This window comes from Epinephelus lanceolatus, chromosome 21, assembly GCF_041903045.1.
Source record: "Epinephelus lanceolatus isolate andai-2023 chromosome 21, ASM4190304v1, whole genome shotgun sequence".
NCBI lineage: Eukaryota > Metazoa > Chordata > Actinopteri > Perciformes > Serranidae > Epinephelus > Epinephelus lanceolatus.
In genome coordinates this window covers 14896904-15140696 of record NC_135754.1, presented here as the reverse complement: position 1 = coordinate 15140696, position 243793 = coordinate 14896904, and the positions used below count along the sequence as shown (strand labels likewise).

General features: G+C 42.1%; 3 protein-coding genes across 4 annotated transcripts; 2 read left to right on the top strand and 1 right to left on the bottom strand.

Annotated features, from left to right (window-relative positions):
- Positions 1-278: 278 nt before the first annotated feature.
- Positions 279-6572, top strand: tmem130 (transmembrane protein 130). The gene is made up of 8 exons (XM_033612150.2): positions 279-367; positions 453-535; positions 608-779; positions 887-1032; positions 2297-2381; positions 2612-2814; positions 4869-4975; positions 5494-6572. Exons 1-8 carry the CDS (start codon positions 360-362, stop codon positions 5632-5634), a joined length of 945 nt encoding a protein of 314 aa, XP_033468041.2. The 5' UTR covers positions 279-359; the 3' UTR covers positions 5635-6572.
- A 7599-nt stretch (positions 6573-14171) lies between these two features.
- Positions 14172-21483, bottom strand: LOC117246897 (neuronal pentraxin-2). Its single transcript, XM_033610914.2, has 5 exons — positions 20758-21483; positions 19491-19710; positions 18788-19032; positions 17607-17786; positions 14172-15670 (listed from the first exon to the last, which is right to left on the bottom strand). Exons 1-5 carry the CDS (start codon positions 21196-21198, stop codon positions 15440-15442), a joined length of 1317 nt encoding a protein of 438 aa, XP_033466805.1. The 5' UTR covers positions 21199-21483; the 3' UTR covers positions 14172-15439.
- Positions 21484-35484: 14001 nt separating this feature from the next.
- Positions 35485-137348, top strand: trrap (transformation/transcription domain-associated protein). 2 transcript variants are annotated; one of them, XM_033611010.2, is made up of 73 exons: positions 35485-35520; positions 36102-36290; positions 36898-36947; positions 37234-37344; positions 38200-38304; positions 38660-38743; positions 39175-39231; positions 39413-39538; positions 41072-41149; positions 41491-41579; positions 42152-42248; positions 42973-43111; positions 44498-44576; positions 45206-45440; positions 45551-45887; positions 46023-46120; positions 46273-46467; positions 46652-46843; positions 46930-47095; positions 47220-47476; positions 47773-47973; positions 49186-49337; positions 52335-52534; positions 52842-53059; positions 53395-53592; positions 53783-54043; positions 54285-54446; positions 54663-54759; positions 55002-55123; positions 60814-60984; positions 61439-61507; positions 62602-62622; positions 63171-63290; positions 64153-64272; positions 64611-64775; positions 64969-65150; positions 65760-65958; positions 71145-71273; positions 72359-72625; positions 72716-72922; positions 76542-76700; positions 77071-77220; positions 79477-79587; positions 80421-80567; positions 82718-82931; positions 83655-83783; positions 84664-84813; positions 87253-87452; positions 87933-88054; positions 90928-91141; positions 91395-91574; positions 91855-92001; positions 92435-92554; positions 94772-95059; positions 95511-95648; positions 95976-96088; positions 96859-96994; positions 99938-100129; positions 103645-103840; positions 104605-104723; positions 104862-105008; positions 107005-107105; positions 109174-109375; positions 111525-111686; positions 120041-120131; positions 120459-120664; positions 122457-122718; positions 128256-128481; positions 128755-128972; positions 129838-130022; positions 130667-130870; positions 132868-133062; positions 136914-137348. In XM_033611010.2, exons 2-73 carry the CDS (start codon positions 36191-36193, stop codon positions 137196-137198), a joined length of 11565 nt encoding a protein of 3854 aa, XP_033466901.1. In that variant the 5' UTR covers positions 35485-35520; positions 36102-36190; the 3' UTR covers positions 137199-137348. The 2 variants fall into 2 exon arrangements, with proteins under 2 accessions (XP_033466901.1, XP_078019827.1); XM_078163701.1 differs by lacking the exon at positions 62602-62622.
- The last annotated feature ends 106445 nt before the right edge of the window (positions 137349-243793 follow it).

The window sequence follows — 243793 nt, the reverse complement described above, 5'->3', positions numbered from 1 at the left end:
GTTCTTGACTTTTTAGCACCACCATGTGGACATCAATATCACCTCCACCTTCCTTAGCAAAATTTGGAACTAGGCATCCTTTCTGTTTAAAAAATAAAACAGAAATACTCACCACATCTAGGACAGATGCTCCACATCACTAACATATGTGACCCGTGGCGGAGCCTCCTACTCAGAAGCTGATTGTTGTAGCAAAGCCACATGATTGAAACGCATGGTGACAATTTCAAGCCTTTACAGCTCTTATCTGCATGCTCTGAATCTCAGAGGCAGTCAGAGGGAGCCACATGACTAACCACTCTGCTCCCAGGATTAACTTTATTTCTACTTGAGGCCCTCCTGTGAGAGGACCTGCAGATATGGACAGGTAGGCAAAAATCTAACATCTATTACATTTAAGTTAAATGGCATTTCTTGATCCTTTATTTAATCTGTGGGATGTATGCTTACAGAGGAAATGTCACATGGATCTTGATGTTCCTTCTCCTGGTCATCCTGGGTGTGGCCGAGACAACAGACCCTTTGACAGAATTAGGTAGGTCGTCCTACATTCCTCATTCACACTTTTCTTACATGCATCATTGCCTCATAACTTTCTTTCAAACAGAAAATATCGCTGGGAAGTTGGTTTTCTATCAGATGGAAGGAAATGCCACGTATGTGCGGGACACAGGAGAACTGGCTTCAGATGTTCCCACTGAGACCATGTTTCAACTCTTTGATCCCCAGAAGGATTTCAGCAAGGCAAAGTTCACCTATACATGGGACTTAGGGAATGGGTATGAGAACTTTGCATGTTTGAAATATAAACAAAGTTTCAACCTAAATATGTTCAACCCTCAGGATGCTTTCCTTTATCATTTCATACTTTTTTTTTTTGATGCAGAGAGGTGATCCATGGGACTGAGCCAGTTGTCCGCTATCATTACTCAGCATCAGGGAACTACACACTGCGGCTTAAAGTAGGAGTGAATGTGACCAAATCTGCACCTCCAATCACTGACGTCTACTCCACGGATGTCCAAGTGCTCGGTTTGTAGTTTTATATTTTAGTTTTTTTTTTATTTTAAATTTTAAATTTTCATTTAGCCTTACAATTTACAATGTCAAAATGAACATGACGAGGCCCCAAAGTACGGTGTCAGTCAAATGTTACACCTTCAGTAGGGGAGAACGGGGTCAGTTGGGACAGTAGTACAGTTGGGACAATGCTTTTTTAGCAAGTTAGACAGCAACTGTACCATTTGCCATGGTCATACTAGCCACTCCCTCTTCACTTTCAACCTCAAAGTGGAGACCCTCTGACTACTATTGAAATCTACAATGTGTAATTAAATTTAGGCTCTTTTGTTATTTTTCTTTCACTATACAGTTTAGTTATGCCACACACAAAAAACAAATTATTGGAAAGCTGATTTTCAGACATATCAGTTGATGCTGGTGTCCATGTTAAGTATGTTTGCTATAACTGGGACAGTTCGGACAGTAACCCGGGGGTGGCTTGGATTGTATATAGTTCCAATGTCATTACAAATCAACAATAAGTAAACAAAAACAAGACAAAGGCTTTTCCTAATTGGATAAGACCCACTGTGAAGTCACTGAGTGACGCTTTTAATCAATTAAGAGATTTAAACTGATAAGCTGAATTAAAGTAGCGCGTAAACATGCATTAACTTTGTATAGGCCTACATGTCAAGCCCTGAGCATATTCAACTATTTGACTTTTTTTTTTTTTTAACTCTCAAGTTGTTGTTATTAATATTTCTTTTTTTTCAAAATAATACAATAGCCAATAGGCTACATGTAGCGTATGGTAACTACATTGAGCTAATAGGTGCCACTAAAAGAAAAACTCAGAGGACAGCCAGATGCCACTAATTTATTAAAATAAAATAATTTTACGAATTTTTTTTTTTATCAAATATTTTCTTTTTCTTTAAGAAATGTGTGAATAAATGTAAGGTGTGCAACTTTAGACTTTTTTTTTTTTTCAATTGAATTTTTTTTTTTTTAGGAGAATTTATTCAATAAAATTGTGCCTGTCACGTTTGGGTTGGACTTAACAGACACCTGTCAATACAAAAGTGTCCCAACTGACCCCGCTCTCCCCTATCTTAGAAATTAATCCTAGAAAGTCCCTCAAAAGACTAGAGTGCCATCAGATGTACACTGCTATATTAACTGTCAAAATGGATTTATATAAAGGTATGCTATATTTTTTCCAAGTAAAATTGAGTCTTAACTAATCCAAGACAGTGACAATTTGATGATAATAACTGTGATTAATTTGTAGATGCCATTAAAAACATTGAGCTGAAGGGGCCGTCAGATTATGAGGTGTCTCAGAACACCACTTTGGCTTTTCATGTTGATGGAAGGTAAGCTGTACTTTTAAATTTTGTGTTTGCTGCAATTAAAGACAGGTTATCCTTTGAATTTGACATATTCAGTGTCAATATCATCTTATCTCTTCACCTCTTTAATATTTGAGAATTTAATTTGAAATCTGACAATTTAATATGCTTGATCAATACAGGTAAAACATTATGACACCTCTCTCCTGTACGTTTGTGTGTGTGTGTGTGCGTGTGTGTGCGTGTGTGTTAAGCCCTCCCTTGTGGGTGTGCTGGCGTTTCCTGCCAGACTGTGTTCCAGACACGACGGGGAGCTGCACGCTGACCAGGCTGTATGGAAACATCCTACGACTGAACCACACCTTCACCTCAACCGGCATTCACTGCTTGGAAATCAACGTCCGCAATGACATCAGCAAGCTGCAGACCTCCTTCAGCCTTTATGTCAGGAGGAGCAGTGAGTGGTGATGCACACAAACACAAATACGTGCAGGCCAACAGGCTATGAGACAGAGTATTGCTTTCTGAATTATATATTATTCTTAGAATAATATAAAACCTTAAAACTTGAGTGATTTTTTTCATAATCAAACATGGTCTCTATGAGAGTTTAGGAAACTCTGGACTGTATTTGTTCAAGAGGGTTCACAGTAAAAATGTACAAATCCATTCTGAGAGGATGGGTGGTTTGAATGACAGGTAGAAGAGGCCAAAATTATACTTATTGAACAGGTAAGATAACAGTGAAACCACCAGTCTGCTGTCTGCTGCACTGTCTATATATACTCTAGAACTAAGAGAAGCTGGCGTGTGGTGTCTCGAGGTGTCTCAGATAAAACCTACCATGTGCTGTGTTAGTTCCACAGACAGAGAAAGGACTTTGAAAATGGAGGAATCCAGGCAGAGATTGATCTTACAGCTCAGCGCATGTCTGCTGTGTTGAATTGATTCGCTGCTGTTGTGATCCAACTAGAAGTGATATTAACCAGCTTTTTGTGTCAGTGTCCTATTTGCTGGTAAGCAGGGACATTTGGAAATTTGGGCTTGGTATTGAAGACTTCTGTTGCTGTGGCATTTTTAAAGACAGCCATATTATGTGGTATGATTACTTACCATGCTAAACACAGTCATAAATCCATACAGAAAATAAACTGACACTCATGGGCTTTCACTTCCCATCCATGGACTGCATTGCTGTTATAGCAGAGCTTCTACTGTATGGCTTATAGGTGGAGCAGCATCTGGATCAGATCACAGATCAAAGATAACTTCTTTTTTCAGTGGTCCAGATACTGAATGAGACTTTAACATGGTTATTCACATGACTCACTTTAATTCAGATGAGCTCTTTTTCAGATATACTGCACTTTCATACCATGAATGAATGTAAAGCAGCTTAAATCCAAAGGTACTAGGTGTCATTTTCAGAAAATCCTTGATATTAATGACTCTGGTGTCCATTACATGAGCTGTCCTCAGCATCTTGTTGCTCACACTCTGTAGGTGCGAACAAGCAAACATTAGTCTGCAGAAACATCAATATCATAATATATTCGACATGCTTTGCAGTAGCACGTGCCCTATAGGAAGAAACCCAGCTCCGGGTCGGTTTTGATCCCCAAAATGGTTTTGGCAAAACCAAACAAAGACTCAAATGGCCTGCTGGTTTCACCGTGGTTTCCCATGACATTGTCACATTCTAGTTTGTTTTTATGTTCATCTTTTTGTGCTTATGTGGAGTTTGTGTTGGAGTCTTTGTGTTGTGGTGGGTGGTGGCTGTGTTTTTTTACGTAAGCGGACTTCATTTCTAAGCTATTGTTAGCTAGTGTTGCACACTGATAATGGTGTACAGGAGCTGAAGAGAAGCAAGGCATTCAGGAGTATAAGTATCACATGCTTCGGATGCCACCAAATCCTACACACTAGACCAGGAGTGCCCAACTCATTTAGTTCATGAGCCAGTATGTCTCAGTATGTCTCCGTTTTTCCACATGTGCACGTCTCCACACATTTCCTGATACAGATTCTTTTGAAATGAAGCCGCTAACTGACAATATTTAACACAATGTTCAAGATCTTTAAACATGGTCATAGTAAGTATTCATTGATATATCAGAGAACTGTATTCTGGTAAAGGTGGAAAAGCCTCTGAAGCAGAATTTCACATGAAGTACACATTATTTACCTTGCTCCTGAGTCATCTAGTGGGCCACATTCAACCTTGTGGCGTATGTTTGACACCCCTGCACTAGACCTTTAAGTGATCTGTTGACCTTCTGATACCAATATGAACAGCCTGGGTATTTAAATAGCAACTCTTAAAGCTACTTGATCATTTCCTCCTCATCATGAATATCTCCCTAACTATGATACCCAGTTTCAAATTAGAATACGTCAAAATAAGAAACACATGGAACCACATCAAAATACAAAATGAACTGCATTAAATAAGACATTGTTAAAGTGTTATTTAAAAACAACACACTCATTTTTTTCCTGTGTGAATTGCAGGTAACACCCACATGTTCTTCATCCTGTCATGCGCTGCCATTCTTGTTGCAACCTTCTCCTTTATCACAGTCATCGCCTGCCGCCCTCGTCATCACAACAGATCACAGGTATATAGAAGTGAAAGTGTTGCAGCATCTCACAATGCCAGCTTACACTGTAAAAAGCATTGTTCTGTTTTTCAGTGTAACTCTTTATTATCAAGGTTTTAAAGTGGAACAAAGTTGTGACTATAAAAGTGGTGTGATCAAACTGGGTTTAATGCATATGCACTTAGAAAAACTGGGTAAAGTTTCAGTAAAGCGATAGTTAAAGTGAAGTGCTTTATCATGTATAGCGGTAAATCATCATGAATGTGTGTTTGTCCCCATTAGCTCTGATAAGTAGAATCTAAATGCTAATAGAGAGCTTCAGTAATTGCATCTGAATACAGTTTATGACCACAAGGAGGCTGTCTGTGCCCAGAAATACATTATGTCTGTGTGGCACACAGGGAACTTTCAGATAAGTTGTTACTGGACTGACTATCATTCTTCAGACTAAAGATCTGTATATAATATAAAAGCAACATTAACAGAGTCATATATTTTATAACATTTATCTGGACATATGTGATTTTTTTTTGCAGGTTGTCACTTCCAGTAACGCTTTATTCCTGAAGAAACAAAACTCTGAAGGTCAAAGCAAGATTCTTCTTAACTTTTCCAACCTGGAGAGAGGAGAGAAGGAGCCACTCCTCATGCAGTATGGGTCTCAATACTCCTCTTAACCATCAAACTGCTCCTCTGTCTGCTCTCCATCTGTGTTCCACATTTGCATATCACCGTGTTGTTGATGTATATAGCTAAATCTGTGAATGATCAGTGCACAACACTTTTATTTTTAAATGTAAATGAAGTTGCAAAAGCAGTGCCTGTGTGTATTCAGGATCAAATTAGTCACCCATTTTCAGTAAGCATTCGGTCACATGACCTCTATATTTCCATAAAGTAGGTAATGGTGATGAACTAATGAGTTACGGAGCTTAGGCTGACATTCAAATGTACTCATAATAAATTGATAGCACAATTGCAGGCCATGTTTAAACCATGAGTGTTAATGTAAAGCATGCTGTGAATAGATTACACCACTCATTTATTTATGTTTTATTTTATTTTATTTTTTAGGGACGAGGCAATTTGATGTTAAACTGATGTGCTGCACTGAGAGTTTATAGCTACAGTTTTCTCTTGTCTCTTATAGCTGGGTTTTTCCATGTACAGGAAAGTTAAAATATACAGCACATCACACAATACTCATACATACACCAGTACACCTTGATAATTTAACAGTTTGCTAAAAATCTGAAAAAGAATTTATTTGATAACAGCCGTCATTTTGATCAATGACATGGTATTTTACAGTTGCCTTTCACCTAGTTTTTCTGTTATTGTCTTGTCTTTGGATATACCTGGAAAGAGGCTCTTGGGCTGGACTGTTACTACATGTAAATTTGAGAAAATAGGAATTAGAAAAGCTCTCAAAGCTAAGCAGATTGTATGTTTTTAGTGTGCGACAGTGATGCCACTGTACAGGCTTTTTGTCCATTATTTCCAGTGCCTGATAAGGATGTTTTATATCAATGTATAAATCTGGTTCTTGCTTTGCTTTGCCTTAAAAAAAAAGAATAAAACATGGTTCCTTTTTTAGAACCTTTGTTTCCCTTGTAGTGCTAAAAAAATAAATAAAATAAAAATGATATAATTAATTTTGCAGCTCAGTTTTGATCTCTGTCAAGTGGAAGCCAGAGATGGCACGCTGGAATTCTTACTTCTACAAACTATTGCCATCGTACAAACTGTTTTAGCAGTTCCTGTACAAAATTTCAACCATTTATATGAACAGATGATGATGCAAATGTTACAAAGATCTCAATCAAACTGCAATTTTGGAAAGCGACTGCCAAGTACATTCCCAAGAACTTCAAAATAGAAAGCAAGATGTTTTTAAGATTTAATACTTATATTTTTGTTTTTCCGAGACTTTTTTTTAAAGCTGTTTCACCTAAGAGTATTTTTTTTTTGTCAGTGTTTTTTTTTAGCTGTGAGCTGCTCCTCTATTTTCTTTGTGCATTGCATTGTGGGAGAATACTGTGCATTAAGAGCACACTAAAAAATTGTACATGTTCAGGGCATATTGTCTGCTTTGAGGATACTTCAACAGACTTCATACTAAAAATTTGCTTATATCAAACCCAGTCACCACAGTAAATGTTGTCATTGTGCGTTTCTGCAAGCCAGGGATATGTTCAATTTACCATGTAGGGGACTGTGTTGAAACTTTGTTTGTATATCAGACACAATGGTGGACTCACAAATGCAGACCAAGATGAAATCCAAGGTTCAGGGTGTTTTAATCTAGTCAGGGTCAGTACACAAAAGGCAGCACAGGCAGAGGTAACCAAATCAACAGGCAAAAACTCATTGGTCTGAAAAAAGTCAATCTCACAAGGAATACACACTGAAAATGTCCCAACCAATGTCTCTTTAAAAAAGACCCGCTTTTGTCACCACAAACTCCTCTTGATGAAAAACTCATCTCATATACATGTCATCTTCAATTTGTCACTTTAGAAATGTTGGTATGCTACATATGAAATTACAAATGTAACATATGCATACATACACATTGCCAACATTTTATTTTGGTGATTAGGTTGTTATGTCAGCATTTGTCATGGATTTGGGACACAATATAAGACTCTAATGTCATTCTAGCAGCGTGTGACAATCAAACTTGTGGACGAAGATATTTAACTGGAACAGTGAACATTTTAGTTTGCTTGTGGCAACTGGGGAAAAATCAGGGGAACAACAGAGTCATGGATTCATCCTCTGAACAGCATGAATGTCTGTAAAAACTTTCATAAACTTCCATTCAGTAGTTGTTGAAATATTTCAGTCTGGATCACCCCTTTATCACAACACACATATTACATATTGCTATATACATTAGCTGAGTACATGAGCTACTTAGCGAGACATCATTTGGCACAAAGTAATATGTGCTAATTATTGACTAAGAAAATATCAGAGTGTTGAGAGAGACAGAGTTGAATAAAATTTAACTAAAAAGGAGAAAATCCTTGAATCTTTCCAACCGCGCTGACGTTAGTCAGATTATTTTTATACCGCTGAGTACCTTGATGGTGTTTAATGACAGCTCGTCCTCTGTTTGAGATGTCACAACATTATTAATTGTGAGTTGTCTGATGAATGCCAGCTGTCAAAGACGCTGCGGAGAACTGCAGGTGCTTAGATGAATACCTACCACTTCAATCAGACAATCGACCTTGAGCTTAAACACTGCTGTGGTTAAAGTGTGCAGCTTACCACAGTTTTTTAGCAGAAGAACATTTAACGGACCTGGCTTTTAACTCTGTTACATTCACTCACATTTACTGAAGCTGTATTATGTATGAAAGTGTGTGGTTGGGCAGACTCTCAAAAATCATTCATAAAAGAATAAACCTAAAATAAATGCTACATCTTCAATCACTGGTGGGTAGCTGTCGAAATAAAAATCAGACATGTAGAAGATGAAGATTCACTAAGAGATTTAAAGTTTCTGATGTGGCAGCTTGTTTCTCTGGATTGCTGTTTGGTTTAAAACAAGGTCCTTGGTGCAAGGACAATCTCTTATTACAGCCCAGTCGCCAGAGCAAGGTGTTGGCATTGTACATTTCTGCAAACCATGGATACATTACATTTGTACATTTCATATGCATCCTACCAACATTTCTGAAGTAATGTTGTTGTGATTACATAAGCTGACTTTGTCACTGGGAGGTGGAGGGGATGGTGAATGGTGTGACACATAAGCCAGATGACTGCCGAGGTGCAGACCATCGTTTCAGACCAACAATAAAACCGTTGATGGCATTTCCAGCCTTGAGTGTGCCACCAAAACTAGGTATTTTAAGACAAAACATGATCTTTTCCTAAACATAATAGTGTTTTTGGTGCCTGAACACAACCGCACATTAACTGCAGTGTTGTTAAAAACATAATGAAATGTAAAGTTTTAACATATCCACTACTTAATAAAGTACAAATCCATGGTTTGCAGAAACAGACAATGGCAACATTTATTCTGGTGGTTTGGCTGTAAATAATCTACATATAAATGCCCAGCTCCCCCAAACACACCCTAAATGTAAAACAGCTTGTGGGCATACCAGTAAGCACAACAGGCTTAAAATCTATGAGCATAAATACAAAAAAAAGTAAATTTAAGGTTTTGCATGTGTTCCTGGTTTTGTATCAAACACCGACTAGGTGTTAATTTATCAGCTTTATCGGCCTGAGCAAAGCAGCTTAAGCTGATGTGGTGAACATGTTAGCAAATGGTTGCCCATTTACACATACAGCAGATACAGAGTAACATAGGCATTCATTCTGAGGCATGTTTGTTGCCACCTGATCAATGTAAGTCCAATATTCACTCTCCTTTTAGCCCATTTTTGGTCTCCACCAGCTCCTTAAGGAAACGTGTGGCTCCTTAGCTGCTAACTGCCCCACTATGGTCAGTTGCTGGTCAGGCAGTGTGCTATAGTTTTATCACAGTTAATTCAGTGAAAACAGCTGCCTGCTGTGGCTAAAAGCAATGCTAAGTTGCGAGAGAACGAAAACATTGGGCCTCATTTACCAATATCTTCTTTAGTTTTTCCTAAATTTCAATAAAAGTCTATGTTATGACAACTAGTTTCATGATGTGTCAGCACAAAATGTGTGTAAGAATGATCTTGAGTGTGCGTAGATTACTGTTCTTAAAACAGGAACAAAGCGAAGAACAAATCACAAATAAGAATACATTGGTGAACGTCAGAATCTTCTTAGAAACTGCGTAAGTGCGTTTTAAGAGAAAATGTTGTTGTAAGAATGGTTGGTGAATGAGGCCGAATGTGAAGGTCTCTAGTCACTGAAAAAAAGCCTGTACATTTATTCAAAAGAACATAATTCTCCACTTCATTATATCTATTTTTATTTAATAACTTGTGTCTGTCACACCTCCTCACCTGGTGGTCATGGAAGGTTTGTACGCTGTTTTAGATTCAAAGTCATTTGCTTGTAGTCTTTTCATCGTGTGTACTAAATCATCAACTTTACATCTTGCCACAGTATAAATAAACCAACTATTAATCAACCAACCTTGTTTTATCCATTTATTCAGCTTTTAGAGTCAGACATAAAACACAGGCTAATAAAGTATGCACAAGTACAGACTGGCCTTGGACATCTTCTTTTCCATCTCCATGGCCATTATTGATTGAATTCAGCTCTGCATAGCCAGATGGAGCCAGAGACTTTTATGTAATTGCTTTTTTTTCTTTCTTTCATCCCACATAAAAGGCTACAACATACAGAGCATGCTGTGCCATTGGAAATGACATGTTGTGAAGAGAGGGACAAAGAAGTGCCTAACACTATGGCATGAACATTCAAGCGGCATAAATTGTGTGCCCGCACAAGGCCACCTGAAAAACATCCCTGTGTGAATTATACAAGTCAATCAGACGACTTTGCCCCGAAATCATAGTGTAAAGGCTGCAGCAACAAAACCCTAATCCTGTACATGGAGACTCATATCAGTCCAATGTCACGATTTCTTTGTCTTATATTATCCAGTATTATCCAGCAACCTCAACAACTACAAGTAAAGGTAATTTCAATTTAGCTTCCTTTTCAGTGAGCTTGGCATTTGACCCCTTTCTTAAGCAACATAATTAGGCCACTGTAAGCATTGCATGTAGTTACATCATGAGTAACGTGTCCTTTTTTTCTCATTGAATAGTCTCCCGTTTTAAAAAGATATTCAAAAGGAAATTGTTTAATTACTGTATGTATGTTTGGCCACGACAGTATTAGTCTTGCTAATATTATCTTAGCATAGAGAAAATGGAGCCATCAGGTGCTAATGTTAACGTTAAGGTCGTGTTTACACCAAAAACAATCTGCTGAAAATGGAATTGTTTCTTATTTTCATTTTGAAAAAAGTTCTGCGTTCAGATGACAACGTTTTGATAACAATTGCCGTTCACAGGGATCCGCAAAAATACAAAAAACGCTGTAGCATACATGCCAGGCCAGTAGTCGGCAATTTAAGTGAAGTTAAATTAGTCCCATAGCGCTAACCTCAATAATATTAAAGAAGTAGAATTTGGAATAACAACTATGCTAACTAATATTAGACTCCATGGAAATAACATTAACACCTAACATTACATCCAAATTGTGATGGGGTTCGCTTAAAGCTACCCTTACCTTTCTTGCATTTCACACAGCACTTAGAAAAAATTTGAACATCCACAACTCCACCTCCCTTCAAAGGCCTACTCCTCCCTCCTCCATTACGTCCTCATTACGTCTATGATAGACGTAGGCGTTGGCAAGGTAACAGAGATACACGGAAGAGGAGAGCGAATGTAACGTTACAACCAAGACAGTCAAATGCAATCCCAGAGTTTTAAAACTCCACCGGAGTCAGTGATGACTTATGAGTTTCAGAATACGGTTACAGTGCTGTTAGATAGTAGCATTAACGTTACTAGTAAGTGGAAATGCAAAGAAAGATAACGTTAATGTTTCAGAGGCTACGCTACAGTAAGCTAACGTTAGCCATTAGCAACTGGATGCTGTGTTGTCATATAATGTTATATGTTATATTAGAAGCAAACTAAACATAAGTTTGACTGTGATGACTGATGAGTTTCAGAAAAAAGTTACAGTGCTAATGTTAGACAGTAGCATTAAAGCTGCAGTAGGTAGAAAGCCTGAAAACGGTTGATTTTTGAGTCTCATCTGAGTTAGGTTTCGTTCGTCTCCGCCCTGAGCCCCTCCTACCAGATGAGCACACGAGTATTTTATCCTGCTTGGTTCTATTTCTCCCTCTCACCGCGCAGCAGCCCTCCCCATCCCTCCCTCGCGGCCCCGCACATACTCCTGAGCCTCACTCTCCCTCACCGCGCAGCAGCCCGCCCCATCCCTCCCTTGTGGCCCCGCACATATACCTCGAAGCTCGGCTCTCCCTCTCCGTGCAGCAGCCTTCCCCATCCCTCCCTCACGGACCTGCACATACTCCCTCGGCTCGGCTCTCACTCTCTGCGGAGAGCCCTCGGCTCCGCTCCCACAGCTGACCCTTGCGCCCTGTGCCCTGCGGCCGGGCCCAGCCCCACCTCACCCTTCCCTTCCCTCCGGGGCTCCGGGGAACCGAGTTCTGTCTTCCTTTTTTTGGGTTTAGCCGTGTAGGCAGTTGTAGCCAATGCTGGAATAACTATTTTACCTGGTGCACTGTTCGCCATTGCCGCTTGCTCTCCCCTTCTGCCGGCGGCACAGGAATGCGCATATGCAGTAGAACAGCCAATAGGAACGCAGTGGTCTGAGCTGACCTTTGATTGGTTGATGCACATCGGCACAATACTGATTCCTTAGAGGCTGAACACAGAGCCATGGTGAGGTGCAGAAACCAATTGTTTGTCACTTGATTTACATTATGCTCAGAAGATATTATAAAATTTTTACTCAGTTATACCAAAATAATGTTGCCTACTGGAGCTTTAACGTTACTAGTAAGGGGAAACGCACAAGGAAGATAATGTTAATGTTTCAGAGGCTACACTACAGTAGGCTAACATTAGCCATTAGCAACTGGATGCTGTGTTGTCATATAATGTTATATGTTATATTAGAAGCAAACTAAACATAACGTTACCTGTCCTGCACAGTCGAACGTAACCCCGGAGTTTTGAAACTTATCCGGGGTCAGTGATGACTGATGAGTTTTATGATATGACGTAAACGCTAACGTTAGCTAGTACTGGTGACTGGCAACAAATAAGGAATAATACAGAGGCTCAGGCATTGGTCTGAGTTTTCGTAGAACCATATGAGAATGGAATAATTATGAGTTTTTATCTCTGTGTGCCATCAGCTTATTAATAGGATTTTAACCTAAACAAAGAAAAGCGTAAAATTTCCAGCTCAACCTTCTTTGGCTAATTAACAGTCTCAAACTTGACATAAAGTCATATAAGGTTATCATTACACTACTCTAACTAAGGCGTGTGGACAGTCAAAAAGTTAGCAGTCTGGAGTACACCATGTCAAGCATGTACCATTAAGGCTGACTCCTTACTGCAGGGGCCTTGGGTTCAAGTTCAGCCCAGGGCCCTTTGCTGCAGGTCCTCCCCTGTCTCTCCCCTTTTGTATTTGTCCCTGTCTTTTAATAAAGCATGAAAAACAGCAAAACATATCTGAAAAAATTGGCATTCGTGTGCATGAGTCACACAAATGACCTATCTTGCATTCAAAATGATGATGTTTTGCTAAAAGGTGACAAATTTGCACTCCTAATTAGTGGCAGCCCAAGAAATTTTTCATAAGGGTGGCCAGATGGGCCACTGAAAGTCACTGGTTGGCACACATAAACCAAAAGCTGCAACTGAATTTCAGGAATTTAATTAAGCTGTTGAAGTATGTAGCCGTCATTTCAGGGTGTTGCAATGTTGTGATAACAGCAGTTAATGCAAATTCAGCCAGTCGCCATGAATTCTGAACAACCTTGCAATTTTGTTCAATCACCTCAACTTTACTGCAAATTTGACTATTTAAATGGATAATCTTTCATAGCACAGCAGCAAATGCACCAAGGGGGACCACTGGGACGCCACTGCTTTTGATTATCCTAAGACAAAGAGATACATTTGACAGACATATGGACCCACAACTTTCATTGCACATTTTATCTAATTGCTTGTTCAGTTTTGCTCAGATTCAGCAGCCCATATTGTGTTTAATGAGCTGCTTAAAGTATTTTATTAGGCTGGATTTTATTAGAGCTTATATATCCTTTAACAAACACATAGTTTCAGCCCTACTTGAGGAATTGTCAGAGCACTATGTGGTTGAAAAGAGCTGCCTTGTCAATGTGACGCCACCCCGACCTTTCAACCTCTCTCATCTGTTAAGTGTCGCTATTGCCACCCAGGACACCTGTTGTTGTTGTCTTGACCCAAGCCTTGAGCCTAAAGATCCCGCTCAGCCTGTGTAATTAACTCGTCACTCCTGTGTCACCTCACCAGCTTAACCGATACTGCTGACATGAGGCAATGTGGTTTTAAACTGATGTAGATTTCCCACTAAACATGAACTATCACACATTAAGCGAATAATCAAACACCAATTTTATGTAAATTGGACTACAGAAAGCACTGATTAGCAGGAAACTTGCAATGTAATTGCTGACAGATAAAACACAGACATTTGCAAATTTATTTTGCAGCAGCATTTTTCTTTATTTTCCACATTTTCATTCATTGGCAAAGCAAATGATATTCAACACTTGGAAAACATGAAATGGCACTTTAGTCTCCATACAAAGGCCACAAGACAAAACAGAGAATGCCTTATAGATGTGCTCAAAACAGACATGACATATAAAAACTATATTTTTTCTGGACACAGAGACATATGGACACAATATAAAATTACACTCTACATACAAATGATTAATGTACATTTAAAAAAAAAAGCATTTTTGAGAGTATTGATCAGTCAAATCTGTTACATTTTCTGCCGGATGCTTTGTTAGACAATCCACTGCAACAATGGTACAAGTAAAAATATATCACAACATTAAAGCTATGAATATATTTCCAACATGATTTGTCATTTAAACAGGTTTTGTTCAAATGGGAAAAAGGCAAGGAAAAAAGCACTGTGATAGACTCACTAATATCACTGGTATGACTTACGTATGCCAAGAATAAAGCTTCCCAACAAGGTCTAGTTTTAACTTATATCAAAGCTGGAAAACTAATTTAACAATAGTATTTCTACCAGAAAATTAAGCCTATTGTATAATAATCCAATACCAGCTTTAACACATAACAGATAAAGAGCCAAAATTGTACTTTTCCAGGTATCTTCCCCTTAAAAATGACTGAAAATGTCAGGATCGGATATGTGATTGATGCTGGCACTAAGCCCATTTCCTAGTTAAGGAATAGACATAACATTAGCCAGACCTTTAATCTTTCCTCACTCCCACACTGCACGCAACACCAACTCACATGTCAATGCCGAACTGTCAGCGACTCTGGACCTTGTAGTAGTAGCAGCACATGCGTGCGTCTGTGCCAGACTAGAGTGGATTTTCATTACTTCAGAGCTTTCAGAGTGTGGAGGGAGGGGTGTGTGGGAGACTGTGTGGGGATGATGATGTATATTATGTCTTAGCACTGATACCTGAGGGGACCTTTTACCGTGGTGGTGGGTGTTTTGAAGGATTGAAGTACCTTAGTCATGGCGAAGACTGAAATGTTAGTACATTGCCCTCTGATCGCCAGTTGTAATAAAACAGACACCAGCCATCACATAAACCGTAAATATCTCTTTGTGCAAAGCAGATAAAATCAAGTTTTTACAACTCAGTGTTTAATGTAAAGTCCATAAACTGCCTCGCAGTAAGAGCAGACAATAAAATAATGCTGAGTGGATGAAAACACCAGCTAATCTACACAGAGGCAGACATGAGTTTTAAGCATTGGGCAGTCGCTCCTGACACATCTCCAAAGGCCGCTTGAACGCTCCTCTCCCAAAAACTTCAACGTTGGTCGCTAGCCAGGAGATCACATTCCCAGGGATATAAGAACTGCAGTTAGCCATGGACTGGATCTCGACCGGCTTCAGGACACGGTCCCAAATATTTACCTGACTCAGCTCGCCCACGAAGGCCTGTCCGGCATCAAAGCGCCCGCCCACCACGTCCTGTAAGAGCCATAAACAGCAGGATGTGAATTTGAAAAGCATCAACGATATAATCAAAGGTGATCACCTCTATGAGATAGAGGAAGTAGTCTGTGGGACTATGGGTGGACCGGTCATTAAACGTTTGGGTTTAATGAGTCCTTTATTCCTTGCTTCGTTCAATGCTGCAGATGTTGAAGCACCTAAAATGGTGCAACGTGTGTAAATGTCTATAAATATCCGAGATGCCACTGATAGGATGGTCACTACAATGTTTGAATACCCCACTTTGCACACTATGGCTGTATTTGGAATTACATGCTAATAATAATAATAATAATAATAACATACCACTTACAACGTACTTCCTACTACACACTCAATCTGTATGTATCGCATACTGCGGACTAAATGAACAATGGCTGATGAGAATGTCATTAGTATTCATAAATTTGGTCATAAACCAAAGTATTGGACTAACTACAATTTTGACCTGATGGCAGAGCTGCATAAAACCTCAGGGGATCATCAAAGTGATGTCAGCTCATCCTGAGGGGGCCATGAATATCTGGACTAAATTTCATGGTAGTCAATCCAACAGCTGTTCAGATATTGTTGTGGAAGTTTTTCTCTTAATAAAATACAAAGCATGAATTCACTGAGAGCATCTGTCTTTTCTGATTTTTTACTGCAATAAACAGAGTTTGTATTTGCAAATCCACGTCTCCCACCTTGTCAGACTGACAAAGGGAGCTACTGAAAGAGGTTCAGAAGAGGCACTTATACACAGAGGCATGTATCACGAACGTTGTTGACAGGTGTCCTTAAACACATAGTGTTTTGTCTGTGGATTCACAACATTATGTGTCTGAACTCGGCTTTGGTTACAATAACATAGGCTAGGAGGCTGAAGGTTGAATTCCACCACTGCTTCTAAAAACATCTACTGTGATGCAACAGTTAAACACTTTCACACAGGAAGGACGAAAAGACAAGGTCTATAGGCGTAATAAAAGGCAGTGTGACTGTGACATAATCGCAAGTGCATATGATTTTAAACTGCCAATACAGGCATTTAAGTCAAAACAACAAATGTCAGCCTCACTGTGGCACTACAAAAACAGTCATAGGATCACTGATATCATTAGGGCACATCATCTGGGAACCATGAATATCTGTACAACATTTGATTACAAGCAGTTTAATAGATGTTAAGATTTTTTATAAATATATACACATAAATGTCTGTACAAAATTTTAAGGCAATCAACCCAATAATTGTTGAGATATTTCAGTCTGAACCAAAGTGGTGGACTGGCAGACTGACATCATCACTCAGAGCTGGTACTGTGGCTAAAAACACAATTTATCATTCAGTTGTGAAAACAAAAATCCATTAGATTTAATTTGAATTTGCTGCTTTTCACACTTCGCTGTCCGCCACATAGCTACAAAATGTCCTCCTGATAAGAACAACCTTCAAACACTGATTTGATTTCCACAGAAGTTGACAGACTGATGCAGCTCACTCTGACATTTTTTAATAATGCACAGATTGGTCCCAAGGGAGACTTCAGCATCTGTGGGCGGTGACAGGCTTACCATTGTCCTGTTAATTGTGTTGCCATGATAACCTGTCACCATCTTATTACCGCTGCTTCAGGTCGGCTTCAATTTTCTTGTTTCCATCTGCGGTTTGCAAAGGCGCTCCGTAAATAACACTGCTTATTAACAGAACTACTTGACATTGCACTTGGAAGTGTCTGTCTTGTGATAATGTGAAAGTGCTGCACTAGGTAGTTGATGTTGCATTATTAGCGTTCTACTTTGTGTAAAAAATGAATATGGAAGAAAAGGCGTTGGTGATGTAATTCCAGGTAAGTGGCTGCTTTCTTTCACCATGACAAAAGAGTTAGAGTGATGACATAGCTGTCAAACACATACTGCACTTCAGTACCTGCTCCTGCCCGAGGATGATGACCCCTCCGGGTTTGATGGGGTGCCAGGCCGCCAGGTTGTCGCCAGTTCCCAGCTTCTCTCCATCTTGGTAAGCGTCCCATTGGCCGTCCCGTGTGGTCCAGCAGATGCAGATGTGGTGCCACCTTCCATCACGTACCTCCAAGGGCAACTGGGCGACCTGTGGTCAAATACAATGTTAAGTTGTGGTTTGCTTACATATACATGGTTGCTGAAGGAAAACTGTACAAGCTGTAGTAAGAGATAGTTTGTGATGCTGAAGTTAAAGTTCCCCTCTAGAATTTTTTTTTAAATACTTTGCTATCATAAATATTTCGTGTACCATTGTTTTCCCACACAAAAGTTTAAAATAAAACTAATCAAAGGGGCTGGAAGCAGATCTTTTCTTTCTCCCGCATTGAAAAATGCAGGCCCCTGCTCATGCTAGGTGGGCCAGTAAAAGAGCAGTGTATATCAAAATGGCTAGCGTCAGCATTAGGAGACTTTAGAGAGATTCAGCCATACATGTTTGACCCTCAGTCAGACTCAGATGCGGAGTCTGTTGTGCGCCAAAATTAGCGACTAGCAGACGTATCAGAACTGCAAGTGTAGTTAGCATCTTTCATTTATTTGGTTGGTTAGTTTGTTAGCTTGTAGGCTAACTGGCAGTGGCTGACACAACATTAGTGGTTGTAAAACATACAATAATATCTGCTACGAAGGGGTTTTTGGTAGATGGTGGAAGGAAGTTCCAGGGTCCGGTTTACACCCAAAAACTGCCCACTCTGTCATGTTTGATGTCAAAACGTTCAGCTACGCTAATGCTAACTCTGCTCTGCGCTGGAGGTTCCTGGTTTCTTTGTTGGTATTGTGTCAAAGTCTGTTTCCCCATAGATATATTTACCCTGTATTAGACAGCAATTTGCTTTCATATTACGAAACTTAGCTAGTTTGTTTGGCGTATATTTGAACATTTGAACAGACATCGCCCCCTTCAGTAGAGGAATGTGAAAACACTTCTCTAGTGACAAACTTTGCACAGATTCAAGTTAGTAAAGTCAAGGTCAGACATCTTAGGGGGCATAAACTGAAGAAAAACACAATTTGAGTGGTGAAGGACATAAACATTTTATCATATAACCATAAAAGTTAAGTCACTTTAGGAAACCATAAACTTCTTGCCTTGTCATTGATGAGCAGCTCTATTGGGTTGTTACCCCATTCGATCAGCACAATCTCATTCGCTTGGCCCGGCACGCCATAAGAGAAAGGCGTCCCTATGCCAGGACTGGTGCTGGACTTGATCCACATGCAGAGTGTGAAGGCGTACATCTCTGGCAGGCTCTTGGTGATGCGGCCGTACAGGTAGTTGGTCCTCTGGGGGAGGGACAGCTTAAACTGCTCTGGGGACTTGAAGTCTCCTCCTCCTGTAGTGACGCAGAGATAGACAGAAGAGAAAGAGACAGGATGGGAGAGGTGTGCCGTTAGGTGTTTCCTTAAACCGTTAATCACTGCTACGGGGTGAAAGCAAGGGAACAACAGCCTCACTTCTGTTTCTGTTTGATACACAGACAGACGTGATGTAAAACCTCAACAAAGGACCCTTTTATATAAAAACTGTTCATGTCTGCCACCCCATCTCTGATTCATCAAACCCCCTCAACTCTTTTATTCCCCTGCGTGCCTTCCTCTGCCTCCTCTCCATTAGATGTACATCAGGTTGCATCCAGTCTCATACTATATGTTTTCCTTCTGAGCAATGCCGTTTTCAATTTACTCCTCCTCTCTACTACCCACCTGATTATCTCAAAACAATATCTCTCTTGATTTTATCTGTACACTTATGCTGATGTGAATTTAACAGTTGCTGAATGACATCTTTTACCTTTCTCCAGCTCACTGATCCTCTCTACCAGGGCGTTCAGTGTGCTCTCTGTCTTCAGCCTGTAGGCGGCTGTGGCATTGGACAGCATGCTCTTCTCCTCCTCCAGGTTGCTGACTTTCTTCAGGAGCTGCTTCTCCAACTCCCCAAGCCGTCGCTGCAGCAGGTCGCGGAGTTCACTGGGGAACGCAGCACCGGATATATTGGCCCGCAGCTGCTGTTGCTAGGGGAGGATGGACAGGACAACATGAGGAGGAAGTGCACAGAGATGGTCAAAGACATTGAGCCCCCTCGATCCCCCACTCCTGCAAGTGGTGACTTACATCACAGCTCTATGACGTACCTCTGTATGATGGATTGACGAGTCTCCTAATCTAGTTTCAGGACTGTATGAGGTCTTGGCCAGTTTTCCAATCCTGTTTTATGAGAACTTTAATTTATACTTTTATGTAAGTATGGCAAAAATTCACCATCATTCTTTTTAAACTAGAACTATGCCCATTTTCAAAACTCAAACATGCTATTCTCATGGTTTAAAACAGTCTAAAAAATAGTAAACAACTATCCAAATCAAAAAGTTGGAGTGCTAAAACTCAAATGTGTGATGTCATAGGGTATAAAGTTTGAAGCTCCTCCATAAACAATGAATTGGGAAAGATGTTGTAGATGACACCGAGAGCACCCAGGGGACTGTTCTGAATATATGGGTACATTTTCTGTTTTACAAGTGAGAACACTACAATAGAATGAAGCCCATTTGGGTATAAAAAGAAAACAAACATTCTGTGGGTCCACAAAATCAGTCTCCCGTGGATTCAGACTTTATACTTCACGACATCATAAGTTTGACATTTGCTTCTCTGGTTTCTGGCTTTGACAAAGAGTAGCTCATGTTCACAGATATTGATTGAAAATTCCTAGGCTATGAAAATAACAGATTGGATTTTTTTAATTTAGCTGGTGTTCCCCTTTAAAGCACTGCACTGGTCGGACGAGCATAATACCAGACACATAACACACGTCACATAATCGGCCGTGCGTAATAGGAAGTTTAAAGCTGTCCAATTAAACAATTAATCTGTTTTTCACGGATACTTCTGTTTGCTCACCACAATACTTTACCTAATGATTCTCAGAAGAGCCAGTCTACTACAGAGCAGTGAGTCGGCATGATGTGGTAATCCTATAAATCCGCTCCGAGAATCAAACTGTGCTTTTACGCAGGGATTTGGCACTGAGGGCACGCTGTGCGCATTTGTTTCCAACTTACCTCCAAGTTCTCCAACCGGTCCTTGAGCCCTTGCATGGTCTTTCCCAGACTGTCGATGGTGTCATTTGGATCTCTGGGAACATCCCCCATTGTGTTTTGCTTTTCTTTGCCCCAGGGAGCCCCCTTTTCGTACTTTCCCTCGTCGGTGGCTGAGGCGCAGAGGGACAGTTTGGTGGTTAGCTCGTTGATGGTGCCTATCTGTTTGGAAATCGTTTCTTTTTGCTGTAAAATTGTCTCTCGCAGCTGCATGACAGTATTTCTGAGCTCCTCTTCCTGGCTCCCGGCGTTTAGTTCGGGTAACAGTGTCACAGGGCAGCTGGCATCGCCGCTGAGGGGTATCGCCCTGCAGATGTATCGCTTTCCATCGTCCACCTGGCTGCTCGGTGGTTGACCGCAGCTCAGGGCACACAAGCATAACAATCCATACAGGAGTAAAAACATACCGGCGGCGTTTACCGTAAAGCAAAGTCAAAGGGAAAGTAAAAAGCCAAACACTGAACCCCGAGCACTCTCTAACTAAACGCACTCCTAAGTTGGGTGCGTAAAACTTTACCCCACACAGGTATACCCAAAAACATCACGTATAACTATTTCTACAGAGTAGCGCCATCCCTGATGAGCAAAATGAAGAAATTCCGAGCAGAAAATCCGATCACCAGTGACTCGGTCAGTGTAAGCCCGCTTAATGTGGCTTGTGTTATTTCTGGCCAAACAGAGCGCGCAGTGTGGTGCTGATCGGACAGCTCCTCTTAGGAAAGAGGATTACCAAAAAAAGGTGTCTGTAGAAGCTCCCGGATTGGTTGTAGTAGGTTGACGTCACCAAGCAGCTGGGTCAGACATTTGTTGATTTATTTATTTGGAAAGTTAATTAAGCAACGAAGAGTGAGGAGTTAATTATCTCATATCAGTTAAGATGATGAGTGGGGGGTGCCATGCACCAGCACCGGAAAGGTGTGATCAATTTTTGTTGCATCTCAGTATGATTTCATGCCCCCATTTTGTTCTCATTTATGCTGATGTCCTCTGGTTCTCTGGTTTATTTATTGCCGCAGATAGCAGTTGTTAATTAAACATTGAGCTCTAGTCAGAGTTAAAATGATCTCAATGTTCATGCGGCCAACACTCTTATCAAAATATGTTTGAACCAAATGAGGCTTGGGTAACAACCATCTTAGGGATGTGTGGGACAAATTTTATTTCATTCACTGTGATGTGTGCAACTTGTTTGGTTTTAGATGACTAAATCTGTAATTAGGAAAGCATCTAAAAGTCATTTTTGGAGGAAAATGATGAAGAGGAGGGAGAGTCACACCATCTCCTTGAGGAAAAAAAAGCTAAATTGTTTAATTAAGGAAAATGCTAAGTCAGCTTCTAGCTGCAATACAGTTTTGGCAAGTTGGTCCATTTATTGTAACAGCTAAAATTTGATGGTGATCTGGCGTGGCTTGAGCACTCCTCTTCACATCCAGATCCTCAGCTACCTCTTAATCTCATCTCATCACCACCACCAGCGTCTAGACTCCATCAGGGGGTTTTCCTAATCTACTACGTCTTTACCACTTTTCACTTTTCTTATACTTATCTGTACATATAAATATATATTCTTTTCTCTCACAGCAAGTCTCTCCTGCATGAAATATTCATACAAATAAAGTGTAATAGAAGGTAGTTAGTCAGCGGTGTCCTGAAAGAAGGAGGCCAATAGTACTGTGTTGTGTAAGCTTGAGCCAAGTGGTATCTTGTAAAATTAGACAACCTAAGACATCCACTGATACCAACCATGTCAACATAGCTTTTTGGAGTGGGGCTAAATAATGCTTCAAAGTTAGACTAAATTTTGGTGAGGGAACAACTGACATGACCATCTTCACAAGGGTCCCTTGAACTCTCACTTCAAGATATCCAAATGAAAATGGGTTCTATGGGTAACTGAGTTTCTCTGAAACTCAAGACGACTTGCTCCCAGTAAATGTTTTGTTCCTTGCAATCAATATACTCCTTCAAATTAAAGCAATGTTTTTGTGTTTTCAAGGAAAATGACATTCAGCCTGTTTGAAGAACAAAAAAACACCTAACATGTTTATACGGATACATATTAAAACAGGACTGTTGTTAGTTGTACTGATAATAGTCTATGCACATCACATAATTAAAATTTGAAAACAAGAAACCAAAGTATATCAGTGTGTGATTCCTCATCTCTTCATATTGACGTGGTTTTCAACCAGCCTCTACTTCAACAGCATAACTAAATCCTGAAATTCAGTTGTATCTTTTAGTCTTGGGGCCCTATCTAGCCACCCCTGTGAAAATTTTCTGGAGGTGTCACTGAAGTTAATCAGCGTAACATTGTGTCAACATGTCAAAATAAACTAGAATTCAATTCCAGGCTCCTTTTAGATAATGGACGAACCAGTTTTGATTCAGTGTCATGATGGAAATGAAAAATCTGATGTTTATTCAACACTAAACATTTCACTTAAGTTTCAGTGGCAGACATCAGTGTACTTCCGCCCAGAAACATTTCAGTGTTCAATCATATTTTGCTGGGTGATGGAGTGTGTACAATCTCCGGGTCATAAATTCAATAAATACAGAACTCAATCACTGCATAAGATCAGTGCAGTTACATTTACTCTTGTAAAATTCAGAACATACACTATGCTATCTGCTTGTTTACATAAAAAAAATTAGATTCAGAGGCATCAAGGCCATTTAAGGCGAACAGTTTCCCAGCCGTCAAGAACATGACAAATCATTATGAGTGTAGGTGAGTCTCTTCAATAATGGAAGCAGTAGAGAAACAGGATGTGGTGGTAAACAATTAGCAACAGCTGCCTGCCTGGCTGTGAAAGGTCAATAAAGCCTGGTGTGCAGACTGGAAGACTTACCACTGTGCTTTGAACACGGCGTCCAACCACGCTCCAAATCACGCAGTTAATCAGGGACTTCTTTATGACAGTAGAAAGAGTCTGGTTTTATTCACCAGGTAAACATTGTTCAATTTTGGTGTTTTAAAACAGCGAGGAGCTCAGTTGTAGAAATTTGCTCTTCATTAAGGATCAGATAAAGACATGTCAGTAAAAACACTGGTATTCAAGTGATTATGTGAGAAGCTGTTTGTAACTAGGTTACCAGCCTCACAGGCAGTTTCAGACCATAACGTCAGTGCATTACATCAGCATATGATACCAGCAAAGACTGTTCTATTTCCAAAACACATTGTACCATTTGAAGTGGTTTGTTCAGTAGGTTCTCCTTATGCAAGGAGCTGTGGTTGTCAGGTAATCAGCGCCCTACATGTGACTGTTTCTCTCTTTTACATAGCTAACCCCATTCATATGAAACATGTGGTTTTAATTTTGAGTGACAGAGGAAATTTGCAAAGCTTTTACTAAAGTAAAAGTACTGATACAACAAAACTGTTAGACCGTACTGATGCATCACTGCGTCAGAAGCATTGTACTGGATGAGGTAAGGTAAGGTAAGGTAAGGTAAGGTAAAACTTTAATGTTCCAAGGGGGCAATTTGGGACACAGACAGTAGTCATAAGTAAAACAAAACAGACAGTACAATACATAACACACAGGATCCAGACTCACACACTGTCAGGGGTAAATCATGGACAATTAGTGGTCACTGCAGGTTAAGATAAGCGATAGCAGACGGAACAGAGGATGATCTATGATGATTAGTGCTGCATTTACGGAGGCAAAACCTCCGCCCTGATGGAAGCATCTGAAACTCAACATGAAAGGGATGTTGAGAGTCGGGGACAATCGACCAAGCTTTAGAGGGGACCCTGGTCACACCAATTAACAAATTCATCCAGTACTGGGCCATGATCATATTCTGATCCATGAGGAAAACCTACAATAACAGAGTCATCTGCGTATCTAAGGACAAATCTTGATGCGTGGTTACTCCAACATTCATTTGTGTATAAACAAAATAAAAGGAGGGAAAGAACACATCCTTGAGGGGATCCAGTAGAAGAAAAACAGGTACTTGACAGTGTCCTGTTAAACCGGAGGTGGAACTAAGTTTACCTAATGTGCATGCACATATGAAGGTAGTTTAGTCCAATGGTTCCCAACCTAAGGGTCAAGAACCATCCAAAAGGTCATGAAATACATCGTGTGAGATCATTATGGGGTTGTGGGAAAAGTTCTGCTTTATGCAAAATATTTGGGACCATCTGAGACTTTTAGAGGGAAAATGTCTCTTTGATTCAACTCACCTAAACAACATGGATCCAGTTTAAGTCGCAGCACATTGGTGAACCATATATTCACACAGGATTTTTACTCACAGTCAAAATGCCTTGGTTGCTTTTCAGACTGCCAACCTATACCATAGACTTCTACATTAAGTGAGCTGAACAGTCATTGTTTTTATCTGACTACTTGCCCTACCTTTGAAGAGCACCTGATTTTTTTAACCATCACCAACAGTGACCCAGTGCAGCACTTCCTGTTTTTTCTCCAGACTTATTCACGAGGGGTCACAAGCCAACAATGACCGGACCAATAGTTTCATGCAGTGGCATAAGGTAGTTACAATGGGCCCCAGTGCACGCTAACATGACAGGCCCCAGAATGTACGCTATCGTGCACATATCGTCTAACATACATATCACCCAGCAAACATCATTGCAATCACTCACAAGGCCCCATTCTCCACCCAGCACACTGTTGGAGGGCCCACTCTCTCTATGCCATGTAAAATATGCATTTGAAAGTAACTACATCTGGCAAATAAGTGTAACAGAGTATAAGAGTATTGCCTGACTATCACAGGGCTGACACATAGAGGCAGACATGCTCACATTCGCACATACAGGCGACTGAAAGTCACCAACTAACCTAACGTGCATGTCTTTGGACTGTGGGAGGAAGCTGGAGAACCTGGAGGAATTATTAATTATTATTATTATTAATCAATTAGGCCTCATGGCTCCCTTATGACAAATCAAACAAACTCAGGAGTGCATAAATAGAGTAAAGAAAAACAAACAAAATTAGACAAAGAATAACCTTAAAACAACCATTTTCTAAATCAAAAACAAAGCAACGACTCTCCTGTCTCCCCAACAGAGCACAGATCCCCAACCACTGTCCAGACTGCTCTGAAAGCCTCCAGATTGTTGTCTGATAGAAAGCATAGTTCAACCTTCAGGCGAGCAGCCACCAGTCTCCCCATGACCTGAACACCATCTGTACACCCTGCCCTCTTAACCTTTCTTCTCCTGGATATCCGGATAGTGAGCTTAGTCACTGCAGACATGCTTTTTCCTCACCAGAAAGTTAGTCTTTTATGTAAATAGATCTGGAGTAGGGATGTCAAACTCTTTTTAACTCATGGGCCACACACAGTCCAATCTGATCTCAAATGAGCCGGTCCGTGAAACCTTTGCATAATAACCTATTAATAGCAACACCTCCAAATATTTCCCTTACTTTCAATGTAAAGAAGTATTTTGAAGTCTGATACAGATTATTTTGTACTGAAGCAGCTGAGTGACAATATTTTGCACGTATCACTATGACAAATACTGATTGTTTTTTTCATAGAACTATACTCTGGTCAGGATAGAAATGTTTCTGAAGCATCTTTTTACACCAAGTAGGCCACTCATTGTTTAACTTGCTCCTGATACCTGGCATGTCTTACACCCTGGCCACACTGTGCGTGAGCAGTGCATGACAGTTACCTCACTGAACTGCTGTGGCTCACATGCATCCGGTGTTCACACAGACAGTGTTGCTGCTCCAGCGCTCACTGCTGCTGTATTCTCACGATTAAAAGCTGGTGCTTCACTCATTTTTGGAGCTGTGCAGGCCACTGCATTGTCAACAACATGGTCATGTAAATATTTCACAATAAAAGTGTTAACAAATGTCCACAGAAACATTGTCAGATGGGCTTTTATTTTGAAATGGAAACAGGAAGTGTTGAGTTAGAAAGAAATATTTATATTTTTTTCATGTCTGTGACAGATAAATACATTAGAACTGTATTAAAAACTGTACAAAACTGTAGTTAAAATGTAAACAGTAAGCATTACATCACCTCTAATGTCAGGCGAGACTCCTATTCTCTTTAGTTTCCACAGCTGAGCAGCAGCCGCGCCACACCTGAGTAGCACTGCTCATGGCACCAAAAAATGAACAAACAAACAAACAAAAACAAGACCTTCCACAAAGCGCGCGTGTTGCTCATGCTGGCAGCGTAGCTCGATTGTTAGCCTTCACAAGTGCGTCAATCTTAGGTCTGCAAAGTCTTCCAGTGGGATGGATTGGACCATTTGGGGGGCTGCTTCTGGCCCACTTGCCAAACGGTTGATACCCCTGATCTAGGGTGTCCTCTCAAAACCTAAACACCAAGGTGTGTCTCAAATCACATACTTCCGTTGATACACTTCCATGTAGTATACTATGTGCACTATGTACTTATTGGCGTAGTGCACGAATTTCAACAGGGTAGTGTTGTCTCAAACCAAACACAGGTTGTGCACTCACCGGAAATGGCAGCCGCAAATTAGCTAGTTAGCAAACTAGCATTAGCATTCACGTTATCGTTTGTGGTACCAAATCATTACAGACTGCTAAATTAACCCAATAAACATACTGCTGGCTTATACCCGACAACAGTATAGGGGTGCTTAGTGCAAAAAACACATGTATTTGTACAATGCAATGACATTCACGGTTGCACAGTCCCTGGCCGCCATTTCCAGTTTGAAAAGTGGTCCCTCCCCTTCCACTATGTAGCCAAGATGGCGACCATTGAGGGCGAGAAGTTTCCATAGTTCCACACTCAACTTCTTGACCGTTTTGAGTGCACTATCTATGTACTTCTCAGTGTGAATGCACTTATGCACTCAAATATTAAGTGTAAGTACAGAAGTACGCGATTTGAGATACAGCATAGGACTCTAAACCCCTCAGTGGACGAGCTAACCTTGGACACTCACTGAATAAATGTTCCAGTGATTCCTCCTATGTGAGCAGAACAGACAGCCCACCCCATGGCGAGGATCCAGGTGTGCTACGTGTCTGTTCGCAGTTATTGCTCTGTGAATTATCCCCCATTGGAGGTCAGCTTATAGAAAGACCGCCAGATGCCTTTCTGAGACTTCAGCTGAAAAACCCTCAGTCCACTTCAACACTTGAATCCCAACCTAAAAGAAAGAAAAGAAAGAAAAAAAGACGCACAATTATTGACCTTCACTCTGCTGTGCTACCAGCTTCGCAAAGCATGTTCAGACCAGTTACCATCATTAGTGACAGACTACACCTCCCTCAGTTTAACACAGAATGTTTTACTCTGACATCACACCTATTCTCCACTCACCAGGTGACAAAGACAAAAAGTATCTGCTGGTTTGATTTAAACTCCAGCTAATCAAAAACAGTCTCTGGAAACTGAGAGATTGACTTTGATTACACCAGGGACAACACTCACATTATTAAAAAAATAATAAGATGTATAATGACAACCATATTCACAAAGCTGGAGTCTTTTACACTGCCTGGTTCAAAGAGACTATGTCCTCTTATTCTGCAGGCCTGGGGACTGCGTATGGGTAGAAAGAATGAATGCGCATGGGAGCTGTAGATGCATGAATAGGTTTTCAGGGTATTGTTGATGATTCAGACCCCGTCTCAAGGAAAGTGCACTTCTTTCTATATGAGAAATAATACAGGGTTGATCAGGCTTCATCATAAGGGCATCAGCAGCCGCAGCAGCACACTGAGAAAACACAAACCTAATGGACACATGAGTGGTTTTGGAAAGCCAGAGAACCAGCGTGTCATCTACTCTCCCCTCTCAGGATAAAGCCCCCTGTCACACACACACACACACACTCACACAAAAACCACACTAATGAAACGAACAGGACAGCGCAATAAGCCTGAGACAAACATCTTTTAGCAGATCATCATTACTTAGGGAACAGAGAGCGAGAAAGAGAATGGGACTGTCACATTATATGTCAAATTACCTCTTGCATTATATACGGCATTAACTGAAAGGAATATCTCATTCTGCGGTCTTCTGCCAGTGGGTTCACTCTATGGAAGGAGGAGGATGTGAAGGAGAGAATTATGAACTAAAACCCATTAGTAAAGCATGTGGGCAGGAGACAGGCCAAGATAAATAATGACCATCTTTCAACCTGACTTCATTATTTCCAATGCTGTTGAGACCAGCATTATGAAAAAAAAAAAACAAAAAACAAAACTCAAGTCCCCTTGTTGTATACACTTTCATTAGCGAACCACAGAAGAAGAGGAGGAAGTGTGCATGACACCAGCTTAATATGGTGACAATGATACTTGGGAACAACCTCTAAAATGTTTAAGAGAGGCAATCCAATTTGAGTTGTGACTGTTTTGCCTATGTGACCAAATCAAAGCAAGAAGGAAAAGGGGAAAAACCGTCTAGAGGATCGATGAAAACCAGCCATTGCAAAATCTACATTTTTTGCCGTCCTCTGAAGGACAAATAAGCAAAGGTAGGACCAAGTCATTGTTTTGCAAGTCACAAATAGGTCTCAAGTGTTGGCACTCAAGTCCCAAGTCAAGTCCCAAGTCCTAAAATTTGAGTTTCGAGTCGTGACATGTCATAATGTGTTCTTCACCAAATGTAAAGCCATTTTAACACATTAGCAATACATTAAAGTCTAAAGTTTATTAGTTAAAACAAGTTAGCTGGAAGTCATTGTATCACCAAATTTCCAACCTGCATATTTGGCATACTGCAATTTGTTTTTTGTTGACCACCAAATTGTTTTTGCACATGAACAAAATCATTTTTGGTATCATTTTGTCCAACTAGGACTCAGTTGCCGAATGTTAGTTCTTCATGGTTCTCTCCTGCAACTTGACTGGATGCTGTTGGACTGGCTCAGACAAAGTAGATCTGGGGAATCAAATGTCGACTTGCAGGGAATGAATAGCGTTAATGTTAGTTGATTCAGAGAATGAAGGGAAATTAATTAATTTGTGGCACACTTTTTCAAAAACACACTTTTAGTCTCCGGGTTTTTGGGAAGGTATCAAGTATTTTTGAGTTAAAAGGCTCAAGTCCAAGTGAAGTCCTTGGTGTTAAAGTCCAAGTCGAGATGCAAGTCTTTTTGAATTTTGTCAAGTTGAGTCTAAAGTCATTGTATGTGTGGCTGCAGACAACACCTCTGCAAATAAGACCTACAAAGCAATAAAACAAAGACTATATCATTAATATTTGACAACTTATAAACCGGTAGTTTCTTGAGCCATAAACCTCACTATACTTCCTATTCCAGATTCCTGGCAGATCTCCATGTAGCACCATCTTATGAAAGTCTCAGTTATTAAAAACATCATGTCTAAAGATCAAAATCTTGGACCAATTTCCTATGTTTAAGAAACACATACATCCATACCAGGTATCAGATAAGAATATGATGTGGTAGTATCATGTATGCAATGTGTCACGCCAACTTCATTACCTGCTCTGTTCAAAGGAGTCCTGCAGCACAAATTGGCCTCAGTTCAAGAACTTAAATGCAGTCCCCGGTGTGTTATTATTCATAAAGGATTGGCACTATGCTTGTTTTACTTGGAGCACTGTGGATCTCAGAGCATTGAGTTTATGCAGCCTCTGTCTCTGTCAGTGGGCTGCCATCTTGTGGTAAAAACAAACCATGCTAACTAATGCAGTCATCACTCAGTATACACCAACTGTGCAATTTCTAAACTTGATACGTGCATAATGCGACTTTAGCCATTTAGCCAAGTCAAGGTTGAAGAGTTATCTGTTTGCCACTGCCTTTTATTAAATCAAATATTTATCATTTCTTACACTGCAGTCATTCTTATTACTCAAATACTTTTACTGATTTTAACTGCACTGCAACTTTTATTTTGTATTTTATGCCTGTCTTTGTATATTTTAACTTTTTTATTTTGTATTCTCTAGTTCTTTAATGAATTGCTTTAATATGTCCTTTATATTGTTTCTTTTGCATGTTGTCTTGATGGGTTGGATGTTTTATATAGAGCACTTTGAATCGCTTTGTTGCTGAAATGTGCTATACAAATAAACTTGCCTTGCCTATATGCTAAATTGTGTAATTGCACTATTCCCTTTGCTGCTGTAATGATGCAAATCCCCTGCTATTAGATGAATAAAGAATTATCTTATTTTATCATGTTATCTTATAAAAATTCAAAATATTATTTTTAATAAGAAGAGAAGACACAACAGCAATGGGGGTTTTTCACAATCTGGCAAACCAAAAGTAGTTTTTTTAAACTGATCTATAAACCATTAGTAAATGTTTTATCTGCTATTATTAATATAGCCATTAGTTAGAATTTATACCACTAAACAAAATCTGTATAACAGTAATATGACTTACAGCAAAGCCTATAGAGTGATAACGTTGGCAAGCCAAAGTTGCCATTATAAATCAGTTGCCTGACTTCTGGTTAAGTTTATAATTTAGCAAACATATTTCAGCAATATAGGCCTATGTAAAGTCTGCCAAATACTGCAGTAGGCTATGTGTTAAAGAACTCCTCTCCCATAGGATGCTGTCCACATGAGTGTACTACCGCCAGTAACCATGCGCAGTTACCCGCAAATGTACTTCCTCTGCCAATAATCCTGGAGCCAGAAGACCATCGAAAACAATGGTCTTATAACCATTGTTTCACACAGTGTATCGTTCCGCTCGTACTAGAATAAAACGTTTTGACTAATAAAAAATATTTACACATAAGTGAACATCGACTGCACCGCTTCTATGCATCTAGTTGTATTAATCAAACAGTATCACACTGTACCCGTATATTCATATATGATACGGATTAGGCGGAGGGATATCACGCACCTTTGCGGATCCCAAGCTCTGAGCAGCAGCGCGGCGGATATGGAGCCACGGTTTCCTGTCTGTGGTGCTGGGTGAATGCAAGCAGTCTGCTCTGTTTTAAACTTTGGAGAAATTGTGGGTGTTATCTACACCGTATTGAATTATAACTACTTTTAAACTGTTTCTTCTCAGAGGACATGTGCTTTCTTCTCTTGGCTAACGTTTATCTTCTCTTCAAATTTGAGTTTAACGCTTGGGGAAACGCGAGCAATCTATTGTAGCGATGCCCACATTTCCCAGCATGCTGGACTGAGTAGTTTGTAGTTGCTGTTAAATGTGCTGTATTCTGCTCCATAACGAAAATATCATCTTTTGTTATTGTCTGTGGTTTGCCTGTTCAGAGCATGATGATTTATACCAGCTGTTGTCACTTGTGTGTTAATTAGTGAGCTTGCTATCCTGTTTCATCACCCCAGTTGTTTTTCAGTTTTGAATTTGGGAGTGTGGCGCTGTCATACTGCCCCCTACGGAAGAGTGCGGTCTCGTGGAGTCACATCTGGCAAATGGAAAATCAACGCCATGAAGTAAAGAATGTCCACAGTTTCTCTGATCATGGGTTGTGGGTACATAACTCCTCACTTATTACTCTACGCACCTAATATTCTCCGGGGAAATGTGCTGGTGGTTGTGCGGAGCAGGGAGACTTTCTCCGCCTCCCTGTACTTGGGAGAATACTGCACGCTACTCATCCATGCCTTGGCAAAATTATGGAGTCTGTGCCACTGGGTATGTGCAAGGGGAGATTCCCTCCGTCGACCCCGAAGCTGTGAGGCTTCTGCAATCTGCTCATCCTTTCCTTAACATTCCCAGAGTTTGTGCCAGTGGGTGTATGAGATAGAGACAGAGGTCAGAGGACAGGGTCTGCTCATCCTCGTCCATAGTAGTCCCAGGGTCTGTGCTGGTGGGTGCAATGGACGTTGTATCCCCTGAGCCAGGCTGGTCTGCTGGTCACTCCTGTACGGCCAGCGGGTAGTAGGGTGCCAGGCGGTCTCTGTGGAGAACCACCGTCCGCCCGCGAACACAAAGCTTCACCAGGTACACAACATCTGACAACTGCTCCAACACCTCACAAGGGCCCATCCGCTGGCTGGTGAGCTTAGGCGACACACCCTTCCTTCTGGCAGGACAGTAGACCCACACCTTCTCCCCCATCGAAAAGCTCCGTCCTTGGCAGCAGGTTTCATACGCCCGCTTCTGCCAACCCCCTGCATTGGTCTAATGTTGTCGAGCAAAGTCATGTGCCGCCACCAGGCGTTGACGAAGATTCCGGAGGTACTCAAACCCAGGTCCCTGGGGCTGCTCAGTGTTGGGGGGGTGCTCCAAAAGCCAGATCCACAGTTGTTCCCAGCTCTCGTCCAAACATAAGAGCAGCTGGTGTGCATCCATTACTCTCCTGCACTGCCAACCGGTATGCCCACAGGACCATCGGCAGGTGGCGGTCCCAGTTGCGCTGGTGTTGCGAGGTAACAACGGCTAACTGGGTGGCGAGCGTCTGATTAAGGTGGCGGTCCCAGTCGCTGCGTGGTCCCACTCCTCTTGGCGCTGACAATACCTGCAGTCCACCCCCTCACAAGGGTGCCAAGAGAGGGCGTCAGCATTTGTGTGCAGTTGCCCTGCACGGTGCTGGATCTCAAAATCATAGCTCTGCAGGGCTTCAATTCACCTGGCCTTCGGGCTCCCTAAAGCTTAGCAGCCAGGTGAGGGATGCATGATCGGGCTGTAGGAGAAACCGGTGTCCATAGAGGTAGAGGCAGAATTTTGAAGCGGAGCTGTTCGCTGAGGTGTGCCAGCGGATGGGGGTGAAAAAGACACGGACAATGCCTTTACATCCACAGAGTGATGGGTTGGTGAAGCGTTTTAATCAGACGCTCGCCACCCAGCTAGCCATTGTTACCTCGCAACACCAGCGCAACTGGGACCGCCACCTGCTGATGGTCCTGTGGGCATACCGGTTGGCAGTGCAGGAGAGTACCGGATGCACACCAGCTGCTCTTATGTTTGGACGAGAGCTGGGAACACCTGGGGATCTGGCTTTTGGAGCACCCCCCAACACTGAGCAGCCCCAGGGACCTGGGTTTGAGTACCTCCGGAATCTTCGTCAACGCCTGGTGGCGGCACATGACTTTGCTCGACAACATCTGACCAATGCAGGGGGTTGGCAGAAGCGGGCGTATGATACCTGCTGCCAAGGACAGAGCTTTTCGATGGGGGAGAAGGTGTGGGTCTACTGTCCTGCCAGAAGGAAGGGTGTGTCGCCTAAGCTCACCAGCCAGCGGATGGGCCCTTGTGAGGTGTTGGAGCAGTTGTCAGATGTTGTGTACCTGGTGAAGCTTTGTGTTCGCGGGTGGACGGTGGTTCTCCACAGAGACCGTCAGGCACCCTACTACCCGCTGGCCGTACAGGGGTGACCAGCAGACCAGCCTGGCTCAGGGGATACAATGTCCATTACACCCACCAGCACAGACCCTGGGACTGCTCTGGATGAGGATGAGCAGAGGCCCCACGGGCTAGGAGGCGGCGGAGGCAGCCTCCCCGTTGCTATGCAGACTTTGTGTTAAGCGGGTGAGTCGCCGAGAACGTGTGACCCGTGGTGGGGGCAGTGTATCGACGCCCACATTTCCCAGCATGCTGGACTGAGTAGTTTGTAGTTGCTGTTAAATGTGCTGTATTCTGCTCCATAACGCAAATGTCATCTTTTGTTATTGTCTATGGTTTGCTTGTTAAGAGCATGATGGTTTATACCAGCTGTTGTCACTTGTGTGTTAATTTGTATTTCCACCATTAGTGAGCTTGCTATCCTGTTTCATGACCCCAGCTATTTTTCTGATAAAGATTTGAATCTGTTGGTTGTTATCTCTTTGCAAATAAAGTTATCTACAAACAGAGCTACAGTGTGTCTTCTGTGAGAGTGAAAGTTGCCACAATATATAATGTGTTGCATTGTAATTATTGATCTTTATATGTTATTGATCTCTGTTATTTAGTGAGGTATAGACTTTATTATATTACTGTTTTTTTTTTCTTTTAAACTGATGCTGCTTGTTTGCACTACCCACTTTGTTGCTGTAATACTGCAAATTTCCCTGCTGTTGGACAAACAAAAAATTATCTTATAAAAACTGAAAGTATATTTTTTTATTAATAATAGGAGGAGCAACAACAATGGTGATTTTTCACAACATGGCAAACCAGAAGTATTTCTTTATAACTGATCTATAAACCATTAGTAAATGTTTTTATCAACTATTAATGAAGCCATTTGATAAAATCACACCTGCATGACAGCACTATAACTGACAGCCAAGACTATAGAATGATGGTGAAGTTGGCAAGTCAGAGTTATCAATTTAAGTCCCCGACCTGACTTCTGGTTAAGTTTATAATTTGGCAAACATATTTCAGCAATATAGGCCTATGTAAAGTCTGCCAAATACTGCAGTATGTATTGAAGATCTCGTCTCCCATAGAATACTGCCCACATGAGTATACTGCCGCCAGTAACCATGCGCAGTTACCCGCAAATGTACTTCCTCTGCCAATAATCCTGGAGCCAGAAGACCATCGAAAACGATGGTCTTATAACCACTGCTTTACAGTGTATCGTTCCGCTCGTACTAGAATAAAACGTTTTGACTAGTAAAAAAATACACAGATGTAAACATCGACTGCACTGCTTCTAGGCATATAGTTTTGTTAATCAAACATTATCCCACTGTACGCATACATTCATATATGATACGGATTAGGCGGAGGGATATCACACATCCTTGCGAGTCGCAAGCTCTGAGCAACAACGCGAGCGCGGCGGATACGGAGCGACGGTTTCCTGTCTGTGGTGCTGGGTGAGTGCAAACGGTCCGCTCTTTCATAAACTTTGGAGAAATTGTGGGTGTTATCTACACCCCGCTGTATAATAATAACTTTAAAATTGTCTCCTGTCTGAGAACATGTGCTTTCTTCTCTTGGCTAGTGTTTATTTTCTCTTAAAGTTTGAGTTTAACGCTTAGGGATGCGCGAGCGCTTTCTTTCTTTTGGAAAGCTAGCTTATTAGCTAACGGCTGCTAACGTCTTCTGCAAAATTAATATTATATGTGGCTTTTGTGGCTTTATTGAGCAGATGCATAAGCGTGTAACGTCTCTTTAAAACGGGAAGTTTTCCACTTTGACGCCGAAAATACGGTTTTTTTAATTCACAAACACTGTCGGAGTATACAGAAATTGTGCTAGCCGGCGCTTGCAGTGATGTCATCACTGTGCGCCCGTTGAGAGGCATGTATGTGGATCTGTTACCTGTCACCGGTCTAAGTTAAAGTTACTGTTTTCCCGTAGCAACGCTGATTTTTGCCAAAATGTTCAGCAAATATCACGTTAGTATCTTCATTTAGATTAACATCTACGCTATCTTTTCCTCTGATGTCTGTAGCTTACATGAGACCACACTGAGATCTGTGCAGAGCAGACTACCGTCTGCCCCCTTTCCCCTCAGCTGCCCGGTCTGTCCCATCTGCCACCATGGCCTTTGTGCCTGCGCCCAGCCCCACTGTGGTGGACCAGACCACACTTATGAAGAAGTACCTGCAGTTTGTGGCAGCACTCACAGATGCTAACACACGTAAGTTCGTAGGCCTTGCAGTTTACTGCTAATCGGGAGTTATACCAGATGCCTGAAAATGGCAGGCCTGAATATCTTGCAGTTTGAAAAACCTACCAGCATTTAATAGCATTTAAAGTACAGATTTACTTAAATTACTTGTTATTTTATGTAAGTCATAATATGGATGCACTTTCTCATGAATTTGTTGTTAACCCAAGAAGTTAGAAACACTTTTGTCATACAGATTTGTTAATAAATTGTATGCCCCTTTTTATTTCATTGAACTTTTTGTTAGTACTTACTTCTTTTTTTTTTTTTCCCCCCTCAGTATCAGTAAAATAAATTATGGTTTAGTAGAGGCACTTGTGCTTAGCATGGGCGATGTGATGAGAGCGATATGCTTTAGTCCAGTCAAAGGTACGTGTGTTTGGATGAGTGCTTGTGCTTGTGTGAGTGTTGTTGTGTGAGTGTGGTTCTTAATGTACCTTTTGAACAACCTGGACGCTGAAAGTAAAACTGATAAGATCTGAGAGTCCCTGCTGAGCACAATGAGACGGCCATGAAAAGTGGAACTGTATTATTAGCCAGTGTGATTAATGGCGACATTCTGTCCTTCAACTTCCAGCTGATGAAACTAAGCTGAAGATGATGCAGGAGGTCAGCGAGAACTTTGAGGTAAGTTTGATGAATGTTCTCAGTGTGTGCAGGAGGGGATTGATTTTCATTGTCTCTTTTGATGTATTATGATGGATTTTAAGAAGTTTTAGAGGTTTCAGAAAAGTTTAATTTTCTCAGGACCTTTTGAGTTGTAACTGAACTGAGGGAAAATACACTCATTTTTTAATTAAATGAGTGCAGCAACAAAGAAAAATCCTTGACTAAATACTCACACCACTGAAACATGAATGCGGGATATACAAGTTACTACATGACGTAAGACATCTTGGACTTTCAATTTCAGAATGTGACTTCGTCGCCTCAGTACTCCACCTTCTTGGAACACATCATCCCTCGCTTCCTCACGTTCCTTCAGGATGGAGAGGTGCAGTTCCTACAAGAAAAACCTACACAGGTATGTTAGCAAACACAACAGTTTGGGCTCCTTCCTATGCTCACCAATTTTAATCTATGTTCAAAAACTGTAACCACAGAAATCTAGTCTAGCAGAAAAACTGATTTGGTCACAGACACTATCCTCAATAATAATGATAATTGACCCTTCACTAAGTCCCGGCACTTTGTGATGGTCTGTCCACATCACAAGCAATCGAGACAGAAGACAATGAATATAAGGGGAAACTTTGCCGATATTCAGCCAGCTGTGTGTGAAGATGAATGATGTTTGGTGTGCCGCCAGCTGCCAGATGGGTAGGGAGCTTCGGGAAAAGCCAAACACTGTTCAGCTGCACACTCTGTGATGACACGCATCTGCTTGAATAATAACAAAGTTTCCCTGCACTGTTCCTGTAAGAGCAGGATAGGCCTTTATTCAGTGTTATAATCATTAAAAAGCAAAAGCATGTGTGTACATCCAGCTGGCCAGACCTTTGGTAGCTGTCTAGCTAGCTAACTCTACGTTTTTCTGCGTCTGACTTTGATTTTGAAACTGGGAAGAAGTTTATATTTCCTTCCAACCTCTCCAGGTAACAAGTATCATTAATTCACGATGTGCCCCAGGCAAAACGGTTAGCTCAAAATCCACAAAACCATTTTGAAAAATAAGGAAATCTTAAAAGATCTTTAGAGTCTTTGGAGCGCAGCTGTGTTGTCAGACCTTTGTTAGAGCTGGCCGATGCTATGATATGATTGGCCAGTCTGTGTTCCAGGGGTAGGACTTTAGAAAGAGTCAGATTATGTTACACTAAGCATCATGACCACGGTTGTGTTTGATCATATCCAGTGGTATAATTAACATCTTCTTTTTCAGCAACTGAGAAAGCTGGTGCTGGAAATCATCCACCGCATACCAACAAATGAACACCTTCGTCCACACACCAAGAACATCCTGTCCGTAATGTTCCGCTTCCTGGAGGTAAGAGTCCTGTTCTCTTACAACAGAAGGTGTTATGTTTTGTCATTTTGCAGTATTCAGTTACTATAAAACTGTCTTTTACAGCTTGTAGTTGATTTTCCGTACTGTCTCACAGCTGATCAGTTTCCAAAGTGCTGGAAAATTAATATTAATGAAAAGCTGCTACATGTCTGTGGTAGTCATAGTTTTGTTGTTTGGTAAATAGTTTACAAAGAATTATTTAAACGGGTAGGCTTTGTTTCTACAGCGGATTGGAAAACAGTGAAAATGATTGACACTGTGGATAGTGGGCAAAAGAAATATTCTGCAGTTGTTTCATTTCACATTCATGTTTGTTCTTTTTTTGTTGTCACAGATTGAAAGTGAGGAAAATGTGCTGATATGCCTGCGCATCATTATTGAGCTGCACAAACAGTTCCGGCCACCAATCTCTCAGGAGGTGAGAATCTGAGCCTTATTGCTTGAAAAAGAATTGAGTTGTGAAATATTGTTTTGAAACTTGCAGAGCAATGTTTTGTTGTCTAGTTCTTATAAAGATAAAAGCATATTTGTTAGTAATCCTGTGACGTCAGGGATGTGATTATCATTAAACAGTCATAACTAATGACTAATACCTCATTCACAGCAGTAAAACATAATCATGAAAGAATGAGTAATCAGTTAACATTTTCTGTTGACCAAGACCTGATTGAAAAACAATAAAGGCAATAAAATACTTTTGTAGACAGAATTTTTCAGCTTCTCTTAAGCAGGAAAAATACAACAAAGAATTATTGATATCTTCTTTTTCTTTATGAGAAATAAAAGGAACATGTGAACATTTTCTTGAAGTCTTGGATTAACATGTTTTCCATAATCTTCTCCTTTCAGATTCATCACTTTCTGGACTTTGTGAAGCAGATCTACAAAGACCTTCCGAAAGTTGTTGTAAGTACAGCCTTCACAGCAGGTGGCTCTGCTTTCAGTGAAGTTGTGGTTGCTTCTGATTTGATTATATTTTTAACGGAAGCACTGGGTAACTTGCCACCGTCTTCCCCTCATGTTTCTTTCTTCCTTTCCACCTGTGTCTGTGTTTTCTCTAACCACTGTCTCTTTGTGCTCCCACCAGGCCAGGTACTTTGAGAACCCACAGGTGATAGCAGAGAACACGGTTCCCTCTCCAGAAATGGTTGGGATGATCACATCGGTATTGGTCAAGACTGCACCAGAGAGGGAAGACAGCGAGACACGAACAGTAAGCTAACCAACAGTTAATCTCCATACTGTATACTTATACAGTACTGTCTGTAGCCACAGGATGGCAGTGTTGGCACACTAATAGGGGAAACCACAAAACTGCCCTCTTACTGACTCTCAGAGAGAACATACATTAAAAAGTACTTGATGCGCTCTCTCAGCACACATTTTCAAACTAAAGTTTTATAGCATGTGCCCTCTTGTCGGTTTAATACGAAGCTGATCTGAATTTTGTCTCATTGACAGTTTCTTTAATTAGTTTTATTATATGATTAATTTCCTTAAGATGAATTGCGGTCTTTATTTTTCAAAGACTGTACTGAAAACATAATCTTACAGCAAGGAAAGAATCTTGAAGTGTGACATTTTGTAATGGAGAATGTACAAGAAGAACTGATGTGGATTTAAAGTGTACTTGCCAACCTTGAGAACACAAAGATAGGGAGGATTTTGAAATCAAAGCCTGGGGGTCAGAGGTTCCTCCTGAAAACTTTCTAGACATTCGTATGACTTGCAAAGAATGAAAAGAACAAAATAATAAATACACTGCATCATGTTTTTTTATGTTCAATCATTTAATTCAGTTTAGTTTTTAGTTTATGACTCTAGTACTCCAGCCGAGTACCAGGAGGAGGGAGAGGGGCCAGGCTGCAGGTTTGGCTCAAGGCAGGGACTCAAAGCCGGCTGTCCTCCCTGGCCCTCACACCTCTGGGGTCCTGGATGCCTACATGAGGCAGAATGGGAGGCTCATGGTCTGTGGAACACAGCTGGGGACCCCGCCTTGGCGGAGGTGGGCAAGCTGGGTTCCCTCCAACCGTGGTGCCATGCCCGACCCATGTGGGCCTGATGGTTGCCCCTTTCTAACCCTTGGAGGGGGAAGCGCCAGTGTGTAGGAAACGGTACACCTTTAGAGTCGTAGGGCTTATACACGCTGTACAGTGCCAGAAACAGGCTGTAATAATGGGGAAAAAGGTGTGAAAATTTGTCATGAATAGGAAGAAATACTGCAGCTTTGTGAATCCTGGAAGGAACCGAGAGAGGGCAATGAAAAACAGGAGTCTCACTGAAAAAATGGGAGGTTTGGCAAGTATGATTTAAGCCAGCAAACTTGTGCTCAGAAGTCCACTCCTCTAAACTTGACTTTATTTAGCTTTTGTTTACTAGGGCAATGGTACATCTAAAAGCAACACTTTTGAATACCTAACAAAGACCTCTTGCACTTTGTCTTCTACACTTGCAGTTATCTGAAATTTACTGGGAACAACCTTTCCATACAGAGACATTTGTCAGGTTATTTTCTAAACAACATTTTCTAGAATAACCTGATGGAAGTGTCTGTGCCAAAACATTGTTCCCAATAAATTTCTGATTATTGCAGGTGTAGAAGACAGGGCGCAGAAGTGTCTTTGTTGTGCAGTGGTATATCTGTCAGAATCACTATGTCAGCTGTAGAAGGGTGTGGCAAGTATCCAGCTTTTATGTCATCCAGTTTTCATCCTCATTGTGTTTCTCACTTTGTTTCTGCTTCTAGCACACCATCATCCCACGGGGGTCCTTGTCTCTCAAGGTGCTGGCAGAGCTTCCCATCATAGTGGTGCTGATGTATCAGGTTTGTGAGACACTCCTGAACTTCTCTAAATATAACTATCACACAGTAACCCTTGGTAGGGCAGTTGAATAACAGCAAAAAGGAATACGTAATGGCAAGAAATGTGCTTTTTGCCTTAAAACATTTCACTTTACATGCAAAGAAAACAAAAAAACAACATTTAACTTGAAGAGTTTTAGGGTTGGAAGATAAGTTGACATTTATTTTAAAGATTTTGACACGGCCAAAATACATCTTAAAAAGGTTTTGGAAAGAATCACTTCAGCTGTAATAATAAGTGTGTATTTAAATGAGGTCAGTTTTTCATTAACTGAGACTATGTGTTCTCTCTGTCCTCTCAGCTATACAAGCTGAACATTCACAATGTGGTGTCAGAATTTGTACCCCTCATCATGAACACCATTATGCTCCAGGTGTCTCCACAGGCCAGGTAAGCTGTTTGTGTGTATGTGCACGCTTGTATGTGGGCTGTGTCTGAGCTAGGAGTTTGTGTGTGCCTTTAACAAATTTCATTTTCACTTTACAGCCCTCAAAATGAGTTTGGGCATGTTTAAGAGAATGGATTTTTTTCTCTCCTCCCCATCTTCCTCCCTAGCACTCAGTTTGTTGATGCTGTTGCCCGGCACTTTCCCTGCCACACCCGGAGTTAAAATCCATTTTGGGGAAGTTAAAATTGTAGAAATTGGCTTAGCAGGAGGTGAAACCTCTCAGGGTAGGAAGAGGCTTGTGTTAAGCATTTGGAACAGAAAGGAAATGGAGCAGAGTTAATTTAGAAAAAATACCTCAGTGGTCTCTGGCAGGTATAGAGAAAGAGTTTTCTTCCTGACGCGCAGTAACAGCTGTGACGCAGACAAACAAGTCACCCATGTAGAATTGAGTCCCATATGTAGCCCCACAATTTCAACCTCTGTAATTGCCACCTACTGCAGGTATACAACATCATTAATGTCTTTGATGGAGCTAAATGTCTTTTTTATGTAAATCGTGCTGTTTCCTTTGCAGGCAACACAAGCTTTATAACAAGGAGTTGTATGCCGACTTCATTGCTGCGCAGATTAAGACTCTGTCATTTCTAGCCTACATCATCCGAATCTACCAGGTACACCTGTTTGATTGCTTTAAAATGCATCCTCTTGTCAAACTTGGCTTCATATTATCTAGTAGCAAATATTTGCAGAACATAGAGATGTAGTAAAACAGACATGTTTTGAAGGATTTTTTTCTGAATATCAATTCTTTTTGTGGGTGTCAGGTGATTGGCAGGAAGCAGAGTGTAACATAATGTGCTCACTGATATGAGGACACCGAAGCTTGCGAGAATAAAGATAAAACAGACACTTTGAAAAATTAAATTAAGACTTTTGCATTTACTTTACTTCATATTTAGTTTTTGCACACTGAACTGAAGTGAATGGTACAAATAGCTTCCTCTGAAGCAATCCCCTGCTACACTGACTGTGTGCAGACATTATCAGCAACAGTGTTAAAGACAGTAGAAACTCAGGCAATTGGCACAAACATCAAAAAAACACTGATAATACCATAAAAAGAAGAATTCTAATAGGGGATTTAGTGAACTGTTGTTTTGGCTGTTACAGACACCCTGCCTGTCCAAATTAAATTAAAAGATATCAAATTGAAAAATACAGAATACTCGCTCAAACATTTGACTTGTATTAGTATTGACTTGTATGGTAATTATTTTTGTCGAACATAGCTTGCCTCAGTTGACGGTGATTTTAAGAATTAATTATGCTGTTAATAATATGTTGTGTGTGTGTGTGTGTGTGTGCGCGTGCGTGCGTGCGTGCGTATCCTATCAGGACCTGGTAGGGAAATACTCTCAGCAGATGGTAAAGGGTATGCTGCAGCTGCTGACCAACTGCCCCTCTGAGACTGCTCACCTCCGCAAGGAACTGCTCATTGCTGCCAAGCACATCCTTACAACTGACCTACGTAGCCGTATGTACACACACACACACACACACACGCACACACAAATGCATATAAATGAGTGAACAGGAAAATGAGAAGGGTGGGTGAATTATTTTTAATACTGGTTCATGTTTCTTTTCACAGTGCACATCATTTTTTAACAGATTTTTTTTCTCAGTGCGAGTTGAAGAAACTTCAGGGCTAATTGTAGTTTAATGTGTTCTTCCTGGTCAAAACATTAGCAGCCTACGTTCTTGCCAAGTCACACTTCATTTTTCACATTTCACACTTCTGAAATAACATTTTTATTAGCTGTCAAACCATGGCTTTAGACCCTCATTTGGATTTGGTGACTGAGCAGTGAAAAGTGAGACTGAATGAAATGGAATAAAAGCTTAACCACCCATCAGAAAGCTTGAGACAGCGATACACATTTTGCTTGATTTTCTACATGATATTGTGAGTTACTTCTGCCTCTGTGGCTCAAACCATTGTGATTGTGATTCGGCTCTTTTTTGCCAGAGATTTGGTGTCATAGAGTTGCAGAGGATTGAGGAAACTTTCTAAACATAATTAGGTGTTTTAGTGAGGGTTGTCCTCTGGCTGCCAAAGCAGGGGATGGAGCACTGATACAGTTATCACTGCATATATTAAAACAAACATGTTTTCTTTTATGTATGTTAATTATTTTCTTGTCTTGGAAAAATGTATTATTATGCACCGTGTCTTGCAACACATGTCAGAGTCCTGTGTCAAATTGGATACACACTGGTACCCAGCAGGCAACCCACAAAAAAGGTGGCCGGGGGTGGTATTTTGTCTTAATTTTATCTGCGGTGTTGGCTCTGGGTGAAAAAAAGAAACATGCAGGTTGGTTCATGGGTGTTGGATGATAAATATATTAAAATAAACTATGAATAATTCTAATTAAATTCAGTGTTGTAACATTTTAATCCTCTGCTGACTTTTTTTGTTGGCTCTGTCTTCAGTGCCAGCTGGAATATGAGAGCCGCTTCAGTCAGGTGCGTTACTAACGGGCACGTTAACTGTGAAGATGTGCGGCTCAATATTATGAAAATAAGCACAAAATGTGTTATCTTAGTTTCACATTAATGAAATGTCCCAAAATGATCACTTAAAACATGCTGCCTACCTGAATTATTTGAACAGCGCATGGTTTTTAAAGGATGTGTGGTTTTGGGTCAGACTGCGGATCTTGTGTGGACAGCTTGGGTCGAGTTGTGGAACTAATTGGCATGTGGCACGGTGAGTGCGTTAATGCACGTCGCAGTTCAAAATCATACCCATAGAGGACTCTGACATGTATGATTTATTTTTTTACCAACTTCTTTTTCTGGGGCGCACCTACAATCTTTGAATAATTTCATAAAAATGTATCTTACTCTGTTTCAGAGTTTATACCTTGCATGGACAAACTTTTCGATGAATCCATCCTAATTGGTTCTGGTTACACGGCCCGGGAGACACTCAGGTGAGTTTTGTGTGTGTTCACGATCATTTGATCTCCTTGGTGTTGGTACGCTCTCTCTCTCGTGGTTGATTGCTCAGCCAGGTGCATGCTAAGTGTCCTAGCATATTAATCAGGCTGTTCTCAGCGCCGCTGAGATTCTCAGGGAAGCGAACTCTCACCACTGCAGCACAGACCGCGCTGTCAAGTTGTCATGTACACCCGCATCTCCAGAGGGCAGGCTGCTTGCACATCCCCTCTTTAGGTCGATTTCAAACCCTTGTTGACCCTCTTCAGATGCCAAACTAGCTCACCTCATCAACAAAATAGCTGTCATTTCACATTAGTACTACATAGGAAACAAGGCAGTTGGCGGAGACCTGGCAGGACTATCAGTGTCACTCATTAGCTCACTTTCTCCCTCCTTTTCTCGTCCACATCTCCCTTGCAGTTTCAGATGCATCCCAAAGCTACTTTCCATATCTGTCAAACTTTTCCTGACTACTGCTTCCCCGATTACTACTTTTTCTGCCTTTTAGAAAATGTCAGTTCACTGGAGCATGGTCTTTTCAGTTTTCACTACTATGAAGTCATAAAATGTGATTATAATTCAGCACCAAATGTTACAGTGACGTGTTTCCATTTCTTTCCAGACCCTTGGCCTACAGCACTCTAGCCGACCTGGTGCACCATGTTCGTCAGAACTTGCCCCTGACAGATTTATCCCTAGCTGTGCAGCTCTTCGCCAAGAACATTGATGACGAGTCACTTCCCAGTAACATCCAGACCATGTCGTGCAAGCTGCTGCTCAACCTGGTCGACTGCATCCGCTCAAAGTCTGAGCAAGAGAATGGCAACGGACGGGACATCCTGATGAGGATGCTGGAGGTAGGCAGCACAGAGCGTGGATCAGCAGAAAAGGCACTGATGTATATCACATACACTTTGATTAAAATAACGTTGAGTCATGTTTTCCCCCTCTCTCTCCTGTAAATCAGGTGTTTGTGCTGAAGTTTCACACCATTGCGCGCTACCAGCTCGTCTCCATCTTTAAAAAGTGCAAGCCCCAGTCAGAGATGGGTGTTGTTGACCCAGGGGTGTTACCAGGGGTACCTGCCACACCCACTCCATCCACCACCCCTGCCATTCCACCTCCCGCTCCTCCCACACCCGTTGCTGCGACACCTCAACCCCCAACAGCGTCCTTTGACCGAGCTGGTGAGAAGGAGGACAAGCAGACTTTTCAGGTGTCAGACTGCCGCAGCTTAGTCAAGACACTGGTGTGTGGAGTGAAGACAATTACGTGGGGCATCACCTCTTGCAAGGCCCCAGGAGGTGAGATGACAGATCCATGCTCAGCATCCAAGATGGCATTAGGCATAGCATATAAATACAAAGCTATCAGTAATTGTTGGATAAAACTTACATGCACTCTTTAAGTTTGTTGTTTATTCTTGTTTACTTTTCCAGAGGCTCAGTTTATTCCTAACAAGCAGCTTCAGCCAAAGGAAACACAAATCTACATTAAGCTGGTAAAATACGCCATGCAGGCCTTGGACATCTACCAGGTACAGCCGAAGCTTTTGACTAGAGTAGTTTGCCCATGTAAAAATCCTTAACAAATAATCATATGTCAGTAATATAAGACATAGCTCTGATAAACAGAATGATTTAAATCCGACAACAGCCCAGTGCAACACCTTATCTTTCTCCTGTTCAGGTCCAGGTTGCCAATAACCAGCAGACGTACATTAGAGTGGCCAACTGTCAGACTGTGCGCATGAAGGAGGAGAAAGAAGTTCTGGAGCACTTTGCTGGGGTCTTCACCATGATGAACCCGCTCACGTTCAAGGAGATTTTTCAGACAACTGTGCCGTACATGGTGGAGAGGATCTCTAAAAACTACGCGCTGCAGGTACATGCCATCTCACATATATAGTGAGTTACATATAGTGTCGCATGTGTAAATTGGTTTTGGATCACAGGTGATGTTTTTTCTTACAGTTACTCAAGTCAGTACAAATCAGTTCAGATAATACGGTCTTCAGTCTCAATTTACTTGTGCTCAAATTATAATTCTTGTTTTCTGTTTTTACCAGATTGTGGCAAATTCTTTCCTGGCCAATCTGTCAACGTCTGCTCTATTTGCCACCATCCTAGTGGAGTATCTTCTTGAGAGACTACCAGAAATGGGCTCCAATGTTGAGCTCTCAAATCTTTACCTCAAGCTCTTCAAACTAGTGTTTGGCTCAGTGTCACTGTTTGCTGCTGAGAATGAGCAGATGCTGAAGGTAAGAGGAGGTTTTTGTGTGTTACTTGTTAGACTATTTTTTATGTTTGGCTTTCTTTACTAATATGATTGTCCCTGTCTCCTCAGCCGCACCTCCACAAGATAGTGAACAGCTCCATGGAGCTGGCCCAATCAGCTAAGGAACCCTACAACTACTTCCTGCTTCTCCGGGCTCTCTTTCGCTCCATTGGTGGAGGCAGCCATGACCTGCTCTACCAGGAGTTCCTACCCCTTCTACCAAACCTGCTGCAAGGTAAAGCCTCACACAACATTGCTCTGAATTTTATAAGTTGTATTGAAAAGACGGAAAAAGGTTCACCCCTCCTCTGATACCATCTTTTTGCCTAATATCCAGTATTCTGTTTTCATGTTGTTAGGTCTGAACATGCTGCAGAGTGGCCTCCACAAGCAGCACATGAAGGATCTATTTGTGGAGTTGTGTTTGACAGTGCCAGTGCGTCTGAGCTCCTTACTGCCCTACTTACCCATGTTAATGGATCCACTGGTGTCTGCCCTCAATGGCTCTCAGACTCTGGTCAGCCAGGGCCTTCGCACCCTGGAGCTGTGTGTGGACAACCTACAGCCGGACTTCCTCTACGACCACATTCAGCCTGTCAGGGCAGAGCTCATGCAGGTGAGTGGTTATCTCATTGTCATGCCAGATACAATTTTTACAGAGCTGCATGGCTGGATAGTTTAACATCCAAAAAATAACTGATTCATATCCACCCATTTGCTTAATATCACTTAACATATCTGCCCTCTAGTGGTCAACAGTGGGTGTTTAGTGTAGTGTAGCAGTAATGATTATAATCTCCTATCACAGTTTTGACAGTGATCCGCTCTTTTAAGAGAAACGGTTTAATTCCCTGATTCTTTCCTTCTATCAACAGTAAAGCTTATAATTTCTCTCCTCTTCCTGTGCTGCAGGCCTTGTGGCGCACCCTCCGTAACCCGGCTGAGAGCATCTCTCACGTTGCCTACCGTGTGTTGGGAAAGTTTGGTGGCAGCAACAGGAAGATGCTGAAGGAGTCTCAGAGGCTGCATTATGTGGTGACCGAGGTCCAGGGTCCGAGCATCAAGGCCGAATTCACTGACTGCAAAGCGTCCATACAGCTGCCCATGGAGAAGGTAAGACTACACAGTGACTGGTAGTGAATGCTTGTTGATGTTCTCCACTTTAAGTTGTTTGCAGAACTCTGAGGAGGAAAGTTTGTGTTTGATTTCACTTTGTTGCATTTCCTTTCTCCCTCTTGCTACCTTTGTATTTCAGTTTTAGAAAGAGAGAATTAAACGTAAAAGAGCTTGATACTCATTATTGTGCTCCACTGAGAGCAATATATCTTTGTCAAAGGTTTGTGTGTGAGAAGGAGAGCGAGTGAGTGAGGAGATGTGTGTGTCCTCCAGGTAATTAAATTCATCTCCTGTTTCTCCTCCTCATCCCCAGTCAGTAATCATCAATCTAGTGTGGGCCGCCATGACGGCATTATTTACTCTCACTAATGGCTGCTCCTTCTTTCTGGCTATCCATCTGTGTGTTTGCCATCATCATGGGCGCGGGCAGCACACACAGACTCACTCACTCTCACATGCCGCACACCCACATGCACAGGGCTGAAGGCATGAATCTTTAGCAGGCTCTTGATACAACCATATGGACAGTTGGCACATTGAGGGAGAGACGGTGTAAAGTGCTGTAAGGTAAACAGAGAGATTAAATAACAGTGATTTGAATAACTTGAATCTCTTCAAGATAGTATGAGTAAGACACTCTTGTGGGATTTGAGCAGCATATATCTGAATTTCTTCAGCATCTTTTGCCTCTTGAATCTTTTTTTTTAACTGACCACTGAAATATCTTACAGTAAGCTGTGTTTTCACAGAAGTTTGCATTCTTACTTTCTCCTTCAATTTCACATCTAAGCGCTAGTAATAGAGTACTGGTCAGAGTTTCAGTCCTGACAGAAATATCCTGGTATCCTAATACACTGACAGGTTCACAATTCAGTTCTGCTGTGCCCTCATCTCTCCTCTCACCCTCCAACTATTCTTGCATCCTCCTCATCTTCTCCCCTCTGTTCTGAGTGGCATTAATTAGTTCATTTTCATCCTTTTTAAGTGCCTGGCTGCTGTGGCTTGTCAGCCCATAATGTAGAAATCATAATGACCTTTGCTTGGCCAGATGGCGCGTTGTGTTACCTCCCTACAAATTAATCACATATAGAGCCTTATAATGCATTTGAATTTCCATATTGATAACATGGAATGTTGGTATTTTACAATATAGTAAGTTGTTTTATCGAAGACTTTGAAGTAAGATTTGTTTGATGTATTCTTTTCAAGGCAATAGAGACGGCTCTGGACTGTCTCAAGAGTGCCAACACAGAGCCCTACTACAGACGACAGGCCTGGGAGGTCATTAAGTGTTTCCTGGTGGCCATGACCAGTCTGGATGACAACAAGCACGCTCTCTACCAGCTTCTGTCTCATCCAAAGTAAGTAAACATTCTGGCTTTGGTTTTTTAATCTGGCATATGCTTTGGCCTGTCAGGATAATTACGTTGTTGACTTACCGTTACCGATATATGGACATGACCTTGACCAGTGTGCTGACCTTGATATTGTCTGTTATGTTTACATGCATGTTTGTTTACATAAGAATGTCTCCAGCATTTTAACCAGTGTGATGCCAGAATAAACAGATGGGTTTCCCTGACCAATATTTGGGTGTAGCTAGGGCATGACGTAAAAGATGGAACATGCTTTTCAACATTTTATGCCATATTACTGTATTTATGTTTGTTTTGTATAATTTTAAAGATGCACCTTGAGCTCTCAGACAGCTTTTACCAGGGTCTCAGACCTTAATTAGCTTGTTAGGACTATGACTTGTTCACAGTCATTGTTAGAATCGGGCAGGTGAAGCAAAATTCAAAGCTTTATAAATACTTGGACTCCTGAAACCTTGTCCTGTCATGAGCTGCCTAGCACTCTGAAACTAAAATAATTGATGCCCACAAAGCAGGGGAAGACTATAAGAAGATAGCAAAGTGTTTACAGGTAGCTGTTTCCTCGGTGCGTAATGTAATTAAGAAATGGAAGTTAACAGGAACTGTGGAGGACAAGTTGAGGTCTGGATGACCAAGAAAACTTTCTGAGAGAGCTGCTCGTAGGATTGTTAGAAAGGCAAATCAAAACCCCTGTTTGACTGCAGAAGCTGCTGGAGTGGTGGTCCACTGTTCTACTGTGCAGTGACAGCTGTACAAATATGATCTTTATAAATGAGACTTCAGGAGAAAACCTTTCCTGTGTCCTCACCACAAAAGTTGGCATCAGAAGTTTGCAAAGAAACATCTGAAGAAGCCTGGTGCTTTTTGGAAACAAGTTTTACCTCCCAGTAACTTCATCCTTCACTCTGTAAATCCACCACCGAACTGTCGGTATCCCAGGCCGTTCATCCCTGGCAGCAGAGATTACGGAGGTATCTGCAGTGTACCTGAAGCTTCCCTAAGATTGTTTATTAGTCACAAGAGGCGTCACTTGGTTTTGTTCTTGATGGCCAAACTTTGTATTAAGTCTCAAACTGAGTTGTTTTGGCCTACCCCTATAAATATACTATGATTTTACCCATACTTTCATTCTACATATTAACAGGTATTAGTAACTTTATTAGAAATATGTTAAAAAAATGTTCCCATATTACAGTTACAATGTTTAAGTATTCTTAAGAATGAAGCATTCATTGCTCTTTCAAAGGGTGTATTTGCTTCATTATGCTATTATGTTATCATTTTATCAGTGGCATAAAATGGTTTTAAAATGACAGTAATATTGTTTATTACATTTATTTCTGTGACAGCATATTTTCCAACAAAAGTAGTCATTGTGACAGGCTTTCATATGCCTAGTTATTGTGGTGTTTGTGGTAGTTATTTGAATTAATATCACTGTCTCAGTTTTAATTCAGTATTTAATACTGGATTAAAGATGTGTTAGACTATTTTTGACCACAAAAATACTTGTCATGTGTTTATTAAGGAACGCCTCTGACAGTGCATTTACCTAAAAACATTCTAGAGGTGATATGAACATCTTATGCATTTGACGTTTGAGTCCACACAAAGCCACGTCTCTGATTAATCATCCACCTCTTTAACCTTAACTTGACCCATCTTGGCCTTGACCTCCACCGCTGCCCATGGCTTACCACACCATTCCTTTCTGCCCTCTTCCAACCCCACCCACAGCACCAGCTCTGTTTATCATCTCATCTCCCCATCACATCCAACCCTATCCCGCCACCTGCTGACATGCCCTGCTTTCAGCGTCACGCGTCATGTCTTCACCACTTTACCCACCACACACACTGCCTCATCAATTCCGTCTCAAGAGCGGGAGTTGCTAATTACACACTCGCAGGCCCCCCACCCACCCTCTGGCAGGCTACACCGCGAGGCGGGGACACATACATGAACAGACAAACAGGAAGGGGGGTTAGTCACATTACCATCATTGATCCTCGGGCAGGGGCTAATTGACTTTTCCCTGTCTGTTTACGCTACACCATGCCCCTTACACTCTCCTGTCATTATGCACTAACACACTCATGCACATGAATACGTCTGTGTGCACATTTCTGCGGGGATAATGAAGTGTGTCATTTATGATCAGGGGGCCTGCGCAAGCCCCCTCCTCTTGTAAGCTGTCTCGATTTGCAGTGTCCTCTCCTTCATTTCTCTCTCTCTGCCTCCTTTCATCTTCTTCATACACATTGCTCTTTGCCTCAGTATTTGGGCACTGTAAATATACCCTTTCAGTTTTAAAAGAAAAAAATCCTAAACAGAGCAAATCATGAAATGCCAACTTGAGAGAAGGCAGAAGTGTTTGAGTGGCAGGCCCCTCGATGAGTGAAGGGCAATCTATCTGACATTCTGTCAACCATGCCGCCCCCTACTTTCTCCAGCCGCCACGTTCCTTGCTAGCCTCTTTCCTCTCCTCTCACCCCCACCCTCCCGCCACGCCGCTTCTTCTCTCTCCTCCCTCAAAAGAGCAGTCTTTTAAATGGCAATAATGAAATGAAGCGATCCATCAGGTCTGCCCCTGGCGTGTGGCATTATAAAACACAAGCTCAAGCATGGAGAAAACAGCTGCTCAATCACACCAAGGCCCAGTTGCCTTCAGCTGCAGTAAATAACAAAAATACCAACAGGGGACAAAGAAGAAGGCAGAAGAATAGAAAGGCAGCAGGAGGTAACAGGAGAGAGGAAATTTATAGACGAAGAGAATCAGAGTTGCAGGTTTGGTGACTGCAAACAGGCAATGCACATGGATCTCATTTGGAATATTAGCAAAATGGGCTGAACACAAACCTTTAAATGCTTTTTTTTTTTTTTTGGCTTAAATAAAGTTTCAGTGGTACGGCCACATATTATTATATTGTCCTTGTTAATATGTAATCCTCTAATTCATTGTGTGGTTTTCTCCCCCATTAGCTTCGCTGAGAAGTGGATCCCCAATGTCATCATCTCTCACCGCTACAAAGCACAAGACACGCCTGCCCGCAGAACTTTTGAACAGGCCCTGACTGGGGCATTCATGTCTGCTGTGATAAAGGACCTGAGGCCCAGCGCGCTGCCCTTCGTAGCCAGCCTGATTCGCCATTATACCATGGTCGCTGTGGCTCAGCAGTGTGGTGAGGGACTGGTGCTCTTTCTACTCCCTACGTCTAATATTAGCTTTCTGTTTTGCCCTGGCATCAGCATCAATTCCCAGCTGCACAAGAATATCAGTCACTTTCCAGTTTGTCCTTTCACTGGTTTTATTAAAATTAAAATTTTTCAATTTGTATTTGAAACAAACTAAGAGAATAATAGAAATTGAACCTTTACTTTAACTGTAACACATAGGTATAGCTCTCATATCTTTTAATCTTTAGTAAGATGATATATATTTTATATTAAACATAATTTCTTTCCACTTGCCCACCCCTGCCATCCCAGGTCCGTTCCTGCTGCCGAGCTACCAGCTGGGCAGCCAGCCAAGCACAGCCATGTTCCACAGTGAGGAGAATGGCTCAAAGGGCATGGATCCGTTGGTTCTGATTGATGCCATTGCTATATGCATGGCCTATGAGGAGAAGGAGCTGTGTAAGATTGGAGAAGTGGCCCTGGCCGTCATCTTCGATGTCGCCAGCATCATTCTTGGCTCCAAGGAGAGGGTAAGTCACTGTGAAGAGGGTGCTGAAGGGTTCAGTTATTCGTGTATGTGATAAAGAGATTGGCACTAATGCTAAATGTGACACTTGTTTTGTAACTTGTGAACTGTGCTGGCATTATAACTTAGGAGTTGATCTTACTCTCAATCCTGTGTTAGATCATACCTTCGAATACAGTTGTTCTGACAAAAAGATTACTTGCATTTACATATTGATGATTGGAATGAACATCTTGCTATTTGTGATTATTCTTCTATGTGTTTGATTGGTATTTTCACATGTGGTCGTTTTAAAATGGGAGACAGTTAATTATCTCAGCTTCTTGTCTACATCTTCAGGCATGCCAGCTGCCCTTGTTCTCCTACATTGTGGAGCGTCTGTGCGCCTGCTGCTATGAGCAGGCCTGGTATGCCAAGCTCGGCGGTGTGGTGTCCATCAAGTTCCTAATGGAGAGACTGCCTCTGATCTGGGTGCTACAGAACCAGCTCACCTTTCTCAAGGCCCTGCTCTTTGTCATGATGGACCTCACAGGAGAGGTGAGAGGCATTTAAGTAACCAACGTCTGTTTATTATTGAGGTATTGGGCGCAAAGGTTTGCCCTGCTTTCGTTTGTTGTCGACATTTGTTTTCTCATGATGTTTTACAAAGGCTTGTAAGTTTCCTCTCTTGTAGCACCACTTACTGCAGTGGCATTGAACGTACTAACTTATTGATTTTCACAACAAGGTGTCAAATGGAGCAGTAGCCATGGCTAAGACCACCCTGGAGCAGCTGCTTGTGCGCTGTGCCACTCCACTGAAAGATGAAGAAAAGACTGAGGAGCTGCTGGCTGCCCAGGACAAGTCTTTCCATATGGTCACACATGACCTGGTGCGAGAGGTCACCTCCCCCAACTCAACCGTCAGAAAGCAGGCCATGCACTCCCTGCAGGTGCTGGCTCAGGTCACTGGCAAGAGTGTTACCGTAATCATGGAGCCACACAAAGAGGTGAGACCAAGGACTGAAAAGTTTTCTCTTACTGTACATGAGGATTTAATGCTGTGCAAGACCTTTATGTAAAATGCATCAGCAGAAACTCAAAAAAGGTTACAATTATTGAGAGTGTGTGATCACTCTGGACTGAAACGCCGAGAATCTTTAAATTTTCAAAATATAGTTCAGAGTAAAATACAGAATTTCTTTCAGTCTGCTTTAATTAATTGCTGACTGATTGTTTCCTTCCCTTCAGGTGCTGCAAGATATGGTTCCCCCCAAGAAGCACCTGCTGCGCCACCAGCCTGCTAATGCCCAGATTGGTCTGATGGAGGGCAACACCTTCTGCACCACCCTGCAGCCCCGCCTCTTCACAATGGACCTCAATGTCATGGAGCACAAGGTCTTCTACACAGAGGTATGCAGAATGCAGAAGTCACACACAATTTTCAGATCTATTTTCTTTTCTTCTTTTTTTTTTTTTTTTTTTTTTTTTTTTTTACCAAATATTCATTCTGTTGTTCTTGTTTTTATGGCTTGGACTCTATCAGACTTAAACATCTTAAATTGCTACCTTTAGCACTCAGATTTTTTACCTCTGACCTTTGTCTTTTTTCCTCTCCTCTCTTTCTAGCTGTTGAACCTGTGTGAGGCAGAGGATGCTGCTCTGATGAAGCTGCCATGTTACAAGAGCCTTCCCTCTCTGGTTCCCCTCCGCATTGCTGCTCTCAGTGAGTAGGCCCCACTGAAGTTGATATTGGTCTCTTCTGTTGTTGGAATCTTGCAGTTGACACTTACTTGTCTTTGGTGTTCGTTGCAAGTCATTCTGGTCGTTGCGAAATACCTTAAGTTTGTAAACTATTCATAATTCATGCAACTACTGGCATGTCAGCAGAGACTGTTTTGAAAATTACTGCTCACTTTATTTTGTTACTTTGTCTTGAATGTTACTGATGTTTTTTTTACTGTCTAGATGCCCTGGCTGCTTGTAATTACCTGCCACAGTCCAGAGAGAAGATCATCGCTGCCCTGTTTAAAGCCCTCAACTCCACCAACAACGAGCTGCAGGAGGCGGGTGAGGCATGTATGAGGAAGGTCAGTGCAACATCGTTTGTCCTGAGTGATAAGATCTGAGTGATAACACATTACATCATGACTTGGAAGAAATGTTACGCTTGAAATTGTTATTGCTCCTCAATTCCATCATCTTTACCAGGTATAATCAGTCTGTTTTGATGTGGAATAGGTTTTAAAGTGGAAGTTCTTCATAATATTCACTCGGTGTCTCGCTATGGGATGCAGCCTCCTGCAGCCCTGATAGAAGCATTTATCTCAATCCGCCAATCTTGATTGGCCGGTGAAAGGTGTTCATCCGCGCAGCACCCAGTAGTCCCACCTACTATATATAGTGTGCGCGGATAACGCTCCCTCAATTCGAAACCTCTTCTCACCTGAGAGCTTATCTCACGTCGGAGCTTTCACTGGCTTAACTGTTCACCAGACGGATCTTTGCTAGCTTCCGTCGCCGGACGCTAGTGTCGTGCTCTGGCTCCTGCCTTGTCCGTTTACACCAGACCGGACCGGTGAGTATTTTTTCTTCCAACCCCTCCACGGCGGAATTCCTCTCAGCTCCCCACCACAGACGCTCGAGTCGGTCGAGCTAAGCTAGCATACCAACTACTCCTCTCGACCCCACGCTAGCACACCAGCTAGCCATGCCTTTTTCTCCGTTAGCACTCCAGCTTGTCGGCGAGATGCCGACCACTAAAGATCCTCACACCAGAGGAGATTTTCGGCTCTGTTGCTGCGGGAATAAAATCTCGGGGAAGGGCACCCACTCTGTGTGCAGTACCTGCCTTGGGGTTAACCACGCCAGGTTAGCCCTCGAGATTCCCGGGTCCTGTGGACACTGCAAAGTGTTCACAGTCAAGAGCCTTAGACGCAGGCTAGCCCGCCAAGTTAGCCTCGCGGGCCGTGACCCGTTTCTCCCCACCGCTGACCAAGGCGCAGCTGCGGAGGAAGACGAGGACATGGCTGGGGAAGCTCCGGAGACTGGCTACGACTGGGATGCCCAGTGCGAGCAGCTCCAAGCTCCCCCGTTTCCCGAGGAAGACATGCTGGAGATTGGCATCACAGCGGATGACGATGACACCTCGTTCCTCATATCAGAGGACGAGGAGGAAGACGACATCTTCGTGACTCCAGCCCCGGCTGAAAAGCTGAAGCTGCCCACTACCAGCAGGGAGAAAAGTGGGGTGAGCTCTCCAGCTCCCTCCCTCCATGTGGACCTGCTCGACATGTGTAAACGTGTGGCAGAGAAGCTGGAGGTCCCCTGGCCGGTTGCAGTAGCAGAGCCCACCCGGTCCCGCTACGAAGGCAAGCGGCTCCCCCTGGCCCGTAGTGCGGTCAAACAGCTTCTCCCTGTCTTCCACGAGTTGCTGGCCGAGTTGTCCAAAACTTGGAGTAACTGCCCATACTGACCCATCCTGGGCCTCCTCCAGGCGTCCAACGCTGCCAACCAAGCCCGAGCGGTTCCAGTCTGCACCGACCGAGAGGGCGTACAAGGCAGCCGCGCTCTCGGCCAGAGCTCTCAGTGCGCTCTCCATCCTCACTGCCTACCAGGCAGAGCTGTTTGGGGCATCCGCTGACGAGCAGGACCCCGACGCGTGGGAGGAAATGGCGGTCATCGCTGATTTATCCCTCCGCATCCAGTGCGTCTCAGTCCAGGCCACGGGCAAGGTGATGGCAACCCTCGTCATTCAGGAGCGAGCAAGATGGCTCAGCCTCGCTAACTTGACTGACAGGGAGCGGGATGACATACTGGATATGCCAATTGTCCCGGAGGGTATCTTTGGCTCTGCATTGGCCACGATGCAGCAGAGATGTGAGGCAAAAAAGAAGGACAACGAAGCCCTGAAACTTTGTCTCCCCCGCAAAGCACCCAGGCCTTCTCCTCCAGTGCAGCTCAAATCGTTTGCTCAAGCTGCTTCCCAGCCGCCGCATTTCAAGATCCCGAAGCGGCCGCAACAGCCCAGCCCGCCCCTCCCGCCGAGGAAGGAGCGTGGAGCCGGCTGGCACAGAAAGTCTCCCGCCCCGACTGCAGTCCCGCCGCTGCTGCCCCCGACCACCGCGGCCTCGGTCCCCCAGGCGAGGAAGAAAAAGAGAGTGGCCGCAACAGCCGTCCTCTCTCCGGGTGGAGCATCCTGCCATTCCCCGTTATGCAGGCCCACCGTTTTGGCTTGTTCGTGTGTGTCCCACGCCGCCGCTGCCTACTCCAGAGCCGGTCCGCAAGAGGAGAGACATCGCCTCGGAGGTTTGCGCTGTTGCGCCCCGAGCCACATGTCCACAAGCACACGCATACACATATGTTCCCAAAAGTGTGAAAATAAAAAGAAATCTGTCACAGCCAGGCCACACGCCGAGGGTGCAGATAACAAAAAAAAAAAAAAAAAAGCCAAAACAAACGAAAATACCCTGTCTATAAGCAGTGTGGCCACCGAGCCCTCTGCAGCTCTGCCCCCGGGATGGGCATCGCCATTCCCGGGGAGCGGAGTGACAGGCCCCGCTGTTCCTACGATGCCCTTTCACGCATGCGCAGTACAGCTCGGGAGTTATTTCCCTGCTCTACCGCAAGAGGGCGCCACAGCACCGCTGTTGGGACCTCCTGTGATAGAGCAGGAGCTGCAAAATGTTTCTCCGCTTTCTCTCAAACGGGAGAATTGGAAAGCAACCGCAGCTTCACCGTGGGTGTTACGCACGATTTCTCGGGGATACAGGCTCCAATTCGCCGCTGTCCCTCCCCGTTTCTCTGGCGTAATACAGTCACAAGCACAGGGAGAATCAGCTCAAGTCTTACAGGAGGAAATCCTCTCTCTGTTAGAAAAAAGAGCAATTTCCGTCGTATCTCCCGAACAGAGTCTGTCAGGTTTTTACTCCAGATATTTCCTCGTTCCCAAACAGGGGGGAAGAGGAATCCGCCCTATTCTGGACCTGCAGTCTCTGAACAAATTTCTGCGGAAATACAAATTCAGGATGCTGACACATGCAGCACTGCTGCGTTTAGTAAGACCGAATGATTGGTTTTGTCCGTGGATCTGAAAGACGCGTATTTCCACATTGCCATTTACCCCCCTTACAGACAATATCTCCGATTCGCCTTTCAGGGGGTGTGCTACGTATACCGTGTTCTCCCATTCGGCCTGTCTCTCAGCCCGAGTGTTTTCATACGGTGCACAGAGGCCGCTGTCGCCCCACTCAGACGTCAGGGCATCCGGCTGGCCACGTATTTGGACGACTGGCTCCTGTTGGCGCAGTCAGAACAGGAGGCCAGGGTTCACACGCACATTGTCACGAAACACCTAATAGATTTGGGCTTTGTGATAAATACGGAGAAGAGCCAACTCTCTCCAACGCAGGAGATATCCTTTCTGGGATTATCCCTGCGTTCCGTGCCATTCACAGCTCGCCTCTCGGAGGAGAGAGTGAAAACATTCAAAGCTTGCCTCGCGCACTTCTGTCGACACAGGTCCGTCCAGTTCAGACTGTGTCTTCGGCTGCTGAGTCTGATGGCTTCAGTCATCCTCGTGATCCTTCTTGGCTGCCTTCACATGCGGGAATTTCAGCACTGGATCGCTTCACTCAGGCTGGATCCCGTGCGTCATGGTGCACGGAGGATAACGGTCACGGCGGATTGCGTGACGGTTCTGTGCCACTGGCGGGCCCCGTCTTTCCTGACTCGGGGTGGCCATGGGCACTGTCTTGTCCAGGAAAGTGGTCACCACGGAGTGAATATTATGAAGAACGTTTGGTTATCTAACATAACCGCAGTTCTTAGAATAATATGAGCGAGGTGTCTCGCCAGACGACCCTTCTTGCTGGACGGTGAGAAGAGGTTTGCTTATTGAATTGAGGGAGCGTTATCCGCGCACACTATATATAGTAGGTGGGACTACTGGGTGCTGCGCGGATGAACACCTTTCACCGGCCAATCAAGATTGGCGGATTGAGATAAATGCTTCTATCAGGGCTGCAGGAGGCTGCATCCCATAGCGAGACACCGAGTGAATATTATTCTAAGAACTGCGGTTATGTTAGATAACCAAACGTTTTATTTGCTTTAACCTAACATAGAGTAGTGGTTGATTGCACAGTGTAATGGCTATAGAATGATGACACCATCAGCGTTTAGATTGGTTCTGTATAAGCCTTGCTTTCACTTTGCAGTTGTGTCCACCACTAGGTACAATCTCACGGAAAAAATGAAGGCAGAGGAAGTGCGTCAACCATTGCGCATCCAAAACAGGAATAGGATTGTGCTTTTGTTTTATAACGCACAATCTCCAGAACCTGCTGTAAGATGCTTGTCATCTAACAACACCATCTTTGTTTCACTCCTATCTTAGCATCTTTACATTGGCTCCTGGTTTGTTTTAATTGAGTTGCAATTAATTTCAAGACTTTATTGATTACTTAGAAGGCTCAGACCTGGCTTACATCACTCACTTCAAATGCAACTCCCTTTGATCAAAAACCACAGCCTGAGACCCACAGACATGACCTTTCTAAATCTGGATTAAAGACCGTGCCTTTAAGCTCTGAAGCAATCTACCCAAGATCACACTGGTGAATTTGGTGGCACCCTTTAAATCTTTTCTTTTTAAATCACATTTTCTACACCTTGGAAATGGCAGTCTACTATGGCACCCTTATGCTTTCCCCTCCTATGTTATCTGTTTGTATCATTTACTCTTATGTTATTTTATGTTTTGCTTGTGTTTTTTATGTATAGTTTTTTTATTACCTCGTTTTTCTTGGTCCTCTTTCTTTAGTCTTTTATCTGTATCACTCATGTCATTTGCAATCTTAGAGGTCCTTTGTTAATCCTCCCCTCATACCATTTCTCCACCCAGTTATCTTCATATGGACCTCCCTCTGCTTTATCACACTCTCCATGAACCAGCAGTGCTTCTATTCATCAAGTATCCATACCATCTTAGCCTCTATCCATTTACCTCACGCTCTTTGTCCCTTTCCCCCCCTTCCATTTCTGTGTCCTTCATTTTCTCTTTTTACCACCATCACTCCTTTTCACTATCCTGTGAGGTTTTTTTTTTTTTTTTTGCCTAGCCATTCTCTGCTCTCTCCATTCTTTCATCTCTGCCCTGCTCGCACTAATGAGCGTTGCCATGGACCGATCGATACAGGATGGAGTGTTTGTTCTCAGCACTGAGAGGAAAATGAATGTGGCTGCCATGCATCATTCCCTCCTGTCTGTGTGAGGGTGTGTGTGTGTGTGTGTGTGTGTGTGTGTGTGTGTGTGTGTGTGTGTGCGCGTGTGTGCGCACGTGCATCATCGGTGTTTGGTGTTCGCATGTGTGCTTGTTTATGGCTGGTCATGCCCTCATTTGAGTGGCCTTAGTTTCTTAATGGAGACACAAGAGGTAGCGAGCAGTTCACGGCACTAGAAAACCTGACAAGGCCAGGTCTAATGTGGAGAAAAAATGATTTGTGGAAGGGTAATGATGTAACACAGTGGAGACAAAAGAGCTGGCCACAGATCTTAATAACACTTTTAAGCTCCTGACAAATTTACATACAATGTTTGATAACGACAGAGCCAAACAAGCCTGTATTTTGAGTCATGATATTAATGTCAAAAAATCTGTGGGGCATATTATTTTTCAACAACACTTTCTTGTTTCTTTCACAGTGCTAATTTTAAGAGTTGTAAAATGTATTTGAACTTTTTGAAATTACAAATGACATTTCCTTGTTCTCTATTTTAGTTCCTGGAAGGTGCAACCATTGAGGTGGACCAGATCCACACGCACATGCGGCCCCTGCTGATGATGCTGGGTGACTACCGCAGCCTGACGCTCAACGTAGTGAACCGCCTGACCTCTGTGACACGTCTTTTCCCCAACTCCTTCAATGACAAGTTCTGTGATCAGATGATGGTGAGAAATTTTGACCTCTGTGCGCCTCTCCTCACATCTATTATTCAAAACACATGACAGCACAGAATACATTTTATAATGGCATCCATCTTAAAACCAAACCTTTTGACTGTGGCAGTGTTGGTGTCAGGCTTTAATCTGTAGACTGTTTTCTAGAATCTTAATATCTGATTGCATATTACCTATACAATTTTTCTTTTTCATTACTAGTTTCTTATTCTAAAACATATTTAATAAAAAAATAAAATTAATTAGGCCTGTGTCAGGTCATGGTGCAGCAATGATTATTGTCTGCACACTTGTTCATTATGAAATAAAGCTCTGATGCAGAGATTTTGTTAATTAAGGCAAGATTTGTCATTTATTCCTTAAATCTTTTGAGTAAATATTCTGTATAGCTATTGAGCTAGACAGACGTGACACTGTCTCAGTCTTATTTCTTTCTGTCTTTCAGCAACACCTAAGGAAGTGGATGGAGGTGGTTGTAATAACACACAAGGGAGGCCAACGCAGTGATGGCAGTGTAAGTATACGTCATTTAGACAGTTCCATACACACTCCGTACAGCGGTGAGGAATTGAATACAAATGTAAAACTTTGAACAGTCATAACATGTATTCGAATTTTGTTAAAATGTAATATAAAAGCAGTCACCACCTGTAGGAGCAGGTCAATACAGCTGTCTGCTGCCACCGTTTTTGTTCTGTCGATCCGTCCTGCCTAAATCAAACAGCACACACAGAAGGGGGCAGAGAAATTGCCCCTTATACACACAAAGCCATAGTCACATGTAGTCAACACCTCCTCAGTGTGGCCTCCTCCCAGATGAGTTGTGAGTGGCCATATTACAATCAATGATTAATTAGGCGCCAGGCAGGCGGCGGTGGGCCCAGCGCTGCGTCTCCTCATTATCTCTCCGACAGATAACCTTGTAAAGGCAGGGAAAAGGTGAGAGACAGAGAGAGGGGGAAAAAACAGCCGCCTCTCCCTCATAGAGCCCATTTTTTTCCTCCCTTCTTTTTATGTGAGTTCATCCTGCCCCATCTCAAAATGGTGTGTTTAATTAGATGCAAATTGGCCCTTTGTCTTTCCCTCTCTCCAACCACTGGTCTTTGTGCGTGTTGACAGCAAGGCTGGCAGCGACAATAAAGCCAGGGTCAAGGGGTCAATTAGCCAAAGCTGATAAGACAAAAACTGGAGAAAGGGGGATGGAGCAGGTCTGAGGAGGATGGTCTGGAGACATGAAAGCTGGTTTTGACAGGGAGGTGTGTATGGAGCGGAGTTCTGGGGTGTAAGAGGAAACAGCTCATAGCGTCACTTTCTCTATTCCTGACCTGATATCTGTCACAAGTTGTGTTTTTCCTCTAAATACCATTGATTCTGTGTTGCTCGACTGATGTTCCAGCACGGCCCCTGCCCTGTTATTCACCAAGTGCTGTGGAAAGTTGTTCCTGACGTCACTCGTAAAGGTTGCTGCTGTCTGCCCATTCATTTCATTATCACCCTGTCTTATCTGCTCACCTTCCATATGGAACAAAGACAGACAACACACACCCACACAAAAATGCACACATACTGCTCTGCTGACTCTGATCATTGTCTCCCGTTCCGGTACAGCCTGCGTTGGAGGGCGTTGAGGTGAGATGTGACCTGGTGTTGCGCCCTCTGTTGGTGACTCTCTGTCAGTGATTTCAACTTAGTTGAACCAATGTTGTGCTGTTACATTGAACCAATGTCGTGGTAGTGGTGCTGGTGGAGTTGCCCCGTATTTCTGTGTCCGTGTCTGTGGTCGTATTCAGAAATGTTACTGTCATCTCAGCCTTGCTCTAACCTCACATTTTGACTGTTTTAGAACTGTCCAGTCACCCCTCTTTCACTTTGACTTTTGCACCTCTAAGATATTGATAATCCAAGGTTTATGAAAACGATCATGCATAATGTCCTTTATTTGATTGTAATCCAAGATTTCATGCAAGTATGGTGCCCTGCACCTTTCCTGTGGGATATTAACTGAGCACAGATTGCATTTTCAGTGGTCTGACTAAGATTCATCCTCATCTTTCCACAGTGGCTGTCCATCAAGACTGTCTGTCAGAAATGATGCCCGTGTCTAGTTTCATCATTTTCCCAGAAATTCATTCACTGCCTTTTTTTTCTCCTGCTCTTTTCTCTGACTCTCTCTCCAGGAAATGAAGATATGTTCAGCCATCATTAACCTTTTCCACCTGATCCCAGCCGCACCTCAGACTCTGGTCAAACCTCTGCTGGAGGTGGTCATGAAGACAGAGAGGGCCATGCTCATAGAGGTAGGACGCCAACTTCACGCTATTCATTCTAGATTTCTTTGTTATTACGAGGGCAGCTGTGTTGTGTAGAGGAATGAAGCAAGAAAAGAAGAGTTTGGTCTACATTAATTGGTACAGTGGAAAAGATGAGGAAAGTGTCTTGAAGTTCGTAGCTTAATGTCGCGGCATACTTGCAGCCGGTGAATGACTGTGTATAGTAGCACTTTGTCCCATTACAAATCTTCATCAAAAGCTTGTAAGTACAACCGAACATCCAGCAGGAATTTGATCTGAAATCAAAATAAATTTGTTGTAAATAAATTTACAACATGAGCCGCCAAGTTTACATGTTTCCCTGACATTAGCATGTAGTTTTATGTAGCAGTGTATGTAATGCACACACCTGCAATAGCTTGCCTGGAGCAGATGAGCTGAAGTCAACTTGTCTTGAAAGTAGGAAGAAAATGGTTGGAAAAAAGTTTTTGCTCACAGGGATTATGTTCACATACATTTTCATTATTATATGAAACTTTGGTCACATTTAAAATGAATATCTGACATTGTACTATTAAATGTATATCAAAGAAAATAAGAAAGCACAAGAAGTCCCCTTTAAGACAGCTACGGGAGAAGTAGGCGATGCATGGTAATTTTACAATAAATACTTTGAAAACTCTCTCAGTAATCTCATTAATTTCTTACATCCTGCGATAAACCCTCTAATCCTTTTTGATCTCTATCTGATGTATAGTGTTATTGGCAATTATACTCTGTTATTCAGCGCAGATCTTCGCAAGAAAGTGCATTTGCTTTCATGAAATCGTTCTAATCTTTCACGTTTCTGCCTGTTTCTCTTCTCCCTCACTCACCCCTCCTGCACCAGGCTGGCAGTCCGTTCAGGGAGCCTTTGATCAAGTTCCTGACGCGTCACCCATCTCAGACGGTGGAGCTGTTCATGATGGAGGCTACGCTGAATGACCCCCAGTGGAGCCGCATGTTCATGGTCAGACGCTGGCAGCTCTAAGTAGCACTCCCTTCAGTCTTTTTATTGACACATTTGCCATTAAAACTGCATTTTGCCACCTCAGTAATAGGCTATAATCGGGGATATATTGGGTGTTTTGAGGCTCAGTGGTCCGGTTAACACCAAATTGAGACGGATCGCTCTCGCTAAAAATTCTTAATTTTCTGTATTATGTTTCTTTAAATGCATCGTTACCAGGGGCTTCATAGTGGGGGGAAAAGTGGGACTGATTGCTCAGAACTTTGTGCTACACCCCTGGTTGTTATAGGTGTTGATCCAATGCAGTAAACAAAGTTTTGTCTTGTTGTTACATACAGAGTTTCCTGAAACACAAAGATGCCAAGCCACTAAGAGACGTGCTGGCCTCTAACCCCAACCGCTTCGTCCCCCTGCTGGTTCCTGCTGGCACTGCAGCAACTGTTCGACCTGGATCACCCTCCACCACCACAGCCAGATTGGACCTGCAGTTTCAGGCTATTAAAGTATACCTGTTTTCATTACGTATCCTGTACACACACTTACAGACACATTTTGTCAGGTTAGATGTATACATGTAAAGTAAACTGAGGTTAGTCAGTGGTGCTGAATCCTAATCTAAATACTACCTAACTCTCAGTGTTTCCGTCATACAGTATGCCCTCCAACCTTCTTCCTTTCTTCATCCCCTCTGTTCAGATTATCAGTATCATAGTGAAGAATGATGAGGGTTGGCTGGCAGGGCAGCACTCCCTGGTCAGCCAGCTGAGGCGAGTCTGGGTTAGCGAGGCCTTCCAGGAGAGACATCGCAAAGACAACATGGCTGCCACCAACTGGAAGGAGCCCAAGCTGCTGGCTTTTTGCCTGCTTAGCTACTGCAAGTATGTGCACTTATTCAAATTGCCAAAATGTTTGACAAAATTGTCTGACAATTGACATTTGATATGACAATCTGGATTAGGATGTGATGAGAAACAAAAAGTCCTCTCTTATCAACTACTGCTGATGAGCCTTTGGGCCAACGGATACTCTGAAATTAACAATGCTACAAGTAGTGCCAGACTTAATGACTTAAGTGACCTTTTGAGTACTGTACTCAAGTTATTAGCTTGTTTAAGGACTACATGTTAATGATGCAAATTTTTAAACTAAGTGCAATTTCTTTCTTTAACTAACTTAATGGCATTCCAATCATGAATGACCTTCTCAGCCCACCTCTCTGTCTGAGCACAGAGAAAGTGCTTAAACTCTTGGTGCACTGGGCACTTAGCAGATGTTTATTTCAGACGCTGCAATTAACCCCCGACCAGTCCAGCCAGTGATTTTGAAGTGTATTCATTCAGTCAACCTTCTAATGATTAAGTTTTTTTTTAAGTGTAATTACCTGAGTCACATCCAAGATTATTTGAAACTTCTGATGTACAATACCACTGTTGTTGAAACATCTCTATCTGTACACTGAACCACTTTACCCCCTTTTTCCTCAACAGACGTAACTACTCAGAGATCGAGCTGCTGTTCCAGCTGCTGCGGGCCTTTACAGGTCGCTTCTTATGCAATATGACCTTCCTGAAGGAGTACATGGAGGAGGAGATTCCCAGGAACTACTCCATCGCCCAAAAACGGGCCCTGTTCTTCCGCTTCGTTGAGTTCAATGACCCACACTTCAACGATGAGCTTAAAGCTAAGGTATGTACAACATACATACATAAAATTCCCAATAGCTTTCACCATTTTGCCAACTATCTTTTGGAATCGATATTAAAATGATGGTCAGAGGTATAATACACAGCCTTGTTAACAACACTGGAAAAAAGTAAAAGAAATGATGGATACATTTAGTTTAGTTCACATTTATTTTTTTTAATATGTAAAATGTCTTGATTTGGAAGAGTTGTCAGAACATGGGTAAATTGTTTACTTTCAGTAAAACGCTACACTGGGGAGGGATTAAGGGTCCCTCTGCAGTTTTGCTGTTGTGTTTCTCTTTTGTTTTAGCACAGCAGTTATTACTTTTTGGTCTTATAAAGCCTGCTAAAGAAAAAAAATACATATCTAAATTAATATGCTAATTTATGCGTCACATGTTAGCCTTGATTGGGGAAAAAAAAACAAACATGAATTATGTTTTGGACTTTTTGCATTGTGCTGGAAAAATTGATTAAAATCTTGGATCATCCATAAGCTTGCAAAAAAAGAGAGAGAGTTTATTTTTGGCCATATTGCCCAGTCCTAGACTTAATGATGCATTATAAATCATGTTTTTAAAGGCATCTCGTCAGCTTACTTACTTTGCTTCCTCAGTGTGGGACCTGATCTGTGTGACTTTTATGGTTGGTGTGTTTTGTACCAGAAGTTCTTTGATAGAGTCAGGAAGGTCATTTTGTCTGGTTCTAGACCCTCAGAGGCTCACAGATGAATGCTTCTGTCCTCTCTACCTGACCTGCTGCTGCAAGCATTACAATCATTCGGGCTGCTTTTTAATTAAGCTCACTCTCCCGCATGCATGATCTCGCGCACACATACACACGCACGTATACACTCTCTCTCTCTCTCTCTCTCTCTCTCTCTCTCTCTCTCTCACACACTCACACATTTTGCACAGCTGTAATAGGCACACAACCTGGCACAGAAGAGCAACAGCACTGCTGTTAAGTACAAACGGGTCAGTGGGGAAGGCCTGCCCCGGCACACTATAGCACATGGCCAAATGGCTGTGCGGCAAAGAACACACAACTGTACACATACACACAGATGCACACACAAGGAGCTGGCAAGTGCACCCAGACTCCAAAATCCAAGGACATACACTTGTGTTTATGATGCTGCTCACTCCACCCTGCCCTTTTTTGCTCATGCTCAGTTTGAGTTGCCTCAGTGGCATATGGTCTGGTGGGAGTTGGGGTGGGGTGGCAAAATCAAGGCAGGGCATAAGTTCAGCTCAGTCACTGTGGTGTGTCTTTTTAGACCCAAATGCTGCGTTTGAATTTTTTGGCAGAACAGAGTTAAGTCTCTCAGATAGCAGCGCCGCAATACCCCCACCCCTCATCAGAAATATGCTCATATTGTTGTTTTTCCCTTAATTGTCCTCCTCTGGTGCACAGCAGATGCTAGCTATGCATATGAGGCGGAGAGACAGACAGACAGAAAGAAAGAGAGTGGATGTATCTGTGTGTGAATACGTTTGTGTTGATTGGTGTACGAGTCGTGAGCAAGAGAATGAGTGTGGCAGTCTGACATTTAAGTAATTGCCTTTAGCATTTTGCCGGAAGCATAATATCACAGGGAAGTGTGTCTGTGTGTGTGCACGTTCTCAGTATGCCTGGGAGTTAGATGGAGGCTCAGGTCCTTGCCTCACAGGGGTCTCTGAGAATATTTCACTCTGAGCGAGACACAGAGAGGAGTGTGTAGGAGAGAGACAGTGTGGGACAGCAGCAATGAATCATCTGCGATGGCACAGACTGACCTCATGCTGCTCCTGTATCTTTTTTTTGTTTCATCCAAACAGTTCTTACAGAAAACCACTTTTGTTCAAAAGTGTCTGGTTATTCACGGAATAGATTTCAAGCAGACAAGCAAACAAACAAGTGTATGAAATTTATGAAGCACAGCGCGTCTGTCTTGCATTCTGGTACTTCTTTTTATGTTTCCGACATGGCATGCAGCTTAGCAGAATTTTCTACAATGTCAGAATATGTCTACATGCTGTGTGAGCATCATCTCCTCAGTGGAGATTAGAATCAAACTGTAGTGTTAAGTTGAACTAACAAATATGTATTTTTGTTAGTTCCTGTTACACTCATCTTTAGGCATGTGCATTACCCCTGTAAAATGTGTCTTGGGCAATCAGATCATGAGTGGGCAGCGCCGAATACAAGTGTAAACAGCCACCTAAATTGATCCTATCACTCAAACCACTTGCCAAGATGGTCTGGGACGCACTTGACCACATATCTTTTGTAATGTAAATTAGAGCTTGATGTAGAGTTGCGAGATCAAATCAAGTTTTTGTCACTGTATTGCCTTTTTCTCACCTAAAATGTCTTCAGACACATATTTTAGTGCACTGTTTGGCTGTTGTAGGAGGGTTTGTGAACAGAAAGTGGGCACCGTACTGTTTGTTGTATTGCAAAAATGGAGGCTGAAAAACTGAGATCAAACGGTAAAACTGAGCAGTGCTGATTATGAACAAAGATACTGTTACTTTGTTGCCGATTTCTCGCCTAAAATGTTTTCAGAAACACAATATAGGTTACTGTAATTCAAGATCTTTTGTCATCTGCCGGCCGCCGTGTTGTTTCCTGTATGAAAACGGCCAAACTGGCATTACATCACCCACCAGTGGGAGCGTTTATTTGTCCAGTGTGGGGCAGTGCATAGGTAGTACTTAGGTTTTCTACCTCTTGAGCAAAAGCGAATGCCACAGCACTTTTTCTCTGTTTCCCTGGTCATGTAGCACCAATTATTTGCCTCATTTTAACTGCATAGACAGCCCAGTTTGAGACAGACTATCTTTCTAGCAGTGAAAAACCTGTTAACAAATGATTAATTAAAATACAAAGAAGAAAAATGACAAAGAATTTCTCAGAACATGTTTTAAAAAGAAGTACAGCAGTTTAAAATGAGTGTAATTGCATTATCAACACAGTTTAAATGCCTTTTAGTTGGCTTGTCCAAGCAGTAGAGTTAAGACACATTAAAAAAAACCCATTAAATAAAATCACAATATTGATGCTGAGTTGTTAATATCAGTGGCTTACCTTGATAATGTGAGGGTTGACGTTTGCCCAGAGTGAAAGGAGAGCCTGTAGCTCTTCACCTAACTGTGTGTAAAACTGATCTACTGACAAAAAAGTAAGTGCTTAAAATACCCCACTGACTTTAAATCCAATTTATAACTTACAACTAACCAAGACAACTAGTGGTGGCTATTGTAAAAGACGTCCTGTGGCTACTTCACTATAAAATTCATGCATTATTTGCACATTCCTGGTGTGTATTGGGGCATAATACATATTCTGGGCCCCCCTTGCCACCGTCCCTCCCTTTGTGGTTGGAGAGGAACCCCAGTGGCACTGCAACACACACACACAAACACACACACACTCTTGTTATTTGTTTAAGGGTATGGAAATGGGATTTAAGATAATTAAGACACCTGCAGAACGAGATCTCGGCTACTTGCCCAGAGGTATTGTGTGTGCGCACATGCACCAACACACAGCCCGCAGGAGCACAACAACTAATGGCATTACAGAAATTCGCTGTGATCTCACCGTGATTGATGTCGGTGACGCTTAGAATTAATAGGAACAGATGAGACTGAAGAACAGACTGGCGCTCCATGCATTTTCTTTGTGTCTTCATTTAGGTGTGCACGTGTGTTTCTGCATGCGTGTGTGAGTCCATCAGCCATGCATGTACATTGTGCAGAGCCCGTGTGAATAATGTGCTAATGGAGGAGCTTGAACATATGCTGCCACAGCTCGTTCTCCACTGAGCGATGCCCTGTCCTCCCCAATGATGGATTGAATAGGGGGGTTCATTAACACATAGCAGCTTCTTTAATAAATGCAGTCGTTAGCTGTATTGTGGTTGGGTTATTTCTGCATTTTACTAGCTAATCAAGCCTTTGTCTTCATCCACAGATGCCTGGTAACAATCCCTGCAGGTTTCAGGGTGTTTGTTAATTGCATTTTCATCCCTTGCCTCAGCAATAGTTTAGATTTTATTTTATTTTATTGCTCTCAGTGCTTGTGGATTAATTAAGATAACATGTTATGGTTACTATTATCTCAAGAGAAGAAATTGTTTTCTTCTGTGAAATGTCACATTTTTATTACCATTGTTTTGGGCCACATTTGACATTGTTGTGCCTCACGTCGTCTGTCTTGCTCCATGTTCACGCTCTAATAGAAAAGTTTTTGTCAGAAAGTATTTTTTCCTGTTACCACCTGTGTCCCTCTAATTTAGAATAGATTTGAGAGTAGCTCTTTGAAAATCTGAAGTAGGACTTGGTACAGTTGTTGTTGTTGTTGATACTGATGCATGTAACGTGAATTGAGTGGGAGAGTCTGCCCGAACACACACATAGTGACAAGGCTAACTATTAGCATCACACAGCTAACATTACCTAATGGTTATTATTGGGTTTGAGGACAGTCGAGCCATTTCGGTGTTGGTTTGTTGGGACCATTTAAAGGCTCTGTGTTGGATGTTAGCTGCTGCTGCTGTGTAAGCTTGTGCTTACCAGGCAGATGTCGAGATGCCCGCTGACCTGGAAGAGAGCGGATGGGATGGTCCAGGATAAAACCTCCAACACAAAAACGATTGAATGCAGGTTTTGTTTGACTGGAGAAGTTCCAATACTTCTTCCATTTTCTCATATGAAATTCAGACAGTGTGCAGAGAATCAGGTCTGGGCATTGTCCAGAGTTTCTCTTTCAATCATGTAACATGCAACGGGATTGTCTGGGACCATTTGGTTTAGATGAGGGATGGCGCTTGGGTAGAGCGTGCAGGAGGCAGGAAATGATGCAGATTACACTACAGTCATGTAGCCGGTTTGTAATTTGGTCATTGGTGTCAAGATAGAAACGTCATGGACACGCCCACTCGCTCGCTGTGATTTCTCCGGACAATGACGTCCTCTATTCACGCATGGGTTGAATCAGACATTACACAGATTTTGTACTAAAGAGCTGGCAGGTTAAAGTCTGTTGAATGTCTGATCCAACCGATTCCAACTGAACCAGTTTGCAGTGCATGTGTAAAAGGAGCTGAAGTAAATGGTAAAAATGTTTTGTTTTTTTTTGTTTTGTTTTGTTTTTTTTATCAATAAAATTATATCAACATGTGTTTTTCTACTGTCATAGGTACTGCAGCACATCCTGAATCCAGCCTTCCTGTACAGCTTTGAGAAGGGAGAAGGCGAGCAGCTGCTTGGACCGCCCAACCCTGAAGGAGACAATCCTGAAAGCATCACCAGTGTTTTCATTACTAAGGTACACATGCACAAATACATTTGCAGGTATCCTTTCCTCCCAACATCTTTCCTCACATTCAGTCTGCTCCCCCCCCCCCCCCCAACATCTTCCTTTGTTCATTACTCACTAGCTTTGTCTCTCCATCCGTCTCCCTGATTTCATTACCTGTTGCATTTCCTCTCATAATGTCTTATCAGTCCAGCAGATCTCCATACTCCCAGTCATCATCAACTATGTCCCACTTAGTCTGATTCTTCTTCTCCCAAGGCCTCCACGCATTACTTGATCATTTAATTGCTGTCATCCCATCTTTCTCTTCTTCCTTTTCGTCTCTTCCATCTGTCTTTGTTTCTCTCTTTCCCTCCCGCCATCCCACCGGTCGCTCTTTCCATCACGTTTCATTCATCAGGCCGGACTATAATTCCTGGTGTAAATGTCACAGTGTGACCATGCTAAAGGTCAGTGTGTTTGTTTGTGCTGTGGCAGATCTCATCACTGACTAACACCAGTCCTAATGGCCGCTAATGGCTCCTCTACGGTATGGTTAAAACTCATTTCCTCACTCAGCCCCCCTCTTTCTGAATGTTCTCCTCTCCTCTGTACTCTCAGGGGAATACAGATGTTGATGGGTTGATGAGTGTTGTGAATGGGGAGCTGTCCTTTTGTCAATATGTGGAAAAAGTATACTGTCGCTGTGGTGCAATGTCATTCAAATGTAATTTATGGAAGTGAACATTAGTCAGAACTGCAGTATATGTGGGCAGTGCAGGCAAACAGTATATTCAGTAGAATGTGTTGCTCTTTCTTATTGACGCACTTAAGGAGCATTAAGTAATCCAAGACTTCTATTGACCTCTGTCGGCACCTGGTAAGAATTACAGCTGCACCAACAGGTCTTAGGCAATTTTGTTCTCGTACACTCAAAAAATGTGTTTTTGTTTTGTACACAAACATCTGACCACCTGGGAAAATAATAGTCGATTCACTGTTATTGACCCTGCACATAAAGTGTGCTTACTCTGTGCTATGGGCAGCAAAAACTGTACCCATTTCCCCGTCACTCAACAGTCTTTAACCTCACATCTCTCTCATCCCTCTCTAAGGTCCTGGACCCAGAGAAGCAGGCTGATCTGCTGGACTCGCTGCGAATCTGCCTGCTGCAGTTCTCCACTCTCCTGGTGGAGCATGCACCCCACCACATTCATGACAACAACAAGTCACGCAACAGCAAGCTGCGGCGCCTCATGACCTTCGCCTGGCCGTGCCTGCTGCCCAAAGCCTGCGTGGATCCTGCCTGTAAATACAGCGGCCACTTACTTCTGGCTCACATCATCGCAAAGTTCGCCATTCACAAGAAGATTGTGCTGCAGGTGAGGAGGAATACAAAGAGAGAAGAAATGTATGTTACCAGATGTATACAAAATAGATGATAAAAAGTACCTTACCTTTCCTCTGTACAGGTCTTCCACAGCCTGCTGAAGGCCCACACCATGGAGGCTCGGGCCATCGTACGGCAAGCCATGGCCATCCTGACCCCAGCTGTGCCTGCCCGCATGGAGGATGGCCACCAGATGTTGACCCACTGGACTCGCAAAATCATTGTGGAGGAGGGACACACTGTACCACAGCTGGTCCACATACTGCATCTCATTGTGCAGCACTTCAGGGTGAGCAGATGTATAAGAACACACACAGACATTACAGTTTATCAATAGTGCACCACCTTCTGTGGGCCCATAACTATTGAATGTATTGGTTGCTGGCGTATTCATCTGGGCTGGGTGGGGCAGACAGAACAGTCAAAACGAATCTGTTTTCTGTCCCAGTAATATACAGTACTCATAAGGGACTAGTCTGAACACTTGTAATTCATGTGTTGTTCATCCCAATTTTGAACACACTACAAACTAATTACTATTAGTATAGAATATGATTATCTTATACTTACATTTTGTGGTTAACTGAGGTAAGATTCCATAACATGGAGTAAGAGGGCAACTGTCACTGCAAATCCACGGCCATTTGTTGCTGCTGCCATCTCTCTGCTCAGTGTGGCTTCGGCAACTGCAGTGAGCCACATGGGGGGAAAACAGTTGAGAAGCTATTTTTACTGATTATCTGAGTGCCCTGAATTAAATGATGCCTCTTAACCAGTCCTAATGGGAATGGAGCATCATCATTAAAAGTTGGATTATCTTGTATGACCCAGTTAATAGTTTTTATGATACTAGTTGGCAGGCTTAAGCAGTATTTTCTTCATACATTCATACCTTACCTTGACATTTCACATTAACATTTGAACCAAAACCAGCACTGGCTCCGATATGATTCTGTACTGGTAACCAAAGGCACTCTGATATGGTACATCACTGTCTCTATAATAACAAAAATGTAATTTTTGAATAAGCTGCAGGGGGTGACATAATAGACTAAAATGCAATCCTGGTCCTCTGTTCTTTTCTAATCACACATAGAGCTAATCTTCTGCCTCTGTCTGTCTGCGTGTGTGTGCCTAGCAGTGATACTAGGCTGTTACTAAAATAGTATAGGAAAGAAATAAGACCAGACACCAAAACTGTTGATGCAGATTGGCTCTGCAGTGATAGTTTTAGCTCGCTGGGAAGCTGATGTAGCAGCCATGGTACCCTGAGGCCATCTCCAGGCTTCAGAGTGCTTCCACCTCCTGTCTGAAGTTGAACCAGTTGGCTACACCGAGCTTCAGAGCTCTGTGGCTGTCCTCCAGGCTCCGGGGTGCTTCCCAACCAGATGCACTCTCAAGTATCAACGTTTAATGTGAAATGGTACTCAGTAGTAGCAATATAATTTGGTCAGTACTGAGTTTGGTACCCGACAGTAAAAGCTGAGCTGCTGGTCAGAATTAACGAATACCCTGGCACACCGTAATACCATGATACCACCCAAGCCTACTAGTTGGTTCACTGAATTTGAGTTTCATATTGACAGCAGACACAACAACAGCTTTGTGCCCTGTTGCCTCCTAGTCAAAAACTGCATCATTCATCACTGGGCAGCGGAGCTAATGGTAACCGCCTGCTGCCTTTAATCGCCTTAATACAGACACAGTCCCAGGCACACCCTTCTCAGAGATGATCAGCAGAGTCAGAGAGCGCCTAGTCTGTTCACAAGTCAACACCAGCAAAGGATCATTGGCCTTTATGTTCGCCTTCCTCCTTAAACTTCAGCGACACTTTCTGCCCTCTCACTCCTTCAGCTGATGTTTGCTGCCTCGCCAGTCAGAGAGCGGCAGTCTCTTAGCGAAAGACTGACATTTTCCTCAGCTCCCCTCTCTATCTCACTGACAGGCTGCTCTCACTGGGCCAGATGACTAATCTAATGTAATCACATCAGCATAATTACGCTGGGGAGAAGATAATGACAGACAGATGAGAGACTTTGTGCGTGTGTGTATGTGTCTGTTTGATAAAGAAATGGAGAGATTGTGTGCGTGTTTGTCTGCGTGCACACGTGATGGACAGGGCTTAGCCACTCTGTCATTAAGGGGCTGTGAAGCCCTGCTCTATCGACTATAATTACCCTCAAAGTGAGAAGCTTTAATATTCTTTGACACTGGCAACAGCCCTCAGATAGACATCTCATCTCTTGCTCTTTTGTCTGCATGTTTGAGAGTCCCAGTTCAGTTTGCGATGAAGCTAAGTGACTCTTGAGTGTGACGCTTGAGAGTGTGAATTCTCGGGGCTAAGTGTGTGTCATCATGTCCTTGAGACTAAGTGGGAATACGACTTCAGAGTTTGCCTCTTCTGACTCAGCGTCTCAAAGTGATTGAGCACCCCGTTAAACTTTGCATGTTTTATTGCCCAAAATCTAGAGCAAAATATCAGCAGTGTACAAAAAAATCTCACTTTCACCATAAATAAATGTTGTTGCCTTTGAGTCTCTTTTTATTTTTGTTAGCATTCATGATCATGATTGTGGGCAGGCTGACCGGATCTGTTTCAGTGAGGCGGCGCTGATGCGAGGCAGCATTGTAGGCAGTTGACAAGGCTCTCAGTTGCCTGGAAACCTCTGATTTTTAGCCATTTAGACAAACGGCCTGCTTGGGAAACCTTAAGTTTGGTTCTCGGAGAAGAATCGCACAATAACTCACTCTTGTAATTGCTTTTGGATGGTTGCTAAGGCAGTGGAAGCCAGTCTCATTTATATGTGATAATACTGGCAAGACAGTCAATTTAACCTGAAGCTAAGGGAAGGCAGAAGTTCTTCTTGTCTGTCGTGGATGATCTGAGAACCAGACTAGCATGTCGAAATCGAAAGTGTAAATTAATATGAAAAACAGTGCTGGGGCTGATCAAGGCATTTGGGTTCGGCTTATTGAACTATAAAGAGCCTGATCTGATCCTTTGTGTCACCTCAGCTGTCACGCAGGTGTTTTTACTCGCGGAGCTTTCATGCGCAGCTAAGCAAAAGCCTGGAAGAGTATTTTTTTTAATGTAATCTATGGAAAAAATGTACAGACAAAGAAAACGAACACGGAAAACAGTAACAGCATGTATAAAAACGAAATACCATTTCATAGAGGTAACGAGCAAAGGCCACACCGATGCAACAAGCAGTGGAGAGAAATTCTCTCGAGACACTGACAAGGCCAAAGACAAAAAAAGAGAGGATTTGCTATTTTGTACTTTGTTTTCTAAAATAAATGAATAAAAAAAAAACTACTAAGGAACAGCTTGGATGCAGGCAATTTTCTCTTAATGCATTGCAGAACTATTCAGTTGTCCAATATATACATTGGATTGATTGTAATAACTATAAAGTACTTGAAGTGTGCACTTTGTATAATTAGGAAAATTGAAATATCAGATTGGGACTTTATATCAGCAGATACTCACTATTTAATGGATTGAGATTGGGGGAAAAAAACTTGGTTGGGACGTCCCTTTTTAGCCCTACTGAGATTCATGTGTGTCAGTATGTGTTTGAGCTCACCCTCTGATAGGCATGCAGGCGGGAAGGAGAAGTGTATTTGTGTGACAAAGTGGATGTTTTTCCTCTCATGCAAAACAGGATTGTTTGTAAGCTTATAATCTTGCGAAATGTATCACTCTTTCCCCACTCTACCAAATTTGGATTCTGCATCTGGTTTTTGCAGAGTGGAGGCTCAAGTTGTGCATGCAAAACAGGCCCCAAGCTACAGTGGCATTTTATTTAGAATTCTATCTATCTGTCTGTCATTGCTCCTATATATGAACTTCTTCTGTTTCTTTTGGAATATTATTCCCTAAATTTTTACTTGCGTTTTTCCAGGTGTACTACCCTGTGCGCCACCACCTGGTGCAGCACATGATCAGTGCAATGCAGCGTCTGGGCTTCACCCCCAGTGTGACCATAGAGCAGAGGAAACTGGCTGTGGACCTGGCCGAGGTCGTCATCAAATGGGAGTTACAGAGGATCAAAGACCAGCAGGTGTGTTCTTGGATTGCCATAAATAACACAATCACAACAAAAATCCAGGTTTAGGAACATAAATTTCAGTCCATGTCAGGCGCCTTGTTGTCATTACTGTGCCATAATATGTCCCTCACTTTGCACAATGCTTTATTTTAAACCTTGCTAATGCATCACTGCAGACTGGAGATACGTATTATTTCACAAGAAAAGGCCATTAATCATAGAGATAAAAGTGTTTTCTTAGTCATATTCCACAAATACTCATGGCTCATAATGCTGTAGTTAGAAACCTTGAAAATACACACGTTTCATTCTGTAAACTGTAATTATGCTAACTGAGGGACTGGTCTTCTCTCCCCTCCTGTCCCTTTCTTTGGTGTGGCAGCCGGAGTCCGAAGCTGAAGTAGGGGCTGGTGGTGAAGGGACAAGTGGGGGTGCTGTGAAAAGAGGGCTGTCACTGGAAGCTGCTGCAGCTGCTGCTGCTGCCGGACAAGACGTCAAGAGATTCCGCACAGCAACTGGGGCTGCCTCCACGGTGAGATCAATCCACCATCAATCAGTTGCCAGTAGAACATGGCTGTGAGTGACAGGTCCCTGTGGCCAGTCACTCCAGCCTGGAATTGGCAATACAGTGGTTAATTATCTGTTACGAAGCTCGACCTTTCAGCCTGAATTTCCACTGTAAAAAAAAAAAAAAAAGTCAATTAATATTAAAACATTTATTACAGGCTCAAATCATCATCATAAATATATAGATATAGATATATAGATGTATAGATAGGGATGGGTTGATGCTAACACAGTCCATACATTATTCATGACTTCAGACAGACTATAAGGCAGACGTTGCGCTAGACTTTTTCGTCACCGGTCATTTTGACCGACAGGGTAATAAAAATCCGGTCATGATCTATTTTTACCGGTCATTTTAATTTTCGTTTTTAAATGATAATAAAGATATTCAAAGACATTTAGTTTTCATTCGTTCTTTTTTAATAAATCCAACAAGCAAGTTATAAAGTGTGCATTAATAAGGACATGAACGAAAAGATGAACAGACATCCACACACCCGTGCCATTAGGCTTTGCCCTGGACACACCAGACGGCACTAACGCATCCGGTGTGTCCAGGGCGTTATGTAGTTATGCCTGTAGGCTCGGTGACACAAAATTAAAATTGTAATGAAGTGATTAGGGTATTGAAAAATGTGTTAGGTTATGCACCGTTGTGTTTTTATTTAATTATAAACACGGTATTTTCTCCTCACGTTCCACAGTGCGTGCTGTTGTTATTTTATTTTGAAAATTGGCCGGATTCTCTCGTCTTTTCTGTGTCCGACTTCCTGTTTGGTACGATCCTCTCTATCCAGCTCGACAGAAGCGCTCGCGGCTCGCATGAAAAATAGACCAGACGCCGAACTGAAGCGCTGCCTCCACGGACGCGCCGCTCTGCTCAGCAGCCTGTGTGGACAGTCAAATAGGTTGACATGGGCACCGATTGAAAACTGCCTTCACTGCTGGGCGCTGCGCTTCGGCTCCGCGTCCGGTGTGTCCAGGGCGTTATGTCAACAGTGCTACATGAAGCAGATGAATGACTTTTTCTCTGCAGTGTGAAAATGGCAGCCACTTAAACCACTGACTGTGCACTCTGCCGCCAAGTGGGCAGGGGTGGTAATTGCAACTGGTCAAAATGACTGACGGCCTTCAGATTTTCCGGTCATTGTTGTAAAAAACCGGTCAATGACCGAGAATATCCGGTTAACGCGACCCCTGCTATAAGGTCTGCATTGGAAAAAAAAAAAAACGAATTCAAGCCCGGGGTAATTTTCAGAAACCTGTCAGGTCAGTTTTGGCCCAAATCCAGTCAGGTCTAGGCAGAGAATCCAAGCTCCACACCAAAATTAACAACTCTATCCTTATGCCTTCAAAATTCTTGCTGGCTGTCCCTGTGTTCCACACTTGATTGGAGAACGCTTGGAAAGATACTTTGATCAAGCAGCCATTTTTACATCTGTCTGAGACAGAAATTGCCAACAGGAGGTGACAGCATGGTTGTTGTTGCCTTAATCCATTTTCCCTCACATCTGTTTCATCTTGAATCCCACTGCGATCTGTTGTTTTTGCAGCCTCCAAACTGGATGAGATGCCTTTGTTGCAAGAAGTGCTTGTTCAAAATCAGAATCTAAGTTATTGAATTACACTACGGTCAATCTCTGATACATATAAAGTTGTTTATTTTTTGCCCTCCTCTTGTACAATGACGTTTCTCTTGATGAATTTCTGTATTAAGTATTTTGCCTCCATATTTCAAATATACATAATTACATATTTCTTTTTTGATTTAACTATCATGTGTTAAAAATCACTTTAATACTAATGTAAGCTACTGTGCTTTCTGTAAGCACCAGCACAAGTCATAGTGGTTACAGTCTTAATGACGGTGTATAATTTCCAGCCTCTTTTACTTGATGTCAGGAGAAAAATGCAATAGCAGCATTTGTTTCTGCTTGAGACGAGGAAATGTTAATTGCTCAGAAAGTTGCCAGGATCATTTTCAGAAAATAGTAGTTGCTGCCTCCTCTTCACTAAAAGCAGTGCAGACAAAAACCTGACTTTGTGCCGGCTCTTTGATATTCCCTCCTAACTAACTTGGACTCTGTGCAGCGTTTGCACGGCTGTCACAGAGTTTTATTATGAAGGCTGTTTAGTTTCTTAATAGTTTCTTCTCTGTACTCAAACCAAAAAAGATCTGAAATATTAAAAATTCTAATTTCTGTACGCGTGTTTGTAGGTGTTTGGCCGCAGCCAGTCCATGCCAGGTACAGAGACCATGCTCACCAAGCCTGTCGAGAAACAACATACGGACACTGTGGTCAACTTCCTCATCAGGATTGCATGCCAGGTAATACCCCCACCATGACCACCACACACACTCACACCACACTCCATCTCTCTTTCTCGCTCTCTCACACACACACACCAGGTACAGTTCTGCCATCCATAGTGCCTGCCAGGTAGGACACAACTGTCCTAACCCCTTTGTGGTGAAGGTAGGACACACCTGGTGGCTGTCCTGAACACATCTCTACACACAGACACACACACATACACACACAGTCCTTTATGTGTCTCCTCACACAGCTGTCCCTTGGTCTAGTGGCAGTGATGACCTTGGTTACAGGCTTGAAATAGACTGTTGAGAATTCACTCACCTTGACTCTTCCTACTTTCTTTTTGGGCCAAGCTCCATTCTCACTGTTCATCCAACCATCTCTGTTGAATATGGCCCTCTGTATAACCGCTGGGGATCACTCACTGTTCACTGAACAGTCTTAAGAAACATAATCTTCTCTTTGTATTCCACTCGATAAAGGCGTATTGTGATACTAAATTGATCCCTGTAGAAAAATTGTATCATTTTACTGGCCTTCGGGGATTAACATCAACCAAAGAACGCCACACCTAGAGCTGATAGGGATTCATTGTCCAGGGTGGATGCCTGTCAACATGAGGGCTTCTGCATGGCTTCCGGATTGAAAGACAGTCTCCTTCCTGGCTGTGCCACTGTTGAACTCTACCTGCATGCATGAAATTATAAAACATGGTGACAGTCCTTGTCCCGTCTTGCCCTGTGTGATTACTCACCTCGTCAGGACATCATTGTGATATTGAAGATGAAGACCCATTGTCACTGATAATGATAATGATACCAACCTTCTTCCTCCTCCTGTCTAGGTGAACGACAGCACCAATGTGACCGGGTCTCCAGGGGAGCTGCTGTCCCGTCGCTGTGTTAGCCTCATGAAGTCTGCCCTCAGGCCTGACATGTGGCCTCGCGCTGAGCTCAAGCTACAGTGGTTTGACAAGCTGCTTATGACAGTGGTAAGATGGCCTTCAGAGTGTCAGTCAGTCATTACAGGGTTCAACATTAATGTTTCAAGTAGATCAAAAGTCTGCTGGCCCAAAGTCAATTTTTACTTGCCCCTATACAAATTGTATCATTTATTAGCAGTTACCGCTACCCAACCAAACTCTTGTTTTCCAGGATAATTGAAATGTTTCCTTGGAGTTCAGCTCATAAACTTTGTCTTTACCTGCCGCCATTTTCTTGCAAGTGCCTTATCAGTACTGCAAAAGTGCACCTCTCAACAGAAATGAAAAGGAAGTGAAATGGCTTGTCCTGGCAATTGGGCATTGTTGTGTCCTGCATTATACACCTTATCAGGCTGCCTTTATGATTTCTAAGGCCAGGTTCATGCTTGTGTTGATGACATTTTTGGTGCTAAGCTGTTGTTGCTGCTGCATTTTCCAGAGATCACGTGTCAGTGACTGTGTCCAGACCTCAAATGGCTTTTCTTTGGATTTTCAATTGATGAATATTAACTTTCTAAAAGTGTCTGGCTTATTTTTTTTTTCTATTTTGCACATAAGTCAAATAAGTTCAACAGACAGTATTTGTGAATGTGAGCGTGTCAGATTATTTGAAGTTGCTCGCTCAAGTGCATGTCATCAAAAGTGTTTTAGGCAAACAAGTCTGAATAAAATTTGAAATATTCAGGCTTGTTGTTAGAGCCTGGAGCAATAATCAACAAACAGTAAAGGATAACTAATGTGTCTCTGCTGTTCGCTTTCCCAGAGACTGCAGAAGTTTCCCTGTCTCTGCTTAAGCTCTGTCTTAGTGTTTGCTCTAACGTCTCCAAGTCCTTTGTCTGTTATCAGTAATACATGAAGTGAGGCGCCAGCTGCCATAATGACAAAATAATGACAGTAGTGCGATAACAGGAGTCTATCCGGGTTGGCCTATGCCTTCTTCGTTCAACCCCCACCCCTCTCCATCCTAAACTCCTCATCCTTGCTTTCTGGATCGTCCCACTGTGCTTCTCTGCAGCTCTCCTTGCCTTTTTCCCTCTGTCTCTTGCCACCACTTCCTCCTCTCATCTCTTCTTTTCCTTTCAGCCTCTTATCGCAGCCTCTCTTCTTTCTCCCTCTTTTTATCCGTTGCTCCTCTCCTTCTCTACTCATCTCTCTGGTCTGATTCAGCGCCACTGTTCAGACAAGGTTATCGCCATGCGCCGGCAATTGTCACGTACTTCCCTTGTTCCCTTTTGGGGATCACTGCATCGGCCGCGCCTTTCTCTGTGCCTTACACACACACACACACACACACACACACACACACACACACACCCAATCAGCCCTTCCAGATCCCATGGGGATGGTCTGACAAACAAGGCTTTCTGTAGGTCTTATGCAGATGAACATACGCGGGCCCTTTACCCTTGGGAGCATGCTCTACCTGCCTAGCCGTCTTACTCAGACTAATGAACAATGCTCTAAATCGGATTACCTTTTATCATCTCATTGTACTGGCATGGCAGTGATTAAGAGTCAGGAAGAGTGGCGTGAGAGGGCAAATGAGGAGGGGCAGGGGACACACACACACACACACACACACACACACACACACACACACACACACACACACACAAACCATGCACACGGTCGCACACTCATGCACATACATGCATATGCCCTATCTGCATGGCTCCAGAGACAAGGTCCCATTCTGTTAATACAGTGCCAAATCAATACTACCCTAATATCTACCAGGAGCCTTATCACAAGAGTCACCTTGTTCATTAGGCAAGATTAGTGCTATGGATCTGGCCCAGATTATCCTCTTGGCCCTGCCATCGTTGTAAACCTTGATTGCAATTTAGACAAAATTAGGACCCGATGTTGGCCATTGATCTTTAGTTTAGCAGCCATCACATTGCCTCGGTTCTTTTGTGTGAGAAATACCTCTGTGTGTAGATTATTGATTCCTGAGTTGCCTTGAATTTGTATGGAATAAAAAAATCAATCTACTGAAATTGCACAATACTTTTTCTTGTTTTGTTTCAGGTTTATATACTTATGTCTAAAAAGATAAGCATGGATATTTTTCTTTGACGCTTGCACATGTCTACTTGGTTTACACTTGTTTTCATCTACTGACCTCCTGGTGTCACTGTACTTCTCTGCGTCCTCAGGAGCAGCCAGCACAGGCTAACATCTCCAACATCTGCACTGGACTGGAGATTCTCTGCTTCCTATTGACAGTGCTGCAGTCCCCAGCCATCCTGGCCCATTTTAAACCCCTCCAGCGGGGCATCGCCGCATGCATGACCTGCGGCAACACCAAAGTCCTGCGGGCTGTCCACTCCCTCCTTTCTCGCCTAATGAGCATCTTCCCCACTGAGCCTAGTAAGTTGCCACTGCGTGAAGGGATAGTTTATATGTTTTGAAAGGAGTTGTATGAGGTACATATCCATAGTCGGTGTATTACCTGCTGTAGATGTTGGCCTGCATGCCCCCAGTTTGGAGAAGCAGGCGGGAGTAACACCACAGGAGCTGAGTAATGTATTGATGTGGACAGGGGCGGCAGCAAAAAGTATTTTAGCCACCTTCCCAATGGGGAAGGCGTTAATGGTTTCAGTTCCCCATCTGTAAGGTCTTCAAAGCCACCAAATTAAAGCATTCCCCTAAACTGATCTTGATATTATGAGGTGGCTAAAATTCATTTTGCTGCTGCCCCTGTCCAGAGCAGTGCATTGTTAAGCTTAAGTGGCAGTACTCTTGACTGCTTCTCCAAACTAGGGATGTGACTGACATCTACTATAGTTAATGTACCTGAAACAAATCCTCTTCAAAAGCTCCAAACTATTCCTTTAATGCCTAAATTCTAACTGGAACAGGTCAGCTAAACTCATAAACTTAAGAAAGCATTGCATGTCTGAGTTGTGTAAGATATTCTTCCCTCCCTTCTGTGCACATTGAAAATGTGCCAAAAATATTTGGACCATTGCTTTGTTGATTGATTATTAAATTCTTAAGTTTGCTTTTGTCATGCGGTGAGCTTAAAGCAAGGCATTGATTTAGATTCTCAGCTTTTCTTTGTTTGAAGCAAACACTGCTCTCTCCCTCCAGGCACATCATCAGTGGCATCTAAGTATGAGGAATTGGAGTGTCTGTATGCTGCTGTGGGCAAGGTCATTTATGAGGGACTTACCAACTATGAAAAAGCCACAAGCAACACCAACCCCACACAGCTCTTCGGTAAGACCTTCGGCTTTCTATCTCTCCCTATTTTCTTTTTCTCGGGCGGGTATCTCTCTCTGCCCCCTTGTGCTCTGTTACTCTCACTTTGTTGCTTATAAACCCTGTCTTTTGTTTTAAATATTTTTCACGCTCCCACTCTATCCCCACAAAACCAAGCCACCTCAGTCACTTTTAGCAATTAAGCCAGTGAGTGGGTCGTTAAAATGCAAGCCGATGAGCCCTGCCACTTGGGCTAACATCTGGTCTGTTTAAACTGAGGCCACAGTCCAGCGGTTTGGGAAAGGTTGTCTCGGGAAGGATTGCTGCTTTCGGCCACCCTCCCCGTACGAACATTACTGTTACCCTCCCAGATGTCAGAGAGTATTTATGGAAAAGGCTTACATTAAAGCTTATTCCAAGGAGACAGTTATGCGATTTTTCTTTCTTTTATTTGAAATATGCAGTAGCTTTCCAAATAAAGGGCCCTCAAGGTGACAAATGACTATTGGAGAGCGGTCTAAAGGTAATGCTATTTTATACGGTTTCCCAAAATGGCAGTTGTGGTCAATAAAAAGCATTTGGTATCCTGCTGTCACAGAGAGGCAGCGCTGATGTGATTGGGGATGACATTTTAACATTTGTCTCCCCTCCAGGGAGCAGCAACAGAGAGGGACATTACTCATACCTTTCCCTGCCTCTGTGACAAACTTTTGTTAGATTTCCTCAAAAAAAAGTCCTTGTCATGCTGTGTGAATGAACACAAGCAGGCTGCAGGTGTGTGTCTGTTACTTTGCCCCACAGAGGTTGAGCTTCTTGTCATATTGTTGTATTTCCCATTTATTTATTTTTTTCACTCTTTTCCCTCATCCTCCTCTCTTCCCCTTCATTTGTCTTCCAGGAACACTGATGATCCTGAAGTCAGCCTGCAGTTACAATGCCAGCTACATCGACCGCCTCATCTCTGTGTTCATGCGCTCACTACAGAAGATGGTGCGGGAACACCTGAGCCCCCAGCAAGCCAACCCAGGGGTCACAGAAACCAGCACAGGTACATGGACATGAATTAGGTGGAAAAATATGAGGAAGCCAGGCACAGCCAAACAGATACACACATAGACAGTATACCTTATATAACAACATGAGTTATCACATACAAATAAGGCTTGTGCCAATTTGTAATCGGATTGTATATTGAAAATGGAAAAAAATGACTGACAGTTGTTTTTTCTTTGTCATGAAAAGTTAACATTATGGATATGATTTGGATTGTGATATTGTTAGCTAATAACGTCAAATGGAACATAATATTGTGATTTTGTTGCACAAAGCACAGGCACATAGACTTTTGAAAGGGAGCTGTTGTTTGAATTGAGGAGACACTGGTAATAAATAGATTTTTAAACATTTTTTAATTATTTTTTATGAAATGTTCACTCTCTTTATAAATGCTTATTCACGCAACTTTAACTGTGTTGCTTGCAGTAAGCTCAAAAGTGTGATTATTTTGAAGCTCTTTTAATCCAAATTAAATTCTAACATTAATAACAATAATTTTAAAAATGCTGAACAAAATAAATAATTAGATAGAAACAAATGAATATACTTTTACTACTACTAAGACTGTTATTATTAAGGAAAAAAAATGTTAGGTGTAAAATTGTGTTTATTTACTTATAAACAGTCTAAAACATACTTAAAAGGGACAACTGCACATTTAATTAAGATTAAGATTAACATTGTTTGTTAAATTCCAAAAGCAAGTAGTGCAAGTCTACTAGACTATTCAGATACATGCAGTGCTCTGGCTATGGCCTGCAATGTAACTCCCCCTTGCCCTCCTACTCCCGTCACCCCCCTACAGGTGATCCTGAGTAATGACCATTGGACAATATGAAAATCAAAACAATCACTCACCTTTAATATAAATACACTTAAAAACAAGTTGCTATGTAGTCGACAACTGAAAGAAAATTAATTCTTATGACTCCCTGTCTAATCTAAATCTTCCTATGTGGCTCATCTATTCAACCCAGTTCTTGAGTTCACAGCACCTGAGACACCATGAGATCCACCAGACTGTGCACTAGACATCTATTACCATTTCAGTTGAACTTATTCTGCGGTTACAGCCGGCTGACATTATCAGGAAGGCCGGTGTGTGTACTTTCCCCAACCCTGATCCAACAAGGGGTTTTCTGTGTGTGAGGTCAGTTGTACAAAACACACATGCACACTCGTGGTGACCTTCCTCAGACTCAGAGCTCAGACATCTCAGGTATCTCAGCAGTGGCTGGCTCCATACAAAGACAAGTATCAGAAGTTCTACATCAATGACCCCAGCTGTGTTCTCAATAGCTGTTGTGGTCAGAGGAGATCCACTCTGCAGATAGTCTGGTTTCACAGGGAATGTTCCTCAGCTCTGGTTCCCACCCTGTATTGTCTTCGTGTCTATCTCCGCATAAAGCAAACAGATGGTCACCTTGTGCTGTTTTGCTGTGGGTTTAAAAGGGTAGACACTGTTTGACACGGGGCTTCATGACAGCTTGCCTTGTATGTCAGGCAGCAAGGGTAAAGAGAGGAGCCTCACAAGTGTTGTTGTTTAAGTGCTTTAGGTTGTTTACCTTTTCTCATGACTATTACAGCATTCACCGAGGCTCCCTGCTCGCTGTCTTCTCTGAGCTCGGCTTCACCAGATTTATAGAAGTCAGGCAGTACATAATTCCTGTTGCTACTCCCTAGATGGGAGGTAATGGCTGTACGATGCTATCAGTGCTTTAAATTGGCTCCTAATGACTATATCGGGAAACAGAGACATTTACCCTCCACTAGGCGCAGTTATAGCCACTAAGACCAAAGGCTATCTGACCAGCAAGGCCCTTGCCTCTGAAGATCGCCCATGTCTCGCTAATCTAATAATCTTAAAGTCCGTCCAGATTGTATTGAAACTGTTAAATTGCATTTGAAAGCTATCACTGTTAAAAAAAAAAAAAATTAAATATATATAGAAGTGCATGACTCACATAGCAGATGCTGAATTGGTGATGTGTGCACAAATGTGCTCAAGGTCAGCCTGACTCTTGAGAAAAAAGGTGAGACTTTCTGTTACAGCTCTTAGATGTGAGAATACAAAAAAGTCTGTGCAGTGGTTAGCAGATATTGAACATAGACACAATTCATCTTAAAGTTCATTCATGCAGAATCATAATTTTAATCATAATTTGTTTCAGTGATTCTTGCAAACACCATTAGGAGCACTCTGAGGAGGCAGGGGACCATTTTTTAACAGATTATCTTACTTGTACTACTGTCAGGATATAGAGACAGTTATTAGAAAAAAAATGTCATATTTTGTAATTAAAAAAAAAAAAAAAACAGTTATCCTCTGTACCTTTAATACTAAAATTGCTAACATTTTTCTACTCTCTGTATATTGGTAGCTTGTTTGTCTCAGTCCTGCTTCTGACTGTTATCCTCTCTGCTCTCATAGTGACCAGTGAGCTGGTAATGCTGAGTCTTGACCTGGTGAAGACTCGACTGTCTGTCATGAGCATGGAAATGAGGAAGAGCTTCATCCAGGTCATCCTCACCTCTCTGATTGAGAAGTCACCTGACCCCAAGATCCTCCGTGCCGTCGTCAAAATTGTCGAAGAGTGGGTGAAAAACAATTCCCCAATGGCTGCAAATCAGGTAAGGAGGCGGCTTTGCTCAGCGAGACAGTTCAGAATGTTAGACTCTGAAAGTTAGACAAATATAATGTGCACAAACAAATAAAAATGTGTGATTCAGCAGATCATCGCATTATTTCTTTGATAATAATAGGTGTGAATCAGAGAACTGAATCAGCAAAGTGCATTTTTAAAAGGCGTGAAACCTTTCGACAAACAACAAGCAAAGCACAATTTCTAAGCCCAGTTGATATTAGCATAATACCCACTGAGGTGTCTTTGGTCTTTATTTTCTAAGCTGTAGGACAGCACATAGTAAAGGGCTGAGCTGGACACAGAGATGCACTTACAGGATCAAAACTGAATAGATTTGTCTTTTTAAAATTTTCTCCCCTCTACCTGTCCTCTTTCACTTCAATTTTCATAATGCCCTTTTCCTCTATGTCTCCTTTGTAACTGACATCGCTCTTTCCCCCCTCCCTCCCTCCCTCCCTCCTTCCAGATGCCCAACCTACGCGAGAAGTCCATCTTGCTGGTGAAGATGATGACCTACATAGAGAAGCGTTTCCCCGATGAACTTGAGTTAAACGCCCAGTTCCTGGACCTCGTTAATTACGTCTACAGGTAATTACCACCATTCATCACATGGCCAAATGGCCGTGCCTCTAACGCCACTCCGCCCTTGCATCCATCTTAACAGGAGGAATGAAGGTCGGGAGGTTGAGGCGCGAAAAGACGCAGGAGGTTGGGTCAAGGAGCAACAGAAAATGGAGATGAGGAGGAGGGGTTTTGAAGCACGAGCAGTGTACCATTTATCTTTTGCTTTAAGTTCAAAATAAGGATAGGGAAAGATAGATCATGGTAGATAGATGGCAATGCTTAGAGTCAGTTGGTGGGATATAAAAGCAGAGAAATTAATTGAAGCAGTAAATAGAAAATAGGCGGAGAATATGATTGTGGCATTGTGCAGAAGGGGTCAGAAAGACAGCAGGTAGTGATAGAGATAGATAACGTGCCAGGGTCTTTCACGGGGCTACAGTCGTGTCAGGACTCAGCCAACTCCTGACAGGACACCCAGCAGGTGGGGGCCAGAGGGGAGAGACTGTCCTAGTGCCCGCTATTCATCAAACCATGGCTCTCTTTTTCTTTCTGTTTTACACACGCGCACACACACACACACACACACACACACACATTTAATCAGCCAAATGTACCCTGCATCCCTTCACCCCATCTGCTCTTCATGTCAAAAGATTTAAAATGAGCAGTAAAGCCATGATGGACAGCAAGTAATGATAATGGAGGGATAAAGCAGCTGTGCCAGAACAATGTGTAATTAAGAGAATGGCGCAAATAGGGGCAATATGCAGCTGTGGCAGCCTTGCCTTTGTTGTTGCTTTTATCCCACCTTCCTTGTCTCCTTCTGTTATGTGAATCATACCCATGAGGCCCATTTAGTGCGGCAGGATGATGTAGAAATGATGACATTTGGTATTTAAGCATTTAATGCATGCTGGTTGGTGCTTTACTAACAGTGAAGTATCCACATCAAAGATGCTTAATTTCACTGAATATTCAGTGTTAAGTGCCATCTCCTCACACTTGAGTGATCCTCAGTATTACATGACACGGCTGTTTAAACATGCATGTACCTTGTTTTTCGAATATTGCTATGAGTTAGCTTTTTGTGTTTTAAACATGTTCGAAATCTTACCTGGTTGCCATATTTGCGAAAAGCTCTTTAATCCCAAGCAAGACTGTATCCTGCTGTTCAGTAGTATGTGTCATTGTGGCTGTGTCGGAAACTACTCACTACTCGCTTCATGGAGGAAAGACAATTTGCTTTGCCCGGGGGCCACTTTTGCAAAATGTCAGGACACCAGAGGGCAGTTCATAAACAAACACTTATAATATTTATCAGTGTATATAATAAATGAATTTCTTGTTTTTAACCTTTTGATATTTGCTGTTCTCACTCATCTTTGTCAAGAGGCAAATCCAGACACAGCAGGCACTTTTTTGATTTAACAAGCTTCATTTTGATTCTTTTATTTATGCAGTCTGGTGCTTTATTTACATTTAAAGTACATAAAAAATACCCCAGTGTGGATCAATTTTTTTTCATTGTGAATTAGAAAATGGTCAGCGGGCCCCCCGGCACACTATCACGGGCCAGATTTGGCCCACAGGTCGTAAGTTAAGTATCACTGCACTGCATTATTAAGTCTACTCTAGAGGGAGTTTGCCATTTTGTCCTGCTGTTAGAATGTGTAGTGAGAATTATTATACCCTATATTGTGGACTCAAAGTATCCCACATACATTGTGAAAAGTAGTGTACAAGCTAAGGTCACAAACTAAGCACTTGAAACTTGCATACAGGCGGACCAAACTGACAAAGTGCAGCCTTTTGTACACATGATTGATATTGGGTGGCGTTACTACACAGCTCTTAGAGCTGTTTTATAAAAAGCATAATGAAGAAGTTTTGATGGCAGTATAGTTTGTTTTTCCTTATGATGATAAGTAATAGACAAATAGATGAGTTGTGTCATGAAAATAATAGGTTTAATATGAGCAGAGCAGCGCACCACAACACAAACAGCTGCAAAGTACTTTTTATTCATTAATTTGGGCAAATACGCTTAGTATAATATCATTTATTCATCACCAAAATTGCATGCAGGTAGTTATTATGGATAGTCCACCAGCCAATGTTGATCTGGCACAATCTAATTGACACAATGAACAGTGCAGATAGAATAACATGAGTTGTGGCTTAAAGTGTTTTTCATTTTACTGATGAGTTCACTATATAGTCCTTTACATAAAACTCTGATGGCGAGTAGGGAGTTGTGAATGATTTCAGACACAGCCTATGTCAATGCCTATCTAGACTTCTTTTGTGGTAATTCCTTCAGACATAGCGGTGTATAATGATATTTGGTAATACAATTTATTTACAAATGCATTTATTCACTGGGATGCTAACTCAGCCCTTAGCATCACAGTGATTATTTTCAGTGCAGTTACAGTTACTAATTACTCAAGAAAGACAAATAAGTTACCCAAAATACAATACAACAATAACAACAACAGCAGCACAGTTGATGGCTTCCAAACTGACCACATAGTCAGCACATCTCTTGTATGCTCTCAGCAAAAACTGACTATGATAAGCTTCTAAAATGTTGAGTTATTGCAGAGAAGTTGTGCTCCTATTTTTCTGTTATTTTAGTGTGTACTTTATTGTTTGGTTAGATATTGTCACTTGTTCTTTAACAGTTGTCTCACTGCGGTGTAGGCACTTGCGTCAGTGCTGCGACTGCTTTCAGTTACAACAGATGTTCTAAGTGGATTAAATGTTTTATTATTATTATTAAATGTTTTATTATTTTATTATTGTGTTCTGCCTTCATGAATCATGCAAGTTAAATGGCTAAAATACGGCATGTAAGCTCTCTGCTGAATAAATGTTTTGTCCATCACATTACTCAGGGACGAGAGCCTTTCAGGAAGTGACATCACATCCAAGCTGGAGCCGGCCTTCCTCTCAGGGCTCCGCTGCACTCAGCCACTGATCAGAGCCAAGTTCTTTGAGGTGTTTGACGCCTCCATGAAGCGGCGTGTCTATGACAGGCTGCTCTACATCTGCTGCTCTCAGAACTGGGAGGCCATGGGCAGCCACTTCTGGATCAAACAGTGCATAGAGGTAAACAGAGAGCTGCCTCTGATCCTTCAGTCGGCCCTTCGAGCCTTTTATCCAACATTAAAAATAATGCTTTCTTTTTTATTCATAAAAAAAAAACTATCTTTTATTTATTTTTATTTATTTATTTATTTTCTTCAGATAGCCTCTTGTCATGCCTCTCACTTGCATGTCAGTTACTGTCACTGATCTTGTACCTGTGTGTGTGTGTGTGTGTGTGTGTGTGTGTGTGCGTGTGCGCCCACGCGCTTTTTAGCTGTTGCTGGCAGTGTGTGAACGAAACACCATCATCGGCACCAGCTGCCAGGGATCCATGCTGCCGTCTATCACTAACGTCATCAACCTGGCTGACAGCCATGACCGTGCTGCCTTCGCCATGGCAACGCATGTCAAACAGGAGCCGCGTGAGAGGGAGAACAGTGAGACCAAGGAGGAGGTGGGACACACAAACAGACAAACACACACACACCCCACAGTGCGTCAAGAGACATGCTCTCTCACATAAATTAGCACATTGTGCCATTAGGAGTGTGTTACATACTGTGGTCCTGAGAAAAGATGAAGGCCTTGCTTCTTAGCCTCTGCTCTTTGTCTCTCTAAAATGAGCCCTAATGTCATTAAATGCTCTTTCAATACAGCATTGTGTCCAACGTGAAGTCGAAATGTCAAAGCTCTCCCAAAGATGATTGTGTTTTTTCTCTTGTGGTCTCTGTCAGGATGTGGAGATAGACATAGAGTTAGCACCAGGTGACCAGACTGCCATCCCCAAGACTAAGGAGCAGGCTGAGAGAGATGCAGGCAACCAGCTGCACATGCTGACAAACCGCCATGACAAGTTTCTTGACTCGCTACGGGAGGTCAAGGTAAGCTTGGTCCTTTTGGAACCAGCCTGTACTCTATCCCACAGTTCAGAGGGGCTGACAAAACTGATTCGACTCTGACAAAGCAGGTGGGAAATGATATTTCTAAGCATTATGTTGATGACTTTTCAAAATTAGCCTAACTATCTGGCAATATTAGAGAATGTAGTGTTTGAGATATTGAACTTTGTGGTAATTTAAAACATTTTCCCTCATCTATATTGTGTAGAAGTTTTTCATAATCCAGAGCCCTGCTGATTTTTATTCTAGCTTTTAAATGAGAAACTGATTTTGACCTGGGACATGAGTCGAATGCAATTAACCACCCAGTAGGACGGTAGATGAAAAGCACTCTCGAGTCCCGAAGACAAGGATTCACTGGAACCACTGCCTTGCTGAGTCAGCAGCTGTCAATTTATTCTCTGCTCTGTTTTAGACGGGGGCACTTCTGAATGCTCTGGTCCAGCTTTGTCACATCTCCACACCACTGGCTGAAAGGACCTGGGTTCAGCTCTTCCCTCGCCTCTGGAAGATCCTCTCTGACAGGCAGCAGCATGTAAGTATGACTTAATGGCCTCTGTCGACTTAAACCCAGTGCAGAGAAACACAGGGTGAGGTAACTTCAGTTTCCATACACAGTATGTTATAGTGTTATTAGTGCTCAGAGTCTGACAGAAGCACACCAGTGGTTGAGGTAATAACCAAGTCGTCATATTGTCAACTATTGTAAATGTTCAATAAGGAAAGAAAACATGCTTCATTGTGCCGAAGGATGGTTTTAATAGGGATGCACTGATTTTGAAATGCTGGAACCAATACCGATACTATGTTTTTATTGTTGTTAAAATCCAAAATGTGTCAATTGGCTGGACAATTCAAAATGACAGTTGAGTCTCTTAGAATATAAATGATCAGTACAGATGCACACTTAGTTCTTGTCTTTATCCCCAGGGTATTTGGGGATACCACACTGCCTATGTGTTCTCATTGCATACACACTCATTCACTCCCTATATTCTTTTCTGTATCTCATCAGTGACGTCAGCAAGCAGACAGTAACTCTGACCTTGGTCATCCCGCTCCTGTCTCAAAATGTGCAATTCCACTTAATGAGGACAGATTCATTTATGATAAATATGGAAACGAGAAAGCAGGGGGAGGAAAGCTGTAATGAGTTTAATGAACCAGATGCATATAGAGTATTTTGAATCTCATTGAAAGGCCTTGATTTGAAGTGATTGAGCTCTTAAACCTCTGAAAGATGCAGTCAATAGAAAGATGGTTTCAAAATGATGATATTTTCTTCCTGTGACAGGCATGAAGTCACAAATATGTAACATGTGTTTATTCTGATGCCTGCCTCAGCTTGGCGTTTCATACCACTATTATACCATATCAATTTATAGTGAAAATAGAATGATCAGTGGTACTTAGGCTTTATGTCTCTGGGGGGATTATTACATGGCAATGATAGAAAAGCATATTCTTCTTAGGAGGGAATTTGATGACATATTCGGCCCTCTCCACTACCGGCCTAATTAAAGTGACCATCAAAGGCATTAATTATTCCATGCTGTCATCAGGCAGTGGAAATTATATTCATTACCAATACATCATTTATTTCTGAGTGTGTGTCAGTCATGATTATCAGAGCACTAACTCTGCGGTCACACTCAAAGTCTGTTCTGTCCAAATGTGGTTTGAGAGGCACTGATATCATTGAGTGGCCCTGTGCAGCTCAAACAAGTAAATATTTTATTTTTTTTGCAATGTCTTAAAGGGGAAGTTCACCCCAAATTAGAAAAGAAAAATACAAATTTTTCCTCCTACCTGCAGTGCTATTTATCAATCTAGATTTTTTTTAGTGTGAGTTGCCAGGTTTTGGACATATCAGCCATAGACATGTCTGCTTTCTCTACAATACAACAGAACAGTATTTTCTTTCTACTGCACTACACCCATCAGCCTTATTGCCGCACAGAAGGAAGCAAGCAGGCACTGATGGTTCACCTAGCACCGCTGAGCTTACTAACGTTGCAGCTCTAGCAAGGAAGATGTCATTAATGTCATTGTCCTGTCACGAGCACAAGCCTGTCCTTCATGAGTAGATGCACGCTTCCTTCAGGGCAGTGATATGGCTGGCGGGTCATGACTTCTTTAAAGGGACATAGCTTTTGAGTTTCTCAGATGTATTTTTTGGCGCTTTGAGCACCACAAGATGGGTGCCATTTAGTTCCATTATATTCGAGAGAAGCCTTCACGGCTGATATCTCCAACACACGGCAACACACACAGAATTTCCCCTCTGGGATTAATAAAGTATATCTTCTTCTTCTTCTAAATAAACGCGCAAGTACTATATAGTCATCATTAATTGAAAGTGAGTATGACTGGGTGAAATGGCTGTAGTCACTTGCATGATATTAATATTTTCCAACAACGGTTAGTTGACTTGATTAATGTAAAATCAAAACTCCGAAAAATCACAAGTGGCTCATTTCTGTAGAAAAGGCTTGACCTGTTGTCATGTTTCTTGTGGTCTTAATACAAAAAGGCTGCATACAATTTGTCATTTTTCCCTTTCCAGTCATATCACCTGTTTTCACTTACCTCACTTTTCCTGTTTTCTTAACAGCTCTGTTACTGGAAAATGGCATCATGTTGCATCCCATACATGCAACAGAATGCCTTTATCAATAAGCCGTATCAAGAGTACTGCTGCTTAAGTGAATCTGGGTAGTTGATGAACTCTCTTTGTCCCCCCTCTCTCCAGGCATTATCAGGAGAAATGAGTCCTTTTCTGTGCAGTGGCAGCCACCAGGCCCAGAGGGATTGCCAGCCTAGTGCCCTAAACTGCTTTGTTGAGGCCATGTCCCAGTGTGTGCCTCCTATTCCCATCCGCCCCTGCGTGCTGAAGTACTTGGGCAAGACACACAACCTCTGGCTACGCTCCACTCTGATGCTGGAGCAGCAGGCCTTTGAAAAAGGCCTCAGCCTGCACAGCAAGCCCAAGCAGAGTACAGAGTTCTACGAGCAGGAGAGCATCACACCACCTCAACAGGTAATGTATTTGATTTAATCCTGGAGTTGGCAATATTTGTGTTTTATGGCAGAACGTTTCCACTAATTATTAACTTGACAGTTGCCATTCTTTACACGATGTGATGTTTCTTCTAGCACTTTATTCGTTAGGAAAGAAAAACCTCAAAAAAAAAGATATCACGTGACACATGAGGCCAACAGGCTAAAGAAAATATTTTAGTGTTAGCTTTTTTAAAAACTGCCACTGTTCCTTTTTAATTTATCCTTCTCCTCCACAGTAGAGGATCTGGAGATGCTATATTTGTCATGTGTGCGTCGCAGCCTCATATTTAAAGTTGGCAAATCTGCCTCTTATCCTGTTTGAAACTAGACTCATTAGCAAAGCTGCTCTCATTCAATCCACAATTTGATCACTGCAAATGTTCCAATTTGTTCTACTGCCATCCACATTTTGTTTCACTCCTCTATAGGAGATTTTGGACTCTCTAGCAGAGCTCTACTCTCTGCTCCAAGAGGAGGACATGTGGGCCGGCCTTTGGCAGAAGAGATGCAAGTTTCCTGAGACCGCCACGGCCATTGCCTACGAGCAGCATGGTTTCTTCGAACAGGTGAGAGAAAGCTTAAAAGGCCGCTTTAAAATGTATGTATGATCTTAACTAAGTGCACACTGCTGCCAGTTTATTGGGTTCACCGTCCTGCATATAAATCCCACCTCCATGAAGGTGTTATTTAACTTTATGGGCTGTAATTTGTGGTGCTGTTAAATTAAACTGCATTTTACTGAGCGGTGTTTCTAATCTTACGTCCAACCCATTTATATCAGTGAGGATAGAAAAAATGTTGCAGCAAGTTGTATCAAGGCATGCATGCTGCACTGATTATCATTTTATTCTCCTCAAAAAGCTTGTATTAAACTATTTCCTGTGTCTGTTCAGGCCCAGGAAAGCTACGAGAAAGCAATGGAGAAGGCTCGAAAAGAGCATGAGAGGAGCAACGTTTCCCCGACCATCTTCCCCGAGTACCAGCTCTGGGAGGACCACTGGATACGGTAAGAGTTCTGCATCGCAGAGGGCAGTCTTGTGTTACACATCAAGAGAGCCAGCAGAGCACAAAAGATAGTGGATTTTTACTTTAATACCTTCATATATATACTGCTCACCATTGATTGTTCAAACCTGATAACCTTTATTCCACTCACATGAATTATACAGCAGGGTATCCAGAAACCACAATATTTGAAGAATATAATGAACAAACTAAATCTCTGTGTGATATGTATATTGTTCCTTCATAAATCTGTCCATGTCATCTTTTTCTTTGCAGGCTTTTAAATATAATTTTGTTCATATAAGAGAGATTGAGATTGTTGCTGTTACTGGGGAAATATGTATCTGTCAGCAGGGAAATTTCCATCAAGTCCACTTTCATTGTGATGTATCTGAATTAAATGACTTCTTAATAACAAGCCACAGTCTAGGATGACCACCATGCTTCCCCTGCAGAATCAAATGATTCTCCCCGTTGTATGCCTGCCTAAAATATTGTTATTTTACTTAGGGTTCAGTATTAAGCAGGGTTGAACAATAAGGGTTGCCTGATTGCCCAGTAAATGTGAAAAATCGAGAAGGTATTTTACAAAGCCAAAATGATAACCATTGAATCTGTATCCATGCAAACATCTCACAGTGACAGCTCCAAGTGGCACACTGTGAATTGCACCAAAAGAAAATATACATTTACTAAAATCTCGTTTTGCGCATTTAAAAGTAACTCTTTAAAGTTGCCTAAACTTTTCATCTCCTTTGTCCTCATGTCCAGGTGCTCGAAGGAATTGAACCAGTGGGAACCCTTGACTGAATACGGCCAATCTAAAGGCCACTCAAACCCTTATCTCATGCTCGAGTGTGCTTGGAGGGTTTCCAATTGGGCTGCCATGAAGGAGGCTCTGGTACAGGTGAGGAGTGCGCGGTCACTATGTACAAAATGTATTCATGTATGGATTTCTACACATATAAATGCACATCTGCACAGAGAAGTGATTTCACTGTCTCCCAAACGTTGCAATAACCCCTAACAGTTTGACGGAAAACAGAAACAATAACCACAAGTTCTCACCGACACAATCACAGACGGCATGGAGCCTGTAGGCTTGAACCTAGTGAACCAGAGTTTTGACTGCTTTTTTCATTTTATTCCCAGTTTCCGGTAGAGTGCTGTTTATTAAGCACAGTGAAGTATAGTAACTTGATATTTGGACCGTCCGGCCCCATCCCAACACCACCACCCGGGAGACTGAGAGAGCTGGCTGTAAAGCTGTGGAAATGCAGTTCAGCTGTTTGCTCCGTTAATTTATTGGCCTCATGTTTCCTAAAACAAAGTGTAGACGGGTGGTGAGCGTGCGATAGTACCTGACATATAACAAATACTCCTGCTTTGCTCTTTCAAGGAGACTTGGAACCAATCCATTGAGCCGCTCTGTCCTAAGGTGACACCTAATTAAATTGTCTGGATGGCAGCACCTACTCAGCCATATCCTTTCCTCCTTGTTTCATTCCTTCCTTCCTCTGTGTACCCATTTCTCTTTCTTTTGTCTCTTACTTCTCCAACTTCTCTTCTTTACTCGGTTTTCTTTTTGTTATTACTTCCCTCTCTACTTCCACTTCCACCTCCATCTCTTCATCCCTCGCTCTGCAGCTCTGGTTTTAGCGGCTAATATTTACAACAGCTGCGCACGTGAATAATTACCCCGGCATCTGCTGCAGGGTGATTTGTTTTATGGTGGAGGAGAGGAGCCAGGCTTTCAGTTGCCTGCCTGCCCACCGCTCACTGGCTCAGAGGCGAAGTCCAAATGTCCCTGCTTTCAATTAAAGCTGGCTCTTGATAAGGGCGGCCCTGTCTCCAGGATATTCATCAAGCTTCACCCCTGATAAGTGTGCTCTGACCGATCACTGTAATTTTCTCCCGCATCGAAGAAGCATACACAAATACACACCTATTCTTTCTCATTCTCTTTTCGCTCTTCCTGTTTTTGGTCTTCTTACATTCTGTCTTTTCTCACTCACTTACAAACACACAACAGTTTGACAGTAGGTTTGACGTAGCAGACTCCCCCGGGCTATTGTTTGTTTAGTGTTAATGCACTCAGCGTTTTAATCAATAGCAGAGCCTTTTCCTCTCCTCCGCCTCTGTGTCAGACTCGTCAGGTTGATTAGTCATTAGTACAAAAGTCCTGCTGAAACCATTCAGGAAATGAATTGGAAACAGTATTGTTGTGTGTTTGTACTAAATTATGCAAGGAAGGTGTCATAGGCCCTTTCCCCTCGGATGTTTTCATTTAATTAAGACTGCCACACTCCCAGCGCTATGAAGAGTGTGCGCTATTCTGCTTGACATCATACGGACAAACATTTAGAGACAAACAGCACGCAGCATACACCGACTGTGTCTGTTCCTACAGAATATGTCACCAATTTATTTGCTTATTACTGAATTCATCTTTTATTTAGCTGCAACTAACAGCTCATCTGTCAGTCAGCTTTTCCCAAAAGTATACATTTTCGATGAACTGCTCATGTGTCATGATACAACATAGTTATAGAATTTATGAACAAAGAGAATCAAAAAATATAATATGTATTATTACCTCAAACAAGGTATTTGTTGAGGAGTTTGGCAGAGTTCCCAGCATTTTATTCTGTGAGCTACCAGTATGGATTTTGCAGGGAAACTGGTGGATTGGTTCATAAAACAGTAAGATAAAGCTGTTTTCCAGTGCAAACATAAGTAAAAGTCTTCTGGAGACAGCAGATGGTAGAATAGGTTAAAGACGGAAGAAAGAAACAATTTACATTTATGCTCTTCAGATGAATATAAACAACCAAAAGTAGAATTTCCAACCGCAGCAGTGGTTTGGTGAATCATCTTGATATGTGGAAGCACTTTGAGTACAACAGATATTATTTTTTCCTTTGCTGTTGTGAGACTGAGTCTACTGCCTATCATCCTTTTATTGCAATTATACCAAGTCACACCATTTAATTTGATAGTGGTATATTAATAATTTAAATGTAATAAGGCAATCAGTGCCTACCTCTTATCCTTTTAGAAGCGAATATTGTTTGTTTAAAGGTTGTTGGGATTTTTCTAAGTGGGGTCGTATGATAGTCCATGTATTACGTGCAGTAGATTGCGGTCGGCATGCTCCCAGTTTAGAGAAGCAGACAGGAGTACAGCCACCGAAGCTAAGCAATGTACCACTTCAAAGCCACCAAACTCCATTGACAAAAACAGTAATTTTACCTCGTAGAACACGGGAGGTGCTGGTCTACCGCTGCCTCAATCTCTCTCTTAGTCAGTTATTGTGTGACTTAAGTGAATCTGAACTAACCCTTTAAAACACCAATATCACACAGTAACACAAACAAACCAACTGATCAAGGCAGTGGTAGAACAGCGGCAGCAAAGTACTGTTTTTGTCAATGGAGTCTGGTGGTTTTGAAGAGAGCATAGATAACTGCTGCTGTTCCCTGTCGGAAAGAGCTGTCTGACAAAAAGGTAAAGTGGTGAAAGTATTGTAAATATAGCATTCACTTAAACTGACAGATTTATTTTTAGGTCGTTGAAATATGTTTTGCTCTAAGCAGTACATTGCTGAGCTTCTGTGGCAGTACTCCTGTCTGCTTCTCCAAACTGGGGATGTGTCAACCACCATCTACTGTAGGTAACAAACAAACTATGGATAAGTACCTCATACATCCCCACTGCAAATGATTCAACAATCCCATTAGGTCTATTCTTAAAAAAAAGTTGATAATTAAATTTTCTAGCCATGGTCTATTGCTACTAAAACTTTGAGTTGAAACACAAACAAAATTGACTTTCTGTGTGAATTTTCCAGGTGGAGCTCAGCTGTCCCAAGGAAATGGCATGGAAGGTGAACATGCACCGCGGCTACCTGGCCATCTGCCACCCAGAGGAGCAGCAGCTCAACTTCATAGAGCGGCTGGTGGAGATGGCCTCCAGCCTGGCCATCCGCGAGTGGAGGAGGTTGCCTCACATTGTTTCCCACGTGCACACACCGCTGCTGCAGGTCAGTGTACAGTTTCTTCTGTTAAAAAGGCCTCAGTTAGACTGACACAGCAGTCAGGAAGCCAGGATGAGTGGTGAAGGGAAGTCAGTTTATTGTGATATAAGCACTTGAAGAGATGGGTGTCAGGAGATCATCGGTAGCCCTGAGACGTTGTTGAGTAACGCCGATAACGGCCTCTATCTCCCTCTCTCACTCCATTTTGTAAAATTGAGATAGATGATTAAAAAAAAAATCAAAAAAACCTCTAAGCCTCTTTGATTCCACAGCGAGAGATTACAATAGACAGGGGCAAAGATGAAAAAGGAGAAGGAGAAAATTGAAAAAGGTAGAGAGCGAACAGACATGGGGAGAAAGAGAGAAGAAGAAGAGGGAAGAAAGAGTTAGTTTAGAATAGCTGTAATTACTTCCCTGCCATCAGATACCATTTGATTAAATACCTGCAGCAGAATTACATTTACATGATGAATGGGACGGTCTGAATGAAGGTTAGAAATGGGCCATCAGCTGATATTAACAGATAATTGTGAAAAATATTGTATTGCCTAATTTATTTTGTTTTGGGAGATTTGACTTCGGAGCGGGGGGGTTAAGTCTTCAGCACAGCTCTGATTCACTACATTTATCTTTTCAAAATGGGTATTTGAATTGGGTGACTACGTTCTTTATTGTAGTGTGTGTGTGCGAGCGCGCGTGTGTGTTTTGGCGTGCGTGTGCTCGCATATGTGCAGTCCAATTATTTACCCTAGCCGAGGGAAAACAAGCTATTTATTCCTCTACCCAGCCAAGCGGCCTGTTGTAAATCTCCATTCCAAACTCTATATCTCACATTCACGACTCCATGAGCCTTGGAGAATGAGAAGCCCAGACTCCACAAATACAGAAGGGTTCAAAATACCATTTGAATCAAGTTATCATCAAATCCCAGCTCTTAGCAGTGACTGACGATCAATGGATTATCACCCACACTATCGATTACGAGGGGTTGGCATTAATATTGATTGATGAGTAGTTATAATGGAATGATTGATTATATGTTCACAAAGCGGCTTTGGGCCAATCAATGAGGCTTTTTCTTTTTTTTTCTCCATGGGATGAGATAGAAGCCCTCGCTTATCATTTTCCCATTTTCCCATCTACTTGTCGTTTTTTCTGGGCCATATCGGAGCAGATTAGCCATTGAAGTAATGTAGGAAGACATAACAATTTTCCCCAGTCAATTATTTTGGTGGCATGAAAGAAATATTGCTGGACTGTACTTCCAGCGCAGAAATGTTGTGTAAGAGTTCTGTGACATTTTTACTATATGCATATACCCCAAATTACTTCTACTATTTATTCAATCAAATTTAGCTGAAAAGAGCAAATGCTAATCAATTTGTGTCAAATGTCAACAGTGCTATATGTTAATGTTTTAGAGGGTTGGGGTTCAAACTCAGTACTTTTGAGGGTATCGACCAATTTAGGTCGGTACAGCTGAGTACCAGTCGCTTTAAATGTGTTTCAAATATTTTTACTGAGCCGAATTTACAGAAAACTGTTTTGTAATAATAAGTTCAGGGAAATAAAATAGATAATGTCGAAGGTAGGATCGTATTTTGTAGTTAGAATAGTATCAAAAATATTCAATTAAAAAGAGAGGACGTGCATAAACTGAAAAAAGAGGATATAAAATGAAACTAAGTGTGAGCATAGCAGCATAACTCAGATAAGGGAATAAAGAAACAGTGATTTCCGTCTTTTATCTTCCCCTTTAGTCCCCTTAATCTTCCTAAACCTCTTCTTTCCCCATGTCCCTCACCCTTCTCTCACTCATTAACTCATACTGTAAATGAAACATCGTAAAAGTATATGAAACAACTTAAGAACTACACCTTGTGTGAGATGTGTTATGAAGGGTTGTCAAAGCATATCATAATGTTTTAGTCTGCCTTTAATGACATATCTCTTCCACTTCGCATTCAATAAATCAGTGCCAAACTGTGGTACCTGAGAGGGCATCTGGGTGAGAACCCCAGGTCCCAACAGGAGGAGGAAGTGCTGTGAAGTGCCCCGCAGCAATAGTTTCGGCATCTGGTCTATTTTCTTTTTGTCTTATTTTAGAAATCGAAAAGGAAAAGTATCAGGGCTGTTTGGAAATTTTATACATGTTCCGCATATTTATCACTTGTGTCTAAACAGAGAGCGAGAGATGAGCAAATGTACATAAAAGCAGACAAACAGACAAAGACTTAGCTCTATGCGTGATTAGGAAAGAGCAGAGGAGCAGAATTGCTTGTTAATTGGCACAGAGTATAGAGAGAAAAGGGAGATCAAGACTATGTCACTCCTGCAGCTTGTTTAGAATTTACTTTTGCTTGCGAGTTAAGTACCAAAAAAAGATACTGGACACTAATGTTTTGCTGAAAGAGGGTATGAGGAGTCATTGTGTTTTCTCAGGGCTGTGTTAGAGATGTTCATGTCTGGCTGTCTGTTGAGGTAGATGAGTTTCGTCATTTTGATCCATCTCTGGAGGCTTTCAGCCCTGGGATTGTTGAGTCTTAAGGCAGTGACCTAAAGAGGGTTAGCCCCAGGATTGTCTTCTGTCTTCATATCTGTCAACACCCTGACAGTGACAGTCCTCTTTTTCTAACCATTTCAGCTTCTGTGTTTTATACGCATGATGCTTTTACCTTTTACCATTTTTTCCATTAATGCAACAGTCTAACACTTAGTGTCTTTCTTGCTATCATCTTTCTTCTTGTCCCTTTCATCTTTCTCTTGATCCTTGTTCTTCATATCTCCCCTGCTATCTTTCCACCTTTTAACTAAAAGCTGATCTTCAGACACTCCGTATCAACTTTTCAACTGTGTTACCACCCTGTCTTACCTTTCTGATCCTCCTCCTTTACCTTTCTTTTCATTAAATGCATTTAAGTATTTCAGGGAAGTTCTGCTTGATTGTGCTGTGCACCACACACAATCAAGACATCCAGAAATAATGTGATGGAGATGAGGCAGAAATGCACAAGACATTTTATGCATCTCACTGTGCCCTTAAAAACTTAGTATGCATGTCAAGACACCCTGACTCAAGCAAAGCTGAAAACTGAAAACAGAAGAACAAACGGTTAACTTGAGATTTCTTTAACTTCAAACAAGTGACCAGTCACTGATTGACAGCAGATGGACACTGTGTGTGCACAGTGGTGCAAGCTGAGCAGGAAATTTGGCTAGTAGCCTGCATTTGTTAAGATGTGTAGACAAAATATTAACAAGATTAAGTGCAGCTGGTACACTGTCTGGAGCAAATATTTGAAGCAAGCCTGGGAACACAAAATATTAACTGTAAACAAAAAAAAGTGGGCCACTGCAAGCATGAGAAGCATTTGTTGGCTGCTGCTTCAGATCTGCCACCTTACATGCATCATAAAAGTTAGGGGCAAAGAGTCAAGTGAGTTGTGGTCAAGATACTTATGATACTTTATGAAAGATACAAAAGGTTGAGAGCAGATTTTTACTTCTTATTTTTCCCCCAGGCGGCACAGCAGATCATTGAGCTGCAAGAAGCAGCCCAAATTAACGCAGGGCTTCAGCCGGCCAACCTGGGCCGCAACACCAGCCTCCATGACATGAAGACTGTGGTGAAAACCTGGAGAAACCGACTGCCCATTGTTTCTGATGACTTGTCGCATTGGAGCAGCATCTTCATGTGGCGCCAGCACCACTACCAAGGTACGACACACGCTCTGACAGACCCAGTACGGCTTTTAAGCTTGAGACCAGTGACAATGAAAAATTTTACGTCCACATGCGTGACTTTTAACATATTGTGCATGTTTAACAGGGTGCCATTCTCATGCAGACACTCTCTCAGATTGCTGCTTAGGTATCCACTAGTTCCACGAAGGGGTCTTCTTTAAAAGCCACGAGTTGCAGAACCCCCTCGGGGTCTCTGTACATTTCCAAATGTCAGCTCACTAAAGCACTTTCTCTCTCGCTGCAGGACATAACACACACATACACTCTGACACACGCGCGCACACACACACACACACACACACATATTTACCTTGCTCAGTGCTCTCTCCCGCAGTGACTTTGAAACCATTCAGAGAGGCAGCCACTGCAAAATGTGATGTCTCAAGCAACTTGAGCTCCAACTCTCACTGTGAGGCACTGAAATAATGATAGGACCAGTTCTGCAGCACCATGCCAATAAAATCCACTTCATTTATAGGTGACAGCCTTCAAACTTATGTTAAAGTGAAATGGAATTTTCTTGATGAAATTCATCGCCATGGCCCATTTACTGTTCAATACGTTTAGTGTCCCCAGTGCCCTCCTCTGCATTATGACAGCAGAGCTTTCAGAGTGCTAGACGATCCCCAATGTTCATACTACTGTAAACTCTCCTCCTTTTTACTTTCTTCTTCAAACATGACACCTGTATAAAGACAAAACAAATATGTTCCTTACTGTTTTGTTTCTGTCCACAGCCATAGTGACGGCATATGAGACGAACACACAGCATGATCCAAACAACAACAATGCCATGTTGGGAGTTCACGCCTCGGCTTCTGCTATCATTCAGTATGGCAAGATAGGACGTAAACAGGTACTGGTTTAGGCTTATGAGTGTTTTTACTTCAAAATATGTAAGGGATAATGTACAATGAGTAGGTCATGATAGCAAAATGAACCTCGACCTTTTTAGTCATGTTTGTGAAACCATATCACGCTGTTTTCTCTCCAGGGTTTGGTGAATGTGGCTCTGGACATTCTGAGTCGTATCCACACCATCCCCACAGTGCCCATTGTTGACTGCTTCCAGAAGATCAGACAGCAGGTCAAATGTTATTTGCAGCTGGCCGGCGTCATGGGCAAGAATGAGTGCATGCAGGTAAGATAGAATGTGATCTTCTCTCCTGTACATAGGGATGGGTATTGATAAGCTCTTGGACAAACAGTGCTGCTATCGGTATTTATGTAATGTTAATTCATTCTTATATATCTGACATTTTCAGATTTCTAACTTTAACTGATTAGATTTTGGTGATCAAAGGTCAAGGCTACTGTGACCTCACAAAACATGTTTTTTGGCCAAAACTTGAGATTCATACACTAATTATGACAGAATGTGTAGTAGGACAAAATGATATAGTGATGACATTATATGCCCAAAAGGTCAACTTCACAGTGACATCATAATGTTCTGCAGAAGCACTTTTCTGGCCATTATTCAACGTCATAACTGATGAACAAAAGGGGAGACGTTTGATCAGATATTAAATTGGTGACTCTAATCTTGGTGCCCACCTTGAAACTGTGCTGATTGTGTAGATGTTCTGTGCTGTTGGGGGGAAGATGTGTGTGAAGCATCCACGTTTTCACAGACACAGATGTAAACTAGAAGTGCTGGTGTGCAAAGGCATACAACTGCAAGGCGGTAATTCTACATTTTAAGTTATTTATTTATTTTTTTTTCCTGTTAGCGTCTGAGAAGCTCAGTGACTATAGTTATTTGTAAATTTTTAATATTGTTTATGTTTAGCTTCTGGTAGTAAATCAGCATTACGGCACATCCCCATCAGGCATTTTGTTGACCAGGCATTTGTAGCAGTTGCTCCTCATATATATGACTGTTAAGTCTTTTCATATATTTTCATGTTACGTCTTTATTTTTTGTAACATATTGTGGAGAATAGAATAGTATTTGGTATCGATAAGGACTGTCAGTATCGCTAACTGTTTCATTGAAAGCTTAACAATACCCATCCCTTTCTATGCTGTAGCCTACTGTTTCACATTAGACAATTACTATTGGCCATTTATTTATTTGGCCTATGCACTAAATATGGATGCCCCTGTTTTTATAATGTTTTACTGGTAAGAAATGATTTTTTAGAACATTAAACTTGCAGTTAAAGTAAGTGTAGTATTGCCATAAACAATAGTTGCAAGTAACTGGTATAATCTCAGCACTTTTGATCATCAGGATTGTTTTGTAGAACTCTGCCCCATAATTAATAAGAAATTACAAATGTCACTGTGTTAACGAGTATGTTTGTCATGTTCAAAATGACTCTTGGTTTTATTAGCTTGTAAGTAACTCCTGAAATATTTTATTAACAAAATCACTCTCTAGAAAGAGCACAAATCATTTAGGTTGTACAGTCTAATTACGTGTGATCAAAATATGATAAATATACCGCACCCATGTAACACCTGCACCATAATGCAGCACAGCTGCAGGAGATTTGGACCGTGGAAATGCATACTTTGAAAAAAGTCAGCCTCAACTGAAGAACAACACATTTGATGCATTTAGTGTGATTTAAGTACTCGGGTTGTCTGTTTGCAGTGGCTGGAGGCGTCGTTAGCGGTACTTTGAGTGGGAAAAGTAGTAAGAGCAGGAAGTGTTTGGGGTGGCTCTAGGTGACAAGTTATAGCAGGGAGACTTATAAGAGAGTGTAACTCAGGAGCTTGCTCTTAAGCCCATGGAGTACTCTGATTAATAGAAGCAGTTCAGCACACCACAAGTCATTAAAAGTGCCAGTAGACACTCTTCTCCCTCTCTCTCTTTCTCTCTTCTATCTCATCTCCTCTGGTTCTCTCTGTCTCTCTCTCCCGCTACACATCGTTTGTCACAGCAGTACATAGGGGACACCTAATCAGAGGCTCACCATAATGGAAGTTTAGCTCCCTTAACACCTCTCTTCTTACTTCTTAATGAACACCGAGCAGTTTGTTTGTTTTTCACCTGTGATTACGGCCCTGTCTAAAACAGAGTGTCGTGGTGTCTTTTTCGCGATTCCTCTCCCTAGCGGCGACAAAAGTTTCTTTACTGCAGTTTGTTACGAAGTTAAACCCCTGATGTTCACTTCCTTGTCTGTTAGGGTTTGGAGGTGATAGAGTCGACCAACCTGAAGTACTTCACCAAGGAGATGACGGCTGAGTTCTATGCTCTGAAGGGCATGTTCCTGGCTCAGATCAACAAGTATGTCCAAAAGTGCTCCAGCTGTCTGCTCACTGACAGCCTTTCCAGCTTTGCACAAGCACGTCACCTTGTAGCCAACTTTGATTTGCTTCTTTCACCCTTTTTTTTTTTTTTTAAACAATCTGAATCTACCATTCTGTCTGTCATTGTCTTCCCTTTGTTCATTATCACATTGTCCTCAAACTGTGTCAGCGGTCCCTTAACCCTGCGTGGGTGTTTTATCCTGTCAGGACATGGCAGTCATATTTAATCGGCACTTCTCACCTCAAGCTGATGCACCTTTGAGGCTACGTTACTAGGTAACCCCTGTGACGTGGCTTAGATGTTAATGCACATCTGAGTCATCAGCTTGTGACCCTGTCAGCACTGTGTTTTTAGCTGCAGGGGTTGCCTGTGGAGCATACATCTCACTCTTTCCATGCTTTGCTGGGCCATGCACACTCACAGCCACACTCTTTAACACCCTTTTCCCCTTCAGCAACCCTCCTTTACCCGTCATCTTTGACGTGACATGGCGTCCTGAGGGGTGAAAGACAAATTGCGGAAGGCTTATTAAATGTATATGCAGCTCAATAATTAACTCGAGGCAATTTGCAGGAATCTCTGGGATCAGCAGAACTTGCCTCCACCTCAGCAGGGTTTATTGCAATCATTAAGTTTCCCCTACACCGGGGGAGAATTAACAGCAGAGGGGGGGTTACAGCTAGGGAGAGTCTTTTTTATATATATATGTGTGTGTGTGTGTGTGTGTGTGTGTGTGTGCGTGCAACCACATGTGCTAAGGATTTTGCGATCATTCAATTAAACGGGTGTCAGAGATTTGACAGTCTGTTGGGTGCCTGTGCTCCTGTTGAGCCTCGTAGTCGAAACTGTTAATGTACTTTAACACTGGCAAAGTGACTGAGGCAACCCCATTAAGTATTACTGGAGGGTCTCCGGCTCTGACTCCCATAGCAATCAAGCTCCCATTTCTTAATCACATGCCAAAATGCCTTTTATAATAACACATTTTAATTGATTGGCTTGGGAGACATGTCACTGTAAGTAAGCAGCAGAGTAGTTTTGGAAGCACTCCTAAAATGGAGGTCCATTTACCAACTGTGGCTCAGTCAGGCTTTTTCATTGACAGGCCTGTCTCCTTGTTTTGACTGCGGGGCGGTGCGTCTCAGGGTGCCTCTTGCATCTTATTTATTAATCAGAGGCTGAAAGGTGTGTAACAATTATTCAGAGTGCGTGCCAACGTGAGGTTAGAAGCCGCTTGGCGTGGTGAAAACAGCTGATGATTCAGAATATATTTCCCTGTCAGCATAAAATGGTGCAGTCAAAAAACTTGAGTCTCTTGCCAGATTTCCCCTGTCTATTTCCTTGCCTGCTATTTAACACTTTTAGAATTGAATACTCAAGGTGTGACTTCTAGATTGCTGTACCGGGATATAAAAAAAACAAACAACCCAAGGATTCTCAAGTTTATCAGCCTGCAGATTCCTCTAAGATGTAGCAATGCTCTTCACGGTCAGTGAATTGTATACAGATAAATACAGTCATTATGCTGAGGTTTTTTACCTTGCCGCGGCTGTCATTTCTGAAAAAATAGACAGATGTTAAGCTCATATGTCACCCAGTATTACATGGATTGATCTGAGCAGTATGATGAGGTTGGGTTCAACTCATATTACAATACAGCAAAGTGCTTGAAACCTTAGTGACATTAATTCATGCTGGGTTAAATGCTTACTCTGTAATGCCGAGGGGAAAGGCCTTGAAGATTACAGCGAATGAAAAATGGTGCTTATTGATGTGTAGTACATAATTCAGAATGTGATCATCATAATCTGTTTCTCGCACACTTCATCTTTCTCCTTTTCTCCATACAACTAATGCATCCATCTCTTTCAGCCCTCCCCCATTCCTTCAGTGTCCCTCCCTACTTTGTGTCTCTTTTTTCTTTCTGACTTCCCTTTCATTAAATCGTACTTCCTCTCCAGCTACCTCCCTTCTCTCACTTGCTCTTCACATGTCTATCCCTCACTCTCTAACACTCTTCATCTTCCCGTTCTTCTTGTTCCAGGTCAGAGGAGGCTAATAAGGCCTTTTCGGCAGCAGTGCAGATGCATGATGTCCTGGTGAAGGCCTGGGCCATGTGGGGCGACTACCTGGAGAACATCTTTGTCAAGGACCGCCAGCTCCACTTGGGAGTCTCCGCCATTACCTGCTACCTCCACGCATGCCGCCACCAAAACGAGAGCAAGTCCCGCAAATACCTAGCAAAGGTAATAAGCAGTGCTAATATCGTCAGCATAATCTCTAGTGTTTCTCTTGTCCACAGTTGTTGAGGGTTCATGAGTGAGATTTGTTTTCTTTTTGATGGTGTTTGCATTTAATCTTGCATTAGGGCTGGGTAAAATGGGCCATACGCACGCAGGGCAAAGCTGTATTGCATGGATGCTACTGCAGTAATTTCATTCATCTCATAGATTGTGTGACATGAATAGACTGCTTAACAGACTGATTTAAGATAGAGCCCAGGTGCTATCCCCCCCATGTTGCAGGAGAACTTATACCTCTTAGCCCTAACTGGCATGTCCACATCCACTACTGCATCTAACCACTGCTGCAGTAAAACCAGTTGCCTCAATCGGGCCCTTTTTCAGACAGGGTGACTTTTAATTCCCTCGTTTCCTGACCCCATCCAGCCAATACATTATTGTTTCTGATGAGAAGAAAGACATTATTTTCTATCCCTCTCAGACTCTGCCCCAGGTACCAGCTGAGAGTAATTTGATTGATTACAGTTCAGCTGTAGACGGTGTGGATGGGTTCCCACGGCAGATCGATAGCAGAGTGAAGGCCATCTTCTGGCACGGGCGGTTAACAGTCTAATGGCCTCCCCTGATACCCCAATCTCACGATCCCACCACACGGACTGACCTTTTTCTAATAGTCTGACCAATGCTGACCATACTTACCAGTGAAATAAGACCTGTGTGGGAGATGAAGGGGTGTACTCCTTACTAACAAGCATTGCACCTTCTTGCACAGACACACACCAACTCATTCAATACTGCCTCTAAAGTCCCTCCAGAGGTTAGCAAAGAAAGACCTCTTTATGCTTTCATAGTAGGTATAGCACTGATACCTGCTGTGCTCAGGTCGGGTGGTTCTCAAAGGGACAGTTCACCCCAGAATCAGAACTACACATTTGTCCTCTTACCTGCAGTGCTATTTATGAGTCTAGATTGTTTTGGTTTGAGTTGCCAAGTGTTGGAGATATCAGCTTTAGAGATGTCTGCCCTCTCTTGAATATAATGGAACTAGATGGCACTCAGCTTGATGTGCAATAAGCGCTACAGTATAAATTTGTACAATTCAGCAGCAGTGTCTCTTTCCAGAAATCATCACCTGGTTAGTCAAGATAATCCACGCATGCTGTGGGCGGTTTTCATGTAGGAACGGTTTACTGTTTACCGAACTATACTCACCAACTGTATCACCTCACAGAGGAGATCATCTACTGCTAGCTCACCTTTGTATCTTTGATTTTGGGGTGAACTGTCCCTTTAATATCAGGGAAGGCAGCAGCATCAAATGAGATGATCACAGCAAACTGTTAGAAAATTATGGTCAGTTTAGATAAATTCGTGGTAACGTCTTGCTTCATTAAAACACTTTCACAAAACTGGATCTTTTGTTTTATTATTTATTAATGAACTGGAGGAAAGTAGAACTAAGAGACTGTGAAATATGTACTAAAGTGCCTGCTGGCTTTGAAAGAGCCACAGCAGAGTCAGATTAGAGAGACTCTTCCGAAGAGCAAAAGCTACCTCCATGTGTCAGGCTGGATAAATAATAAATATGGTCTTACCACGTCCAGTGTCAGCATCAGGCATTACCATCATTATCTGCTCTAATAATGGCTGCTACCAGCTTCACATTCCAATTAGATGTTTTTCTTGTGACCCCCCCTGGTATTGTGCTGCCAAGCCTGGTTGGCAGTGCTTAGTCCTGATGGGTGAAGAGAGATGACCAGTCATTATCAGTAATTATACACAATCTGTGTACCCGGGTCGGCTCGCTGAAAAGAGCCCGGGGGGGTTGAGTGGGGTTAATGTCTTCATCATAATGTAGATGCACACACAAGCACACCGGGGGGGGGGGGATCACCTCCATGTTGGCTCAGCTTTGATCATAGTGATGACTGCCAAGATGAACTTGTTCTGCAGCCCTTCTCCTGCTGTGAACAGAACCAGGGAAGCAGTGATGGTCTGATTAATGATAGAGACCTTACCTCTTACTATTCAGTGTCTTAGAGTAGTTACATTATTGCATTTGTTTATCCCTTTATTTCTTTTCTCTGTCACCTCCTGCCGCCACCTTCCTCCCCGTTTTCTCACTTTTGTTGTGTTCTTGTTTGATCTGTAGGTGTTGTGGCTGCTCAGCTTCGATGACAAGAACACCCTGGCAGATGCTGTCGACAAGTACTGCATTGGAGTGCCGCCTATCCAGTGGTTGGCATGGATACCGCAGCTCCTGACCTGCCTGGTTGGTTCAGAAGGGAAACCTCTGCTCAACTTAATCAGCCAGGTGAGGCCTTGACGAAACTCTCTATCCCGCAGCCAGATCTATATCCCCATTGAGCTTAAGCCAAAATGCTCTTGGCCTCTGTTATTGACTCTTAATCAATGAAAACATCTGTCAGACAGCTTTGTCACATAATCTGACCATTTAGAATATGTTTGAAAATCCTATCTCCTCCCCTTGTTGCTTTTTCATTTTGTCTTCTTCAGTTTCATGTCTGGCTGTCTGCTCCACCCATCACTCATTCACATTTTTTTCTCTTGGCCTCTTTCATCCATTTGGGGCAGCACATCTGGCTGGTGTTTGTGCATTAGTGCTCATGCACATCTTTCTAATCAAGATAAATTAACTGCATTCATGCCAAAGTGGCCTCTCTCCTGCTTCCTATTTACCAAATTAAGCATTCAGATTCTTCCACTGTCACTTTTCCACAGCAATTTATTGGCTTTCACCAGTCCCTGGTGAATTGGTTTTTAAATTATTTGTTCAAGAAATGATTATAAAGTTAATATTGTACGCATCCGCACTGCGGGAACAGAGCTAGTAATTAAACCGAGGACTAATTTGCTTTGCTTAATGGAGTATTATTTCCGCACAATTTGAAGAGGGTGATCTTCAAAGAGTACTGTGCTATAACAAACAGCCATCCTCTCAGCAGAGCAGGAATATTGTATAGAGGATATGAGAGAGTGTGGAGGAGGATAAAGAGAAGAGAGGGGAGAGACAGGGTTTGAGAAACAAGCGGGCAGTGTAAGAGATTGATGTAGTATCATGGAAAGACACTAAATGTGTGATGATTACTTTGGGAATCCTCTTTACTTTTTAGAATGTAGATAAAGAGGAAACATCACACTGATGGTTGGTTGTTAAGCTCATTAACAAGCTGGCCTAATGCAAGTTAGCTGTTAAATAAATGAACAAAGCAGTAGAAACATACTGAGTCACTTGCATCCGTGTTTTTATCTTGGATATAACGCTAGTCCTGTGACGATATTTACGCTATTGACTTAATGTACAACATATGGGCAGGACCTTGATCATTTTGCTGATCTTGGTATTTCCCATTGTGTTTAGGCTACATGCGTGTTGGTATACAGTACAGGCCAAAAGTTTGGACACACCTTCTCATTCAATGCGTTTTCTTTATTTTCATGACTATTTACATTGTAGATTCTCACTGAAGGCATCAAAACTATGAATAAACACATGTGGAGTTATGTACTTAACAAAAAAAGGTGAAATAACTGAAAACATGTTTTATATTCTAGTTTCTTCAAAATAGCCACCCTTTGCTCTGATTACTGCTTTGCACACTCTTGGCATTCTCTCCATGAGCTTCAAGAGGTAGTCACCTGAAATGGTTTCCACTTCACAGGTGTGCCTTATCAGGGTTAATTAGTGGAATTTCTTGCTTTATCAATGGGGTTGGGACCATCAGTTGTGTTGTGCAGAAGTCAGGTTAATACACAGCCGACAGCCCTATTGGACAACTGTTAAAATTCATATTATGGCAAGAACCAATCAGCTAACTAAAGAAAAACGAGTGGCCATCATTACTTTAAGAAATGAAGGTCAGTCAGTCCGGAAAATTGCAAAAACTTTAAATGTGTCCCCAAGTGGAGTCGCAAAAACCATCAAGCGCTACAACGAAACTGGCACACATGAGGACCGACCCAGGAAAGGAAGACCAAGAGTCACCTCTGCTTCTGAGGATAAGTTCATCCGAGTCACCAGCCTCAGAAATGGCAAGTTAACAGCAGCTCAGATCAGAGACCAGATGAATGCCACACAGAGTTCTAGCAGCAGACCCATCTCTAGAACAACTGTTAAGAGGAGACTGCGCCAATCAGGCCTTCATGGTCAAATAGCTGCTAGGAAACCACTGCTAAGGAGAGGCAACAAGCAGAAGAGATTTGTTTGGGCCAAGAAACACAAGGAATGGACATTAGACCAGTGGAAATCTGTGCTTTGGTCTGATGAGTCCAAATTTGAGATCTTTGGTTCCAACCGCCGTGTCTTTGTGAGACGCAGAAAAGGTGAACGGATGGATTCCACATGCCTGGTTCCCACTGTGAAGCATGGAGGAGGAGGTGTGATGGTGTGGGGGTGTTTTGCTGGTGACACTGTTGGGGATTTATTCAAAATTGAAGGCACACTGAACCAGCATGGCTACCACAGCATCCTGCAGCGACATGCCATCCCATCCGGTTTGCGTTTAGTTGGACGATCATTTATTTTTCAACAGGACAATGACCCCAAACACACCTCCAGGCTGTGTAAGGGCTATTTGACCAAGAAGGAGAGTGATGGAGTGCTGCGGCAGATGACCTGGCCTCCACAGTCACCGGACCTGAACCCAATCCAGATGGTTTGGGGTGAGCTGGACCGCAGAGTGAAGGCAAAGGGGCCAACAAGTGCTAAACACCTCTGGGAACTCCTTCAAGACTGTTGGAAAACCATTTCAGGTGACTACCTCTTGAAGCTCATGGAGAGAATGCCAAGAGTGTGCAAAGCAGTAATCAGAGCAAAGGGTGGCTATTTTGAAGAAACTAGAATATAAAACATGTTTTCAGTTATTTCACCTTTTTTTGTTAAGTACATAACTCCACATGTGTTCATTCATAGTTTTGATGCCTTCAGTGAGAATCTACAATGTAAATAGTCATGAAAATAAAGAAAACGCATTGAATGAGAAGGTGTGTCCAAACTTTTGGCCTGTACTGTACATAAAAATGTCACCAGCATTTTAGCCAACATGATGCCAGAATAAAAAGTTGGGTTTTCCCTGACGATTTTAAGCCTTGGGTGCAGCAATTCTCCCTTGTTTTTCCTCTTCACTCCAGCCTAATTGCGCCAGTCTGAAGAAAAACAAAACTTCAAAGAAAACACAGTGTAGCTTACCGGTAGCCTGCAGCTCAGTCCTGATAGTCGTTAGCTCACAATACCAACCCGTGGCAATGAGCCAAAAAGTCTGTTATTTGTAGTTGTATCCTCCAATAACTTCATCCTCCTCAGTTAATCCACCACCAATCCACCCACTCAGGTCATCTATCGCCTGCAGAACACTAGCTGGATTATGGAAGTTCCAGAGCTTTGCTAAGCTTGTCTATTAGTCGAAAGAGGCATCACTTGGTTTTGTTCTCGTTGGCCAAGTTTTGTATTAAATTTCAAACTGAGTAATTCTGGGCTGTTCCTACAGTGTTATACATGCTTTTTTGCATATATTCACAAGTGTTAATTAACTTTTTATCATATTCCAATTCTAATGTCTGAATATTCTTAAGAATTAAAAGTTAATTGCTTTTTGAAAGGGTGTCCTTGCTTTGCTATTGTATTATCAGTATATGTGGCATAAAATGGTCTCAAAATGACAATAGCATTGTTTATTGCAATTACTTCTGGGACTGTATATTGTCCAACATTAGTAATCTGGATAGGCCTAGATAACGTGTTAATCTTAATTTCAATCATCTAGAGTACATTTAAAAACGGACAGATGATTGTCGGAAGGTTCAAAATTGTGACCTCTTAGTTACAGTTGAGTCACATAAACCAGCACCAGCCTTTTGCATGTAGATAAATGGATGTCACTGGGTGACTGTAGAGATTTCTCATCTTCGGTTTGCCTCGTCACCCTGTAATGACTGAAGGGTAAAAGGTTGTCACCCTTTTCTTCATCCCTTTTTTTTATGTAGAGAGAAAACCACATTTTAATGCATGGCAGGCTTTGTCTCTGCCGCTTGCCTGAATTATTTAGAGTTTCTCTGCAGCGGCGGGATGTTTAAAAAACGTATGTTGAAATATTGATGAAGGTGAGGAGAAGAGCACCTGGGGGCAGGCGGGAAGATGAATCAGAAGTTAACAGAGTATCTCAACACCCCTCCCCTCACGGGCTCCCCAGCCCCCCCTCACTGCCTCTTCCTTGTCTACCACTCGCCCTCTTCCCCTCAGCCCACCTCGGCTTTGCCAAAATATGACATTTCTTATCTTCCCATTAGTGGGCTGATCTCTGGTACCTCCTCTTCCTCTCTGCCTTCCTTCCTCTTTCATCTTTAATGCTGCTGTTAGCTGCCACTTAGAACTCCCTCTTCCAGTTGCTTATGACTGTAGTCCTTAACCTCTCATTTCAATAGTCTATTTTTCAATTTAAATGGCTTAATCCTCTCTGTTTTTGAGCAATGTGACAATGAGAATCACAAAAATTAAGTTGAAAAATATGAGAGATTAAGAGAAGACAGTGTGTTAAGATTTGCAGAATACTTTATACGTATAGGGGGTGCAAATGTGCTTTTATTCAACTTCAGAGTGCAGTGGAGTGTACAGAGTTTCCATATACTGTAAGTATTCACTTACAGATATGGGTAGTTTATGCATTTCTTAAAGAGGTAGGAGAAATTACTTATTTAGAGCTGTTCATGACTGTGGCTTTTTTTACTGGAAGCATTGTACAGATTGCCGTACTTTAGCCACAAAAGAGCAGTTAAAACCTTTTGGTGGTGGCCGAAGGTGCTCCATAGCTGCATTAGCTCACCACTGAGGAAGTTGAAAGTGTTTTCCTAGATGTGGTTCAATTTGATAATAGATTTCATTCCTCCCTTTTATATCGTCTCCAGGCTGTCCAGGTTCAGACCTCTAACAGCAGCAGCCTCTTTCGCCAGTTAGTTAATCCTATCTGTCTCTGCTGCCTTGGTGCTGCCTTTACAGCACACAGCAGCTGACTGACTGTCCATGTAGAGTCGTGAGTTGTAAGGATTGACGGAGCTGAGTCTCTTGAAGAATTTGAGACATGCCGAGATCTGGAACAGCTCTTTTAGTAAGGAGAACTACAGTATGTTTAAGTTAGCTTTGGGCAAACCCATTGTCATCCATGGCAGCTTTAAAACCTGAGCTAGTCCTTGTGTAATCTTGATTTGTGCAGTTTGAGGATCCCTCTGAAGACCTGAGCGAGATCTCAGAGGAACGTGGATAGAGTCAGAGAAAGATTAGAAGTTCCAAAATCCATTTAGCCTCAGGCAGAAGTGTGAGAAAAGCTTCTTCTCTTTCTTTCTCTATCTCTCTCCTGTATCCCCCCCTCCACCACCACCTTCCATCCTCAACCCACTCTCAGTCATATTGAACTCAGTTTTGTTGTTGAGATGTGGAGGTATCCCTTTCTGCCCCGCAGGCATATAGAGGGTCTAGAAAGGATCAAGTAGCTATGTAATTGCAGCCTATGAAATTGTGTCTCGAGACCTGAGAGAACCTTGTGGTTTGTCTTCCACCAATATCAGTGGGCCTAAAGCCAGGCTCGCACATCCCTCCTACCTAGAATTTCAAGGAAAGTTTGTTTTTGTCCCAAAGCATAGTATAAATGCAGTATGCCAAAAATACCAGGATGTCTTACTGCATCCAGTCACATTTTTCAGTATGCAAGCCACCATGCTTTTCTCGCTATTTTGCCCCACAATTCTGTGTGTCACATCAGCTGAGCTGCAGACAGGTGACAGCTCATTGACAGCTTACAGACGCTGCAATGACTATAATCAGTCAATCACAAACAGTCTACAAAGTGTGCAATTATTACTTAAAAGTTAAAACTACATACATTGCTAAGTAACAACAGAAGAGTTCTCCGGGTTGACTTCAGTCTCTGGCGTGCTTAGTGAATGGTGTTTTGTTGTATCTCCAAGGTAACACTTAGTGATTACAATAACATCTGCTGCTTTCCAAATAGCACACCCTTTTCTTTCCAATTTAGATTTAGCACTATGGACTGCAGCAGATATATGAGCAAGAGGGTCAGCGTTCAAGGTGCATCGCTATGACAGAGTCCAATGCCCCAATTGTTTGTGTACTCCATGCCACAGTATGTACTTGTAAAGTTAGCTGCAGTAAATACAGAAAGTAAAAAGAATAAGTATGCCATAAACAAACTCCAAGTCAGCCATATTCTAAGCCCTGAATTTTGAGACGAGACTAAAAACAGGACATCCAACATTTTTATTTTAATTTCTCATTTACTTATGAATATGCTACTCTCAAATGAATATTTATAAAAAGAGAACTTTCCCTTAAGACCTAGAGTATTGCGAATGTTCAGAGATAGAAAAGCTGTGGGTTAAGCAGCATGTTTTACCTCTACTTATAGTTTTTTTTAAAAAAAAATTTAGCATATCTGTAATTCTTGCCTCTGTAGAATTTTAGGGAGCTCTGTCACAGCTCATGTTCTTCCTTTAGGCACTGGCTTTGTGCAGTCACAGTGATAGCCAAATGTCACACACACACACACACACACACACACACACACACACACACATACATCAGCGTCGAGTTGAGTCTACCTCTCTCATTCAGAGGGTGATTCCTTTACATTCTCTGTGTGTGATGTGTTGCAGTGGACGCCCTCTTCTATTAGAATGTCATTTGGTGACAAGTGTGGAATTGTTATTGTCGCCACATGAAGGGGGCGTTTGAGGATCCACTCAGAGCTTCTACTGTACATTGAAGACTCTTAACATATTGCCATGTAAGCTTGCAGCACTACATGAATGATGAATAAAAGAAGCCTGCAGTGGGTGAATTTGCCTTTACAGACCTGCTGTATGCTGCCACATTATGAAGTTAACTGCATCGACCATTTGTAACCTGACAACACAAAATAATCTAATTCGGGACCCAAGCTGTTGCCCCAGCAACAGAGTAGTAATACATCAGACAGGCAATACATCTTCCAGAGTAGGCCTTCATCAACATGTAGTAGTTGGTTACACCAACAATAGATCTCAAAAGACTGATACCTGATTTGTTTCCCTGCTATGTTGTAAAAAAAAGATAAAAGATGGCAGCTCAGGCTTTGGGTCCAGGCCATAGACCAGACTGGTCTATAAAGGTGTCATGAACGCTCAGGTTCAGGCAAGGTAGCAAAACAATAATCAGACAAACGTTTTTTTAACAAGAAATACATTTATACAGACATGTCAAAATTCTGATTCAATCTCTCATCCAATTAGGGCGTACATAATCTTCAACTAATCGATTAGTCGTGGGAAAAAAAATCTTCACGTTATTTTTGCTTCTGCAGTTGTATGTCTGTCACCCTGCAGTAGTGCTGTAAAGTTTAGTTGCTTCAAAACACATTAAATATGGCTTCATAGAGACAGTTTCAAACACAAGTATGCAAATCGGCTTCACTATAAATCGCAGCATTGACAGACATACACTTGGTTTATCTGGACACATTTCCTCCACCATTACAACATGCTAACGTTATTAGCACAAGTCTATGGCATTTTTCATTGTGTAAATTAGCCTAGCTATGGGTGATCTTTTCCCTCTTCTCCTATAAAACCAGGGACAACAGCCAGCAACATTTAACAAAGGTAATGGTACATAAATTGGCACCATTACAACTCACAAGATTCACAGACAAAACAACTGTCTTATACTAAACATGTTTTCCAAATAAATACAACATGCTAATGTTATTAGCGCCAGCCTCTGGCATTTTACGTTGTATAAATTAACATAGCAGCTAGAGATCTTTCCCTTGTCTCATATAAAGTTAGAGACAACAGCAACATTTAACAAAGGTAAGGGCACTCAATGTGGCTCCATTACAGCTCATAAGATTCATGCCCAGTGTAACATTAAACAGCTGTTCAGACTTCCAGACTACACCATAATAAACTGAAGTAGAAAAGAATATATCTACCAGTTATGCTGGTATGGTGCAGTAGCTTGCCAACTTTTTTTCAACATTGATTTTCAGTTCTTTCAGATTTAGTAGCAGACATTTTCAGTGAATACAAAAATTTTGATTTCAGTAAATGATCTATCTTGGAAGATGTACAACTCAGGGTTACTGATCCTGCCTTGTAAATGAACTGTGACCTGAGACCGATATATAAATTATACACCGCAGGTAGACACCGAAGTCACCTGCTGCATTACTTATCAAAGGATCCCTACTCCACCAAGTTTGAGGTGATTTTGCAATGTGTTTAAAACTTGAAATCTCCTATGTCCTGACTTCAACCATTAAGCCTTCCAATGTTGTGAGTGACTTTTCTTGAAAGTCTTGAGGGCAATTTCATCATCAGTCACATTCAGTTTTGTAATTCAGCCATGACGTGTTTTTAACTTCCCTAACTCCCCTGACTCAAAGCTTCAAACACTCCCTCTGTTACAGCAGAGGTCTCCGGCTGTATCAGTATGATCTCTCTCCCTCTCGCTGACACACATGCACAAACAGTATCTCTCTGCCCCACTCGCTCTCCACCTCCTGCCTCTCTGCCTCTGCCTGCGTCCTCTCTCTCTCTCTCCTTTGCGGTCCTGAGGGGGAGTCTTTGAAATGTAATCTGTGACCCTCTTTTATCTGCTAGGTGGGACGAGTGTACCCCCAGGCTGTCTACTTCCCTATCCGCACCCTTTACCTGACGCTCAAGATTGAGCAGAGGGAGCGCTACAAAAGTGGTAAGTAAACATGGCTGGCTGTAGTGTGTTGCCTTTTTAGCACTCTCTGAACATTAAAAGCTCTTTTCTGCTTCTATCATGGTGAGTTATTAAATGTTAATGTATGTATAGGGCATGAAAATGTGTTTACAGCATATGGAATATGCTCTGTAACATATATTTTCCCCCCTCTAGACTTAACATCTTTTAATCTGTTTTTCAAGAAACTGTAGAATTTGCTTTTTTTTTCCTCTCGTCTGCTTTTGAATTGTTTTCTTCACTGCCTCCTCTCACATGTCCCTCTCCACCACTCATCCTTTCCTCCTCTTATCCACTCTTCTTCCCCAGATGCATCTGGACAGCAGCAGCCCAGTTCAGTGGGGGCCCAGCCTCACTCAGGGGCCTCCGACCCAGGGCCCATCCGAGCCACCGCCCCAATGTGGCGCTGCAGCCGGATCATGCACATGCAGCGGGAGTTACACCCCACCCTGCTCTCCTCACTGGAGGGCATCGTAGACCAGATGGTGTGGTTCAGGGAGAACTGGCATGAAGAGGTGAGAAGAACAAAGGTGCTGGTGTCCTGCGCGTCTGACTTTGTCACTACCTGTGTGTGTTTTTAGTGTATCAGATGGTGAGAAAATAATACAGCCGATTGTGAGAATTTTCATGTGTCTGTGCAAATGTGTGAATGCAAGTTGGAGTGCACGTCTTGTGTATATGTGTGTCAAGCCACCTGGTCAAACAGATGACCCCGGTTTCTCTGATGGGCCAACACATCTGTTTTGTCTAAGGTGTTATTGTGACTTGTCTGCAAATAGGTTGTCACTGTCTCTGACAGAACTAGTGTGTTGCCATAAACATGTTAATGGCAGAATATGTTCAAGGCAGCACTCCTGTACATTTCACATGAAAAGATTCTTTATTTTTTAACTACTAGTTTCTAAAATCCCTTTTTGTTGAAGCACATGTCGGTTTAAATCATCCATTCAATTAGCAGTGTTTTTTCTCCTGCTAATTGTGTTGGATGTCAGTGCAGGAGGCGAGCCTGACACCAGCATCCAAACTGAGCTTGGTGCTGCTGCTGTTGTAAATTGTTTTAGCCGTGCTAGGCAGAATCCAGGCAAGGTAGCTGGTCTGTGGGTGGAGGGGAAGACTGGGACAAAGAGGCAGCAGGAGAGAAGACGGAGACAGGTGATGGATGGGTTCGGTGAGCGTGTAGGATGGGGAAAGGGATTTAGGGCCGGAAGTTTGTTGGTGTGTGCGTGTGTCTGTGTGATTATCTGTGATGGTTTGGGGCACTCTGTAGCAGCTGCAGGCTCTATGCTTCGTTCCACTAGGCACACAGGGGGCAGAGGCATGCTACACCATCATCTCCTTCCATCTCTCCCTTTCTTTGGGTACTGTATGACATCACATCGCTGCACCTTTGTTCCATAAGAAAAGTGTGTTTGTATTTTTTGCTGTGTTCAAGTCATAAACAAGACTTAAAATTAGCACCTGCCCACTCGCTGAATTTGGGTAGAATTCAGCAGTGGTGTGTAACACAGTTACTCTAACTAACCACTTTGGCAGGTAGCATATATTTATACAGACACATCTCTCTCCTGCATCTCACTCCCTCTTATTTTCCTCATTGTACTCATACAACTGAGGTTATATCCAGTAACTACTATTACTAACAGTGGAACATTACCAGCAGAAGCACTGGGTGTTTTTTAAAACTTCTGTGATGTGTGCTGCCATGCTACATGTGACACACAGCAGAGCAACAGCTCCAGTCTGTTTGCCTGTGTTGCCTATCTGTAGGACGGCAGCCTTCAGTGTTGAGAGGCTATTACTCATGACATGTAGCCAATCAGATAGTGCTGTGGGCAGGACAGTGAGCGAGGCTATAAAGTGGCTATTACAGTCAGAGAGGTGTCTGTATCAGAGCCAGAGTAGCCTTTTTTCATTCATCAGTTAAAAAAAAGCAATTTTGCTAACTGCAAAAAAATGCTTTTTACTGCGGCCGATCGGTCGATCCCTGACTAAGATACAGAAGCATATTTGAAATCATGTTTTGAAAATTGGGTTTCATGCAAAAGGAGTTTTACACACTTACTTAATATTTGATGACTGCAGTGTTTTACATTATAGTCTTGATTTTAGAGTTGTAAGTCTAGTTCCTCAAGTAAATTTTATTAAACTATAGTTAGATTTAATCCAATAAAATTGTGGCTCGTGAAAATGCTGAGTGGCAAAAAATGTTGATGTAATAAATGAAACTAATGAACAATGCTGGGACATCTCTAATTAGTATTACTGGAAATTTTTCTCACTAATTCTTTTTTCCTTCTCTCTCTTTAGGTCTTGAGGCAGCTCCAGCAGGGCCTGGCTAAATGTTACTCAGTGGCCTTTGAGAAGAGTGGTGCAGTGTCTGACGCCAAAATCACACCGCACACACTGAACTTTGTCAAGAAGCTGGTTAGCACCTTCGGCGTTGGCTTGGAGAATGTCTCTAATGTTTCCACCATGTTCTCCAGCGCTGCCTCTGAGTCACTAGCGCGTCGGGCCCAGGCCACAGCTCAGGACCCTGTTTTCCAGAAGATGAAGGGACAGTTCACAACAGGTCAGTTGGCTGTTAGAATAACTCACGTCTGTTCTGTATAGACATAGGACTATACAGAACAGACAGAAAGAAAAACAAGTGTTATAGAACCCTTTCATTTTGGGATTGTTCTTTGCAAACACCTGCTTTCACTCTCCTGTGTTTACTTTTTGAACTTAGCTGTTTGTTCACTTAAGTTTCATGGCTGTCAGCCATGTTAACTTTTTGCATCACTGCTTTGCATCTTTGCAACTTTGTCATAACACTTGGAAATTTGGAGAGACATATAAATGTAATTTTTCAGGCAACTAGTAAAGCAGATGTGTGAGTATTTGACAAGGTGTGACAATTGCCCAGGTAGGGAAACCAGCAGCACCTCTTTGCTCTTCTGCCTAAAACCTGACATCAGCCACCTTTCTGCTAACAACAGCCGCACTGGTGTTACTGCATGTCCACACTTGTTTAAATGATGGGACAGGGGCCCAACTGGCCTCTGTAGTGATATATTAAGCTGGTTACATTATATCTGCGCCAACACTTGTGCTGCTCATTCAGCGCTGTCAGGACAGACTGCACTGTCGCTTGGAGCAGCTGGAGCATTGGTGTTCTGCAATGTAATTAAGGTTTCTAACCACATGATTTGATTTAGGGAGGGGCTGAAGGTGGTGACTGGTCAGAAATAGGTGTGTGTGTGTGTGTGTGTGTGTGTGTCAGTTTGTGTCTTTATTACACTGTGCGCACACGCCCACAGTGGTTTTGATTATACACCAGTCAGCTATATTCTAATCTAAGCTGGTGCAGCACTGCGGTGATGATCTCAACAAGCACGAAGCCTGTCTCAGGTTAGATGAAATACAACAGAAGACTCTGAGCGCTCTTGCCTCAGCTGAAACTATGAAACGGTGAACTCTGTTGTTAAGGTTCAGTCTTTAGTCGTGTTCCAAAACTCTGTAGAACATTATTTGTCAGACTACATCTCTCTACAGTAACTGGAATGAAATTATTTTATTTCTTGGCAGCTGTTTCTATCAGGGTGAAATGGATTTTCAGTTCAGGGTTATAGACTTGAAGTCCACCAGAGTAAAATGATTTCCACCATATTGGCACTGGGCAACTTTGGCCATTTTATATTGAAATGTAAATGTGCTTAAACTCCAGTTTGGCTTACTATCAGCAGCCAGAGTGGTTGGAGCTGAAAGCCTACAGTATTTATTCACTTTTCAGGGAACCAAGCATTGCTTGCTGTACCAAAAGTGAATATAGCTCATAAAATATTGGAAAGGGTATGTGAATGTGAGAGTACGCTGCTGCTGCTGCTGATGCTGTTGTGGCACAGAGATTAAACACTTATCTCCCTTTCCCTGTTAAATGTTGGTTCAAAACAATTGCAGGGTAGTTATTTTGTTCTCACTACAGAGTAAATGATTCTTCGGAGGGTAGAACTGGCAATGAATTACCAACATTAACAATCCTCATCTGTCACTGAAGTCATCAAAGTAGGATGATATACAATAATACCTATAATAAAGTCCGCTGAATATGTCCATGGGAGGTTTTTAATGTTGGACTGTTACAGTAAAATGTCCACTGGGGTGTGTTTCACTTGTCGTTGGACTTCTTCCTTCAGTGTTTGACTAGAAATTGCACACTATTGTCAAATACCATAGAGGTAAATTTCTAAAAAAAAAAAAAAAAAATACCCAGCCTTCTATTGAGATGAGCCACTAACAGTATGAACTGCAGCCAGTATGTCGTTTGTATTGTTATATTGGCTGCATTTTTTAACCCTGAAACCTCAGAATATTCCTAATAGCACACTTTCTACTTTCCCAACCTAATCTCTAAGGTGTTGCATGCTGATGTAACATCAAACATTAGGAGTTGGAAGACACTCTGCACTGAGAGACAGTTCTCTGATCCATCCCCAGTTTTGGATTAAGACGTTTCAAAGCAGAAATTCTGTGATATTCATGTGTATGCTTGTAAAGCAACGATGAAGCCTTCAGTCATTTTGGCGGGCGTGTTCAGATTCATATGCACGCTGAGGAATCCAACAGGACAGGTGCAGTTCTAGTTTAGCCAAGGCCCCCTCTGAGACATTTTCCTCTAAACAATCATTCTCCTGTTTTTGGAAGCCACGTGTCTGTTTTCCTACATTACATAAGGGAGTTGAACCACAGTTCACTGGTCCCAGTTTAAACACGGACCGTCTGCAGCTTCCCCCAGCGTTCAAATAAATGTCTTTGCTGACTCCTTTTCACTTCTACAGGCTGGCTGCACATACATGTTCGCTGAATTAAACTCACAGCAAACAGCCCAGTCTCTCCTTTTTATTGCATTTCCACCCAGCCATTCCTCCCTCTCCTCCCTCCTCCCCCTCTCTGCTCTTCAGTCTCTCCTGTGCTTTTCCCCTCCACTGGTCCTGAGAGTGGCCAATAGAGCTAATGTGTTTGGCCCTGGGATAGTGGAGGACAAGGACTGCGAGTGAATGAAAAGCAGCTAGGGGGGAAAAAATGATCACCTGACTCAGAGAGAAAAAAGCTGTAATAAAGGTGAGCCAGAGCTGACCAGCACAGAAAATTACAGAGAGGAGCATATAAGATGGAAGAAAGGAGATTAGCAGATAGAAAACAATGGCAATGAGAGTCAGAGAGGAAACATCAAGACAGGTGTGATGGCATTAGCGATCAAAAGCATGGGAACGGCACACGGGCCGACTGAATGAACAACACAAACAAGAGTGAGCGAGACTCAGAGCGAGCGCCGCACTGATGAATCTTACCAGATGTTGCCGTGCCAGCTGTGCTCACGCAGCCAGGCATCACCAGGGCTTCTGCGTCGCAGGGTGCCTGCCGACCATCGCTACCCAGCTGTCCCCACAGCGACGTGGGAGCGGGGCCGACAGAGACTGAAACCACACAAGCCTTCCAGAGCGGAACAAACAGGGTTTACAGAGCTGCTGAGCAGCCAAGCTCCCATTCCCCGAACCACGTTAGTGGCTCACTCGCTTTCACAGGGTTTGTGGGCCGGAAAATATGGGTTTATGTGTGCACATATAACATTTGGCAGCAGGGAGGCATTCAAATCCAATTACTGCGAATGCTATTTGCATGAGTTACTGTTTTAGCAGTGTATCTGTTCCAGAGACTTTTGTCAGAAGAGCGTCTTCTAAAAAAAAAAAATGCACAAGTTTTCTGGCTGTTAATTCTGTGCCTATTGAACAGTCATTTGTCATGCTGAAATGACATTTACAATGGTTAAATGTAGGTCTGTAGCAATTTGGCCTAGCACCTATGTACCTTCAGTTAGTTGTCAGTCATAGCTTTAAATGTGAACTTTTATATACCAGAAACCCCTCTACACCCACACACGCTGCTGTGATGACCTCTGATATGCTCAAAACTTCAGCTCACCAATTAAACATAATAAAGTTAGGTTGACTCCATCCCCACCACACACTTTCAGACAATCCCACGCTGAGTCAGGAGCAGGGCAGTCCATGAGGGAATGATGGTTCTATGTACAGAGGTGGCCCACCTCCCGAGTCTGGATCCATAATTTGGCACAGAAGTGCAGATCCTCTGCTGTGGTCTGTCAGCCAGGCCAGGTAGGGCAGGATACCAGCCCTGGTTTCCACACACAGGTCAGAGAGCAGCCTGGCTACTTTCCACACCACGCTCTGTCTCACAGCATCCTATTCCCCAGCTACCTGACAGAGAGAGCAGGGGTCAAAGATGAGTTCAGGGGGACTGAAAATAACTATCTTCTGGTGTTGCTGGCTGTGTTGCACTTGCCACAGGGCACCCCTGTATGTTTTCTCAGAAAATACAATTTCAGCTCCTTCAGTTTTAATGTTGTCCCACTATTGATTATAAATAGAGCTCAAAACACAATGAAATATTGGTTAGTAATTGTTTCAGAAAGGGTCTTTGTTGCACATGTTTAGTTTTAACTACTTTGAATACTCAGATATTTTTACGAGTTACAATAACTTAAAGAATGACTCTTATGTGCAACACTCTCCAGATTTAAACAGGTTAAATGTTTTATATCTGATAAAGATGGAATGATATTACTACATTACTTCATGGATTCAATGGAGTGGAGCATGTCTCGCTTCTTCTATTTGTAAGCATTATACGCTTTTATGGTGCTGAATTGTTGTCAGGTTGCAATTCCTCAGGACTGTTTCAATTTTACCTCTGCTATCGAGGCAGGTGAATTGCAGGCAGACGGATAGCGAAATAGGGCCACTCCGAAAAGAACATTGGCTGTTTTAAAGGGCTTATTTAAAGTATTAGGAGGTCTCACTCTGGGAGAGATTGAACGGGTTTGAAATGGCAAGGCCTTGCAGTTTCATGGATTCATTATAACAGGCGACACAACAGGGTGTACTGAAATAGGAGAGGTAGGTGTGTGTGCGTGCGCGCATTAATGTTACAGAGATGTCCTGGGGGCTTTACTCCAAAATGGAAAACCTGCCTGGCTCACTTCCCCTCCTTCCGTTGTTATTGCCGCAGCTCATCACAATATGTTATGTGCAATATGAGTTGTGACTTGAAACAGGAATTTAATACTTTAAGACGCTCATTTTTATAGCTCTAATTTAATCAGCTCCCAGCCTCCACCAGGGAGTTTTAAGTCGATAGAGCAAACAGCTCTCCTTGTGCTGCCAGCCTGCAATGAATAACTTATCTGTGAAGTTCCCTTAAGCAAGGCACTTCACCACACTGGTGGAGTGGAGCAGTCGACAGTGCAACACAATATTTAGAATGGACGTTTCCCAGATGTACGTTTGTGTAACTACTGCCCACCCTGAGGCCGTCACTGTGAAAAACAAGGTGTTCTTAGTCCATGTTACTGGGTAAATAACAGCAAAGTAAATACCCAGATCTGACTTTAATCAATCTTAACCGTTTGTGGTTTTAAGCAGGCTGTTCAACTGTTGCATTAACATCTCATCTGGCCAATGAACTCTCAAACGTTATTTCCTTTGATTCTATTTATTTTTGTTTAACCATATTTGACTCAACTTTGAGCGCTATCCCCTGTGTATTTGCTGCTTGCATGTGTTTTAACCCCTTGTCGTATTTTATTTGTCAAGGTTACTTAGAAACACATTGGTATTTATAGCACAGGTCTCGGAGCATATTGCTGCAGGAGAGGTCAGAGGTCGAACACACAAAAACACACCTGGGAGCTGACCACTACCGTTACAGTCTTGTAATGTTGGCGGCTGAGAGCAGCTCCTCTGGAACAGTTATAGGGGTTAGTGTCTTGCTGAAGGGCATTTTGAGGGTAGTTGATTAGGAGCAGGAAAGTGTAACCCATTGACCCTCCACCATTCAGCTTGAGGATTTTATCTGGCCACTTCCATTATTTATCTGTTCATTTCAATTTAAATAGTGCATTTTGCTTGCAGTCAGAAATTAAAAAAACTGAATATACTGGCAGATTTTGGTGGGAAAAGAGTATCAGAGGGTTGGGGACGTGGAGGTGAAAAGGCCAGTGCTATAGCAAGATTCTTGTTTTAACAGTGCCCTTTTTCTCCCTGTCAGACTTTGATTTCAGCGTGCCAGGCTCCATGAAGCTTCACAACTTGATCTCCAAGCTGAAGAAATGGATCAAGATCCTGGAGGCCAAGACCAAGCAGCTGCCCAAGTTCTTCCTCATTGAGGAGAAGTGTCGCTTCCTCAGCAACTTCTCTGCACAGACGGCCGAGGTGGAGATCCCCGGAGAATTCCTCATGCCCAAACCTACACACTATTATATCAAGATCGCAAGGTAAGAGAATCTCCTATGCAAAGACACCTGGCCCTTGTAAACATGATGGTATATAACACCAGTCAGAGGTCCATCTGTGTTCTAAAAATACTTTGTGAAAGTGTTTTCTCTGGCTGATGAATGTAAGAGATTCACCTGCTCCTGTTGCCTGTGGATAAAATAGAACCGGACAACACATACGCATGGAATCTCACAGCACAATTGTACCCGCATATCATTCCTCCCACATCGTTTATCACTTCAGTTCTGTCTCTCTTGCACCTCCCACTTCAGGTTCATGCCCAGAGTGGAAATTGTTCAGAAACACAACACAGCAGCACGTCGTCTCTACATCCGTGGCCACAATGGCAAGATCTACCCTTACCTGGTGATGAACGACGCTTGCCTGACCGAGTCTCGCCGAGAGGAGAGGGTCCTGCAGCTCCTCCGCCTCCTCAACCCCTGTCTGGAGAAGAGGAAGGAGACCACCAAGAGACACCTCTTCTTCACTGGTAGGACCAGGGATGAGAAAGATGGGTGCCTGTGTGCATGATCTTTAAAAGCATATAGGGACAAGGAAGGAACTTTAACCAGAATAATGTCGATGTTTTTCAAGAAAATAGGAAACTCTCTTTACTTTTTTATACGTAGTTCGTCACAGATCTGATCAGAGTGCATCTTATGTGATCAGAAACACATGGTCACCTCCAGGGAACAATTATTGGCAGTGACCCCCCCCTCCTTTCATTTTTTTCTCATTCTGTCGCTGTCTCACTCACACACCACACACACACAATTTCAATTCGCTTTCAAGTGCTATTTCCTCTCCTGTCATCCCCCTGTGGTTTGCCTTCGCCCAGATGTTTGCCCACTCTCCATTTATGCACTTGATTGGTTTGTTTAAGGGGAAATATGGACGGGGAATTCAACAGTCCCTTCCAACCCATTTCCTCCCAACTGGAATGGCTGGTATTGATTTGATTTGGGGTGCTGGTGTATGTAAATGTTTGGCCTGCTTTCACTTGGCGAGTCAACGCACAGCTCTTTACCTCCTTTGACCCTGCCTGGTGTTGAGCGATGGCATGCCCTCGGTGCAGCTGTTTCTCAACTCTGAAGTATTTTAGTTGTAGGTTTAGATCTGTGGTTTACACTGTGGTAAAACAAGGACTGTTTGCAAGCAAGTGCAGCCAAATGTTTACAGTTTGTGTGTCACTGACTTGGTTGTTTTCCCTTACCTCCTCCCCCACTTCCCTGCTCTCTCCTCTTCTTTTTTCTCTCGGGCTTCCCTCCATCTCACTACTTCCCTCTGCTCTCCCCTCCCCATTTCTTTCCCACCTGTGTCCTGTCTTCTGTCTCTCCCTCCCTCCATCTCTCCAGTGCCCCGAGTGGTGGCAGTGTCGCCTCAGATGCGGCTGGTAGAGGACAACCCTTCATCCTTGTCACTGGTGGAAATCTACAAACAACGCTGTGCCAAGAAGGGCATCGAACACGACAACCCCATTTCCAGATATTATGATCGTCTGGCCACTGTGCAGGCCAGAGGCACACAGGCCAGCCACCAGGTATGGGTACAAACACACGCAACATAAACGCTGCATAATACCGCTGTGCAGCGTGGTACAGTTGCGACCTCCTTTAGTGCCCTGCATTGATATGCACCCTGGGTGATTGAATTGTAATTTAACAGTAGCTTCATGCAGCCAATATCACAGATGCTCTTTATTCAGAATGCAATAAAGTGCAAGTAAAAAAACTAAACATTCTTTTATTTTAGTAGGTCTTTATTCATATTACATACATTTTATTTCACTTGCACTGGCAGTGTAAACCTATGTTTCCCAGGGCAGTAAAGCCCCTTTGCATCAAATTAAATTGAGAAGAGAGTGAATGAGAGGAGGCGGAGTTATTGAGGGCACTGGAGCAGTGTGTGTGTGTGTGTGTGTGTGTGTGTGTGTGTGTGTGTGTGTCTACTCGCTGTTGGAGCGAAGAGAGAGCAAGAAAGTAGCATCTTCAGAATTGATGTGCATTGGTAAATCTAGATTTTTGGCCCTTGGAACTCTGAACTGTGGACATCAAATCTAACAATATCGAGTTAAAAAGGGCGGACCATTGCTTTGAAATAAGTAAATTATGAATGTGAGGCCTGATATCAGCTGGACCCCGGGCGCCTACTTAACCTCTACTCCCTTCTCTTGTTTACTACCAGGTCCTTCGGGACATCCTGAAGGAGGTACAGGGGAACATGGTTCCTCGCAGCATGCTGAAGGAGTGGGCTCTCCACACCTTCCCTAACGCCACCGATTACTGGACCTTCCGGAAGATGTTCACTATCCAGCTGGCCCTCATAGGCCTGGCCGAGTTTATGCTCCACCTCAACAGGCTCAACCCTGAGATGCTGCAGATAGCACAGGTAGGAGAAGCACGCATGAAGTAGAAACATGTTGGACTCTCTGTCAAGGGCAAGTGGGATTCATATGACGGGGGTTAATTTAATAGATATCCACTCTCATAGATGCATTAAGAGATCACCATTATGGTCTCCATATCTGGCCGTATGAATTACCATTCTCCCCCATGACATTCACGCTATCAGTCAGCCAGCCGCTGTCAATGCGAAGGATGTTTTGACAGAACGTTATATTCAGTCCCTCTGCTCTACAGCTATCAAAGACGTTTCAATTTGAAGAGGCTGTGTTTGTGTGTGCGAGCGTCTGCCTTTCAGTCCACACGCATCCTTCTGCCGCTCAGGGTCCACAGACAGCTTTCTCAAAGTCATTATTAAAGATGATTGTGTCAGCCGGCCACCCCACCCCTCTGATCCTAATCGGCCTTTGCTGACAGGCGTTCCTCCGGGCAGCTAAGCGCTGGTATTAAGCCCCCTCTCTGCCTGTTCCACTCCGCAGATCCCATTAGACACAGCAGGATTACGGTACGGAGAGCATACACACACACAAACATTACACACAAACAGAGGGAGAGTGCAAGGACAGGACATCACAGCCATAGCATTGTGCCCCACCCTGCATAAATGGAGACCTTATGCTCCTTCAAGTTGACGCCTGTAGGCTCTGTGATGTTTCGAGGCATCAATAAAAAAAGAAGTACTGCTTTGTGGTGTCCATCAGGCCACAATTCAGTCATTGATTCCAATTTTTTTCAACATCTGTCTTCATAAGGCATCACATCATTTCTTTCCCTGTGTAATAATCCCTCTATCTCCTTTAATATCGTCGACAGCTGTACAGCTATTATCTGTCATGTCTCCCAGGTCACTACATGCAACACACTAATTTTGCATCATCCCATTCACACCAGTCCCAAAATGAAGCCATCGCTGGCCACTAGTGTGGTGATTTAGCATTCCGAGCACTGCCTCCACAGCCAACTGTCTGCTGGCTTATCTGAGCCTCCTGGGGGTTGCTGGTGTCTCAGCCCACTGCCTTGAGGCCCTCTGCTGGGGCCTGGAGGAGCAAATGACAGTAGGAGAGAGAGAGAGACAGGAGGGGAGGGAATTAAAGAGAAGGAGGAAGGGAGGGAAAGAGGCGAGACAGAGGAGGAGAGGGAACACGAGCTGGAATGAAATGGTCTGCAATAAAGCTGTCAGAGCCACTCACCTTTTCATATAAGGGAGCTTATCTTCCCTAGAATGGCTGCTTGTGTAGCGGTCCTCTCGCACATAAATGCAGGCTTAAAGATGAAAACTTGGCTGTATATATTTAAGTCAGCGGGGAGCAGCGGGGGAGAGGGGAGTGGGAGTGAATTGAGGATTATAGATGTTCTGCTGCTGATAGTTTGACGTGTTACTGTGTCTGGGGCACGCAGATCAATAACTGCAGCCATTTCGTTGGTGTGAGCTTGTTTTGTAACTCCCATAGCCTTTCTGAAGAACAGTTATTTTTCTTGCAGGGTGCATGTGGTCGAAGGACTGCAGAACACTGCATAAAGGAATATTTATAGATATTCTTTCTTTATTTGTGAGGGGTTATGAGCAGGTACTTCTGAGCGGTGCTTTATTTAACATGCCCTCCTTCACACACTCTTGCTGCTTTCCCATGGAATGAAGGAGAGGATAGACAGCAAACTGAATATCATTTTAGTGGATGAAAGCATGACTGTGAAACTAGGTGAGGCCGGCAGAGAATAAAGGTAACTGTAGATGGCATTGCTGTTCAGAGTTAAAATATGTGAACTTTTTGCTGTGCTCTGCAACAAAATTTACAGAACGGATGTTACGTAGCTCTTTCACACTGGATGGAAACATGGGCGATATGGACATTTACTGGACATTAAGACTGGACATTCCCTGTGCCATCCAAAAGGCGTTGTTCATCTGCCATCCACCTCACATTTTTGTAAGACTACTGATATGTATTGTAACCTACCTCTTATGCAATTCTTTGTTTTTAGGACACAGGAAAGCTGAACGTCTCCTACTTCCGCTTCGACATCAACGACGCCACAGGCGACCTGGACGCTAATCGCCCTGTTCCGTTCCGCCTGACGCCAAACATCTCTGAGTTCCTGACCACCATCGGTGTCTCCGGCCCACTCACTGCCTCCATGATTGCCGTGGCACGATGCTTCGCACAACCAAACTTCAAGGTAACCTGGCTGTTCAAAAGAATTGTTCCATTCTTACGATAAGAGATCATTTTCACCCAGCTGCAGTTCCTCTCGGCTCTACAGAGCATTTTAGCACCTATCAGCTTGTTGTTTTGGTTTTATGGCCCATGAATTTACTGTTTCGGTTCACTTTTACCGCTCTCATCAGCATCGTTTTCAGATGCAGCAGGCGGTATTCAGTGAAAAACTCTGCTTGCTCAGTACCAAATATCAGACAGATGAAGTTGGAGAATAACTGTTAATACAATTGAGTATTTAGCGGCTAAAGAGACAGATATCAAGAATTGGTGGAGACAGAAACAGCTTAAAGGAGAGTGAAGATTGGACAGTTGTCATCTGATTTCTCTGTATCTGCTGGAAGTGTTAATGGGCAGATGTTTTCTAACAAGTATGCCTACCCACTTTTTATCTACTGTAAGTGACACTATGGCAGTGTTGGGTTTACAGCTTGGGTCCGTCGCCCCCAAAATGGCCAAATAATTAGCTATTGCAGGTAGGCTTGGGTGGTATCACATTATTATGGTATACAGGGTTATTTAGATATCCTGAAGGTGTGAATTTCAATACCATCAAAAATTCAGATGCTCTTCTTTCTATTAAACTGATAGGAGATGCTGTATTGAGGTGATGTAGTGTACAGCACACACCACCAGAGGTCAGTCCCAACTCGTGGAACAGGCAGCTGAAAAGAGGGAGACTGTGAGTGGTGGGGATAACGTTACAGGACTAGTAAAAAAGAAAAATGCCAGCAGTCTGTTTGGGAGTATTGCCAAATGTGACTTCATCAACACATTATTCAACACATCATGTTTGTTCAGCCCACTGCTGGGTCGATATAATCCATAAGTATTTAAACCCAGGAGGACATGTTTATGTATATTACAAACACAGCATTGTAAGCTAGACAATAACATACATGCTACACTGACTTCACCATCAGCTCAGATTTTACATTTGTATTTTACATAATTACCATTATATACTGTATACTTTGGTAAAATGTCGGGATGGTATAAAGCTTTGAAAAGATAGATACCGACCAAGGCTTATTGCAGGTTTAAGGTTTAGATTTTTTGCACCCTTGTTAAAACTCTGTAAAATGTGCTAGTTTGTCAGAAAATGTTGAATCACACTGTAACAATATTGCATTTAAATGTAAAATGTGTATATAAAAATGACACTTTCACAACCTGACCCAGATGGCACAAGTCCCTGAAATGGTGAAATGTGGGGTTCAAGTCAGCTGGCAGTATCAGTGAGGATATACATCATTCTGTCATGAGCACGCAGTGGTTTGTTGTCGAATTTAAGCTCCTGCTGAGTTCTCCAGATATTGTTTAGCACTTAAAGTTAGATAAACCCTCAGAGGAAGTTCATCCAAACAAAAACAATGCAATGAAAGCACGAGCAGTCAGAGGGTTGTATAATGTATCTGCAGCAGGGCAGTAATGACAGGCGTGTGGTGTCTATGTATAGGTCTGGCTCATACTTCAAGTCTGACTGATGTTGAGGGAGCAGGAGTGCTTAAGATGCAAATAAACAAAACACTCCACATTGTGAACTGGTTAAGCCCGAGTGCCAGGGGCCTGTGGTCAGAGAAAATGGACGTTTCCAGGGAACACAGCAAAACACAACAAACACCTAACAATCATCCACTCAAATATATTGAAGCCTGAAACCATACAAACACTTTAGATAAGGGTAGGGAACTGCGTGTACCTAGTTAGGTGATGATTGCTAGTGTTGTGGCTCCATCATGGTTTAGATGGTTATGTATTTCAGCTCTGTGTCACCATAATGAGCTGCTTACAACTCAGAGAGATTTCCTTGAGGGTGATTGACATACCCTTAGTTGGACTTAACAGCTTTGTTTAATGTGTATGTGTAAGATTGGCAATGACTTAACATAAACTAGGTTTTATCATGTTTCATTGCTCTGGTTCCCATGACAGACACTTTCAACATGTGGTCCACCCAGAAGGTTTGGCACACTTTAATAAACAGTATTCCTTTGACTTATAATTGAGAACTTCAGATAGATGCAGTGCTCATTAAATTAGCTAGGAATCAAACTAGCAACTATAATTTGTCAACTACCACCAATATGATATTGTTACAGCGGTATGAAAAAGTTTATACACCGCCTAAGTTTTTGCATAATTTGTTGCAACACAAAGTACAATAAAAAAAGGTTTGGGAATATATATAATATTTTTTAAACTATGAAAATTTGACCAAAAACAATCCTAACAAAAGGTCCACTTACATGCTTTTTCTGGCACTTTCAGCCACATCTTCTGGTCTTCATCAGTAGATGCTGTTCACTAAGTTGTCATCATAAATATGATGCTTTGATGACATGGAGGGGAAATCATAATCCCTGCCTCTGTTCAGAGATGGTCTGTGACACCAAAGCTACAGAAAAAGCAAGAATTTGGAACTCAAGTTAGGTTGTTTGTATTATTTCAAGGTCAAGAATAAACTTAACTGCTCTGCATTAAAAGTACTTTCTAAGTCATTTTCCTCCATGCTTGGGTTGTCATCAGGATGTTAGTAAAAGTGAAAGAAAAAACACATTTTCACTTTTTTTTTTTTTTTGTTTTTGTTTTTTTTTTTTTGATCAAAAGTAGTGATTACTTTGACAAGGTGCCAGCTTTTCATGAACACTTCTTTCTGAGTCAAATGTAAGAGAGTAGTTATTTCATGTCTTCTGACATGCCTACTTTGGTTAATTTGAGGCAGTGCACACAAACTGCTAGAAAATATTTCTGATACCTTGAGCCGTTTTCACCAAAAACATTCAGTATAGTACCTTTGGAACCAAAAGTAACACCTGCAGACATGTACAGAGACCATAAATCCGTTTAGCATGTCCAGCACAGACAGTACCCCTAAACGTCGGTGGGTTTTTTGTCACTCAGTGCTCTGCCCAGAGCTTGCTGTTTTCCCTCCTCAACATCTACACCTTGTTTATCATGCACATCGATATTTTCAGAACAGAATAGAGCAGGCTAGAGTGAGAGTCTCACTCAATGGGATGTTTAAAAATAGAGGGTTTGTGCATTGAGTCCTTGTCAGGCAAGACCAGGGGTTAAGTGCTGTTGGAGCGCACCAGAACAAAGTGAGGGGAAGCATATGTCATTCAAGAGAAACAAGAAAAACAAATTAAATCATCAGTTGTCATAGTGATATTTAAGGTATGCTGATGGATTCACGGTGTCAACTCATGCATTAACATTACAAGTAAACGTTCCACCTTTAAAGTTGCCAGTAGCTGCCAGCATTCGGTACAGTGCATAAAAATATATTTCTCAGCCTACAGCTGCTACGAGAGGCAGCAAAGCATCCTTTCATTTTATAGTTCTGGTTTACTAATGTATATAAACCTTGAAATAGTTCAAACAACAGCTTTAAAACCAGCCACAACTCAGCCCTGAGCAAGTGTCTCAGACCTTCATCAGAGCGTATATGAATTAACAGTGAGAGAGATCAGGCATAAGCAATCAATCAGAAATCTCCAGATCTAAAAGAGAGCAAGACTCAATATCCCAAACAAGAGTAGAAAAAAGGGCTATCAAGGGGTATCAAACATGACCATCATGAACCATAGACCCCAAATTCTATGAGAAATAAAGAAAAACGTCTTTAAAGCATAACACTTCTAACCAAATCCTCAGTGAGGCCCATTTTTGCCCTCAGAAAATTGCCACAAGATTCTCTGAGAACTGTCTCTAAATATGAACATTGGAGGATCCAGTTCAAGTGATTCACCTTTTATTTACACCACTGACTCTTAACATTAACATCTTCTCTTCCTCTGCCTCTGATAGGTGGACGGCATCCTGAAGGCCGTCCTCCGTGACGAGATCATCGCGTGGCACAAGAAGACCCAGGAGGACACGTCCATGCCTCTGTCCCCGGCCGGCCAACCAGAGAACATGGACTCCCAGCAGTTGGTCTCATTGGTCCAGAAGGCTGTCACAGCCATCATGACCCGCCTCCACAACCTGGCTCAGTTCGAGGGAGGAGAGAGTAAGGTCAACACCCTGGTGGCTGCGGCAAACAGCCTGGATAATCTGTGTCGCATGGACCCAGCCTGGCACCCCTGGCTCTGAGAGGAAACGATGACGTGACACGATGGAGGGGAAAGAGAATATCTTTTTGTTTACTTTTATTATGTATCTGGCAAACACAGACGAGTGTTAAATGTACGTTACTCTACAGTGTGACAGAAGCCTGATGGACACGTTGGACTCTTCCTCTCAGAGTGGACTGAACTAGTTTGCAAAGTGGAATCAAGTGAAAACAAAAGCCCTGACTGTCACATTGATAGTCTGAACAGGGCTTGCCAGTATACAAAATACTTACAACTGGACTGATAGAATCTTTTTATCAAAACACAATTTCTCCTTCAACTTCTATTTATTTTTATAACTATATGACAAGGACTCTGTGTGATGCCAGTCGCTCTGTCAGACAAGGACACAGTGCAGATGTTTGTGTAGGTGTGATAATGAGCCGCTTACTCAAGCTTATGGGAGTTATTTTGTTTATTTAAGAGATGGAAAACAATTCTGTTTGCTTTAGCTGTTGTATTTCTGCATCAAGAGCTTAACATTTTTACACTGATGGATTTCCCCCGCCTAAACTCGTCTCAAACTTGAAAAATGTGTAGCTTCTTTTCTAGTCCTGCCGAATAAGGAATTTTGTGATCGTGTGAAATAGATGACGCTCTTTTTTTTTTTTTTACCCACTGCCTGAACTTCATTAATATGTGACTATTCCAAAATGCCATTTTACTTTATATTTCTTTTGTCTCTCCATCAGCCCTGTTGTAATGTAACAAAGTGAGACTTCAGGGCAAATTGACACTGTAAAAAGCTATAACAGCTGTAATGCAAGTATGTCATTCCCAAGCTGGCTGTGTACGCATATTCCCCTTCTTTTTGTAAAGGTACAATACTTTTTTCCACAGAAGTATTCTCTCTCGCTTTGTAAATAAGCATTTTGTTTTAATAAAATGCTCTTTTGTAATACAGATGCTGCTGGTGGCTCTTTCTTCATAGGTCCAGTGTCGGATCTAGGAGGATATATTGACAGAAATTAATTATAATAAGTGTTTTCTTTAGTGTATAATCACCTGAATAAAAGAATCATGTTCTTTTGTAACCTTAGAATGAGCTGTTTATATCTACGTAGGGAGCAGGTCCTCGCCCACTGAGTCGGCCGTGTTGAATTGCCATGTTTTCATTACTATTGTTAGCAGCCCCTCAGCGACGCTGCTGGTCACTGAGGAAAAACATTTGTATTTTTTAACATGAAACTGATTTATTCAGTGTTTCAACTGGTTAAAATCACCAGAGGCCTGTACTACAAAGCGAGGTAATTTCAGGGTTAACTCAGGCTTTTCAGTACTACAAAGCTGGTTCTCTTTTTATCGAGATAAATCACCATAAATCACTTTATTGTTCCACAGCTCTATTTCCACAGGTTTTAAAACAGAGCTTCCAACAAACAGAGACACTTTACAACACTTAACACATGATTTGAGCAGCATTTTAACTTATAAAAAGTTAATTATAATTTATCATTTATTATAAATGCAACATTTCAGTCAGATAGACCTCATCAGTTATCAACTCGGCTACTTAAACCTGGCATCACTTTGAGGTGTTTTATGTGACCTATTCAGAGTAGTTTCGTCATCATCCAACTAAACAGCCAAAAATACTCTATACTAATGTCACACAGGCCCATAGCTCTGTGATACCTGCACGTAATAGTAGTGTTTTTACTGTTTCTAGATTTTAAGATTACAGGGTATCATTTACAGCCCACGCCACTGACATTTCTGTCTCGTAGTCGCAGACACTTTCATATCATATGAAGGAGCCTCCTTCATTCATGATTCTGATGATGACGCTCATACAGTAATTAACACTCCCATTTCTTTAACATGAACGCACTCGTGGCTGGAAAGGAAAACCCAGACTGAACTTGTTGATAACCAGCTTTGTAGTACCGGTTATCCAGATGGCCATGGGTAAGTTGAACTGGCTTCGTAGTACAGGCCTCAGGTGCGTTGGTTTTGGAGAGGAGGAGACATCTGCTGATAATTTGTATGCTCCAATATTGTAATATTAAAGTATTTACATAATACTTTACATTCTAATTTGTATGTTTCCATACACACATTACATGTGAAGTAAAAGGAATAGTTCCCAGGAAAAACAATGCTTTTACCACGCATGAAGATCATTACAGTATATGAATCATATATAGGTCATCTTCTCTAGTAGTCTCATTTGGAAAACAACAATATAATAAGCATATTGACAGAAAACCATCACTACAAAGGACAGACTCTTCACATCCTGAGATACATGACACAGTGAAACTAATCTTTGATATTAATTAATTAGGCTTCTGTCTGTTTTATGGATAAGTCTTACTCAAAAGGTGCTGCTTCAATTAAAATTTAGATTTAGCTCATGTAGGGTAGACATGTCTATCTGGACTAACAAATAATTTTTTAAATAAAATGAACGGAACTTTTGTAACTTAAGATATTTCTGATTAGTGCTGGTAGTGAGTACAGTAATCTATTCCTGACATGTAACCAAGACAGATTATTATGCATTGCAACCACATCTGATCTGTATCCAGACCCCGGTCTCACTCCAAAGTTGTCAAAATCTGGTGCTTGGGCGGTGACTAGCGGCGTCGAAAAAAGGTATAATGACGGCATGATACGCAGCCAGTTGCCATTATAGTTCAATGGCATGCGGCAGCATCAGGGGAAACGCAGCAGGACAAGGATGAAAGTTAAGGCGGCGAACGTCCAACGTGGGCGGGTGGTGGATGGGTCCAACAAACACTGCTTTTACCCGAGAGAGCGGTGTTCGTGTCCCGTAAGATTCTAAAGCCAAACCCTGTTCTCTTTTCCTAAACCTAACCACTTCCTTTTGTTGCCCTAAACCCAAACATGTGTTTATTGTTGAAGGAAAAAAAACTCAATTCACGGTGTTGTACCAATGTGTGTTTATTTTGAAAGAGACTGTCAAATTTCCTGTGAAAACGGAAGTGTATTTTGAAAGAAGACAATGCATGTAACAGGCAGAACTTGACACGGCGTCCCAGAACGTCAACAGCAAACACACCCAGGGTACCTTTGACATCGTATGTGGATGTGGAAAGTCCATGACCAAACGTCAATATGTGACGATGTCGGAGCGAGAATGCGTTGGTATCCACAACGGAGAGCAAGGCGTGTTGATTTGATTTGTAATGTGACACTGCTTCAGTGTTTTTACAGGTGTTAATCACCCGGTCAGTTCATTTTGGTGAGGAGGAGACCTCTGCGGATAATTCAGCTCCTGGTCAAAACCTCCTGAACAATGAGCACTGAAGGAATTCTGACCGGGAGCTCACGCTTGGCTCAAGTTTCAACTGGTTGCAATCTGCAATCCTCACTGCGAGATGCCAGCACACCCAACACACACACATTCCTTTAAAGAAATACTTCACCCACAAAATGACCATTTGCCTATTAATTAGTCATGCTGTGTCACCTTGAATCAGTGAAGAAAACTTTATTTTTCCTGCATGCATTTTTTTCAGTTAAACTTCCTGTCACTGTAATGGCGTGGAGAGGAGTTTGAGGGGAGGGGCAAGGAGAGAATGATTCATATTTGATCAGCATACTAACAAGACAATGTTTACTCAGAACCCACAGTCCTTTAAGAAATTGGTGCTCAACCAAGGGGGCGCCATAGAGCCACGGGGTGGGGGGTTGTGAAGCCCTCTTGCTTTTAAGGGGTGTATAATTTTAATGTGGTATGCGTCAAAATTTAATTCATTTATGTGTCAAAAACAAATGAATGTAAGGCTTACATAAGTCTACAATGGTAAAATATGGGTCCCTCAAGAAAAAGGTTGGGAACCACTGCTTTAAAAGTATCATGACAAAAAATATCTGAAGGCTGTCAATGACAAACATACCAGAGGGCAAAATATCAAAATAAAATAATGTTTAATGGCTGTGTGTTGTTTTTTTTTTTTTTTTGTTCTTTTTTGAGTGGAACCCTTCCCTTTCCAATGTGTAAGGGACCAAGCAGTGAGGCAACAAGCACATGAGAGTTGTTAACAAAACCATGGGGTTATTTTTAACCCCCAAAAATGCGTGAAAAAATTACAAACCAAGAAGTGAACTAATATAAAACTAAAAATGAGGTCAACATAACATAACTATATTCAATATAATAAGTAAACAAAGTGTTAACTAAACAATCTCACTCATGAGGGAGCACATGTAGTGGCTTGGCCAAACCAAATAATACACAAGGGCTAAACAAAATGGACGGCAAGTACAACTAAATACAAAGCAAAACTAACTAAACCCAGATCCCCCCCCATGACATGGCAGCACATGGTTTGATCCAATTAGTTGGCTCCAGGATTTAAGAGTCCTCAGCCCTCAGCCAGCCTTTCGCTCCACCAGGAAGTGACCTCCCCAAACAACCAAGGTAACTCCAAGACTAAGAAACAGATGATTAATATCAAACAGTTTGCCTGTGTAACTCTGCAGTGCTAGAATGTGCTCACTTACCAAATCAGACCAACTGTGTGATGTGAATTGTTGAGGTATGGTTGAACATAAATGAAAGTAACCAATAGATATGTTTCACTTTCAGTTCAGTTTTAAATCATCAGGTTTTCGTGAAGATGCATGTGTTTGGGAACTACTGAGCATCAGCCTGGATAAATGAGACTTGTATTATATTATTCTCAAATTCAAGATGACACGGCAGAACTAATTGACATACAAACGGCCATTTTGTGGGTGAAGTATTCCTTTAAGCTGTATATTAGGATCATTTCAACCAATGAATCTCAAAAATGAGTTCCAACTATGCTCACAATTACCATAAAGCAAAACTCACAATTACTTTTCTTCCTGAGTTGTTGTTGGTTTTTTTTCCCCCCAGTTGTAAAACAGCAATAATAACCAGTAATCCCCATCTGCGCCTCACACCTACTGCATCACTGTCACAGCCATAATCACCCTGAAGGACGCACTCTTGGATATTATTGCTGTAATAACTCATGCTGCGAAATGACTCCAGACGAACCGCTCTCTGACGTTAAAAAGTCTATTGCCGTCATCCTTGCGGTTCACAGTTAGTAGACATTTATGGAGAGGCATTTCAGCGCAGCGGTGTTGAATGAAAGTGCTGCTCTGTCTCATGGAGGTACAATAACCTTGTGGTCATTCCCTCCCTCTGGTTGGAAAGTCCTGCGGAGGTGTGTTGAGGCGTTTCTCTCCTCCCCTGGTGTTTGATTAATGCGTGCCAGTAGATCTCCGAGTGGGCTGGCCTCGCTTGACTTATACACACTGTCAGCCAGCCCGCCTGCACTCGTAAACAAAGGTTATATCTCTGTTCGCCTCTATACAATCCACATACACAGCCTCTGCCTCTCAGCATGTTTACACGCCGTCTCTAACATTTCTCTTCCTCTCTGATCCACACAAGAAAAGAAACACTGTTTTGTCTACAAGCCTCAGCAGCTGGTAGCTTCCAACATTAACCTCCTACTTTCATGAATTCTCTTTTTATATTTGCCAGTGTTTTTTTAAGAGGCTGTGGTGTCTTCGTTAGGTGCATGTGCAGGAAATACCCATGATTCCATCTCACATTTCTCCTCACTCAATGGAAATGCTTAGACAAAAAATCAGGTTGTCTGGTTTCCTGAAATGTGAGTCATGCCAGTTTACAATATCCACATGATTTTAGGCTCATAAGTGCAGCAGAGACTGATGGGAATGGCAATAGTTTTGTAGGTATTATGGCTTTAACCAAAGTTCTGGAAAAATAAAGTTTGACCTGATGATGGCACGAAATGAAAAGTAATGTGATGTAAAGTCAATAGGATTCATTTTCTGCGGTCCATGAATGCACCAAATTTCAAGGCAATCCAAGATATTTTACTGCTGAGCTGTTGTTAGCATTAAAAGAATAGTCAGGGATCACTGAAATCAGTGGGGTTCATCCTCTGGGGACCATGAATGGCTGCAAAAAACAACAACAAAATAACAAAAAAAACAATGGGACAATCCTTTCAATAGTTGCTGAGATATTTCACTATGGACCAAAGTGGTGAGCTGACAGACTGACAGAAGCTATGTTTCCATCCAAAAGTGATTTGAATCATTGGGAAATGCGCATTAAAAGAAATAGGAATCCTGTGTGTTTCCATTAAATGTACGGACTTTGGTGAAAACTACAGCTTGCGCGAGTTTTCCGCAGAACCGGAAACAAAACAAGTCTCACATTCTTCTTCTTCTTCTTCTATGTTTTCTGGCGGTTGGCAACCAGCTTGTAAATGCATTACCGCCTTCCCGACCTGGAGTGTGGATATCACCATGGAGAGAGGTGAGCTACGTCAGACTTAATTCGAACATAACTGTTTCCATCCCCCGTTTTGCGAATCAACATTTTTGCGAATCAACCAAAACCCGGCTAAAGCGAGCGTATTTTAGTTTGTGCGAATCAGGGGATTTTAATTCGAATTTTGGCGTTTCCATCATAATTTTCCGATGCGATACTTCTAGATGCGCACCTAAACAGGCTGGAAACATGGCTATTGTCATCCATAGAGGGGTTATCTGGTATCCGCAGGGGTTGAAATTGAAGGGGCAAATATTGCCTATTTTTCAATAAAGTCTTTGGAAGCTGTAATCCAAGGTATATACACTCAATTCTCCCATTGAAACGGTCATCCTTCACCTGGCCTATATTAAGGACTGGTTGTGCACAGACCTTCGCATATAAAAACCAAACTTTCACAACAACTTTTTTCAAATAGCGATATTTTTACTTAAAATGTGCATTATGTAAATTCTGCCACTAAGGGTCACTCAAAATAATGACAAAAGACGGGGGATCATTGATTGTTAAACAACCACCATTGCCAATGAAAATCTGTGATATCACTCAGACAGAGGTTACAAAATGGACGTTAGGTTTGGTCATGTTTATGTCATTTCATTCTAATAGCTAACATAACGTTAACTTGCTAACGTACCATTAGCATTAGACGAGTTAACCACCCATACAGCTACTGTACTGTAGCTAACGTTACATGGCAAATTCAATCGTTGGGTAGCTCAGCGCTGTTATCTATGGTCAAACAATCATAAAAAATTTATGAGTGTGTATGACATATCTGGGCTGTGTTCAGCCCCAACAAAACATAGCAAAATGTTTTTTTTGATACAGAAATGGTGGTGCGTTGATCATCCTGTTGCGTTATGCAAGTGCATTGCCTTTGAATACAGTGGGGTTTTATTCAATTTAATTCAATTCAATTCAAAGGGGCTTTAGCATAGGGAACATTCATTTACATGCCAAAGCAAATGTGAAATAAAAACACAAATTGCAAGTACAATAACTAAAGATCTATTGAATTTGGTCTACCATAAAACTTTAATAAGTAGCCCAGGCCATTTGTTGCTTAAATCACTGAAATCAACAGGCCTATGTTTGGGACGGGCGTCTAAATGGGACAGGCCTTTAATTCCTTTCACATAAAAATGTTGCTCATCAAGAATTGTTTATTTAATTCAGTATGAATATAACTTGCTTGAAAATTAACCTTCAGATAAAATATTTATAATGAATCATTCATTTAAACCAGCTCTGACAGACAGTGCATCAGAGAGAGAGACAGAGAGAAAGATTAAAGCCTAGTTCACATTACACGATTTTCACCGCGATTTTGATGTCGCAGAGGATCTTGAGAGGCACCTTGGGTCGGAGGTGAGTCAGCAGATAGTCTGCCATGACGAGTCCTCAAGCCTACGGCAAGTCGCCCCCTCATCTCTGACTGGGACTGGATATCTGGCGTTCTAGAAAACTGGAGAAGTGTGACACGACTGACAAAGAGCATCAGCCAATGAGAGGCAGGGTATGTCCCACGTCAGCACGCAGGAGGATGGAAGAAATGTGAGGAAGACAAGACGCAGGGTTGCCAAGTCCACTCATCAGCCCGTCTTTGGGCTTGTTTTTTTGTAAAGTCGCTTATAAATATTGGTAGTCGTGGGTTGGGTTTTTTTTGGGCTTGTTTCTAAAGTGGAGTTGCTTATTTGGGCTTGCTCTCTATATATTGCTTCTTTTGGGCTTGTTTCCATAGCCCTGGTTGCTTGTTTCCTTCCCAAGATCTGGCAACACTGACAAGCCAGCAAGCAACAACAATGGCGGCATCCACAGGATCACGGGGAGTGCGTTGTGTTTGGACCCAGGCCCTGGAGGCAGATCTGATTCAACACTGGGAAGAACATCCATGCCTTTACGATGTGTCCTCCCTAGGTTAAAAAACGTAGTTTGGTGACATTACCGCGTAATCTGGGGCTCTGTCGGCGAGGGCTCGGTGGAGAAATCTTGTGGTGTGCACACAGGTCATAACGCAGTTGCCAGTGACAGAAACACATTGCCATGTATGAACACTCAAAAGATTACAACAGTCTCTGCGACGCACAATCAGGGTGAAAATCGTGTAATGTGAACCTAGCCTTTACAGCACTCAGCATACCGACACAACACCACTTTATCCTGTTAAAACAATACTCACAACTTGGATTAACTTTAATGAAAAACCTTTTTGATTCTTTAGATCTGAGGACCCTTAAGGACTAAAGGAATATGAGTAATTTACAGGGTAACTGAGTAATGCACACATAATTTGAGGTAGCCAGCAATCTGGTTTTATACATCCAAAGAACTTCTATTAAAGAAATGACTTGCTTGGCAACCAGACCAGGCCTCTATTTGAGACGGGACTTTATCTGTCAAAATGTGTAGCCACACCAGGCTAGTAAAAGGGACTGGGCATTTAACTGAAGTTTTAAGGTGTATATATACAGTAGTTTACATCTCTGACACACCCACAAAACAAGAGAAACCTGCCTCAAAGCTTATTGTACACATTTCATGTAGTTTCACACCATTTCAAGGGAACACGTTGTTCATCCCAGAAACAGTAGCAAAACTGTGCACACTGCTTTCCCATTGAATATTCCCCAGTTGTTTCCTGTGCTGCCCCAGAAGTTAGAGCAACGAGAGTGGGGATACTGAAAGGCAACCAAATGAAAAGTGCCATTACCTTGAACTGAATTACAGATTTCTGTGGGTTTGAACATTGATGGAAACATTTGTAGTTATGTAAGTAAACAAATCAACACAATATGACATCATTTTAGTCGTTTTTAGACATTTAAATGTGGAAATGTTTTATTTTAAACCTTTAAATCAAGATGTGAAGAACGTTGCCTGAATAAAACTCTTTCTCATTTCTAGTATCTCACAATGCAAGTATATCAAGCTATCATTTTATCGACTCAACTGACCAGCTTGTTCCTGGATGTAATCACTTCCCCAGCAGTCACACTGGTATCAACACAAGCCAGGCTGACCCTGTGACCTGGAACCAGTGCCTCTCCTGAAACAAGAAATGATAGTCATGTCACAAGCATGATGGAGGGATTTAGTTTCTCGGTGAATGGAGACACATCCAGTGTGTTTTGTTCAGAGTCCTTTTGAATGATTGCGTTTGAAGTTCTGGGTGCCCTCTGTTGGGACAGGCATCCATTTCACGCCTCAGGTGTCTGCTCCGATTTGAGAGAGATTAGGTGAAATATGAAATCCACAACACACACAGACACACATGCCCTCCCCGTAAGATGTGTCATAGCTTGCCTTCTGCGGCATCCTGTGACTGCCGACAGATAGAAGAGGAGCAGAGACTGCGGCGACCCCTCCACCTGCTCCTTTTCTTTCCTTTTCTCTCTGCTTGATATGAGTGAAGTGGAGGCGAAGGCTTCACCACCCCTCACCCCCACACTCTCCCTCCCTCTCCTGTAGCGTGAGAGGAGAGGAGGTGATTGATGTGCTCCGGTGGGAGTGGAGGTGTAGAGCCTGGATCATCATCAGCCGTGGCACAGAGCAGAGCTCTCAGAGGACACACCAAAGCAGGAATAGATCCTGGCAGGACCAGATGATGAAATCTTCCCCCTCCAATGATCCTCATCCCCGCGGAGGATGACTGAGAGGGAAGGAGGAGGAGGAGGAAGGGCTTAAGGGAGGAGCGGAGGAGGGAGACTTTTTTCAGAAACTGTCTGTTTGGTTTATCTGGCAACTAAGCTGTCATATTTCTCAAGAGACGCACTCGGGTACAGTGCGATGAAAACTTACAGTAGACGTGCGAGCACACAGATGAGTGGTTGTAACATTGAGTCTGCTGAATCACAGAGAACAGAGGTGAAAAAGCACTTTACCAAAACCCAAATCCACTTCTTCTCTCTCTTCACAATTCATTATTCAAGACCAGGACCTCTTTTTCTGTTTTCGCAGCAAGCATCCAATTATACATCATATTGTATCGGGCCTTGTAGCGCAGTAGGGGGAGACGCTCCTTTGTATCCTCATGTAAACAAACAGTATTAATCAAATAACGATTGTGTGTGGATCTCTAGTCTGGGAAGGAGCACATCTCATATCTAGCAGCTGAGGATTTGTTTTGTTACTCAGCGAAAGGAGTCCCATTAGGACTTCTAATGGCATTTCTACTCAGAGGAGTTGAGCTCATTAGTTTGGTGTCTAAAATCTGCCATTATGATTTTAATTGCCCAAGCTGTACACAGCAGTATGGGAAGCAATCAAAGTCACTCTTTTTTTTTCTTTCTTGGTTGACAGTGATGCAGCAGCACATCAACAGCTCACACGCTGATTTAAATATGCACTGATACACTTTCTATAGACGGACAGCGCGGGGGTTCAGAGCGAAAAGGGCTTTAAGTGGCAATTTCAAAACTTTACATGATTTCATATTCAGTTCAAATTATAATGGCACCCTTCTTTTTTTATTGAGCAAAACTCATTTCAGTAGAAGATATGACTTCCTGGGTTGTAGTGCTCCAGTTGCAATGCAGCTGCCTGAGAACCAGTTGAATCTATAAGCTCATGTTTTAGTTGCTCTGGCAGATGCGTCTGGTCCTCCTCGCTCTGGACAGACTTCCACTGGCTTGAGACGTGCTGGACCCATCACATCTGCTTAGCAAATATGGGGCTGTTTGTCGCGAAGGCTGTAAAGTCAGGTTTATGCTTGATGTAGTACCTATGGCTGATGAAAGCTTGATGTCATTGCATCTTTTGCGTCAAGCACAAAGGCCTCTAAAGTTACCCAGATCCTTGGTTGTGAATCTCTGAATTTTTTAATCAAGAGTGCATTAAAGCATTTTCAAAAACAACCACAATGGCAGAAGCTGATGGAGCTCTCTCTTGAAGCCGCAATCGTATCAGCATTGAGACGGTAGTCTATATTTTTAATTAAAAAACAATCGATTGCACTCATAGCTTTTCTTGAGCAGAAAGATGTGTTTACTAAACTTTTGATGAGATTAGGTAAAATTTCAATATACCCGCTCATCTCTACACACTGCAGTCCGTTTACAGTTTTCTATTTTCCCTCCAATTCCTGCTCTAACATGCTGTGATTTGCCATCTAGATCAGGCAAACCTGGTCGCTACTGCACATGGTGATAACCTGTTGGTAACACCCCCTTCAAAAGGGGTAAACAGAGAAGACTAATTCGCATTTGGTCTTGCGGTATCAGGCTAGCACTGCAAGGAATTTTCTTTTGAAAGCTACAATTTAGACTAATTATTTTGTTTTGAGCGGTGAGTTAGTTAAGAAGATCTGTACCACACTCTGTGTAATATAGGGCTATAGCCAGCAGCTGATTAGCTTAGCTTAGCATAAAGACTGGAAACAGGGGAGAGAGAGTCACAAACTTGCCTGTTAACACCTCTAAAGTTCACTAAATAGCTCCAATTCAAAGGTATACACTGAGTAGGATTTTCCTAAAAACAATGCATGGACTCATACAAGGTAATCCCTCAGTTATCAATCATGACCCACTAGAGGTGTGTGGTGGTGTATTTAGCTTATCTGTCGAGACCCTGCCATCTGCCTGTTATTTCCTTTTTTCTCTCTTATTTTGCTGTGTGATCAAACAACCATCATCACCAACGAAAATTCATTTGATACCACCTAGGCAAAAATCATTTCTACAGATGAGGTTACAGTACGGATGTTAGGATGTTCATGTCATTTCATTCTAATAAAATAGCTGCAAGTTAACTTTAGCTAATGTAGCATTAACTTGCTAACTTACCATTAGCATTAGATGAGTCGACCCATACAGCAACTGTAGTGCTATGGGGCCAACAAGGCCACCATCCTTAAAGGGGAAAAGGGTGAGCTGGTAACAATAGGCTCGTTCTGCGCAGATTTGATCACTGGCGATCGCCGCACAATGCATGCCAGTTAGTTTTGTGTCCGATTTCATTCCGACTTGCTAAACTTCTAATTTTTGTTGAATTTCAGAGATTTAAATTTTATTAACATTGGACTGTTTTAATTATTGAAGTATTTAGCAACACAGAGACTTGTGGTCAGTGGGAGGTGGGTATTCTTAAAATAACATCTGAACAGATGTGAAGCCCTGACTGTATCTGACTGATCTTTAATGAAAGCTGTTGTCTTGTGTTTTTTCTTCTGAAAATATTAACCTTATAGTTGGACACAATTTATTTAGCCTCTGTAGTTGAGGGGACAGGTCAAACTGATATGATGCTGATTTACATGAGAATTCATGTCAAATGGAGGTTGAACCAGGAACAAAAATTACAGATCAGCTCTTAAGCATTTTGATAAATAAATCTATCATTATTAAAGCAACTGGAGACTTAGAACAAACTGATATGAGTGTGATAATATTTTAATAAATTGCCACCATATTGGACAGGATATGAGTGTTTCTTTGACTTCCTGTACAGACCGAAGGCTGCTGGAGACTGTCGGGAAACTGTCCGACTTTACTGGCCCCTGTTGCAGCTGCCTGCTCTCATCCACTTTCCAGACGAGGCGCAGTTCATCTCGAATGAGCCTAACACTATACCTTTAACAAACGACTCTGATGGAGGCTGCTTCTGGCTCCTCTATAGCAATGGCAGCTGAGGCTCATTGCTACTGTAGTATTTTGAGCCATCTCAGCCAACACGTGATTTCTCAGAAACAAAGTTAAAAAATATAACGAAACTTTTGACCATAACATAAACCTGTGATTGTCACATTACCCAGGAGAATCCTGTGTTCCTGTGTTAACTGAGGGAACTATTGAGAATAGTGTTAAAAGAAAACTCTTAAAAACACTTCACTCCTCCCACGTTGCAACTCCATTTCGACACCCTGGGTTGATGATGTCATCAGGTGAAACCGAACTGAGTGCGAAACGACAACAGCTACGCCATTCTTCTCCATTGTTGTGTATTGCCAGTTGGCACCATCAGCTGTATACTGGAGTGTGGAGCAGTAGAGCGTGATTAATTATGAAGTAGTCTTGGCACTGAATACCATGGTGAAGTGGTATTAGTGTTAAGTGTGTATGGAGTGTTGGTTAAGAGTATTCCACACTGGCATTTTTAAACACGGGACACATAGGCCTACTAAGTTTAAGTAGCCTTTTCTCTCAAAAGTGACAAATGTTTGTATTTGTTCTAGTTGTTTGTTCACAAGCCTGAAAATGTACTGTAAGTGGGCTGCAGGTAAACAGAGAGAAGAGTCCAGATTTGTAAAAGAACATTAGAGTTTGCTTAAAGTATTGACTAGCACAGAAATACATGAAATATAAACGACCTGAATTCTGTTTTAGTGCTGTGTAGCAGTGCTAAAAATGAGTTTCTCTTTGATTATACTTTTTGCAGTGTAACATCATCTACTTCTTGTTCTTTTCCATCCTTCAGTTTCTCTTAACTTGAGTCTAAGTCTATTTCCTGCTCAAATCAAACGTTGTTCTAATCACACGAGTGGCTGGCTGAGTGGTGTTCACATGATTCCTGATGTCGAACAGTACTTAGCACATCACAGCGCTTCAGAAATCAATTCTTGTGCGGTAGGGCTCGGTGAGAACCTTTCTGCTCCTGCTGCACACATTGATTCGGTGCTACGTATCTGGAAATGTGCTGGCCCTTGTCAGTGTTACTGCATGAGGAGATCAAGGAGGGTCTGCAGCCAGCCAGTCAATTCCCAATGATGGGATTTTGGATTTGGATGAACAAGAAGGTCTGTCAGAAGGGTAACTCGTGGTGTTTCAGCCTGAAATGAGTCCTGGGGCCAGTTTGAGGTGGTGTGGCCTCAAAGCACAAATGCTCACAAGTCAGTGGCTTTCACACACAATTCAGATGCTGCCAGTTTTCTTGCTATCTCTCTGAACCACTGCTGCCATTTTAGATGTTAGCATCGGCATGCTAACGTTTTCATAACAACAACATGCTGATATTAGAGCTGAGGTTAGCCGTGTAATCAATCCCGTTATTTGTCCTGGGCTTTGAAAGTGATATTCATCTGCCTGAACACTAAACAGGGCTGTCTAAATTTGCTCACCTTGGTCCTTTTATCTACATGATGTTACGTTGCCTATAAATTATCTAAAAAATACATAGATTGTATGAAATATTCGACATAGCTACCATGATGTCACCCATTGGTTTGTGGACTCCTGTTTTGAAGCTTTGACTTTGGCATTTTGGCTGTCGCCACCAGAAACAACCATATTTGGATGAGAGGCTGGAGCTGTGGAGGAGCGAGGGGTGGATCTAACTCAAAAGCTGAGGACGCTATCAGCAGTGAGCCTCTCACCAAAAGTGGCCCACCAATACTTATATGTAAGCCTAGTCACATTCTAAAAATTATTTTTGGGGCTTTTATTTTCTTTATTGCAGTGCAGATGGGGGTGACACGCAGCAAAGGGCCTCAGATCAGAATCAAACCTGTACTACTGCAAAGGACTCAGCCTACACGGGGCAGACCACCCAGCCTAGTGTTATTCATGAACGTAGTACATGCATACATCCACTACACTTTTGCTTAGTGCGACTTTGGCTTTCAACAGTCAACAACAACAAATCTTCGGAATAAGGAATAAACCTGCCTCCTGGGTAAGCTATCTGTAGCTGAATATGGTATGCCTACGCTGTATTTTAATGTTAATCATAATGATGGTACTTGGAGAACCTAACATTTACTGAGGCAGTAAATGTGTCCTTATACAAAGGTTCATATGATATCTAATCCATTAGCGTCCAAAGAATGATATACCTAACATAAAGTTACGTAAGTTATGTAGGTTAGGTTTAGGAAAAAAAGACATGTTTGGGCATAAATTAAAGTTACGTAGGTCAGGTTTAGGAAAGGAAACATGGTGACTACGACCGTTAAAACAACTCACAGTTTACTTGGTTTCGTGCAGTGTCAAACATTGGTTTCCTGGGGAAAGTCCTGTGTTGTTTTATCCACCACCCCAACCTGCCTCTTAACATGGACTTTAAATCTTTATACCACTACCACCACACCACTGAGGTGGTACATAGTGCCAAAAGTTGTAGAAAGACAGCGTTGAAGGAAAGGTCAGTGGATCATCCGAGTCATTAGGATTCATCCTCTGGGCACCGTGGATATTTAATGGAGAAGCATGAAAGTCTCTGCATTGAGTAATTTATAGTTTTTACCTCCATTCAGAAATCAATTTGTAAAGTGGAAATCCAGAGACGTGTCTGTCTGATGGCTCATCTGACTCACGACCACATTCACATTATATTTTTCCCCATTAGCTTTTATAGCAATGAGCCATGTTCTAATACAATTTAAACTTCACTTCAGTGGGCATTTCACAGGTTCTCCAGCATCAATCTTCAAGAAATTTAGTCAGGTAGCTTTCCCAGATGATGAGATAAATTTCACAGCTTTTTGGGTTAAGTGAAAAAGTAATACAGAGAATATATAACGTATGCCAGCAGGAATAAGTCAGCAAACCAGTTTTATTTGAAGAAAATTCTTCCCCCTGATACTCTTGCTGTTATGATCAATCCATTCCAGGAGTTATTCTGCGATGAAGTGTTGTAATATACTTTATGGTGCACCAATTTTCCCCCAGCCTGCCTTATCTACCTTTACTGAAGTTAGAGATTTCCCACCTTTACCAGAATCACTTCTTAACAGCAACCCACCATACCTGAACTTGTTGCATTGAGATAGAGATGGCAAAGGCAGCAATGATGCTGATAGGTAGAAAGACCAAAAGGGCACATTTGTCAGTAAAGAAAAAGTAAGATGCTCTTGTTATTCAAAATGCAGCCTGACTTTGGCGAACACTACGTTATGCTGCCTCCCACCTTCAGACCTGTAACAAGTTGCTGCATTCACCTGGTGTCCCTGGTCTAAATCATCTCTTATTAGATGTGTCAAATGAAAAGCAGCAGGACTGGAGTCAGGAAGCTCAGCTCCAGTCGATTGAGGACGCCGTTGGTGGGGAAATTGGCAGGTCTATTTCTTGGGTAACAGATTTCTCCCTGTATGATTGTTGAGCATTGGCAAGAAGTTGAAGAAATTATGTTATATGATTATGAGGCTTTTATGCAAAAAGTTTCCTTTCACCATTGATATATTTAATGTAATCACTCACATTTAGCTACACCAGCAGCTCTAGAGATGGCAAAGTCAATCAGTCGGTCCACCATTTTGTTTCAGACTGAAATATTCTAACAAATATTAGACAAATTACCATGAGATTTTGTGCAGAGATGTATTGCCCCCAGAGGATGAATCATAATGACTTTGGTAATCCCTCGACTTTTCCTCCATTGCCACCGACACTGACATTTGTTCTGACATGCCTCAACAGTTATGGGGTAGATTGCCATGGAGTTTGGTGTATATGTTCATGCAACCCAGTCTCACTCCAAAACCGTCAAAATCTGGTGTTTGGGCAGTGACTTCCAGTGTCAGACAGATGAAAAAGAGCCGTTCTTTAACATCAGCATGATACGCAGCCAGTCACTGTTGTAGTTTAATGGCAGTGTGGTGGGACAAGAACAAAAGTTAAGGCGGTGAAAGTCCAACAAACACCGACTTTCACCCAGGAGAGCAGTGTTTGTGTCCCATAAGATTATAAAACCAAACCCTCTAATTTCTTCCTAAACCTAAACACGTGTTTTTGTTGCCTAAACCCAACCAGCATTAGTTGTTGACAGAAAAAAACATAAATTCCTGGTGTTATAACAACATAATGCATTTATTTTGAAAGAGACTGTATGTAGACATTACATTTCCTGTGAAAACTGAAGTGTATTTTGAAAGAAGACAATGCATGTAACAGGCAGAACTTGACATGGGGTCTCAGAACTTCAACAACCAACGCAGCCAGGGTCCCTTGCATGCCGTATCTGGATGTGGCAAGTCCATGACCAAATGTCAGTATGTGACGAGGTAGGAGTGAGAATGCGTTGGGTCATGTCCTCATTTGGCGCCATCATCAATCAAAGTTTCCATTTGTCCATTGGCTTATAACCAGATACCTTCTACCTTAAACCTACAGTGTCATGCTGAGCATCTTAGCATGCTAGCTTGGCTGCATCTCACGTCAGCTAAGTTTGGACTAATCCACAGGAAGAACAGGGTGCTGTAGGAAAGAGTCCTAAAACCTAGACATTAGTTAGCATTTTTGCACTTCTGGTTCCCTGGTCTCAAAGTCAATGAATGGGTTGAATGGGTTTTTGGTTAGATGCCTTACATAAGGTCTGTGGTTAACATATGCTTAAGAGACTTTTGTTTATTGTACAACATAAAATGCGTCAGTAAATACCCCACTCGTGAATTTTGAAGCTTTTACATGAGGCACAGGGCAGGTTAGGCTGTCTTAATTGGGAGAAACTAAAACAATCTGATGTTCGCTCGTTTGTATCGCGTCTAGTCAGGAAGAGGTGTCACAGCCTTGTGGTAGTGGTGATTGTAATAGTGGTGTTAGTTTGTAAATATTATCTTTATCTGAGCAAAACATGTAATGCTTTATTTGCTACAGAGCTTATTTTCTGCAATAATCCAATAGAAAAATGCTGTGTGCTTTTTGATGAGGGAACCAGGGAGATGTCCACTTCTAGGTTCGTCCTCAAAAAAGCATCATCCCTGCACGACTATATAAACAACCAGACAACAAATGATGGCCAGAAATGCTAAGTTACATCACCTACACCTGGGCCCGTATTCACAAAGATTCTCAGAGTCCTCTCAGAGAGCTCCTAACTTAGCCTAAAAATTCCTAGCAAGGAATCTTAGCTTAAGAGTGATTCAGGAAGTTTCTGAGAGCAACTCTGAGCAAGGAGGGGACAGAAACGTTTATCTTAGTGAGGAGGTGTGGTTGACCCCGTTGCTAGGTATGACGCAGTCTTCTAAAAGCTGTGATTGGTTGTTACAAAAAAAATGCGCTCCTAGTAATGAATGGACAGTGAAATGAACCGATCATAGAACTTAGACTGTAGGCTATTAAGAAATGTGTAATCGTGAAAATAATTTTATGTCATGATGATGAAACTCAGCAAAATTAAATTAATTGTTACACAGCTTCAAAATGTTTGAACGTACCTCATTCACATGCAGATTATTATATTGATTTGCTTGTTATGTTTACTCACCATGCTGGTAATTTTACTACTTAATCTATTTGATATTAATGGTGGACGCAGACTCAGCTGTCAGCAATTACTGTGATTGCGGGCCTCCTTGTAAAAAGCGGTTTGATCTGGCAGAATGACCAAAACAACGAATGCAATGGAGGAAAAAGAATGAGAAAGCCGAACTGGACAGAAGAGCAGTGCCTGCTGTTGGCGCAGCTCGTGGAGGAGAACAAATTTAGTTTTAAAAGGGAAATTCGGTCCCGGGATCATGGCACAAGGGAAGAGGCAGACTTGGGAGCGTATTGCCCGACAAATCAATGCATCGTTCCCTCTCCTTTTACACACAAGCGATGAGTGTGAGAAGCGCTGGTACGTGCTGCAATCCAAAGCAGGCGTTATTGCGTTACTACGCTGGGTGGGAAAAGTAAGCTCATCCCTGATGAGGTCAACCACAAACATTATCCCTGCATGATCAAGCCAGTAGCGTCTTATTAAATCACTGTCGTTCAATATATGGAGAATATCTCTCCTTCCTCTCTGTGTTTCCGACATCTTCTCTGTTTAAGACACTCTTAGGCTTCTGAAAAAAATTCCTCCTCCCTCCTCTTAACAGTTTTTCACCTTAGGAGCTCTCTTAAGGCCTAAGATGCTTTGTGAATAACTTATCTTACCAAGGGAAAATTCTAAGAAAAATCTTAGAATTCGAGGAATTCTAAGATTTTTCTTAGAATGACGTCACTAAGAGCTACTTTTAGTCTTAGGATTCTTTGTGAATACAGGCCCTGGTGTTTTCCTTTCATTGTGACCGATGTGGTTCTCACTGTGCCTGCAGCTCGTGTAGCCGCTTCATCTCTAATAAGGCCTTTAATTGCCTGCCATCATGGCTTTGTCATGGACATGGCCAGCAGCAACAGAGCCGTCTCCCACCAGCGCTCCCCTCCACCCCGAGCCAATTAATGATTCTCCTCCTAGGATGTCCTGATCAAACCAGGCAGAGACCTGCTCAGCTGGGTTGACAACCGTCCCCCCTCCTCCCTCTCCTCCACCCTCCCTTCACCCGGCCATCCCAGCATCTTCAGCACTCTCCCTCTCCTCTGCGCCCAACCGCGTGATTTAATTTGTTTGGTAATATCAGGATTGGCATGTTCAGCCCAGCTTCACTCCAAAGTGAAATTGGACAAGGGCATTGGAGCCTCACCATGTAAAACCGCCTCACCTTGACAGCTGCTTGAGTGGGCAGCGGATTGCAGTGTGGAGTGGAGGAGGAGGGTGGAGAGGAGAAGGTGTGTGGGAGGGGGTGAAGGATGTACCTGAGAGGAAGGCAGACACCAATTCACTTCTCTCTTTTCCACAGGGGAGTTTTGTGTCAGGAAGGGAGCCAGCTATGAAGACGGAAGCTGTTTAAAGTGGAGACAAAGCACCAGGTGCTACTGGGGACCAATCTGCTCCAAAACAACCTGCTGGAGCTCGTCCAATCTGTCCAATCAGCTTCCAGGGAGACTCTGGCAAGACAGCTCATCCTGTAGTGTGTGATGGATCCTGTTGTAATTTGTCATATTTATTTTGTCAGCTCAGATCTTCAAACTCTGCGTTTGATTGTACAGATCACAGATATGTGTGCACAGGAGAGCTGCTTATTTTTTATGTCCAGGTTTTTCCCAATCCTCCCACAATCCACGTTGCTATTTATTGACAGGAGTTGTTCTATGTGGTGCTCTCTTTGTAGCGCCATGAAAGAACAAGCATCTTTTGTAGCCTCATTTCCTGTGAAAAAGGAAAGTCAGTTATGAGTATTTTAAGAAAAAACAATAAAAATACAACAAAAACATTGTTTTGGGGTAGTTAGTAGATACATATGGACAGAAATACATTCATTACTTTTATTGTTAAGATAGTTGAGCAGACTGGACCCTCCAGCGATGAATTTTGTGTTCACCGGGGAACTTTTCCCTCAATGAGGTGTGTTAGACTTTCCTGCTGTTTGTGACAATAATCCCTGATGTGACTGCAGAGCCTCATTCTGCTCAAAACACTTTAAATTTGAGGTGTGCTGTGGGACAGAGGGGCTGAGTGGACTGGTTATACTGGGACAGAGGGGCTGAGTGGACTGGTTATACTGGGACAGAGGGGCTGAGTGGACTGGTAGGTTTTTGCTTTCAGAATGAGCGAGGACTCACAGAATGACACTCAGACGCATAAATAGAACAAAATCACTTACTGTTGTAACTCTCCTAAGGGAGGATGTCAACAACCACTATGTTGCCTAGCAACATGTCATTGCGTGAGTGCAGTCTCTCCTTTTGCTTTAAAATTTGTATTTGTGGCTGCAGCAGCTGTGGTGTTTATATTATTTATAAGTATTTGTATTGTCTGTCTTGGTGCTTTATTTATTCTGCTGTTCATTCCATAAGAATTTTCAGGATGTTTAACCTGTCACAGTGTCCGCATTTTGTTTTTAATTTATTGTTGGTCAGTTTTGTGTCTTTCATGATTATTTCTAGTAAGGCTATAGAGACGAAGGGTGTATATTTATACAAATAAACAGTTCTATGTGGGATGAAAGTGCTGTCTATAGAAATTTTAATTTCATTACAATTCCAATTTTCAGTTTTATTTAAAAAAGCTCTATCGCAAATCACAGGGCTTTAAAGCATACGTCCTCCCTCTGTCCTCGGAAATAGAACTTATTGTTAAGTTGTTGTTCCATCCGTGTGTATGAGTTGACATTTAAGCAATTTATTATTTTATTAATTTATTATTTGTAGTCTAAAAATATCTTTTAATATAACAGTACTAGTATCCCCCATTTCCAAAATGTAATGTAGTAGGCTAAAATGTACTCCTATAGTACATAGCCACTGGTTCAGACACAGCACGCTATAAAAGGCCAACAAGTTACAGCACAACGGCTACAGCTAACTTGTTTGTTGTTTGGCATTTAATGTAGTACGAGTAATTTCGCTCAGTAAAATGCAATACATTCACTCTTTATACTTCTCAGTACCATTTCATGTATCCATCCATCCATCCATCCATCCATCCATTTTCATCCGCTTATCCTGGGCCGGGTCGTGGGGGCAGCAGGCCCAGCAAAGCACCCCAGACATCCCTCTCCCCAGCAACGCTTTCCAGCTCCTCCTGGAGGACCCCAAGGCATTCCCAGGCCAGATGAGATATGTAATCCCTCCAGTATGTCCAAGGTCTACCCTGGGGCCTCCTACCAGTGGGATGTGCTCAGAATACGTCCAATGGGAGACGCCCAGATGGCATCTTGATCAGATGCCCGAACCACCTCAATTGACCGCTTTCGACGCGAAGACGCAGTGGCTCTACACCGAGCTCCCTCCGGATGTCCGAGCTCCTCACCCTATCTCTAAGGCAGAAAACTTATATTGGCCGCTTGTATTCACAACCTCATTCTTTCGGTCACTACCCAGAGCTCATGACCCTCACCTATGGACGTAGATGGACCAGTAAATCGAGAGCTTCACCTTCATCTCCCCACCATGACAATCTGGCGCAGCGCCCGCATCACTGCAGATGCCGCACTAAACCGCTGATCCATCTCACGCTCCATTCTACCCTCACTCACTATTCATATAAAACAAATGTATTGATAGGAGTTGCATGGAGAGCTAAGAGCCTGCGTCAACACATCTCAATTGAACTGACAAAGTACTTTGCGCCCTTGTGCCTGAACCGGGTAGGCCCATTCAGTTTTCCATCCACGGTTACAGCATCTTTACATTGGAGATTCAGTTGCACTTAAGTTTGAAAACCAGGCTTTTGCTTCATCCCTCAGAACTGAAGACCAGGAGGGGCTTCTTTCCAGACTCACTGGTTTTGCAGCAACACTCAGCATTGAGGTACAATAGTAATCATGCAGGGAAGAATCCAGGTATGAAGTTAGACTAACTGGCTTTATGTAAATGCACTTTTGACTGATGGGACGTTAATGTCTACTGAAACTCATTCTGGGAACTACTGAAAGTCACCAAATGAAAAAGTAGATGAAGTAGTTTGAAGGAAAGTGGTAAAAAAAAACACATCCAGTCCTCGGAATAGAATATAATATATCTTTATTGTCCTCCAGTTAACTTCACAGTTCAATTAATAATGGATTCATGTTTTATCTGTTTCTGGCTGCGTAATTTTTCTGAGCAGATTCTCACAGATCCAGAGTTTGTTCACTGCTACCACACGTCGTCTTTTTTGTGAGCGATACCCACCAAAGTTGACTTCACATTATTATCTTCGCGCAGCAACCCTCCTGAAAAAGGCTTAATAAAGGAGTGCAGAGGCTGAGAGGAGAAGCCCTGTATGTGTCTGGAGTGACAGCTTAACAACCCAGCAGACAGACAAGACAACCAGTGAACCTTATTACATGTATATATGGAAAGTCCAGGTCTGTGCTTCTGCTTCTCCACTGTAACTCAAACAGTAAGAAGCTCCTGGACCAGAAACATGCTGAGGCAGCGAGGAGAGATGGTAATCAGATTAGTTTTCTCAGAAACTTTCAAGCAAGGCAGATGGCCATCATTTGTGTCTATGTCACTCTGTCAAGGCCTCTGTTGATCCTGATAAGTCGTGGCGGCTTGACGGACAGTGATGAAGAGCTGGAAAAATCGGAGTCCCTGAGTGTTTAGCTGACTCTGCTGCTTCAGAGCGTCGGATCAGCCGGAGAAAGAATCAAAGGTAATTGGATTCAATAAAAGATCCTGATGCAATTGATCATTCTGTAGTTTTGGAAAGTTGAGCCTCACAGCTATACACATGTACATGGTACACACACACAGGCAGATATCCACTGCTCACACCTGCCATGTCAAACGAAAAGTGAGATGGCCTAGATAGGTAGATGGGGAGACAGGCGGGGTGTTAGAGGGAGCAGAAAGGAGAAGGGATCTGAGGCCAGATTCATTTCCACCTCCAGTGGAGGGAGACCACCTATTTAGCCTGTCTGTGAGAGGCCAGGCCACAGGGACGATAACAGATCACAGCCCATCAGCCGCCGGAGCTCAGATCTAACTGATGGCCTTGAGAAGAGAGCTCATGACTGCATTTCACGAACTTACGACTTCAATTTCCATATCATTAAGCTTGTCTGCGTTAGTGCATTTCGGTGCTGGTTCCCATTAATCCTCAGCAATATATAACAAATAACAGTTGTCATGAGTTTAACAGTGTCAGTCGTGTGTTGTTTAGAGGTTAATGTACAAAAATATGTGTTTAGGCTTATATATTCTGTCATATCACCAGCATATAACCTTGTTACACCTTAAAGGAACAGTGTGTAAGATTTAGGGGCATTGAGTGGCATCTAAGCAGAGACGATTGCAGATTGCAACCATTTAGAATTCCTTCAGTGTTCATTGTTCAGGAGGTTTTTTACCATGAGCCAACTTATGCGCAGAGGTGTCTTCCTCTACAGAACAAATGGATCAGGTGATTAAACACCGAATAAAGCAGTTTCACATTACAAAAAAGTGATTCTCCTACGCGGTTTGGAATGCCGGAGACAAGCCGCTAGCCTATTCCTGCTAATGTGAGCTAATTTTTTTTCTCTGATGACTGAAGATCTAGGTGTTCAGGAGGTTTTTACCATGAGTGGACTTATCTGCGGAGGTCTCCAAAACACATGGACCAGATGATTAAAACTGGTAAAAACACTGAATAAAGCTGTTTCACATCACAAAAAAGTGTTTCTCCTACACTGTTTGGAATGTCAGAAATGAGCCGCTAGCCTACTCCTGCTAATGTGAGCTAATTTTCTTTCTCTGATGACTGATGGGTTTCACGTTAAAAATCCATTATTTGAAACACTCTCGTCACAGAGGACTTCTAACTATGGTGGCCAACACAAAAATGTGAACAACCCTATCTAGAGCCAGTGTTTGGTTTGTCCATGGGCTACTGTGGAAACATGGCAATGCAACATAGCAGTCTCCATAGACGAAGACCTGCTCCCTATGTAGAAAATATCGGGTCATTCTAAGGTAACGCAAACCCAACAGTTTTATTTTCAGGGGATTACACACTAAAGAAAACATACTTATTATATTATATTCCATTTCTGCCAACATATCCCCTAACATAGCCCCTAAATCCTACACACTGGACCTGTAAGATATAAGGAGGAATATTTTGATGTGCCCGCACAGACAGAATGATCTCCCTCTCTTGTTTAGTGAGTGAAAGAACGGAGGAGGAGCCCCAATCTCCTGTCTTCCCACCTCATTACCCACACCTGGATAGGACTGCGGGGGATCCTAATTTAAGTCACTCGTTAGCAACGTCCTAATGTGTTCTGACAGCAACAAGAGAGGAGGATGGAGGGAAGGTGAAGGAGAAAGATCGAAGGAGAAAGAGGGCGAGGGAAGGAGGGAGAAGGTGGTGGTGGTGGTGGTGGGGGGGGGGGGGTAATGGACTGCACTGTCTTGACAGAGACAACTGCGGGACAGAAACCCAGGAGGAGGGGAAGCGTCTGTGCGTTGCAAGAACTATTCTTATTTCTTGCTTTGATTTCCATAAAATGAGCATCATCCTAAATCATTCCAGCCCTCCGCTGTTGGCCTCGTATGCATAAACCATTAGATTCCTTTGCTAATGCACATAAACTAATGAACACAATATCGTCCTCCACTGCTGTACGCCACAGCATGACAGGAAATCAAATAAAAGCCTGTTTACCAAATAAATTCTTCTGTGTCTGTTAGGTCTGCCTCCGGTTGATTGTGTGTTTTGCAGCAGGCGCAGCTGCATGGAAGCTACAAACAACACAGCACATCAGCATGCTGGGTAATGGATCGGAAGGAATTATCAAGGGAGTTGGGGTAAATTTGACTTCTGAGAGTGAAGCGTGGTGAATTTACACCTCCAAATGGGTTTGGAACAAGGTCGGAAAGATTTTTCAGTGAAAGCAAATCCCTTTGTCTGCCTGTGATGTGGAAGGATAGAACCTCCATTACCTTACAATCGCAAGGAACAATGTTCATTTCGAGCACAAATCCCATTTTACTGCCCCCAGTGAAACGTTTTACAAGATTTCCATATTAGGCCAGTTATTCCCCATATTTAGTAATAGAAAGTCAATGAATGTCTCTTCCACTAGACTGCTGGTAAAAGACAATTGTGTGATTCATTTGAGGGGGAAAAATGGGGTTTGTAGGTCTTAACCAAGTGGGGCAGAGAGGATTTGGCTGAAGAAAATGTCTTTAAGCAGGCTGAGAAGCTTGAATTTGATATGTATTATTCACCACTACACAGTATCTCTTTCTAAACTTCCACTTGATTGTAGCAGAAAAGAAGTAGAGACCAAAGAAACGTCAAAAAAAAAGGTCTGATTCTGAACTCATAGCCAGGATGTAGCAAGTGTCTTAGGTCAACAGAGTCTCCAGGATGCCCATTATTTCTACACATAACCTTCTAAAATTCCTGTGATATCAAAAGCAAAGTCTGAAGTTTGAGTCTGAAGGCTGAGAGTCAGTTTGAGAGAAGCGCAGCTGCGAATCCCTCTAAAAACTCGAGACAACAAACTGCATAAGAGAGAAGGTTGGAGAGGCAGGGGATCAGCAGGTTCATCTTGATAAATATGAGAAAATGTTCCAAACCCACTCATTAGTCCTGACCTGGTGTATAATTCTGGCTTGGCAGCCTGTCGAAGCAGCGCGGCGAGAGACAGAGAGAGAGAGACGAGATAGGAGAAGCATAGAGAAGAAAGAACAGCTGGTGACAATACGCTTCACGTTGGCATTTGCAGATGAAAAGAGACCTTTTGACTTTAAAGGCACTGAAAGATGAGTGTGAGAAGAGAAAGAGGAAACAATAAGAAAGTGGCAGAATTTATGAGCCTGCAGTGGAAATGAGGGATGTTGACACTTGTTATTGTTGACAGCAAAAATTAAAACCACAGGGCCAGAAACTGAGGCTCTTTGTGACCTCTTATAGAGGAAGATTATTAAGGTATCACCTGGAGAGACTTTTTAATGTGTTTCTTAGAATTGCCAAAAGGACACCAACATCTAATTTCTTCCAGCGCTTCTGAGTCAAGTGCACTGACTAAAGGTTGGATGGTGACTATGAAACTTAACTACAGCCAGATGGTAGGTTGTCCAAAATAATGTGTCCAGTATGTGGTGTCAATTTAACCTATGGTTTTCTCTACAAACGGGTACAGTGGGATACTGTCTGTGACTGAAATTACTGTATTTGATATAAGTCAGGAGTTTGCAATGTATAATCAATAGAGGACAACTGGTGATTTTGGTGGCAATTAATTAATTCAAGTCTAAAGAAGCAGGGTTGGGAGAGAGTTACTGCCTCAAGTGAGAGAGTTCAAGTATCTCTGGATCTTGTTCTTGAGTGAGGGTAGAATGAAGCGTGAGATGGATCGGGGGTTTGGTGCAGCGTCTCCCAACCCTCACCTATGGTCATGAGCTCTGGGTAGTGACCGAAAGAATGAGATCGCGGCTCAGCCTTAGAGATAGGGTGAGGAGCTCAGACATTTGGAGGGAGCTCGGAGTAGAGACGCTGCTCCTTTGCGTCGAAAGGGGTCAGTTGAGGTTGTTGGTCATCTGATCAGGATGCCTCCTGAGCGCCTCCCGTTAGAGGTGTTTTGGGCATGTTCCACTGGTAGGAGGCCCCGGGGCAGACCCAGGACATGCTGGAGGGATTACATATCTCATCTGGCCTGGGAACGCCCCCAGGAGGAGCTGGAAGGTGTTGCTAGGGAGAGGGATGTCTGGGGTGCTTTGCTCAGCCTGCTGCCCCTCGCGAATTAAAATGGATGGATGGATGGATGGGAAAAAAAGCAGCTATATTTCAGATAGTTTAGTTTAGTTTATTTCGATCATTTCCCAACTAATACAATTCAATGATAATAAGAAAAATAATAATAATGTATGACTATAAAAGCCAGAGCAAATTCTGCTGAGTGAAAAGGTGTAGGCTGAAGCCTTAGCTTATTGCACCTACTCATTTTACATTAATTGTTTTGTACTGTTCTGTACATTCATACAATATAAATAGAAGAAACAAGCAAACTAAATAACTGTACATTATGTATCCTCCTGAGACCCTCGTTTACTTGACCTTAAACTTCATTCTACTTGACTCAGACTTGTTGTCCTTGTTTGTGGACTCTTTTTTTGTGCCATCTAGTGGTAGTAAGACCACAATACACTAAACCATGTAAAAACAAGATGGCAGCCATCTCTGCGGAGTTAGTGTGCAGCTGATCTCGACACAAAAGTGGACATGGTCCAAAACCTGATCACATTTTATGGTTGAAACTTGTTTATTTATGATTAATAATGTTCATAGTTTGATATGGCAACAAATTTGACCAGTTTTAGCAACAGTGACAAGCTAAGACACTTAATCAGTAAGTACTCCTATGAAGACATTGGGACTTATTAAGATTATTAAGTTTTTCTGTACTCATCGGGTCCTACTGATCCTAAATAGCTATGAGAAATTAAAAAAGCAAACTAAACAAAAGTTTGGGTCTGATGAGGATATACCCCAAAGTCCCAAACAAAAATTCATATACACACACTTGTGTTCATAACTTGGTTTTATATTGTTAATCATCTTATTTTTAATTTTCAGTTCCCTCCCAAAAGTATTGCACAAATGAACTTATTTGACTGCTCAACATCATTGTTTTGCATTTGTCCTAATCTTTGCTTTTTGTAAACATACAGTACAAGTCCCTTTAAACTCATACTGACTCATATCTTCTTTGTCATATAGTCCTCTATATATCAGAGATTACAGATGAATGTATTGGGGGCACTGAGTGTAAATCCAGAGCCAAGGCCAGGATTAAAATATATAAATAAATAAAATTCCAAGGTCATGAGTGAAAATTCTGCCAGTGCACCCACTCTGATTTCTTCCCCACATTTTATTAAATCATTTTCCTCTTTCCTGTTATTTTTTCTCTATATCCTCATATCTGCATGGTGTTCTAAATACTGTTTAGTCTATATAAGAAACCTTCTTAAAAAGGGTGTAATATGTGGGTGATCTTATTTAACCAGGTGGTTAAAACATACATATACAGGCAATAAAAGCACTGTAAATCAGATTTTCTGCTGGAGCAAATGATGGGTCATTTGGGTGGCAATCAATTAACACAAGTCTAAAGAAACATGTTTGTATTATATTCTTCCATAAATCAGAGATTACAGATGAATAGAGCGGTAGCCCTGAGAGTAAACCGTTTCAGAGCCTGAGTCAGGATTTCAGAAAATACCAAGATCATCAGTGAAAATTCTGCTAGTGCACCCAAGCTGTAATTTTCATATTTTAGTAATTCATCTAATGTATTTTTTATGTATTTTTATGTACATTGTCTCCACTGCTACACAAGGCAACTGTTTCAAAAGCAGACACATATAAGATATTTAGTTTTAAATAAATAAATATCAGAAGTCTCCTTATTAATTAATATATTAGTAATATTGACATGTAATGTAACCAGGTGGTAAAAGCGTACATAAAAATATATACAGCCAATAAAACCACTGTACTCAACATTTTCCTGTGCAGCACTCCTGCTGTAGATACTGACTGTGGACAGAAGGGGGCGTAGTTTCATTGTTGTCTCAGAGCGCGTGTCCAGAGGTCAAGGGGCACCGGGGAAATACCGGAAGTATAGCAAACCGCGCTATTTGATTGGGAGCACCGGCTGTTAACATAATCAGTGGTGAGAAGATTAATGTATATTCATTTGTTGTTCACAAATTATTTACCATAATACAACAGTTTGTCTGGTATGGTCTTGTTTGATTGGTTAGCTTCACAGAGGAGCCAAGGCTGTATTTGTGTGATATTTGTAAGTATTTAGGCCATATATGTGCTAGGCAGTGAACTGCATGTAATTATTGCAGTAGCTTGCTGGTAGCCATTTTTGTGCAGTTATAACTACTAAAACTACAAACAAATTTGGGCCATAAAAGAGAAGATTTTTTTTTTATTATTTTTTTTTAAACTTTTACCATTGCTTCTTTACTGTAATTGAATTATCATAAGCATTGTTTTTTCCAATTAATTAGCAAAAGCTCAGAGAAGTTGTTGGACGGTATTTTAGATGTAACCAAACTGAGTATCTGAGTAATCCTTCTTGGTGCAGTATCCCCACCTGGGCTCTAGTTTCTGGAAGACCAACTGTTTAGGATAGAGCGGGTCGTTCAATCCCCTCCAACCCCGTATTTCTCTTGATGGCTATTCCACCAGTGTGTGAGTGTGTTAAAAAAATGAGTAGCAGCTGGCACCTTGTATGGTAGCCTCAGCCAGTGTGTGACTTTGTGTGTGAATGGTTGAAAGTGCAAACAAGGTAAAAAGCGCTTTGAGTGGTCGGATGACTAGAAAGATGCTGTACAAGTGCAGGTCCATTAACCATTTACCATCCCTGGAAAAAACTGTTGACATGCTTCTGCTTATTGGCATGCTTCTGCTTATCTCTGTTATTATGTAGCGGATACATTGAAATTTTGTGTTTCAACAATGCTTCGGTTAAAGTGTGGTTAGGTTTAAGAAAAAAAAACACTTGATTATGGTTTGGGAAAGATCATGTTTTGAATTCAAATGCCTGGTTTTGGGGGCACAATCACTGCTGGAAAAGCAGTGACGTCTCTGTAAAAAAAACAGCTGCTTTTCATGGTACTGTCCCTGCTGGAAAAACAGCGACATGTCACCAAAGAATATCCACGTTTGGTGCCTAAAAAGCTGCTGAAAATGCTGCAATGACTCGCTAAATCACAAACTGGTTTTGTTGTTTGTTGATTTTAAACATTGGTCAGTTAAGAAATGTTGATATGATATGTATGAAACATGCAAATGTAATAAATTCATGGTCTGCAGGAATGCACAATGCCAACATTTTCCTCTGGCAACTGAGCTGAAACAGGCAGGTGCCTGTCTGACATTTCCTGCACTTTCCCATGAATAGCAAAGTATTTTATTTTTTTTGGTTTATTCACACATAAACCAAAAAAAATAATATACCACTGAATAAGTGGGCACTCAACTTGATTGAGTGCCACTTTTTGCTGGCACTTGCCCCTTTTGTATCAGTTTTGTCGTAATTTTTTTTATCACATGGACACTCTCAATTTGATCTTTTTTCCAAAGTAGTGAGAACTACTTTTTCTTTGTAGCTATAATTAGCTAACTTTATTTCTAGATTTGCTGTAGTTCAGCTTCTGTCAATGTGAAGTAATTGGCAACTTGGAAAGCCATGCTTTCAGTGTAGCTTTCCCAACACTGCCCATAGGTGAGTCTTTTTGGTGCTGAAATATTCTAGGACCTTATTTTAACAATACCTGCTTGTTTTTGTAAAATGAAAACCATATTCTCCAATGGAATCCAAACTTTTATACACTTTTAAGCCTATTTCATAGAAAAGAAACATTAAATTGTGGAGACAAAAAAGATCCCACAAATCTAATGTATTGCCTATGTGATTTAAACACCTCTGGGGACATGACCTCAGTGTCCTCAATGATAGCTATATGGCCCTGAATATGTTAAAAGGTCACAGGAACATTTCTGGAGGACTTAGAGGAGGAATACAGTAACATTTATGAGGGCAACTTGAAATTAGATTACTGACCTGATGAACCAAGTACAAACCTCCCTGGTGAGGCTAAATAAAGACCCATTTTAGTGTCAAACGTACAATATTTGACCCTCATCTATCACTGAATGCATATCCAGCAGGTGCAACAGAAAGCTGGTTTCAGTGTCACCTGCTCTTTCAAATCCTCTGAGAACAATAACACCCAAACAGAAGCAGTGAATCACATAATTCAGCTTGCTTATGATGTTTAGTGACAGTGTAAAACTTACATAAATACACATTAAATTGATTATCTGCTCTGACAGATATAATTTTGCTGCTGATATCTTTTAATAGTTGCAGAACAGAAATAAGGGCTCTGCATGCATTTAAGCAGGTTAGATAGATATGAATATGCAGTATAAATAACTATGCAATTAATATTTAATCTTGTCCTACTGTACCCTCGCATGCGGGTAATGCAGCCTCACCGTTCACAAATATAACAGATCGCTACTCACACAACGCTGAATAATTCTCTCCCTGATTGGAAATAATATTGGGAAGCCTGGAGCGCAAAGATATGAGTTTTAATTTGGTTTGCTGATGCATTCTGAGGGATAAACAAATAGATAGCGGCGTGATCTTAGACAGGCAGAGATGGATTTCCTGGTTACTTTTTCACGGTTGACTTTGTTTGTGTAGCATGTAGTAACACACTGGTAATGAGATTTTTAAGCCGAAATGATATTCAAATACTGGTACATATCAATTGGGTAAGGAAAGCTAATGGGGAGGGAATATTCATAAATAAATTGAAGTTAGTTACACTTGTGTATGTTCACGTTTAGCTACCGGCAGAAGATGAACAGAGTTAATAAATATACCGTTAGCTAAACCTGTCCGATAGCTTAGCAATGCTAACTCAGCACAGCAACCTTGTTCGGAGGATATGTTTTTTAACCTTTCCAAAACCAAACACACAAAGACAAAAGTGTAAAGAACGAATTAAACTGTGTGTTTTTTCCCACTCTAACATACAGTAAGATGAAAACGTTAGCATGTCCAGCTATTTAGTTAACTACTGACAGTAGTAACTGAGCACTAACCATTACTTCCAAAGCTAAGGAGTCAAAATAACTAACCAGTAAATTAGTTTGCGTTGTTACAGGTTACATTAAAAAGAACCTCATTCACAAGTAGCTTGCATTTCCAGAAGAGGTGGAAGCCTGTCCTGTCAGAGTTTAGACTAACATTTCCAGATCTAAACTGCTCTTCTGTGGCAGAGCGAGGGTGGCTTTTTGGTAGGGTTGTCCTCTGCCCGTACAATATGGAATTGTCTCTTATTCAAAATTTAAAATGTGTGTGGGTATATGTGAGTATATGGAGAAAACCCTTGCTGACATGCGGAGAACATTCCAACTCCACAAAGAAGGAGTTGCAATGTCGCGCCCAAACCAGGAATCAGGAAGCAGGAACCTTTTGCTGAGAAATAATGAAACCAAACGAGTTTCACAAGACAAAGCAGAGAAGTATTAAGCAAGACTGTGCTGAAGACAATGACACAATGACAGGTTTATCATTCAGTGCCATCATTGCCATGGTTATAGGAAACTTAGATATGCAGTTTTGTAGTATCGGCAAGTCTCTCTGTGTAAAGAAAGAGGCTGTCCAAGTGCAGAATGGAATAGCAGAAAGATCCCATCTGGGTCATTTCTGTCTGAGGGAATGAGAACAAAGCAAACTAATCTGACTGAACAGGACCACCGTTAGCACGCTCACTGATGCTCACCCAAACCCTGGTGACTGTAATACCTCTGCACTGCAACACAAGGACAATTGTACTTCTTTAGTTTGCTTTAGCTGGTGAGGATGATGAGTTTTCGTCATGTAGTTTTAACCTCAGTCGTTTATTACAGTATCACGTAAAGTAGCTGTCAAGTGCAGTCTTGGAACCTGCCCGCTATCATCGGACAATAAATCCTCTGGGGGCAAGGGCCAGTATGTTGGGCAGGAGATAGCTTGGCCAAGAACCTTAGGGCGCCAATCGACCAAGATTGCATTTTGGCATTTCAGACTGTTTACCTGCCACTCAAATGCGATCGGTTACAACTCCACACAGACTACAAAAAGAAACCAGAAGACAACACAATCATCACCTATAGATTCTGCATAGCGTCGCTGTCCGATGAAAAACAGGTGTCTCCACTTTTGACGATTTTGACTTTCTACGCGCTTTGATGGACACGTCTGACACCCAATGGAGATACGTGTTGAATAGATGAAGTAATAAAACCTCTTTCCATTGGTCATTTGGATGCCCAACGCTAACAGTTGCTAGGGAATATTATGGACACTCCATGCACTGTAGAAAGTCAAAATCGTCAAAAGTGGAGATACGTGTTTTTCATCGGACAGCGACGATAGCCTACATATGCAGATATCTGTTCATAGAGATTACCATTTGGTGCATATTTAAGACACCTTTTACAGTATTCTTGTTTTAAAAAAATGGGTCAGGGACAGGGTTTTTTCAATCAGTGCAGTTAATGTTAGCTTAGATAATTGCTAGCTACTGCTGCCATTTTAGGCAACAAAATGGACTGTGGCAGACTAGAAATGAGGAGCGAGCTTTTGTCTACGTATGTCTAAACTCAAGGACCCATTGTACTAAGGATTTTGATGGTTAATTTGCCAGCATTATCATTTTAAAACTGCGTATGTGCTGTGCAAGACTATAGAGCTTGACAGATGTAGTGACAGTAACTTCAACTTCCCCAATTAGTTCTGACTTTTAAAATCAAGTCTGTGCTGTACAGTGTATGTCACTTTGATAGTACGCTGGTCAGCCTCTGATTCTGCATTTGTCCACTGTTCAGAAACGCCTTTCACAGTCAATGACACGAGTCACATTCCGCTTTGTCCTTGTCCAGTGTACTGTACCTGAGTGTGTTTCCAGCTTGTTGACCTCTGCCACTGCTTAGAAGGCGCTTTCCAGCTATTAGACTAATTTGTTCTGGGCTCCTGCAGTCCTGCAAGAGGAGCAGTAAAAAGGTTTTTGGAGTACAGTGTACCTTCACAGTAGGATTGTAATTAGCACAGATTGAAGCGCTGTGCCTTAGCTACCCCTGTACAGCATGACAGATGCCTTGAATGATAAACACAGCGCGCCACCGTGTTAGGATGCATTTACAGTTACATTTAAAAATCTGAATAAACATGAAATATGGAGAGTGTTGACATCCGCTTTATGGAAGTATAGTAAAGTGTGAGTGGGGTCACTTAACCTTTCCATTTAACCTCGTAATGCGCTTTTTTTATTCAGTCCAACTGAGATGCAATTTAAAAGGGGTCACCCCTTGACCTTCAGCTGCTGTAATAGTGTCTCAGTAAGAGGACTTGTAACACCGGCTGGAAGATTAAATGGGTTTAAATGTGTGTGTGTGCAGCTCGTGTTTGTGTGTGAGCACAGGTATGTTCCAGCACAGCAGGTCAATGTCACAGGATCACTGGGAATAGCCTTCTTATCTACCTGCCATTGCTGTTCCACTTGACACAAGAGACGGTTGTCAAATGAATCAAAGTTTAAGGGCCTCAGCCACAACAAATAACCCCATTACCTTTGTGGCAGGATTGAGAGATGACTCCCACGGACTCTTCCCTATTAATAATTAAAAACACTGATGCTGTTGTCACTTTTCATAAATCACATTTAACAGTATGGTGATGGAGAGTTTCATGTTTGTGTGTGTGCCGAGAGATGTAAACCACACAGGAAATGACTTACAACGTGACCTTAGCGGTTTGATGATGGATTGTTGTTTAACGTCCGTAACAGGATTATTTTGATGAGCAGCCGACAACTGATGGCAGCAGGAATAATCTCACTTGGTTTCTTCCACTGAGTTTAAAGAACTAGACTTGATGTTGCACTCAATAAATATACGTCTGTAAGAAAAATATCAATGGCTATAATTAGTTTAATTGGTTTTTATGTTAATGTTGCGTAGCGCCAAGAAGTGAGAGGTTAGTTTACCTGCAAAATGACAACTAATAGAAAAAAAAAAAATCATCATATTTATAGAAACTAATTTGCTGGCCACTCTACAAGCAATTCAGTAAATGAATAGCTGGTGGCTGGCTGTGTGTGTGTGTGTGTGTGTGTGTGTGTGTGTGTGTGAGTAACTAAAAGAGCCATACAGAACCTTCCTCAAGGCACTCAGCGTTATCATGAAGGACAGAAAGGTGATGTACCGTCACACTGACACCTGTGTGTCTCTGACGCTCATTGCATGTGTGTGACTTTGTGTGCTAACCTGTGCGTTTGTGTTCGCACTTTGAAGCGTGCGTGAGTGTGCAATCGCGTCCAGCATGTGGGCAGGAGCCCATGGGACCTCGGTGATAAATTGTTGACAACCTGCAGTAATTACTGATCTGTGCTCTGATAGCTTCAGCCACCATGTCTGAGGAGAGGAGATAATGCAGCAGATAGTTTTCAATCTACCAGTTCGTCATATATAATAAAGAGGTTGTCCCATTTGATCATCCCGGAAATCTGCTCAAACAAATTAATACTGGACCCTGTTTGTTCTGGAGAGCAGTTCTTGTTTGAGGAAAGAAATCGAAACATTTCCTTGGCTGTGTGACTTTTAACTTTGCTTTCCAATTTCTCCTCTTCTGTGAGTCACGTTCCTTTGACAGAGTTATAATGGTGCCGAGATGAAAATAGATGAAAATAATGAATTCACTGTGCACATTCTCGCACGAGGCTCTGCAGCTACAGTGTGCCTGATGACATTTAGATAGTATTTGTGTTTCTCTGTGGGTGACTGGTGTCAAAGAGCAAATCTTCTCTTTTCATCTCGCTGAATCTCTAATTACAGTGCACTGAATCATGTTATTTCCTTCTATTGATATCCTCTCTCTGACTCAAGCTCATCCAATTGCAGGAGGAGTTAGAAATCAAGTAAATTGTGTAAAACTGATGTGATGCCTTTCTTGCAGCATCTGTTTGTATTATCCAACCACATGTTTTCAGGCTTTTCTTTTTTTAACCATGGCTATTTTGGCAGTGTGTTAGCCATCATGCTAGCAAGCTAGCATAATGGGAAATTATCCCATCACAGACAACACTTTGGATCAAACACTTTCGATAATGAGGCTCTTATAATGTAGTTTAGACATGAATGGGTTAATTGTGATAATTGCTAACTGTGTATTCACACTTTTCCTCTAATGTGTTACTATAATGCATGATAATGAGAGGTGTGAGAAGCTGTGATTGCATGCGGTCTGCAGCTACAAGGATTTGAACATGTCAGGTATCTATTATCGCTCTTGTGTTTTCTTTCATAACTTCATGTGTGAAAGTCAACCCCCAGTGATGCAACCGTTCCCAACCATCGTTCTATCTCTTGGTATTGTCTCACTTTGTAGAGAAGTGGAAGGTTTTAAATGGCTGTAATCAACTTCTTATCTATGTAGCAGACTTTTTTGGGAAATGCATTCATCAGTATTCAAACGTATTCATTCTCCTTTTGAATCTGTTCTGGTCTCAGCCAGCTCCTGAGGGTAATATCTGGCTCTTTAGCTGCTTAATGCTCCACTCTGTTCACCAGCTAGTTGTTAACTTTGTATTTCTGCTGTCTTGTGCTGGGGCAGGTAATTTACAGTGAGTTTACCTGAGCTGTATTGCAGCTAAAAACAAACTACAAAAGCTGAAATAATGCAGATTAGAATGACGAGACTGCATTAACATAGTGGAGCTGCTAAACCAAAACAATAAGCTGAAAGATGCTGAAATGCTCAAAGTTGTGCTGCAAATTTGGCGTATAATTCTCTGTGAGTTTTATATCTCTGCTTAGTGTAAACCTGGAGGGCATAATGTGTTTGGCTGTGTGTATGTGTGAGTGTGCTTATCTGTCTGTCTCCAGCTAATCTCACAAACTACTGGTGGTTGCGTTGATTCACAGTCATTGAAAAACCTGTTTTATTCCGTCATTGACTCCTGACCCCTTACTCCTCTGAACTGGCCTGGAGGGGCCGCAAGTTTCCCATATACCATATATATATATATATATATATATATATATATATATATATATATATATATATATATATATATATATCTCGAGTTGCTGCAGGCCACATTTTGGCCTTTATTGTGGCTCAAAACCTGACATCCATAGAAAAGTTTGGTGTCATTTTGAATTGGAGAATCGGCACATCAAATCCATACCTTTTATGTTATGATCCACGAAAATTGGGCACAATACAAGATGAATAAATGCCCTTTTTCTGTTATCTTGGCCATCAGGTTGACTGTAAGGGAGCTGGCAGCTCTCCACGGGCTGGCTACAAACCAGATTTGTTCGGGACGTGGGAGCATGTAGTTTTGCCAGCCCAATTTTGCAGATTTGCAGATTTTTTTTTGTTTTATTTGTGCTTCTACCATATGTAAGCAGGCCCTGTAGTTAAATTGATTATTTTTTGTCTTTTTTAATTGTGCTAATTGTTGTTTCCTACTTTGTTGTACTGTAGCCTGTAACCTGTAACTGTTAAAAATCCAGTTATGAAAGATGTGGTTCAAAGATTTGTGGCTGTGTTTTAGTCATTTAAAATACACACATCCTCATAATTACTTCCCAGGCTATCTATATTTCACTTACAGTGCCTGTTCAGGAGAAATCAATCTTCTTTGTGCAACACGTTGCAGCTCTGTCTAAAATTGTATGTATTTTTAGTAGTTTCTTGGAGGCTTTTTACTGACATCAAAAATGACTATATATGAATATAGGTGTACTAACACTGAGAGAAAAGAACAGAAGTCTTAACACATCAGCACACAGTGACGTGTTTGATGATAAACATTTAAAGATGGAGAACAGAGACGTGATATAAGATAAAGATAGTTTCCAAATAAAGCCTGTTTTTTTTAAATCAAATACTTTATCTGCCTTTTTCCCAGATCAAGTGTCTTTTAATCAACCACTCATGCTGTTATAAAAACAATTTCAACTTTAAGAGCAAATTTATCAGCTCAGTTTCCCTTTTATAAAGTCTGTTTTTATCATTTAATTTTCTTGAGTTGCTCCCCCCTTGTTGGGGCCAACTATATTTGGCCAACGAGTCTGTTGTCTGTCACCGTGTTGGCTGAGTTTCCCTGCTCACTGAGCTCTATAGGAAATGAATGGCCCACTGGTGGCTTGTTGCTCACGTTGCTCACAGTGGGAACATATGGCAACATCTTAGACGACTGAGGGAAGCATATTGCGTCAACACAATCGGATTTGCAAAGGTCGCTGTTTTTCTGCGTTTGTTTCGCAGTGATGCCCTAACTGACAGGGACATCTGACAGTTATTTCCAGTGTAGTTGAATCATCTACTCTACAATATTCTTCTCCTGTGTTACTTTTGTGCTAATTCTTTACCAGTTGTCACCAAATTAATGGCTATAATGAAACAGTTTACACCGGTCCATGTAATTGATTAACTTGCTATCACACTACTGCATTGGAAAAGTGAACATCTCTAGCAGTTTTCGTTGCATAAACAGCCAAAATATGAAAAATTTAAGCAGTTCTTGGATCCTTGGATCGTTGGGAGGTGAGGGGTAAGATGAACTCACTGCCCACGAGCCCTGAAGACCCCAAATTAAACAAACATAAAGCAAAACATGATTAGTTTTACTAAGCAAAACAACACCCACATTTCTGCCTGTGCGTGCCAGCTACACTAAGGTCACAGATTGTAATGTAACCTCTTTCACCTTGCACAACTCCTTTCCTAAGGCAATGAAAGGTTAATGTTGTCTCTGGCCTCTGCTTGACACCGAACATTTCTCTGCACTGCTACTTCACTGCCAAACTGTTTGCAAACCCCGCACTGCTGATGCAGGATAGATGCGGACTCTAACAGACCTCTCAAAACGTCCTCTCAGGTGAATATCACCTCAGAGAGTGCCAAGTCGATAAATAAGTCCTTGCGGAGAAGGCGCCTCTGATGTTGTGGGGAAAACAAACTTCTCAAGAAAGTGAGACTGTCTTTTGCTGTTTGAGTTGTGTGTTTTAATGTGACAACATCAGTTTGGACAGAGCTGTTCCTTTTCCCTTACTGATGCGGCTGGCTCTGCACAAACACTTTAGTGCTGTGTGAATGTGATGAGTCTCAAGGTTTTCTATTCCTCAGTCAACATCTGCAGCATAAGCCAAATAAATATCCAGGATCTTTATCCTCTGTCCTCTTGTTATTGTTTGGCTGTCTGTGAAGGTGACACGTTGGGCTTTGGGAGGTTGTGATGGTATTGTTTTCACTATTCTTTAACATTTCATAGACTGTGTGATCAATAGAGTTCTCGGAAAAACAATGAGATCAATTGAAAATGAAGATATCAGTTAGTTGCAGTGAGGGTTGGGCTGGTGTAAATGTTGGTGGTTTGGCGGCTTATTATCAAACTGGTTTGATATCAAGCCAAACGCTTGACAACGGACCGCTACACCAAATTTACCACTAGGTGTCGCAGTTGACTCAGCAGCTGCTCCCTAGTGGCGCACAATAAAACCTTGTCCTAACCGTAAACAACCATCTGACCATTGCGTTACATTGCATAACATCAGAGCTCTCTGTCAATATTAAATCCATCAAATATTTACTTCTGTTACGTCATGTAAACAAACCATAAAGGCAACCTATCAGATGTGCTCTCAAGATCAGATTGGACACTAGGGCTGGGCAATATATCAATGATTATATCAATATTGTGTCATGAGACTAGATCTCATCTTAGATTTGGGATATCGTAATATTGTAAATGTTGTTTTTTGGTGGGTTAAAGCCTGCATTACAGTAAAGTGATGTCTTCTTCTGAACTTACCGAGCTGTTAGCTGGTCATCGTTATATCCACATTACTGAGTATCATTTATCAAAAATCTCATTGTATGAATATTCTGTGAAAGTACCAATAGTCAGTCCTACAATATCAAAGCAATATTGATATCGAGAATTTGGTCAAACTCGTGATATTTGATTTTCTCCATTATGTCTAGCCCTACTGGAGATGTAACCACTTAAAAGATGGGTGAGTAGCCCATTTGCTATGTTCTTATTTTTATGTAACGTTACTTTTTAAACAAAAAACACACATTTTATATTGATATTTACTAGAAATTACAGCATAGTCAATAGCAATAACCTAACTTTTTATTAGTGATGGTCATTTACCTTACAAGAAACTTTCAGCTCCCTGGTTATCTCCCTCCCTATTAAGGTTTTTGTAGTGAAATAAAGAGGTACCAAATAGGGGTGTAAACCCCCTCTTTCATCACGATACGATATTATATCGATTCTTTGGAAAACAATACAATGTTTGCTGATATTACAAACCAATGATACGATTTTTATTCAATGCGATTTAGAAGTCTGCAATCGATATGAAGCAATATTATCTGCCATGATGGCTTACAAAAGAAGCTTCCACCCCTCTTCATTTTTGCTTTTGGCCATAAAGGATGAAAACAACACATAAATAATGTAAATAACTGTAACTGATTAAGTGCAGTAAAGTCTACTTTAAACTGACTCCACTAACACATAAAACAGCACATGGGATAAGTTAACCTTCAGGGCTTAAAAACCTGGAGGCAAACCTCTCCAAACAGCCATAAATCATGGACTAACAACAACATCGTTTAACAAAGACATCAAATTCCGCTCAATAATAACTGTTGAGGTTCAGAGACAAAACAATTGTTTTTCGCTAGTCATCCATTATTAGCTTTCCATAAACTAGCCTAGGGGCTAGTGAACTTTTCCCCTCTACTCATAGCTTAACAAATTACATGTAATGTTATTATTTTCTTACTTACCATTGGTTTAAATCACTGTATCACCTGGCAGAACTGCAGGGTTGAATATTAGTCTGCATGCACATTTTTTTCAGCCGAACATTGTTGATACAGAGCAGCTAATGTTGCTGAAGTGAGAAGCTAGCCGAGTGAGATGGCCGTCAAAGCAGGTAACATTATGTTGTGTTTTATCTCGTAACTGCATTGTTTTCTGTCTGTTGACCGCTTTCTTCTGCCGAATCCAAATTATTTCCTCACTGCTTATTTATTCCCATGTACATAATGTTACCCTGTTTGACAATGACACAGACTTTAAAAATTTCAGCGTATCCTAAAGATGACGATATAGATTGATGTTTTCACATTGAATAAATTATACTGGATTGTTGATCTTTAAATCAATATATCAATCCAGACTGATCATTACACCCCTACTATAATGTAGATAATTCCTCAATTCAAGTTAAAGAATCAGCCTCGTTCATTGAGGTGCTTTCAAAGCGAGCGACAGGAATAAATAGGAACAGGGAGCCTGGTAAAAGTTCAGCTCAAAATGGCACACAGTGTAGCAATTTAAGTTTTGTTCAGAGACGAACTTTGCCACGCTCACTCTTGTCACCCCAAAAAACACACAAACTCTCTGGTAAACAAACACAACGTGCGCTTCTCGCCCCTCCAACCTCTACTGAAATTTGTGTCGCTTATGTTTCCAGCCCCGGTTCCCCGGGAAATTGCACACGGCTTGTCTGACACTATTGTCTCCCTTAGTCTGTTAATGCATTACAGGTTGGTTCAGAGCTGTGATGCCGTCAGCACAGGTTGCTGATGCAGGCTACTTTTTAATCTGCCATAATGTGTCATAATGACAAATGCTGGTTCCCCAAAATCAAACAGGTTTAAGCTCTCACATTGGACCAAAACCTGAAACAGACCCAGCTCTACTTGCAGCACCTGTTTACCTCCTCATCAGCATCATAAAGAGCAAAGCACAAGATATGAAATGCATCAGATAGTGTTGAGTTTGCGTGATATCATGCTTTGTTTGGTTAATTGTTGCTCTCACATTCATAATCAGTGTGAAGACATTAACATACGCCCACAGGTTAGAATTTTTTTTTTTTTTTTTAAATCAATGTGTTTTATTCAGTTCCCGCTGCAATTTTCTGATTTCACTTACATGCTATAATTAGTTGCATCTGCTTGATTGCATTTGTTTATTGATTTTGTTTTTCATTGTCTGGTGTTTATATGAAGTGGAATGACTTGAGAAATATGATAAACTCATGGGATGAGTTGAACCCTAATCTATGATCAATAAGTGTGCTGGAGGGATTATTGGTGATTATCAGGCACAACTACACACGTTTTTGTGGCACTGATAACTACTCTGCTACCACCACTGTCTGCACTTACATCCACAGCGATGGCCACTACCAGCTCCGTACTCAGGTAGCAGACAGAGCATAGGAATTTTAATGCTTACAGTGTATCCTCTATCTTTCTGATGCTACAGCAGCTGTGTACTGAGCCGTGATACAGCCCCTAATTAGACGCGATGGTTTAATCAGCCTAACAAGCCACAGTCAGTCAGTCACTCCGACAGGCTCCTAATGAACCAACAAGTGTTTGTAACGAAAAGAAACCTCATGCTGTGCGTGAACTGTCTCTCAGTCGTGTGAATGGATGGAGAAGGGATGTATTTTTCCCTTACTCGCAGCATGGTGCCAAAAGCTGATGAAGACAACGCTGATAGAAATACAGAAGCTTCTGATTCTTGATCAGCAAGTGTCCTGAGGATTATACAGACCAGTGGGAGGGGAGGAATAATGCAGACACCTACACGATTCAATGTAATAACTGCAGATGTCACAGAGAATGTCCTTCGATTTAAGGAGGGCTATTTGAATAAATCCCATTATCAATATGCTGAGGCAGTTTTTACATCACAGAGAAGAAGAGAAAAAGTGAGCACGAGGGAAAAAAGAGTGAATGACAAAGAGGATAGCGAGGAGAGCGAGCGAGATGTAAAATGGTGTCTAACAGAGATGAGAAACAAAGAAGGAGGGGCAGCGGGGTGAGGAGATATGATAATAGATTCACTACAGAGCCAAACCAATTTCCATTCTTAACCTCATCCAGACCAGCTGATGATTAAGAACACAGCCGGGGTCACCTTGCTCCCGCTCTCCTTTCTCCAACCCAAATTAGAGACACTTATGGATTCATGACATGCATACAGTGGATAGAGTCACTGTGAATTATATGCCAATATATAATTCAGGGTGCTCAGACTTAATAAGTGAGACTCACCAAGATAGCATATGTATGAGAGTATGTAAAGGAAGCAGAGTGTTCGAGTTTGATCCATTTCTGTGCTGTATGTGGAGGGTTAGAGGTTAGATATACAGTATTATAATCAGGACACTTTAGATGTGTTGAAGAGGTGTTGGAGTTCACCCAAAGGTGACCTCTGAGCTCAGGGCTACTTCTGCTCTTGTCGTGCACATCCTAAAGAGACACTCCAGTTGTAAAGTATTGCATTAATGTCTGAAAAGTTGAAGGATTTGTGAGAGACAGATTTTTGAAAGAATAGTTTGACATTCTGGGAAATACAGTTGTTCACTTTATTGCTGAGAGTTATATGAGAAGATTGATACCACTTTCATATCTAAAAAGTGAATGTGAAGCTCCCATCAGCAGCTGCCTAGCTTAGCACAAAAACCGTAAACAGAGGAAGAGAGTCAGCCTGATCTGTCTAAAGGTAACAAAAGTCTCTTTACATAACATGTTCTTTCTCTGTAGTTTAAACTGTACAAAACAGATGAGTTATGTATAGGCATAGCCTTAGGGACCTATGATCTGAGTCCTATGAGAGTCTGATGATACTGTATCAAGCTAGCAGTCACTCAGATCTCCATGGTCAAACTGCTGGCTGCGGCTGAAGTTGTGCACTTGTAGGTCTGTTTAATCCGGTCTGACTCGTTGCTTTAATGCATTGAAACAGCCCAGGATACATGTATGACTATACCTGCTTTTCAGAATGAGATGTTATTACAGTATAAATACATATATGGAAATGAGATTAATTTGATCATATTCACAGAAAGTATAAAAACATGGTACCTCAATCCCTTATAAATTAAGAAATCCCGCAGTTGTAAGGGGAAGTTAATAAATTTTGAAAAATAATGCAAATTCACTGATATCATTACATTTTTTAATAATTTCTTATTGTACTGTTGACATTTTATTCAGCCCCCACATGATTAGACACACATTTTCAGGACAAAGTCTGCTTAAATTGTAAAACACAGAATTCTGAGAAATTAAAATGGAAAACACTGTTTGGGAAAAAATAAATTTTAATCTAGAAAAAATTTAAGTGGATTTCATGGAGCCCTTCTTAGCTGTCACAATTTCAGTGTGTTTTCAGTTCATAAAAGGCAATTGTAACATTTTGGTCACTTAAAAAAGTCTCGTTTAGGTTTGTTTGGGTTGTACTAATGATTTTCTGCCTGGTTTTTGCTAGTGAAAATAGAATTGCATTAAACCATAGCTCTAAATGGGCCATGTTAACCAAGCTAGCAGCAACCATTACGGTTATTTCCACCATCTCATCCAAATATGTTTACTTCTGGCTCCAAAAATTGAAGGTGGCGACGGCCAAAATGGCAAGCTCAAGGCTTGCAAACAGGAGTCCACAAACCAATGGGTGAAGTCACTGTGGGTATGTCCATTATTTATACAGTCTGTGGGTTTTAGGTGGGGCTTATGTGCTGTGTTACTTCCTGGAGGTTACTGTGCCAGCCTAAGGAATAATCTGGCACATTACCCCTTCTTAAATAGTACGACTTTGAATGAATTACGCAAATAAGTGATAAAGTTTAAGTTGCACAGTTCAGTGAGCTTTAAAGATGCCGGTTGGATTCTTGACAGAGCCAGGCAGGATAGCCATTCCCATCTGTTCCCAGTCTTTGTGCTAAGCTATGCTAACTTCATATTTCCTGATGTGAGTGGTCTCAATCTTCTTATCTTACTCTTACCTAACTCTGCTTTTCTAACTAAAAGTGAAGGAGCAGAGGCCAAGTTAATACCCATAATGATTGATAGCACCTTCAAGAGACCAAATATGCCTGATGAACGCCATCATCTAACAGACTCCTCAGCCAATATCACATCTGTCAAACTCCTCAACCAATATCCTTTAACAGTAGTAAGTTTGACTTTCCGAAGATGGTGCTGTTTTCATTGTCTTTCTAGTCACTCTGGCTGTCACTGCTCATGCAGACAGTCCAGTTTGTCCACAGATTCCTCTAAACAAACACATTTTGCTGCTTTGAAAACTTGCAAGATTTTAAATGCCCCAAGCGAGCGGCTGTATTTTTTTAAAAAAAAATTTCCATCACTCCAGGACCTTGTTAGAACAGTGTAGGGGCTGGATTTTGTGTTTTTTAAGGATGCCAACATTCAAAGCTAATCTGGTATTCAGTGAAATCTCACACTGCACTGATCTGAGGAAGGTCTGCGTTGCAACCAACAGATCCATCCCTTCTTTCATCCATGCCCCCACTGACATCCTTTTCTTCTGTGAGCTCATTTATCCCATTGGAGTGTAGCCTAGTGTAATTGACTCCAAAGTGGAACTGAAATTGCTCACAGTAGCGCCATCATTTCCAGTATTATAGCAGGAAAATGACATGGAAAGTCTTTTTGTTTCGTCTTTTTTCTTTCAGAATCCCAGCGTTCATTTACACTGCAGTCGGCTTGACACCCTTTGAGCTCTTTCTGACATTACGGAATATTTCATACACAGTTGGTGCAAATCATTTCACTTTATAACCATGTAAGCTATAGCCTTCTGTCCTGTAAAGCCCTGTTCAGACCAAAGATTCATGATGAGACGAGTTGAAATTTGCAACTACTTGTAATGTGCTGCTCAGTGATGTTCCAATGCAACTACACACAACTACTAGAGGGTGTATCATCTACATATCAATGACTATGTACTTCCATTCTAACTTCTGGATTTCATGGTACAAGTTACTACTACTTTGTTTTTTGAGTAATATTATTATTATGTGCGTGTGAGGTGTACAGCCAGCAGCAGCAGTGACCCACTGTCCCTAAACAATACACCATAAGGACAGAGACCGACATACCTGTCAACAGCTGTGGGGATGTCAATGAGACGGACTCAGGCTTGGTGTGCAGAAAATGCCACAGCAAACAAACACGCTGTCTGCTGACAGTTTGTGACTGACTTGACCAGCTGATTTTGCTACAAGCGGATTGGCTTGGCTGATGACAAGCAGATGCTGCGCTGGGAGTGACATAACACCGGAGTTGACTATGTTCCAGTAAACAAGTCGGAAAGCCAAGATGTTGATATAGTAGGTTCTGTTTGCACTGGGAAGTCGGAGTATCTGAGTTCCCAGTTGTAAATTTCAAATGGAAGGACACCAAATCAGAAAGTCAAAATCCAATACAGCTGCTCTGTGCATCTGCAGTAGCTTTTAGTTTGTTTCCACAGAGCACAGGAAATATAAGCTTGTTAGTATTAGCACGTCATTTTATGGTAAGCACATGATGTAAAATTGATGGTCTGTTGAGATACTGCCGCGATGCTAATTTTGTTAACACCTTAATGGCAATTCCCATCATGTATTAGCATCGAGCTAATGGACTGAGCACTAGTTATTTGCCACATGGTTGTAGCGGTTAGAATCAGAATGAGGTTGATTATTATTATGTTATTTAAATACATAAACACAGGAAGAGGACAGAAGGATGGGATGGGACAGGAGTCATTCTTCCCGGATTGGGACAGGACAGGAGTATTTTTGTGGGAGTGGGAATGGACAAGAAAAATCCACTCCTGTGTCACCCTCTAATTAGCACTTCTGTCTTCTATGTTTCTTGGCCAGATCTGGTTCTGCTAACATCTTAGTTTTCTGACTTCTTCTACTGAAACAAGGTCATCTCAGGTGTAACACCATTCCCAGCTCTGACTTCAACTTTCCAAGGTTAATGGAATGCACCATTAGCAATGCCAGTTCTAGTCAGGCTAGCCATTGTTAGTAATACCAGTTGATAGCAACACATTACTCTGAATTTTGTGCCTATAACCACAGTAGCAACATGTCCACATGTGCATGTTGGACACTACTGTGTGTGTAAAACTGTTTGAATGAGACACAGATAAGTCAGAGGTGCAAATGAACTGCAGCTTTCACTAGTGTAGATGTGCGGAGCAGCCATCTTGGACTTTGAGGTTGGGGTTGATGATATTCCTCCGACTTTTTCAAGTCAGATATCCGACTTCAGGGGGCGTTCCAGTTGAAGTTTCTGACTGGACTCAGAGATTCTGACTTCCCAGTGCAAATGGCACTCGCAAATCTTTGATCTGAACTGGGCTTAAGATTCTCATATAACATGAGTCTGCTATTCAGATTTCGTGACAGTAGCAATAACTGCATTATCATTGTTAAGCCATTAGGGGCTGTTGGCCTTATCTTTCATATTATAATTAGCTGAGAACATTAAAATAATCCCCCAAATGGTGAAAAACATATATAGGAAGAGAGTTCAGAGGAAAAACAATTAACAGCCTAATCAGTAGTGCCTAATAGCAGCTAATTGCTGCCTGTTCTTACTGACCTTGTTATCACACACACACACACACACACACACACACACACACACACACCCACCCACACACACACACACACACACACACACACACACACAGAGGTAAACTCTTGGGCCATATACTCAGATGCATGTTGAAATTATTTCCATGTGACTTAATGTGTTTCCTATTATGCTGCAGTGAAAAGTGACCGATCAGTTAAGAGAAACAGAAGATGAAATGTGAGGATCTGAGAGAGAAGGAGACTGAAGTGCCGGTAATCTCTTGGATTATGTCCCTGATTACAACTTTGATGCAACCAAGTGTCCTGTCCCATGCACACACACCACCTCAAGATCTTATTTTGCTCCACCTGAAGGGCACACATGACATGATTTCCATTAGAAAACACCACATTACATCCGTCCTCCAGCATCCAATTTTCTTGCGGGTGGCTGTGCACGCTAACAGGTTAATAGGTTCAGTGGTAACCCTGTGGTAAATTGGTTGCTCTGCAGTGGTTAAGGGAGTAATCAAAGTGGCTGATTGCGGCCCACTCACCTGTCCTGATCCCCGGGGTCGCACCATCAAAGTGGCTGGTCACACCGCTTCTGCTGCTGCCGGCCAGGCTAGCAGATGGCTAATTGAACGGGCCGGGGCTTTCAGAAGGGAGATGGAGAAGATGAAAAAAAGCTGAGTGAGGGAGGGACAAAGGACAGAGGTGGGGAGGAGTGGAAGGAGGGATATTCAGTCAACAGCAGATTCTGAGAAACTGTAAATATGATACCAAACTGTACATCATGTTGTGAATCTAAAAATGCCTTTTGATATCAGTTAAACACTTTTACCAAAGCTCTTGAAAACACCAAACTTCATACCAGACGGATGTGATGCTTGTTTAGGTTTGGTCGATAACATGGAACTTTATTTTACACGTTATTTTTGAGATACTTGCTGGAAGGGAGTGAATGCAGAGAGACGTGTGGATTGGAAAATGAAGAGAATGTTAAAACTTGGAGGAAGAGGAAATTAGAGAGTACAAGTGTAAAAAGGTAAAGATGTGAGAGACTTGAAATATTTTAGCATTTTGTGAAAAACTCTCTTTGCATTCTTTGCGAGTGAACTTTGTGAAACGGGGAAAACAGCTAGCCAAGTCTATGTCAAGCCCACATATTTAAGTGGAAACAGGTAGTGTTGATGCCACTGTCGCAAAGACACAGGATGGTTGTTTCACTATCCGCCATTTTTGCTACTGGGGAGAGTAACTGCAGAGAACACAGACTGATACCCTTTGGTATGTGGGGATAGCTACCGAAAGCAGTAGATGATTGATGATTCAATTCCTGGCTCCTCCAGTCCACATGTCAAAGTATCCTTTGACATGTGGACCTCAAATTGCTCCTGATGGCTGTTCTATCAGTGTGTGGGAGCTTGTGAATGGTTACTGAGTAGCAGGTCAGGTAGCACCGTGTATGGTAGCCTCGGCCACCAGTGTGAAAATTGGAAAATGTGACGTGTAAAAGTGCTTTGAATGGTCTAAAGACTAGAAAGGTAGTATACAAGTGCAGTCCATTTACTGGGTAAAACAAAAGCGCTATCCTCTTCCTGTTTTAGTAGTGCAGGGGTTGACACACGTCCTTTGTGCCATAAATCCAGCCTTTAGTTTCCCAGGAGATTGTACTTGGTGGCAAACAGAATTGCACAGTGAAAGCAAGGCTTATCAAGAACCAATCTAAACGCGGATGGTGGTTCTATAGCCATCACACTGTGCACTAAACATTTATTTTATGATGGTAACTTTAACAAGGTCAAGTATTTCTTGGACAGACGCAGTGACTTCCATAAGAGTCTTAAGGGTCACTAAAAAAATTAATGCTAAACTAATCTAACGATCATCAGGCTTTATGATCAAATTTTGCACACAGATATGAGAGTGATGTCTATCATCTCATCGTACTCAGGGCAAGGAATTGATATCAAGCATTTCCGAAAATGTATGATCTTTAAGTATTAACTGTTCCTTTAAATAAACTCCTAAAAATATACTTTAAAAAATTACCAATAGTTGCGTACACACAGTGTTAGTATGCTGTGAGAAATTATTACTCTTGTTTATGGATATATTTGTTGATACTTTAAGATACATAATCAGCCTAAATTGTTGGCTTATGTGACTTCTCTTCATATATGGTATCTTACCTGGTCAGTGGTGATGTGGCCATGTCCTAGAGCTCAGCTATTACTTTGGTAAGTACGGTGTTATTTCGTTTAGAAATTGTGGACAAAACTTTTAAAATAGGACCAAATAAATGTGAGTGATCTTCCAGCTTGTATCAACAAGCTGTAAACACACTTTTTTTGCTTTTTTGGCAGGAGTTAGATGTGGATTTATACTGTTCACATCACTGTACAGTAAATATGAAGTTACTGTAAGGCTAGCATAAAGACTAGAAATTGTGTGAGTAATGTCTCACAGATAGATAAAGTGGAAGAAGAAGTTAATACAGAAAGAGTGTACAGGGGTAAGAAAGGATGAAAGGCAGAAAGGACAAATGCAGGTAAATACTAGGGAGCCATGAGAAAAAGAAAAAGCAAAGGTTGTGAGAAATATAAGGACATAAAGTTTTGAAAAGAGAGGAGAGAGAAAGGAAAAATAGAGGATACTTTTAAATATGTACAGAAGAAGAGAGGCAAGCTGTAGGGTCACTCAGTCAACATGACCTATATCAACCTTTTGCAACACGCCAGCAAAACACTGTTTGAATAACCACTGCTTTCCTTTTGCCCAACATGACCCCTGGACCGTGGGTCTGAATATTTATAGAGACGACATGCAGAGGAAGAAGCTCTGCTGCACATTATCCCAGTGAGAAATTCATCTGCTATTCCCTCTTGCTGCAATAAATGCTTTACAAAGCATTTTTTAGACCTAATAAAAAAAATAATAATAATGCACCACATGCAATTTTTTTCCCCGGCGAGAGATCCATTTCGGCGCTGGCTGTGGCCAGTTTCTCTTGCTCTGATTATCACAGTGGCACTGAGCCTTTCACCTTGAATTTCCAGTCATATCTGCAGTAAACTCAAAGTAGTTAATAACTTTGGTTTGAAGGACAAAAAGTTTGAAAGAAATGATTTGCAGTGACTCACACAGCATACGAGGTGTTTACCGAGACGCTCTGCCAGATGCTAATTTTACTTTGCTTCGTACTGTTTCATATTCACCATTTGATGGATGATGGCAGGTTGTGTTAATCATTTTCCAAAATAAAACCGCCGTCAATAATAGATGCCCCTTTCATCTCCATTTTCCTGTCGCTTGGTGCCATTGTGTGTGATTCACTTTTTGGCTCGCAGACAGACGGCTATTGACACAAGTAGGCAGGAAGAGAGACAGGTGTGCACAGTCAAGTGGTCAAATGTTCTGGCACTGAGGGAGTCGAGCAAACAAGCGGTCACTTAAAGGCGAACATTTAGGAAATTCGATACTGATGCAGTGAGATAGTTAGATATAATCAGGTGTTCACACAGGTGGTCAACCAGTTCAGCAGACAGACAGGCAGTTAGACCGATTGGTAGGTTGCTGTCGAGGGAATACACTAGTTGGTGCCGTTACAGCCCTACAAACACAGACAGCATGGCAGATTAGCCACTCTCCACTGACCAGACGCTCTGGACGAGCCAGCAGAGCCACAGACAATGAATGGATCATTTAACAATAGGTCCCTCTTCCTAGAGTGGGTGGAGGGTGGGGGGGCAAAACGACCAATATGGCTACCAGAAAGACAACTGTGAACCCTGGAGGACTGAGCATTGCAAGGTTTTTCTTGGTTAGGGGCACAGGATCTACTGATGACATTGCTGTTTAGTGAACTTCCCAGTGAAAACTTTGAGCTTTAGAGAATGTACTGTACATAGAGAGCGATGAGGTATATTTTACGTGATCGCAATGCAAACTGAGGGCTGAACTGTTTGGTTAAATTGACTGGAATGGTTCAGTTTCAGCCTCATTAGCCGATCGCTGCCCATTAATTCTATTAGAATCAGTGTTGTGATGCAGAGTTTCTGCTGTAGATATTATCCATGACCTTCTCTGAAACAACATTAGTGATCAGGCGTTCTTATAATAGATCACTGATGGTAATGTAGTGCAGGGGGCGTAGGAGGGAAATAGTGATAACACAGCAAGAGCAAAGCAGCAGGTTATTATATATCGTTTATTAAAAATTCAACATGACCTGTGGTTGCACTGCATTGTGGGTGACTAAGGCTACTGTGGGTGGAGAAATTGATATCTGTGTTTCTTCTGGGATGAATTTGTATCTGTTGTTTTTTGTACAACCTGACTTGACACTTAGCTTGCAGAGACATGTACTGATTCACATTAAATATGTATGATTATATTCAAACATCATGATATCCAGACTCAGCCACTTAAGATGTTATGGTGGATGTTTTAATAAGGTCATGGTCAGTATCAGCCTAGAGCTGGCTGCACCGCCTGCTTATAAGTTCAAACCTCTCCTTGGTATATTCTGAAAATCTTAAATAAGTAGAAACAGGGCCCACAGAAAGTACGCCAGGCTTTGAAGCAACTTTTTTGTCGTGGCCAAACAATGGAATTCCAAGGAATTCCAAGCCTGTGACGTGTTACCATCGGGCCCACAACCCCTCGAAATGAATTTGATCCATTTGGTCCAATAACATTTGAGAAGTCTAGAGAAGCAGCACAATTAAATCATTTAACAAAATTCAAGTTAGTGGACTGTTAAACCAGACATAGCTGGTTTGTGCAGATCATCCAGGTATTTTTTTCATGCAGCAGTTGAATGTTTTTGGCTTCCTGCGCCACTGAGCAACTTTTATAGGAACTAATGCGGCCCTGCCTCCAGTGCTGTATCAAGGTCTCTTTATACATCCATGGTGGAATTGCATACCTGAGCTAAAACAGATTGCACCCCACAAACTAGTTCTTATGTAGAGAAAGTTGTTACTGAATACAGTATTTGCACCAGTAACTGCCAGATGTAAAATAGGTAATAGTATGCTCAACATATCAGACCTGACACTTGATCAAAATGCTGTTTAATATTGATAGAAACTGAGAAGATTTTAAATGGCGTTTTATGCAAATAACACAATATTCTTGGCATTGCAAATCAGGTTGCTATCATTGATTTTGGTAGCATAACCCAGCTCATTCCTTACAGCATAAATACTGCTAGCTAGGGGTCAACTGATGTCGTTTTCCAAGGGTTGATATCAATAGCCCCTCTTACACTGCCAGATGTTCCGCAAATGTCGGGCCGTTTTGCTGGCAAGCTGCGAGCGTTTAGACACACAGAGCCAGATTTGTGAGTTGATCCGAGGTGCCCAATTATCCACCTTGTAGGGTAGTCATATTGGCGGAACCCTTTTAGTTTAAACAGACCGAGGCGGCGTTTCGCAACGGGAGGGGCTGTTGAAGACTTACCTGGGAGATGATGCCGCACGTGCGACCCACTGGTGGTGGATAAACAGGAAACAGCTGATAGCAGGAATTAGTAAGCAGCTAGTAGCAAGAGGGAAACGCAAACCTGACAGATATTGTAAAGATGAGCAACTGGGGAGACAAGGAATTGCGCACCATCCTTGCCCTCGCAAACGAAGAGGCCATTAACCGTCAGATGACAGGAACGGTGAAGACGTTTTGTTACTTGCTCACGCCCCCCATTGCCCCGAAAAAGGCGCATTCTGTATAAATAAAAGTAGGTAGGCGCCATTTTGCCGCACTCCCCGATTTTGTTGTTATACTGCCAATGCTGATAGAGGACTGATTGGGCTTTCCTGCAAATTTGCACAATTCCTGTTTAAACAGGGCTAATATAATAATTAGTAATCCCAGAAACTGTTTAAGGATATTTGAAATCGATATACATTTGTGGTAAAAATAAAAATCTTGCGACACTACTACACCTACCTTGTTTGATCTGGATTTTGGACTTTTCAGTTTGATGTGAAGCAAAATTACAGAAACAAAACCTTTCCATGACCAAACAGAAGAACCTTGGTCCGATGAAAAGAGGTGGTCTCAGATGGGATCATGCCAAAGCATGATTCGGCTCATTCTGGTGTGAAAACATTTTTTTGATGGTTTGGACTTTCGGACCAATTACAGGAAATTTTGGCGGGCTATTGTCAAGTGATTAGAGTAGTTTTGCACCTAAGTGTGTAGTGTGTCTGTGGGGTTTAGTGGAAGATCAATTAATGTCAAGTAAAGGGAGACCCTGCTCTGGTATGCGATGATGGCAGTACATTGGTATGTCATGTCATGTATAGTTTTTGAGTCCTTAGTCATTATTGCAAAACCAAACTAATCAGATCTAATGTAAACAATAAAACAAAAATTTGAACTTGATTCAGACTTTCAGGTGTGAAAAAGCCCCATAGATTTGAATTTTAGGATAACAAAATCCACAGCACAAAACTTTGTTAAAATCCTTTTACCGTTTTTAATTTAATGATTTGATTAATTAAGTTAAATACATTTTAACATTTAAAAAGATTTAAATCAATTTAAATCTCTTTAAACAGATTTAACATGAAAAAAGTAATTGCTTTTCCCTTCTATGCACGTATTGCAGTCCTGGGCGATTAGAGTGTAATACTGTGCTTTTAGACAGACTCACTCCTTATCCTCTCTTTTCATTTCTCATACTCATACAACTTACTGTAAGTTACGTCCAGAAACTACGATCACTCACAGCAGAACATTACTAGCAGAAGTTCTGGCTGTTTTTGCAACTTCAGCCATAGAGGATTATGAATTTTAAAACAGCTTCATGCATCCATCTTTACCTGTCAGAAATGACATGTAACCAATCAGATAATGCTGTGGGTGGGACAATGATGCGGCTGCATCTGAGCCAAAGTGGGGCATTTCTCAATTTTATTTTATCGGCTGTCGGAGAGAACACAATAATGATTCTGATAATTGTAAAAATGCCAAATATCAGACGCCATTATTGGCCAGGCAGATCACATATTTCTTCATGTGTGTATGCTAATATCATATCTACATTTACAAAGAGTTTACAATTAGGTTTATTAGCATTAATCCTTGTTAAAGGGTTATTTTCAGCAGTTAGGTTACAGCTTGTGCGGCTACAATACCGAGTAAAATTCTCACGCTAGTTTAAGTTCTATTGGTGTTACCAGATTTGGTAATCACTACTTTGAATCTCACTGGTACAGTTAAAGGGAATTACTAAGAATTTAGATGTAAATTTAATGGATTTACAATTACCCTGTGCAACCTGGACCAATTTGTGAAGCAGGTCTTACAGTGAATGAAGTCAAACAAAATGGCATTTGAGTCTTTAAAGCAGCAGACAGTTTGACTTGTCATAGCACAGGTGTCGCTAATAACATTAATAATGTCTATTGAAGTGTCCCAGCAAGCCATGACTGTGTGACAAAATGAAATCCAGCCATTATGAATTTTATTACCTACACCTGTTTCCCTAATGTAACATGCCAAAATGTCTCTAGTGAAAAAGGCCTATTATCACGCTGGCTCTGTACAGTGGCACTGTAATATGCAACACAAGTTGTCATCCATATTCTGCTTTATTCTGCTTGTTCTTTGGATCTGTGCTTTGAATCTGCATAGTTAGCAAAGAGACATTTGAATATATTCAAAACTCTGCAAACTCTGTCAGCTCCTCTAAATTCTCCTCACATACCTCCCTCTGCCAGGTTGTTTGTTAAGGTATTTTGCCTGCTCACAGCCGCTAAATGATAGAGAGAGATTTATTCCAGCTCCTGCTCAGGTCAAAAGCCTTGTTTTGCTTCCGGATGCAGTTTAATAATGCCCATAACGAGGGCTGACAGAGAATTAATATAAATTAAAATGGACCAAAGAGTGCCTGCAAACTTGTCTTCATTAATAGGTAAGTGACAATATAATTTTTGTGGGGTACTCTTGCCAAGAGGCTCACACAACTAGCTCTGTACAGGCTGCCGTCCTTTGAGTTATTTCATTGTTTTTGAGCATAATTAGCTTTTGATAAAGCTTTACGAGGGGGGTGTAGACGAAGGCAGGAAAGAGGAAGGGTAAAATAAAACTGCTCTAACAGGGTATTAGCCTCTGGGCCCTGTCCTCTTATTGTGGGGTCTGGGCTCTGCACGTTGTGTATTAGGTTATATTAATTTGGAGAGCGGTATCTCTTGCAGGGAAAGGGGGGGGCCTCTCTTTGATGTGCTCTCTGCGGTTTCCCCCTGAACCATTTTTCATGTAGGTGCTCCACTCCGTATTGATTAGGCCTCATAAATTGTGAAAGAGTATAGGGGCGATGGAGAGGCCTAAAAGCTGCCCTAAATAGGTTAATGCTGGGGAGCGAGAGCCAGCAGGGAACGAGAGCCTAATCTCAGAGCGGCTCATTTGAAGGCACTGCTGAGACCATGTATAATCCCCTCATGAAATTAACTAAACGTGCAAGAGGCTCTTTATTCATGTCTGCCTTTTGTCTCATACAAATACAGATATGTGTGCACGGTGCTGCTGAGAGATTTTACCCCCAGATTTTCTGCTGATTGGATGCTTTATCATCAGTGTGAGAAGCAAAAAGAGCAGGGAGTTTTACATGTTGGAAATTTAGTCCACAGATAGGTTTCATTTGTGCATTTCATACAGAACATATCAACGTTTCTGAAGTGACATACTTCCAACTGAATGTATATGAGCTGACCTTGTCATTGGAGGGCGGAGAGCATGGTGAATGGCGTGACATAGGTGAGACAGCTGCCAAGCTGCAGACCACTGTCTGAAACAAAAGTGGTTGTTTTTTAGTGTGAAATTGGTGGCATTTCCAGCACAGACTGTACCACTAAAAGCAGGTATTTAAAGCCAGAACACAATCTCTTTCTGACCATAATCAAGTGGTTTTTGTGCCTATACATAACCCCATTTTAACCACAGCATTGTAGACACATTAAGTTTCAACATATCTCTTTAAAATAATGTGCAAATGCTAAATATCTGTGGTTTGTTAACATTCATTCTGGCATTTGGGTTGTAGGATTTAGGCTATACGACACTCTCTTGTTCGCACATTACCAGTCCCTTTTAAACAGTATCATCTATTAAATGTGACACGCTGTGAGCAGAAAGTAGTGTACATGCTGTGGACACCGCGGCTTTTTTCGTTGCATTGTGGGGTTTGTTTTCGAGGGCTCTAAAGTGGCAGACAGTAAATATAGTGCGCTGCAGAGTGAGAAGGGAGTGATTTCGCACACAAGTGTATTTGACAACTCAACCTGAAATTTGGCAACGTTACCATAGCAATAAGCAAATACCATGCCTCTTTTCATTGCTCAGTGTGTGATTATTAAACCTGGAGATCACTTACGCTCTCTGTCTAAGCTGCAAAGAGACATGTGAGGTATTTTTTTGGCACATCCACTGTAGATCGCCTCATTCCAGGAGAACTACTACAAGGATTTTTAACTGAGCTCAAACTTTCCGAGTCAAATTAGTAGTTGTCAGAAAACGCAACCACCAATTTACAGAATATTATAATCCTTATAATCCTCATCTGTATAGAGATGGTTTCTCATGTTAGTTTTGGAGGAAGCTTCAGTTTTTTGGCTGTTGAAATATACTCACTTCAGCAAATTCACTGGTCAATACCACCTCTAATACTGGCAGTGCAGTTCAGAATCTGCCACCTGTACATATACAATTAGCACTGTGGCAGTCAATTTACCAGCATAAGCACATGACAATAAAAAGAGGAAAAGATTAAATAAAAGCCTGTAACATTTACTCCACTCGTCTGTTTCTCCATTGTTTCAACACAATATAAAGTAGCTGACGTTGTTGACTAGATATGAAAATTCAGTCATTCAGAACTGTCAGATATAAACAGCAGACTGGAATTGAGCTGTGAACAAAGTCGCAGACATTTATATGTGTGCTAACACATGCAATCAGTCATGTACAACTGTATATCTTTGCTGCAGTTTATGTCATCTCTGTCAGAATTGAATATATGCTCACAGTCATGTGTTCTGATCCCGCAGATACTGACGTATTTAGATTAAAAGCATCTCTCCATTCCCGTTTATCACACTCGACTGCCGGCTGTCACTGCGTGTTAGTGTGGGGAGAAAGGGAAAGATGAATGTCTGTGTTACTGTGTTTGTTTGGTACAGTGTATAGTGTATTAGAATGTAGGCTACATATGTTTCCTCTGTGCTGAATATCTTACGTGTGTGTGTGTGTGTGTGTGTGTGTGTGTGTGTGTGTGTGGGTGTGTGTCCTCCACTTCATCCCATGCATGGAAATAAGGTATGAGTTGTAACGCGCGAAGCACCACAGTCATCTGTCTTTGTTCAACGCTGATGTCCTGTTATATATCAGAGGCAAAGATGAATGCAGTTAATAGACTGTGACACAGCCATTAACTACAGCTGTAATAGAAGTGTAATGGAATCAAACAGCCATTTCTCCCCTCAGCGTAGGCAGGCACAGGTAAATGTTTAAAGACCAGTCGCTGTTCAGGCACCTGTCTCTTCCTTTCTCACTCTCGTTGTTATGTTTCTCTTTTATCTCATCTGGTCCTTGCTCTTCTTTCTTGCATACGTGCACATTCCCATTTCGTCTCTCCCCACCTATGACACGCATCAGTCCCACCTGTTCCGCCCCTCCTCGGCCCCCGCTCTCCCATGGCGTCGCAGTCGTCCTTGAACCTCCATCAGCTTCCTCACCAACATCAAAGCCAGCTGATAAAAGTGTCCAGTTGTCCATTTTTCCCACTGATACTTGCCGCCGCCAGACAGATCCTCTGATGTCTGCTTTTATCCCCTGTGTCTTGGGGATAAAATGTGACATTGCTCCCCGCACATCCCTCTCTGCAACCCCATTTGTAACTCCTTGTATATTCCTGTATGAAATTACTGTATTGATCGGTGAAATTGTCGTTTATGGTCGAGCTCTTGAGTTTCAGGAGATAATGGAAGGCGTGTTATGCACCGACGTGGACAGAAAATCGTTGGAAAATGGAGAGCAGTCATATCTGCAGAAGAGATATCCACATATGAACAATGCGGGGAGGATATATTGAAAGCCTATATGGCAATTTTTTTTCTCCCCAAAATCCTTTCATGTGATTTTACGTTGATCTTAACAAGCCATTTGACAGTTTCATCTGAAGCCAGTGCATTTTCTCAGAGCTCACACAGTGATCTATATGTGGCATACTGTAATGTAAGATCTCACTGCCACTGTAGATACAGGATGATACAACCTGTTTCTTTTTTGAAAGAAACAGTGACTTGTTTTTTTTTTGTTGTTTTTTTTTAAAGTACTATTCATATTCTTCTTCCTACCTGTGTCATAACCTGCAGTTTCCATTTCTTTCCAGGCCTCTGCACCTACACATACATACCAGGGAAATATGCCTTGCATCCAGAGGGAGGTAATGGGGTTCAGGTGCTGTAGCTTGTCCCATGGGGATGCTTCCTCATCTTCCTTCTCCTCCTGTCAGCACATGACTGACCCCAACACCAATCACCACAGCACGGTTGCCACACATGGAGGAAAAGGTACAGATGACTGCATTTACACTCTGCCATCTGTGGTAACATACGTCCTTCATCACTGTAATGTTTTACTGTTACATGTCTGCTGTTCTTTGCTCACATGTATGTACATTTAATAGATGCATTTTAATATGTTAAAGGTGCCCTTTAACATATCCTTAAGGTCTAACAAACATGTTGAATGCACTTCCTTTCAAATTATTTTGTATTGCGCTTTGTTAACCTTCATGTTTGCTTGGTGGCCATCTTCTTGTTCACTGGCTTTGTTGCGCAGTGCTGTGTTTTTTGGGTACCCGGTAGGTGACCCGTAAGAAATGGATATGCTGGTGGTAATTTGTCTTAATTTTATCTCTGGGTTCAGTTCTGGATGAAAAAAGGAACATGCGGGTTGGATGGGGGTGTTGAATGATATTTATATTGAAATTAAATTAGATTTCACGTGTATGAAATGTTCCAAAATGACCACATTAAATGTGCTGCCTAACCGAATTATTTGTACAGCGCATGGTTAATTTAGGATTTGCAGTTTCGGGTCAGGCCACAGATTGTATGTAGGCGAGTTGGGTTGAGTTGTGGAACTAATTAGTCATATGTGCAGGTAGCGGGGCAGATGCAGCACTGTATGTTGCGTTTCTGGTTCAGGAGTGGGTCTTGAAAATCTGACCTGTGCAGGACTCTGTTGTTGACCGGCACCCACTTTTAATTATTCTGAAACTGCTGTGTGTGTCTGTGTCTGTGTCTGTGTCTGTGTCTGTGTCAACACATGGGGGCCCACTTGCAAAAACATTATTCCATAGCACTACTAGTGGTCCAAAACTACTCAGGGTACCTTTTAGAAAATAAATTGTGCCTCACTCGCCCATGGGGATTTCTAAAGAGACGATAAGCACCAACATATCTTTCCAAGGTAGCCTTTACAATTAGGTGGAGCACCACAGAATTAGTCTATGTGATCTTTCTGTGGTGAAGTACATCAAATTAAATACATAGTTTTGTGGACTTTCTCCAGTTTTTTGTCATTGGCATGCGTCATTAGTTCTGTAAAGGGAAAGAACATTATGCACATCTTCTGCCTTTTTCCAAATGAACAGACTCACAGCACCTCACCAGGAAATGAGAAGTGTGATGAGGCACTTTCCTGTGTCTAATGCTCAACTGTTGTCCACTACTCAAGCAGCAACCCCCAGGGCAATAAAATGAAGCCAACGCAGAAGTGCCAAAAACTGCAGTTCCTTGAATGGCCACTTGAGGCTGGCTCCAGAAGTGAGTCAATCCCCTTAGACACCCATGTTAAAATGCCCAACTTTACAGCAAAAATAAACATGTTTACAGCCTGGAATAAAAAACAGTTTTGGTCTCTGTAGCTAATTCTGACATCCATTGCAACTGTATGGGGGGTTCATTTTTAAAAAACTCAGCCGTTTAAATTTTGTTACAGCTCAAAGTTATGCATATTTAAGGGCGGGGCTGCTTGAGTGACAGGCTGTCTGTGAGGCGTCGCATCAGGCTTTCAATCAGATCTACCCCTCGCTCCTCCACAGCTCCAGCCTCTTGTCCAAATATGGTCACCTCTGGCTCCAAAAAACTAACATGGTGATTGCAAAAATGTCAAAATGGAGGCTTTAGAACATCAGTTTACAAACCAATGGGTGACGTTATGGAAACTATGTCTATTATTTTATACGGGCTATGCTAGTACTCCTTATTTTTGGCCAATTTGTGCTTCTACATAAAATGGAGTGATACTGAGGTGGCTGAAATGCATACCAAGTAACAACTCTTCTCTTGTATATAGCCACAGTTTAGGGACTACATGAGACTTTCACTTGTTCATTTACTCAACTACACACCTCACAATAAAGCCTCCCTTTATGTGCATTTGTCACATGTGTACGGAAGCTGCACAGGACAATAACAAGATTTACAGAGGTCAAAATATATAGGAATATAGTCACACCTAATACTCAACATTCAACATTCTAGTCATACCATCCAACAATAAAACAAATCTGCCAATGGTAAATTGCACTTACAGTTCTGTATGTTTGCACACTGCCCTTTATTCTGATCTGCGTTTGCATGTCTGACCCATGTGTCCTGTCAAAAAGAAAAGAACAAATGCACTCAGAATTCCAGTCATTTTCCCCATTTTTCCACCTTTCCCCATCACACTGATCGATTCGGACCAAATCACTGTCATTTGCCTGCCTATAGCCTGGCATGCCTGCGTGCACATCTCTCCAATACAGCACAAAATCAATCAGAAAGCACGTCTCCTAAACATATCGATGTTAGCTCTGTAATGAGATATGCCTTTGACCATTGTGCCTCGGCTCTTGTCAGCTCGTGGATAAACGGAGAAACATTTTTAAAATGAAACACTGTTGATATGCCATGTAGGCAGCCGTCACCCTCAGAGACGTGCGCGATATAAAAATAACCTCATCTTGATATTGTATGTATCTCATTACAATATGAGGGAGAAAAAAAAGTGCTGAAAAGATAAGATGTGTGTGACTCTTTCTGCGCCTTTGGCCTTGAAGGACAGTATCGGATGTCAGTGGCTTGTGAAGCAGTTGATGAGATTTTTGTCAGAACCAGCTTGCATGATGGGAAAATATTATCAGAAATGTTTCGAAAGTTCCGATTTGAAAAGCAACACTTCAGAACAAAAGACGAAATCACTCTCCGCAACTGCAAAACTCTTTGAAGATATTTTCATGTGTGGATGCTAACAGGGACATATTTCAGAAATGATTAAGGTTGAATAAGCTCCATCCTGTCCAGCTGAGAACAATCATGTGGTGATATATGAATTGTGTCTGCTTGGTGTTTACCAGAGCTGTGTTGCTGCTTCCTGATTAATCAGACTCACCTGTTTCCGGCCCCGTCTGGGACTGGACAAACTGAGCAGTGCATCATTACCTGGTCTGATTAGACCTGGATGGCTGCAGACGGCCACCACGGAGCTCTGCACCTGCTTCTTTTGCCAGGTAAAACTGAGTCATAAATTTCTCTTTCCTTGAGATAGTTGGCTGATAAGTTTGTCCATATTTCTATCCCTCTTTTCTTCCTTCAGATTAGTTGCACTTAAAGGGATAGTTTAGATTTTTTGAAGTAGGGTTGTATGAGGTTCTTACCCATAGATAGTATATTACACACAATAGATGTTAGTTGGCATGGCCCCAGTTTGGAGAAGCAGGCTGGAGTGTGACATCGAAGCGAAGCAATCTACTGCTGTGGAGGGGCCAGCAAAAAAAAAAGCCTCCTTAAAAAAATCAATATTACTTTAAGTGTACACTATATTCAGAATATTTCCACTGCTTTACCTTAATGTCAGACAGAGATTTCCAACAGGAAAATTAAGCCGTTATATTGCTTTCTTCCAAGCCAGACTCCATTGAGAAAAACAGTGATTTAAGACTGCTGAACACAGATGCTGCTGGTCTACTTCTGCCTTGAATAGTTATTTTTACTTGTCTTATTGTGTAACTTTGGCATTTAAAAGGGTTCATTTGGGATCACCAAAGACACACAATTACAGTAACTAACTAATTTATGGAAGCAGGGGTAGACTAGCAGCTACTGTGTTCAGTGTGCTAAAATGACTGTTTTTGTCAATGGGATCTGGTGCCTTTGACAAGAGCATAAATGGTTAACTGCAGCCGCTAACAGCTTCTCCACTGGAAGGGACTGTCTGATGGAAAATACTCACAATATAGCGTGTTCTTACACTGATATTGATTTTTTTAGGTGGGACTCTTTTTATGTAGCCTGGAAATCCAGACCCAAATCTAGAAAGATTTAGGGTCTGGCTATGAGTAATGCAAATGGCCCAACTCGAGGGGCGGCACCAAGCATGCATTTGAAAATATCACTGCAATTGGATAACACTACGACCAATCAGAACAATACACGGGGTGATGTATCCAGAGCTTAGCTACCAGCGGAGCTAACTGGTAGATTAGACTCTTACCGTATCTGGTCGGCAAAACAGCAAAAACATCCTTCTTGCAAAGGAAAGACTTGAGCGCCATCTTCAGTTCCTCTTTTAGAGAAAAAGCCAAGTCTAACTCATTCATTGTAGCGGACAAAGCCATTTCAAACAACTGGTGTTCATCCGTAGCCATCTTGCAATGTTTACTGACTGATTCCGGACTTCGTCGTTGCAGCGCTGTCGTCATCTGTTTAGCTCGCCTCTGGCCTGCCTATATCAGATACACCGATGTGATTGGTGCAGCTCAGCTACAAGGACATGGGTAATGAACATCATTACTGATTGCCAGAGTGACTCGCTGAGCAAATTGAAATTGTGCTCTCGCGAGAACTCTGGATTTCCAGGGTAGGGGAGACTGGGGTAAGTTGAGCCAAAGGGTAAGTTGAACCACCCCTTGTTGCTAGGAAACCGTAAATAAAATTGAGCATGTGACCAAATATTTAGGAGGAAGGCATCATTTTATGGAGTCTGTGAAGGTAAGAACCACATGAGTTAAGTGGTTAGAGATTTATGTCCAAAAAAGCATTTTTCACTCATGAAAGTGAATTTAGTCTGTCATAAGTTTCATGGGGATTGTGTTTAGACCAAAATAAATCATTTTTAATTTGTTTTATACATCAATTGTGGTATCTATTAACTACAAAATGAGGTAGTACAGCTAGCATGAAAGTGCACCATTTTAGCTGTGGGGGCTAATAAGGTCAGTATGGTAGCTATGGGGTAAGTTGAGCAATTTGAACAGGGGTAAGTTGAGCCGTAAGTTTCTGAGAGAGGCAAAGCTGGATATAGTAAACCAAGCCTTACTTTCAAGGAGAAAGATGAGGGATTCTTCCCAAGAAGCGATGTAATTGCAAAACTCCCCAAACCTCAGAGTCCCAGCAGTTTGTATTCCCCTGCAACCTGGACAGGTGGGATACTGAGTAAAGGGGCAGGTGGGATATGGATGGAAGGAGGGAGGGGAACGAGAGTAAGATGGAGGGACGAGTTTAGAGAGGATGAAGGAGGACAAGGGGGGTAGGAGGGAGAGCGGGGGGAGGGAAGGAGGGAGATGGCTCAACTTACCCCACTCCTATGCTCAACTTACCCCAGACACGGGGTAAGTTGTGCCACGAGACCACTTTTTTTGGACATGCTATATTATCAAAACAGTTATGTTTACACTCATTCTGATTGTTTGTAGGGATGCACAACATCCTGAAATATATGCACATATATCAGTTAGCAACAAAACTATAATAGCCTTGATGTAGTGATCCTGAATATGAAAAGTGGCTCATCTTACCCCGGTCTCCCCTACTTTTTTGGTAGATAGAATAGGTTTTGTTGTCGACCCCCATCCATAGCAGAACATCTTTCAGATTCTGTGTTGGACTTCATCCTGGTTCTCCAAACTGGGGTTGTGCTGACTGATATCTACTGTATGTCATACATTTACTATGGATAAGTACCCCGTACAACCCCACTTTAAAATATCTGAACTATCCCTTCAACCTCTTCGAATTTGTGCTCTGCATTTTCCTGAGATGAATGCAAACATAATTAATTTTTAGATGCAAACAACACCAAAGAATGAACTGCAGACTGATGTTAACATCCGAGCAGGCAGAGCAGCTTCACTGTAAGCCGAAGAGTAAATCAAGCTCAACTTGTCCTTCCACCTACTGTCCCCCCATCAGGTGTTATGAGTCATTGCTCTCTGGAGCGCAATCCACCATTCTGGCTGCTTATGTGGCTGCCTGCTTGGGATTTAGTAGACTTGTAAATGATGTCATCCGTAGTACACACACACACACACGCACACACACACACACACACACACACACACACACACGTACTCAAGGCCCCTCTTGTCGAAAAGTCCTGTTAGTCAGACAGATGGAGAATTACAGCACTGCAAATTGTGGTTTGCTCACATTCTGCAAACAGTCACTCACACGAAAACACACTTCGACTCGGTCTCGTGCACACAGGTGGAGTCAGATTAAGATGCGTGTGTGTGAAATGCGCGAAGTTAAACACAGGGTGTGAAATAACAAGGGTACAGAAATGACCTTGAGTGAGACACTGTCTAAAATGCTACATTAATAATAGGAATTAGCTTTTTTTTCATTACGCTTTGTTCATATTTTATTCATTAAGCTGTAAATATTTACATCATCCCTTCTCAGGGTGCTTTTTTTGATCAGAAAACAACTGAGTGTGCAGTCTCAAGTGGTAGAAAACGTTGGCACCGTTGCAGGAGAAGAAAGTGCCAACTCCACACAAACTACTTCGCTAGCAAAAAATAACCAAGTGATATGGCTATAAAACTTAAAGAAGATAGTTGATGGCAGAGAAAAACAGCAGCATCCTGTTCTATAAGGGTTGCTGGGAGAGGAACTTTTACCTGCCTATATGTATGTATTAAATCATTGGTAGAAAATGCCTCCTAAAACCTGTTGGCGCCAGTGCAGACACATGCATTAACACACAAGTGAGGAGACGTAATATGGAGAATGAGCAAGCAAGCACGCGCACACACACACACACATGCAGAAAGGAGCAGTGAGGCAGCAGGCAGACTCACCTTGCTGTGTACTCTGTGAATGAGATGTAAATGTGCTGCTCACCTTGCCACCGCGAGATCCTGCTGTGATCAAAGCGTTTTTAGAGACATGACTGCTCTGCTCAGTGTGAAAATCTGCTCTGAAGAATATCACTGCAGGTGGAGAAACGGGCATTTTAATTACATTGTTTTGTGCGTGCGTGCTCGCCGACACCCGCGCACATATGACTGTGTTTATGCATGTGTTTTTTTGTGTTCGTATTTTATGTGTCTGCATTCCAGCATTTCTTGTGTGCGTTTCTGTGCAGTGGATGCAGGTTAGGCTCTGTGAGTGTGTGTATGTGTGAGTGTGTGTGCATATGTTAACAGGCTAAAGTGTGACTCCAGGCTGCCAATGGTATCTCAAAGAGGCAGGTGGATCTCTTAGAAGCATCTTTTTTTGCAGCAGCAGCCACAGTGCTCACAGGCTCAGCCACCTGCTGTTTACATTACAAGCCAGCAGACCATAAAGCATATCATGCAGGTCTTTGTGTCAGCATATTTAACAATGTTTCAGACTCCTCAGAAATGCAGCATTTTGGCCCCGTTTGACATATTCTGTAGTTCACCTCTGCAAATTCATTTGAGTGTGAAAGATTGTGCGAAATATATCTGGGCGGCGATGGATATTAGCAACTTCATAAATGGTTTATGACACCGACACAACAACAGTATATGAAGCCCATGACTCAGAAGGAGCCAGAGAGCGAGAGAGAGAGAGAGAGAGAGAGAGAGAGAGAGAGAGAGAGAGAGAGAGAGAGAGTGCAGCCACAAAACTCTGCGGCGTCTTGAAGATAGTCAAACAATTTTCAAGACCAGCAACTTTCAAGTCTATAAAAATTGATCTGTTTGTCATGAGAGGAGACCCATTTGGGATTTCTCAAGCGTGAAATCTTCGTGAAATGGGTGTATCAATCAGAAAAACAGAGAGACAGAGATTGAAAGACGATGAGGGAAAGAGAGATGAGAAAGGAGTGAGTGGAAGAGCCAGAGAGAGAAGAAAAGACAATATCGCTTTAATTTAGTCATTGTTTCAGCTTTCCTAAATCCTTTCAAGAAGAAAGGCAGTCTTCCAACCGTCTCTCTCTCTGAGCTAAGGGGAGCAGAATATCACTGCACTGTCAGAGCAGATATGAGAAGCAATCGGCTCCTGTTACACGTACAAGTGTATGTTATCTTGTATTGTCTGTATGTTCCTAATAATGCACGGCTGCTGTCGGATAAATGCTCTCTACAGTATTGGCGTGCAGCGTCTGTTTATATAAGGTGCATTCAATTTTCAGCATCCAATAGGCTGATTCCAGGGTCGGACTGCCGACACAAACCATCTCAGGAATGCTGTCAAGCAGCCCCAAAGTTGATGCCCCAAATTCAAACTGACACAACATGTTTGTCGATCAACAAATCATTGATTAGAAAGAAAAAACACAATCTGTTAATTTGTATTGTTTGTGTTAGGCTAATATGTAAAATGGTGAAACTAATTTTCCAAAGTTTTTCCTCCCCATGTTTGTGTACAATTGAAAAAATGAAAAGTTTAATTAATATAATGATCACCTGACACCTAATTTGAATTAATATCCTGGTTTTCAGAATTACTGGAAAATATTGCAACAGTGTTTAAACACAACTAAGTTAGAATCAGCAGACTCTATTCGCAGGAGCACACTACATTCACACTGCATATTCACACAAAGCACACTATAATTATACTAAGTAAGTAACAACTCATTTTTACTGCTGGGCTTGTTATCACATATTACATGCCTTGGCAGTGGTAGTCAACACGGTGATGGCCTGCATGGAGAAAATATGTCAGCCACAGGGCACGTTCTAAAAATAACAAGCCAGCCATCACTCACATCTTGGCGAAGTCAGAAGAAGAATACAAGGGTGACTGTCCGGTTTGAAAAATCAGGTGTAAAAAAAGGGTATATAATGCTGGGGTTAAGCAAAAAAGACCGGCCCTCACAAGGGGAATATTCCTTCCAATGGCCAGTCCGTACCTGGCTGATTGTTTTACATATTGATGGACTAAGAGTCTCATCCTACTCTCTAATGTGCTATGTGTGAGCTCAGTCCTGCGTGTTCTTTAATGAAGCAATAGGAGAAGATATTCGGTCTCAGTTAATGTAGTTTATTAAGCAGTAAAGGAATAAAATTACAGAGCTCTGGGTCTCAACTTCACGTCCCTGACGAACAACAAAGGTGTGTCAGTTCACGAAGTCTGACCTCCTGTCCTTTCCCTGACCCAGTATATTTGAGCATAACAGAGTGTCATTGTGCATGCAAGGCGTTGTCCTCTTCTCATTGGCAGTTCCACTTCCTCCTTCACCACACCACGCCCCTGCCTCGTGTTAATCTGGCTCCTTCCCGCTGGCGGTGGGGGCGTGGTTCCTGTTTTGAAAGACAAGAGAACAACACAACTCCCTACACGTGCTGTACCTTACTATCTGTATATCACTTTCTATTCTTTTTACCATATATGAAACTAATTATCTAAGCATTGCGGTATGTGCTCCTCAGACTTCATGTCTCTTCCTCTCCTGTACTTCTCCACTTCTGCAAAGCAAACACATTCAGATCAGCTGAAATCATCTCAGTATTCTCATTGTTCACACATCTAAAACTTATATAGTGAAACACAACTTATAGTAAAACACATAACATCATTCTATTCCCAACAATATAGTGCAGCTCAACAAGTATCTTCTCACACTTGCAAAGCTGCCAAACTCATACTCATTCTTATGATAACTCAGTCATGGGCTACATTTGTATTGTACATCTGCGTGTACAGAACTCACAAAGAATCATGCAAGTGCAGTAAGTGTCTAGACTGATAGTAAGGAACCCAGTGAGTTCTCTGCAATTTATAATGGTTACATTTACATGCACAGAAATATTCCACTTTTATTCAGAATATGACAATATTCTGAATTTGACAAGACAAATGTAACAGCATATTCCAACTGAATATTCCTGAATTAGGCCTTATTATAAATGTAAAATTTTTTGATTAAGAAATGTGGGATATGCTGGTATTTTTCGGGTTTTGGGAGCATTTCTTTGGACATATCTATGGTGCATTTTGAATATGCTTCTCAGTTGGGGTTTTTGCAGCAATTTGCGACACAGCAGTTTATAACACATGGTTTCTTGCCTGTTTACAATCAGCTCTGTGCATAGTACATGTAAGTGTTTTTCCTATGATGGCAAAGGCATAAACCCAATCTGGAAATCCATCAGTAAAAAAAAACAATCTTCCTTTACCTCAGGAGGCACTGCCCAGGGGCCTCGGGGATCGCTCACCCCCTTCACTTCCAGCAGTGCCCCCAGTGTTACACTCCTACCTGCAACTCGAACCAAACGGCGGTAAAAACGTTGCCGCTAATGCCCTTTTTTTTCCTGTTGTGAGGTGTGCTGGTGGATGCACAACGCTTGTAAGTTGTGTTGTTGTCCATGTTTTTCACGTTAACGAGACGGTGTTTTGGGTGGAGCGGTCGCCATGGACGCGGAGCTTACTGTTTCTGTAGGTACACATTTCCTGGGGACACCTGCACGTCTCGGCCCCACCCCCTCCATTGTGATTGGCTAAAGCGCAGCATCATTCAACCTCAAAGCCCCCCCCCCCCCCCCCCCCCCCCCCCCCCCTCTGTAGTTGTCTTTCACACAGAGCTGCCGACAGATTCTATAATGTAAATTGCAGAATCTGTCTTGAGAGATTAGCATAAACCTAACCAACCAATGAAGGCAAAGAGTGCTAGTCAATCAAAGGGAGATTAGGTCAGGTCAAGCCTTTGCCACCCTAGGAAAGCAAATTGGCGTTGTACACCAGCCAACAGTTTCCATATTTCTGTTGGAAGGAAGGAAAAATACAGCTACTTTCAAACGTAATCAAAGACAGATATCAACAGATTTTTTGGATATGTGCAGATATCACAACGCCAACCTTCTCAAGAAGGTATCTGAAGGAATGAAAGAGGGGAGTTCTGTTCGCATGGTCATACAAGTCGCCACTGGTGGAAAATGTTCAAACCCTAAGCTAATTGATGACGAGTTGGACACTGGCAGCATTGTGGAGAACATAAAGGATGATGAGGTGCGATCAGAGGAGGCAGATACTACCAGGTAGATTCAAGATGAGGCCAACCATTCATCCAGGACTCCAGGGGCTGTATTCACAAACATTCTGAGAACACTTGCAGAGAGCTCCTAACTTAGCCTAAAAACTTCCTGTAAGGAGTCCTAGCTTAGGAGGGATTTAGGGAAGTTCTCAGAGCAACTCTGAGCAAGGAAGGGACAGAAACTTTTACCTGAGTGAGGTGTGGTTGACCCCTCGTTGCAAGGTATGATGCATTCTCTTAACAGATGTGATTGGTTGTGGCTGACACACCCTTTTGTGATTCTGCAAGGTGTGGACACCCAGTGGAAATGAACTGCTGACTGTGGAAGTTTTGTCATTGTTAGTGTGATCACTCTGCTGATAGAAGGTTGAGACAGACTCAAGTCATCACTGCTGCACTGTTGCATTTATCCAGTTTTCCAAATATCTTAGTGTTGTGATCGTTTTATTTCTGGTGTCATAGCGTTATTGCGTCGGGCAGGAGCAAAGTGTGCATCCCTAATGAGCACGATCTAATCTGTAACATTTCATTCACTCACTGTCATCCAGTGTTTGGAGAATATTTCTACGACCTCTTTGTGTTTCTACCATTTTCTTCTCTCTTTAAGAAACTCTAAAGCCTCTTAAAAGTCCACCTCCCTATTCCTAACCTTTTTTTCATGTCAGGAGCTCTTTTAAGGTCTAAGGTGCTTTGTGAATAACTTTCATCTTAACAAGGACCTAGTCTTAACTTTTGGGGGAAATTCTAAGAAAACAAAATGTTCTTAGTATTTTGTCACTAGGTGCAACTCTCAGCACTAGGAAGCTTTGTGACTACAGCCCCAGGTAAGCATAAGTTAGGAGGACTAATGCTAAATAAGAGAATAGCCTACATCACAGTTAGTGAATATTCCCTCTGTAATATCAGGAAGTTCTGAGTTTCTGAGAATTTATTTTGATGAATAGGTCCAACTAGCAGAAGGAGGCAGAGCTCTGCCATGAGCACTTGGTCTGCACAGCAAAAGGCATTTTTGATGAGAATGCAAAGCCAGCAAAATCAGTGGCTATAATCCCAGATTCATCAGAGCTTGGGAAGAGAGAAGAGGCTTCTCTCAATGACGTTGAGATGTACGCCTGTTCCAATGAGCGCATGGTATCACTCTTGTGGAGGGTTTCTGAAGCATCCAGCCCCAGCCACTGCCCCTGTTTGTCCCTCCCAAACAGGAATACAACCCAACATCTCAGAGCCACTGCATGTATGCTCCTGTTGTGAACAGATACACTTATAATCCAATGCCAAGGGAAGGAAAGGGGATACACCCAACTGTAGTTGGTAGTTTAGTTTCATGTAAAGTTACTTTATTGAATGCTCTATTGGCTTAAAAGTCTATGTTTACAGAGGCCTATGGATAACTGTAACTTTGGTTTGATTCTGTCCTAGTTTTAATACAACTATACAGAGTGGCACAAGAATGAGTTCTAAAACCTGTAAATGAGTTTTAGCACTGGTCACAAAGTCAATGGGTTTTTTGAATGGGTGTTTGGTTAGATGCCTGGAATAAGGTCTGTGGTTGACACAAGCTTAAGAGATGTTCAAGTTTTAGGTCTCCTTTTGCACTCCACCCCCATTTTATAGCACATAACACCTAAAATGACATACCCAAATTAAAATGAATGTAGCTTCTAAACCGCTCTGACTACATGCATGCATGAGGTATTGCCAGAACGAAAACTCCCTGAAGTTTCTTGTGAAAGTGTCAGAAACACTCTAGGTGATAGAGAGACAGAGTAATGGGCCTTTGAAGTCAGTAAAAAATTTAAGATTTTGCCTAAAAAAAAAATTTAAAAAAGTTTTTCAGGATGAATAACTGTCTGTGGCTTCTGTGCAGGTAAGTGACAGTATGTTGCTGTAGGCACACTATCAATGAACACTTGTTTCAAATTTGAAGAAGAAAGCACAAAGTATGACCATTCTACAGTGTTTTTTCCATGAAAAGATCCAGGCGGAGCTCCAAAAGACAAGTCGGTCTTTCGGCTTCAAAACAGTACTGTCAGTGATCAAACAACACTCAGCCAGCTTCTGACATTGTACCGTATTGAAATCAGGCGTGATTTTGATAGCTGGTGTTGTTTTTGACACAGAAACACCATAAAACATCACCAGAATAAAGCCACATGAAACATAAAAGTTATGATCCCACTTTCTAGATGGTGTATCTCCGCCAAAAATAGTGGTAGGAGTGAGACTCTTACCTTTTATAAAACAGCTAAGTCCCTGCTAACAGCTGCTCATAAGAATGCGTGTAATCCTGTAACTTTTCCTGTTCGAAAAACGGCATGACATGACTTGTCACCACTCATCGCAATTTTGGACTTTGTGTGTTTAGTCTGCTCTTGTGCGAAATACATAAGAAATGAAAGAAAAACTGAATCCGGTAATATCAAACATCACATGGTTTGATGACGTAGTGCGCCTGGGAGATACCATTTAACAGAGGAGGAGGGGAGAGGGGACATCGGCGTCCTCGCAGAGTTAGAGAGGTTAAAAAAGGTAGTTGCTTACAAGTGGCTAAATGAGACTCCAGGACATCATCACACTGAACATGGCTTTACAGGCTTGTTGTGGTGGCAACATAAAGTCATGCGACCAGTGTAGTTCGTTTATAGCCTAACGTCACCTTTTCACTTCTGGCAAATGCATTTATGCCTCTATATAATATTGGTGAAAATTATCTTGCTGAACAAAATGTGTGAAGTATCATAAACTTTTGTTTGCCACAGAGCTTATTTTCTGCAATTATCCAAAATCCAATGGAAAAGTCCCGTTGGCTTTTTGACGAGAGGACCAGGGCGACACTAACTTCTTCATCGGCCTATAGAAAAACATCATCCCAACAGCACTCCAGGGTAGGCTATTATGTCTATATGTTTGCAACTGACCTAACAGCCATCACATGTGATTACAGAGGCCTGCAGCCTAACGACAAGTTCAGTTTGACTGTGTTCAAGCCTTACTTGAGAACTGTTGCATTATCCTTTTTTTGTTGTTCAGCACAACAGCAGAGTAACACAGTTCACTGTGTACAACACAATACAGTATTTTATCTCTTTGAAATAAAAAATATGAGAACCTTGAGCTCTTGTGTGCCACTGCTACACAGGTGCATGAACAATCATACATTGAATAAATCATACATTTTGGCTGGAGGTGGATCATCCGACTGAGTGGTGTAAGGACAACCTGGTCCTTAGCACGGTGAAAGCAAGAGAGATGATAATAGACTTCAGAAGGACCAAGGGCAGACGATACCTTCCCTCCACATACATGGAGAGGTAATAGAAAGTGGAAAACCTGGAGTTCCTTGGAATCACCTTGTCAGAGCTGCTGACACGGACCACCAACACCTCACTGCTGGGAAAAAAGGCTCAGCAAAGACTCTTCTTCCCCAGGAAACTGACACAAGCCAAACTCCCACAGAAGCTAATGCTAAACTTCGATAGGAGGACAGTTGAAAGCATCTGGGCAAACTGCACCACAGTGTGGTATGCCAGCTGCACAGCCACTGACAGAAAAGACTTGCACCGCGTGATGAAGGCGGCTCAGCGCATTGTTGGGATGGAGCTCCCATGACGGGACACCATCAGCGCCCACAGGCTTGAAGAAAAGGCAAACAGCATCATCAGAGACATTAAACACCCCGGCCGCTCCCTGTTTGAACCGCTGCCGTCCAGTATATAGCTCAGGACAAATAACCAGAACAAACAGTTTTAGCACTGGTCTAAAGATGAGATAAAGGGTAAATAATCATACACCTATTGACACACTAGGGACTGAAACAAACACACAAACAAGACTAATGATGTCTGCACAAGTCAATTTTTACACTGCATTCTGATGCTGCTTTTGTTTATTCAAGTACTGGCTTTATTTTTTTAATTTTTAATTTATTTTATTTTATTTCATTTCATTTATGTTGCCGCTGATCTTGTGCTTCTCTCAGTCTTTTTGAGTTTTGTCTTTGTCTGGCTGTTTTGTTTTTATTTAGTTTTAAATTGACCAGAGAGTAGCAGTAGTAACAAAGTTTCATTGTACCTGTAGTGACAACAAAGATCATCCTACTTAATTGTATTTTCTTATATTCATTAATTTGACAGTAGCAGATCAAAACTAAACATAGTTCATCAGAATCACAATCTGTCCAGTGTGTCCTGAGAGGGAAGTTTGCAGACATAAAAGCAGTTACTGATTTCCTTATGGCATGTGCATCATCGACGACTGAAACCATGCCTTTGCAAAAACAACCTTCTTTACCTTACATTTATGCACTATATACTGGCAAGTGATGATGTGTGGGCCGCGCCTCAAAAGTGGGTTGCAGGCCTTTTCTAAATGGACGTATCAAGTTTGTAAAAGCAAACAACACTTTATTTTTAAATTTACAGCTGTAGAGTGAGTGACTAACAGACAGCTACTTCACAGAGACAGCAACCTAGCTCAGTGACATGGCCAAACGCAAGTATGACGCTGAATATATTCAATTGTGTGGACCTTGAACTAATGACTAAGGGGAAATCTGGACCCCATGGCTGGACCAGTTGGGAACCACTGTTGTACAGCAAAAGTGCACTCACATCTCCGGTGGTACAGGTGTGTGCAGAGGGACATCCTGGGGACGCGTGGTTCTCTCCATCATCAAACATAACTTTGGGAAAGACATGCAGGACATGCGGATGTTTTCTCTTTATTTTCCATCACTTAATTCTTTGAGGACCACTCTCCCACCAATCCTTGCTGCGAACTCTCATCTAGAATCTTGTGTGGTTCATGGTGGCATTAACGATAGCTCGCTGATCACCGTAACGGAGTAGGCTACCTGCTGCATAAGTTGTATGTGTCGGAATCTGTTGCATACTGTAGCTGTGAAAAGAATAGCTTGAAAAACACAGTTTTGCAAAACTTGCATAACAGTGACAATGAGGGTTCATCACGGGAGCAACATGACTGCAACTGGAAAAGGAGGGAAATTCCTCCATTGGGCAGTTGGCGTTATTTAAAGGGTATAGCCATATAGGATGTACTTCATGGGGGCATTTTACTTTGGTCGTGTTATGCATGGCTGCATGTACACAGGAATATTAGGAATATTAATTTTTAGCCAGGTAAACAGCTCCATGATAATATTGTTCTTTGGAAAAGGCATAATTTGTGCATGTAAACATAGACACTGACAGATTTCCCACTCAAAATTCACAGTCATTTTTGAAAAGGTAGGTCTTCAAATTCAAGCAGAACTAAACAAAAGCTTGTTTTCAGCTGAGAGTCGTGGAATTATTAGAAATGACATCTAGCAAATTTTAGCTATTAGCTGTAACGAGCTAGAGTAAGCTAATGTTAGTGCTAAAACTCAAGTCAGTTGAAACTGTCTCAAGCTGACTTTTCAGTGTTTTCAGCCGATTCATTTTTTAAAAAAAAGAAAAACTGTAAAAGTGTCTTTAATGTGCATGTGATAGCTTAAAAAAAAAAAAAAACGAGGCTAAAGCTACATCCTCACCAGGTGATGATCCACAGAATTTCTAGAAATAAAAGACAAACATAATAGAAATGTTGTTCTAATGAATAACTGCTAACGTAACTTTGATATTCCAGCACTTAGGCTCCCAGGCAGCTCATGTTTCAGGCCTGAATAGCTATTTTCCTAATGTAACCTCTAACCCCACATACCCCTAGCCTTTGGCAATGATGCTAGCGTATTACAGTCAGCAGTAAGCTAGTTGCTTGTTAGCTGGAAATGCTAACGTATACATCTTACGTTAGAGCAGATAAATACACAGCTTGACCCTGTTCTTGAATGCCATCCTTGATAACTGCTGTGCTGTGTTACAGGGCTTGTGTTAAGTTGTTTGTTAATTTAGAGTAATGGAATATTTGTAGCTTTTAAGGAGACTTTCACATCAGGGACCTGGACCTGGATCCTGGATAAACTTGTACCACTGTACCAAATATAAGCCCAAGTCCAATTTAAAAGATGGTTTCAAGTACAGTTCATGTATACTTGAGTACTGTTCACATCAAGTGTGACAACCTATTGTACCAAAACATGTAAGTTTGTTGACTGCTGTTTAACATGAGTAGCAGTTGGCAAGTAGAGATGCAAAGGCCTTCCTCAACACACCCATTAGCACCTGTCATGTGAAGTCAAGTCAGTTTTATTTATTTAGCACAAAACCACAGGCTTGTCTGTGAGGAATTTGCAATCTACAATATATGACACTCAAATCAAACAAAGGAAAAACAAAAAATACAATAAACAGAAAAAAAGAAATGGAAACCCCTTAAGAAAGCAACAGGAAATGAATCCCTTACAAGTGACTGTTGGGGATTTCAGTGCGCTCCTAGTTTTGTATCATTTGATACAGTGATGTAAACTACATACGGGTGTGTGCAAAGTTTCATTAATATACTTTTGGTTTTCAGTGTCTGCACATAGTGTTAGGCTGAATGCACGTTCATATTTTATGTAAGAGATTGCATCTTGTATCCAATAGTTTGTTCTTCACTCCTGAAACCAGTCATGTTACACAATGTAAATGGGTTCATAAGTAGTTCACAAGCACGCTAGAAAGCAAAGAAACATAATACTTAAGGGTTTACCAATTGTCATCATTCTTTAAATGTTTGCTGCTCCTTTGAAGAAAGAATGTGCTAAATCTTGCTCGGCAGGTAAAATGAAGGAAAATCACATTGGTAGGCAAACAAGGAAGAGCAAAATTCACTTGTGAACTGGTAGTGACACACGTCCGTCATTCCAGCAGTCTTGTCAGTCCTGTCTGGTGTTTATACATGCAGCTAGATATCCTACTGAGTTTCTGCTGTTTTCTGTGTTAAAACAACAATCATAAGGCACTAAGAATGATTGAAATGCTTTTGGAGGTCAAGTGTCACACTTGCTCAGAATCACTGTACCTACTTGCAATATGGGGCTTTCAGGAGAGGATTTTTTTCCCCCACAGCTATGGTCCTCTGTGCTGCCTCGCCTCCACTCTGAATGTCTGTCACGCTCTCTCAAGGTTGTGAATGTGTTGTCAGGATCAGAGGTATGATGGTCATATCCTGCCTCTGTCTGAGAGGAACATTCAGTCTATAACAATACATCCTTACGTGGAGCTGACAATGAGCTGCCGTGAAGACGTAATGACAAGCCATAACCACACTCTCTGGCCATTATGGTCACAGAGAGCACCTTGATGTTCATAAGAACTTCAAGAACTTCATGCAGAATGGGTAAAACAATTATGAGCAACTAGGAAACTTTACCTTGAAAGGTATTATGATCACATTTATCAGTTGCTGTAGCGTTGTTGTTATCAGTTACTGCCACCATACACCACTACTAAGGCCCCGACACACCATGCTGATGGTTAGCCGTCGGTCAGCACTGGGCTGTCGGTGAGCTTCTGTGACCCTCACTGCTGCAGCATGTCCCGCACCATTGGCCCTTGATGGTGCTAGTCAGCTTTTTTTGTAATGTAATCACTGATTGGCAGTTCAGCTCAGCGCAACAAAAGAGAAACCGAAGTGAGGAAAGTAAACAAAGAGCTTAAGCGGGAGTGAGACCAAAACATTCACCAACTGCTGACAAGAAATTTCTTCTTAAACCCACTTATGCAGTTTAGTTTACGATGATTCTGAATTCACCAATGTTTTCTTACCTGGGATTTGTTCTGATGAAGTAAGAATTGAATCTACACACATTCATTAGCACACTTAGGCACATAATTAGTGATTGATCACGCTAGTAAATATCAATGGTGGCTCAGATGGGAGGGAAAAAGAAAAGATGCTGATTCTGAGTTAGTTATTACTACTTTGCAGAAATATTGTGTGAAGTAGACCACCTTCACTTTCTCTGTCTTCACCTCTCTCTGTCACAGACACACTCCTTGGAAAGCACGGTCCAGACTTGTACTACTATGTTATACTACAGTGTTTACTGTTTGTGGGTCAGGTGGTTGATGAACACGTATTTTTAGCATCTCATGCATTTTATTTTGTTATTCTATATCCACTCCCAACACTACTAGATATGACAACTCGTTTGGAGTTCACTTTCTGCCTCGACAATGGCAGAGCGGAACAAGGCCCATTCGGACTCAATGTCCCCCTCTGCCCTCGGGACGCGGTCGAAGCTCTCCCGGAGGTGGGAGTTGAAGATCATCTGGACAGGTTCTTCCGCCAGGCGTTCCCAGCAGACCCTCACTGTTCGTTTGGGCCTGCCAGGTCTGCGCGCGTCTTCCCCCACCATCTGATCCAACTCACCACCAGGTGGTGATCAGTTGACAGCTCTGCTCCTCTCTTCACCCGAGTGTCCAGAACATATGGCCGCAGGTCAAATGATACAACTACAAAGTTGATCATTGACCTGAGACCTAGGCTGTCCTGATGCCACGTGCACCGATGGACATCCTTATGTTTGAACATGGTGTTAGTTATGGCCAAACTGCGACCCGCACAGAAGTCCAATAACTGAACACCACTCGGGTTCAGATTGGGCAGGCCGTTCCTCCCAATCACGCCCCTCCAGGTCCCGCTGTCATTGCCCACGTGAGCGTTGAAGTCCCCCAGCAGAACAATGGAGTCCCCGGTCGGGGCACTGTCCAGCACCCGTCCCAGGGACTCCAAAAAGGGTGGGTACTCTGAACTGTTGTTTGGTGCATAAGCACAGACAACAGTCAGGACCCGTTCCCCGACCCGAAGGCGCAGGGAAGCAACCCTTTCGTCTACCGGGGTAAACCCCAACGTACAGGCAGAGAGTCTGGGGGCTATCAGAAAGTCCACCCCGGCCCTCCGCCTCTCACCTGGAGCAACTCCAGCGAAGGAGAGAGTCCAACCCCTCTCAAGGACTAGGGTTCCAGAGCCGGAACTATGTGTCGAGGTGAGGCCGACTATATCTAGCCAGTAGCGCTCAACCTCTTCCACAAGCTCCGGCTCCTTCCCCGCCAGAGAGGTGACATTCCATGTCCCAAGAGCCAACTTCTGTAACCGAGGATCGGACCGCCAAGGCCCCCGCCTTGGTCTGCTGCCCAATCCACATTGCACCGAACCCTTCTGGATCCCTCTGCGGGTGGTGGGCCTGCAGGGGGAGGAGCCCATGTAGCCGGTTCGGGCTGGGCCCGGCCGGACCCCATGGGCGAAGGCTCGACCACCAGGCGCTCGCCCACGGGCCCCAACCCCAGGCCTGGCTCCAGGGCGGGGCCCCGGTAACCCTCCGGGCTGGGTACATGTGTCCTTGTTTGTGTCCATCATGAAGGGTCTTTTGAACCGTTCTTCGTCTGACCCTTCACCCAGAACCAATCTGCCATGGGAAACCCTACCAGGGGCAAAATGCCCCTGGTAGGGTTTCCCATGGCAGATTGGTTCTGGGAAACCCTACCAGGGGCAAAATGCCCCTGGTAGGGTTTCCCATGGCAGATTGGTTCCCTACCAGGGGCAAAATGCCCCCGACAGCATAGCTCCTAGGGTCATCAGGGCACTCAAACTCCTCCACCACGATAAGGTGACGGTTCACGGATACAATAAAACTATTTTTGTACATATTTGTGGGAACAAGCTTTAAGGTTCTTGGTGGGTGTTTCCCATGGCAGTGCTTAATAGGCATCTGAGAGATGGCATTGCTAGGAGGCACATTGTCAACTCTTGTGGCATACTTGCCAACTCTCCCGCGGGAGACGCCCGATTTTTAACCCTATCTCCCGCGATGCTCCAGGTCAGTAATTTCTCCCGCTAATCTCCCGATTTTACAGTGAAGGAAACAAGTAATATTGTGGGGGATATTTGTCGCAGTATCTGGCAACCCTGGCCTGCCTGCGCGTATGAGGCAAGCCGGTGACGTGACTCAGTCACTTGCTGGAGGCAGTGATACGCCAAGTAACGTTGATACTGCCGGAAAAGAAGAAGAAGAAGAAGAAGAAGAAGAAGAAGAAGAAGAAGAAGAAGAAGAAGAAGAAGAAGAAGCAGAAGTCACTCGCTGGTTTCTGTCTTCCGCTCAGTTCAGAGCCCAGACAGAGATGGATAGAGAAAGAGAGACACCTGACGCCAGGGCTACACCGCCCGCGGAAGTGCTGCGAAGCGCAGCGCACCGAAATTCTCCCGCGAGCCGGAGCACTTCCGTTCACATCAGACGTGCATTTCTCCACGCTGGTCGACAAGCGGTTCTGCTCCCAGCTGTTGTCTCCGTCACCCGGCTTGACACATTCGCTCGCAGCTCGCGCAGATAATAGATCAGACGCCAAAACGACGGAGCCACGGAGCTGTGCGGTGCGGCGCAGCAGGTGTGGATGACACAGTCGGTTAACACGTGCGCCGAAAGGAAACTGGCTTCGCTTCTCGGCGCTTCAAAGCTACTCGCAGCACCTCCGGGGGCGATGTGGCCTTGGCGTGACACTCCTCCGAGGGTGGCACAGTCAGTGGCACACACTTTTTAATTTGATGTGCAATAAATACTGCATACTAAATGCATTGCATTGTAACCACCTTATTATTTAGCCTTCTGGTACTCATTTCAACAATTAAAACTGGTAATTTTTTCATTGTCCTCAATGGTAAACAGAATCATTTATTGAATATCAAAGAAACAACATTTTCAGAACAAGTTTCCTTCATCAGGTTTAAAATAGGCTACAAGGCAAGAAATGATGACAATTATACGCACACCCTGCAAAGGAACCTTATTCCTTGGGCCGATACACCAAGTATGTTGTGGTGTTCAAATGACTGAAAAAATCCTGCCTACTGCAGCAATTTGAATTCCTCTTAGAGAGTAGCAGCTAGTCAGCTAGCTTTCCAATGTTAGCACTGATTTCTCCATGTTATTTGTTTCGTTCATGTTATTTTAACACCTGCTGAGTCATCAACAGCTCCTGTAGCTCAGTGCTAGCTGACATTTGCTGTCTCTGTTTACTGGGTTCAGATGTGATGATGAAAAATAAGACAGTCACAGTATAATGTAGGAAATGCTGGAAGCATACATGGGACTAAGCAACAGCAAACAGTGATTAACAGCCTGTGTGGCCACTGAAGTGATGTAACAAACTATTTTTAGTGATATTACACATAGTGCACCACTGACATTACCTGTACAGCCACTGTCAGCTGGTGAACACTATGCCGGAGGTGCTGTTACTGCAGAAAAATAAAAAACATTTCATTACAGTTTAGACCAAATAGGGCTGCACAATTAATTGAACATTAATCACAATCACGATTTTGACTTCCCACAATCATACGGACATGATCAACTGCGATACGGAGGTTTAAATGCGTATTCTACTCATAGAAAACTCTGCTGCATATCATAGCAAGCGCTTCCTAAACCAAACATCCCTTTAACTCCCATTGTCATCCGTTGTTTGGAAAAAAATTCAGATTTAGGAGAGGACAAATCATATACAAGTAGTGCATGAGACTTTACCCCCTTTTTGACACCACTGGCTTGGCTTGGTTTGGGCTATCAGCCCAGCACAGCAGGGACTTGCATTTCCATTACAACAGGGCTACCTTCTTGAGAGTGTGGCTTAAACTAATGATTTGTTTCGGGGGAGAAGGGGGGTCGTTGGGGTTGGCTGCAATCGGCGAGAAGTTACCACTACTCTCTTGAAGGTGTGTGGCCCGGCTTTTGGACCTACTCTGGAGAAGGTCCATCTTTCCATCTCAGGCTTGGCATGTCACGGCATGTCTAAACTGACAATGGAAACACAAATCGGCGTAGCATGGCTTTACTCGGCGCAGCCAAGAGTGACAATGGAAAAAGGGTATATGTCACAACGCAACTAATTTGTCAAACCACATGAAAAACACTTCAATCTGCAGTACAGTGAAGGCCAGGAAGAGTAATGTCATTAGTGTTACCTCACTGAATCCCTGCCCATGTCCAGGGTCAACTCATAACAGTAACGCTGTGCGGCACGTCACAGTACAATGACTGCTGTAAAGAAACAAATACAGCAGTGGATACATACCCATCCAGCTCTTAAAGACGGACTGAAATAACCAATGCAATCGCATCCATTTGGCCAAAGAAGTGTGTCCAATAAACACTGTTTTTATTTGGTTACAGTTTTCAATCTCGGCATATTTTGTTTTAGTTAACTAATATTTTGGGTACAAATTTATTTATATTTTTGCTTGTAGTAGGTGCACTGAATTCAGGTAGAGGAGAACCTTATTTTAAGTCTTATTTTTATTTTTTTTTTCTCATTAGCAGGAATGTGGCACAAGGTGAAAGTAAAAGCAATGCTCTGTTGATTTAATATGAGGTAGTAAGTCTCGGTACAATTTTATTTATATTTTGCTTCAAGGGGATTCAAATGAAAGCAGTGCTCTACTGCAAAAGTGCAATAAAATATTTTGTGCCTAAAATTAATGAATAATCATGATAAAACAAAAATCATGACATAATATTGATTATGATTAACATTTTTGCCCATAATCATGCAGCCTTAAAACCAAATACTGTGACTGTACAAGTCAAAACAACTGCCAGAGATATTCAGTATAAACTACTTTTGTAGACTCTAAATGTCAAATTTGTCCAAACTACTGTGTATGTGTGCCTGCCCCATTAGAGGTAAGTGAAAAAATATGTTTCTTTTTTTGGTATTTTGGCTGGACAGACCCTTTAACTGGTCTATTTGTGGGCACAGAGACAGTTACAGGGTCAGTTGCAGGGCAGGAAAGGTGCAGCTCAACCAGAAAAAGATCTCACTCAGGACGCAGATTATGGCCGGTTGTCGCATCGCTCCCAAATGTAGCCATTTAGTCTGATTTTAGGAACGAAGAGTGGCAGCTAAAAGCCCTAAAAAACGGTCCCTGCTTGTGGTCAGCGCTGCTCCTCCACCATAACATGAGCTGAAATGAAGCATGATCTCCACCCCCCCCACCATCACACACACACCATCACCACCTGCAGCTCTGCTCCTCTTCCTCCATTTGTCATCAGCCTGGGAGAACAGAGAGAGGGAGAGAGAGAGAGAGAGAGAGAGAGAGAGGGAGAGAGAGTACCTGAAAATGAGTGTGGTGGTAGAGATATAATTGCTTTCTTGTCTTTTTCGGTTCCCTCCCAAAAGGAGAGGAGGCATAGCTGTGAGTGACTGAGGTTATCTTCACCGCACTATCTGCTGAAGAAGCACATTAATGAATAGTGCATTAAAAGTTTGAGTCTGTGCTGCGCAAAAAAAACACACTATCCTGCAACTACTGTAATTTAAAAACCACAATAGCCACTATGCAATCTTGAAAATGAAAAATAAAGGCCTTCAGGCATTGTGCACAGGATTTCTTTTTATTCAAACAAAGCAAAGAAAAAGTAACATTCACCTATCTGTGGTTACAGCCTAATTGATTCGTCTCACAGCTCTTCAGTTATTCCACAAGTACACACTTTCCTTCAAAGAAACACACCATGTAAGCAAATACACAGGTAAACACAGAAATTACCATAGTGGGGGAGAGGAAAGTAATTCAAACCACACACAGCTGCGGTGTTGGTAAAATGAATAAAAAGTAAAAACGTGATTAAAAAAAAAAAAAAAATTAACGTGGCACCCTGTAGAGTCCAAGACTTTCTGCACCTTGAACCAAAACTGGCTGGATGAACTGAAAACCTGATTACTGTAGCATGAATGCTTGTTTAATTAGCCTTGTATGATAGGCTGCCCATCCATTACGTGGCTAATTGCCATCCTATCAGACGAAATAAAACACGCTATCACACTCTAGCGTCTGCATCATTGCGCCAGATGATATAATTTCCTTGTGAATCATCTGGATAACGAAATGAGGAGTGACTGATTGAGAAGGGGACTAAATGTGTGTCTAGTTGTGCATGTGTTAGATGGAGTACAGCAGGAATCTGGAGCTATGAATTAAACCTTTTGAGCTGGTTTGACAAAGTGGCCGAAGCAATGGCTAACAAGAAATGTTTCCTGTGTGGACTTCACCAGAGGGCCACTTTCTCTCTTCTAAGCTCCCCGTGGGTCTCATCTGAGGAAACTGCACAAACCCCTGCACACACTTTATCTCCACTGCGGCCAGCGTCATCCCTCAAACAGAGAGACTGAACATTCCTGTTCATTTACTCTAATGTAGACAACCCGAAGTAGCTTGCCCTCAAATCAGTTTACTTAGCCAAAAAAACATCCCCCTCCTTAAGCCCTGCAGTCATTTACTCCCATATTTGTTCCTCCCGGGGCCCCGCCACAGTGTATTCTCCTGATGAAATTGAAGCAAAGAACGACTATGAGTAGATTTTCACATCGGCCGGCCCATGTGAAGTAGAAGAGACTGTCATTATGCTGTTCAGTGGAGCAGCAATATCTCTAGCTGCTTGGGGACATTGGGTGCCTGAGCGTAGCCGACCTGCCCTCCTGCCTGTCTTGCCGCCTCCAACCGACTGTCTGCACATCTACCTGTCTGCCTGCATGGTTGCACGTGTATCTCTCTGCTTGTCAGATTATCCGTGTCGTTTTCCTGTGTGTAGTTGTGGATTTACCTGCATGTGTGTGTCTGACGAGAAGCACAAGCTGTACCCCAGGGATCGGGCTCTCGCCTCTGAGACAGCACGGCAGATAATAGGAGCTCCTCTGGTAGATTACTGGGCCTTGTTCTGTCCCCATCAGCCTCTCGGTGTCTCCTCCCAGCTCCTGTTTTAAAACCCGGCTGGTAAGGTTGTCGAAGCAATTAAACTGACTCCCTCTCCGTCACAGCCCCTGTCACCTTCTTTATTTTTATTTTTTCCTTTTGCTCACTCTCCATCTTCCTCCACATCTTCTCCTCCTACTTCCCCCCCTTTTTTTTTAAAAAAAAAAGCGCTGTATATAGAATAGTGAAGGTTTCAGAAAGAGAGAAATTGGACATCAGCCACACATCCTCATGCTCCTCATTCCTTCTTATCATCCTTTCCTCTCTCCACGATCACCCTATCCTTCTCCTTTATGTAAGACCTTGACAGCTGTCCTCATAGAGAGAGCTGCAGCTCACACTGAGACAAATACAGATTCTGTCCAGTCCAGTGATGCATTGTGTGACAAAGACTAATAGCAAAGGAGACCTAATAAGTGATCTTCTTACTCGTGTAATTCATGTTGATCTGCTGTCTCTCTGCTTTGGAGAATTCTGTAAGTGCAGGCTACATCACTTGCACGTAAAATTAGCCAGACCCCTTTGGTATGGGCTAAATTGTCTCATTTCACAGCAACTTTTATAAAAAATTGTGTGCATATTGTGATGTTTTAAGTGAGGGTTTTTTCAGTAACGGGAATAAGTGAAAATTGCAAAAATTCTTTGTATAATTTGTTAAAAATCAAAAGCAACTTGTTCCAGTAAGAATAAACACACTGTTTTGTGATTTACACTACACCAACGTTACCACTAACCATGCATAATTAATATCTCACCTTGTTTCTTTCAGCACTTGCAATAGATCTTAGTGCAACGGCCTCTGTCATGGTGATTTGTCTTTCCTGTGAACACCGCGTTTCAGCCATTCTTCAGGCGTGCTTTGTGGTAGAAATGTATGTGTCTACCCCCACTTTCATGCAGAACATCAGGGAATTGCCTTGCATGATCTTAAGCAGTGATTTGTGTTGGTAAATGTGAGACATTTGTGTTACATGTCTGTATCTTCACAACCAGAAACAAGAATGTAAGTTTGGTGATGTTATGCAGGGACTGGTGAAGCAAAAGGGAAAATATGATGACGGGTCAAATTTGCAAAAAAAAAAAAAGTTGCAAGGATTGGCCAAAATTGTAAAGTCGTGCTGGTAGCTGGTGCTGGTAGCTAGAAACATGAGTCCCAGTTAATGCCCTGTGTCTGCTGGATGTGTAAATAGTCAACTGTTTAAAAACAAGTCTTCCATATCAAGTTAAAAAAGATATATCAGTGTTGTGTAGAGCTTATTTCCATGTACAGCCCCTAAGTGGTCAAAAAAATCACTTATCACAGGTTTAAATAAATCATAATTATATTATAATTATATATATATATATATATATATACATATATATACAGCTAACCTAGCTCTGTAAACTCATGGTTTAATCTAAACCCTGTGACCCCTAAAATGATACATATGTCACTTATAAGGAAACTATCCCTCAGTTTGACACTGATTTGCACTCCAACGCAGATCACTCACCATACAGTGTAGGAGCAGCCAATAGAGCCCGACTGCTAGACGCTTTCTGATGGGGATAGCCTGCCTTCATTTGCAGTCCTGCCATGACAGCGTTGTTGTTAGGCGCTGTCAGAGATTTTGGGAGGTAGCCCTGGACATTGTACAGTTTTGAAGGAACTGTTCCTCCATGAAACCTTCCTCATTGAGGAGCTATGTCTTTTTTATTCCTTTGTGTTCTCACTCTCATCCTCAACATATGACTAATTGTAATCGACCTCCACAGCATGATGAAAAAATCAAAATTGAGCATTAAGCCCTGTAATGTGAGCATAGCCTCACAGTCAAAGGGGGGTTGCATGTCACATGTACAAGCTGATGGGTTAGTTAGTCAATCAATAAATCAGTCATCTACTGAATAAATAAGCAGATGCATAAATTAACTAATGTACAAATGCACAGTTGAACAAACTAAAGAGCAATGTCTGGACAAATCAATTGATGAAATGATCAAGGATCAACAAATCAATCATGCAAAAAAAGTGGAATTAACAGGACTGATCACTACAAAGCACAGTCCATGGATATAACCGGATTACAAAACATCCCTCATCTCACCCAGACCTGTCAATTTCCTTCATTGTATAATAGAAACACTTAGTGAAATGAGGATTAACTAATGAAAATTATGGAAAATCTGCACCCGCAGCCCTCACAAAGTCAATTGTTTATCCAGCAGGGCTGAGATTACATTTAAATGGATAAAGTGATTTAAACACAGCTAATGGAGGTACTTTTACCATAATAAAAAACAGCCTTTATTAAAAACAGACTCTTATTCATAGTGAGTTTTTTTTCTCCTTCCTCTTCTCCCAGTGCTAATCCAGGCCCAGTGGTCCTCATCTTGACAGCCAATGAAATCAAGCCTGGCACCCACAGCCCAACATTATTAGCAAATGCACAAGAAACTCTGCCTTTGCCTGCTGGGTCTGTCTCTCCCTCCATCTTACTCTCACTCAACACACCAGGGCCACAATTCCCTCTGACAGCTTTCTAGCCCCAGTACGTGTGTGTATGTGTGTGTGTGTGTGTGTGTGTGTGTGTGTGTGTGTGTGTTTGGAGGAGGGTCTGGGTGTCATGTGTGCCATGATACTTGTGCTACAGAGCTACTCTTTTGCTAATTGCAGCTATTAGGCCTCCAGAGACCGTCTCAGAGTGTAGCATGGTTAATGAGGAGAGCACAGTGAGATAAATGAGACATTGTATATCTCATGTTGGAACAACGTTGACGTTTGAAGTGTGGTCGAGGGGCACTTGGAGCAGTTAAATTCCTCGTGACCCTTGTCCTAACAGCACTGAAGAGGTATTACTTAGCGGTTTTTGAATGGCAATAATTAAGGTTATTATTTCTTTTTATGGTCGCTGATTAGGTCTTTGTCCTAAAAATTACTTGGAGGCTACAGTGATGTATATGGTTATCTTCCAACTTCTTGTTTCACTATATACATATATATATATACATACAGTATATGCTTGGCCAGTGACACTGACAGTTTCTTCTTCTCGTCTTCATACTGTTTTATAAGCCAAGAACTGTAAAAATTCCTGAACCCGCAGGTGAGTCTGGAGTCCTTCAATTAATGATGAGATATTGTCACTGGCAGGTGAAAAGGAAATGTTCCTTTTCAGCCAGTAAAAGCAGTAACTTTTTTTTTTTTTTTTTTTTTACCTTGAGTTGAAGATAATACATTTTGAGTTCATTAAAGCCTCATTTCCACCAGGCAGTCTGCTTCAGTTCAGTTCAGTTCAGTTCAGTTAGGTACACATTAGAAAGGTTATTTTTGTGTTTCCATTGTCCAAGTTGAGGTTGGTACCAACATAACTGTTTCAGTCTGTCCCCATTTTTTGTTACCCCTCTGTTGAGGTACCTAGCACACTGATCCGATACTAAAAGTTGGAGCTCGAAACACTGCAGCCCACTGATTGGTCGAGACAATTATCAGTCTTGCTCGACAAGGACTCAATGATTATTCAGTGATAATTTTAAATATCCCGTTGAGAGAGACTCTCACTCCAGCCAATTCTTTTTTGTTCTGAAAATTTTGGTGTGCAACCTTAAAAAGGACAACTTCGGTATTTTTCAACCTGGGCCCTATTTCCCCATGTGTATGTGTACGTATGATTCATGGGTACCACTCGTTCTAAAATTGGTTCAGTATTGAGCCGCGAAACGAGCTAAAACGGTAATGGGGGCAAATGCGTCCCGTATAAAAGTGCTTTTTTTCGCCACTGACCGGTTCAGATCGCCAGTGTTATCTCTGTAGACAGCATATTGTAGCGGCCCTGGGGCAGTGGTGAGTGTGAATGAGTAGAGTCAGCTGTCAGTCAGTGTTGGAGCAGAGAGGCGGAGGGCGTCCCCGCTTGGTACTGTAAGTGAGTATGTGTGTATGAAGCATGTGTTTTTTCGCCACTGACCGGTTCAGATTGCCAGTGCTATCTCTGTAAATAGCATACTAACTTAGCCTTTCCCTTACCTCTGGGCTGTGTGATGTCACGAGCTTTGCTCCACTGTGTCTGTAGCTCTCTCTACTCATGGGACAGCCGTTTTCTTGAGGAAGAGGTGTTTCGGGATTGGATGTCTTCTCTTCTTCGGCTGGCAGTAGTCATCCTGGGAGAAGTGAGCACTGCAGACCCAATGGTCTGCAAGGCGCAGTTTCTGGAGAGGAGTGTTAGCATCCATTTGTAGCACAACTAGCCACAACTTCAGCATCTCACCGTCCGACAAAGGCAGCCTGTGAAAGCTGTATGGGGTGTTGCGCAACATCCTGTTCTTGTGTTCGGGAAAGAGGCCCGTTTATTTGAGCACTCCAAAAACTCCGGTAACACTCCAGGGGGTAGCACGTAAAAGACTCCGTCCTCTGACTCTTCTAGCGTAACACACACTTCACACACACATACTTATTTACATTACCCAGCGGGGACCTCTCTGCTCCAACACTGACTGACAGCTGACTCCACTCATTCACACTCACCACTGCCCCAGGGCCGCTACAATATGCTATCTACAGAGATAACACTGGCGATCTGAACCGGTCAGCGGCGAAAAAAAGCACTTTTATACGGGACGCATTTTCCCCCATTACCGTTTTAGCTCGTTTCGCGGCTCAATACTGAACCAATTTTAGAACGAGTGGTATCCATGAATCATACGCACACATACACATGGGGAAATAGAGCCCAGGTTGAAAAATACCGAAGTTATCCTTTAAGGCCTTTACATACACCACAAGAACAGAGATGTTTGTTCTCTCTCGCAGGGCTGCAAGAAAATGACATCATTTTTTTCTTGCAGCTCTGGTTTGGGAGTTCTTGCAGCTTGTGCTCGACACATCATCTGAGCAGAACTTTTTCTTGTGTGGTGTCCGAGAACTACTGTGTGATTGGTCAGAAATTTGAAGTGGGTGTGTTTAATGCGGAAAAGCGCGTGTGATGTATGCGGCAGTGGGAGGGGCCTATGAGGACTTCCCAGGAGTTCTGCACTTGAGTTTCTCTTGAAGTATGAAATATCCTGGCCAGAAAGAACTTTGTTCTTGTTCTTGCCACCTTGAGAAAAAGAACATATGTCTCTGTACTTGCGGAGTATGTACAGGGCTTTATTCCGTAGGCCATAAATGAGGTGCAGCTGTTCCTAAGCATCACCAGTGAAGAGGTTTTCCCAGTGGCCACTTGTGCTATTGCAGCGAAAAAATCCCCTGCCTCCTAAAAAGCATTTTCCGCATAGGCCACCACTGTAAATGCAAACAAGGTCACTTATGGCTCTAATGTGAATTTTTGATCCATGGCGGTTTTATGTTTGTAAAACTTTCCTCAAGCCCAGAAAAGTGTTTTAAAAATCTGCGACATCATCACAGTGTAAAGTCTGTGAGCTGTTAGGAAAGTCATGGGTGGGGCCAGTGGGAGAAACACTACTGTGCAAACTCAGAGGGCTGCATACCACCGAGGTTAAACTGCAAGCTAGAAACTTTTTTGAGTTATGTGCCAGGTGAGCAACTCCAGTGGAATTAATAGGCACCATCTTGGGATCGGGTATCTAGTTATCATTAAAATCTATGCAACAATTCCATTAACATTTAAGAGTAGCCTACTGTCTGCGTTGGAAACACTAGACTGATGTAGGTTTAGGTTTTTGGTGGAAACATGGCTTTAGTGGGGATTGAAAGAGTTGTTAATCAGTGATGTCTCAAATCATAAACCTCTTATGATCCTTCATTTCAAGTGCAAACCTTTAAACCACCAAAGGTTTTCACCCAGCAACAACATCTGTATCTGCAGATGAGTAATACGCAATGTTATTGAGCTGATGATGCAGACAATAATAAATCTGTGACCTTTTGTGGGCTTCTCCACAGATACTGTAGCTCTACAGGAAAAAAATGTACTTTCAGTAACAAAGGTGATCATGTTGCTCACAGTGTGAACACGTGGTAGACTATGTATAGGTGCAGCGTGTTGGGGGTTGGTGTAAGTGTGGAGAAGTATAGGTCTAATAAGCTGGGACAGTGGCAGCTCCAGGGTAGCAGAATGTACAGTTGAGCCCTTGGGTGGTTTTATTCAATTGTACACAGTGCCAGTGTGATAACCTACTGACATGTGCACCTTATCTTTTTTTTTTTTTTGTCCAACATCCAAACCCAGTTTTCTAAATATAGGAGAAGCACACAAACAACTTGTGTAGTGCTATATACTGTATTTTATACATTTCTGTGGTGCATTACCTGTACCGTTTCGGTGCCCATGTTAACCAAGTGGGTTGGTTAAACTGAACATGCAGTGTTCTGCAGCAATAGTTTCAAATCTTAGCAAGCAAATGTGGCAAGAAAACATACTGATAATCTATAATAAATGAAGGCCATATCTTATCATTAAATATGCATACAGTGCTTACTTATTCCACATATTTGTCAGGTGTGTCTAAAAAGGGGGAGAGAGAGCCATGCAGACACACACATACACAAGCAGACAGGGATAGTGTGTTTAGGGATATGTGCAATTACAAATTCAAAACAGTTCTGCCTAGCACGCAAGACTGAGACTGTTCGTACTGTTGTTTTTTTTAAATCGTAGTGGTTTTGCAAAAACGCATAAGTACTGAGCAAAAGACTGGATAAACAAGACTTGGATTATACTGCAGGAGTTGTGTGAGAGTTTGTGAAAGGATGTTTTGATATAATTTTGCTGTTATTAAACACAGTCCATGTTCACTTCAGTTCATGAAGAATGTTTGCCTTTTTGGATTCATTTGGATTCCACTGTGGGGGCATGTAAGAAAAAAAAGTTCAGGGTCACTTTAGTCAAAGAAAACTTTATTTTCATTTGCAGTATTTGGCGGTGTGGCTCTGTTCTGAGACTTCTCTGCCCTTCATTGGGCCTACGTGGAAAGCCTAAGATGGAGAGAGCACACCTCTCTGCCCCTCTGTGTGCGTATGTGGAAAGCATAGGGTGGAGAGAGAACAATTCTCCACCCCTTCACGCAGCTACGTAAAAAGCTTTTACAGCAGAGAGAGCATACCTCTCTGCCCTTCCACATGCATACGAGGAAAGCCTGAGGCAGAGAGAGCCAACCTCCCTGCCCTTCCATGTGCCTACATGGAAAGCCTAAGGCAGGGAGAGCAGCAGCAAAGATCCCTGGGAACAGAATAGAGCAGCATCAATGACAAACAGAAATGACACTGATAAGTCGGACACAGCATAAAGCAGCTTGCAGAGGAAGCAGCAACAGTAGGCAGGCCAAAGCAATTCAAATAGGGCTCCCTATATGAGATTTGCCAATTGGTTGCATAGAAAGGAATCATGTGATCTATCAGCTGACTCCCTTCCATCGGTCAGCTGATCCATCAGTTGATTGGGCTGTTTGAGATCAGCTGATGTAATCGGGATGTGAGCTGAGCTTGACATTGTGTCCTGCCTGAACTAACGCTATGCTCAATGTTTCTTCCCGAATTTAAGGTAACACGCTTTGAGTAATTAATGTGCAAATGGCTACGTTGTGGGTGAAATATTCCTTTAAGTTTGTATTCCACCCGAAAGAGGAAGTCATGAGGCCAGGCTAACTAGCTTCTTTCTGCTAATATTAGCATTAGCTGTTTAGACTGCTGTCCAGAACTACAGCGATGAGTAGTGCTGTATTCTTATGTTAGACTCAGGGATATGACTTACAACACAGTGGTATGGAGTAACGTAAATAGCACTCAAAACAAAGATGGCACTCAGCAATAGCTTACCATGACTAACAAGGTTGGCCCTGCTGCTTGTTAATTGCCTGTGCCTGAGGTAATTTTCTGAACTATTTGCAGTGCCTGCCCACACAGATGTTCCACCATTCAACCTGCAGACATTGTGGTGCCATGCTCTGATGGCCCAAAATTCTAAAGCTCCTTTAGTCCAAAAAAATGTCCTATTGGACCAAAAGATTATTTGTCCAACAGCCAGTTATACCAAAACTAAAAACAAATGCCTGTTGCAAGTCCTGTTTAATACACACTCCCTGCAGTTAGTTTTAGTTACCCAGTGATGCCTGAAACACCAATTGCAGTTGTTTTTACTGACCTTTTGTGGCACTTCCCAGCAGGACTTGAGCAACCAAAGTTCCTGCTTTTCCAGCAGCTTTTGTGCTACCAATATGGGTGTTTTAAGCCAAAACATGATCTTTTCCTAACCTAAACAAAGTGGCTTTTGTGCCTAAACCTAACTGCATGTTTGCCACAGTGTTGTTGAGAAAGGGTTCTGCAGAAATTTAATGTACAAATGTAACGTATCCGTGGTTTACTGTAACATACAATGCAATAATTTTTTCCTGCGATTTGATTGTCTAGCTGCAGACAGAGGGTCATTTTTGGAGAAGCGGGACTTCAGCGCATTGAGCATTTATTTATGGAATAAAAGGCTGTCGGAGAAAGGACTTTCACTCCACAGTTGTCAGACTAACCACGGTTTGGAATTTTGGGCAGTCGAAACAATAGGCAGCCCTTGATATCTTCATTCTGTATCAAAAAAACATAACCCCTGGAAAATGCTACAGGGAGCGCTATCATGGCAGGAAAATAAGTAAAACTTAATCGTTATTAAAATTTTACCAAAATCAAATAAATGCACAATTTAAACAAACACCATAAATATACTGTTTTATACACCGTTTCCGTTGAATAAATTTATTCCCAGCAAACAATTTTTTCCACTTCAAGGAAATATTCCATGGCTTCCTGTTAGTGTTCTTTGTAGTCACAGTACAGTTAGTATAAGTGGTGTTGTCCCTCTGTCACAGTACCTCATACTTTACCGTCAGCACAATGTTTGCCAGTGTTGAGATGGGAGAAAATGAGAGCTTGTTTTTGAAACGAGGCAGATGTGTCTTTTCATCTGGGAATTGCTATGGTTCTCACAACCTGTTAAGTAAAGGACAGCAGCACATACAGTGCGTACATACAACACCAACTGCAAATGACATAGGGAAACACATTCTGCTTGAGGAGATGTGACTGAGACATGTTAGCCTGTGAACTTGCAAATTGCTGGATGTATAGATATTCAAATGTAGGATTTCTGGATATGTGGGAAATCGTCTGACAAATTACTCTCTGGGGACCAATTTGCAATCAGCGCTCATATTAACACTGTGCGGCGGACGCTTTCGGTGGTTTCATAATGATGATAGCCACATGCTAGAACCATTCATCCCTGTCTCTATTGTCAGTCATAATGAAGTTATACTCTTCATTGTCAGAGATTGAGATTGAGAAACATCAAAGATTTGGTCTTTGTTCCTTCTCAACTCTAGATGAATATATATCCATTCCTTCCCTCTCAATCTCCTCCTTTTCTCTCTTGGCAGTTCCTCTCTGTTCTGCTCCTCTTTCAGGCTTAAATCGCTTTGCTGTCGCTCTCTGCTTGCTGATGTTGCCAGTTTTTTTTCCTCTGAAACTCATCTCCATTTGGGATTTCTCAAACAAACCCCTCTTTCCCATCAAAAACCATCTTCTTCTGTCTTTCTTTTCAAAGCTAAATCAATACCTTGACACTGCAGGAGGTGAGGGAACCATCCACTGGCACCAACAGACAAAACTATTTGTATCTCTTAATTCAGCTAAGAGGTCATCGGCCTGGGATTTTGATTTTTTCATCCTCCGGACAAACAAACCGATCAGTTTAAAGGCTAGCTTGACAGGCAGGGCTGCTGTTGATCAAAAGGCCTCATTTACATTTCAATCTGCCACTGCCAAGATAAGACAACGACGGCCATTTTGAGATGGGCACCGTCTGTCAGATGTGCTGGGTAGCTAATAATGACGGTGATATTTCATGTATGTTATCACAATCTGCATGCGTCTATCTTTCAAATAACAGACGTCACAGACTTAATGTGCCTACCTTCCATTTGAATGAAAACATCGATTACCGTAGGAGCTTTGCAAACATTTTCTTTTTGCAAATTGAATCATTACTACTTTAAAGTCACAGTGGAAGTTGAGATAAATTAATTCATCAGTGCACACTCTGCAGTTCTTCCCATCTGTGGATCAGTAATTCACATCCTGAAACTAAAACAATAGATGGATTTTTGTGTATTTTTTCTAATCTCTATCTCAACAAAAACAAGGCCTTAAAGTTCAAAGCCAACGTAGAATCAATGAATGTGACACCTGATTTGTGTATTAGGATGGTACTGTAAGACATACATGTTCATTTCACCGAGACATCACTTCTATTTTACCCCATGTCTGGTAAACCAAGAGGGTATGTTCATATACAGCATCCCTCCTGCAGCATGGGGAAACGCGTTGACAGTCACATCAAATGAGTTATCGAGTTTCTTCCCCTTTCAACACCAGATCACGCCCTCGTAATTGCGAGAGGAGGCATGTCATAAATGGCAAAGAGAGGGAGGGCAGGATGTGGAGCAGACAAGGGGAAACAGGAGAGAGGAAGATGTGACGCAGAGAAAATGTGAGTAAAAAAATGAATTACCCATCCGGAAAAAAAAAAAAGTGCTGGGTAGCCCTGTGAGTGATATGTAGTATAGATATGATTTCACCTACATGTCAACCAATGGAATTATGATTGCTCTTTTCTCAAGGCCAGAGCTACCTTGCGTGTGTGTGTGTGTGTGTGTGGGGACGTTTGACTTGTGCTGCCTGGCTGCTGTCCAACTAAAATGAACAAGACTGAGTCTGAGACACAATAAGAGCAAACTGAGGAGGGCTGCAGATGCACGGAGAACTCAATTGCAGCTTAACTGGGCCGACCAGTCAGCGTCACCTCCCCCTGTGCACAATAATGAACAGAAACACTTGAGAAAATGAGCAAAACGTAATGAAATCTGGCAGATCTGGTATGGTGTAGGATCATTTAACTTGACTTAAAAGCACCAACAAGTGAGACTTTTATTGCCCCATAGAACAAAATGACCTGATGGAGGTCGATAAGGGTTGTTGATCAATACGAGTGACTCAATGATTGCTCAACCACGAAGGCTAAAAAGCCTTTTTCCCAGCCAAAAAGCAAAGCAGAGGAGTGTTGTTATGCCTGTATTGTGCATGGTGATGTATCACCCCCTGACTAAACAATTCTGTTGTATTCCAGCTTTAATAATCTTACTTCTGTCTTCTGTGCAGCTTCTGTCGATTTTGTTGGAATACCTTCAGGTGTTTGATGGAGGAGGCACATTACTTGGTGCCCCCTTTAACTTCTGTAATACCACAGTCTATGTGAAAACCCTACTCTGATTGGCTGCAGGGTGTCCAGTAATTCCTGATATGGGACACCAATAAGTAGTTTCAGTGAAAGTGTTAGGTCAGCACTTCTAAATTAATGGCCCCTCATTTGTTTGGAAAAATCTTGATATTGATTTGGGGATAGCTGGATAGCTAGCTAGTCTTGTTAAAGATTAGGGCTGCAACTAATGATTGTTTCCATGACTGACTAATCAATCAACTATTTTCTCAATTTATCGCCTACTTTTTGGTATATAAAATGTCAGAAAATGGTGAAAAATGTTTATCAGGGTTTGCCAAAGCCCAAGATGATGCCCTTAATTGTCTTTTCTTGTCCAAAAGCAGAGATATTCAGTTTACTGTCATAGAGGAGTAAAGAAACCAGAGAGTATTCACATTTAAGAAGCTGATATCAGAGAAATTGTACTTCTTCTCACTTAAAAAGTTACTGATTAATCGATTAATCGATTAATTAATGAGTTGGCTATTTAATAGTTGACAACAAGTAAAATTGATTAATTGTTGCAACTCTATTAAATATACAGTCAAATTATTTTTACTGTTTGTCAACCGTACGCAGTGTTTTTTGGCTCATAACTGAAACAAAGACTTCTATTAGCTGAACGCACTGGACATATCTCCCGTTGCCAAGTCACATCTAAGGTTGGTCCTGTTTACCAGAGCAGTGAAATATGTTTCCATTGCATATATACCTTAATGCATGGTAATGATTACTCCAGGTCAAAACCCCTCACGTTACCAGGGAAACTGGGTTATGTCTTGTGAAAAACCGAAAACAAACCCAGGCCACTACAGCGAGGACTGAGCCTCTGTACATGGGGCGCCAGGTCTAACCACTTAGCCACCAACACCCCATGAAAAACTTAAAATTTCAACTGCAAAATGCATGAAAATCTAAATGATTGGTCTTTATTTTTTCCTTTGCAAGTGACCATGGTTTAAGCAGGAAAATGCCTAATGAGGTTCCATAAAACAGACTGTATGAAAATAATATATGTAGCTACGGTGACATCCTCTATTGGTTTGTGGACTTGCATATTGAAGCCATGAGTTCCACACTTTGGTTGTCGCCATCTTGGATTTTTTTTTAAGCCACAGGTGGCCAGAGGTGGGTGGAGCTGTGGAGGAGTGAGGGGTGGACCTGACTCACAGGCTGTTGTGATGCCCTGCAGACAGCCTGTCACTCAAGGCGGCCCACCCTTGATTATGTGTAACCTTATGTCTTAATAAAATGTAAACAGGTGAGTTATATAAAAATGTACCCCCCGTGCTGGTGTCATGAATGTTGAAATTAGCAATAGAGACCAAAACTGTTTTAATACCAGGCTGTAAAAATGTTTATTTCTGCTGTAAAGTTGGGCATTTTAACATGGGAGTTGAGGGGGTTGACTGGCTTTGGGGCCAGTCTCAAGTGGCCATCCGGGGAACTGCAGTTTTTGGGACTTAAAAATGTGCTTCCTTTTTCGCAGCTAAGGCAACCATTCTGTTCTGGCCTCCTGTCATCCATTCTAACCTGATAATGGACACCTTATCAGGCATAATTCCTTTGATAGTGTGCGGAACATACCAATAAATGTATATTTTTCTTCTGTAGGTGGCCAATGAAATAAAAGAGATCCAACTACAATAGGATGCTGCACCATTATAAGCCTTTAGTGCAGTTTTTCATAATACTGTAACTAAAACTTTGATGTCAGTGTCTTGGTGACAGTTTTGGCAATAGAGGAAAACACTGTCTTGGCACAGTTAAAGCTATCTACTGTTATTATCTTACCATAAAAGGAAAATAGTGAAAGAAATGTGTTTATATTTTATATGTTTGATAAAAGTTTTCTCACAAATTGATTTCTGTTCCATGTTCATTCCCTTAAGCTACAAGATCACGATCAAAGACGTTTGATGAAGACAATTTAATTGGTTTAGTTTGAATGAAAATTTTAAGTTATTCATTTTTCAAAATCCAGTTTCAACCAAACTCCAGTAAACACATGAAACCTGGAATTGGTCTTGATTGGCCCCTGTTCACCACACAATCACTGAAATCAGTCCAATCAGACCAGCGTGCAACGGTTAAGCAGGAAAGCCTGCATTTAGTGTTTTTTTCTCATTTGAATTATAGGAGCTCCTGTAGCCTGCATTCAGGGTTTAGTAATGTGAAGTCTTTGCCATCAAATTCATTCAATATCAGTAATTTTCAAGTGTGTATCTGCGTGTGTGTGGGGGAGTATGCTCACAAGCACACATAGCTCTGCTGTATCTTTCTGAACTTGCATCTGTGGATCATACTGGGTACTGCTATCGTGCTGCATACTGGGTACTGCTATCATGCTGCAAATCAATACATATTTCAGTATGTGAGTGTTTTATTGATCTCTGCAGTGTTGCATTTCATGCTAAAGGCCGGATAGTGAGTAAATCGTGCAGTTGAGTAAAGATATGTACGTCTCAGCAGATGATGTGGTGTTGGTGAGGGAAGGAAGCAGCACCACTCTTTGCTAAATTATCACTTTTAGGACCAAGAAAACAAGACAGACAACTCTTTATCTTGAAAAGAGTAGTGTCTAGGATGAAGTGGAATCTAGCATTGAGGACTGCAGATTGCAACCAACTGAAACGTCTCCTGTCTGCCAAGCATAACCTCCTGGATACGTTCCTTTAGTGTTCATTGTTCGGGAGGTTTTTACCAGGAGCCAAATTATCCACAGAGGTCTCTTCTTCTCCCAAACAAACAGACCAGGTGATTAAAACCAGCAAAAACACTGAATAAATCAGTTTCACATTACAAATCAGTCTTTCTCTGATGCTTTTTGGCATGTTGCAGATGGGCAGCTTGCCCACCTGCTAATTTGTGCTCACCTTTTTTACCTAATAACTTCAGATCCAGACATTCAGGAGGTTTTTAGTGAATTAGGAATTAGGAAGTGAATTAACCACAGATGTCTCTTCCTCTCTAAAACAAATGGACCTGGGGATTTTAGCAAGTAAGAGCACTAAATAAAGCAGTTTCATGTTAAAAACAGTGTTTTTCTGATGCTTTTCAGCTTGTCGCTGAAAGGCTGCTAACTATGGTAGCTGTTGCAAAATCGCGGAAACGCAAATGGCTTAATCTAGAGCCAGTGTTTGGTTTGTCCATTCTGGGACACCTTAGGAACATGGCGGTGCAACATGGTGGACTCCATGAACAAGGAACCACTCCCTATGTAGATATAAATGGCTCATGCTAAGGTAATGAAAACACAACTATTTCTATCGTCAGGTGATCATACGCTAAAGAAAATATACTTATTGTATTATATTCCATTTCTGCCAATATATCCCCCTAAATTCTACACACTGGACCTTCAAGAGAGTGAATGTGCTATTTCTAGTTTCAAAAGTTATCTAGTTTCACTTTAAATGTAGTGTGTGTGTGTGTGTGTGTGTGTGTGTTTCAGGGGTGAACACAGTTCGAAGGCCATTGCGTGTCTGTGGAACCTTCAAGTGATTAGATGCATCAACTAAATCAGCTCCTGTCCTTCCCATTTTCCCAATCAATCCCACTTTGGATACTGCAGCAGCCCTCCAGATATTTCCTCTGGCTGGGGATCAATAGTTGGATTGAATGATTGAAGACTACTAATCCAATTTACTTTTTTCCCTCCCATTTGACCACGATCTATTCAGAGGGCCTGAATTGTTTTTCCTTGCTTTCCTTAATTTAAAGTGGGCTAAATGACAGATAGAGACAGAGGGTATTAGTGTCTTTGGGCTTGATTGTGATCACTGGCCGCAGAGTACGTCTACGCTTGGTTTGAATTTGTCATTGTACACAGAGTCTGCTTTTCAGTGGGTATCCATTTAGGCGAATGCTGTTACAAATCAGCTGGCTTTCCGCCGTATTTACCTTGGCACAGCATCCATTGCTCTGAGATACGCTGGACACTGTAGGTGCTTCCTTTGAATTCAAGGCTCTTTGAAAGTCTGGGACGTAGAACACAACAGGGCCCTGACTCTATTACGTTCAACAAAGAAGCAGCAAATAATATGAGGCCTGCCGAGAACCATTTTAACCCAGGTGATCGAGAGTTGTCCGTATATGCGGCGATGGTGAGCAAGGAGCTCTGCAGCCATTGTGATATTTAGATGGATACGCAATCATCCGAACAGTCAGACAGACCTTGGTGCAGCCTTCTTTGACCACTTGGGATTCAAAAGAAGACCTTGAATCTGTCCATGCTTGTACTACACATTCTTCAAGACCTCGGTGACTCACAATAACCCACCTTTGTTAATACCCTGTATTCATCCTCCACCTTTCAATGTTCCAGTTGTGTCTCGTCTTTGAAGGACCGTCGGCAGAAGAAAATGAGGTGCAGTGGGAGGCCTGAGAGGAAGCCTTTTTACCGGTTTAAGATCAGCCACAGGTAGTAAGCTGCTCTCAGGGCCCAACAAAGCTGCGGCAAAAAGCCCATGCAGGCAGGTAGGAGCTCAGACAACGGAGAATCAGATAGAGGGAAGTCATTGAGATACACTGAGGCACAGTAATCTGAGGAAAACAGAAAACTGAGACTTTAATGTTTGTTTTGTGTTGGAAATTAGCATCAGAATGTGTTGCGGTTTGATGTCGGAATAAAGGCTCGGGAAACACTGATACTGAATTCATATTTTGTGCATTTTTTTTAACCTTCATGTTCTCTTCTCTCATCGTGTCTATCTCAGCTTCATCTGGCTGCACCTTTAATCCCTCCTCAGTCCCCTCCTTCATACCACTCTGTATCTCATACTTTAAAATTTTCCCTTTTTTTTCTGGCAAACCGCTGGCAGGTGGCAGGAAACAAACCCTCTGCTTTTTCCTCCCCCTCTGGCATTTCACGCTCGTCATCAGTCTAATGCAATCGAGGCCGGCCACCTGCCCCGGCCACCTGCCCCGGCCACCGCAAACCACCACCTATTACAACGGCGCTTTTGTCTTTTACGCACAAAGACACAGAGCCTCTGTTTTTAGAAGGAGCGGTATGGAGGAGTGGAATGAAGGAATGAGGGATGGGAGGGAAGGTAGAAAAACGGGAACAGGTTTGTGCGGCCTTTATGTTGAACCAAATGGGATTAGGTAAAACACACACATTACGAGCACAACTAATTCACCGGAGTTCCATTTCAAAGCTCCTTTACATTTTGCTGTTGTCATGTGAAAACCCTTCTTATGTTTTAAATTCAATTGGAGGATTACATGGTTCTTTATAGGTTTAGAGAATTCAACACCCTCCAGCATATGAAACCATTTCAAAGAGAAAAATAACTGCTATCACGCTAAGAAATTAACATTTCCTACACGTGAAGTTTGCACCCGACAGATGACATGTCCTGTGGGTTATAGCGTTAAAAGGAGGGAGCCAAAGGTGCGTGTTGATCTATTAAGAGTAACAGTTCAATATCTACAGCACGAGCACGAGGAGCTTTAGTCACTGCAGTCTTTAGGGAAATAAGACAGGAACGGTTTTGTGTAAAGCTAAATCAATATGTCCTTTGAATAGCAAAAACACAGGCAGCAAAGGTCTTGCATGCATTGTCCTTTTGATAGTGTTAGCAGTAATAAAGTCTGATGTATGTTTTATGAGGCAATAATACTTCAAGGTTTGCCATATTTTACTCCAGCTGATCATATCCTCCACTGCCTATATTGCAGAAGTAGTCATAAAGAAAAATCCTGTAAGCTGCCGTATAGAATCACAAAAAAACAATAAAATTATGGATGCACAAAGCACATAAAGACGTGCATGTTTCATGGCTCATATCACCCAGCATTAGGGAGTACATTGGAACATGGCCCATGCCCTGAATAGTTTCAATTCTTGATACACTTGCCGTTCCTAATGCATTTACATGGTGAAACTATTTCTGGAAAAAAAAAAGGAAGAGAAACAGTTCGCTCTGCAAGGTTGAGAAATGGACGAGGGTCAGACTTTATCGTAATTTTGCCCGACATTCGATAAGGAAAGTTGAGGAGAAACAGCCGCCCTTCTTTCTCTCACTCCCCCGTTCAATAAAGCTTCCATTGACGGGAGGAAAACAGCAGACGCGCCTTTTCTTTTTACCCTGAGGGGAAAGTACCTCACATTGAGGCTATCACTGAAAGGTCAAGCCTCTCCAAATCTCGTGGAAACTCCATTCAGGATACACACTTTCCATGCCATACTGGGCTCAGGCCAGCTATCATCTCTGTTACAATAACATTTCCGCGACCCGGCGGGGGGATATGAGCTCCAGAGGTGTAGAAAATGTCAGAACAACGCTTTGACCTTTTGATCGGCTGGAATATAGATGGGCATCTAACACTCTGTTGATGTCAGAAATGCAACCTGTGTCTTTCGCATTTACGGTGCCCTTTCGCTCTGTCACTTCTCTGTGTGTGCTTCTTTAACACAACCCACTTTAACATTTAAGCATATTTATATTTATACAGCACCTTTCAAAAATGGAATTACAAAGTGCCATACAAAATATCTCGGCAACTCCGAAATGGATTGCCATCTAATTTTGACATTCGTGGTCCCCACGGGACGTCCCCTAATGTCTTTAATGATCCGCTGACTTTTTTTCTAGCGCCATCATGAGGTTGCCATTTGTAGTTTTTTGTGAAATGTCGTGACACCCTGAAGTATGGTACAGACGTTCATGCCCCCCACAGGATGAAGAGTTGTACAATTTAGCTTCATTTTGTATTAAGTGCTAATTAGCAACCGTTTGCCTGCTAGCCCTAAGGTGGTTATTATGGTCAATAATATACCTGCTATACCCTGCCAAACATCAGCATGTTAGCACTGTCACTTTGAACATGTTAGTACACCGATGTTGGCATTTAAATCACAGTACCATTTTGTCTAACTAGGCCACAGCCTCACAAAGCTGCTAGCATGGCTGTAGACATTTAGTGTCTCTTTAGTGATAGCTAGTGTGTGTGTGTGTGTGTGTGTGTGTGTGCGCGTATGTGTATATTTATGTATCTCTATGTGGGGTGGGAGGGTTGGGTTTTCTCTTTTCTTTTTGTTTTCTGTTTTAGATCTTTGTTGTTTTTAACCTCTGTGAGGCACTTTGTGTTACTGTAGTATGAAAAGTAGCATATAAATAAAGTTGATTTGATTTGATTTGATTTTGGAAGGTGAACAAAAAACTAGGATACTCACACTCAGAGCTAAAAACTTTGCAAATGCACACTCTTTGGGCCGTTACACACTGAGGGCGTTGTTTGTGTATGTGTGTTAATTAATTCATACATCAGTATATAATTTCCGGACTGTTGTCTTTTTTTAGTGAGAACTTTCACGCAGAAAGCAAATATTGTGTGATAAAAAAGTGTTGTTTTTTTTTTGTTTGTTTTGTTTTTTTTCCGAAAACAGGCTGATTTTTATTTATTTAGCCTGTTCACCACAAATTAAGGCATCAATCAGTCACGTTGTATGGAACAGGATTCACCTCACACTGAGTGGGTTTACATGGACAGTTTAATTCCCTTTTCATTCACAATGAAAGTTCATTCCTATTAAAAGTGATCTTGTAAACATCTAATTCGAAATGAAAATGGCCAATGCGATTGAAAATTCAATCCGATGTAAGGAGCTGGAATATTCTGTTTCTAATTCCGAATAAAAGAATTCCTCGCACTTGTATACACTCATTCCTCTTTTTAGTTCATTCCGGTCTTTCTGCGCATGCTCCTGTCCTTGTCCTTCTGGCACGATGACGTATATAGCGTGAGTAGCAACGGGATGAGATAGAGCAGTCGGGCTTGTTGCACTAACCGGTTTCCATTCGGCAAAGCACAGTCTTCTGTCTCCCTTCTTCGACCTTCTACCTCCCTTCTCCTCCTCAACAGACGAAGCATTAGCAGAACAAGGTTGTTGTCGTACTGCTGTTTCAAGAATATAAGCAAAACAAAGCCGAAAAGGCACTAAGAACGGTGTCGTCAACCATCTTGTTATCCGGAGCGAGGACTACAGTGTTTTCTTCCGGTAAACGTAAACACGTACAGTAACATCTGCCCCGCCCCCTATCCAATCAGAAACGTTCCCTGCCCCAAACCTTGTGCGGACCCGAATACAGGCGATTAAACTGATCTCCCGTGTAAACCCTCATTCGGAATGAATATTTCCCATGTAAACTACCTGGAAAGACTTTAAGTCTGAATGATTTCATCCAGATTTATTTAATTCTGAATGAGAAGCCATCATGTAACCGTCAGTATCAGATCTTTTGATTGTATGTGTAACCGTTTACCAGAGGGAATTCAGATTTACTCAGAGCATTTTGGTAAAAGGAAACTTCATAATAGATGTTGAATCCATCTTTTTTTTTTGAGGAAGGAGCTGACGCAAATCTATTAGAACCTTTTACTCAGCAATTGTGTCAACTCTCGCAAATTTGTATTGCAGCCAGTATGAGTAGTTCTGATGCAAAGATATTCACAGGTGAATATTTAGCATTTTCCTGTTGTTTATTCATCATGCCCCCAATGTTTAAAGGCCTGTAGGATTGGGTTACGCTTGAAAAAGCTGTCCAACCGCGTTGGAAATCCCTGTGAGTGGAGAGAGAGTGGAGGGAGACGTGATGTAGTTTAAATATGGGGATAATCTTCATTCTCTCCTGGAATTTCATTTATAGTGTTGGGCTTTTTTTTCACAAGTTACAGAAACACTTGTGCCAAAGATGTAAAAAGACAGCTGGAGAGAGAAGTTCAAATGTCGAAAAGGTGTTGGGGAGGGGTTCCCAAGCTATTCGACAGCTTTACACCTGATTGTTGGACTAGGGTCAGATTTGTTGTTAAATCACTCCCCATTTACTGTACACACCACTGGTCTGTTAGCCTTGTGAATTACTGCAACAAAGAAGGTAAATCTGGCTTTACTCGCACACTAGTGTTTCCTGTAACAAGGCACTCTAACCCAAAGTTTATCTTGATAAAACTGTAAGCCAGCAAGCACTCAGATAAACATGCTGGCAGTAAAACAGACCCTTGAATGAATGGTGCATTGTTTATGAATTCATCATTAACCCTATAGCAGCCATTTGGTTGCACCAGCATATAAAACGGATCATAAAAGAGGCTACAATATGAAATTTTGCTAAGTGTTTTTGTACGGCTTCATGACCCAGAAGCTGAAAACTTGCTGGAACGATATCCTCCAATACACTTTATCCATTGAAATCCCTCTTTGTGGCTTTGTGGGAGCTTTGTGGTTCCACACTGTGCGTGAGTCTAAAGCCAGACTTGTACCTCCAGCAGAAAAACAAAGACAAGTGCCTCTTTCACTGTGTCACCGTGACTGGCTATCCTCCCACACACTCACACACATGTGAGCGCACATGCACACACACACGTGGGCAACACACTGAGAAGCCATGGGCAGCGTTGCCAAGTAGAGCCCGATACCTCTTACAAACCTCATGTTTATGCAGACATTTTGTGTGTTTCTGGCTGACAGGGATGGGACTTTGTTGACACGCCACAGCAGCAGTGAGGAGATGAGTGAAAAGGAAGAGGAAAGCAGGGATGAGATGATATGAGGAAGTAGAAGAAATGAGAACATAATGAGAGGAGAAGAGCCCCATGACAGGTCTACAGTTGGGAGTGTTTTGAAGAGAGAAGGGGAAAAAGATGAAGAGGTGGAGGCAAACTAAGAGGAGGGAGGCATAAGTTGCAAAGTCAGCAGTCAGGAGACAGGTGTGTGTGTGTGTGAGCGTAGGAGTTCCTAGGTGAGAACCGCTGGTATCGGCAAGTTAGTTAGAGGGTGTGTGTGTGTGTGTGTGTGTGTGTGTGTGTGTGTGTGTGTGTGTGCGCGCGTGTGCACTGTCCACTATGAGTTAAGATCCCAGATGGAATAGGTTCATATATCATTCTCCTAATGGCGTTGGCCCTGAGTCAAATCTTTGAGATATCTCCCTTTCTCTCTCATTATGACTTAACGACTTCAGGATCTGTCTCCATTTAGCTCTATTTTAGCTGGGCTGTCATAACTGTTGAGATTTACTGCAGAGCAACTCCTCCACTCCCACCGCATTTAGCAACCCAAACATGTCTCGGCCGAGCTGACGGCTGGATTAATAGTGAGATTTCGGTGTTTTCAAGCCACCAGGATGTTAATATCCTTTTCAGGTCCCAACACAGGGCTTTTGCTCCTGCACCACACTCTTTACTTGTGAAGGCACTCTGCACTGCATTAAACCCATAAAATGTTCTAATATAAATGTTGATTTTGTGAGATGGTATCTGTAAAAGAGGTCATGTAAAAGCGTAGAGGAAGCAAAAATTTGTTTAGCAAAAGGAGCATGTCACAAGATAAGAATGTTTTTTATACTCAAACAGTGGTTACAGTGATTAATTCAAATATTTGCATGAAATTGAATATGTGGGCATGTGGAAAAATAACATTCAGAATGAAAGGTACAGACACAAGAGTGAGAGTAGGCTATAAAGCAGTTTAGCAGGGATGGAAAAAAGTACTATATCCTCATAATGAAATGCAGTAACACTGATCATTTGCTGAAACTTTAAATTAAATTTGATAGAACTGGTGCAAAACACTGCTTAGGTAAAAGTCAGAAATGCCTCATTTAAAATGTACTCAGAAAAAAAGTGTGACTCAAAGTACTGAAATGTGATGCAGACAGTACTTTTGACTAAAGCTGTTAAATTAATAACTGAAAGTTGGGCTGAAACTATTGACTATTTTCAGTATCAGTCTGTATTTTAAGAAACTGTGAAAACTGCCAAAACCTAGGATGACATTTTTAGTTTGCTTGGTCGTCCAACTGACTGCCCAAAGTCCTGATGGTACTAAATTTGCAGTTATATTAACCCCGAGCAAATTGGCTTGATTTCTCTCAAAACATGGGAAAAAGGCAATGAGCA

Coding starts and splice junctions, on each gene's coding strand:
- LOC117246897 (XM_033610914.2), bottom strand. CDS start 21,198: ATGTTTTTACTCCTGTATGGATTGTTATGCTTGTGTGCCCTGAGCTGC. Junction 17,787..18,787: donor AGCTGCTCATCAATGACAAG/GCAAGAAGTTTA, acceptor ATTTGACCACAG/GTCGCCCAGTTGCCCTTGGA. Junction 15,671..17,606: donor TCATCCTCGGGCAGGAGCAG/GTACTGAAGTGC, acceptor TGGCTCTTACAG/GACGTGGTGGGCGGGCGCTT.
- tmem130 (XM_033612150.2), top strand. Junction 536..607: donor AGACCCTTTGACAGAATTAG/GTAGGTCGTCCT, acceptor TCTTTCAAACAG/AAAATATCGCTGGGAAGTTG. Junction 780..886: donor ACATGGGACTTAGGGAATGG/GTATGAGAACTT, acceptor TTTTTGATGCAG/AGAGGTGATCCATGGGACTG.
- trrap (XM_033611010.2), top strand. CDS start 36,191: ATGGCCTTTGTGCCTGCGCCCAGCCCCACTGTGGTGGACCAGACCACA. Junction 49,338..52,334: donor CAGCTTCTGTCTCATCCAAA/GTAAGTAAACAT, acceptor CTCCCCCATTAG/CTTCGCTGAGAAGTGGATCC. Junction 54,044..54,284: donor TCATGGAGCCACACAAAGAG/GTGAGACCAAGG, acceptor CCTTCCCTTCAG/GTGCTGCAAGATATGGTTCC.